Source organism: Felis catus, chromosome F1 (genome assembly GCF_018350175.1).
Source record: "Felis catus isolate Fca126 chromosome F1, F.catus_Fca126_mat1.0, whole genome shotgun sequence".
NCBI lineage: Eukaryota > Metazoa > Chordata > Mammalia > Carnivora > Felidae > Felis > Felis catus.
Window position 1 is genome coordinate 51,907,008 of NC_058384.1, and position 288,358 is coordinate 52,195,365.

The 288,358-nt window shown below is 34.7% G+C and overlaps 3 long non-coding RNA genes across 3 annotated transcripts; 2 read left to right on the forward strand and 1 right to left on the reverse strand.

The window, feature by feature from the left end:
• Positions 1–10,151: 10,151 nt before the first annotated feature.
• Positions 10,152–89,258, reverse strand: LOC123382940. The gene is made up of 2 exons (XR_006592142.1): positions 89,125–89,258; positions 10,152–16,659 (listed from the first exon to the last, which is right to left on the reverse strand). It is a non-coding gene; the product is annotated as an uncharacterized LOC123382940 (long non-coding RNA).
• Positions 89,259–89,447: 189 nt separating this feature from the next.
• Positions 89,448–200,513, forward strand: LOC123382941. Its single transcript, XR_006592143.1, has 5 exons — positions 89,448–89,611; positions 162,231–162,284; positions 195,828–196,049; positions 198,415–198,493; positions 199,339–200,513. It is a non-coding gene; the product is annotated as an uncharacterized LOC123382941 (long non-coding RNA).
• Positions 200,514–216,074: 15,561 nt separating this feature from the next.
• LOC123382839 lies at positions 216,075–232,728 on the forward strand. The gene is made up of 6 exons (XR_006591882.1): positions 216,075–219,128; positions 225,045–225,854; positions 226,353–226,397; positions 226,919–227,025; positions 227,236–227,350; positions 227,626–232,728. It is a non-coding gene; the product is annotated as an uncharacterized LOC123382839 (long non-coding RNA).
• Positions 232,729–288,358: the final 55,630 nt, after the last annotated feature.

The window sequence follows — 288,358 nt, forward strand, 5'->3', positions numbered from 1 at the left end:
ATTATTTAATAACAAACAACATATTAATGTATTTACTAGTTCTAGGTAACCTCAATTCCTTGAGGAAATAAAGGCAAAATTTTGAATTAAAATTTTGAGGGAAAAGACAAATATCCTAAAAATTATGTTTTTTTTAATTCTTCATTTGTTTTGTGGCATATGCCAAATTATCCCATTACCTGATTTTTGTGCCTCTTTTTCAAAATGACATTAATTATATAGTGAATAATATATATGATTTTTAAAAATAATTCATACTCTTTCATAGAGTGGCAATGTAACTACCTTGTATGTTCAGTTTGTGTCCTACTGATTTTTTTTCAAAATTTACCATAGTCAATAATACATTATTCTATTTATTAAATGTAATTATTTACTGAACATTAAGTTTCGTTAAATTCACATGTACAGCTGTATGTTCAACTAATGTAGAGGGAAAACTAACTGGAGAAAGAATACAATGACTGATAGCATTTGCTGATAAAATCTATTTAATGAAAGAAAGTCTAATAAAAAGGAGGCAAACATTGAATTTCTATTCTAAAAAGGTGCTAAAGTTTAAATAGTTGATTTCTAGAGATCTGTTTATGAACTAGTAAAATACAATGAATATTCAGTCACCTTTATAATAGGTGGAAAAACAGAACTTTCCTGAAGAAGCATGTTAACAATCTTGTAATTCCTTTATATATCAAGAAATGATACAGACACAGAAAGTTTATTTCTTTCATATTGTTATTCCTTATTAGAGAGAAATTTAATCACTTCCCCAGGGTCACTTTCAATAGAAGTTCCTGTCTACCACATAACATACTTGGGTTGGAGGTTTGGGAAGCTTTTTCCAATCTATCCTGTTTGAATCTACCTCATTAAGTTATCTTTCCATCCACAATGACTATGCTCCCAACTGAGTTGAAGCACATGTACCCCAAGTGAATGACACTTTCCTCTACTTTCATTATGTCCCAAATTCAAGTTACCATTATCTCTCACCAAGAATGGTCTAACAGCTATTCATACTACCTCCTTGCTTTCACGCATGCCCTTTCATGATCTGTCTTCCATAATGACACCAGAGTAATTATCTTGGAATAAAAATAAGATTATATAAATCATTCAAATGCTTAAAACATTCCAAAGACTTTGCACTGCATGTAGAAAATATGCAAACATTTTAAGTTGGCCTCACAGTCGCTACATGATACAACTCTGACTTCTCTAAATTCATCAAGTACAAACACCTTAATTCCTTGTGAGCTAGTCCAGGGTTGCCAGATTTAACTAAACAAAACAAAACAAAAAACACTGAAGAAAGAAAGAAAACATGAAGTTAAATTTAAATTTTAGATTAAAAAAAAAACCCTCTTTTCTAAGTATAAGCATGTGCCATACATTATTAGTTGGGATATAGTTCTAGGGAAAAGACAGAGAGAGAGAGAGAGAGAGAGAGAGAGAGAGAGAGAGAGAGAGAGAGGTATTTATCTTTTCATTTAAAAATCAGTTTCAACTGAGTGCCCTGTATTTTATCTAGCAACACTAATTCTAGCCATCCCAAATTCTTTTATCTTCCTCAAAACTGTCAAACTTATAAATGCCATAGAGTTTTTGAACATGATCTCCTCTGTATCTGAAATGTTCTTTCTCCAGGTTTTCATATATAACAAATGCTAAAGTTTAAATTAAGCCCCAAAATAAAACATATGTGAAAATTCAAAATGTAGTGCTAAATAGCCATATGCATTTTTTTCAAAGATTAGAAAAGCTAGTTTCTCAAGTCTAGGACCACTCCATGGTATCAAACATATAAAAAGGAATATACACAGGGGAGATCATTCTGGATTATCTGGATAGGTCCAATGTGATTGTGAGGGCCCGTACAAGAGAGACCCAGGAAGAGTCAGAATCAGGAAGAAAGCAATGTAATGACAGATGCAGAGATTTGAGGAAGTTTGAAGGTAGAGGAAAGGACCCAAGCCAAGGAGTACAGTCAGCATGTAGGCAGTCAGCCTACTGCAGGGCATCTGTAGGGCTCCCCTGGGAACCTTCAGAAGGAACCAGCTATGCAGATAGTTTGATTTTAACCCCATAGGACTCAGTCCTCAAGACTATAAAAGAATAAATTTGTGTAGTTTTAAGTCATTAAACGTGTGGCAATTTATGTTAGTGACTACGGGAAACTAATAACACCAGCAAACTTGTAGTCCCTGTTCTTTTCTCATTACATTTTCCGAACTAAAGCAGTCCTGATCTTGGGGGGAAAATAGCTGTTATTTCCAAGTCATGGTCACAGTTTATGTTTTCCCTTTGGATATTCAAATTAGTAAATTTTCAACTTAGAGTGAATTGAAGTTTACCTTTGCCCAAAATAGATCAGGAAAGTCATTGGATTTGCAAATATACTCATAGATTCCTAGAGGTGAACTTATTGATCAAGGACTGTTCCTTTTAAAGGTACTTTATTCACGTTTGTCTTAAATTTGGCATTCAGCCAGCACTCTAGTTAAATTAAGTCTGACTTAATCATTCTTCTTTATTACCCTGAATTTATTTTAAAATTTTGGTGGGGACAGTGGTTTTAACCTTCAACCCGTTTTTAAAACAAGTATGATTAAATATGTTGGGATCTCTTAAAAAATAAGCTAAGCAAAATGCATTAAACCTTTTTATGTAGGCTTTGAAACAGTCCTGTTGACTAGAGAAAGTGCTTTTAGGCACTCCTTAAATGATATATAGTATGTGTATTTCTCCTCAGAAATCAAGCCACATAAAATACATGCATCTGGTAGCCTCTCTCGTCTGTTGCTAAGAGACAACAAATTACGTGATTCTAGAATTGGGGAACAAAGAAAATTACTATGTTTAAATCATGTTATAAAAAGAAGAGAAAAAGAAAATACAACAGGATTTTTTTTTCAAATATAAGCATTGAAAACATAATAATATTCACCAATATAAGACATTACAATATGAGCACCCTTATGATGAGCAGGTAGTAATGATAAGCAGGATGACAGACAAAACTGAGAACACTAAGAAATTCTTACATCTACAAAATCCAGAGGCACAGTGTAAGTGTTGCTTTAATGTTAGAAAGACTAACGGGGCGCCTGGGTGGCGCAGTCGGTTAAGTGTCCGACTTCAGCCAGGTCACGATCTCACAGTCCGTAAGTTCGAGCCCCGCGTCGGGCTCTGGGCTGATGGCTCAGAGCCTGGAGCCTGTTTCCGATTCTGTGTCTCCCCCTCTCTCTGCCCCTCCCCCGTTCATGCTCTGTCTCTCTCTATCCCAAAAATAAATAAACGTTGAAAAAAAAATTAAAAAAAAAGAAAAAAAGAAAGACTACTTGGCTAATTTTTCAGTATGATAAAATAACTTCTTAAAATAGTATGATCAAACATCTTCAACATACCAATTCTATAGAAGTATGTAAACAATTTGGCAACTGGAGAAAAGATTCATATTTTGGCTACATTTATCTAAAATTAGTCAAGTCATTTTAAGATTATACAAATACAAAATAATGAATGAACTAAGGATAGGAAAAAAAGTCTTATCATTGCAATTTCCTCTGTAGGCAACTCTTCTACTGTCTGTCTATCCTGTAAGTACTGGCTTGCTCAAGACTCTGCCTCATTCCTTCTTAGTATTTTATACACTCTCCAAATAAAGTCCATGAAAAAACTTAAGGTCAATAATTCATATCTCACTTTATCTCACTTAATGCTAAATTGTATTTCTATATACCTAACTAAACACTCAACCTCATTTCCAACTCAATCCAAAATTAAACACCTTCAAGAATCTCCTCTTTCTCTTGTACTTCTAATATTGATTAATGACAGTCTCCTTTACTCATTTGCCCAAAGCAGAAACCATCCTAGATGTCATACATTTTCAATAGTTTATAAATTATTAATATTCTGTTCCCTCATCTTCATCCCAATTCCTCTACTTGCAAAATCATCATCTGCTTTTGAGGTTATCTCAAATCACTCTTTATTGCCCTCTTTAACTCTCTTTTTGCTTCCTATTATCATATAGCACTAATGACATTTACTGGAAACCCAAATTCTTTACCAAATCCCCAATGATGACATAATAGAAATGTTTCAATACATGATTCATCTCTTCTCTGAAACCTATATGCCCACTTGACCAGTCACAACTTTAAATTATACTTATTTTCTTGATTTTCTTCAATCTGCACTGCTCTTGTGAAGCCTTCCTTGATTCCTACAGGTGGATATAAAATTCTTAACCTGTATTTCCACCATGCCTTCTTTAAACCTCACATGTTGATCAGAGGTTCTGGTTGCAAGCAACAGAAAATATTATAGCCACCACCATTTTAACATTGCATGGTATTCATCTTGTTACTTCACATTGTACTTTACTAACTGAATTCATATTTGCTACCCCATGAGATCTTTAATCATTAAGAATACTGGGAAAGTATTGAACAGAGTTCATGGCATGCAGTAGATGTTGCTTGTATTTATGCCAACTTAATTTTAAAGTTAATTACATGTAATAATTTAGATGAAATGGATTTATGTGTTTATAATATGACTAGGCAGAAAACAATACACTATGTGTGGCAGTAAGGTGAACTGGGTATTCTAAAGAGTCATCCCAATAAAATGAAGTATACGCAACATAAATTGTAACAGAGCTTAATATATCATGAACTTCTCTAGCTGACCTCCAAAATAGAAGTATATTTGGTTAAAAAAATACAATGAAAAGCAGTACACCAAAGTAAGAACAGGAACATTAAGGCAGTAAGCAAAAGCAAATGGAAGAATAGCTTTAAAAGCAAATAACCATTTCATTACTGTTTTCTAAAAATTAAGGTGAAAAAAAGCAAGTCTTAGGTACAATCCCAAAGTGTTTAAGATATTGAAATTTTTAGGTAAGAATTATAAAATTATTAGGTAGAAAATACAAATGAAATAAAAGAAAGAATCACAAAAAATAAGCAAGGAACAAAAGATTATATAATGGAAATTGGGAATTACATAATGGAATGTAAATAGTATTTTACACAGACACACTCACATATGAAAAAAAATTATTTCTAAAAAAAAAAAAACTCCTACCAGATTAAACACATACAATTAGCTGTAAGTTAATTTGATATGACTAAAATGAGGCACAGAGAGATTTAAATACAGAAAGGGATATTACAGGACATGGAAGACAGAATGAGAAGAGGTAAAATTAGCTAATCATCATCCCTAGAAAAGGAAATAAGATATTTGGAAGAGAAGCAATATTTCAAAGATAACACCCAAGAATTTTCCGGAGTTACTGAAAGATGTGAATCCTCAGATAAGCTGTCAGTTGGGTGATGCACAACATTTTTGGCCTACTTCCTACTTGTGCTCTAATGGCTGAACAATTTTAAGTTTTGCAGGCCAGGCTTTACTTTTGGTGTTTTGACAATACAATTCTTGATAAGACAATTCCTAAAAAACATAAAAATAAAAATAAAATATTTGTTTATTTGTTTCTGGTCACTCAATGTACAAGCAACTATACATGCTGTCTACAACTACAGATCTTGTTGTTAAGCCTAAGGGTTTTTTTTATCTTATATATAGCAGTCTGTGTTTTGTGCTCATCCCTCAACTCAGTTGTGTTTTATAAAACAAGCAGCTTGGATGGGACCTTGTACCCTTCTATATGCTGGCTTACTCTATGCTGGCTCCCATCACAGGCAGAAACTCATAACAGAAGATGTGTCCGAGAAGAAGTCTGGGTCAAATATTTATCTTTTCTTAAGACCAACACTTCAGGGTCACAGTTCCTAAACTTTGTGCCTCCACATTCTCCATCAAAGTGGACTATAAGCCTCGAGGAGCTATAGCAGAGCATTTGCTCCATGTATTACAACTTGCAACCAGCATATTTCTAGCCTGTTTAATTTTCTTTTGCAATGTTTTGTTTAAAGGGAGAAAATCAGGGAAAACATACAAGTTTTCTTAATTTAACCTAACATCTTCACTAACCTTACTATGTGGTAGGTATGTGCTCTGACTTCCAGGATACAATCAACCAAAGTTAGCCAAATGTTTTGTCAGGGATAAGTCAATATTGTAAATATGTTATTTCCCTCCAAATAATTCTATAGATCAATTACAAATACTTTTGCAAGACTTTTCCAGAAAAAAAGTATAAAATTTAAAGGAAAAAGTCAATATCTAAAAGTAGATTGAAAAAGAAAATGTTGGAGCGCCTGGGTGGCTCAGCCAGTTGAGTATCTGACTTCGACTCAGTTCATGATCTCACTGCTTGTGATTTCAGGCCCCGCGTTGGGTTCTGTGCTGACAGTTCAGAGCCTGAAGCCTGCTTCGGATTCTATGTCTCCCTCTCTCTCTGCCCCTCCCCTCCCTTGCTCACACTCTGTCTCTAAGAATGATTAAACGTTGAAAGAAAAAGAAAAAGAAAAAGAAAGAAAGAAAGAAAGAAAGAAAGAAGGAAGGAAAGAAAGAAAGAAAGAAAGAAAGAAAGAAAGAAAGAAAGAAAGAAAGAAAGAAAGAAAGAAAGAAAGAAAGAAAATATGTTGGGATGGCTAACCTTACTAGATATCATTATTTAATACAAAACTACAAAACTACTGTATGCAATACTGTGGTGCTGTCTTGCAGATTTACCAGTTAAAATATGGAGTACTGGGTTATGTGGGTGGCTCAGTTGGTTGAGCATCTGACTCCTGATTTTGGTTCAGGTCATGATTGATCCTAGGGTGAAGCTGGGTGGAATCTGTTTAAGATTTTCTTTCTCCCTGTTCCCCTCTCTCCCACTCACTCAATCTCTCTCTCTAAAATATAAAATAAATAAACTAAAAAAATAAAATAAAATATGGAGCACTGTAGAAACTCTAGAAAGAGATGGACAGACATAGTGAACATTGCTATATTACAATGATAATATTGTAAATCTTTAAAATAATTTTTCTGGAACAACTGCGTAAGCATCCATAAAGACAGGAACCACACTATTATATGAAAGTGAAATAAGGTTCTTACTTTAAACACAAAATTCAATTCTAGATAAACTTAAACTTTAAAACTAAAGTGACGAGGGGCATCTAGGTGGCTCAGTCAGTTAAGAGTTTGACTTCAGCTCAGGTCATGATCTTGCAGTTAGTGACTTTGAGCCCTCATCAGGCTCTGTGCTGCCAGTTCAGAATCTGGAGCCTGCTTCTGAATCTGTGACTCCTCCTCTCTCTGCCCCTCCCCTGCTCACGCTCTGTCTCTCTCTCAAAAAATAAACCTTAAAAAAATTAAAAATAAAATAAAATAAAACTAAAGTGAAGAAACTCCAGAATATCTTTATGATCTCAACTTAGAAAAGAAAACAACTTCTGCAAAAGCACACAAGATGAATAAATGAAGAAGGTAAAATTAACAACTTTGTCCTGAAATTGGTAATTTCTGTTGATAGTGTAAAGATAGAACAGTATTTCAGTGAAAATATTTGAAATGAATAGCTCCGAAAAAACAATATCCAAGATGGGCAAGAAATGTATGTCACTAAGAGAAAAACATACATCCCAGGAAAATGTGGCCTGAAGATCTAAAACTACTAATGCACAGAGAAAGAAAAAAACATGAATGGCAGTATGTTAAATCTTACTAGTATTAGGAAACAATGTAAATTTTCAAAACTTTGAGATAGATAGTTTCTCTGAGAGAAATTTGTCATTAATAAATGTTGGCACAGATAAGTAAATAAACATTTCTCTAGTGGGAGTGTGTAACTGATAAAAACAATTCGGAAAATACCTTTGTATTATCTTATAAAGATAAAAACACATAAACCCTAAGCACCAGACATTCCATACTCATGAATAAATTTTGCAGAAATCTTTGTATAAGTACAGGGGCATGTACAAGAATGTATAATGCAGTGTTGCTTATAATAGGAAATACCTGGAAACAAATGTTTGTTAACCAAAGAATAGATAACTAACTATATTAATAGAACAGATATTCATACTGTAGATTATTAAATATCAGGGAAGATAAACATACAACAGTTACCTAAAACATTAGTAATATTCAAAAATGCAATACTTTCTAAGAAAGGCCAGTAATGGATGAGTACTTAAATTAAGATGCTGTTTATAAAAGGCTGAAATTTACGCAAAATAAAAAGAAATTCTTTATGAATAAATGCTTTTAGAATTAAACTATAATAGAAAAGTAATATTTGGTAGCAACTACGTTTGACAAAAGACAGGGAAATGGGAAATGGAGGAGAATACAGATTAATGCTAATTCATCTTAGGTGGAGTTGTAGCTCATAAATATATATTATCTTATTATGCTTCATAACTTCCATGTATATTATGCATATTGTTTTCTATCATGAAATACTACATAATAGAATATGTCTAAATATTAATACCATTGTTTTCCTATGATTAATTATTGTCCTAGTTACACACACTGATGAATAGATTTGAAAAGTTTCATAAACCCAATCTCCTTGATCTCTGCTATACAGCATTGCAGTGTTTCATCTTTGCCTCTTCTCCACTTCTTTTTCTTATGAAGAGTGACAAAAAAAGACCACATGGGTCAATTGTTTTAGGAATATCACTTAGATACTGGGGCTATGAGGGTGAATGCATCAAGAGAGCACACAGAAGAGTTTTATGTAAAGAATAGAGGGGTTATAGTGCCACAATAGCAAGAAAAAGGTTAAACTGGCCTAAGAAATCACTGAGACAGAGAGCAAGAAGACTCCCTGGAACTTCAAGGCTCTCAGGACTAGAAAAAAGGATATTTTTGCCAGAGTTGACTTTAAACTATTTATTCCAACTCCACTAAATGTTTAAACAAAACATATTTCAGAGTGTGCTCTTAATACATCTACTGCTCTGAGATTCCAATACTTAGGTCTGGATTTTCATACTATTTAATAGTAACAAATTGAGAATGAAAATGTGTGCATTTTTTGTTAGAGAGGTTGTGTGACTTTCACGAGAGTTTCAAAGGATTAGTAGTAGGCATTTGCCAGAATATGGCTCCCGAATATTTTTCCTGCTTACCAATTATTCCACCATGGAATTCCTGTCTTGTATTAAAACAGTGGCTCTTGGGCGCCAGTGACAGCACTGCAATGATTGTCATCCTCTAAGCTAACCCTCAAAGTGAAAGGAGAGTGATAGCATTTAATGCTCTGTGAAGACCGCAACAATATCCTCGCTAGATCAGTTCTGAAGCTGCAGTGTTTTTGCTTCCTTTTTCCCTGTGTACCCTTAACATAGGAGTTGGGTACTGAGGCATACAACTAAGACTCAGCTAAGATCCACATCTATAGGTATTGCAAACTGACTTCCTCAAATACTATTTCAACCTACTTCTCCCTTGTGTTAGTGTACTATAGAGGCTGGAAAGCAAACACCCAACATCCAGTCTCTTTGAACCTAAAAGTTTTTGTGTTCACAGTTTTTGGCTAGTGAGATGGCATTTGGGTGGATGGTTTTTCCTTTCCACAGAAAGAAAGGAAGAAAGAAGGAAGGGAGGAAGGAGGGGAGGGAGAGAAGGAGGGACAGAGGGAAGGAAAAGGGAGGGAGGGAAGGAAGGGGAGGGGAGGGGAGGGCAAGGAAAGGAGGAAAACATGAAGAGAAAGGAAAAGAATAAATCTTTCTTTGTTGTTGTAGTTCTCTCATTATTTCAACACCAAAAAGTGTAACAGCCAGATTGCAACTTTGAAGTTTTAAAGTCTTAAACAAAGAAGAATGGTACAGGAAGATTCAGGGAAGATACACTGGGTATGGAAGACCTACCAACAGGTATCTTGTCATGTAAAACAAAATATACCTATTAACTTTCAGGTACTGTGTGTTAATTTTTTCCATTTCCCAGAGCCTAACTGACATAGTCTAAGGCACAAAAAGGATAAATATACTGCAATTGATAATGTTTGGCTGTCTTTCATTATTTAAGTGATGAGCAATTATGTTACATAAACAAATGGGCACACTACAAACAGAATGAATTATGAAAATTAAAAATATGTCACGAGGTTTAAATCAAATATCAGATTAAACCTTCACATTTAAAGAATTAATAATCCTCACTGTGCATTGTAAATATTAGTCTTGACTGATGAACATGAATTATTCATTGTAATTAGGATTATGTTTGTATTTTCAATCTAAAGTTTATTTTTTATCTACATTTCATAGTTGTTTTCCAATTGTTTTTAATCAATGCTAATGCCAATAGCTTTTCCTGTTAACACATCTCTTCAACAACCTTTGGATTTAAAATTGATACTATAAATACATTGTCTTAGCCTTAATCTGCTTATACAGGCCCTCAAAGTATCTGCCTGCCCATCCCACACGTTTCTGGGAATCAGCAGGGTCATATCTCTATGGTACTCAGGAGGAAGCCAGATCGTGTTTTTCTGCTTCACTATCCTCCTGATGGCTTTCCATGTGGCTTCTGCCTGAGAAGAATGCTGTTAAGCACAGCACAGCACAGCTGTTGCCTGCCGGTAGTTTCCTGAAGCCCTCAGAAGGAGAACCATCGTTGTCTCCCAGCTCTGACTTAGCCTTAGGTATGTGGGCACTGAAGATAAATACTGCTTAAACGCTAAATCTCAGAAAATATTTGTCAACTACTTCATATCTGATGACATTAATCCCTAAAGATTTCAAAGAGCGGTGGGATCTTGTGGATCACTTGAAATAGACCTTGGTAACAATATTACACCATGTAAATAAGCTTATGATACAAATCGAGTTCAATTTATGCCTTTTTTTGGGAGAAGAATGTGGTTGTTAAACATTTACCTGACACCAGTGATTCAAAACAAACAAAATAAAAAATGAACAATACCACCACCATCACCACCAACAAAAAACTATCACTGAGTTTGGGAATGGGAAGGAGGTGGCAAAGAACTTTGACAATCCTTTGTTACTCCATTTTTTATCAGAACCTGGTGCACACAAAGAATTACTCAAACAAACCAAAAAAATCCATTCTTATGCCTTTAGCCAAAAACAAAGGACCTATCTGTACTAACTCATGAAAATAAAATCCTGAATGTATTAACTGCCCACCATATCTACAAACTATATTCTGAATTATTATTTGAATCTTATGATGTAAAACCAAGAAGTTTACTGCAATAGAATCTAACTCCATTTTCGATATTTGATCATAGGTTTCAAGCCCCAACACTTCTATTTATTTCCACTTCTTTCCCCAATCAGGCCAAACTGATAAAATCTGGGTGACCCCTACTCTGATACAGGCAGGAAGTTCAAATCTGCAAGCTCCAGCAGGTGTGCAGGGATCATCATCCCAGTCCGATATCCTGATTACCATACAGCCACAAAGCCACTGTCCTTTCCCTTCTCTCTCAAGCCATTTTCTGATCTGCTTGGAACCTTGCTCCCTCCAAAAAGTCTGATTATGTGAATGATAAATACCTTTATATTCTGTTGTTTGGTGTACAGCACCATTAGTCATGATATACGAACCAAATTTAGGGGAGTCCTTCCTATCTGGGTGAAATGATCAAAATACTTACAAAGGCCATGTAGGCTGTCTTTGGTCCAATAATGGGAAAGAAAAGCTGGGAGAAAGTCCACAAGGAAATGTTGACTAGACTGAGATTCATTTATATGGAATTTAACAATTTGTGGGAGAATGCTAGCATTACAGTTTGTCCATATTCTTTGGTGTAGTGTAAGGTATGCCTTGCTTTTAATGACGCCATTTTTTGAATCCTGTGCCTAGAGTCCAGTAAGTGGGAAAAGATGCAATACAAATAACTATACAATCATTAACTAAATGTAAGGCAAAAGGTTCAGCATTCTTCCTAATATCTGAAACAGGGTCTTATTTGAGCAGAATATACACAGTACAATATTAGAAATGCCATACATATTTTAGGGTTATTTAGAATATCTAGGACTATCCTTCAGCTGAGAACAGAAGTGAAGAAAAAAAGTTACAAGGACTGCATTGTGGAAGAAGAAGTCTTTGAACTAAGGCTTGAGAAACGTTCAGAAATGCCAAGAGTGGAGTTAGTAGAAAATGAAATTGAAGTTGGGAAATAGCATTTTAAACACTGTGTATTTTGAACAATAATAAAAAAGCTGAGAATTCAAACCTGATAGAATAAAGAAAAAGTATAAGCAACAACATGAATGAATCCCATAAACATAATGTTTAGGGAAAATAGATATACAAAAGTATATTCAATATGATTTCAGTACAAAATTCAAAATAGGCTTTTAGCAGTTTGGATCCTGGTTCATGAATGAAAGTACCATAAGGGAGGCTTCTGAAGTGCTCCTAATGGTCAGTTTCTTGATCTGGTGATTAAACAGTTTAATCTGATTAAATAAATATTCAGATTATGAAAATTTATTGAGCTACATATTATGATTTATAAAGTTTTACATGTGGATATTATACTTTAATAAAGCTAAATTTCAATATTAAAATAAATACCAACAAATTCTGAGTAAAAATAAATGAATGGTTAGGTTTGGTTAAAGACTGACAATACTGAACAACAGTGGGATGGACACACATTTGAAAACTGGAATTATACTGCGATAAGCTATAAAAACAGTGCTAAGAAGTTTTGGTGTGTCAAAATTACACGCAAAAGTATAAAGAGTAGTATAAATACAGTTTAGTTTTCCCAAAACTAATCTGAAATTAATGTAGATAATGAAGGGTAGGCAGTAAGTGGTAATAGCACACTTAGGGATTAGAACAGTTGGTAAAATAAACCAGACAATAGCTTATGCAGCAATGCATTAGTGTGAGAACAGTTGGAATACCCTTGCAAATCAGGCACTCTGTACTAACATACCTGGCAATTTAATAAGGTTAAGCTAAAAAGACAGTGTAGTGTAAAACTCCTAAACCTAGCTAATGACACTGAAGATGCTCATATGAGGAATTTGAGGCTTGAAGAGCTGAAATGAAGGACTGCCAGGACATTCCTGAGTTCTGCTTTTCTTTATATTTTAGGAGAGTGAGAAAAAATTGAAACTGCTCTTTGTTTGGAAAAAGTTCAATTAAATCAATGTCTCAGTGCCTTTTGGGAAAGTCAGCTATTCACTGTATGGTGCTTCAACTCTATTTCAAAGTGGCCCAAAGGTGTTATAAAAAGTGGTAATTAGGTTTATCAAACTGATTTGTATAGACTTTTGCCTGAAGCTATGGCTTATTCCTTTCAATAAACTCAGTGATAACAGGCTTAAGCCTTACTTATTTTCTAAGGAAAAGTCTCTTGACCATAATACAGTCTGGCATGAAAGGAGGCAAATTCTTCAGCTCTGATCCATTCAAAGTATAGAAATGTGCAATTTGAGCTGGCAATACATTGACAGGACATTAACTGTGCTTCAGTATGGACATAAGCACTCAACCCAAGAAAAGCACGTCTTCTCCTTGGCACTGGAGGAGACGGTATAGTTTGTAAACCCTGGACAGCTGCAGTCTGAATGACTGCTTCAGGGCTCTTCTACCACGCTAAGCATGGGTATTGCTACCTGAATAAGTTTACACTTCCCTAAAATATTTGAGTGATTTAGGCCAACATTACATACTATTTCGTTCTGCATGTTTCGCCACCTCTAGCAGAGCAGTTTGCACATGGAGATCAGATTGTGGGGCTCCCTCGTAAACCCCCCACCAGTTCTACCAGCTACGTGCTTTGGTGCCTATCTTCCCTTTTCCTCCTGATTGAGCGAAATGTGACCCCTCTTTCTACCTACCAGGTATCTGCATATAATCCAGTTCCTATACATACCTGTCTTTATTGGGCACCATCTTTGGCTATGCACCCTAGTCTACTTGTTCAGTTTATGGATAAAAATGCATGTCTTTATATTTATCTAATTTACAAATGAAGAGAAAATGTATAGAAATGGAAATTTATATGTCTTCAGAATCAAAAGCAACATTGTACAAAAATAAAATAGGTAAGAAACAATGTTTAAAAATCTTAAAAATGTATATAAAAACAAAGCCTTATTATTTATTTCTTTATGGGACTATGTTAGTGACTCAAAGAAAACCAGTTCTATGGCACTGACCTATTCAATAGAAGACAAATTCTATGGACAGGAATGAATTAAGCACTGGACATTATAGGCATTAGGCATTACATTTCTGCTTCAAAAATTATTTATCAGGTTATGTCCTATGAAAAACCTCCAAAATAGGGTCAGAATTTCTCTGGAAAAAAATTATAGTAAGCAATTATAGAAGCCTTTCTATATACTTCTAAATCTCTTTCTATATATGTGCTACAGATTTTTTTTCCCAGAACAATGCAATATTCTGGATCATGACAGTCAGTATACTCTGAGTTCTAACTACCAAGTAAAAGTAACCATTAAATAGTAGAAATGCACTGCCTCTAAGAGAATATTGTCAGAGGGAAGGTATTATAGGAGTGTTAATGTGAAAAAGTCCTTGGGAAAACCCCTCACTCTCTCCACTGTCTCCACATCCATCACATGCATACGATACCTAATATCAAGACAAAAGTGTCTGCTTAGCTAAGTTTCATTGTGTCCCGGAATACATCATTCATAGGAAAAGCCCAATGTGCTACTGAGAGACACTCTTTCGACAAATAAAGTCACATCTTCATGGGCTCCAATTATCTCAGAAAATTGTCACATGCCTTAAATTTCATTAATAAAAACACGTAAGTCTTGTAATATCACAAGGCGGGTATATGAGTCACTGACAAACGTCATGGAAAGAACATTTGAAATGGCAAGGGAAAGGTTTGGTTTAGTTCTTTTACACTGAGTTGCCTTCCTGAAGAATCATAAAAATGTCTTAACCACTTCAGCTTCACCACTAAAGCCCTACATTCAGAATTAAAAGAAAATTAGGCCATGTCATTTTTACATTAATATTATTTAAACATTCTTTGAAATCCATATATACATATACACATATATAAATACATGCATATACATACATATATGCATGTATTTATATATGATAACAATTAAAATTGCTTTATAGGTCATATACTTGAACAAAAGTTCTTTCAATATCTACAGAGTATATGAATATCAAAAACGTATTCACCAAAACATGTGGCAGTACTACACTAAATGCTGAGATTATAAATATAAATAGGATATTGCTGTCATATTAGTCATGCTGATTAACTCTGGTTCTTATAAGACATAATCAAAACATTTCATTGTGTTAACAAACTACAAATTTACTTCTTATAACACAGTCTGACTATAGTGTTCAATGGAAAACATTATATGTGATGTTTCAGGATCTTAGTTTCTTCTAAATTCTGACACCACTAACTTTTAGGGCTATGCTCTCTGCTACCGTAGCTATAAAACCTATGTAGATCTTTAAGTTTAAATTAACTTAAGTTAAAAATTAAGTTCCTCCAGTGCAGTATCTATTTTTCAACTTCTCAACAGATACATGTGGCATTTGGCTACTATATTGGAGAGTGCAGAATCATTTCTTCTTTAGTCTTTCATTCATATATAGGGCAAGCAAAGATAGTTCAGTGAAAAAATAACATAGCTTCTGCTATAGTCTAGTTTTGTAGTTACTAATCACTTACTCCATTTTCCTTAAATGGATAAAATTTACTCACATACATGCTTCCCAAGAGAGACATCCCAAGGACCCATACAGTCCCTGCTTAAAGCCCACATAGAGTTCCAGTCTAAAGCCCATACCTATTACAGACACTAGTCTCATTATAAGAATAAGCATCTAGGGGTGCCTGGGTGGCCCAGTGGGTTAAGTGTCCAACTTTGGTCCAACTTCGGCTCAGGTTATGATCTCATGGTTTGTGAGATCCACACTGACAATGCAGAGTCTGCTTGGGATTCTCTCTCTCTCTCTCTCTCTCTCTCTCTCTCTCTCTCTCTCTCTCAAAATAAATAAATAAACAACAACAACAAAAAGAATAAGCATCTATCATAATGGCTAAATTAGCTGTGTTGCTTAAAGATGTATTTAAACCCTGCAACTGTGATTCAAGATGAATAATATAAGTTATATTATAGAGGAGGTTACAGACCAATTGAAAATGAAATCACTGTTCTTCTTGATTAAAAATACGAATAAAGATTTCCACATAACTATAAACACAGGATGACTTTTATTTAAAGTGAGGGATAGCCCACATTTATTTATGTGCTCCTTTTCATCCCCCTACACTTGTATGTCATGCTTATAAAAATACTGTTTAAGGGTATTACAAAAACATAAAGAGAACTTGAGGAGGCTTTTAGCTTAACCAAATGAATTGTATAGTGCCAATTTCTTCAATCATCCATCAAAACTGATGTCTACATTGTTTCTACTTCTAAAACCATAAAAGTCAGATTGCATATTTATTAGTGTGTTCTGTCTTTGTCTCATCAGAGTAAATATATTCTATTATTATGAATTAATTACAAGAAAATAGCATGTCCATTGTTATAACTTTTAAACTAGTGGTTTTAAAATTAATACACAGAGTGGAATAAAAATATCACATTTTAATTGTAATCATTACATGAGGGAGTATCAGAGAAAAAATTAGGCACTCACCAAGCAACAATGAAAAATGCAAAGATAACTCCTCTTGGTTATAGCCCACAGCTGCTCTTGAACATCCTGCAAAATAAACAGTCTCAATTATAAACTTGGCATGAAGAATAACGTTTGTGTGTTACAATTAACATAACTTATATGAGCTGATTTTCTCGGCTTTATGACCAGCAACCTATAGGTAAACAGAATATTCTACATTTAGGATGCAGTTCATAATTTAGAACCAATTAGCATTTAATACACAAACATTACTTAGTATGTTTACTTGAAATCTGGAAATATTCTTCAAGAAATAAGAGAATAAATAAAAACACAAACTATGCATTTTAAGGGTATATTTTAAATAATTACTAATTTGGTTTCATTAATTCATGCTACTCTCATAACTGATTTGCACATTACCAGTATAATCATTTGAGAGCAAGTAATTTTTACACAAATGTAGTCCCTTATTTTCTTGAGTTGATTATTTTTAAAATTATACTAAACCTTAATGATAAAAAAATAATTCTTCATTTAAGCTATCTCTTTTAACTGAGACAAATTCAAACATAAAATATGTTTGTAAATGGAATCGCTATTTAAAAAAACCTACTTGTGAACTATGAAGAAGTAAACAAATTAACCTAAAACTAATATTATACTGTATGTTAACTAACTGGAATTTAAATACAAACCTAAAAGTAAATAAATACTCTTTAAATAGGAAACAAATAAATGCTGCACATTCATTTTTGTATACTAAGTTTACCTGTGAATATTCTTGCTGGACAAAATCAACAATAACATGAGCGGTTGATATTACTTATTTAATCCTCTGTTAGCTAGGTCAATGAGATGCTTCTGATCAAGATGTTATATCTCAGTGAGTGAAAGAAAAGCTCAGGGCCATTAATTTTTATTTTATTCATTTTTTAGCTGATAATTTTAGTTGTCTTCAAGTTATCTTTTCTCTCCATTTTTAGTTTAGTAATGGAAACTATCAACTCAAGTTTTAGTGGCAAACCAGAAAACCTTGAAGCTCAGTGTAACCACATAACTATGTTCTATCAAATAAAATATGAACAGAAATGCTACGCGCCAACTACTGTGTACTATCTTCAGAACAAAGTTGTACCCTTCACTGCCTTTTCCCCTCCAGCCCTATATCTGAAGCCAAATGTGGGAGTGGTGAGCTCTTTCGACAGGATGGACAAAATCCATGCTCTGCAAAAACTGTGGGCAAACAGATGGAGAAACCCAATCACTCTCTGAATAACGTTACGAAGCAGAGCTGCCCAGTCTTAAGTACTCCTCCAGCAAGCTTCCCATAAATTTACTCCTCCCAGTCCTCTCCTCACTCTCTCCTACCCCTTCCTTTTCTCCAGATCATACATCACCAGCACCCAGGAAAACTGTCTAGCAAAACATAACTCACCAAAGAGGAACAGATGTGGAACAAACTGATACGGCAAAATCAAAATTCTCGTAAGCAGGCAGGAGACAGAAAACTTTGCATTTCACAAGAAAATAAACACTTCTATGATTACTAGCAGTGGCAAAATAATTATGGAGTTCAAAAAATAGCTGCCAATTTAAAAAGAAAGGGAATAGAGGTAGGTTTTGTGTTGACTTATTATATGAGACATTGGAGCTGGTAAAACAAAGTAGTGAAAGTCATTAAAAGGGAAAGATTCTTAAATTTTAAATTTAGATTTATTCAGTGAATACTGTGTATATTTAAAGTTGTGACAGAAAGGTTAATTATGGATGGAACTTTAACTAGTATTCTCTGCCTATGAGAAACTGATAGTCTTAACTAATTCATATTAGTACTTATATGAAAATCCTAGAATAGCTACAATTTTGATTATTATGCTTATACAGTAATTGATAATATTTGAGACTTGAAATATATTTTAAAGTACTAAAGGATAAATTACCTTATTCCTTGCCTTTGGCTACACTTAAGTTACTAAATTCGGTCTCTCTTATCCCATAGAGTAAATTTAACCCTCAATTCTTAATTGAAGCACGTACTTGAAGTGTTGAGTCTTTTTATTCAAAGCTTATTCATATCATAGAAGTAATTGTGATTGACTCAAGTCTTGTGGCTTCTCCGAAATTCTGCTTCCGTGTTATAGTAACAGAAGTGTGACTTCAATTTTCTCTTTTGAATTGAGAAATAATTGAGGACAGTTTTGAAAAGGAGTCAAGTGCTTGTTTTCTCTGAATAATCCCGCAATTTTGTTTTTTGAGTGTAGAATCATGAATGGTGTGTTTAATGCTGATGAGCAAATTGCATTTAAGCCAGAAATGTAAGAAGGATTGTAGATAAAAGAAATACAGTGGGTAAAAGCAGATAGAGCTAATTAATGTGGATCCATTCCAATGGAAAATTGTGGTTCTGGCAGTTATGAAAGGAAATATATGGATTAGAACTCAAAAACTCAAATGACAGAGATGAACCAAGATATTAAAATAAATAGCAACCATAAAGATAGAGGTATGTTGAGCTGCATAACCAGTTAAAATTATTATATGCATTTTATTAAAGTGTATATTAGACTCCATTTTTTGAGCAAGTTATATATAGGTTTAGAATATTACTTATTTGGTAAATGAAAACACTATAATATTAAAAATATTAAAATGGAAAAATCCAACTATAATTTCCTCATTATGTATAGTATATTAGTAGTAGTAGTAGTAGTAGTAGTAGTAGTAGTAGTATTTGAGAGAGCATGAGTAGAGGAGAAGGGCAGAGGGAGAAAGAGAGAGAATCTTAAGCAGGCTCCACTTTCACCACGGAATCCGACACAGGGCTCAGTCCCATGACCCTGGTCATGACCTAAGCTGAAACCAAGAGTCAGACTCTCAACCGACTGAGCCACTTATATGTATAGTATATTATTTTTTGTTTTTTTAATAACTGTTTAATGTTTATTTTTGCGAGAGAGAAAGAGAAAGAGAGACAGAGTGCGAGTGGAGGAGGTGCAGAGAGAGAAGGAGACAGAATCTGAAGCAGGCTCCAGGCTCTGAGCTGTCAGCACAGAGTCCTATATGGGGCCCTAACTCACTGACCTGAGCCAAAGTCGGACGCTTAACCAACTGAGTCACGCAGGCGCTCCAGTATATTATTATTTCTAAAACCACCCTAAACAATAAGTAGATATAACCCTTTAAAGATGTTTCCTCATATCCTTATGATATAAATAAAACTGTTCATATTTGAAAAGTAAAGAATAAATAGATAACAATGAGGGAAATAGCATGTGGTATGTATCCATGCTTTGTTTTCTTCATTTTTTGTGTGTGAAGATGGGTGTGTTATTATTAAAAAGATGGGGGTGAAAATACTCTTTCTGAGGTATAAGACATTAATTGGAAAATGGATTTATCTTTGAATTCTTTAGTTTTTAGATGATTGGCAATACACCAGAAAAAATTATTTCAAATGAAATAGAAGGAATATACCAATGACTATACAAGCTGAGTTGAGACGGTCTTTATGGTTACCAGATTATTAGTATTTACCAGATTTTATTACATATTTCATTTTAATATACATTCCTTACCAAAATAACATGGTCAAATTCTTGTGTTCTCTCTCCCTAATCTTATGTTACACCATTTGTCAAACTTCAGAGAAGAATCTTAGAGCAAATAAGCAAAGAGGAGAAAATGGCTGAACTTTACAGTTAACTGGTTGAACATTTATTTGAATTAAACATTTAAATGTGGCTAATTAACTCATTAACCTTTATATTAAAAATTCTATTTCACACTGTGTACTACACGGAAGTTCAGATGTGGTTCAGCTGTTACTTAATTAAATCTAAGGCCAAGATATTTTTTCAAAGATTCTCTACTAATTCATTTATTACAAGATTGTAAACATTCAGAACAAGGCCTAGGCATATTTTACTATTATTTTATTATTAAATAAGTTTCATTTTCAATAATATACTTGTTTTTACCAAGAGTACAAATCCTTTTCTATTACTGAAGAAGCATAATTATGAAAGTCTCATGGTTTTCAAATGTAAGCATGATTGGGAAAACAGATTCTTTATACCAGTTATACATTTAAATTTCAATTTTATACTCTTATTTTTGTAGAACAATGTTAGTTTTTAAATTAAATTCAAGAAAATTTAATTGAAGGAATGATATTTCATATAAACACAAGTATTTATAAATCAGAATTTTTCTTCAATATAATAAAAATTCTATAGGTTATTATGGTTACTATGTCATTATACAGTAAATAAAAACTATTCTCTTTCATAGTTTAAAAAAAAGAAATATTGCAATCACAGCTTGGCTTCTACTAAACATCAAGATATTTATCTATCTCCATATGTATCTATCTATCCATCCATTCATCCATCTATCTGTATCAGATGTCTCAAGTATCTAGCTGCTTCTCAGAATGTTTTTTCCCAAGATTCCTCTCACCATGTGACTGTATCTTTCAATAGTGAAATCATTTAGGAAAATTTCTTTTGTTATATAACTTATATTTTGTTATTTTTTAATGAAACATAAATAACTTATTTTAAGTTAAAGATTAGGAAGTACTTTCTAAATTTACCAGATGAATGAATTCTGAAAAACATAGTTCTGCAATTAACAAATATGACATAGAAAATCTGAGAACAATAATACTAGCAGAAATATGCATATACAAGTCTCCTCTCATAGAAGATTTTTAACAATACATACATAATCTACCTAAATTGCTTATTAATTTTTAAATGTTTATTTATTTATTTTTTATTTTTGTGAGTGGAAGCAGGGGAGGGGCAGAGAGAGAGAGAAAGAGAGAGAGAGAGAGGATCTGAAGTGGGTTCTGTGCTGACAGCAGTGAGCCCGATGTGGGGCTCAAACTCATGAACCATGAGATTACAACCTGAGCCCAAGTCGGACGCTCAACCAAGTGAGCCACCCAGGTGCCCCTAAATTGCTTATTTTTAATGAAACCTGTTTGGATGAAGGATAAATGGAGTCAGTATTAAGTATTTTTTCTTCATTATTTTTTTATAACTGGAGGGGAAAAACTCACCAAATCTGAAAACAGCTACATTTTAAACATGTCTGCATAAAATCACATAACCTGATGCAGGAAAAATAAATACTTTAGAAAATATTTCTCATGGTTTTAGGTTCCAAAAGTTTTGAATTTCAGGTATATTTTACTTATGCTTGATTCTTGCTTTTATCTTTTGCATCATTAGTAAAGTTTATTATTAGGTATCATTTACTTTTACACGTCAACTTTTATCTTAACACAACTTGGTGGAGGTTGCAGACCTCCATGGGTTTTCAGACTCATTGTTCACTTTTTCAATGAAATGGAGTAAAAAGCTTGAAAACTGAACTTTCATTATGCTTCCTAGACATCCTTGGGATGAAGTAGTAAAAGTTTACTGGGTAATATTCAAGATATGAACTTAGACTATGGAGACGTGGCCAAGGGAGAAATAACAAATGAAAAACATTAAAATAAATAAAAGTAAGCAGTATTTCTATTTCTTTGCTGTTCTTAGCATGCCCATTGAAAATTCATAAAGAAGAAAAATAAAACAACCTAAGAGAAAGCAAATATATTTCTTTCTTTTTATATTTTTCTGGACACCTGATTAGTTGTCAGAAGTGAAGACTACACATGTGGCTGAAAGCCAGGACCAGTATATGGAAATCAGAAGATCTTCTATTAAGACATGAGCCTCAATGTACCAATTCCCATGCAGAAAGAGAGGACACTTTAAAAGTCACAAAAGCATAACTTAGAAGATATGCACATTCTTGGAGGTTATAGTAGAAAGTTAGAAAACAATACTGAGGATGGTATTCTGTCACTTCATTCTTACTACATAAAAACATGATGCCAGTAACACAGATTGCACGTAAATGAAAGATTGTGACTTGCCCTTCTTATACGACATCCACCAAATCTCCCTTTCACATGGTTTTAATTGTAATTTTAAATGGGAATGTTTGGAATCATTTAAGCCCTCCCTTGTGGTAAAATTATGCAATATATTACACCAGGAGGACAAAAAAAAAAAAAAAAACCCAAACATTGGATGAATCATTTCTGATTCCCTCTAACCATTTGGTAGCCTCATCTGTTATTATATCAGGTAATGGAGACTGACACAGACTATAGGGATTAACAGTAATTCCTCAAACACTTTTGTTATACCTGATACAATAAAATCTACACAAAAAGTACCACAAAGGATGGTTGAGAATCATAATGGACTTGGCAAGCATCTCTTCCCTTTCAATGTCAAAGTAGGCCAGGCCTAATTGTAATTTCATGAAAATTAAAGTATTATGATACTAATTTAGCTATCAAATGACTTCTGAAGATTTAATTAACTATAGTGAAAAGGCAAAATAAATAAAATCTGGTCAAAACATTAAGCTTTTTTTTAAATAAGTCATATATTATCAGTGACACTATGTTCTCTAATATTTTTATATTCATACTTGATAGTATTTTATGTGTTTGGAATAGTTTACTTTTTCTTTTTTTTAAATTTAAATTTTGGTTAACAAACAGTGTAATATTGGTTTCAGGAGTAGAATTCAGTGACTCATCACTTACATAAAACACCCAGTGCTCATCCCAACAAGTGCCCTCCTTAGTACCCATCACCCTTCTAGCCCATCTCCTGTCCACCTCCTTCTATTAACTCATAGTTGGTTCTCTATAACTAAAAGTGTTTTATGGTTTGTTTCCCTCCCTTCTCTTTTTTTCCCCTCATCCCTATGTGTTCATCTGTTCTGTTTCTTAAATTTCACATATGTGTAAAATCATACGGCATTTGCCTTCTCTCATTGGCTAATTTCACTTAGCATAATACATTCTAGCTCCATCCACGTTGTTGCAAATGGCAAGATTTCATTCATTTTGATGACTAATATTCCATTGTATATATATACACTACATCTTCCTTACCCATTCATCAGTGGATGGACATTTGGGCTCTCTCCATAGTTTAGCTATTGCTGATAATGCTGCTATATACATTGGAGTGTAGATACCCCTTTTGAATCTGTATTTTTGTATCCTTTGGGTAAATACCTAATAGTGCAATTGCTGGATTGTAGGGTTGTTCTATCTTTAGTTTTAGTCAATCTCCAGAGTGGCTATACCAGTTTGCAGTCCTAGAAACAGTGCAAGAGGTTCCTCTTTCGCTGCATCCTTGTCAATACTTGTTTCTTTTGTTGTTAATTATAGCCATTCTGACAGGTATGATGTGGTATCTCATCATGGTTTTGATTTGCATTTCCCTGGTGATCAGTGATGTTGAGCATCTTCTCATGTGTCTGTTAGCCACCTGGATGTCTTCTTTGGAAAATTATCTATTCATGTCTTCTGCCCATTTCTTAACTGGGTTATTTGTTTTTTAGGGTGTTGAGTTTGATAAGTTCTTATAGATTTTAGATACTAAACGTTTATCAGATATGTCCTTGGCAAATATCTTCTCCCATTTTGTAGTCTGCCCTTTAGTTTTGTTGGTTTTTTCCTTTGCTGTGCAGAAGATTTTTATCTTGATGAGGTCCCATAGTTCACATTTGCTTTTGTTTCCCTTACCTTTGGCAACATGTTTCGTAAGAAGTTGCTCCAGCTGTCAAAGAAGTTGCTGCCTGTGTTCTCCTCTAACACATTTCCAATATTTTGATTGTGAGTTTAAGATTCACTAAAAATTAGCCACAGACAAGATGAAGAACATGGGTTTTCATGTCTAGACATGCATGTCTAGACTGTGGTCCCCATGTCCAACTTTGTCTTTTAAGATCCTCCTTTTCTCAATATGATCTCACTTTGATTTTTAGAGCTCCAGTGAATATGTTACAGTTATTCTGCATCAGAAACTGTTAGCTCTTTCTTCCCTTTTCATAGAGAATTCTATGGTTCCTGGTGACATGAGAGCCATAAAATGGAAGGAACCTACATCTGAATGTCTACATGGAAGAAAGCCATCCATCAACCAGAAACACTTGAACTATTATGTGGGTCAGAAGCACATTCTACTTTGTTATGGAAATGAAAACAAATTTTGATGCAGCAGCTGGTTGCAAATGGGCTCCTATAATATCAACTACTTGATATTTGGAACTGGATTTGTTTTGGATTCTCATTTTGTTCTCAGTATCTAGCAGGGTCATATTCCTTTCATTCTTTTGAACAAATACTGCGAAAAATATAAATTCATCATACATAAACAAATATGTATTTGACTCCCAATATATTCAAATATCTGACACATATTTTTCAAAAAACATACTGTCTTTTCAAATATATATTACACATTTTCATTCCAAGCAACATTTTATAATTTGTTTACTTGTGAAGTCAAAGCCGTGATTCTCCTGTGGATTAAGAAGCAAATCTAAGAAGTAAAATTAGGGAAACTTGGGCTGTTCTACTCTAAAAGGAAACTTGAAAAATTGCTGTGCTGTATGGTGTCATAGTTGGTTGTGGGTTTGTGGACACTCTCAACACTTTTACCTGCAGCCAAATTTCAGTAAAAAATAAAGACGTGTGAAAAGTGCAAACATGTAGTCTTCCTTTTATTTTCCAATGGTTTTAAATAGTCTTGTAAGTACAATAAAACCTTGGATTGCAAGTAACTTGCTCTGTGAGTGTTCTTCAAGACGAGCAAACATTTCTAATAAATTTTAACTGTAGAAAGAGTGATATCTTGCAATACAAGTAATACATGATGCCAAACATCACATGATCAGAGCTGAGCCAATGATTCTTCTCTCTCTCTCTCTCTCTCTCTCTCTCTCTCTGTCTCTCTCACTGCAGGATTATGAGTGATCATCTCCCATGCTCAAATGCTTGGTCTCAGGCCACAGTGTTTGGCAGAAATCAGTGATTTTTCAGAACACTGGAAGGTGCGCACAACTGGCACGAGTGTATTTTTTGTCACTTTAGAGCACGTATGGAGGACAGTCCTTTGCTTTTCCATACAAGAGTAAACTTAGGAATGCTTTGCTTCATTCTAGGTCAGGCTGCCTTCAGAAAAAAACCCTTTCCTCTGCTGCCTTATTGCCAGTTAAATACAGTATATGACAGAGTTTATGAATACTGTACTGTAGTCAACATCCATGAGAGCACATACAATGGCCCCCATGCAGAAAAAGATTCCAGTGAGCCAACAGATAGCAGTGATTCCATTAGTGATAGTAAAAGTCATCCTACACAATAACCTTTCTCTCTCATCTCCCTCACACCAGCCACAAATGTTTTCAAAGGTAATAGCAGGTTAATATGTGTAGTTTTCTTTACATGTTGCATTTCCTTTATTATTTTGTACTATATTACAGTATTGTAATCATTTTTATATGAATATTTTTGGGTTGCGGAATGAATTATCTGAGTTGCCATTATTTCTTATGGGGTAATTCGCTTTGATATACAAGCGCTTTGGATGACAAGCATGTTTTCAGATTGAATTTTGCTCACAAACCAAAGTTTAAATGTATTTCATAATTTTGCCTTTTAAGTGTAGCAGGTATGTCTACAGATGCGGAACTCCAATACTCATAGTGAAATTCTTTGATTCATTAATTCCACATTTTCCTTTTCTACTATTCTGCATGAAGATTCTATCATCCTCCATTTTTTTAAGTTTGATAAAAATATTGTTATTACTATTATTATTTCAGGTACAAAAATTAATTTTTTTATCAAGGTGAAGTGATCCTGATCTAATAAAACTAGCTGCAAAGAATTCTTTCTTTCCTGAAGGAGAAATCATTATTTGTCTAATCAAAACACAGCACTGCCATTTTTTTAATCATGTATTTATTTTTCCAATTTCCTCTCCAAACAAGGTTGATTTATCAGTGGTCAATGAGGTATAAAGGAAAATCTATGCGGGGTATTTGGAAAAGATTATGTTTATTACATAAGAAGGCGATTTCAAAGGGAAAAATAAGGATTGTGGCTTCATTTTTTTCTTCTTCCAGTTAAGCATATAGGAGTGATGGCATGATGTATGAATGTAAAGCAGCATTCTTATGACATTGAGGAAATGAGCAGGAATAAAAAGCCAATAGCCTGAAGATTAAAAAGTGGTATTGAAATATTTCTCCTATTTTATTAAAGCCCACCTGTTAAGAGTTCAGCAGTAATAAACCTGTTGTCAAAGAAAAGTTAACTTAAAACAATAAGTGAAAGATACCTTATGGAAATCTGCAGCATATTATTTAAAAGACTTTTCATATATGTTTGTTCTAGGTGATTTAGGGGTGGTATAATGTAAATAAGAGTTGTCCTTTATTAGGTGACTTAGGAAGAAAGGAAAATCAGATCACTGGGTGACTTTGCTCTTAGGTAACAGGCACCAAAATGAAAAAGAATAGGAAGAAGGAAGAATAGGCACCCATGTTCTCCAGAACATGGGCATGCTTAATTTATTTTTTGATTGAAGAATGTTCTTCTATCTCTGCTAATATTTCCTGAAGATATTTATGTTTGTGTTTCCTAGATGTTCACAGTCAGGGGCAAGTTTCCAGCCATCAGAGGTCAGCGGTCAGGTTCAATTTTGTTTGCTTTGTTATTATTTTTTTAATTGTTTCACTTTGTTGACATCTTAGAGCCTCTGACTAGCCTAGGATCATCTACTTCACTCTGTATGTTTGTGTGTGTTGGTAATCAAGAATAAATACACTTAGATCCCAAGCTACCACTTCAGTATTTGCTCACATAGAGCCTAAAACATTCTGAACACATATATTCAGATGTTTGGAGATTAAAAAAAAAAAAGAAGAGAAAATATGAACTGCATTCAGTCATGAAAATTAGTGATCAAATGTATAGTGCTCAAAATAATTAATCTACTATTGAATACTTTGGCTATTATGACAATATAGTATCTCTTTAACCATAGAAACTTATAACACACCCTTTTTTCTAACTGAAGTACAGTTAATATGCAGTGTTATATTAGTTTCAGGTGTACAATACAGTGATTCAACAATTCTATACATTATTCCATGCTCACTATGATACGTGTGCTTTTTAAAAAATTTTTTTAACATTTATTCATTTTTGAGAGCTGGGGAGAGACAGAGCATAGTGAGGGAGGGGCAGAGAGAGAGAGAGGGAGACAGAGAATCTGAACCAGGCTCTAGGCTCTGAGCTGTCAGCACAGAGCCTGATGCAGGGCTCGAACCCATGAACTGTGAAATCATGACCTGAGCTAAGTTGGACGTTTAACCATCTGAGACACCCAGGTGCCCCATATGAATGTGCCCTTTAATCCCCACTGCCTGTTTCATCCATCACCACCCCCCCTACTTTTCCATGGGTAACCATTAGTTTGTTCTCTATAGTTAAGAGTTTGTTAACTCCAGTGGAATTAAAATTTTTAAAAATGAAAATTAATTTTGCTTTAGCTTTGTATACTAAAATATTAAACATGCATGCTTAAAAGATTTTGGGATCTTTCAGAAATAATAATTAGGAAAACAAAGATAATTTTTTTCTATATGCCATTTTTCATATTAATCAACACTAAATATAAATTACATAGAATATTTAAAAATAAAATTAAGAGAAGAATATGCAAAGGGTTCACTTTTCTTCTTGATTGAAATAATTCACGGAAAGCTGTGTGAGTGTCCATGTGTGTTCAAAAAAGAAGAAAGTAAAGACAAATTGAATTACTTGACTAATCAAAAGTAGATAGTGGAAAAACTTGAAACTTCCAATAAATTTGTTAAAATTTATCATACAAATGCATTTTGGGTATCTGTTTTGGGAACCTATGATTTTTTTTTCTCTTGCTATGGAAAAGATTTTCACATATTAAATTATCTGATATTATCCTTATATTTCTTCCTAACATGATTTTAGAAGATGTAATTGCATTACTCCATCTCCATTTGTTTCATTCATTTATTCAACACATCTTGAGCTTCTGTTTATAGTCCAGGCACTACTTTTAGCAAGTGAACGTAAGAGCAAGCAACAAAATAACAAAACCCCTTGCTCACTTAACAATTCATATTCCAGTATAATACCTTAATTAACCATTCACAAGTGATACTTATTGTTTGAAATTTTGTGTTGATATTGGAAGGAAATTGTGAAACTATATATATAAGCATAAAAAATAATATAAAAATAAAATATCTTTTTATTCTAATATTTTAAGGATCAGGCCACAAAACAAAAACATTTTAGGATAATGTTTCTGGATTTATTTTTTTCAAAATTAGTTTAAATACAAATAACTGGACCTGCCCTTCTTACACATGATTTTTCATACTGTGCTCATATGAATGATATTATCAAGGAAAATATCTAAGGTATTTGAAATCAATATAAGTAACTGTTTAAGAATCAATTTTTGTAAAACAGACCTCTACAGAGTGGGACTTTATGGGATAAACCATATCTATTTAAGGAGAAGAAAAAAGGAACACAATACAACCTTAAATGTTTTCTGGACATCCTATGATTACAAAAATAAAACTTCATTCTTGCCTTCTTTGTTCATAGAGTATGTATTGATTCTTTGCAGTTTCAATAAGATACCTGAGAGACCTATATGTCTACTATGAAAAAGTAAGTTTTCAAGGGTTGAATAAATATCCACATCAAAGACTAGAAAATTCAGTGTTTCAGAAGCATTAATAATTTATGTGAGGAATTACTGGATTATGTAGTTGAAAGGCCCAATTTGGCAAGTGATTGATTATGCAAGGTCTCAAAGAAATAGCTGAAGAAACAAGTATTCCGCCGAAACAAAAATTGAATATTCTTATAATTAGGAGGAAAGAAGAAAAGAGCTATTGTAAGATTTAGAGAAAGCATGTAGTAGACTATTTCATGGTGACGCCAATAAATCTGTTTTTGATGCTCATTCTCTTGTATAATGCCTCCCCCTTGGGTTCTGGGATATTTCTGGTTTGGACCAATGGAAGATTAGCAGGCATTATGCATGCAGTGTTTTTTTTTTTAGAAAAGTGCTTGCATATTGGAACTTATCCTCTTGGAATACAAGACCTTGCATTTTGGTAACTGCCCCCAAATTGCTGTATCAGGAGAAGTGTACTTAAGATGCTTTAATTGCATCTGGTCCTAATTTAGATGATGAGATCCTGGACTTCATGACTATCTAAATATCATAATTAGATGAAAACTTGATGGTTTTAGGATTGGGAGTGGGTTGGCGTGTTTTGAGTGTAGGAAGAAAATGAGAAGCCCTGCTTTGGATTCTCTGTCTCCCTCTCCCTCTTTCTGCCTCTCTCTCTCTCTCTCAAAAATAAACATTAAACAAAATTTTTAAGAAAAAGAGAAAGAAATGAAACATTAAGATCCTGGGGAAGACTGTGGTTGGCAGTTAAAATGTTCCTCCCTCTTCTGAATCAGTCTTTCCACAATTGATACCCTTTGGTAGTCCTCTTCCACAATGACTTGACTTTTGACATTAGCACACTGAATGCACATAGAAGCTTGAAAACTCTTGCTTAATTCCAGACATTTGTAAGAAAATTAAACATGTTTCTACAGTTTTTTAAAGCCATTTTTACTGCAGGTATGTTTTTAATGTTTTTTTATTTTTTATTTTTGAGACAGAGAGAGACAGAGCATGAATGGGGGACGGTCAGAGAGAGAGGGAGACACAGAATCTGAAGCAAGATCCAGGCTCCGAGCTGTCAGCACAGAGCCCAACGTGGGGCTTGAACTCACGGACTGTGAGATCATGACCTGAGCTGAAGTCGGACGCTTAACCGACTGAGCCACCCAGGCACCCCACTGCAGGTTATGTTTTTAAAAGGCATACCCAAAATATATGTAAAATAAAACAGATAAATTGAAAGAAAATGGAAAAACACATAATAGAAAAACTATAACCAAAATAAAATTGAGTAACTGTACTAATAGTAAATAACACAAGCAAACATTATTTGGGAAATGTGTATCATTATATAATGGTAAGTTGTTTGGTTCACCACTGACCTTCTACATAAGTGTATGTACACTAATAACAAACTTTAAATATGTAAAACAATACTTGAGCAAATTATGAGAATAAATAATTAGTAAGGTAAATAAATAAAAAACAAATTTAATTTACAGAACACTAAACTACCCAAATTAGGGCATATTCAACACAGTAACTGCAATGGTGAATAACTACAACAGTCTCCATTATATATGGAAACTTTTTTTGAAAATTATACTACATATTAGTTGCTAAAAACAACAACAAATTTAAAAGAATTTTATGGAAGTGCCAACATGTTAGAACTCAGTAATAAAAGAATAATCAGAGAAAAAATGGTGTGGAAGAAATTAAACAATAAAAGAAAAACTCAAGGAAATGAAAAGGAAAAAAATAATATAAATTAAGTAAATTAAATGGGCCTCAGTACATGGTGAGAACATGAAAACAAAGGTGATTATTTTATGTTCACAGATGTGTACGAGAAACTCAGTTAAAAAAAAAAAAAGTCCTAAGTTTTTGTTGTTGTTGTTTTATTTTTGTTTATGTAGTCCTAACCTGTTCAGTTCTGTAGGAAAAAGAGAGACAATTAAATGGCAGGTAAAATAGGTGAGCAAAAAATGAAAGGAATCAAAAAATTGGTGGAGTAAATTAGGAAATAGAATTCTGTAACTGTTCTACTATAAGTAATGTTCAACAGTCTAAGAATGAGAATTTGGATGGGTAAGGATCCATGTGTGATCGTTAGCATGGATCTCTTTGCATTTATGCTACTTTGAGTTTATTGAGCTTCTTGGATATGTAGCCAAAATTTTTCAGCGGAACTAGGGCAGTGTTCAGCCATTATTTTTTCAAATATTTTCCCTACTTTATTATTTCCTCTTTGGTACTCCCATTGTATTTTGATACACTTTATGACATCCCACATTTCTCTGAGGCTATGTTCGGCTTTCTTCATTTTGTTTTCATATTGCATTATCTCTATCCATCTGTTTTCTTCTAGTTCAAATATACCACTGAGTCCTTTAACGAATTTGTCATTTTAGTTATTGAACATTTCAAGTCCCAAATTTCCATGTTATTCCTTATTATAATATCTATTACCATATATTCTCTATTTCATGGGAATTAATATATTCTATTATCATCATGTCTTCCTTTGCTTCTTTAAGCTTGGTTTTCTTTAGTTCTTTGAACAAATGTATAATGACTAATTTGAAGTCTTTGTCACACAGGAAGTTTGCGTTGCCTGCTGTTTTTCCTGTGAGTGGGTCAAACTTTCCTGTTTCTCTCCATGTCTCATAGTTTGTTATTGAGAAATGGGCATTTAATGTATGTTATAGTTAAGTCTAGATACTAATTCCCCTCCCCCTTCTCTGAACATTTATTTTGTTGTTGTTTACTTGCAACTTGGCTAGGCTATTTTAGGGAAGATAATACTCCTTGCAACATCAAGTATTTTCTGTAGTTCTACAGAGAGCAATTCTGGATGTGCACAGTCCTTGGGATGAGAGTGGTTTTAGCAGTTCTCTTTTTGACTATCTTTTCCTCTGATTTCTCTGTTAAAACTGTCTGCCTCATTTGGTATTAACACTTTCTCATTTGGTAATAGGCTTCACTAATTCCTGGTTGATTGCTCTACTGTTTGTAATGATGCCCTGGGGCATCAATTCCTTAGCAGTCGGGTCCAATTACATTTGAGCAGGGCTAGTTTTTGAGCTCATTTCTTGGAGTTTTGTTCTAAACCCAAAAGAACTCTTCTTAGCTGTATCTATTCCTGATTCTCTCTGGTAAACTAGATGTCTAGCTAATAGTTACCTTGTTGCTCTTAATTAAGAAGAGCATTTATTTTCAAGAACACCCATAATTTTTAACTTCCCCTCATTCTGTTTCAAATAAATTGAGTGTCCTCCAGCAGTGTCCTCAGATTTGTCTTTTCTTATGCACTGCTTGTTCTCCTAGCAAAATCTCTGGGTCAGTTCCTCTATGTGATAGGTGGGTTGATACCTTTGGTATTATGATTTATTCTCTGAGTGAACTAAGGCAAGGCAATTGGGGACCTTGCAATTTCAGCCTGTGTACGGGGTGGGTGGGTGGGTGGGAATCTCCATCCAATGTGTAGAGGCTAGATGCAGGAAAGAAGCCCCAGATTCTTGGCCATACTCACCAAAAATCTAGTCTCTCCTAGTTAGAGTTGGAGAGGATGAGAAATACGGATTTCTGCCCCTTCCAGTGAGATACACTAAATTTTGAGTGCAAACTCATGGGAGAGGGATCCATCTTTTTGGCAACACCTGTATGGAATGGAGCTTCTGTGTTTCGCCAAGCTGGGGTAGGTGAGGATGAAGGAAGCAGGTCATAGTTCAGATGCCACAGAATTTGTAGATTTTCCTGAATAAATGTTTCCTCATTTGCTTTATGCCTTTAGGACAATTTCCAGGGACTTCTTTTTTTTTTTTTTAAATTTTTTTTCAACATTTATTTTTGGGACAGAAAGAGACAGAGCATGAACGGGGGAGGGGCAGAGAGAGAGGGAGACACAGAATCGGAAGCAGGCTCCAGGCTCTGAGCCATCAGCCCAGAGCCTGATGCGGGGCTCGAACTGATGCGAGATCGTGACCTGGCTGAAGTCGGACGCTTAACCGACTGCACCACCCAGGCGCCCCTCCAGGGACTTCTTTAAATAGTTATTTTTAGTAGCCTTCACCAGATTTGCTTGTTTTGCTAGAGAGTATATCTGTGGAGTTTGTCAGGTTGCTATCTGGGAAACAGAACTCTGCCATTCTGGAAATCAAACTAAATAAGTTTTCATTAAAATTAAAGAGACAGAAGATACCTTATTTTAACAAAGAGAAGGATCTCCAAGTAATGTCTTAAAGTTAACAGAAGACTAAAGTAACAAATAGTTTATTTTAAGCATTACTCAAGCATAAATTTGTCTTCCACTTCTTTATAGATAAAAATAATATAGATATATGTAGATGAATCAATAACACTAGCTCTTTACGGAATAAATAAATTGTGTACAACTATAACTGAAGTAGGGTTAGGGAACAGTTTCTGAACTGATCAATGTACTAATTTAATTTCTACCATGACTGAACATCCTTTTTATAAAATATGCTTGTGTTCCAACTAAATCTTTGTGGTACTAGAAAACTTCAGTAATCTTAACAATTACATATGACACATAATTGTGTAACTTTTCATTATTCATATTTGCCAATTTTGTATTATCAGCAATTGAACTGGGTTATTTGTCCACTGCTACCAGTGATAAAAATCTATTGTACTAGATCTCAAAAACCTGTTAGTTTTGAATGATGAAATATTGTTCATATTGGTAGATATATATTATACTCTGAATAGCATGACAACTCTCAGTGGTTTTTATATAGTGTTTATTCAAGAACAAGCTTTTATATATGCATTTTTGCTCATGCTCTGGAAGTTACTCCAAAATAATTCCAATTATAGTGAGTCTTTTGTTCTTAAACCATCCCCATGATCACCTTTGTGCATCCATCTGTTGTGATATATTGACTCAGTCTGTCTACTGAAATGTGATTGAGTTTATTCTGTTGATATCAGAATGCCTGTAACAGTGTATTTACAGTTCATTTATTTCCGTGCTATCACTGCCTTGTGATTGACAGGTCCATGGCCACATATACAAAAGTAAATCAAAATTCTACCGAGTATTCGGCCCAAAGTATGTTAGAGTTAGAAAATGCTTTGTGTTTGACCTATTATTTTCTTGTAAGTTTTGGGATATTGTCAAATTTAAATTTAAATTTACACAAAAACACACAGGAAGAGTAATTCTATCCTTACTGTATACACACTCTTCTTGGATAATGGGGGGAAAAATGAGCTGCAAGCTATGACAAAACTCCAAAGCTCTATGTAAGAAAAAGAGAAGAATTTGAATTTTTAGCCTTTAATAGAAACCACCATAAAGGACAACACTCAATATCAAAGCAAATGTATTACATTAAGAAAAATATTAAAGTATATGTAGATTTATAGATATTATCAATATTACTTATGGTCATAGTTGGATTAGAATAAAAGACAAGAAAGTTTAAAGTAGTAACATATATTTTCGTGCTTGTAATTGTGATTAAAATGCTGCTTAATAGCTAGAAGCCTTTGAACAAGTTTGGTCTCATTTTCCTTATTAATAAGAGGTAGATAATAATGACTATCTTGAGGTTTTTTTGTAGAGGTTTATATTACTTAATGCCTAACCATTTTCTAATTTTATAGAAATTTAGATATTTTATCACCTTTTTATTATTACTACAAAAATGACTAGTCACACGTTGTGCAATGTATTATGTCTAGAACTACTCGGTCTCAAGTACATGTTAGGTACATGGTAGATATTCTGAGAATGTTAACTGAGTTCATGTCTGACACAACTACTATGTTTTAAAAGTGGCAGGGGGGTACCTGGGTGGCTCAATAGGTTAAGCATCTTACTCTTAATTTCAGCTCAGATAATGATCTTGCAGTTCCTGGGCTCAAGCCCAGCATTAGGCTCCCTGCTAATAGCACAGAGCCTGCTTGGCATTCTCTGTCTCCCTCCCTCTCTGCCCCTCCCCCACTTGTGCTCTCTCTCTCAAAAATAAACTTAAAAAAAAAATAAAACTGGCAAGTTTACTTACCGAAATTAATTTGGGGTAAGCAAGTTTACTTACCAAATTAATTATTAAGTGATATTTTAGAATTAGAAGTGAATCTAATATATCTATTTATCTTACTATTAGGCCAATGTGACCAAAAAGAAGTAAAGAGGATTTGATTTACTTATGGTCATATATCAGGCACAGGAAGAAATGAAATAGAATTGAGTTCTCCAAATTTTCTAGTCAAGTTCTTTTTCATATTGTAGCACTGTAATTCATTGCAGATTACTTTACAGTCGAGTTAGGTGAATTACTGGTAGCTATGTTTCCTTGCTTTATGCTTATAAATTCTCCTTTAATGGAATTTCAGTCCTAAATATAATTTATGCAATCAGATAGAATATCTCCCTTTCAATACATGTAACCATTGGCGGGGGCAGATGGTTCCCTAAAATTGCTTAGGTATTTACTACATTTTATACAGATTAAGATCGCAGATATTTGAAATTGAACAAGCAGTACAACTTGAATTTAAACAAGAAGACTGTCTTTGTGTAGCTTTAGCCAGGGAATAGTTCTTGGGTTGTTGGAAATGAGACAAAAGGTGAAATTAAGATTAAAGATGGAATTGTCAGTTCAGTAAAACATAACAACTGTAATTTTGCCACAATTACTATTTTTTATTATTTTTATTTTTTAATGCTTATTTTTGTGAGGGAGAAAGAGAGAGCATGAGTGGAGAAGAGGCAGAGAGAGGATCCAAAATGGGCTCCACGCTGACAACAGAGAGCCCAATGTGGGGCTTGAACTCAACAACTCGTGACCTGAGCTGAAGTCAGATGCTGAACCAACAAAGTCACCCAGGCATCCCTGTCACAATCTTTAATAAAACCTTTCCATTTTGTACATTGCAGAAGACGAGAAAAGGATGATGTGGGAAGGAAGAAGGTATAAAGGATGTTACAGATCTACTTGCACTGAAGTGAAAGAAAAAAAAATCAAGTTAAATTAATGCAGTGATGATGTTTGTTATTTTGCCCTTGTCATCTTAATAATCTACATAGGTACTTTGATACAACTGCTTATTATTAAATGTCTGTTATGTGCCAGTCACTATTTCAATGTGGTGAAGATAAAAATAAATAAAGTGTCTACCTTTCAGCATTCATAGCCTACTGGAGATAAGAATACTTACACAAATGAATAAAGCAACTAACTAGAATTTAAGTAAGTTCATAAAATTATGAGTATTCATCTCTTTTGAGAAAGATGAAAAATGCTACTTGAGAAAGGATCTTTGGATCAAATATTGGATGTGAGTAGAAGTATTCTTTTGAGTCAGGGGAAAGGGGCACTTTTACACAGAAATAACAGTATGTCCATAAGCATAAGCAACAAATAAAGCTGTCTGGCTATGAAATAATTCAGTTTATAAGTAGTTTTTCTTCAGATGGCACTGTGATGAATTAAGCTAAAATTCTGTTCAATTTTGTATTGAATAATGAATTTTGTCAATCAAAAATTTATTTCCTGGTTTAAAAAATATCAAAGTTTCTAAAACAGAAAATGAAAAACAAATGCTTCTGTAGTGATACATTCAATGCAGAACTTTGAAGGTCATCAGGTTATATACATGCAGCCAGCCACATAACTAACAGCAATCCGTACAAACGACCCTGATTCCTCATAAAATTACTCTTCAAAAATCATGTAAGTTCAGTAAACTCCAAATGTATGTTCATTTTGTGTAAAAAAAAAAAAAGATGGGGCACATGGGTGGCTTAGTCGGTTAAGCGTCTGACATCAGCTCAGGTCATGATCTCCTGGTCCCTCAGTTCGAGCCCTGTGTCAGGCTCTGTGCTGACAGCTCAGAGCCTGGAGTCTGCTTCGGATTCTGTGTCTCCCTCTCCCTCTCTCTCTACCTCTCTCTCTCTCAAAAATAAACATTATTTTTTTTTAAATTAGGTAAATTTCTGAATTGTAAATGTGTTTGTCCCACACTTTCGTTAGAAACAGGTTACTGTGTAATTGTTTAATCTTCAATAATTCGAATGAACTAAACAGTGTTTTATCAATATTGCTTTCAGTCTAGTTTATGATCAGCTATGTTGTTTTCTATTGCCTATCAGTCTAGACATTAAAATCAAGGTTTCTAAAAAACGTAAATACTAAGCACTGTCTTCCTTTCACATCTCCCTCCAGTGAAATAAATGTTTAGAAAGTACTACATTAATTCACTAGCAAAATGTCATGTCACTGTACTAAAGACTTAGTGTTCGAACATTAATCAAACTATTTAAATTGATAGAATAAAATACAAGTTTCCCTAATCTGTTGAATTTTGTGGTATGTGAATGCACTCTAATGTAAAGAATACTTTGAAGTCTTTTTGTTATCTTTACAAACTAGATACAACAAAGAAGTTCCCTAAATACTTGAGCAATGTGCATACTATACACCCATCTATTAATGTAAGATAAACTCTGCATAATGTTTACAACAAATTTTATTCTCTATATTCATCCTTATGTTTAAATATGCTTTTTAGAATTTGATTTTCCAGTAATCATTATAATTATTGGAATAATACTAAATTCTGAAAATATAAATGGAAATTTTCAGTTGTTAGAGTTTTTCTTAATCTTAAAATCTGCTAATACCCTTATTCAAAAGTTCAAGTACTATGTGGCATGAGAAAGAATGAAACATGGCCCTTTGTAGCAACGTGGATGGAAATGAACAGTGTTATGCTAAGTGAAATAAGCCATACAGAGAAAGACAGATACCATATGGTTTCACTTTTATGTGGATCCTGAGAAACTTAACAGAAACCCATGGGGGAGGGGAAGGAAAAAAAAAAAAAGAGGTTAGAGTGGGAGAGAGCCAAAGCATAAGAGACTCTTAAAAACTAAGAACAAACTGAGGGCTAAGGGGGGGGTGGGTGGAGGGAGGGGAGGGTGGGTGATGGGTATTGAGGAGGGCACCTTTTGGGATGAGCACTGGGTGTTGTATGGAAACCAATCTGACAATAAATTTCATATACTGAAAAAATAAAAAAAATAAAATAAATTCGTGGTCCTAAGGATGTCAAAAAAAAAAACAAAAACAAAAGTTCAAATAAATTCTATGTGTATACTTTGCCAGTAGTGCTACTTGTTGCAAATAAGGTAAAAATTGTCTGAATGCATGAAGAATACTCAATACTATTACTATGCTAAACCTGTTTTAATGGAATTTTTTCTGAAGAAAGTAGACAGGACCTACTTGTTTCTTACTCCTTCCCCCAAAGGAATGTTTACATTACCAGTCCATTAGGAGTTTCAAAATGTTTCCTGAGGTATGTATTTTACTAGGTTCAACTATAATTAAAGACATCAATCTAAGGGTTCCTAGGATGAAAATAAAGAGAATCATAGCCCTAAATGAAAGTGTAGGTTTCTGAGATCTTAAATAGGATCTATTTTAACTGTACTGTTTTAATGGGAGAAGAGGAAACAATCTAGATGATCCTAGGAGTTAAACTTCTTTCATGAAATAATAGAAATGGAAAACTTAAAACTGGATTAAAAAATTCATTTGACACATGAAAAAATACACAACTGATTACACAATTAGTTAATGGTAAAACTAGCTAGCAGATGTGACACTTAAAAATAAAATAACCTGTAATTTTATCAGCAAAATGAGTTTACTTGGGAAATAGCAGAGGAATTACAAATCAGGGCATGCAGACTATGGCAAACCATAGACAAGTCTAGACAAGAAAGGAAAAGGACTTTATAGAGAAAAAAGGAGGAACCTGGGAAGGGCTGCTTTGAACAAGAATCTACTGAGGAAAGCAAGAGTTAGCATGATAATGGCTTCTCATTGGCAGAGCTGTGGCAGTCTCTCAGTGTCTATGCTGTTCCTGGGCAAGCTGAAAATATTTCTGTCCCCTGGTGAGGTAATGTGAACTTTTGTCCTGTCCAGGAATGTGACGTAAGCTGAGACGGTAATTTGTGCATGACTACTCCGTCTTCTTCGGGGCTTCCCTATTCCATTCTAAATGAGGTTTCCCTTTATTAATTTTCACAAAGACAATAGCATAATTTTTAATTTATATACTTAATTTGTAAGTTATAGTAATCAGATCAAAGAAAAGTAATATTAATAATACAGGCTCTGAATAATTCTGGCTTCCATGGTAAATCTTCTAAATCTAATGGGATTAGATTAAATTTTTAAGCATGATTCACCACAGAAGCAAAACTCTGATAATTATGTCTTTATAACCACCAAGTCTATGTTCCCAGTACCCAGTGTGTCACTAGAGTAGGTATCTAATCAGCCCTTTTCCAAATCTAAATTTTGATTTTAAACACATGAACTAGAAGAAGGAAAAAAAATCTAAAACCTCAAAGAACAAGTTTAAACAGGTTGACTGTTCAGGAGCAAAATAAGTGACCTGCTCTTTTGATCAATGGAGGAAGCCCCTGTGTTGACAAAAGAGTCTACAGATTTCTGTAGATGTAGAAATCCTATAAAATTGGTATCATTCCTTTTCAGCTTTTAGAAGTCTTTTTCAGGTAAGAAATAAATTGAGTTCAAATCATTTTTGTCAGAACACCGTTTCAAAAAAAACAAATGAGTGAATGTTGCATTCTCAGCTGTGCCACTGACTCTAAAGCTTGTTATAGCAACCAAGTTTGACCAATTCTGTCATTTAAATGTTGTCGTTAGGTTGTGATACATGGAAAAGCATTTTCAAACTGTGTTCAATTCCCTGCTAGTTTTTCCCTTACTCAGAATTGTTTTCTATTTACCCAGATCAGCAAATCCAGAGACTTTTGTACAAATATTTATTTCGTTTTTCTTAATAATTACAATTTTCCTCTGTCTCCTGTACTCTTAGTGTTGGCATCTCACAGTTTAAATAATAGCCAATGCTAATATTTGTAAATACAATGGTGGCATGCATGCAACATTCTGTAGACTTGACTGCAGCATAAAATTATGAGGCACAATGCAATATATAGCTATAGTTTAAAACTATAGTTTTTAAAAGAAATTTTTATGTTTATTTATTTCTGAGATAGAGAGGGACAGAGCACGAATGGGGGAGGGGGAGAGAGAGAAGGAGACACAGAATCCGAAGCAGGCTCCAGGCTCTAAGCCTTCAGCACAGAGCCCAACACGGGGCTCGAACCCACAAACCGTGAGATCACAACCTGAGCCCAAGCCGCTCACTCAACCGACTGAGCCACCCAGGCGCCCCTAAAACTATAGTTTTTAACCTGGGTAGGCTGTTCTATGATTTCAGTACAAGCTTTCTGTTCCATACCTAAACTAGAACTTGATTGTCAAGAATCAAGACTTTATATTTAATAAAATCATAATAATATAACAAAATAAATAGACTTCATTTTCATACTTACATGGGTTTTCTTATATTGGCTTTGTGCTAGAAATTTTACAGTGTAAAAAATGAAAATGTATGATCATTGATGCTTAATGTTCTTTTTCTGATTTTATTATATATAATGTCAGTCATAATCAACTATTGTACTAGGAGTCAATCAGTTATAGTACCCTTTACAAGTGCTAACTAATAATTTTACTATATTCAATCTGCAATAATGTAATATATGTATTTTTAATAAAATAGCATGATGCAAACCTGCACATGAAAATTGTCAATACACCTGTGGAGAAACAGGTGTGAAACAGACGAATTGAAGTCCTAAGCAACAGTGCAACAAGAAGATTAACTAATGCTTTAATTACCATGATAAAAATAATTAAAGCAATAATACAGTTAAAATAATGTTGAATTTCTAGCATACAACAAAATATTAAAATACAGGGCCTTACCATGTAAAACAGTGAAAGCAGGGGTGCCTGGAAGGCTCAGCTGGTTAAAGTGTTCAAACTTGATTTCGGCTCAGGTCATGATCTCACAGTTGGTGAGTTTGAACCCCAGGTCAGGCTCTGCACTGACAGTGTGAAGCCTGCTTCAGATTCTCTCTCTCCCCTCCTGCCCTACTTGTACACTCTCTCAATCTCAAAGTAAATAAACTTTAAAAAAGAAGAAAAAAATAGTAAAAGTAGCCTACATAAATACTATATAAGCAGGACATGGGTCTACTGACTTATGAAAACAAGGATTAAAAGTACAAATACCAGGGAGAATAGTGCAATCAGCACTACCTGGACAGAACCTGTGGCCAAACTAAGAAAAAGAAAGACCATGGACTGAACTGGCATGGTATACAGAACTGAGTTTTGACAGGGATTTCTGAGGCAGAGGTTTTTCCCAGGTTTTACTTGGGAAAAAATATAAGTGTGCTGGAAAAAACACCATATGGACTAACATGGCTTTCCCCTTTAGACGATGTCATTCCCCTTTTCTGCAGTCATTGAGCTAATTTGAATTATACAAGTAGTCACTAAAACAAAAGTGACTATATTAATAAAATTATGTTCATCTGGATAAGGCAAACTGTGTTGTAAAATAAACTCTGTGAAACACTTGCTTTAGTATTTTCACTTTTATAATGTATATTAATATAAACAAGAAAATTTTGAACTAAATATATTTTTAAATCTTCAAAAATTTACGCATAATGATGGTCTTTTATCTGGTTAGAAATACCATCATTTTCCTTTATAGTTTTATATATAAACACACACACACACACGTGTATATATATATATATATATATATATATATATATATATATACACACACACACACACACCTATATGACTTAAGGGATTGAAGCCAATAAGAATTATCAAAACAAAAATATAACCAGCACATTTTAAAGACTTTTTAATTCTCATTCCTACTTTAAAATTTTTTTTTTTACATTTTATTTATTTTTGAGAAACAGAGTGAGACAAAATGTGAGTGGGGGAGGGGCAGAGAGAGAAGGAGACAGAATCTGAAGCAGGCTCCAGGCTCTGAGCAAGCAGTCAGCACAGAGCCTGATGTGGGGCTTGAACCCACAAACTGTGAGATCATGACCTGAGCCGAAGTCGGACGCTCAACCGACTGAGCCACCCAGGCACCCCTCATTCCTACTTTTAAAGAAAATTTTAGAAAAAGTGCTTTCAGTATTTTCCTTTGCTTTTGTTATGATTGTGTTTTTCTAACATTTTTATCTGATAATGTGCCCTTCAACACAAGTCCAAATTCCACTAATTAAGATCCAGCTTAGTGTCCTGTCTTTTGTGGTCTTCTGCTATTTTTTGGCCCTTAATGATCTCTTTTTTCCTGGAAGTTCCTCCAAGTCCTCAAAGCTCTTGCTTACATGCAGTCTTATATTACTCTCATAGTTTTGGGTGCATTCAGCATTTTTAATAGCCATTTGTGCAGAACGATGTCTCAAGATTCCTAACATGACTCATGGTCTTGAAAAGGCCATTCAAAATATTCACTTTTCCTCATGCTCCAGCAGATTTTTTTTTTTAAGTTCTTTGAAAAGTTTACTGTTATCCAGGGAGCCAAAGAAATAGCTTTGGTTACCTTTTAAAGAGTTATCAGCTAAGATTACAGTGTTCCCGCTCATCAATTTGCTTTCCCACACTGATCTCTGACTTGAAATTTTCAGGCTGTCTTGAAGGTCAAGTAACAAAATAGCACTATTCATTATAGGGAACATCACTCCTGCCCTTTCGTTTGGAGGACCCTGCTGTTCCATAGGTATGACAGCAAAAGGAGGGGCAGGAAGGCTCCATCTGCTTTTGACCTTTGTAAGCTTCATTTTAGTAGAAGCAAGGATTAATGTAGAGAAATGTCTCTTCTTTTGAAAACATCTTGTTAAAATTTCACAATTCAAAAAGGTGTCCAAATGTTCTATTTAAAGACCTTTAATTTTAAAATTAAAAAAAATAGATACATTATACATTCATTAAAGGCCTGAATTATTAGAAATTTAACAACTCTTCTCTCTCATGGGAACACTGGACTTAATATGTTCTTTTATATCCTGTTGTCAAGATAACTCAAGCATCGGCTTTATGACAGGACTTCAATCAGCATGAAGTTAAGTGTGACTATCTTCCATTTCTTTTTATAGAAAGAATTAATTGTGTTTTACATCTTTTAAGTGACAATTATTCTGATGGATTCCTCTCAAAATTTCTGTCCTCTACAGGCTCAGCTGGGTGACAATTGATGTTCTTTCTACAGCATCAAAATCTGACCTATAAGAACCTGACCTGAATTGGCATATGAGCAAGAAATGAAATTTCATTTTATGTGTATCATTATATATTTTGACTCTCTTTGTTTTATCACAATAGCCTACTCTAGTTAATTTGCTCTTATAAATTGGGTTAGCACACTGTTTTAACCTAGGATATAGAAGCACTACTCATTCAAATATGAAAGCTAGGTACTTAAAGTATTTATGGTTTTGGAATTAAAGTCTAACAGCTAAAAGCTCATATTTTATAGATTGATCTTGATAATTCCCTAATACAAAATTATATTCACAATCACTCCATTAATATGCAAGCAGAATTTTCCTGAACAATTTGCTGCAATGCGTATCATAAAAAGAATGGAATCTATCAGCTTAATCTTCAAGTTTGATACCTTTTCATTTACTTCATACATTTTTCTAAAAGTTATGCCCTATTATTTTATTCTTTGATCATGATAGTTTTCTCTTTGAATTCAGAAATAATATTTAGGTTCTTTCCAAATAGATTTTCACCTAGTTTCTAGGTTGTTGCTACATTTCCCTCTGGTCACCATATCTGGTCTAAGATGTCTACTGACATCTTAGAGTATGTAACAATATCTTGAGCATAAGTGGCTCAGAAGTTGCACTACTATTCTTTTTTTTCTTCTTAAAACTGGACAGACTCTTCAAAATTAGAAATCCTAAAGTCTTTCCCTTGCTTTGCCCTATAATCCCGTTTCTGAAATTCCAGGATGTTGAAACTAGTTCAAAACCATTCTCAAACATTATGTACTTGAAAAAAGGATGTTTTCTTTTTCTCAAAGTCAACTATTTATCTATCTGAAAAATCATAAAGTGCCAACTAAGATAATATAACTATCAAAGAAATCTGTTGTATGTAAGTGATGATTCACTGAATTCTATTCCCGAAACCAATATTGCACTGTATGTTGCAATCTAACTGGAATTTAAATAAAAATTTGAAAAGAAAAAAAAAACATAAGAAATTATTGGGGTGTCTGGCTGGCTCAGTCCATACAGTATGTGACTCTTGATCTCAGTATTGTAAGTTCAAGCCCCATATTGGGTGTAGAGATTATTTAAAAATAAAATCTTAAAAATATAAAATAAAATTATAAGAATACAGAACCATATTTAATTATATGAAGTTGTACGGGTTTTTTAAAAAGAGTTGATCTTGTGAATTCTTGTCATATGGACATAATGTGTTAGCTTAAACTGTAATTTATGGATCTTTACTCAGCCTTAGACTAATATTCATTTAATTAGTACACAAACTTTGGATATGTGGGCAATTTGTAAGAAAAAGATGCAGATATTAGTTACTGTAGTTTTAATGAGCCTTTGTTCCTTACTTTATATATAAATGACTTTACCTTGACAGCATATGCAAATGTCTTTAAGTGATGTAATATGTATGCTTATATTTTTCTACCTTAAAATTCATCAAAGTGATATATAATGTGTGTGGAAAAATGAGCTAGACTGTTTTTGGTTCCAGTCTTCCAGTTTTCTCTTTGGTCTGAAAAAACAAAAGCTGCTTAATTTAGTACAGGAATAATTAATATAAATTGTTGAGTTAATACTTAGTAATTTTGGAAAAACATAAATATGTATACATAATAATAAATAATATGGTTTGTCTTTAAAAGAAAATAAAGGGATCTGGGTCCAACTTTCATTCTTTAAGTATAATACAAAAACATGATTACAACTGAGATTCAATGATGAATTTAGAATTCAATACTGACTTATTTTTTTAGAGAATCTTTTTTCTGCCAAGATGTAAAACTAATGACAAAAACATAAGGTAATTTCAAATCTGTGAATTAAAAGAATGTCTGAAATGTTTATTTCTTAATTTAATATAAAATCAGTTGGGCAACACTACTAAAAAGGAACCTGTAGCAAGCAAAATAAATCTAACATATTAACTTACACCTTTATATCGGATTTCCATTTTATTGTGGTAGGGAAAATGCCCAGATTTGACATTAATTCACAACTTAGTTGAATTAAGTGGGGGAAGGAAATGAATCAGGTAGGAAATGTATATACTCAGTAGAATCAAGGTGTGAGGACATAAACAGGAAGCCACTGTTATTTGAAGAAAGTATGAATGTGTATATGTGTGGTGTATCTGTGTGCAGGAATAAATTAAAGAAATAACAAAATCTGATTCTATTTCTTCATGAGTCATTTTTTGCCAGTCTGTCATTTATAAGAGATGGAAGAATTAGGCTGTCCTGCTGAAAGCTATATAACAAATAATCACACAGAAAGACAAATGTAAACTAGGGAATTTATAAGCAGTATGTAAAAAATATAGGAGTCTACAGTGGAAAAAATCGAAATCAAGTATATACAGAATAAGAAAATGATGAATAACTATAAATTACCTAAATATTATGCATTAAAAGAGAAGAAAGAGGAAGAACATACAATTGCATCATTTTCATAGTGGTAAAATCAATATATACATGCGCCAATCCCGGATTTACAAATATATAATTGTAAAGTCAGTTTACATCTGTTAACACTCAGAGAAAGACTACAGTGACTAATAAAACTTGTTTTCTTGCTCTTAAATATCTGTGAAAACATCCATTTTAAAACCGTATTTTTATATTCTCCTGGAATCACCCAAAAGAAAACAGCAAAATGAGAAACAAAAATAAAATATAAAATTCAAAAAAATCAAGAGTATCTAAAATTTTGAACCCCAAAACAGGAGGAGAAGTTATTTCCAAAAGCTTTTGAAGGTCAAGTAATTTGTGTAAAAAATGTAGATCAGCATATCCTATAGCTACAGACCTTAAAAAAGCTTACACAACATACTTCATCAAGTAGCACACTCTGAAGTGTAAAGCAACAATTTTCATCTTTAAAAATGGAAAACAGTGCAAAGACTGGCCATGGGACTTTGCTGGGTTGGTAGTTTGATGGGCAGGGGTTAAAGGAACACACAGGCTATTTATGTGTCTAGATGGGAATATTATGTCTCAGAAAGGGGGAGGAGAGATATTCCCGGTTGTGAGAGGCCGTAGTGCTTAATTTGACTGGCTGGGGAGATCTCATTCACATCCGAATAACCCTATAATATGAGGGAAATTCCAGGAATATGAGCCTGCATTCCACCCAATGAAGAATCATCTGATTCAAGAAAAGAGAAATAATTCAAAAGTAACAACAGACTTACACAAAGTAAATATAAGGAAATAGGATAAAAATGAAGAAAAAGAAAGAAAACTCACCAAAGGAAATATACTCTCCACAAAAATGGTGCTGTGGAACTGCTAAAATTCATCACTAAAATATCATAGTTAATTATATTGAAGTCATCATCTTAGTAACACAAGGGCATTATATATTTTTCCATAAGAAAGAAATGGTAAAAAGAAAATAAACATGAGCTGTTAAAATTCAAAAAAGAAAAATTTTAAATGTCTTATAAAAATAAAGGCTAAAGTGGAAGGAGAACAAATGTAACAGAGATGGTTAAAATCGCAATAAGGAAAAACAAAGAACAAGACTAAAAAGTGAGCAAAAGAAAGTGAGGATAAATACAAAGAAAACCAAAATAATCAATAATTTTTTAAAACAAGATCCAATACACTCTTACCTTCTATCGCCTAATTGGTACAATAAAAATAATGGGAATAAAAATATATATATTTAGAGATTCAATTAATAGAAAAACCTTTCAGATATAAAAGAACACTTCAATCTACTTCTTTAAAGAGAACAGTATATTCTAGGAGAAACTTAATAGCATCCACTATAAAATAAACCCTGGTAAGTTAACTGAATTTCAAATTTCATATATATGAATACTTTGGGCGGCTAGAAAAAAAATTGATTCATCTATCAGGTGAAAGAATAGGCTGACCTTCAACTTTCCACAGTAATACTCAACGTTATAATGATTGTGAAAAGCCACCTATACAATCTTCAAGGAAAGGAAGTGTGACCTAATAAATTTATAGCTAGCCAAACTACCATTCAAACATGAATGAAACAGGGACAAGGGAGCTATATTTTTGAACTTACAAGAAACCAGAGTTCCTAGGTAGTTCATTTGAACTGTAAGTTCATTTTGAAGAAATTCTTAGAAAACATATATCATCCATGAAGAGAAAAACGGCAAGTGAGCAGTCAAGGGGCACTGAATCTATTTAACTGCTTTATTGAGTAAGGACTAAAAGAAAAAGGGGTACTATAGTTACAGAACATAAATAACTTTTGAGAACAATGATGAAATCTAAAAAAAAAATGTGAGATGCTCTAAGTATGCTGATTTCCAAATTTTTAATAGCTGGAGTAGGTATATATCATTTAAGTACACAAATTATATTTGAAACCATAAAGGTAAATCACATTGATTACAAATTTTAGCAAAACTAGAAAGCAGAAAGGGTGGAAATGAAAAATCTCACAGAAAAAGGAAAGATAATTTTCTTTTCATCATATACTTTACTATACCTTTTACATTTTGGCCTAAATATGCAAGTAACACCCAATCAAAAGGAAGAAAAAAATGAATTCATGAACAAATAATAATCAACTAATTAGATAACTAAATAAAATTCCTGAAATGCTCTGGAAAATAGTGTACGCAAAGATTTCTGTATAGTCAAACAGGTCTTGATACTAACTATTACAACACTACCTAGTATCTACATCCTACTAGCAATCTTTAAACAACTATCAAAATGTGGCTCACAAGGCTAGTGGAGAGTAGATTCGAAGTTACTTTAAGACTATATAATTGAAATGTATTACTAACATAATGCAGAGTGAAAAGAAATGAGGTATTGCTATAAGGATACCTGAATTTATGCATTTACTTTGATTACCTATGTATTTATATTCCAATAACATTATATTTCACTAGTGATGAAAATATTAGAATCTCTTAAAATTTTAATACTTTGCTGTATTGTTCATACTCATTAAACTTTTATGAAATTTGTTTATATATACAAATTTGTTTAAACTAATTGTACTTTTCTCCTTGATTTACATAAAGTAATGCTTTCTTAAAACACATATGTTCACTCTAAATATACACGTGATAAGATGTACCTGGATTTATTTTTGTATCACCAAAATTTTGCTAGTACATTGGCATGTCATATAAAGTTGTTTTATGTGTTGGCAACATGGGAATTGTTTAGCTCAGTTCTGTTTTTTCTCACAGAACCAGTAATATAAACTGGACTTCTATAAACTGAAAATGAACTTCACACCATAAATATACCCAAATTGATCTTATAAAAAAAATAGAAAATGACTTCTTAAACATTTCAAAGGCAACCACTATATACTTCTATATTAAAAATGCTCTTTTTTAGAGGCTTTTTCTTCAAAGTTTGTTTTGGCTAAGACTTTTAAAATTATGAATGCTGTGAATTTTCCAATAAAAATATCTACTTCTTTGCCAGTAAATCCCTCACAATGAACACTGTCAGAAATTTTTCCTCTATGAGCTTTTGTGCTGCATACCAAATTGAGAGAGACATCAATATTTAAGTTGTCCAATTATGCAATTTAATGCATAGGAGTTGAAGAACTTATAATGGCAAATTCTAGGGGAGACAAGAGGTTACATGACAGCTCCAGGATCAAACTTTTGATATGTTATAAATATTTAGTCATTATTGTCAAGTTCTAATATCCCACAAGAAAACATACAGGGTATTGTCTATACAACGTCATAATTATATATGTATATATAATTGCTTTCTTCTGTTTAGTCACAACAGGAAATGATACTATTATTTCATTGCACCATTTTCAAAAGAGCTATTATGAAATACATATTTTTCTAAATCACATATCTTAAATAACCTTGATGTTTCAGCGTAAAATCAAGAATGTAAATTCTATAAGCAAGCATTGTTACATGTTTTGTTCATTGGCTGTATTCTTAAATAGTGTCCAATAACCAAATGTGTACTGATGTAATGAATGTTTATTGAATAAACAAGAAAAAATCCTGAGCTCTTGAGAAAATAAGACTTAAGAGAGACTAAAGCACTATTAAGCCAAATCCCTATAAAGCTTTATAGATGGAACATTTGGTTTTCATTACCAAACCAAGTAAACATACCTACATACAAAATAACACCAAATATGAGACAACTTTCTATTTCCCTAATGATGTATTTCCAAAAGCAAATTTTTGCCCAATTTTACTGTATTTCTATTCAGTGACATGAGTAAAATTTAGTAAAATGTCAGTTTAGTAAATGTAATTATGCTTACCTAAGACAATAATTGACATTAATTTTATAATTATTTTATGAAAAAAAGCCTCTAAAAATTTTAAGCTAATTATTAATACCATTGTATTCTTCCACAACATACCTTTTTAAATCAAATGTCTATTATTTTATAATTTTTTAATGTTTATTTATTTTTTGACAGAGAGGGAGACAGAGTGTGAATGGGGGAGGGGTGAAGAGAGAGGGAGACACAGAATACGAAGCAGGCTGTCAGCACAGAGCTAGACACAGGGCTCGAACTCATGTACATCAAGATCATGTCCTGAGCCAAAGTTGTATGCTTAACTGACTGATCTACCCAGGCTCCCCATCAACTGTCTATTATCTTAGACCATACACTGTTCATTTCTGAATTGTATTAAAAAAACATCATTATCGGAATCTATATATTTATGTTCAGTTTCTTTTGTCTTTAGCTTTAAAATTCCCATCAAACACTGTGTTTTTAGTTACATAAGTCAGCTCCTATCCCTTTCACTTCAGTGCAGTTTTTTTCATACATTTTTAGCACAGTTAGAATCATCTGGCACAGTCTAAGTTCCATCTAGGGATCCACAGACACTGTGATTGATTACATCTTCTTTTTCTGTAGTTTGCACAAAACGAGGTTCTTTATGTTTTGATACATACATTTATTTATTCAGGATTCAATTCTGACATCTGTGTTTCTTCCAGAAATCACCCATTTTAATCAAACAATGCAGAGCATTCCATGTTTGAAATTCTGCTCTCCTTTTGTCCATAGGCAGCTCTTAAATGACTAATTTTGTTCATATAAAAAGTTCCCTAGAGTGGCCACTATAATTCTAAACTCTACTAGGTGGGATCATGCCATTTTGAAAGATTAAGCATACACAAAAACATTATAATGAGGGTACACACAAGAGAATTCTGGGAAGGAAGAAGTATGAAATTAACCTGAGACAAATCCAGAAGAGTGTGGTAAACATTTAGGTATGTGAATTATTTGGTTGTGAATTCGTGCCTCAGGTCCCCAACCTAAAAGTTGTCTATCAGTGGGTACAAAGTGTAGAGAAAATATATTTCTGACTAGATTCTCACTGATAAAACAAAATAAGACTGAGGATTATTCTCCTAATGTCTTGAAAAGTAATTCAAGGCAAAGTTCTCCTATAGAAAATCAGTCTAAAAAGTCATTTTTGTTCATTAGTCCTTCAGTCTGGATGAAGACAAGGGACATTTTGAACCAAGGGTTGACCTCCCTGAAAACCATCTTTTATACATTCCCAACAAAAAAAGGTAGAGGAGAGACAGAGTAATTAGTAACAGCAGATTCCACCAAAGATATTTTAAATCTTCCCATAATCAAAGAATCCCTAAAAAGAAACAGCTTCATTTCTTGGAAAGAAAACAGAGGGTGTGGTGAAAAGAAATCTGAGCTCAGACTCAGTCCTGCATTTATCTCACCATGACAAAACACACCTTCACAGAGAGACACCTGTGAAAGGAGGCTCAAGGGACCCAATGGATCACAGCTTTTGAGTATGTTTAGTAAGTTGTAATACTGAGGCAATTACAACTAGATCTTGATGGGGTCTCTAGGACTATTGATGCCCCTATAAATAACACCATAAAATCCAGTTGCCCAAGTGAAAGTGAATTCATTAATCTTATAATGTATTTATATTAGTGATATCTCCAATCTGGCAAGTCAGAGAAAAGTATTTTATTTTGGGTTTGGGGCCTGGGATAAGGTGAATTAAAGCATGGCGTTCCAGTTGGGAGAGGGGTATTAGAATTACTTATGAAATAATAGCTTTATATTATTGGATAGCTAAGCAAGGGTCTTAAACTGATTTTTCATAAGCATTCCATTGTGATTATGAAACTATTTGTTAGGACAAATTGGTTTACAAGAATTTACTGGTATAAACAGTAACATTCTACTGACACAGGAATTAAGAAACGATGTGGGGCCTCAGTTTTTACCACATGGCTGGAAGCAACTAAACCAGGGGTTAAGTGGCACCAAACAAACAAACAACAACAAAAAAAAATTTTGAGGTTAAAATGTTAAACAGGCTACAATTCATAAGGGGTCTTAACAGGATACAGTGAGACATTTAGATTTTATTCTAATTGTAATGAGAAGTCATTGGGGTGATTTTAATATGATCAATCATTCTGCAATAAAGAATACACAGGAAAATCTTTAAAGTAAAATCTGAAGACTAAACTAACCTAGAATAATGCATATATATGAATAATTAAGTTTAGGTCTGCTTAATTTTGAGCTCTCTGGACAGCTGCTTTCACACTTATGACTGCCTCAGGCCCCTTGTTAGCAGGATGTTTTACAATTTAACAAATACTTAATTGTTGTACTTAAGAAGGTCCTCTCTCAGTGCTGAGGTATCTGATTCTCAGTTTTTATAATACTTAAACTTCTTCCCTCTGTGCCCATTTTAAATATATGCAATTACCAAACTACATTTTAATCAGGCACTAAATTTTACTTTCTTCAAAATGTCTTGTTTCCATATATAACCTATCACTAAGAAAATTAAGTAGACTTGAATAGCATCTTATTTTCAAGAAAATCATGTAGATGATAAAGAGAAAATGCAGCACTGTGTGACCCTAGCCTGTTTATACTTAAAAATTGCACTGGTCTGTTAAGGAGCAATTGTAGGAAATAACTTTCCGAAAATAGAAAATGCACAAAATGTCTCCTAATTTTTCCTTCATTTGCTCATTTAAATTATTCTGAAGATTAAACCCACAGTAAAATTCCATCATAACTATTTGGCAAATTAAAATCTCCATTCATCCAAATGTAATGAAGGGTAACCAATAATAAATGTCAATGTTGATACTAAAAATGACATAATTTATTCATTTGACCCAAATGGCTAAAACTCTAAACATCTATTTATCTACAAATATTTGATAGTTTTTGATAGTACCTTCAACTGAGAGTCAGAATGTTAGAAGCATTTGCAAAATTTCTGCTCAGCAGGTAACTTTTAAGAAAGGAAAATCTGTAAAATTTAATTATTTGAAAGCTTATAGCAGCAACAATGATGAAATATAATATCCTAGTTCCTTAAAGATTGTTAGAGTATTCCTTAGCTTGTATTTTGAGGAGTGATTATTATACTGCATAATAAAAGTAAGAAAAGGAAACTGCATAATGTTCCTAGAGAAGTCTCTTGCTTTTCTTCCTCACTCTATTTTTTTAAACTGTTTTCCATTTAACAGAACATTCAATGGAAAAAAGTCTTGGGGTGCCTGGGTGGCTCAGTAGGTTAAGCACTGGACTCTTGATCAGCTCAGGTCATGATCTCACAGTTTTTGAGATAGAGCCCCACATGAGGCTCCACACTGACAGCACGGAGCCTGCTTAGGATTCTCTCTCTCTCTCTCTCTCTCTCTCTCTCTCTCTCTCTCTTGCTCTCACTCTCGCTCTCTCTCCCTCTCACTGATCTCTGCCTCTCTGTCCCACTCCCCCTTCTCAAAATAAATAAATTTAAAAAAAAAAATCCTGTGTTTGTATAGGTATATCTTTTCCATTGTATATTATTTCCAAATATTTTCTATTCTTATGAAAATTAAAGATTGCTTTTTAACTCATGTATTTCATCAATTTCTCTTATACAAAACTGATGGTGTATCAGTCAGGATCTCAGGAAACGTGGAGAAAATATAGTATTACAAATTGGTAATCTGCTATTTAAGAACCAAAAAGTCCAAATGGAAATACTGAGAGATCATATAGTAATTGCAGGAAGCTGCTATCACACCTAGCACTGGAGAACAAAAAGAAGAGTTTGAAATTATAAAAACTGTACAATTTGAATGAGCATCCCTACTGAGCTGAGATTCAGACTACTGAGGAGGGAAAGTTGTTGCTTGGCACAGGTATCTCTGAGGTGTGTGAAGGGGCTGGTTCTGGTAGAAATTTGACTGAAACCAACTGTTCTGGTCACACTGATAGGAGCCTTAAGCAAAGGAATGTGTCGCTTTACTTCTCCAGCATACCATTGTCCCTTTGGAGCTCTCAACTGGCCTAACTGTAACAAGAAGCCAGCATCACAAAGAAAAATACCAGAGGACAGGTCTGAAACTGAGAGACAGCACCTAATGGAAAGCAACTACTAATTTCCAACATATATCAGATTCCAGGAATTCAAATAGAATATAAAGTAAAATGAACAATGAGAAATTAAATCATCTTGGTGTTTTGGTTGGGTTCCCTGGAAAGTTGAATCAGAGATGGCCTTTAGTGTGCAAAATGTTAAGGAGCACACTTCAAATCAAAATGTGTTCAAAGGAGGAAAAGAAAATAGGAGAGCGCAGAGAGAAACTGAGTTGAGAAACACCCTCAGCCAATTCAGAGTGAGCTTTGGAACTAGCATGATCCTTCAGTTGTTCCAAGTCGGGCCATGATGGACACATCTTTAAACTCTCTCATCAGTCAGTCACTAGATGTGATCTGTCTTCATAAAGGATGTTACCTTATGCAACCTCTGCAACGGAGGCAATCCCTAAGAAGGCTGAAGATTTCTGCCTGTAGGCTGCCTGCCTACAACTGACTGCACCAACAGTTGAGGCAATAGTCTGTCACTGGAAGATCTAAGTGACACCCTTAATGTCCAAAAAGTAAGAACTAACTCTTAAGATCAATTATAGTTACTCCACCTATGCAAGGAATAGGATACAAAGATTGTGATGTGGCTAAAATAGTGGCTGTAAATAAAATGGTGACAATACCAAATTCTGGGAAGGATGCAGAGAAACTGAATCACTCACACACTGTTTGTAGGAATGTAAGATGGTACAGTCACAACGGAAAGCACTTTGGAATTTCCTTATAAAGCTTAACATACAATTACCATACTATCCAGCAAATACACTTGAACATTTATCTCAGAGAACTAAAAACTTATGTTCAAATAAAAACCTGTAAAAGAACCTATAGCAACTTTATTTGTGAAAGCCAAAAACTTTGCAGGTGAATGGTTAGACAAACTAGAAGATGTAAACCATGCAGTACTTGTCAGCAGTAAAAAAAAATGAACTATTATTACACATGTCCACATAGATTAATCTCCAGGGACTTAGGCTGAATAAAAACTAAACAGCATTCTTGAAATGAAAACATTCTGGAAATGGGGGTCAGTTTAGTGTCTGCCAGTGGTTAGGGACCAAGAGCAGGGAGGTGTTGGAGGGGTGGGTATGGTTGTAAAAGGGCAACACAAACACAATTGGTGTTATTGGGTCTGTTCAGTATCTTCACTGACATGGGCTACATAAACCTACACTGCTGTCAAAATTGTACAGAACTTACTATACATACACATACATTTGGGAATAGGAGTAAATCTAGAGAAATTTGAATATGATTGGTAGATTACATCAATTCCAATATCCTGGTTGAGATATTAAGTTTTCACAATGTTATCATTGGGAGGACAAAATGTATGAGGGAACTCTCTGCATTCAATATCTTAACTGTATGCTAAAAACTGTCATTTGCAGGGCACCTGGGTGGCTCAGTTGGTTAAGTGTCCGGCTTCGGCTCAGGTCATGACCTCACGGTTTGTGAGTTCGAGTCCCGCGCCAGGCTCTGTGCTGACAGCTCAGAGCCTGGAACCTGCTTCAGATTCTGTGTCTTCCTCTCTCACTGCCCCTCCCCTACTCACGCTCAGTCTCTCAATAATAAATATTAAAAAAATGTTTTAAAAAAACTGTCATTTGCTTAGCATGCCATCATGCCATCTCCAAAAAAGCATGCCTTGATTTTATGATTATGTTAGTCTTGAGTACTGTCTCACATATATCATTCATTGTATTCTTCAATTTGATCTCAAAATAAATTTTAATTATTTTCCTTTTAAAATTAATTTTCTTTGCTTTCATACTCCTTTATTCATATATTCCTTCTATATAGCACAATACAGTTTCATTCTTTTTTTAATTCAAACTTTTATTTAAATTCCAGTTAGTTAACATACAACATAATATTACTTTCAGGTGCATAATTTAATAATTCATCACTTACACACAACACTCAGTGCTCATCACAACAAGTGCCCTACTTCATTTCAACTCTTTTAAATGCATACTGTTTCCTCCTCCTACACTTGATATATTTTTTTTAATCTTGATGATAGTAAAGACAATGTCTTACTCATTTAGCATCTGAAGAAAGTCTGACATTCACTAAGTTGAACTGAACAGAATTCATTCAATTTTTCAATAATTTATGAAGCACCTACAATTGCTAATCATGTATCCATATATTATAGATATTAGAGAGACAATCAATAAAAGATAAAAAGTCCCTTCCTTCATCCAGGATTCATTCTAGTGGGAGAGACAAATAATAATGAAGGAACATCTAATACGTCAGTTACTGAAAAGAGCTATAAGGAAACAAATAGAAATGTTAAATTGAATTTACTTCATGAATGATATTGAGTTAAATACTTTTTCTATAAAAGTCAAGTTGACATGTTCATATTTCTGGGATTGCATTCTAAATGTGTGTCTAGTATTATGCATGATGGAAATATCACAAAATTTGTGACTGTTGTGGATTTTCAAAGAGATTTCAAATGGGTATGAGAAATCAGCAATCTTACTGATAAAGCAGCATAATGCAACAGACCACCAGATCATAATGTTCTTTTTCTATTTATGGCAAGGCCTTCTGGACTTAGAATACAATATGAAAATCATGATCAAATTATCTTCAGAATTTTTACCTCATATTGCTATAATTATACTATGTTAGATTTGTGAGTCCCTCAGGATCAAACTAAACAAAGTCCACTCATTTGTGAGTCCCTCAGGATCGAACTAAACAAAGATGCAATTTTTAAATGGGCACATGGAAACTTCCTGTGGCTACTTCTCTGCACTGAGCCCAGACAGAGCAGACAAAAAACACCCAGTACCTCTGACAACATATTTTCCCAACTGATGCCCAAGGGCAGGCTTCTAATCAGCCTGTATTCTGGGAGCTAATTGGGATCCTCCTGGGAGCCTGAAAGAACTGCTGGGCACTTCTCCTCCAAACCAACTCTGCTTCTCCCTGCAAAGAACTTGTCCACAAATCTAGTGCCCCAACTTTTAACGCTGTCCCCTGAGGGCCTACCTCCCAAATCACCAGGCTCTGACAGCCAATGGGGTTTACTGTTCATGAGTCCCTGAGGACCACATTAAACAAAGAAGTTGTCAACTTTGTGAATGATATCTGAATAAAGCTAGAAACAACTTTATATCAAATTGTTTACTTTTTACCTTTGTTTTACTTTCATGTTTTTGTTTAAGGCAGAAAAATTCATTAAAGAAGGATTTGGGGGGTAACTAACAATTATTGATAATTTGTATCTTTTAGAATATCTAAGTGCTACCAGAATGACTAGCATAGCTATTAATTTTTAAAGTGTCTGTTTTCTAGGGGCGCCTGGGTGGCTCAGTTGGTTAAGCGGCCGACTTCGGCTCAGGTCACAATCTCTCGGTCCGTGGGTTCGAGCCCCGTGTCGGGCTCTGTGCTGACAGCTCAGAGCCTGGAGCCTGTTTCAGATTCTGTGTCTCCCTCTCTCTGACCCTCCCCTGTTCATGCTCTGTCTCTCCCTGTCTCAAAAATAAATAAAATATTTTAAAAAATTAAAAAAAAAATAAAGTGTCTGTTTTCTAATATTAAAATATATTGTGTAATAAACCAAAAACTTTGGGGATTAAAACAAGAACCATGTATTATTCCTATAAATGCACAGGTCTTGGCCCAGACTGACTTGACGGTTTCCCTGGTCACTGTAGGAGTCAATCATATATGTAGAATGGTCTTGACTAGGAATGACTTAGCCTGTTCCACAAGTTTCTCATCCTTCAGAAAGTTTATGTGAGTTTATCCTCATGATGGAAGGAGAATTCTAGGAGAGACAAAGAATATGCAAGGCTCTTAAGGCATATTATAATCTATTCTACAGACCAAAGCAAAACCAAAGGGCGCTCAACTCCAAAGGGGAACACAGAGTCCCTCTCTTGATGGGAGAAGATGCACACTCATTTTTCAAAAGCATGAATACAGGAAAAATACGGAAAACTAGGGTGATTTTTCCCATCCAAAATGTTTGGAAAATAGTCCAAACTAACAAATATTTGGCTATCACATCAGAATCAAAATGTAAAACAATTTGGCAATATGTTTTTTTCTTTTATTAAGAAACAACTAAAATAACTATTTTTATTATTTAAATAAGATGCAGTTTAGTGGTCCCACATGGAATGAAGATTATACCTCTCTAATCAAATTTCATACCTATTAGCATATTAATACACACACCAACAATACATGTGACTATGAATTAAAATGTATTCCATATATCTGTCTTCTCCCTAAAGTATGAAATTTAAACAATTAGAGGATATTAAAAACTGAATATAGGTGCAACATAACTGGGTTCATGAATTCCAATTCAATACTCTATCATTTTGGTTTTCATAACATCAGTGCATGACGATGCTATTTACAAAATTTGTAAAATATAATGGCTGCAATTGGCCATATATATGTATAATTCGTAAGGGCAAGTTGCAAATATTTTTGGTATATGAAGCAAATCTATTTTTCATTTGCATTCTTGCAATGACTATTCTAAAATAACTTTTATGTCTGTTTTAAAAGAATCAAACTTAGATTTGTATATCATTAACAATACTGAAGTAATTTACTTCCTTAAATATACTGTGGGTTAAGAAGACCAGTGATTTACTTATCATTACCAGTTATTTCAACAGTGTCTGAAATGCATCCAAGAACAAGCGTTAGAGTGTGAAAATAGGCCATGGTCACGCTGTTCCACAGGAAGCAATTTTAAGTAGCTAATACCAATTTTAAAAAGGGTTCAATATGAAGAACAGTTTACCAAAATCAGTCCAACTAAGATACAACAGCCTTTTAGTCATTTTCCTTAGCAAATTCATTTGAGATGTAATTTATTTCATTTTGAAATGTTATATATTGAATGGCTATAATGTTACAAATTTTTAAACTAGACTTAAAATGAATCTACTTGAATAATTAAACAATAATCTTATATTTTTAGACAGCCTAATAAAAATTTTTCACCTTTAACATAACAAAAACTTTCACTATGATCTGAAAGTCTCTTTGTAATGTAGTGTTAACAAGATCTAAAGTAATCAGGGTCTTATTTGGAGATGGTTTGGGGGACAGACTGGAAACACAGATAGGAGAGGCAAAATCTCAAATAATTAAATCTGTGATATGTTAAGAATGAGCAAGAATATGAGGAAATTAAAGGTGACTGATAATACTGGTTATGGGGTAGAAATAGGGAATTAGTGACGGAGACTGGCTGGAAGGCTAGAAGACCAGACTAACCATGATGAATCATCAAAATATCTTTCCTATTTATGCTTATTTCTATACTACTAATGAAAATACTTTGCTTCTCTATGACTCAAGTTTGTTAAACTATTTTGGCCTTTTCATCTTAATCTACAGATGTGGAATCCTTACCTGTAAGACAAAGAAAGAAATTATTTTCTTAAAGATGTTTGTACAAACTGAAAACAGGGAGCATATTTTTGAAAATCAGGCTGCATACGTATTAAATTATATATGCTCAATTTTATTGGTTGTTCATTTTCTTCACTGAATTCTAAATATTCTGTAAACACAACAAAACTAGGATGTTCAATACACAAAAATTTTACTTTAACCTAAAACTTGGTGTTAGATAACCAACCTTATGTAAAGTATTCTGCATATACAGTAATAGCCAGTATTTAACTGACATTATATATAAATGAGGTCCTAGGCCATATATGAATTTTCTTGTTACAAATATTGTTAGAGGGATGGGGAAGACTACCATAGTTTATGCTAAGTCAAGTCCAGTGCTTTTAGTATTAAATGGAACTAGGGAGGAGCCTGGGTGTCTCAGTCTGTTAAGTATCCAACTCTTGATCTCAGCTCAGACCTTGATCCCAGGGCTGTGAGTTCATATTATGAATTAAAGTTACCATAGTACTGTTAACAAAGATAAAGGAGAGAGAAAACTCCATGAGACTACAGCAACCTTCATCCAGGGATAGTGAAAGTTTGTTTCCACTAAATAAAATGAAACAACGGTACAAAATGAAATTTATTAAAATGTTCACTGTATCTTGATTTAATTTTTTTTAATGTTTATTATTTTTGAGGGAGAGAGAGAGAGCAAGCAGAGGAGGAACAGAGAGAGAGACACAGAATCAGAAGCAGGCTCCAGGTGCTGAGCTGTCAGCACAGAGCCCAATGTGGGGCTCGAACCTACAGACCATGAGATCACGACCTGAGCTGAAGTTGGCCACTTACCCGACTGAGACACCCAGGCACCCCAGTGTATCTTGATTTAAACTAATTAATCAGGCACCTAGGTTGCTCAGTTGGTTAAGCGTCCCACTCTGAATCTCGGCTCAGGTCATGATCTCATAGTTTGTGAGATGGGACCCCAAAAAGGGCTCTTTGCTCTCTGCTTAGGATTCTCTCTCTCTCTGCCCTTCCTCCTGTTTGTGCTCTCTCTTAAGATAAATAAACATTTCAATAAACAAACTGTAATTATTAAGTATTGGAATTACATGAACAATTTTTGAACAGGAAGAAGTTTGTATTCCAACATCCTCAATGCTACTAACAAAAACCCTAAGTAACAGAGAAGAAAAATGACTTATCCACAATCACACATCTAGATTTAACTTAGAGCCAACAACAGAACTAGAGTCATCTGATTGCAGAAATCCTCTTTTGGAAGCCTTAGATTTTTACATCATTTCTCAGCATCCACATATTTTTAACTATTAGAAACTTAACAAATGCAGCCATAATATTTATTTTGTGGGCAAATGTGAGGAGAGACAAGTGGAATTGTGTTTGGCAAAATAAACAAGTATTTAGCACTCAATAAATATTTGTCTTCTCTTAACCACTATGGAGATAATAAATAACAACTCATGAAAAGCTCAAAGTTTGAAAGGAAGGCTAATGAAATTCTCAAATTCAAGTGTGAACTCCATGATAACTAGAAGCTTACTGTGGCATCAGTTGATCAAGGAGAGTGAACCTGAAATATTGTTGAAGAGAAGATGTGATTTGTTAAAATAAATGGATATGGGAGCTCCATAAGAAAGCATTAATGACACTCTGTATATTTCTAACATCTTGAGTCTACTTTTCAGCCAATCAAAGACATCCTCCTGAATCACAACTAATTATGTTAGGACTGAGTAACTTAAGGAATGTGGCACAAAAGTGGTGTTCGTTTGAGCTGGGTTCAACAACCTTTCATTCCCAAACCATCACCCTATATAACCTCTATCGCAAGTGTTCCTGTGTGTCAACACTGCTCTTTTTTTTTTTTTAATTTTTTTTTTAACGTTTATTTAGTTTTGAGACAGGGAGAGACAGCATGAACGGGGGAGGGTTAGAGAGAGAGGGAGACACAGAATCAGAAACAGGCTCCAGGCTCTGAGCTGTCAGCACAGAGCCTGATGCAGGGCTCGAACTCACGGACCACGAGATCATGACCTAAGCCGAAGTCGGATGCTTAACTGACTGAGCCACCCAGGCGCCCCTCAACACTGCTCTTAAAATGAAAATCTAGGTAATCATTTACAGATAGTCTAAAAATGTCTTAATAGTTTATACTGTATGAGAATTCAGGGCTATGAATGAACATACATGAAAAAATAGCATGTTTTTTATTATTTGACTTATAAAGTACTTACTCAGGACACTACAATTTAAATCTCCAAAGTAAGTGCAAATATTTATCTAATCCTTTTTTTCATTTAAGCTATTTGTATAGAATGAAAACATGCTGAAATAAACTAGACCTCAAAGGTTATTAAAAGATTTGGCTAATTTTTTGTTAAATATTTTATTAAAAAATTAAAAGATTCCACTCTTATGTGGATCCTGAGAAACTTAACAGGAACCCATGGGGGAGGGGAAGGAAAAAAAAAAAAAAGAGGTTAGAGTGGGAGAGAGCCAAAGCATAAGAGACTGTTAAAAACTGAAAACAAACTGAGGGTTGATGGGGGGTGGGAGGGAGGAGAGGGTGGGTGATGGGTATTGAGGAGGGCACCTTTTGGGATGAGCACTGGGTGTTGTATGGAAACCAATTTGTCAATAAATTTCATATATAAAAAAATGCTATTAAAAAAATTAAAAGATTTTTCACTTTTTGAAGTTGATTTTTAAAAATTTTTTTTACATTTATTTATTTTTTGAGGGACATAGACAGAGCACAAGTTGGGGAGGGTCAGAGAGAGAAGGAGACACAGAATTTGTAGCAGGCTCCAGGCTCCAAGCTGTCAGTGCACAGCCCGACGCAGGGCTGGAACTCACAAACCGTGAGGTCATGACCTAAGCTGAAGTTGGACACTTAACCGACTGAGCCACCCAGGCGTCCCTGAAGTTGATTTTTACTTATTGCTGAGTTTCCATCTAGAAACCTATTACTTTAGAACAGTATCCTGTGCTAAATTCAAATGTTGGGTTATTCTAGATTCATCCAGAAATATGTATTCCAAAGGTTTTATAAGATTTAAAGATTCTTTTAATAGCAGGATACAACACAAAGACGCTTAAATGAAAAGCAGACCTCTGTTACTTGCAGCTTTAAGTTAAGACAAGGTTATCAAGTAGGGCCACATAGAGGTTGCATCACAGAATAGGGTAACAGCAAGTTGGAGTTATAGGGGGCGGTGTATGTATGGCAAGTATAAATGAACTAGCTAAGGTTTCACAGGCTCCCTGTGGTTTGGCTAATTTTGATGATTTCTCACTCTTCAGCAGGTAGGTGTTGTTCTAGTTGTCTAGTACCTGACCTAAGGCAATTAGGGAGGTGACAGTGGCCCTGTAGTCTAACAACTGACTGATAAGGTGGTATGGGGTATGGACTTAATCAGACACGCAAAAAGGATAAGGTTTAGTCAGAGCCTCAAAACTGGGTCAAGATAGTATTTAAAAAACAAAAACAAACAAAAAACTATCATACATCAAATGATTATCCATATAAAATTATAGACAACAGTCCCCAATTCTGTGTACTGGGAATAAACCACATAAACGAAAAGTGTTGAAATGAAAGTGATTTAACAGACTATAGGATAAAACCTAAAATATGAACAAAATGCATGTTTTGATCTGAATAGAAGTTATAGAAATTACAGATCCCCTCTCCAAGTAAAAGAAATATAATCATGTAGCTACCCAAAAAGTTAGTGATGACAAGCAATAATAATCCATAATTTTCTCAAATATTATATCCTTCTCACTTTATAAAACACTGAGAAGCTAAAATATACTTTAATCTAGCTTAAATATACCATGTGAGGCCAAAGCTAAAAATCAAAACTTACTGCTAGTTCTACTTATTTTAGGCCAAGTTGACTAAGGTATATTTTACATTAAAATGCATCCATTTATTTATTTTTTTTCATCTTTTAAAGGTTTTTTTTATTATTTATTTTTTTCAATATATGAAATCTATTGTCAAATTGGTTTCCATATAATACCCAGTGCTCATCCCAAAAGGTGAATGTACATTTCAACAAACTTTGACAAATTCATGCACCTGTGTAAGCACCACACATTAAAATACAGAAAATTCCATCACCTCCAAAAGTTCCTTGAGTGCCTCCACCTCCAGTCCCAGGTAGCCAATCCCATGTTTTTTGTTTTTGTTTTTGTTTTGTTTTGTTTGACTAAAGATTAGACTTCTTTCCTAGAATTTCTTACAAATGAAATAATTCTATATATCTGAATACTCTTTTGTGTCAGGATTCTTTTTTTTTTTAATTTTTTTTCAACGTTTATTTATTTTTGGGACAGAGAGAGACAGAGCATGAACGGGGGAGGGGCAGAGAGAGAGGGAGACACAGAATCGGAAACAGGCTCCAGGCTCTGAGCCATCAGCCCAGAGCCCGATGCGGGGCTCGAACTCACGGACTGTGAGATTGTGACCTGGCTGAAGTCGGACGCTTAACCGACTGCGCCACCCAGGAGCCCCATTGTGTCAGGATTCTTATACTCAGTATGTTTTGACAATTATCCATATTACATTAAAAAGTAGTTAAAATGTTTTTATTAGTAAGCATATTCTATTAAATGGATATGCCTCAATTGGTTTATTCATTTAGCTATTAGTAGATATTTGATTTGTTACCAGATCTTGGCTATTATGAATAAATCTGCTACAAACATTGTGTACAAGTCTTTGAATAAAGATAAGTTTTTCTTTTTCTTTTGTAAATACCCACTAATGAGATTGTTTGCTCAGATATTATGTTTAATCTTATAAGAAAATGGCAAACTATTTTCCAAAATGGCTTTAACGTTTTACATTCCTACCATTAACATACAGTAGTTCCAGTTGTTGGTTGTTCCATATCATTGCTCCAAACAGATGTTCACAGTTTTGTTTTTGCTTTTGTTTTAGAATTTTAGTTATTCCAGTAGATGTGTAGAGGTAACTAATAATGTATGGCTTTGAGCATTTTATCATGTGCTTAATGGTCATTTCTATTCCTTCTGTTGTATTCCGTTCAAATATTTGTCCATTTTCTATTGGGTTGTTCCATTTTTTTTCTAATTATTAAGCGTAAGAGTTTTCTATATATTCTGAATAAATATTTTTAGTAGTATGTTTTGCAAATATTTTCTCTCAGTCCATGGCTGGTTTTGAATTTTCATAACAATGTGTTTCTAAAAGCAGACTTCTAATTTGTCAACTTTCTTTTGACTTTTATAAGTCTGAGTTTTTATAGCCTAAGGAATCTTTGCTACTCTTCTGAGGCCAAAGAGATCCCTATCTTTTCTTCTAAAATTTAATAGATTTACTTCTACTATAAATTTACAATCTATTTAAATTACCTGGCTATGTTTAAACATGCTAAATTAAGTTGCTAAATGTATAAACAGATTAGAAAATTACACAGAATTTTGACAAATTTTGAAAGGTGAAACTGATTTCAAATTTCATAATATCATTAGGATTCTTGGGATAAATATACAAAAAATATTTTAAGAATGTTCAAATCTTTACTGTTCCAGTAAAACCCATTCATGTAAAGAAAATGTTACTGAACAGAGATTGCATTATTATTTACAATTCAATAAATCCTAGCTCATAAAAAAAAAGTATGTTGCAAAAATAAATACGGTAGCTAAAGCATGAATTTTATGGGGAAAAAAGGGGGGTGAGGAGTTTAAAGTTCAGGTCAGTCAAGGTGTCTACCATTAATTATATTTATAGTTTATTTTATGTGTAAATAGAAGCCAAAAAAAAAAAACCCAGAAAAATTCAAATTTTCAGATGTTACAAATTAATTTAAGCTGATACTCTTTTTAATAATGATTTAAGATAAACCATTCTTGGGGTGCCTGGGTGGCTCAGTCAGTTAAGTGCCTGACTCTTGGTTTTGGCTCAGGCCATGATCTCACAGTTTGTGATTTTGAGTCCCACATAGGGCTCCACGCTGTCAGTGTGGAGACTGCTTGGGATATTCTCTCTCTGTCTCTCTCAAAAATAAAAAATTACATATATATATATATATATATATATATATATATATATATATAACACACACATATATATACATATATACACATATACACACACCTACACACAAATAAACTTTTAAAAAAATTTAAAAAGGATAATCAAACCATTCTCATTTTGCTTTCAGTTCCCCTACCTGCATAATATAACTACATCAAAGAGTATCAAACTTAAAGTTTTGAACAAGTAAAAAATACCAGAAGGTTTAAAACCATCATTGCATTCACTAAACATATGGCATTCCTTAAATCTATCAAGCACTATTCCAGGGGCAAGGCAAACAGCAGTTAAAAGCAAACAAACAAAAAACCCAAAATTCCATTCATTGTGGAGCTCACACTCTAGATGATACGGGGCTCAAAATCTGTTCTTCAAATATGTCACAATTGATAATACTTTTTAAAAACATTACCTTCCTTCATAAATATTGCACTAAAATACACACATACACAATTTTTCAATACAGATATTTCAAAGCATTAATGCTAAAAATTGATAACAATATTTTTAAATTATTAATTATAAATCCAAAAATTGTAATCCATTCTCCAGTGCCTAAAATAATTTAACTACAAAGTAAAAGTGCTTATATTAAGTTTGATATATGAAAGTTAATTAGTACTTACATAATGAAAAATTAAGATACATTTTATATTTTAATAGTACTGTCAATTTGTTCAGTTAAAAATGGCAGGTGCCCTCTTTTAAATATAATATGTATGAGGGGCGCCTGGGTGGCGCAGTCGGTTAAGCATCCGACTTCAGCCAGGTCACGATCTCGCAGTCCCTGAGTTCGAGCCCCGCGTCAGGCTCTGGGCTGATGGCTCAGAGGCTGGAGCCTGTTTCCGATTCTGTGTCTCCCTCTCTCTCTGCCCCTCCCCCGTTCATGCTCTGTCTCTCTCTGTCCCAAAAATAAATAAACGCTGAAAAAAATTTTTTAAAAAATAAATAAATATAATATGTATGAGTGGGATAAGACATTTAAAATTTTCTTAAACTAAGTTGATCTGTATTTCTCACGGATAGGTATTTTCTCCCAGATTTTTCTATATGTATTTCTCTGTTTGCTTTTATAACATTTTTATTAACCAAGAAATTAAATATTTCACTTCAAATGTAATCCACATCAGTATAGGATGTATCCATTTCTATTTCTTTTCTAAAAATGACATATAACCTGTGTCAGTTTAAGGTATACAATGTATTGCCATCATAGTATTAGCTAATACCTCCATCTTTTCACATAATTATCATTTTGTTTTTGTGGTAACAAAACCTAAGATCTGGTCTCTTAGCAACTTTGAAATATGCAGTACAGCACTGTTAAGTTTAATCTCAATGCTATGCATGAGGCCTCCACAACTTACTCATTTTCTAACTCCAAGTTTGTAGCCTTTGACCAGCATCTCCCATATTGCCTCACAGCCCCTGGTAACTACCACTCTATTATCTATTTCTACAAGTATTCATCTGTTAACCAATACTTAGGTTGTTTCCATATCTTGGCTACTGCTGCAACAAATATGGACTACAGATATTTCTTTGATATCCTGTTGTCATTTTCTTTGGGTATATAGCCACAGATAGGATTGCTGGGTCATGTGGTGGTTTTATTTTTTTTGAGGAACCTCTATAATGGCTGAACTGATTTACATTCTGATAAGAGCAATGAGATTTTCTAAACATAATATTTTGTTAATTGACATTAATTCCAATGTAGAAATTGCAAATACAAATAAAAATAACATAGATACATAGGAATTCAGATTTGATGAGAGATACGATAGAAGATGTACAAGAGCTAATATATCTAATAAAATATTAAGAAAAAAGAAAACTTCGCAATATTAAGATAAAAATCTAATAGTCTTTTTCTTTGTTATTTATATAATTTTTATGAAATTACATAATATACTCGTATTTTCATTTATGTTCACCAATAACATTCTATATTGCTTTAAGGCCCACTTAGTAAAATGAGATCATTAGTATCTCTACTTTTTCATCACAAAATCTTCTTTCCACCTTCCAAATTTAGCAGTTAATGCTTTTACATTATAGAGATTTAGACTATGGTGCTTAAGTTTTCATTGCTTCAACAGTGTCTATTTCGTGCTGCCCATTGTGCAAAGTATATAAAATGGGGAATGACAAAGTTTCACAAATATGAACCTTTAATGAGACTGTCAAGGATTCAAGCCATTTTATATTTTGTCAACAGTTAAGTATTTGCATATTTACCTATGTTTTCTATGGTTTTGATATGTTTCTGATTAATGGATAGATTAAAACCAAATTACAGTTTAGTCCAGTGCTAAAATATTAAGTTTTACATGATGAAATGTCTGCTTGAATTTTATACCCATTATCAGTATTGGAATTTAAGGGTTTCTTTTAAAAAAAAAATTTTAAGTTGGGTTTTGAGAGGGAGAGACAGAGAGAGAGGAAGCAAACAAGGGAGGGGCAGAGAGAGAGGGAGACAGAGGATCTGAAGCAGTCTCCTAGCTGAGAGTTGAGATTCCAATGTGGGACTTGAACCCACGACTGTGAGATCATCTCCTGAGCCAAAGTTGGATGCATTAATCGACTGAGCCACCCAGGCACCCTATGGGAATTTAAGGGTTTCAAAATCAAAACTATTCTTTCAGATTAAAGTTGGTTGTTATTAGAGATCCCTTGCATTCATATATCACATTGTTAATTATAATAACTGACTATTGAATAATTTGAAACTTAAAAAGGAAAAGGAAATCTAGCACCAACTTTATCTGCATATCTAGCAATATGATCTTATTATTATGTGGGAGAAAGTGATATTATACAGGTACTAATAACCTCAGTTCATGAATACATTCATTTGTTCATGAATAAAAAGGGGTGGGAGAGGTACACAAGATCAGAGTGGTCTAACATTCAAAACACCTGCTGGGTCATGCCATGTACTTTTCTAAATAAGTTCAACATTAGGAAAGCTATAGAAGATTGGTTCTCCCAAAAAGTTGCTGCTGAGGCAGCTAACCATAATGAGCACAGAAATCTTCAGGGATATTAAGAGGAATTACTTATCCAGCTGATCAAATGCACCAGCATAAATGAAAGCTTAAAATCTAAATGGTAATTCCACATAAGACCAAAGTAAAAATTTTATCCAGAAAGATTTTAAATATATAAACTAACTTTGAGGCAGAACACATTTCTAAAACTTTAAACAGAATAATTTTACAGAAAGAAAAATGACAGATGAATCCAGAATTTCAGAAAGGTTACAATGGAATCTTTCCAGCATCTATAGAAAATCATAACCAAAAATTAAAAAAAACAAAGTGAAATAAAAAGAGAGAATACATCCTTGGTAGCCATGAAAAGAGAAAATTATGGAAAATGAAATAGTTTCCTACGGGGACTGACGAATGCACAATTTTGAATCCATGCTGTTTCCTAGATATTAAAACTAAATATAGTACGTGTGCTCTAGTGCATCAGAGATAATATATCACAGTGTGAAGTTTCAAGATGATTATGTGTATTCAGCTGTTTTTTTTTCTTTTCTGGATATTGCTATGCCTTTGCTTTTTTCATTATCTGAGAGCACGAAAGGCTGTTTTTAGGAACTAGCAAAAAAAAAAAAAAAAAAAAAAGTAAAGCAATCCAGGTGACACCATAATGAAATGTGCAGCAAAGTAAAAATCCCATATTGGAAAGCGGGCTGCTTTTCAGACCCAGGACTGATTATGTTGTCAGATGACTAAATACTCCAGGGTAGTTCACTCCAGCAGCGGGGGTGCAGTCCAAATCGCTCATGCGCCAGTTCAGCCATATGATATCATTTCTGCCTGATTTAAGACAACCTACTAACCCAAACCCTTACTCTGAGTTAAAGTAATACAGATATATCAGCAGGAAAGGGAAGTAAGGTATTACAGGTATATACATTTAAGGAAAAAGGAATACCAAAGAATTACTTGGTATGACGAAAATATTATGATACTGTGCTATGAATCCTTCAACTGCCCCAAATAGCATTATGAAAATATTTAAAACTAAATATTTGTTTCCTCCATGACTTATAAAAGTAAAATGACAGAATTTTCTCTAAGCCAATTTAACAAGAGGAGATTTAAAAAAATGGTCCAGGTGTTTAATAATAATATAACCTATTATTTTTAGTAAACCTATTATTTTTAAGTAAAATGAATGCATAAAAGGCAATTTTATGCATTCCATTAGTAATGGAAATATGATGCTAATTAACTTTCAAATAACACACTTTTAAGCATAATTTTCTTACTCAGGCACACATACCGAAGCAGAAATTTTAGTTTTCCATGATCATGGACAGAAGCTTATTATTAATATGTTTTTCCTTTTCTCAGTCTTGTCCATGAGACAGAATTCAAGGCTCATGCTGAGACTATGCAATATTGTTCCCTGCAAGAACCGATTTTGTTCTGCCTCAGAGGCAATATGTTTTTATGCTTAATTTTGCCCTGGGTAACCACAATGCTTGTTTATGTCCTTAAAATGCCTTTTAAAGAAATTGATTTCCATGAATCATCAATAAATCATGCTTCCAAATCTAATTCTCTCAGTTATGAGCTGAGGAAAAAATTTACATTTTCTTGCTCTATCACATGTTTATTAATCATGATTAAGCAGTAGCATTTAATCACGTGGGGGAGATATGCAAATATATCTCTCTTCATATTTCAGCATTACTTTAATTATATGCTTTTATTTAAAGTTTTGTCACTAGCATAGGATCAGTTTAGCTCTAAGTATAAAAAAATTACACTTACAGCATAACAAAATCATGAAGCTAATTTTTTTCTTTGGAACAAATAACAGAATAAAACAAAGCTGTTTCCAAAACAGTGGAAGAAAGGACCAGCTCCAGCAGGAGAAATAAAAATAAAATCCATTGTCCATCATTAATGGTTTACAACATTGTTATATTAATTTTCATAGTTCACAAAACAGTGGGGCACTAGAGAGAAAATCTATATGTCAGAGTAAATGATATAATAAAGTTGTCAAAATCTGCATTTTGAAGATAAAAAATTAGAGAGGTACCATGAAGTAAAGTTGCCCATGTCCAAGTCAAAAAAAGTCATTAGATATTTAGATATTTAGCAATATTAAAAAAGGCAGAATGATGAATAATTTCTACATAAAAAGTTTCCTCCATTTAAAGGAAAGAGTATGAATATATAAGGAGTGAAAAAATATAATGAAAAAAATAGAACAGCTATTTTGTTATTTTTAAAATGTGTTCAGTATTCATCTGAATATCAAATGCTTTCAAAGATATTTTACTGTTTTTCAAAAATGTATATGCTCATAAAAATTAAATATATAACCAGAGATGACTCATTTTTGAACATCCCACTAAACATTATTATTCCTTGTTTTCATAAAAATCAATAAACATATATATATTGATGTAATTAATCTGCCAAAAAATGATACATGATATTTTGTAAACTGTCTTTACAATTCATCAAATTTTCCATGGTCATTTTCCAACAGATATTTTCCTGCATCATTATTTATATTGTTTCAGTGACATTCAAAAGGATATGTTTATGTTTTTTTCTTAGCAATATCCTACTGATGAGCAATGCATTTTCCCCAGTTTTGCTATTAAAAATACCTTAAAATAAAACAATTATTTAATATTTACCAAGGATTTGACTTTGACCTCATGACTGACTTCTATGGTCATGCTTGTAACCTTGTCATGACAAATAACAACGAGCTTTCCAAAATTTCAATTTCAAACATCACACTCACTGTCCACCATATTATATGTTTCTAGCAAATGTTCTTCAGAATTCTGGCCACAATATTTTATCCCCACCAAGATATAAAACCCATTGATCTACCTTCTTATGGTGTTCCACCCCAGGTATTACCTCCTTCGTGTGTTTTAATTCTACGAGCAATCAGCATGGAAACAGTGGCTTGCATTTGACTCTGCTTCCTTATGTACATATACTTCCTTGGTAAATCTACTATGCTGGTTTGATCCAACTCTCTTGCTTTTCCAAGCCTCCATGCATGAAGCTGAACATGGCTGGAGGAAGGCACAAACCCATTCTCACCTGTTTCAGTCGATAATCATGATAGAAACCATAAACAGATTCATCATAATGTCTGATATTACTCTTAGTCTATTTTCTTTCCTCTTCTCATAGGCAACTTTCACTTTTTTCTCCTTAAACCGTAAAAAACTCCTCTTGCCATCTATAACTAAAACAGCAGAGTGCTCCCTTCATCTGGAAAATTGAAGCAATCAGAAAAGTTGTTGCACAAGCTTCTACCACATCAATACTTTAAATCATCAGTAGCCATGTACCCATCTTTTCTGCAATTACTGGGACCTTATTGTTTAAACTCTACCTTTAAACTAGATTCCTTCTCCTCTTCCCTACTCAAGGGCCTTGCTCCTACAATTTGATTTGCTCCCTCCTTTCTCTACAAAAAGCAAACAATGAAAATAAAACAACCAAAACAACCACCACTACATTGCCCAATTTCTCTTCCTGGCAATACAGTAAAATTCTTTACTTGCTATCTCCAATCTACAGTTGCTAACTCTGATTTTTCTTTCCCAATTCTCTTACCCCAGTCGAGTTTCTTCCTCACGACTATTTTTAAATCACTCTTGCCAAAGCTGCCGATGATCCTCAAGTTGCTAAATTCAGTAATTTCACAATGTCGCAGGAATTACTTTTTTGCTATATATATATATATATATATATATATATATATATGTATATATTTTATCACAGCTTCCAGGATCCTAGTCAACTGACTTTTCTCCTTTGCTTTTGGAAACTCTTTCTCAGTGTATTTTTCAGTTTTTAGATTATCCCACTTTTTAAATGTCAAATGACCTAAACGTTAATGTTTTACCCAGTCTCTTTTCTATATATACTTATTCCATAGGTGATTTTAATCAGCATTATGGAATGAAACAATTCGCATGTTAACGACTCACATATGCATACCTTCAGGCCAGACCCCTCTCCTAAACTCTAAGTATTATATTTGACTACTTCAATGCCTAATACACACCACATATAAACACTGAGCTCTTAGTATTCCAATCTCCCAATCTAACTCCTCCTAGAGTCATTGCATCTGAGTTAATGCCAACCACATGGTTCCAGTTGTTTAGACCAAAACAAAGGTCATCTTTCATCCTCTCTTTCATTCTCTACATCTAGTGTAAATCTAGTAAATCCAGATGACAATATCCTATAAAATATATCTGGAATTTCACCATTTTTATTCTGCACACTGTCTTCATCCTCCTCTAAAAAACTTGAATCTCTCTTTTTGAATTTTTTTTAATGTTTATTTATTTTGAAGAAGAAAGAGGGTGAGCAGGGGGAGGGGCAGAGAGAGAGTGAGACAGAGAATCTGAAGTGGGCTCCAGGCTCTGACCAGACAGGACAGAGCCCAATGCCAGGCTCGAACTCAGGAGCCATGAGATTATGACCTGAGCCGAAGTCAAGCGCTTAACCAACTGGGCCACCCAGGCACCCCAAACTTGAATCTCTGACTACATTATTGCAGTAGGCTTTTACCCAGACTTCTGTCTTAGCTTCCTGATCCTTCTTGACATAGCTGCCAGAATTTTAATGTGTAACTCAAAAATGGAATCATGTTTTTATTTTCTTTACACACTCTCATGACCTTATATAACCCTCGTAGTAAAAAAAAAAAAAAAAAATGTAGTTATGAGACCCTACTTGGCCCAGGTCCTCATCACCACAACAATCTCCTCTCCTATTATTTCCATCCTTGTTCATTCTACTTCCACGATCCCAGCCTCCTTCTCACTCTTTCTTGAGAACACTGGGTACGCTCCATCTTAAGCGGCATGTCTTACAGATCTTTATTCAAAAATTCATATTCTCGGTTACATTTCCCACTGTTACTCTATCAAAAATTTCCACACATATCCCTAACTTATAGAATTATTCCTTAATGCTTCCTTTATCTTTATCCCTTGTCGATAATATAGTAATATACATAGTGTATATGATTCCTATTTTTCCTGTATCTGACTTTACCATCTAGAATAACAACGCAGAAGAACATAGACTTTTTTCCTGTTTTGTTTACAACTGTTTCCTGAACTGTGGAAACAGTGCTAGACACATAGTGAATATGCAATTCAGTTTGAGTGAATAAATGGCTGTTTCCTGCATTAATTCCACTCTACTTTACATTAATTATTCTATAATATTAGCCCCAGAACTTATATCTCAGGTTTGTTAGAGAAGTTGGTAACAGATGTACTCTGGAAGGGTTATGTGGATGTTGAGAAATAAAAATGTATAACAAATATAAAACCTTTACGAATTGGTGTTTTATGTTCTTGAAGCTTGGATGATGAATCACTGGGGCAATAACCAACATCAAAATCAAACAACAGACATCACTGAACACTCTACAGAGATACCAACATCTGAAAATCCAGGAGAGAATCCACTGGGCCAGTAAAATTATAGATAGAATTTCTGAGCTAAAGAGATAAACACAGAAAAGTATGGTGGGAAAGTAGAAAGTATATGGTTGCATGAAATTATCTCCTAAATGCATTAACATTTTTATTTTCCAAGTAGGTCATGTTTCCTAGAGTTGGCCTGGTTAAATCATAAGAGAAATTATATACCGCATGGAACAGAGGAATCCTTACATCCTTATTAGAGGAATATGTTTATTTTAGTCTTTTAATAACTAGAACTTTTTTTTCACATTCAATTAAATATTTGATTAAGGAGAAGAGTCACACACATGCAAATGGAAAGTTCATTCTGTATATATAAAAGACATTTAAATGTATGCAGGGGAGAAATAAGTAATGAGGGATATAGTCTTCCTCTAAAGAGAGAAATGAAAATTTACTTCTTGATCTTTCCTTAGCACACACACATGTTGACAATGAAGAGAGAATAGTTCTACTTAAAATAGAATTCACTTTGGAACATAGAAGATTACTTAGTATATATTATAGAGTCCCTGGATGGCGGGACTCTTAAGACTTGAGTCAATAGCAGTAGTATACTTTTGGTTTATGCAACAGGAGAATTCCTTGGATAAAACTATTTGATGAAGATTGATTTAACAAGAACCATTAAGTGAAGAAAAGACTGGAGATAGGAAAAGCAGAAAATGTGGTCATCAACATATGAAACATGGGGAAATGCATACTGACTATAGTGTGAAACACAGAAAATGGACTGAGGGACAGGGAGAGGGAGGAATCAATTTGGCTTAGTAATTAGTTCACTATGGGACAAAAAGAGCTAGTAGTTACAGGTAACTTTAATTCTAAGTAACTTATCAAAACACAAGATACTTTGCTTTGTCTTGTTAAAGACACTATTAACAATGTTAAAAATGAGATTATATGCAAATCACATTCACATACACATTACATTTTTATCTCAAAATATTCCCTTGATTTAATTAGTTCCATGCTCCAATGTGTTTCCAATAGAATTTTTAAAGAAATAACAATTTTATCTAATGATATATATGTGCTTGAATTTTGTAGTTTCTCTGAAAGAGAACAGAATTCTTCAAGATCATTCCCAAATGTATTGATTACATTTCCATATCTGATCAAATTGTAATAAGACATTTAGAAATTTAAGTGTCTTTTAAAGGAAAAAGTTTAAGTGAAAATTTGGTATATTTCTGTTTCCTAGTGAATAGAATACCTAGAGTTGCTTTCTTTCATGTAAAAGATGCCCTTTTCTCAGCTGTAAGCCTCCTTCTCAATTAGTGATTAAAAAGAGTCCTAGGGAGCCATCATTGTCCATACAAATCAAGTAACATAGCTTCTTATCCTTTTGAGACATGTTTTCTAATAAGTAACAAACCAAAATATTAAAGATATCACTTATTTTTTAAACTGTGTGTTTTATTTAGAATATAAAATCAGCCAATACAAACAATTCCCAGTCAATATCTAAAATAACCAGAATGAATTTTCTTTCAATGTTAATGGCATTATACACACCTGACAGTCTGACAGTTTCTGAGAACGTATCTTCAGTAAAAATATGAGTGTTGCTTTTGAGATAAGGATGCTTACATAATGTGCTAAATATGTAAAATGCATTATTTCACTAGTGTTTACTAATCTATTATTTAATTTCCCATACATCAGGGCACAGATTAAGTTTCTTCTTACACAATACCTTTTGTGCTTCATGGCTCCTCAACCTAAAACTATCTTCTCTAGGAACTTGGCATGACCTGTTCCTTTCAGTGTTCCAGGTTAAATGTCACATCCCTAGAGAGGTCACAATCATCCACATTATTTAAACTTCTCAAACTCACATGTGTTATCAAATCACACATTCAGATATTTTATAAAATGAATTATAATATATACTTATATGTGTTTATATTCCCATTCTTATTATTTTTCTTCATTAGTAAAACATTTTTCCCCTTGAAGGCACACATACACAAATGCTCAACCCATTAACCCATTATCTTAGGCTCTACCTCCAAGGTATTTAAATATTGTTACTGAAAGCCAAAAATGTGAGTAATACTGAATTTCACAGCAATTTAGTATTTCTACTTTGGTCATATTTAAGTGAAATATCACTTTCACTTACAATAAAAAATCCCATATGTTCCTATTTTAATGTAAAATTCCTAATGCATTGATTTGTTTCCCCTCTTTGGCGCAGTGGGCTTTGCCTTAATTTTTCTGCTCCTAGAGTAGATTACAAACTAAACATAACCAACTACTCCATAAAGACTTCATTTCAAAGTGTGCCCTGGTTTAACTTGGAACCAAACCTGAATTAGAATTATCTATAACTCAATGGAAATTCAGTTCTACTCTTCAGAAAAGTCACCAAAAGACATTCCCAATTTCACCTTCCCTTCGGCCTTGACAACCACTATTCTACTCTCTACTTCTATGAATTTGACTACTTTAGTTCTTCATGTAAGTGAACTCACACAGTATTTGTCCTTCTGTAACTGGCTTATTTCACACAGAATAATTTCCTCTAGGTTCCTTCTTTTTGTCACACATGGGAAGATTCTTTTATTTTTTAAGGCTGGCTCTTATTCTATGTATCACATTGTTGGATTTGCATTCCCACCAAGAGTGCAAAAGGGTTCCCGTTTCTCCACATACTCTCCAGCATCTATAGTCTCCTGATTTTTTCATTTTGGCCATTCTGAATGGTGTGAGGTGATATCTGAGTGTGGTTTTGATTTGTATTTCCCTGATAAGGAGCGACGTTGAACATCTTTTCATGTGCCTGTTGGCCATCCGGATGTCTTCTTTAGAGAAGTGTCTATTCATGTTTTCTGCCCATTTCTTCACTGGGTTATTTGTTTTTCGGGTGTGGAGTTTGGTGAGCTCTTTATAGATTTTGGATACTAGCCCTTTGTCCGATATGTCATTTGCAAATATCTTTTCCCATTCTGTTGGTTGCCTTTTAGTTTTGTTGGTTGTTTCCTTTGCTGTGCAGAAGCTTTTTATCTTCATAAGGTCCCAGTAGTTCATTTTTTCTTTTAATTCCCTTGCCTTTGGGGATGTGTCGAGTAAGAGATTGCTACGGCTGAGGTCAGAGAGGTCTTTTCCTGCTTTCTCCTCTAAGGTTTTGATGGTTTCCTGTCTCACATTCAGGTCCTTTATCCATTTTCAGTTTATTTTTGTGAATGGTGTGAGAAAGTGGTCTAGTTTCAACCTTCTGCATGTTGCTGTCCAGTTCTCCCAGCACCATTTGTTAAAGAGGCTGTCTTTTTTCCATTGGATGTTCTTTCCTGCTTTGTCAAAGATGAGTTGGCCATACATATGTGGGTCTAGTTCTGGGGTTTCTATTCTATTCCATTGGTCTATGTGTCTGTTTTTGTGCCAATACCATGCTGTCTTGATGATTACAGCTTTGTAGTAGAGGCTAAAGTCTGGGATTGTGATACCTCCTGCTTTGGTCTTCTTCTTCAAAATTCCTTTGGGTATTCGGGGCCTTTTGTGGTTCCATATGAATTTTAGGATTGCTTGTTCTAGTTTCGAGAAGAATGCTGGTGCAATTTTGATTGGGATTGCATTGAATGTGTAGATAGCTTTGGGTAGTATTGACATTTTGACAATATTTATTCTTCCAATCCATGAGCAGGGAATGTCTTTCCATTTCTTTAAATCTTCTTCAATCACCTTTATAAGCTTTCTATAGTTTTCAGCATACAGATCCTTTACATCTTTGGTTAGATTTATTCCTAGGTATTTTATGCTTCTTGGTGCAATTGTGAATGGGATCAGTTTCTTTATTTGTCTTTCTGTTGCTTCATTGTTAGTGTATAAGAATGCAACTGATTTCTGTACATTGATTTTGTATCCTGCAACTTTGCTGAATTCCTGTATCAGTTCTAGCAGACTTTTGGTGGAGTCTATCGGATTTTCCATGTATAATATCATGTCATTTGCAAAAAGCAAAAGCTTGACTTCATCTTTGCCAATTTTGATGCCTTTGATTTCCTTTTGTTGTCTGATTGCTGATGCTAGAACTTCCAGCACTATGTTAAACAGCAGCGGTGAGAGTGGGCATCCCTGTCGTGTTCCTGATCTCAGGGAAAAAGCTCTCAGTTTTTCCCCGTTGAGGATGACGTTAGCTGTGGGCTTTTCATAAATGGCTTTTATGATCTTTAAGTATGTTCCTTCTATCCCGACTTTCTCAAGGGTTTTTATTAAGAAAGGGTGCTGGATTTTGTTAAAGGCCTTTTCTGCATCGATTGACAGGATCATATGGTTCTTATCTTTTCTTTTATTAATGTGATGTATCACGTTGATTGATTTGTGAATGTTGAACCAGCCCTGCATCCCAGGAATGAATCCCACTTGATCATGGTGAATAATTCTTTTTATATGCTTTTGAATTCGATTTGCTAGTATCTTATTGAGAATTTTTGCATCCATATTTATCAGGGATATTGGCCTGTAGCTCTCTTTTTTTACTGGGTCTCTGTCTGGTTTAGGAATCAAAGTAATACTGGCTTCATAGAATGAGTCTGGAAGTTTCCTTCCCTTTCTATTTCTTGGAATAGCTTGAGAAGGAAGGTATTATCTCTGCTTTAAACGTCTGGTAGAACTCCCCTGGGAAGCCATCTGGTCCTGGACTCTTATTTGTTGGGAGATTTTTGATAACTGATTCTCTCAGGACTGCCTTCAATGCGTCCCAAAGCTTTTGGATTGTTGTATTTTCATTTTCGTTTGTTTCCATATATTTTTTAATTTCTTCTCTAATTGCCTGGTTGACCCACTCATTCGTTAGTAGGGTGTTCTTTAACCTCCATGCTTTTGGAGGTTTTCCAGACTTTTTCCTGTGGTTGATTTCAAGCTTCATGGCATTGTGGTCTGAAAGTATGTATGGTATAATTTCAATTCTTATAAACTTATGAAGGGCTGTTTTGTGACCCAGTATATGATCTATCTTGGAGAATATTCCATGTGCACTCGAGAAGAAAGTATATTCTGTTGCTTTGGGATGCAGAGTTCTAAATATATCTGTCAAGTCCATCTGATCCAATGTATCATTCAGGGCCCTTGTTTCTTTATTGACCGTGTGTCTAGATGATCTATCTATTTCTGTAAGTGGGGTGTTAAAGTCCCCTGCAATTACCACATTCTTATCAATAAGGTTGCTTATGTTTATGAGTAATTGTTTTATATATTTGGGGGCTCCCACATTCACCGCATAGACATTTATAATTGTTAGCTCTTCCTGATGGATAGACCCTGTGATTATTATATAATGCCCTTCTTCATCTCTTGTTACAGCCTTTAATTTAAAGTCTAGTTTGTCTGATATAAGTATGGCTACTCCAGCTTTCTTTTGGCTTCCAGTAGCATGATAAATAGTTCTCCATCCCCTCACTCTCAATCTGAAGGCGTCCTCAGGTCTAAAATGAGTCTCTTGTAGACAGCAAATAGATGGGTCTTGTTTTTTTTATCCATTCTGATACCCTATGTCTTTTGGTTGGCACATTTAATCCATTTACATTCAGTATTATAGAAAGATACGGGTTGAGAGTCATTGTGATGTCTGTATGTTTTATGCTTGTAGTGATGTCTCTGGGACTTTGTCTCACAGGGTCCCCCTTAGGATCTCTTGTAGGGCTGGTTTAGTGGTGGCAAATTCCTTCAGTTTTTGTTTGTTTGGGAAGACCTTTATCTCTCCTTCTATTCTAAATAACAGACTTGCTGGATAAAGGATTCTCGGCTGCATATTTTTTCTGTTTAGCACACTGAAGATATTGTGCCAATTCTTTCTGGCCTGCCAAGTTTCAAAAGAGAGATCAGTCACGAGTCTTATAGGTCTCCCTTTATATGTGAGGGCACGTTTATCCCTTGCTGCTTTCAGAATTTTCTTTTTATCCTTTTATTTTGCCAGTTTCACTATGATATGTCGTGCAGAAGATCGATTCAAGTTACATCTGAAGGGAGTTCTCTGTGCCTCTTGGATTTCAACGCCTTTTTCCTTCCCCGGTTCAGGGAAGTTCTCAGCTATAATTTCTTCAAGCACCCCTTCAGCACCTTTCCCTCTCTCTTCCTCCTCTGGGATACCAATTATGCGTATATTATTTCTTTTTAGTGTATCACTTAGTTCTCTAATTTTCCCCTCATACTCCTGGATTTTTTTATCTTTCTCTCAGCTTCCTCATTTTCCATAATTTTATCTTCTAGTTCACCTATTCTCTCCTCTGCCTCTTCAAGCCGAGCTGTCGTCGTTTCCATTTTGTTTTGCATTTCGTTTAAAGCGCTTTTCAGCTCCTCATGACTGTTCCTTAGTCCCTTGATCTCTGTAGCAAGAGATTCTCTGCTGTCCTGTATACTGTTTTCAAGCCCAGCGATTAATTTTATGACTATTATTCTAAATTCACTTTCTGTTATATTATTTAAATTCTTTTTGATCAGTTCATTAGCTGTTGTTATTTCCTGGAGATTCTTCTGAGGGGAATTCTTCCGCTTGGTCATTTTGGATAGTCCCTGGCGTGGTGAGGACCTGCAGGGCACTTCCCCTGTGCTGTGGTGTATAACTGGAGTTGGTGGGCGGGGCCGCAGTCCGACCTGATGTCTGCCCCCAGCCCACCTCTGGGGCCACAGTCAGACTGGTGTGTGCCTTCTCTTCCCCTCTCCTAGGGGTGGGATTCACTGTGGGGTGTCGTGGCCCGTCTGGGCTACTTGCACACTGCCAGGCTTGTGATGCTGGGGATCTGGCGTATTAGCTGGGGTGGGTAGGCAAGGTGCCCGGGGGCAGGAGGGGCAGGCTTAGCTCGCTTCTCCTTAGGTGATCCACTTCAGGAGGGGCCCTGTGGCAGCGGGAGGGAGTCAGATCCGCTGCTGGAGGTTTGGCTCCACAGAGGCACAGAGTTGGGTGTTTGCGTGGATGAGCAAGTTCCCTGGCAGGAACTGGTTCCCTTTGGGATTTTGGCTGGGGGATGGTTGAGGGAGATGGCACTGGCGAGCGCCTTTGTTCCCCTCCAAACTGAGCTCTGTCCTCCGGGGGCTCAGCAGCTCTCCCTCCCTTTGTCCTCCAGCCTTCCTGCTTTCCAGAGCAGAGCTGTTAACTTATGACCTCCCAGATGCTAAGTCGCACTTGCTGTCGGAACACACTCCGTCGATCCGGCCCCTCCGCTTTTGCCAGCCAGACTCAGGGGCTCTGCTAGGCCAGCGAGCCGCTCCTCCGCCCCGGCTCCCTCCCGCCAGTCCTTGGAGCGCGCACTGCCTCGCCGCCCTTCCTACCCTCTTCTGTGGGCCTCTCGTCTGCGCTTGGCTCCAGAGACTCCGTTCTGCTAATCCTCTGGCAGTTTTCTGGGTTATTTAGGCAGGTGTAGGTGGCATCTAAAGTGATCAGCAGGATGGGAGGTGAGCCCAGCGCCCTCCTACGCCGCCATCTTCCCTCCTACCCAGGAACTAACATTTTTAACTGAATTTCATTGTCTTTATTTTCTTCTTGAACATTATTTTGAAATACTATAATATTACACTATGATTTCTATACTGTTAAAATAATATAACAAAAATGTGCCTGATTTTATAATTGTAAGTTGCATGTATTCATTTTTAAGTAACATACTAAATTTTGATTTTCAATCATTTTTTTAAACTTTTTAACGTTTTATTTTATTTTTTGAGAGGCAGAGAGAGACAGAGCATGAGCAGGGGAGGGGCAGAGAGAGACACTGAATCAGAAGCAGGCTCCAGACTCTGAGCTGTCAGCACAGGGCCTGATGTGGGGCTTGAACCCACAAATGCAAGACCATGACCTGAGTCGAAGTCAGATGCTCAACCGACTGAGTCACCCAGGTGACACTTCAATTATTTTTTAATGCTGCTAAGTCAACATTGAGTCTTCCTCTTAATACCACTCTCAATATAAGAAAATATTAATTTAATAGCAAATCCAACTTGAGTACTTCAGTTGGTCTGAACTTTTCAACTTGTTCTTTCTAGAGTCTATGATTTCCTCTTTATTAAGAATCACTCATCAAAAAAACTATTGGAAGAAGGAAGGAAGGAAGGAAGGAAGGAAGGAAGGAAGGAAGGAAGGAAGGAAGGAAGAAACCTTTGCAACCCTGAAATGGATTGGCTTCATTTGAAGGCTCAAAGTGAAAAATACTTAGTAGCTTTGGGGCATGGTGTCCCCAACATCACTTCTGAATGAAGTGTAACTTCTGTTTCCTGACTTCTAAATTAAAAAAATAAATTAAAAAATAAGTTTTGTTTTGTTTTGTTTTTTACTTATCCCCACCCCCAAGTTAATAATGACTGACCTGAAAGCAATGTCATTACTGCATCCTACAAACTTTATCACTTATAGGGTTTTTGTTTTCTACTTAGAAATTGAAATATGAGTTGCATACTGACATCCAAATAAAACAATTAACTGAACTCTCATCAACTCAGGGTGATATTAGAGTAAGTCTCAGCATCTTGAACTATAATGGTAGGAAGGTGCCATGAAATATTTTAACTGATAACAGAAAGTTGTTTCTAACTTATTTGAATACATAAATTGATTTGAGTGGTGAGCAGTAAAGAAATTGCAGTTTGTCATGTTACTTTCCCAACATTTTAAATATTAACTGGTCTCATAAACTTTGTGTAGGAAATAATATATACTCCTTCTCTAATAAAACAAATTTGCAAGTCAATATAATTCCAACATTTTCAGAAGTTGAAGATTTATCTTAGTAGAGAATCAATTTTAGAAAAAATTACAAGATTTTTTTTTCTCATTAAATGCATGACTCATTAGTAAGGCAACATGAATTTAGGAACATTTCCTTCCCTAGAAATAATATGTAACACTTATTTTGGGGATGCTGTGCGTACTTGTAGAAACTGTACTGTGCATAATTACACTGGGCATGCATATAAATTTTATAAATTTAATTTTAATTATCCTGTCAGCACTTAAATTAATCAATGTTACCTCAATTTTTTATTGGTGAAATTCATGTCCAGAGTAAAAATATAACACCATCCTCTGAACCACCTTCAAGCTAAGGGCAAGTCTCTAGAGAAGGGCAAAGTTGTAAACCATTAGCCCACAAGCAATGTAGCAGTAGGACAGGGACAATGGCACACTACTGATGGCATTATTTGGGAGGGAAACCAAAAGCCTTTACAAGGGGAGGAGAGAAAGCCACATTCAGTCTGTCATCCCTTCTGTAATCAGGCAATATAACCACTCAACCAAGATTTATTGAGAACCAACTATGGGTCAGCTACTATACTAGAAACCATGGATATACAGACTAAGAAATATAGTTTCTGCCCTGGAGGATTCTTCAGTGCAATTGAGAAGTTTAGAGTACACAAATAATTGAACTGAAATACTAAAGTAGAGGAATCTACAGATTTCTCTGGGGGCACAGACAATGTGGAAATTTCATCTTCCAATAGGTACATTTTCTCAGATCCTAATCCTTTAGTTTTCTAATTTCCTCCACTAACCTTTAACTTGTGTCTTTACATATTTTAGCTGTCTAAATAAAGAACCATCTCCTCTTTGCACATTGAATTAACATCTCTTTTAATTACAATAGAGTAGCGAACCACAAACTTATCTCTTGAACACAATGCATGCATGGCTTAAAAAGAGGGTTCATTTTTTCCCTTAATTACCAGAAATTTTAATGCCTTTTCTAAAATATATCCCAATGTTCTTCTTCTGAATCCTTTTGAGAATATTTTAAAGGTAGCTATCTATGTTTTAATGAAACATTAAAAATTTATACATTTTATTTTCCAATAAAAAAAGATGGCATATTAGTCTATGCCCCAAAGCCAAATACCAGTTAAAATACCTTAATTGCTGTGATAACAAGTAATATAGTGACTAATTTGTTTCTGTATCAAATCACTTAGTGTGGGTGCATACAATTTTAGAAATAACCACACTTTTGTACACAATTGACTGTGCTCTCTTACCGTATTTCAAGTGATTACTTATGATTGTACATAAATGAATCAATGAGTTTTGGAGACTAAGTGACATACGGCAGCCCCAAACTATTCATATCATCCCTGATGTTTGTTCTGAATAGAAGATTTTGGAAATTAGAAGTTGGCAGCAAAATAAATATGAGGAATCATTTAAAGTAGTCCAGGCATCTCTTACATCTCACAGGGCATATTTTGACACTTGCTTGAACCTTTAACCTTTGTTTACAAGACATTATTTAAACTGAATTTAACATGGAACATTTTTTGACAAAATGTCTAATTAAATATTCTTCAGAATCAGTGATCATGGGATACTTTTGGGATAGGTTATTCTAAAACAATTTTACTTTGTTTACTGTTTTCTATCCCCTAGTAATTTCTATTTAAAACACATAATCGGTACCAGAAAATATAACCAGGAATCCAATCCAATCATCTATAGCATCCATGTTCTTTAAGTAAAAACATAGTTTTTCATCTTAGTTTTTCATATTAGTTGAGATACTACACAATGCAACCACAGTGCTCGCTGTGGGAATATATAAATACCGGTGAGAAACCTAGTCAATGAACCAAATCTAGTCACACCAATTTGTTCGCTTTGTCTTCAGTTGCTCAACAGTAGGACTGAGTAGTTGCAATAGACACTGTATGGCCCACAATGTCAAAAATATTTACTACCAAACCCTTCAGAAAAAAGTCTGTTGATACCAGATCGTGAATATTTAGGCATGGCTTCTATCTTCAGGATGGTTAACATCTAATGAGTTTTCTCTAATAAACCCTGAGAGGTGGCTTTTCATAATTTTGAGATTTGCGAATAGATAGATGATAGACAGATACATAGATTTTTAGTTAGAAATTGCATCATAGATAGTTATAGATACGTATTTCTCATTCATGATTCATGCTGATGTACACTCAGGCTGATATACACCTGGAGGTGTGTATTTTTAATGTATCAACAGATATTTCTAAACTCCTTTGGACAGTTCCAAATCAAAATGCTAACTAATGCCACATCTGTTATCTCTCAATCATTCTTAGATTTCAAGCTGTGTAATATTAATGAATAAAATATACGACCTTAAAACCATATCTACTTTGGGCCCATACCACCCAACCCTACTGCTGCTGTTACATTTTTCTTTAAACATTTTATTTTATTTATGTATTTATGTATGTATTTATGGAGAAAGAGTGTGTATGAGTGAGAGCAGGGGAAGGACAGAAGGGGAGAGAGGGAGAGGAAGAAGGGAGGGAGAGAATCCCAATCAGGTTCCACACTCAGCATGGAACCCAATACAGAGCTTGATCCCACAACCATGGGATTATGACCTGAGCAGAAATAGAGTCCAATGCTCAACCAAGTGAGCCACCCAAACACCCCTTTTTCTTCTTTAAAAGCATATTCCCCAGACTAAATTATGAAAATATTTAGAGCAAGAACTGTGTTTTATTTTTGAATTTTTATTGTGTAGTATAATCATAAAGACTCCATGAACACTTTTAGATAAATTAATGGATTTGTGACAGATTCATTAGCTATGGATTAGTAACTAAAACTATTAACTTGGTTGGTATAAATTTAAATAATCTAGATGTGAAAGATTTGATATATTAATGCCCTCAGCCATTCATTTACTTTTCAGTCAAATGTATGGCAATCACTTTTGCATTATGTATCTAAAAACTGTAAGTCACTGCTAAAATTTGAAAAGATGAGAGAATTTTGCTGAAATGTAAACATTTTGCTTTGCCATATGTTTGCTAGTTGTGTTAATAGATTCAAATTAAACATTTAAAAACATCTGAATAAATTCCTTTCCTTTTTTTCCACTGACAGTTCCAAAAAAACAAAAATTAACTACGTTAACATAATAAAAACATGTTAAAATGAATTACTGGAATCAGAAAAATTCACTGACATCTATACTAAGGAAATAGCCAATCCTCCAAAAAAGAAAACTTTGAAATGAAAATTGAATTTTTCTTTCAAACATCTAGTTTCAAATGTCCAAAGGAGACAAAGAATCTTATAAAACAATGGTAATTTAAGGAATGTGTTATTAACACGGTAATATATACTTTATATTATTCTCTATGCTACATTACAAAACAAAATAGAATATTTTGTATATTAAATATTTTGTATATTGAATATTTTATATATTAAATAAAAATTTAGACTTTTAGATTTTAGATATTATAAAATACAATAATCAGGCATCTAGTTCTTATTTTTTAATTAAAATACTCACTATTACATAATAATTAAAATTGAGCTACATAAGGAAAACAAATGATACTAGGTTCCCAAATCAAAAATATTCACAAGGGACACATTAGAAAGTTTCCTGAATACTAGGACAACAATTTTCTCCTAATACTTAAAGTTATTAATATAAAAATGACATTTAAGCACCAGGACTATAGAATGTGTGTTGTTTCTAAGTGTTATCCCAAAACTGGGTATCCGGTATCCTGAAAATATATCTGGACATTATTCTCCATCCAGGAAATTTTAACTTACCTATCAATTTTTTTAAGACCTTACATAGGGCAATAATCTGTCTAGGAATTACTATATTGTATAATTCACTTCTCTTGTTGAAATGTCATGATCTTTGAAGGTTAATTTTGTGCTGTGTCAGACACACGGTTAGGTATAGTAAACAGATCCAAAGGTGAACAATATTGTTATTGCCTCAAAGAAGCTCATCATAAATTGGGGATAAAACAATATATAAACAACATTATGGAAATATTTACTTAATGTTATATAACATCCTTTTGCTCTGTATCACTATCAAAAATAACTCTCCACATAATCTTTATCAAATTCTATACTGTAATATTCCTTACTACTTATTTCAACTCTAAATTAACATCAGTATAATTGTCTTCCTTGCAAGACTCTTCATTATGGCCTTTTGCATTGCCACTACTTAAAATAAGGACAAAGGGGCGCCTGTATGGCTCAGTCAGTTGAGCATCTCACTTGATTTCAGCTCAGGTCATGATCTCTCTCACAATGAGTTTGAGCCCCACATTGGGCTCTGAGCTGACAGTCCAAGAGCCTGCTTGGGATTCTCTCTCTCCTCTTCTCTCTGCCTCCCTCTCTCTCTCTCTTTCTCTCAAGTTAAATAAATAAATTAAAAAAAAATAGGGACAAAGTGTATTTTGCTCATTGATGTAGTCTGTACCCTACTACACAATGCCTAGCATAATAGTAAGAATTCTGTCCAAGAATTAAATCTCTGAGACACTAAGTCATCTTCATGCAAATAACTTATATCCCTTTTCTCACTTCATGTCCAAATTCCCACTTCCATCTTTGCAAATATAATTAACTTTAACATTACAACTCTATTTAATACCTCACATTCTTTTATGATTGTTGCCATATCTTTTATCTCTACATAAATTATGAATTCATCAGTGTGTGGCATATATCATTATTTCGGCTTTACTGTTATTGATGAGAAGTCAACAATAATTCTTACCATTGTTCACCTGTACAAAACATTTTTAGCTGTTGTTTCCCCCCCCCCCCTTTCTGGTGGTTTCAAGATTTTAATTAATTTTCTACAGTTTTGACTACTTTCCTCAATATTCTTATGATTATATTTATACCATTTGTGGTTTGCTCAGCTACTGTAATCTAAATGTAAGGTTTTAGCTTTTTATTTTCCAAAAAGTTTTCTCTGTCCCAATGTGTTATTTGGTATGGCCTCACTCAGGTCCCTCAAACTGTTCATTTTTCTTCAATCATTATCCTTATGTTCCTCAAATTGATAATTGCTACAGATCTGTCTTCAATCTACTGCTCTTTTTTCTGCCATCTATAATTTTAGTTAATTCCAGAATTTATTGTCTGTTCATTATTATTGTCTCTGCTTATGTGATGAGATTAGCATTTATAATTAATTCAGATCTTTTTCCTTTAATTATTTATAATGGATGCTTTAAATCTGTATTTGCTTAGTCTAACTTCTATACCATTTCAGGTTTGTTTTTTATTGACTGCTTTCCCACAACTATGGATTACACATATATTTCTGTTCCTTTGTATGATCATTGATGGGGGTGGGGTAAGCAACAGCTTTATTGAGTTAATTAACATACCATATAATTAAACCATTTATTTAAAGTTAACAACACAGGGGCACCTGGGTGGCTCAGCTGGCTAAGTGTCTGACTTCAGCTCAGGTCATGATTTCACAGTTTGTAAGTTTGAGCCCCACGTCGGGCCCTGTGCTGAACAGAGCCTGGAGCCTGCTTGGATTCTGTCTCATTCTCTCTGCCCCTCCCCTACATGTGCTCTGTCTCTCAAAAATAAATAAATTAAAAAAAAAAATAAAGTTAACAACACAAATTGTTTTTGTTATATCCACAGAGTCATGCCATCACCGTAATCACTTTATTTTCATCACCCCCAAAAGAAACCGTGGACCCTTTAGCAGTCTGTTTTCCTTCACTACTCCACTTTTATTCTCTATAGATTTTCCTATTCTATACATTTAATAAAAATAAAACCATACATGACCTCTTATGACTGGCTTTTTTCATTCAGCCTAATGTTTTTAAGGTTCATCCATGTTGTAATATACATCAATACTTCAATTTTTCTTTTTTTTTTTTTTGGTGCCCCAAAAAAGGAGATATTACTTATTTTGCCAACTGACGTTATTAAATATGCCCAAACCCCTACTATATAAATCTTAATTTTATAAAGACATTGTAACAGACACACACACACACAAAGTTAGGACATAATCCGTAATAAAGGGTTTCTAAAATTTTCTTAAATTAGGTTCCATGAAAAACAGCATTTTTTACGGTGGGCCATTACAAAATTCCCGTGACACGTGGTCATTCAGACCCCGTGGGGTCCCCCTTTCCTCATCTGTAAAAGGCAAGTTGGACTAGATAACTCATCCATTTCTCTATTCAAAAATAATAAAATAAATAAAATAAAATAAAATTCAGCCATTTTTCCATTCAAAAAATAAAATAAAAATTATGCACACACACGCACAGCATTATGGCTCTGAACAAATCTCTCATTTTATAGTCCATTATCAGTAAATTCCTATCTACTAGTTGTATTAATCCCAGACAGTGGACGGAGGCTAGGGTTGCAAAAGAAAGTTCAAGACCAAAGGCTGTATGGAGGTGGAGGGCCCGTGGGTGTGAGAGGGGCTGGTCTTTGTGTTTTAGGGTCTGGCTTCACAAAAAGATGTGGCATTTGTGAGGGGTCGGCCTGGCAGGGCAAGTGGGGGGCAAGGCTAACCCTCAGACCAGGCAGCTACAGGGGTCATGGGCTAAGGGTGGGGGATTTTACCTCTGAGATGAGCTGCTGTCTGGGCGTTTCCAGAGACAACCGAAGAGATCCCCATCTGGTCGCGTGGAGGATCAGGGAGGCCAGCCCCGAGAGGAGACTTCAGCAAAAGTCTCAGCTGAAGGGTGCCCCACCGCAGGGAGGAGCCGGACTGCAGGCTGTTTTGAGGCAGAAATATTTGCAAAAGGCACCCTTAACGCCCCACAGACTCCATGGAATAACTGACTTCCTTTCCTTGGTGCTGTGACGCCTCTCCTCACCGCCACTCTGGCCGTCACACCTCCTCTGCCTCACCAGCTCAGGGCAGGGAGCATCACCTTAGCTCAAAACTGGGTCTGAGAAGACCTTTCCCGCCAGCACAACTGCGTTTGCAAACAGACGCTCGCCTGAGATCCCGCGAGATCTCTCCGCTCTGTTCCTTAGGCACGAAATGCGCAAGCACAAAACTTGGCGGTCTTTTCCTTTTCGTGAATGAGGCTTCGTTTCACAGGTACTGGATATTTTCTTCATTCATCAGTTTATGGACAGTTGGATTGTTTCCACTTGCTGATGGTTAATCGTGATTATTATATTTACGAGCCTTCATATGGAAGTTTCTGTGAACTTATGTTTTTATTTCCTTGGGTAGATTCCTAGGAGTAGTTTTGCTAGGTCATGTTAACTCCATGTTTAATTTTTGAGGGACTGCCTATCTCTTTGTCAAAGGAACTGCATATATTGTACATTCCTATCAGCAGTGTATGAGGGTTTCAGTTTCTCCACATCTTCACTTGTTATCTGGCTTTTTTTTTTTTTTTTTTTTATCATAGCCATCCTAGTGGGTGTGAAGTTGTATCTCATTGTGGTTTTGGTTTGCATTTGCTGGCTAATGATTTTGAGCATCTTTTCTTGTTCTCATTGGCTTTTTGTATATCTATTTTTGAGAAATATCTATTCAGAACCTTTGTTCATTTTTTAAAGGAGTGTTTTGGTTTTTTATTAAGTTGTAAGAGTTCTTTATATATTCTGAATACCCAGTTTCTTTTTTTTTAATATTTATTTATTTTTGAGAGAGAGAGAGAGAGAGAGAGAGCGAGGAGGCAGGGGGAGGGGCAACAAGAGAGAGGGAGACACAAAATCTGAAGTAGGCTCCAGGCTCTGAGCTGTCAGCACAGAACCCAAGGAGGATGGGGTGCTTGAATTCACGGACCAGAAAATCATGACATAAGCAGAAGTCGGACCCAACCAGGCACCCCCTGAATACAAGTTTCTTATCAGAAATATGATTTATAAACATGTTCTCCCATTCAGTGGCTTGTCTTTTTAGTTTTGGGGTTTTTTAGAAGCACAGAAGTGTTTAATTTTGATGAAGTCCAACAGATTTTCTTTTTTTTTTTTTCTGATACTTGTGCTTTTTGCGTCATATCTAAGAAACCATCGCCTACTCCAAGGTTATGAATATCTGCACTTGTTTTCTATTAAATATTATACACTTTTAGGGGCACCTGGGTGGTTCAGTAAGTTAGGCGTCCAACTTTGGCTCAGGTCATGATTTCACACTTTGTGCATTCAAGCCCTGCAACGGGTTCTGCAATAACAGTGCAGAGCCTGCTTGCGATTCTGTCTCTCTCCCTCCTTCTCTCTCTCTCCCTCCCTCTCTCTCTCTCTGCCCCTTCCCCACTTGCACAAATGCTCACTCTCTCTCTCTCAAAATAAATTTAATTTTTTTTCAAAACAAAATTAATGAAAATTGTTATATAATTTTAGATAATATTATGTAACATTCTTTGATCCATTTTGATCTATATTTTGTATATGATGTGTGGCAGGAGTCCACTTCATTGTTTTCCATGTAGCTATCCAGTTGTCCCAGCAGTGTTTATTCAAAAGACAATTCTTTCCCTCACTTATCATTTTGGTGCCTTGGCTGATGATAGTTGTTTTTGTTTTGGCTGTAGTTGTTGCAGGATTCTTTACCTCAATATCAGGGTTCCTTGTTTCGCAGCTTCGAAGAATGAAGAGGTGGACACAAAATAAAATGAGCAGCAGGAAAAGGTTTATTAGAGTTTAAGTTTAAAAAGTAAGAATAGTATTAAAGCTTTCTTTGAAGAGAGGGGACATTGGAAAGTGAATACCCTGACTATGGACAAGGGACTTTATTTTATAGGATTTGGGTCTGTTCCTCCCTCCCCCCACCCCACTTTCTTGGGGTGATAACTGTAGGTGCTGAGTTGTTCATTTTTGTAGGAAACATGAGGGGAGAGGAGGTAGTGTCTGTTACATTCTTAAGAAAAACTTTAAGGCTGAGGGACCTTTTCTCATGATCAGACCTGAGGAAGTTGTTTTCATGGTCAGATATTCCCAGCACTGTTATAAAATATGTGTGCTTTCCTTCATTCAGGGACCTCAAGTCTTAACCTTTCCCACCCTACCTTTTTAACCCCATCTTTCCTTATCATATTGTTTTAAATTAAATAGTGGACATTGTGAATACTATCTTGTAGAAATGCAGAATTCTGTTATCTTTTTCTAAGTATTTTTTATTTAAGGTGGCAGTTTAGTTATTGTTTAGTTATTTTTATTTAGTTAGTTTAGTTATTATTTAGACTTGTTTTCATACTTTGTTGATGTAGGCCCAAAGTGTTTTCCTAAGTCTCACTATTTGAGCACTCAAATTTCACAGCCTTTCCTAAGGATTTTTTTCAGGACTTCAGTTTCAGCTTTGTTAGGATGTGATTCTTATTCTGAGGCCTTTCTGACATCTCAGCTACATGTTAAGGAGATCTCTCTAATGGTGGGGCCAGATGTCCACAGAAGCAGCTTTTTGCAACTTCCCCGTGACCAGCACTGCTTCATTGCTACTCAGCCCTTCCAAGGCTTGTATCTGGTAAAACTGTGTATATAATTCCCAGCCCTTGTACGCCAGCATGAGCCTTCACCCTGACCTGTGGAGCTCCCACTGTACAGAGTGCTGCTGTCTCTGATGCTTCACCCCACAGATTCCAGCCACTTCACTCACCTCAAACTCTAATTACTCTCTCCTCAGTTTTGTGGGATTTCATTCTTTTTTAGGATCCCAACTCTATGGTTGAGTGGGAAGTTACCCATGGTATGTAGCTGAGAATTTATGTGAAACTCAAACTGTAGAGTTTCCCTTACAGACATATCAGCACCAAATTCTGCCTGTTCCCATTGCCTGAAAACAATTGTCTTCTCTTACCATTCTTTATAGTGGGAGAGTTAATCTGGACACCAGTTACTCCAGCATATGATGGATACGTTTAAAAAAAACTTCTTTACAATGGGAATATATTTGTTTCATTTCTCTAAATACTCAGAATCACAAAATAATATTACTTATCCATAGTATTCATTCCATGAGTCATTAGTGATACATGACGAAATCCTCTACCATGTTTAGTATCCTGGAAATTTTTATAATTCTGCATTGAAAAGAGACTTAGTACATTTTGTAAAATTGTAAGAGAGGATGATAATTCTGAAATGACTGTAAAAATTACAGCATACCTGTTTCAATAGCAAAAATCCGAGGAAAACTCAAAACTGCCTGCTGTAAATTAGCTGAATTATTTGAATGCAATTCAAATTACTAGAAATCACTTAGTAAAGAGTACAAATAATACTGTTACAAGAATGATAACAAGGGGGAAATTATTCTAAAGAAGTGGAATTCTCAGCTGGAGGAGATAATTAGGTAATGAATGGTTAATTGGTAGAGTAGGAAGTTGGTGTGTAGGTACATAAAAGTAGATTAAAAAGTCTCAAGAGAGACAAAGCAAGGGAGAAAGCAATTTAGCATATTAACCAGTATGCTTCCTCCACAATTTGTAGACATATGTTATAGCCCAAGATATCAGAGGAAAACTTATCCCTCTCATTTATTCACTAAATGGTAAAAATATAGCATTAAGAAATTAATTAAATAGCTATTTAACTTGACCCTTAGCTCGTTAATACATAATACTATAATTTTAAAAGTAAAAGACTAGCACACTGAGGTTCAGAAAAAGGTAGCACTAAGTGGAACAAAACTACTAAAGGAAGGCAACCAGAAGATTCTTAAGACTAAACATGTATAGTCCACTAAACACTATAAGGCCACTACTGATCTCACCAGACATTGTACACAGTAGAAATAGCACATTGTCTAGTAGAATACAAAACATTCCCCTTTCCAATAACCCCTTCGTGTAGTATTTTCTTATTTATGAGACACAGTAAATGGCCAAGTTGTTTGAAATTCTGCTTGCTGAGAAATGATCTGTGATCTCCCACAGACTTTAGTTTCTCTGAACTCTCTTTCAGATGAAGGTGTTCATGACCAGACCTTTAGGCCTTGTCTACAAACTGACAGTCTGTTTGTAGGGTTATCAGAAAAAATACAACATTCTGGTTAAATTGTATTTTAGTTAAATAACCTTTGTAGGAATGGTATAAATGTGTCCTAAATATTACATGGGAGTAATGTAGTATACTACATTATTATAGCATAATAATTATACTGTAAATTATTCATTATTCACTGTTTATCTGAAGTTCAAATTCACTGGATGTTCTGTAATTTTATTTGCTAAATCTAGTAAACATACCTATTGGATAAATGCATGCTGGTTTGGAAGGCAGCAGCCTGGAAGTTAAAACTGTAGGCCTAGAGAAATTAATCTTTGTTGGCTATGATTAATTTCTTCAACTTTAGAAGGGGATAATTGTAGTATCTGTTTAATTGCTTATTGAAATGATTAAAAGATTTAAAGAAAGTGACTCCATAACAATGCCAAGACCTCACAAATAGTAAGCCCTCGAAAAATGTAAGTTATTTTTCATTCAAAGACACTTAAGAGAATACATATATATATATATATATATATATATATATATATATATATCTCCAATATTCAAAGATTGTTTTCTCAACATATTACTTCTCTATTAAGATATTGAAGTTTCCCTTTCCATCATAACATTACATGCAAAACTGTGTAATATTCATAATGTTTACCATACTTAATACTTATAAATAATTTTAGCCATTTGGATAAAATAACTTTATCAAAACTATGAAGACCCAATGTTCTAGGTCAGTTTTTAATCTCTATTCCATGTAAATTCATTGAACTATTAGCATATATCATTGTATAACCCACAAATTTAAAATAATTATTTTTCAGTGTAGGTCACACATCTAGTAAAATACTGGTTTCATCTTATTATGTTGCCCTCAAGTCCGGTGTGTGTGTGTGTGTGTGTGTGTGTGTGTGTGTGTATGATGGAGAACTAAATGTAGTGTATCATAGACTGTAAAAATGAGCATTTGACTTTTTCAGCCTCTAGAATGAGAAATGGAAAAAGAGGAGCTGGAAATAGTTTTCAGATAATCAGTATCAACTGCCACAATCCTTTCTGCACATTCCCCTCCACACATGCCAACACCATAATCTTGTCCTCATTTGTGATTCTTCCTGTTTCCTCATACTTTACTATTATGATTCTTTTAAATTGACTTTACCAAATATACATATCTGAAATTTGTGGTTCTCTCACCCCCACTACAATAAGTTAGTTAAATCTTTCTTATTTTCTACTTGGCTTTTAGTCCTAATTCCAGACTTATACTTTTCCTAACCATTCTCCACATGAACGCCATAATGATTTTTTTTTAAATAAAATCTGATCCTGTAAGTCCCCCTGACTACCCCTCTTTTGTGCTTCTTCAATACGTTCAAGATAAATTGCACATTATAGATCCTGGCTTCTAAAACCTTCATAATTTTTTTCTTTGTTTTCTTCTGCAGACTTATTTATTATTTTACCACAAAGTCTTTCCTCCAACTATTCTTCCTTTTTCTTTTCATGTTGTCCAATATGTCATATCTTTGATTTATAGAAATTAAGTAAAATAGAAACAAGTTACATTTTGTGAATAATTAAAACCAATTTCAGGTCAGTAATGAGCAAGCTCATAGATTAACCTTCATGGATACTACTTCCCCCAACTTTTAAACATATTTACTCTCATTTTACAATTATAATTAACTTTATTCAACAAGAAATCTGGCCTTTGTTCTTGGTTCATGGGAAGTGACCTTTAAGCACTTGGAATATCATAATGAGAATGTCTAATAAGAATATCTTTGTTAGGGGTGCCTGGGTGGCTCAGCCAGTTAAGTGACTTCGGCTCAGGTCATCATCTTGCGGTTCATGAGTTCAAACTCCACATTGAGCTCATTGCTGTCAGTGCAGAGCCCGCTTGGGATCCTCTGTCTCCCTCTCCCCTCCCCTCTCTTCCTGTCCCTGGCTCATGCTCTCCCTCTCTCAAAAATAAATTAAAAAAAAATTTAATTAAAAAAAAAAAAGAATGTCTTTATTTACATTGGGATCTTGGGCTACAATAAGTAGTCTAGCATTGTGACTTATTGTCACACAGTATTAGTCCAGTCTCTGGAAGGACTGGAGGCTGAGGTCTGCAACATGCAGGATCAACCATAGCTCATGACAAAGCCCTAATAAAAATTCTTCCCTGGTTGGCAGTATTCGCATATTGTCACTCATTGTTGCCAGGAAATTTAGTACTATCACTCTACTGGGAGAGAACAGCTGGAAGCTCTGTGTGGGGAACCTTCCTGCACTCTGCCCTGTCTGATTTTAATCTTCATGCTTTCACTGTACTAAGCCATAACTGTGGATATGACAGCTTTCAGGGAGTGTGTAAGTTCTTCAAGTGAATTATCAAAACTAAAGGTAGTCTTGAAGACTCCCAGACTTGCAATCACTGTCAGAAGTGAGGGTGTTCTTAGGGACTTAACTCGACAATAAGTTCATTTTTTTTCTTCAGAATATACATACATGTATGTTTCTGTATGTGTATGTATTAATTTATGTATATTTCCAATATTCAAAGAGTATTTCCTCAAGATACTCCTTCTGTTTTAAGTGTGCAACTTTACTTTTCCATCCCATCCCTTATATACCAGACTTCAGTAACCCACTAATGCTAACTCCACATGAATACGATTGTGTGTTTATGTACAGTATATACCTACTAGATTATGAGTCCATAAGGGCTAGGACTCTAGCCTTTTCATCCTGGAATGTTTACTTTTAAGCATCTGACACATTTACAGGTATACTTCAACTCTCTGTTGACTAAGTAAATGAATCTATAAATAATACCCTTAGAAAATACAAAAAAAATGTAAGGTAAATTTTGCTTACATGACAAATAAGACATTAAAATCAAAATATTTGGGGGCGCCTGGGTGGCTCAGTCTGTTGAGAATCCAACTTCGGCTCAGGTCATGATCTCGCGGTCCGTGAGTTCGAGCCCCGCATCAGGCTCTGTGCTGACAACTCAGAGCCTGGAGCCTGCTTCGGATTCTGTGTCTCCCTCTCTCTGCCCCTCCCCCACTCATGCTATGTCTCTCTCTCTCTCTCTCTCTCTCTCTCTCTCTCTCTCTGTGTCAAAAATAAATACACTTAAAAAAATAATAATAAAAAGATTTGAACAATACAGTTTAGAAATTGAAAATTATGACACAGCTTGAGTTTTTCTGATATAGCCTCCAGTTTTCTTCTTAATCCTCATTGTATAATTACCAATAGTGAAGTTGTGAATCATTCAGGATGAAATTTAATATAAAACTCATGGTTTAAATGTTTTATTTCAGCTCTCTGATTGGAACAGTACTAAAGTTCACACTTACTCCTATTGCCTTAATGCTTAAGAGAATCCTAATATGAATCATTGATTTCCTGCTCTCAGTTATCCACATTGTTGTGTAATGCCTTCACCTTGAGTGTGAACAGATGTGATTTCCGTCTAACCAATAGGATGTGGAAAAAGTTAAAGAATTTTGCAGAGGAAGAGTGGTCCCACTTATCTACAGGGTATACATTCCAGGATTCTCAGTGGATGCCTGAAACCATAGATAGTACCGAACCCTGTATATACTATAACATATACTATGTTTTTTTTTTCCTGTAAACACATGCCTGTGATAAAGTTTAATTTATAAATTGGCACAGTAAGAGATTAGTAATAGTAGATAATAATAAAATAGAGCAATTATAACAATAGCATGTAATAAAAGTTACGTGAATGTGGTCTGTCTTTGTCAAAATTTCTTATTGTACTGCGCTCCCCTTCTTTGTGTGATTATGTGAGATAATAAAATGCTTACATGATGAGATGAAGTGAGGTGAACGATGTAAGTATTTTGACATTGCATTAGGCTACAATGACCTTTTCATGGTTGATCAGAAGAGGATCATCTGCTTCCAGATCACCTTTGACTTTGGGTAGCTGAAACTCTGGAAAGTGAGACCACAGATGAAGGGAAACTGTTATTAAAATCCCTACTCAGCTAATGTTCAGGAGAAGGGATGTTTTTGGGTATGGGGTCCAGGCACTATCTGAAAGAAGTATCAAAACTGGAAATATGCTTTCCTGCTGGCTGTGAAGAAGTAAACATCACTCTGGTGAACCACCCATGGAGGAGGATCTCTGGAAGCTGAAGACCTCAGTTTTGTCACCAAAAAGAACTGATCTCTGCTTACCTGAGTTAAGAAAAGGATCCCCAAGCTCAGATGAGAACCCAACTCAGACAATATCTTGATTTCAGTCTTGTGCAACTCTGAGCAGAGGAACCAGTTAAGCTGTGCCTGGATTTGTGACCCAAAGAGATAATAAATGCATGTTGTGTTAAGCCACCTAATTTGTGGTTCTTTCTTATGTAGCTTAGAAAACTAATACAACCTTTTAGTGCTATGCAGGAATAGTTATACTTACACTTTTGTACATAGGCTTTTTTATCTAGTCTAAATCTTGTTTGCTTTCCCTCTTTCTTAAGAGACATTAAATTAGGTGAAGTGTAGATGAACAGAAAAACATATTTCATTCTTAGTTTTCTCTCACATCTATAACTTTTCTACAGACTAAATTATAAACATCCAGAGTGTTTACCATTATTTGTATCCAAGATCACATATCATTTGGCTAAGTTCATAGTATTCAATAAATATTTGTTGATTATTGAAACAAAAAAAAAGAAAAAGAGCTCAGTTGACACGTACTTTTCATAATCATGTAAATATAAAAATGTTAAATAAAACAAGGTAGTTAATTGACAATTTTGTAATGCTAATTAATTTAAATAAAGTAAAATGATACCCTTTTCTGAAATGTCTCATAACCTCTTCATTTATATTTTCTCAAAAATTTTTACTTAATAATATATTTCTTTTTAAAAATATTTATTTATTTATTTTGAGAGAGAAAGAGGAAGGGAGAGAGAGATAATCCCAAGCAGGCTCCACACTATCAGCACAGAGCCTGATGTGGAGCTTGAACTCACAAACCATGAGATCATGACCTGAGCTGAGATCAAGAGTTGGATGCTTAATCGACTGAGCCACCCAGGTGCCCTTGTTTAATAATATATTTTATATAGTTTTATATTAAGTTTATTATGTCCTATCTTATTTAGTTTGAACTTTAGAATTCCATTCTGTTTTTTTAAAATTTTGACCAGAAAATTTTGAACTACTGTATTAATTTAGATATTTTGTGTGTAGCAACATTTTTATTTATATTGATGTGATATACTTTTTGTTAATATAAGTTAAATATTATAAAAATGGGTTCCATATGAGCTTTTGGAAATCTTTTAAGTCTACTTCATTTGCATATGAATGGGTCATTTTGAAATTTAATTAGTAGTCAAATTGAAATTCCTCTTCGTGGCGGAATATAAAGTTCATATGTAAAAATTTAAGATCTTAATACTTAAGAATTTAATAACTTAAAAGTCATGCATAAGCAAAGTAATATGTCTCTATAATTATTATTTTGGTTAGGATGCTAATATGAAGTGTCTATTTCATATACAAATACAATACAAATAACTCATGGCAATGAAATTTGAATTTTAAGTATACTATGTTAGAGCCTATAGAAAGATAATTATGTGAACTAGTAAGAAATTTAGGATTAAAGCTGAACAGAAAACTATAAAAATAAGTGTTTCAGTTTATACACATATTTATGTAATATTGGCCTTTGGCATAAATAGAGGATGTAGAAAAATGGATGCAACATTAATCTAGTTTAAAAAGAATTAAATCAGGGCACCTGGGTGGCGCAGTCGGTTGGGCGTCCGACTTCAGCCAGGTCACGATCTCGTGGTCCGTGAGTTTGAGCCCCGCGTCAGGCTCTGGGCTGATGGCTCAGAGCCTGGAGCCTGTTTCTGATTCTGTGTCTCCCTCTCTCTCTGCCCCTCCCCCGTTCATGCTCTGTCTCTCTCTGTCACAAAAATAAAATAAAAACTTAGGAAAAAAGAATTTTATAAAAAAAGAATTAAATCATCTGCCTAGTCCTGACATCCTATAGCTAATTTAAACTATACATATTTATACATTTCTGGCTTCAGCCTTCAAAGTTCAATGGTATAAACTCTAGTTGCATTTTGGCAATTATTTGCCAGGAGTTTAAGCAAGAGAGCTTTGAAATCTTGCTGGGATGCTGTTTATATATTAACTAGTTTGACATGTAATGTGATTAAACCAGTGAGTCTACAAATCAGTCTCAAAGGAAGAACATACTTTGAACATCTGTGAAATTATTTTTCAATCATTTTAAATTTTATTTAAAATTAAATAAGGTGTCTTGAGAGTCTACATTATCCTTGTTACTTATTCCTATTGCTATCTGTCTGCATGTGAAAGCCACAGTTCTTTTTTGGTTGTTCATTTCATTTTGAGATGTCAGGATCAGACAAAATTCAGTGCATCTAAAACCAGTTTACTCTCCCTGTGAAATAGAACACCGCTTCTGAATGTCCAATTTATGTGCTTTACCCTTACACAGTATCAAATATAATTTTTATTGTATTCTTCTACATTGCAACCTATAATCAGTTGTGATGTCTTGCTATTTTCTTCCCTCACATTGTCTGTTCAATCTGTTAGCTCTGTTCACAATACACACATAAAAACACACACCCAAACAACACACACACACAATTCCCATTCTTCTGCTCTGAGAAACCATTAATTTTAAATGGTTTAGAGGCTTTCTAACTGCCTCTAGCTCTCCCCTATAATTTATCTTACATGTAACTATCAAATTAATCTGATAAGGTAAGATTTTCTTCATGTTATTTTTGTACTCAAACCAAAGCAATGGTATTGGTTAACTTAACATTGAACATTTTAGAGTATGATCCCAGCCTCATTCCTAATGTATATTTTTGTACTCTGTATATCTATTTAGTCCCATTTTATCTCATATTGCAGATTTTGAGCTTTAAATTGGCTTTTTAACTGGAGTGGTCATGAATGGAATTTCAACATTTGGTTTTGGAAACTGTGAACCTTACTAATGACTACTAAAAGAAATCTTAACAAGATACAGACAAGAAAACACATGCTTCTCACATACAACTTAGGAAAGCAGTTACTATCCTGTTATCATAAGAATATCCTTCCCAAATAGGAAAAAGAGTTCTCTTTAACAAGTGGTATTGGGAAAAGTAGACAGCTACATGTACACGAATGAAACTGGACCACTTTCTCACACCATACACAAAAATCAACTCAAAATGGATTAAAGACCAAAATGTGAGACCTGAAACCTTAAAAAAAATCGTAGAAGAGAGCACAGGCAGTAATTTCTCCAACATCTGCCATAGCAACATCTTTCTATATATGACTCTAAGGCAAGGGAAATAAAAGCTAAATTAAACTACCAGGATTACATCAAAATAAAAATCTTCTTAACAGTGAAGGAAAAAATCAGCAAAGCTAAAAGGCAACCTACTGAATGGGAGAATATACTGGCAAATGACATATACAATAAAGGGTTACTATTCTAAAAAATATATATATATAAATGAATATACTTCAGCACCCCAAAAACAAATAATCCAATTAAAACATGGTCAGAAGTTATGAACAGGCATTTCTCCAAAGAAGACATACAGATGGCCAACAGACACGTGAAAAAATGCTCAACATCACTCATCATTAGGGAAATGCAAATCAAAACCACAATGAGATATCAACCCACACCTGTCAGAATGGCTAAAATCAAAAACACAAGAAATAAGTGTTAGTGAGGATGTGGAGAAAAAAGAACCCTCACGCACTGTTGGCGTGAATGAGAACTGGTACAACCACTGTGGAAAACAGTATGGAGTTTCCTCAGAAAGTTAATAATAGAACTACCATGTAATCCAGTAATTTTACCAAAGCGGGGGATCCTGGGAAGATGGCAGCATAGGAGGACGCTGGGCTCACCGCCCGTCCTGCTGATCACTTACATTCCACCTACACCTGCCTAAATAACCCAGAAAACCACCAGAAGACTAGCAGAACGGAGTCTCCGGAGCCAAGCACAGACGAGAGGCCCACGGAAGAGGGTAGGAAGGGCGGAGACGCGGTGCATGCTGCACGGACTGGCGAGAGGGAGCTGGGGCGGAGGGGCGGCCCTCCGGCCAAGCAGAGCCCCTGAGTCTGGCAGGCAAAAGCGGAGGGGCCGGATGGAGTGTGTTCAGACAGCAAGTGGGACTTGAAATCTGGAAGGTTATAAGCTAACAGCTCTGCTCGGAGAATAGGAGAGCTGGAGGACAACGGGAGGGAGAGTTGTTGAGCCCCGGACGACAGAGCTCACCTTGGTGGGGAACAAAGGCGCTCGCCAGCGCCATCTCCCTCGCCCATCCCCAGCCAAAATCCCAAAGGGAACCGGTTCCTGCCAGGGAACTTGCACCATGCAAACACCCAACACTGTGATTCTGCGGATCCATCCCTCCGGTGGGTCTGACTCCCTCCCTGTGCCGCAGGGCCCCTCCCGAAGTGGATCTCTGAAGGAAAGCAAGCTGAGCCTGCTCCTCCCGCCCCTGTGCACCTTGCCGATCCACCCCAGCTAATACGCCAGATCCCCAGCACCACAAGCCTGGCAGTGTGCAAGTAGTTCAGATGTGCCACGCCACCCCACAGTGAATCCCGCCCCTAGTAGAGGGCAAGAGAAGGCACACACCAGTCTGACTGTGGCCCCAGCGGTGGGCTGGGGGCAGACATCAGGTCTGACTGTGGCCCCGCCCACCAATGCAAGTTATTCAAGACAGCACAGGGGAAGTGCCCCACAGTCCAGCACCACCCCAGGGACTATTAGAGAACTAAGTGATCACTAAAGAGAAATAATCTACGCATAATTGGTATTCCAGAGGAGGAAGAGAGAGGGAAAGGTGCTGAAGGTGTACTTGAAGAAATAAAGCTGAGAACTTCCCGGTTCTGGGGAAGGAAAAAGGCATTGAAATCCAAGAGGCACAGAGAACTCCCTTCAGACGTAACTTGAATCGATCTTCTGCATGATGTATCATAGTGAAACTGGCAAAATACAAGGATAAAGAGAAAATTCTGAAAGCAGCTAAGGATAAACATGCTCTAACATATAAAGGGAGACCTGTAAGACTCATGACCGATCTCTCTACTGAAACTTGGAAGGCCAGAAAGGAATGGCAGGAGATTTTTAATGTGATAAACAGAAAAAAAATATGCAGCCGAGAATCCTTTATCCAGCAAGTATGTCATTTAGAATAGAAGGAGAGATAAAGTTCTTCCCAAACAAACAACAACTGAAGGAATTCATCACCACTAAACCAGCCCTACAAGAGATCCTAAGGGGGATCCTGTGAGACAAAGTACCAGAGACATCGCTACAAGCATGAAACCTACGGACATCACAATGACTCTAAACCCATATCTTTCTATAATAACACTGAATGTAAAAGGACTAAATGCGCCAACCAAAAGACATAGGGTATCAGAATGGATAAAAAAACAAGACCCATCTATTTGCTGTCTACAAGAGTCTCATTTTAGTCCTGAGGACGCCTTCAGATTGAGAGTGAGGGGATGGAGAACTATTTATCATGCCACTGGAAGTCAAAAGAAAGCTGGAGTAGCCATACTTATATCAGACAAACTAGACTTTAAATTAAAGGCTGTAGCAAGAGGTGAAGAAGGGCATTATATAATAATCACAGGGTCTATCCATCAGGAAGAGCTAACAATTATAAATGTCTATGTGCCAAATACAGGAGCCCCCAAATATATAAAACAAGTACTTACAAACATAAGCAACCTTATTGATAAGAATGTGGTAATTACAGGGGACTGTAACACTCCACTTACAGAAATGGATAGATCATCTAGACACACAGTCAATAAAGAAACAAGGGCCCTGAATGATACATTGGATCAGATGGACTTGACAGATATATTTAGAACTCTTCATCCCAAAGCAACAGAATATACTTACTTCTTGAGTGCACATGGAACATTCTCCAAGATAGATCACATACTGGGTCACAAAATAGCCCTTCATAAGTATACAAGAATTGAAATCATGCCATGCATACTTTCAGGCCACAATGCTATGAAGCTTGAAATCAACCACAGGAAAAAAGTCTGGAAAACCTCCAAAACCATGAAGGTTAAAGAACACCCTACTACAGAATGAGTGGGTCAACCAGGCAATTAGAGAAGAAATTAAGAAATATATGGAAACAAATGAAAATGAAAATACAACAATCCAAATGCTTTGGGATGCAGCCAAGGCAGTCCTGAGAGGAAAATACATTGCAATCCAGGCCTATCTCAAGAAGCAAGAAAAATCCCAAATACAAAATCTAACAGCACACCTAAAGGAAATAGAAACAGAACAGCAAAGACAGCCTAAATCCAGCAGAAGAGAAATAATAAAGATCAGAGCAGAAATAAACAATATAGAATCTAAAAAACTGTAGAGCAGATCAACGAAACCAAGAGTTGGTTTTTTGAAAAAATAAACAAAATTGATACACCTCTAGCCAGGCTTCTCAAAAAGAAAAGGGAGATGACCCAAATAGATAAAATCATGAATGAAAATGGAATTATTACAACCAATCCCTCAGAGATACAAGCAATTATCAGGGAGTACTATGAAAAATTATATGCCAACAAACTGGACAACCTGGAAGAAATGAACAAATTCCTAAACACCCACACTCTTCCAAAACTCAATCAGGAGGAAATAGAAAGCTTGAACAGACCCATACCCAGCGAAGAAATGGAATCAGTAATCAAAAATCTCCCAACAAATAAGAGTCCAGGACCAGATGGCTTCCCAGGGGAGTTCTACCAGACGTTTAAAGCAGAGATAATACCTATTCTTCTCAAGCTATTCCAAAAAATAGAAAGGGAAGGAAAAATTCCAGACTCATTTTATGAAGCCAGTATTACTTTGATTCCTAAACCAGACAGAGACCCATTAAAAAAAGAGAACTACAGGCCAATATCCCTGATGAATATGGATGCAAAAATTCTCAATAAGATACTAGCAAATCGAAATCAACGGCATATAAAAAGAATTACTCACCATGATCAAGTGGGATTCATTCCTGGGATGCAGGCTGCTTCAACATTTGCAAATCAATCAATGTGATACATCACCTTAATAAAAGAAAAGATAAGTACCATATGATCCTGTCAATCGATGCAGAAAAGGCCTTTGACAAAATTCAGCAACGTTTCTTAATAAAAACCCTCGAGAAAGTCGGGATAGAAGGAGCATACTTAGACATCATAAAAGCCATTTATGAAAAGCCCACACCTAACATCATCCTCAATGGGAAAAAACTGAGAGCTTTTTCCCTGAGATCAGGAACACGACAGGTATGTCCACTCTCACCGCTGTTGTTTAACATAGTGTTGGAAGTTCTAGCATCAGCAATCAGACAACAAAAGGCATCAAAGGCATCAAAATTGGCAAAGATGAAGTTAAGCTTTCACTTTTTGCAGATGACATGATATTATACATGGAAAACCCAATAGACTCCAAGAGTCTGTTAGAACTGATACATGAATTTAGCAAAGTTGCAGGATACAAAGTCAGTGTACAGAAATCAGTTGCATCCTTATACACTAACAATGAAGCAACAGAAAGACAAATAAAGAAACTGATCCCATTCACAATTGCACCAAGAAGCATAAAATACCTAGGAATAAATCTAACCAAAGATGTAAAAGATCTGTATGCTGAAAACTGTAGAAAGCTTATGAAAGAAATTGAAGAAGATATAAAGAAATGGAAAGACATTCCCTGCTCATGGATTGGAAGAATAAATATTGTCAAAATGTCAATACTACCCAAAGCTATCTACACATTCAATGCAATCCCAATCAAAATTGCACCAGCATTCTTCTCGAAACTAGAACAAGCAATCCTAAAATTCATATGGAACCACAAAAGGCCCTGAAGAGCCAAAGTAACTTTTAAGAAGACCAAAGCAGGAGGCATCACAATCCCAGACTTTAGCCTCTACTACAAAGCTGTAATCATCAAGACAACATGGTATTGGCACAAAAACAGACACATAGACCAATGGAATAGAATAGAAACACAGAACTAGACCCACAAACGTATGGCCAACTAATCTTTGACAAAGCAGGAAAGAATATCCAATGGAAAAAAAGACAGTCTCTTTAACAAATAGTGCTGGGAGAACTGGACAGCAACATGCAGAAGATTGAAATGACCACTTTCTCACACCATTCACACAAATAAACTCAAAATGGGTAAAGGACCTGAATGTGAGACAGGAAACCATCAAAACCCTAGAGGAGAAAGCAGGAAAAGACCTCTCTGACCTCAGCCATAGGAATTTCTAACTTGACACATCCCCAAAGGCAAGGGAATTAAAAGCAAAAATGAACTATTGGGACCTTATGAAAATAAAAAGCTTCTGCACAGCAAAGGAAACAACCAACAAAACTAAAAGGCAACCAACGGAATGGGAAAAGATATTTGCAAGTGACATATCAGACAAAGGGCTAGTATCCAAAATCTATAAAGAGCTCACTAAACTCCACACCCGAAAAACAAATAACCCAGTGAAGAAATGGGCAGAAAACACGAATAGACACTTCTCTAAAGAAGACATCCAGGGGCGCCTGGGTGGCGCAGTCGGTTAAGCGTCCAACTTCAGCCAGGTCACGATCTCGTGGTCCGGGAGTTTGAGCCCCGCATCAGGCTCTGGGCTTATGGCTCAGAGCCTGGAGCCTGTTTCCGATTCTGTGTCTCCCTCTCTCTGCCCCTCCCCCGTTCATGCTCTGTCTCTCTCTGTCCCAAAAATAAATAAAAACGTTGAAAAAAAATTAAAAAAAAAAGAAGACATCCAGAGGTCCAACAGGCACGTGAAAAGATGCTCAAGGTCGCTCCTCATCAGGGAAATACAAATCACAACCATACTCAGATATCACCTCATGCCAGTCAGAGTGGCCAAAATGAACTAATCAGGAGACTGTAGATGCTGGAGAGTATGTGGAGAAATGGGAACCCTCTTGCACTGTTGGTGGGAATGCAAATTGGTGCAGCCACTCTGGAAAGCAGTGTGGAGGTTCCTCAGAAAATTAAAAATAGACCTACCCTATGACCCAGCAATAGCACTGCTAGGAATTTACCCAAGGGATACAGGAGTACTGATGCATAGGGGCACTTATACCCCAATGTTTATAGCAGCACTCTCAACAATAGCCAAATTCTGGAAAGAGCCTAAATGTCCATCAACTGATGAATGGATTAAAAAAAAGTGTGGTTTATATACACAATGGAATATTATGTGGCAATGAGAAAGAATGAAATATGGCCTTTTGTAGCAACATGGATGGAACTGGAGAGTATGATGCTGAGTGAAATAAGCCATACAGAGAAAGACAGATACCATATGTTTTCACTCTTATGTGGATCCTGAGAAACTTAACAGAAACCCATGGGGGAGGGGAAGGAAAAAAAAAAGAGGTTAGAGTGGAAGAGAGCCAAAGCATAAGAGCCTCTTAAAAACTGAGAACAAACTGAGGGTTGATGGGGGGGTGGGAGGGAGGGGAGGGTGGGTGATGGGTATTGAGGAGGGCACCTTTTGGGATGAGCACTGGGTGTTGTATGGAAACCAATTGGCAATAAACTTCATAAAAAATAGTGTAAATAAAAGCAAAGGATTTTAAAAAATATTTTACCACTGGGTATTTATCCAAAGAATATTAAAACACTAATTTGAAAAGATACATACACCCATATGTTTATTGCAGCATTATTTACAATAGCCAAATTATAGAAGCAGCCTAAGTATCCGAAGGACTTTCATTCATAGATGAAAGTATAAATAAGAAGTGATATATAGATATATAGACATAATGGAATATTATTCAGCCATAAAAAAGTATGAAACTTTCCATTTGCAACAACATGGATGGATCTAGAGAGTATAATGCTAAGTAAAATATGTCAGAGAAAGGCATACCATATGATTTCACTCATATGTGGAATTTAAGAAAACAAACGAACACAAGGGAAAAAAGACAAAGCAAAAAACAGACTCTTAAGTATGGAGAAAAAAACTGATGATTATCAGAGGGAAGGTTGAAGGGAGGATGGGTGAAATAGATGAAGGGAATTAATAGTACACCTATCATGATGAGTGCTGAGTAATGCATAGAATCATTGAATCACTATATTGCACACCTGAAACTGTATGTCAACTATATTGGAATTAAAATAAAAAATTTTGGGGCACTTGGATGGCTGAGTTGGTTAAGCATCCAACTTCAGCTCAGGTCATAATCTCACAGTTCCTGAGTGAGCCCCACGTTGGGCTCTGTGCTGACAGCTCAGATCCTGTGACTGCTTCAGATTCGTGTCTCCCTCTCTCTCTGCCCCTCCACCACCAGCACTCTGTCTCTCAAAAATGAATTAAAATGTCAAAAAAAATTTTAATTAAAAAAATTTAAAAAGAACAGGTAAGAATAAACATCCATCATTATGTTTAATTAATCAATTACTGAAAAAATATTCTTGCCAAATGTTATATTTTAAAAGCAAGCCTTATAAGACATATGGGTCTTAGGTATTGCTGCTGTATGCATGGCAATTCTGTGATTGTGACCTATGACTAGCAATGTCACATGATAGCATGTGTATATATGTTCACCACAAGGCAAATTTAAAAATAGTATTCTTTTTACATTTTTCTAAATTGCTTTAATTTCTGGTATAATAGAAGACAGCCAGTTTCCCATATCTGCTTCTTCAGTCAACAACATATCTTTTATGACATGTTAATTAAAAAGAGTATTTCTAATTGCCCTAATCTGGAAATGACCTGAAGACTTATCAACTATAGGATAGATACATCATACCATATTAAGATAATAGAATACTGAGGGGCGCCTGGGTGGCTCCATTGGTTAAGTGTCCAACTTTGCCTCAGGTCGTGATCTCACGGTTTGTGAGTTTGAGCCCCGCATCAGGCTCTGTGCTGACAGCTCAGAGCCTGGAACCTGCTTCAGATTCTGTGTCTCCCTCTCTCTCTGTCGCTCTCCAGCTTGCACTCTGTCTCTCTGTCGCTCTCTCAAAAATAAATAAATACTTAAAAAATTTTTATTAAAAAAAGATAATAGAATACTGAATACTATAGAACAAAAATAAGCAATTAGGAAAGTAAGACAACAATGAAGATCATTTATTTGGAACTTTGAGAAAAATTAACTCTATATGGTTACATTTATATAACGTTCAAAAAAAGACAAAACTAAACTATAGTTTTAGGAGTGAGGATAATGGTTACCCTTGGCAGGGTGATAGTTGTTACTTTTGGCTTGGAGTGTGTTATTCTTTCCTCTAAGCTCATTTGATATTTACCCTTTCATCAACTGATGACCCCTCACATTCTCTTCTTTGGGTTAGATGTGCTCAGATAAGTTGTTTCAACAAGGCACTTTTGAAGAAGAATATTTCCAAATATTCAGAAAATTTTTTAAAAAGCACATGCACACACAATTCTTCTTTGCCTTGTCCTGTCCTTTCATAACGTCATCTATACATGCATAGATCAATTCCATCAATATGTATGATTGTACACTTACAATTTTAAAGCACTGAACACAGTCCTTGGAATACAAAAGTGAACTCTCTGCATTCCCAGTCTTGTTTTATATGTTATCCTAATAAAGTACAAAATCATATTAACTAATCGCAATTTAGTATATTAAATTATGCATAAAGTTATATAAGAACATAGAGAACTGTGCTGAAAGGTCATCATACTGAGATAATATTTGAAATGGTGATTGTCCTCATCAGGAAGATGAGAAGAAAGCTAACCCAGGCGGAATAACAAGTTGTGTTATTCCACAGAAAGAATATACTGCTTGAATGACTGATTCTTTACCCTGCTCTCTCTCTATGCCAAAGTGCAAGACAGCTGACTCTAAGTAGGAGTTTCTTCTCTTCCTTGGAGCACATTCATTCCCCAGCCCTCACTCACACCACTAGGTTGAGGATTCTACTCATACCTGTTATTATTCCCATTGTATAAATGAGACTATTGAGGCTTAACTTCCATAAAATGACAGGAAAAACTATAAAAATTATCAATAACTAAAACTGAGTCAATGATCCCATTTTTCCTATAATGATGTTATTTCTATCCACTCCAAACATGTATATAAATTTGTTCTTTTACTCATATATTTTCCACTGATACTAGAGGACCTATTGCTATGACATACTTATTGGAAAGTCCAGAATTTGTGGCATTCAGTTTAATGTTACAGTACCCAGATTCCCCAGAGTGAATATCTAAAAAACTTGGCCATTGATAGGTTCTGACTCAACTCAGATACTCTATATGATATTCTGAGATCAGAAATAAAAAGTTTCCTTTACATCTAAGACAAAACAGAGATTTAATCTGATTGAAGCAATTATAAAGCCATGTAAAAAATGTTTAGTCAGATTGAAAAACCGGGTTGCCTAGAGCAAGTCAGGCTGTGTCTCACCTTCATCATTGTCATGTCAGCCTGTTCTGAAGAAACAGGACCAGCATGCTGAACAACTCAGCCATCATTCCAAATATCCAAGATTTATTTTTGTAACTGTGTTACACATCAGATATTTACCAAATAGCAAAATGCTTAGGAGATAGACAGCTTCCTTTCCAGGATGCCATCTCATCTGTAAGAATGACTTCTTATGCACCAGTGAAAATGGAAAGCAGTGGGTCAGAACCCATTGGGATTAATAATGTGACATAACAATTGTCTCTAATGAAAGAAAGGTGCCTAAGAAATAAAAATTGGGAATATAACTATTCTAAGGTTTTTTTTATTATTTCTAAATTTTTGGCCTATTTTTATTTGTGACAGTTATGGCAGAATTACCTCAGTGTGGCATTAAAACCTGGTCTGTAGATCACCAACAAGAACATGCTTCCTTAAATCTTTTTTATTACCCCCATCTACCTGTTTTTTTTTTATTTCACCTCTGTCTAGATATATATGTTTAGAATATGAAAGTATTGACTACTCTTACAATTGAAAAAGTGGAAAGGATAGTTGTATAAGCAAAAAAAAAAAATTCTTTATCACTGTATATATCCATTTAAATGCTACTTCCTTTAGATTTTGTATGTTACAATCTTCCCAATATTTTAGTGGTATGAATAACACCCACTTGCTTAACTCACAATTTTGGGGGCCAGACATTTGGTTTAGTTCAGCTGAGCAGCATATCTCTGGGCTTGATTTGAGTCATTCATGCATTGGGAATCATCGAGCAGTCAGATGGCTCTACTTACGTGTTTGGTAGTTGGCTGTCAGCTGATTCAGTGGTAGCAATTGTGCATTTCATGCATCCAGTGTCTCTCATCATTGAGTAGGCTGGCCTGGATTTGTTTACATACTGTCTGTTAGAGAGTTCCAAAAGTAGCAGGCCTGAAACCCCCCATTCCCAATGCTTTGTACATTCCTGCTTTGATCATAATTATAGTGTCTCATTGGCCAAGAGAAGTCCTAAGTCATATGGCAAGCTCTGATTCAGGGACTGAATTCCAGATTCAGTCTGGAATCTGGGAATTCCAGATAGGGAACAGTTCTTTGGCCACAAATAAAAGATCTCCAACTCAAGTTTAAGCAGTAAGGAAATATATTATCTTGGGTATCAAGAATCCCAGAGATAGAGTATTCTCCTAGGTGATTGATTTGGAGGCTCAAAAATGGCATCAAGTTTCTTTAGGTCCTTCTGCCTCTCCTCTCTGACATCCACAGTGTTTGTGGCATGTAAAGGCCTACAACACGAAGGCCACAGCAGTTCCAGACATCACTTTCCATAAAGAAAAAGCAAAGGCAGAAGGGAAATAGTCTTTCTAAGGTCTCACTATCCAAGGAACAGACGAAATTCCCAAAATCCTCCAGTGACCTCCTTTTGTGTAACTTTGGCTATACTGATGCCACAAAACCATTCCTTAAACAAACCTTTCCTCAGAGATGATATTACCATGACGACCTTAGACTGAACACCTGGTAAGGAGTGGATCATGGATTAATTCAACAGATTTTTATCATATACCTACTATATGCATACATTAAACCAGGCACTGGGGACATAGCAGTGAATGAAATACTCCTACCCTTCATGAAGTTTTTGGAGTCTAGTCAGAGAGCATATAATAAACAAATAAGTATAGGGCGCCTGGATGGTTCAATCAGTTAAGTGTCCAACTTCAGCTCAGGTGTTGATCTCGCAGTCTGTGACTTCAAGCCCCTTGTCAGACTCTGTGCTGACAGCTCAGAGGCTGGAGCCTGCTTCAGATTTTGTGTCTCCCTCTCTCTCTGCCTGCTTTCACTCTGTCTCTCTCTCTCTCTCTCTCTCAAAAATAAATAAACATTAAAAAATAAAAAATAAGTATATAATACAATTGATAATAAAAGCTACTGAGAAAAAAAAGGATAAAGAGGATACAGAGAGCCAGAGAATGGGAGTGGAGTTTCTGTCTTGTATAGAAGAATTAGGCAAGGCCTGATTGTCTGGTTCACCTTTGCTCAGAGACTTTGAGAAATGAGATAACATGTCACATAGATATCTGAGGGAAACACTTCCAATGCAGAGGGAAAAGGACTTGTAAGGATCAAGCTTTGAAGAGGGTTGTTTGAGAAAAAGTAAAAAAGCCAGTGAACCTGGATCAGAATGATCTAAGAATGGAGTAGTGGAAAACAGTGCAGGTTAAGAATCATATAGAGCCTTGTAGACTGTAAGATTTTTGTATTTTCCTCTGAGTGAAATGGATGGGAAGCCATTTGAGTATTTTTAAATGAGTTGTGACATATCTGAATTTATTATGTAATATTGTGCTATGATTCTAACAGACCGTATGGGACAGAGGCAGAAGCAGCAAAACACAAGTATTCCGGTTGAGCAACAATGGTGGCTTTGACCAAGATGGTGATGTTAGAGAAGTGTTCTGGCTCTAGGTATGTCCTAAAACGGAAACACAGAGAATCTGATGACAGATTTGAGGTACACTGTGAAAATAACTTCTGTGCTGTAACTTCCTTAGTTAATAAAATACCTCACAGTTTTGTTGTGGGGATTTATGATATATATAATTGTATTCAGCAGTTTATTATATCCAGTCTCTCATCTCATTCCCAAATGATTATAATTCATTGTGTTTGCATATTGAATTTCTAGCTAATAGGCATTTCACATACCGTAAGTCTCCTAAATAAAGAAGTGAAGGTGGATTTGGGTGATCTTGAGAAACAGAGTTTAAAACAGGACTCAGAAAGACAGGAGAATGCAAACAGAAAACAAGACAAAGTGTAATGAGATAGAAATATTTGCCTTTATCTGACTTTTTTATTGTTCTGTGCTATTAATGATGGATAAATTAACCATATACATATAAAGGTTCAGAGACAAAAATACCCTCTTCTTTGTCAAGTTTTATTTTGTTTTTTGTTTGGTTTTTGTTTGGTTTTTTAATTTTTTATGTTTATTTTTGAGAGAGAGAGAGAGAGAGAGAGAGAGAGAGAGAGAGAGCGCGCACGCACACAGGGGAGGGGCAGGGAGAGAAGGAGACACAGAATCTGAAGCAGGCTCCAGGCTCCAAGCTGTCAGCGCAGAGCCTGACATGAAGCTCGAACCCACGAGCAGTGAGATCATGACCTTAGCTGAAGTCAGACACTTAACCAACAGAGCCACCCAGGCACCCCTGTCAAGTTTCAGTTTGAATGACCCTTCACTTTCCTGAGTGTCCCAAATAAAATACCTGGAAATGTGTGCACATCTAATTCACTGGGCTAAGTCATATGATTTTTTGCTTTGGCCACATCTTTCCCAACAAGCAGACACTAGTGATGCCTCTATCACTATGTTACTCTGTCTTTTGTAAGCTCAAATTTGTGTAATGTTACTTATTTTATAAAAGTGAATGATATTAATATGACAATTGATCATATTAAAATTTATATATGATTAATTGATCTTTATAAATATAATTAATCAGTTGTTACACTGGTATACTTTAAGTGTGTTACAAAAATCATTCCTACGTCTTAATTAGCATACGATTTCAGAAAGTTCTCATGTAAATATATTCCTATTTCTAAGGATTTGGTATTAAAGTGTATTCAAATCACTTTGGGACACCTGGGTGGCTCAGTCAGTTGAGCGTCCGACCCTTGATTTTGAGTCAAGTCATGATCCAAGGTCATAGGATCAAGCCCTGTGTCAGGCTCCACGCAGAGCATGGAGCCTGCTTAAGATTGTCTCTCTCCTTCCCTCTGCCCCTCTGGCCTGTTCGCTCTCTAAAAAATATAAATAAATAAATAAATAAATAAATAAATAAATAAATAAATAAATAGTAAAATAAAAGTGGCTTCAGTCTAGCTCTCACTAATGTATGGAATATTTTTCTTCCCCTCAGTGATATAATGCTTGATTAATATGGTCACATGAATACAAGGGTTTAAATGTCTTTTCAATGAAGCTCATTTTTATGGACATAATTTGGCACACAAAATTTATACTTGCAAAATACTTTTAAGAGCTGCCTTGTACAAGGCAGTGTTATACCCATTACTGTTGTTTGTTTCCTTCCTGATAGGGAAAGTTGCCGTGTCACTCTTACTGTAGGCATGACTGTAACTCATTTACTTTTGTTTGTTTTAGAAATTATTCCAGCCAGGATCTGATTAGACAAACTGGTGTGTGTGTGTGTGTGTGTGTGTGTGTGTGTGTGTGTGTCTGTGTGAGTGTGTGTCTGTGTGAGTGTGTGTGTGTGCGCGTGCGCGCGCGAGCGCACACACGCGTGTTTAAATTCAGTCCAACAAATCAAGACCTGAAGCCACTGGCACGTTTTAGATTATAGATCACAGCAAATTTTCAGCAACTAGATTTCATATTCAAAGACAGATTTTGGCTGCTAACTCTATGGTTCATATGCTGAGATAAAATCTGGCTATTTAGAAGTTGGCCAGGCTGTTTCAATAGATCAGCACTGCTAAATATCTTGAAAAGGACAAAAGTAGACAGCATAACATAAATTCTGCTTTTTCACAATGACACCAGAGCCATGCAACTACATACATTTTAGTGTTTAGAGAAAGAGTGAAAAAAATGTGTTACTTTATTTCTAGAATTACATATATTCTTGGCAGCAAAGCTGGAATAAAAGGGTGACACGTGAGTATATGACAATGATTTCAATATCCAAACCCAAAGAAGTTGAGCAATATGAAATTGCCAGTAGTGAACCATTTCTGACCCTCAACAATGCTAATTTCCTATGGTTCAATCTCAAATATGTAAAATTCTAGGATAATATCCACCTCTAACTTACTAGTGCATGTAAGGAGAGTATATTTCTGAAAAGGTAGACATGAAAGTAAAATGCAGTTGTGAAAACGTCATCAAAATGTAAACTATGTAAAGCACCTGTGATTATAATTCTCATTCCTTTAAAGATTTCAGGTTACTTAATATGCAACATACAGATTTTTCAAAGTACATATTATGTTTTCTTCACGATGTGAAGATTACAGAATGATTTACATTCTATAATATGCACCGCTGATCTTATGCAGTTTGAGCAACTAAGTTTATCCTTAGCAATTCTCCTTCCTTTCAGCAAGGCTCATTATTCCAAGATACAAGAGAAAAACGCATGTTTTTTTTTTCTTCCTTGAAGCTGTTAAGGGTTGCTTTAGCTCCTATGTTAGATAACAAGAAGAAAACCTAGAGTTTGTTGATTACTTCAAATTGGAAGGCAAAGCAACATTTCAGTCAGGTGCCTAAATTTCAGTTCACTGCAAACGGTCTATTAAGATTAAAACATGGAGAGGCGCCTGGGTGGCGCAGTCGGTTAAGTGTCCGACTTCAGCCAGGTCACGATCTCACGGTCCGTGAGTTCGAGCCCCGCATCAGGCTCTGGGCTGATGGCTCGGGGCCTGGAGCCTGTTTCCGATTCTGTGTCTCCCTCTCTCTCTGCCCCTCCCCCATTCATGCTCTGTCTCTCTCTGTCCCAAAAATAAATAAAAAACGTTGAAAAAAAAATTTAAAAAAAAACATGGAGAAGAAAGAGGAAGTGGCAATGGGAGGTTTTAAGTTCCTTTGTCATTGCTATCGGAGAAAATTCAGTATTATGTTTTATTTTAGCCAACTGGAAATTATTATATTTGCATGAAAATTGAATGTTGGCTTTGGTTCAAGATAGAAAAAAGATGAAAATTCAAGGTGCCATTGAAAGAAGCAACCAAGAAAACTACAAATCATTTACTACTTACTATATATATACATATATATGTGTATATATATATATGTATACACACACATATATATGTGTATATATATATATATACACATATATATGTGTGTGTATACATATATATATATATATATTTCTATTCAAAATGCTTTTCAAATAATCTCTTCAATCAAGTGGTCACTGGGACATTCACTTAATTAGTACAGCTGCATAACTAACTTCATCACCAAGCAGCGACTTTACAAACCAACAGAGGAAAAGCAGGCACTGCCTTTCCCCCATGGTTTTATACTCTAACTAATGCCTTTGACTGATCTTTATTCCTAGTCTGTGCATCAAAATGATACTTTGTTCATGAACGTTCTTTATCCCAAAGAGAGTAATGGGGTTAGAGTCACCTTATGACATATGTGAAATGGCCCACAGCCAGCTTAGTGCACTCCAGAGAAACGGAGAGACTAATATTGTGGTTTTTGATGCTGGTGAGGCAAACTATACTTTTGTGCTGACTGAGTGTTTTAGACATGACTTACATTCTCTGAGTCTAGGGTCACATCATTCTTATTACTGCCTTCAGAGTTGTAGTCAACAAAGATGAACACAATAGATGTTACCTTTTATACCTTAAACACTAGCAGGTGCTTTTCTCTTATAGGAAATAGTCATAACCCCATCAAAACAACTTAAAAGTTTATTAATATCGCAGTAGCCTAATGAACAGTTAAGTATATTTGTAAGTTTAGAACATAAAACTTTACTTTTTGAGGAATTGCATCCCAACCAACAATTCAGGGGAGACATCCTTCACGTAAGGTATAAGCTATAAACATGTGGTTGTTCTTCTGCTACTGTCCAGAGTATGTCCTCAGTAAATTTTCCAGGGGTGCTCAATGCTCAGTACAATGTAACCAGTTGGTATTAGAATCAGGTCTTCTGCTTCTTCTGGGGCAATAACAAAATTCAAGAAATATTTCTGAAGAATATGAGCTCTAATTGCGTGTTGGAAAGTTTTTCTGAATAAAAAAAATATAAGCACTATTTAAAAGGGGTGAAAGTCATTTTGGATCTAAAAAATATATAAGACAGTATGGAAATTCTTTATTTGAGGTTACATGCTGAAAATATGTATTTCACTATAAAAATTAAAGCTTGAGTAACTCAGTTACTTGAACAAACAAGAACTTGGGCTGCAAGGAATATTGGGAAGAGATAATAGAAGGAAGAATGATCCAGTAGAAAAAGGACCATGACCTAGCAGTGGAAAAGAGCCAGTCAGTGACAATAAATCCATCAGTAAAAATTCTGTATCACTGCTCCTTGGAGTCCACACACATAATCTGCAAATAACCCCTTTTTAATCAGTTGGATTTTGTGATTTTCCTCTCTTAAAATAAATAGCAGAAGCCAAAAGAATACTTTTATTTTTACTTGAGACCATGTGAAAGGTTGCTTATGTGTCTTGATCAAAGGTTAGTGTCTCTTGTTCACACAAAAAAATCTATAATATTGATTATTCCTATGGAAAGAAAATACAAAACAACTCCCACTTTTGGAGGAGAGCAGAAAAGTTACTTTAGCACATTTGGTTCTATGTTCATGGTATGCCTGCTGGCCTAAAATTATAAATTTTCAAAATTTACTTTGAAAGTCCAGCTAATGAATTTCTTCCCTTTTGTAATCATTCCTTAAATTATGTAAAGTATGTTTGAAGATGTTTTGCCTATGGAGAATTCTAATCTGCAGTGTTGTACTAGAGGTTAAGAAAACACTAATAATTGCCTCCCAATTAATCTTAGACAATTACAGTCCAAGAGATAGTTTCATGTTTTAAATGGTCTCTCTGGATACTTATGTTCAGAGTTTCAGAGTGTTAGTTAGTTTTTTTTCTTTTTATTTCCACTTTAAAGTAGAGCAAAAGACTAAAATATTATATTAAAAGTAGAAAAATACAGCATTATAATGGAAGAGCAGATTGAAAATCTGAAAAATCTAGTTTATTTAATAGGCATAAATCTTGTCTTTCATTTTAAAAAATTCCTTGAGAGTATAAAAAGCTGCCTCTAGGATTTCTTGACACAGTCACTGTTTTCAGACTGGTATTAGTAGTGGGAAGGGACTGTAAGAGAGTTTGAATTCCCAAGGACAGAGATCATTCAACTGAGAGAATCTGATAAAATTATTTTTGATTCACAAATATTTTGTCTTCGTGAAATATGTATTTTTACCATTCAGAGGCATACTTTTAAAAGCCTTTTGTGTCATTTTTTGTGGATCTTTACAACAGTGCTACATGGAGACTTTATTGTCAGTAAACTGGTGTGCTTTTCCAAAAGGATGTTGTAGAGATTCTACTTTGCAGTTGAAAGTCATAAAGAAATTGTTTATAATACTATAGAAGTGTAATGTATTTACAGAAAAAAATCTTTTTTTTTTTATTTCTTGATGTTAGTGAAAAACATTTATTTAGATAGAAAATGCTTTCAAGTGACATTCCAAATGTAAGCCTTTAAGAAATCCATATATTAGTGAGTTGTTAAGAAAATGAATTCCAAAAACTTTTAGAAAAGTAAAGGTTAAGAATTTCAAAGTTGAGGAACATTTAATTGTGACAGTTGGGTTAAAGATCTTAAATGTGAACTGTTTTCCGTGTTAAATGGCATCATATTAAGTAATTGTGGGATGTTCTCATCATCAACTTGGTTTTCTGAAAGTATTTTCAAAGTGATTTTTAGACAGCTAGTAATACAGTTTGCAAACCTTGAGTTAGGCTACACTTTTAATAGTTCTTTTTTTTTTTTTACTTCAGTGTAAATAAAAATATGTTTTGTATTCTTTTTTGTATTAAAACTGGATAGGATTATATGAGTGAAAAATCAGGTTTAGTCTTTATAGATCACTTATATAGCAAGTAATTCAAAATATTGTGAGACGTAGAATGCTTCTGATAATAGAAAATAGGCTGTTAAGGACCATATGCTGTACTTTCCCTTATCTATAACACTGATTCAAACTTCAGCATTCTGAAGACTGACAAAAGTACAATTACAGACTCAACTGGAGTTTTTACTTGATATTCTTTATTATAGGCACAGTTTACATGCAGAAACATCAGTCACAACTGTATCTTCTTGCATATTTGCATAATACTCTTTCTTTTCCAGCCCATTTAGCAAGTAGAAGCATGTCCCGATGTATTGTGAACAGGTGGGCAAATATCAACTGTGTTTCATATAGTTGATATATAATTTCTAACTTCTTTTTGGTAATCACTTTTGCAAAGAATAGATGGTAGGGAATGTGGATCTTTAGGAGACAGTGGTTTATATATCACTTGAAATAAGGAAAATTCTTTGAATTTTGACATTGCATAGTGCTTTTCTATATCTTTTATTTTAGTTTTTATTTATTTAGATTGTACAATTAAATATATTTCCTATCACTTTTATTGCAAGTATTTTGTAGTTTTCTGTCTTCCAGAATAATCTTCATCTATGTTAAAGCTTGTCTAGGATAATAGAAAAAAGAAAAAGGTATAAATACTTAGTCACATGCATATATAACTTTAAACTCTAGATTTAAGCATTTTGGTGAGCCAGACAATGAAATTAGAAATAGAAGATGCTTAATAAAAATATATTGAATTAAGGAATAATATATTGATTGTACTTAATAAATAAACACATAGTAGCTTTTATAAAACTAAAAATTATATACACATAAAAATTATTTCTCTATAACATCTTGAAGAAAGCATTACTTTGAAATAGATTGCTAACCTGAAAGATTGCAATTTTAGGATAGTAAATCTTTTGATTTTAATAATTTATATTAGAAAAATCTTTATTCTAACCTTGTTATTGAATTTAGCATTCAACATTACTCTGCAATATCAGGTCACTTCTCAGGCATCTTTTAGAGTAGAGAACTATCAGTTGATACTAAATCTAGTTTCTTGTCATAACTGAATCAAGAAATGGTTACAAAGAAGATTTCTAACCACTTTTCAAAATGTTCATGAACTAAAAGTTCATTTCAATGGAATGTGTCCTACATGGATGTTTGTGTCATTGTGTAAAGAGATTCAAATTAAGCATAAAAATATACAGTTTCTAATCCTGATTTTTTTTCACTTAACCTCCAGTTTTTAATTTCCTCAAAATGGAAATGAATCCCAATAACACCCATTTAAAGTAATTGTAAGAGTATCTGATAACTAATTTTGGTGAAAGAACTTTAAAATGGGTTATAATAAGATAAAATAAGTATTATAAAATCCAAAATAATGACAGAAAATGATTAAAAAAGAGAATAACATGCAATTCAACATGATGCCATATATATAAATATGAAGATTTGTTTAGTTTTATTTAATGTTTGCAAAAAGTATTCATTTCCCAATGTTTTTGATAATTTAGTTCAGAAGCTAACAGTGCTGATGACATCTCAATTTGAAAGTCTTAATTAAAACACTTACATTTAAAGTTATTTAAAGTAATTATGGGTGCTTCAAAAGCAAAAAAATTATGGAAATGGTAAATGATTCCTGAGAGTCACATTTATGAGGAGGAAGAAATAATTTTTGGCATTTTGAAACAGAATAACCAAATACCCTCCATAAACACTAGAAATGTCTATAGGCTTTCGAAATGATAAGCATGTTCACAGATGTACTATATATGTATTTACATACGCAATGTATGCAAAATATTGTACTTTAAATCTAATGTATTTATACTTTCATATCTCTTCATATGTCTTCATATGTATATATAAATCTTTTTATATATATATACCTATATATGTATGTGTATATATATATATATGTATATATATATATATATATACACATGTCCCCATGTATACATATACAGGTATATATATATGTGTGTGTGTGTGTGTGTGTGTGTGTATACGTATATGTGTGTGTTTGTGTGTATGTATATTTGGTTTTGTATGCTTATGCATGTACATACATCTATATGGATGTATACTTATGTATATGAGAAATGTATGAGAGCAATGATAGAATGGAAGGGAGGGAAAATTGGGAATATTTTGTTATTATAAGGTACTCATGTTGCCAGAGAAGTGGTACAGTGCTATTTGAAACTGGACTTGGATTATTTGTAGTTGTATACTTCAAATTCTAGGGCAAACACTGAAAAAAAGTGAGGAAGAAAAGCATAACTGATAGGCTAAGAAAGGTGAAAATATGGAATAATATGAATTCTTTTCATTCTTGACAGATGACCATGTCATCTGAAAACACAGTTTTATGTCTTCTTTTGCAATCCTGTATCTTTTATTTCCTTTTCTTGACTTACTGCTTTAGCAAGGACTTGCAGTATGATGGTGAAAAGGAGTGATGAGAGGGGATAACCTTGTCTTGTACCTGATCTTAACAGGAAAGTGTTGAGTTTCCATACACAAAGTATGATTTTGCTGTAGATACTTTGTAGTCTTTATAAAATTAAATATCCTCTTCTAGTTTACTGACAAATTTTAGCATGAATGGGAGTGAATCTTGTCAAATGCTTTTTTTTTTTGCATCTATTAACCTGATCATGTGATTTATTTTTCTTTATTAGTCTGTTCATGTGATGGATTACATTAATTCATTTTCAAATGCTGAACCACTTTTGCATACCTGGGACAATCCTACTTGGTTGTGGTGTATAATTTTTTTATACTTTTTTAGATTTGATTTGCTAACATTTATATGAGAATTTTTGCATCTATGTCCATGAAATGTTGGTCTGTAGTTTTCTTGTAACATCTTAGTTTTGATGTTAAGGTCATGTTAACTTCATCCAATGAGTTAGGAGATATTCCCTCTGCTTCTACTCTCTGAAAGAGATTGTAGGGGCACTAGGTGGCTCAGTCGGTTGAGCATCTGACTTCAGCTCAGGTCATGATCTCATGGTCGGTGAGTTTGAACCCCACATCAGGCTCACTACTATCAGTGCAGAGCCTGCTTCGGATCCTCTGTCTATGCCTCCCTCTCTCTATGCCCCTCCTCCACTTGTGCTGTCTCTCAAAAAAAAAAAAAAAACTAAAAAAGATAGTGTAAGTTATTGGCATAATTTATTCCTTAAGTATTTGAAAGAATTCACCAGTGAACCTATCGATCCACTGCTTACTATTTTAGATTATTGATAATTTTTTTTTTAAATTTTCACATTAGATAACATCCGGTGTAGTCTTGGCTTCAGGACTAGAATACAGTGATTCATCACTTACATACAACACCCAGTGCTCATTCCAAAAAGTGCCCTCCTTAATGCTCATCACTCATTTCCCCCACTCCCCACCCCCATGAACCCTCTGTTCTCTGTATTTAAGAGACCCTTATGGTTTGCCTCCCTCTCTGTTTTTATCTTATTTTCCCTTCCCTTCCCCTATGATCATCTGTTAAGTGTTTCAAATTCCAGATATGAGTGAAATCACATGATATCTTTCTCTGACTTATTTCGCTTAGCATACTACCTTCCAGTTCCATCCACGTTGTTGCAAATGTCAAGATATCATCCTTTTTCATCACCAAATAGTATTATATATATCTATCTCTATATATACGTATATGTATACATATATACATATATATATATGTATGTATATATATATATATATATATATGACACATCTTTATGCATTCATCAGTCAGTGGACATTTGGGCTTGTTGATAGCACTGCTATAAATATTGGGGTGCATGTGCCCCTTTGAAGCAGCATTGTTGTATCCTTTAGATAAATTCCTAGTAGTGCAAGTGCTGGGTCATAGGGTAATTCTATTTTTAATTTTTTGAGGAACCTTTTCACTGTTTTTCAGAGTGGCTGTACCAGTTTACATTCCCACCAACAGTGCAAGAGGGTTCCCCTTTCTTTGCATCCTTGCCAATATCTGTTGTTTCCAGAGTTGTTAATTTTAGCCACACTGACCAGTGTGGGGTAGTATCTCATTGTGGTTTTGATTTGTATTTCCCTGATGATGAGTGATGTTGAGCATCTTTTCATGTGTCTGTTGGCCATCTGTATGCCTTCTTTGAAAAAGTGTCTATTCATGTCTTCTTCTCATTTCTTCACTGGATTGTTTGGTTTTTTGGGTATTGAATTTGGTAAGTTCTTTATAGATGTTTGATACTAACCCTTTATCTGATATATCATTTGCAAATATCTCCTCCCATTCCATCAGTTGCCTTTCAGTTTTATTGATTGTTTCCTTTGCTGTGAAGAATATTTTTATCTTGATGAGGTCCCAATAGTTCATCTTTGCTTTTATTTCCCTTGCCTTTGGAGACATATCAAGTAACAAGTTGCTGCAGCCAAGGGATTCAATTTCTCTAATAGATATAGGCCTATTCAGATTCTCTATTTCTTCTTGAGTGGTTTAGAGACAATTGTGTCTTTGAAGAAATTGGTCCATTTCACCTAGGTTATAAAATTTGTGAGAATTTTTCATAGTATTCCTTTATTATCCTTTTAATTTCCATAGATTTTGATGTCCCTATTTCATCTCTGATGTGAGTAATTTGGATTCAATCTCTTTTTTTCTTACTTAGCCCAGCTAGAGGGTTATTAATTTTATTAATCATTCAAAGAATAAGCTTTTGGTTTCATTGATTTTCTTTACTAATTTCTTGTTTTCAATTTTACTAATTTCTGCTCTGTTTCTTGTTTCTTTCTTTCTGCTAGTTAGGTTTAACTAGCTCTTCTTTTTCTTGGTTCCCAAGGTGAAATTGTAGGTTACTGATTTTCAATCTTTCTTCTTTTCTAAGTATTTAATGCTATAAACTTCCCTTCAAGCACTGATTTTATTTCACTAAAGCAAACACAAATGTGTTTTCATTTTCATTTAGTTCAAGATATTTTGAAATTTCTCTGAGGGCTACTTCTTCGACTGATATGTTATATACAAGTATGTTGTTTAATCTCCACTTATTTGGGGGATTTTTCAGTTATTTTCCTGTTCTTGATTTCCAGTTTAACTCCATTGTGACCTAAGGGCAGACACTATATAATTTCTCTTCTTTTAAATTTGTTCAGGTGTGTTTTATGGCCAAGAATGTTAATATATCCGTGTGTGCTTGGGGAAAAAAATGTGTGTTCTGCTTTTGTTGGATAGAAGAGTCTACAGATGTCAATTATACCCAGTTGATTGATGGTGTTGTTGAGTTCAACTATTTCCTTACTGATTTTTGGTCTGCTAAAATCTGTCCCATTTCTGGGAGAAGAGTGCTAAGGTCTTCAACTATGGTAGTGTATTTCTTTCTCATTGCAGTTCTATCATTTGTTGGTTCATGTTGTTTGACATATGCGCTAAGCACATACATGTTAAAAATATTTGGTCTTCTTGGGGGATTGCCCCTTTATCATCATTAATTTCCTTTCTTTTTTCCTGATAACTTTCCTTATTTCAAAGACTGCTCAGTCTGAAATTAAAACAGCCACTCCTGTTTTCCTCTGCTTAGTGTTAAAATGGTATATTTTCTATGCCCATTTACTTTTTAAAATCTGTATGTGTCTTTATATTTATATGCAATATATAGTTGGGTTTTGGCTTTGATCTACTATGACAACCTCACTGACATTCAAATTGATTTTTGATACAGTTAGATTAATGTCTACCATATTCATTACTGCTTATGTTGCCTTTCTTCATTCCTATTTTTATCTTCCACTCTTTTTCTGCATTTTGTGGTTTAAACTGAGGATTTCATATTATTCCATATGATTCAAAAGAATCAACATAAAAATTCCTGGAACAAATAAGCAATTTTAGCAAGTTTGAAGAATACAAGGTTAATATAGAAAATTCCGTTGCTTTTCTAGATACCAACAATGAAGAAGAGTAACATGAAATTAAAACCACAATACCATTAATATTAGTAACAAAAATGTTAAATACTGAGATATAAACATAACCACAAATCCAGATATACAGTGAAAATCCTTTAGGTGATATTATAATGATAGGTATATGTCAATATACATTTGTCCAAACCCATGAAGTAAAATAAAAAATGGACTTTGGGTGATCATGGTGTTCCAATGTAAGATCTGGTGTCTGATACTGATAATGGAAGAGACTATGCATGTCTGAGTACAGGGTATATCTGGAAATTTTCTGTATATTTCTCTCAATTTTATGTAAAACTAAAACAGATCAAAAAAATAAAACCTTTAAAAACAAAAGAATCCAGATTTGAGAAAAGAAAGTTAATTGTTAACTTTCAGAATGCTGACTTTTAGCACAAAATGAATACTGACTAAAAAGAGTAAATAAATGCAAAGTTCTTCACATAAAAGCCTTTTACTTGGGATTTTTAATGCAATCTAATTATCAAATGAGATATCAGAAAAAATAACAAGAGAAAATTTAGACAAGGGAGATTTCCAAACTCATAATACCTGGGGCACCTGGGTGGCTCAGTTGGTTAAGTGTCTGAATCTTGATTTCTACTTAGGTCATCATCTCATGGTTTGTGATCAAGCCCCACACTGACAAAGCGGAGCCTGCTTGGATTCTCTCTCCCTCTCTTTCTTCCCTCTATCTCTCTCTCTCTCTCTCTCTCTCTCTCTCTCTCTCTCTCTCTCTCCCCTCTCTCTCTCTCAAAAGTGAATAAATTAAACAAACAAACAAACTTTGAAAAAAGAAAAAGAGAAAACTCACAATACCAGTAACACTCATTACATTCATATGCAATTGCTTTAAAAAAATGTTTTACCAAAGGAGGAATAAAAAATTTTTTTCGATAAAGTTTTATCAGTAAGAGATAAAAATAAATATGATTTTTTTGTTGAGGTATATCATCCTCATGAGAAAACACAAGTATATGAGATTCATTTCCTTCTGAGTAGCTTATTAAAAAGTTAGCTCAGCCGGTCTGATTTAGCTCTCCTGAAGAAGAGATTAATGCTGTGAAGGCATTTCCTGTTTTGTTTTGTTTTGTTTTGTTTTGTTTTGTTTTGTTTTGTTTTGGAGTGGGGGGACCATTTCTTCAGTGATTAATCCCCCCTTTTTGTTGTCAAAACCTAGATGTTTCTCTACTCCCCTTTCTCTACAAATATGCTGAACATTATGGGAGCAAATCCGTCTCTGGGATCCCAGTGCTTGGGGAGTCCAGTCCAGCTATGTCCAACTTAAGCACACTGCTTCATCACTTATTGAGATGGCTGGGACATTATTTTGGCTCATTTTTCTCTTTTATTAGTTGTATTTAAAGTACAAACTCCCTTTCGTGTCTTCTTTTGCCTGCATCTAGCACAATTAACATGCACCGGACTAGCTATTAATGTTTGTTCACGGGGTATTGATAGGAACAAATGGGAGTTATAACACAATATTTATTTCTCAAGTTCTAACTTTTTTTTCATCTTGACCAATAAAAGGTCATTTGTGTTTTTATATGACACATTTATGGAAATTGATGGTGTGAGCAACAGAATAAAGTTTCATGATCTAAAAATCATGCTTATAGTAATGCAATTAGTAAAAACCAAAACTGGAATATTTTCATATATACAAGCTTCAAAATACACTTCTACTTAACCCATGTGTCAAATAAGAAATTATTTTAGAAACTATGGAATGTTTAACTGAGTAATACTGAAAAAAATACATTATTGGATAGTTTTGATTGTTTTTAATGCCCCTTATTATACACAGCTCAAATATGTTTAACAGCGGCTTAAAAATAGCCCCCCAAAAAGCCTCATTTGTCATAAATGTCAAAGTTCCAATGGCTTGCATTACGCAAATTGTGTGTATGTATGGTAGCACATAAAAGCAACCACAGAAAGGAATAAATTAGAGTGATTATTGTACGATTTACAATTAAATAAACCACACCACTAGAACTGTGATTCAGAGTACTTGCCGTTTTGTTGAGCACTACACCTTACAGTCAGCCAGTTGTTTATTTTCCATGTAAATTGCTTTCCTGAGTGCTCTAACAGCATATATTAAAAATAAGCAAATAAAAAACTCAGTAAGCATAACTTTAAAAAGGTAGAACGTTTTACCTTCCTGTGTTTTAAACTCAGACTGAAAGATTTTCAAGAAGTTTCAGATGAATCCTATTTTAGTCTAGCTCACATAAAATACTCTCTAATTCTGTTCGTTGCACTTTGATATATTCTGCAGTATAATTATTAAATGAACTTCATAATAGATATTGAATTGAAAAATATTAGAAATCCTGATTGAGCAATCCTGTAATTTGTGACATACTAATTTTTAATGATTTAAACTTAATTTTTTTAATTTTAAATTCAAATTTAAATTAAATTAATTGATTTAATTAATGTTTAAGTGACTTATTCACTTAAAAATTAGTCAGCAGTACTTTAGTTCTAAAATACTCATAGATATACATTTTGATTATGTACAAAAAATATTCAAACTACTTAGTAGTGAATGTTTACCAACATTATCAAAACATCAAAACCATCTTTTTTAAAATAATCCCCATTAAAAGATCAAACTAGTATAAGAATAAATTGTCACTGTAAAAAAAATTGCTTTGGGAGAATGAAAGGTTTCAAGAGGAATGTAATAACTGTTGAATATCTCAAAGCTAAAATGCCAAGGAAGTTCATGTTAAAAATTAAAGAGCTGTCAGTATAATACAAGACATGTTTGAAAATTTCAGTACGAAAAACACATTTTATTTTAGACTAGTTTTAGATTTACAGTAAAATTGTCAAGATAGTATAGAGATACCCCATATATCCCCCACACAATATCCCCTATTTTTAATATCTTACATTAATATAGTATATTTGGCACTATTAAGGAGCAAATACTTATACATTACTCTTAACTAAAGTCTATATGTTATTAAGATTCCCTTCATTCTTACCTAATATTGTTCTGTTACAGAATACCATCCAAAATACCACATGGTATTTTGTAGTTATATCTTCTCGTGCTGCTCTTAGCTTTGACAGTTTATCAGACTTTCCTTGTTTTTGATGACCTTGAGAGATTTTTGAGGAGCACCGGTATTTTGAATTAATCTGGGTTTATCTAAATTTCTCCTTCTCGTTGGAATGGCATTATGTATTTGCAGGAGGAAGAACACAGATAAAGTGACATTGTATTATATCATATTAATGGCACATAATATCAACATGACTTATCACTGTTGATGCTAACCTTGATTACTTGGCTGAAATTGTGTTTGAAAGGTTTCTCAAATGCAGTTATGCTCCCCTTCCCACACACACACACACACACACACACACACACACACACACACACACAGCTATATTTACAAATCTACGTGTATACCTATCTATCTGAAAGGAAGTCACTATGTGAAGTCCACACTTAAGGAGTAGGAGTTGTGTTTTTCATCCTTGAGGATGAATTATCAACATAAATTACTTGCAGTTCTTTTTCAGAAGAGATTTGTCTGTTCTTTATTTATTCAGGAACTTATACTATGTCTTATATTTATTTCAAACTTTCAGTTATAATTTAATATGATTTTATTTATTTTGTTCAAATATTTTCACCTTGGGTCATTGGGAGCTCTTTCAGTTAGTTCCTCTGTCCCTTTGACATACCTCAATCTGTGTGTGTGTGTGTGTGTGTGTGTGTGTGTGTGTGTGGTCACTTTCTTAATTTGTGGAAAATCTAGTCTCATTTTGTACAATTCCAGTCCAAGCCTAGAATCAGATACTTGTCCAAGGAGGTTTTCTTTCTTTTAATTAAGAATAATACTAGAAACCAAAACCTCAGTGCATCGCATGATCATTGCCAGCGGGCTGTATTCTAGATTTTCTCAGCTACATACGCGCACGCACATGCGCGCGCGCACACACACACACACACACCTGTGTATATACATACATCTATACATGTTTCTGTAACCATCTGAATTTGTAACAAAGTAAACATGAGTTTGTGCTAATATGCTATAATCCATTAACACTTGGATCATTTTAGCCACATAATCTTGCTTCTCTGTAGTCATTTCCATCAGAGATAAACCTGGCTTCTACTAACGCTATTAATTTACTTTTTTGTTCATTTCCAGTATAAATGTGTAGCGGTATCAGAATTGTTAACATGTAACTCCACAGGAAATAGCTTTGTGAATGAGAGCACAATGCTTAAGCATAGAGTTGGGGTGTTTTTGTTGTTGTTGTTGTTGTTGTTGTTGTTGTTAGGTTGTTTTTTGGTTTGGCTTTGTTTGGTTTGGTTTTACCTTTAGGTTTAATCCATTTATTTCCAGAATTACTTACAAAGCAACTTTTGCTCCATTCCTTTCCATGAGATTGTTTCATACATTTGTAATAATTTGTTTCTTTTTCCAAATTTTATATTTCTACCAGGGATCACATGAACTCCTATTTAATTTTTATATACTAACAGTCACTCTGTTCGGTAAAGCTGTTTGGGTTTTGACCCATACATAGTGCCATGTATCCATTATTATGGTATCATTGGAATGGTTTCAGAGCCCTAAAATACTTCCCGTGCTTTACTTATTTAAATCTTTCTTCTCCTCACCCCCATACCCATGACAAGCACTGATCTTTGTAACGTCTCTATAGTTTTGCCTTTTCCAAAATGTTGTATAAGTGAATTGTGTGGTATGGAGCCTTTTCAGACCCCTTTCTTTTACTTGGAGATATGCATTCAAGTTTCTTCCATCTCTCTTGTGACTTTATCACTCATTTTTTTTTCACTGAATAATATTCCATCATATGGTTTATTGGGGCTTGTTTTTCCAGTCCTCTATTGAGGAACATCTTGGTAATAGCACCTTTGGCTATCAAAGATAAGGCACCTATAACTATTTGCACACAGAATCTTATTTGGACATAAGTTTCAAATCATTCGGTAAATACCCAGGAGCACTGTTGCTGAGTTGTGCAGCAAGATTACATCTAGTTTTATCAGGAAATATCAAATTGTCTTCCAAAGTGGTTGTACCATTTTGCAATCCCACCAGCAGAGAATGAATATTCCTCCTGCTCCACTGAATAGTCAGCAATTGGTCTTGACTCCTTTTGGATTTTAGCCATTATTATATGTAGGTAGTGGTATCATATTACTGTTTTAATTTGCAATTCCCTAATGTCAAATGATGTTTCTTATCTTTTCATAAAATTATTTATTGTCCACATAACTTCTTTGGCAAGGTACCTGTTAAGATTGTGGTAGGGTCCCCTCCCTAAAGAGAAGAAAAAAAAAAAAAACCTCAAATAACCTGGCTATACATGTGACAATGTCCCTCATGACCTTGTAACATGAGACCACTTTATCAGACTGCATGTTTGTGTGTTACCATATATGGGAGAGAAATAAATAGAAAATATAAAAAACTACACCACGTGGCATTCGTGGCTCAGTTCTTCGGTATGAACCCAACTGAGCAGTAAAAAAAGTTGCTTCCTGGAAAGAAAAGACTTGGAGTCACGACTCTCTCTGCATGAATCCTGCTGCAAGATCCTTTGCCCATTTTTTGATTGGGTTGATATTTTCTATTGTTCAGATTTAGTAGTTATTTGTATATTTTGTAAGCAAGTCCTATAGAAGATACGTATTTTGCAAGTATTTTCTTCTAATCTGTGGCCTGTGTTTTCAGTGTTTTAATAGGTTCTCTTATACAGCAGCAGTTTTTAATTTATTAAAGTCCAATTTATCACTTTTGTCATTCATGTGTCGTGTTTTCTTATATGGAAAAACTTATCACCAAACTCAAGTAAATGTTCGTTTAATCCTACATTTCTCTCCAGAAGTTTTATAATTATGCATTTTACTTTTAGGAGTGTGATCAGTTGTGAGCAATTTTTATGAAATTAGCTGTCTAGATTCAGTCTAGACCTTTGTCTTGGTTCTCTTTCTTTCTTTCTTTCTTTCTTTCTTTCTTTCTTTCTTTCTTTCTTTCTTTCTTTCTTTCTTTCTTTCTTTCTTTCTTTCTATTTTCTTTTTGCATATGGACACCCAATTGTTCTAGCACCATTTGTTGAAAAGATTATCTTTCCTCCATGATTACCTTTGCTTACTATAAAAATATGTCGACTCTCTAATTCCTGTTTCAGTGTTTTGTTGGCTATGCTAGATAATTTGCCTTTCCATATAATTGGGAAGAATTGACTTTGTAACAGCACTGAATTTTTTGATCCCTGAACATGGAATATCCCTCCATTTATTCTAATTTTCTTGGACTTCTGTCATCATTGTTTTCTAGTTATCTGCATATAGATGCTCTACACAGATTTATATGTTAGATATATACCTAATATATCATTTTATTGGCACTATTTTAAATGGTAAATTTTCATTTCAAATTCCAAATGTTTGCTGCTGGTATGTGTGAATGGAATTGATTTTGTATACTTATCTTGTACCCTCTGTTCTTGCTATATTCATTTATTTTCCCAGGATTTTTTTTATTTGAATCTTTGGGCTTTCCATGGATAAAGACAGTTCTTTCTCTCTAGTATGTATACTTTTTTCTTTTCTTATTTCATTGCACTAGTTAAGAATTCCAGTACAGGGGATCCTGGGTGGCTCAGTCAGTTAAGTGTCCAACTCTTGATTTTAGCTCAGGTCATGATCTCATGGTCATGGGGTCAAGGCCAGCATCAGGCTCTACACTGAGCATGCTTGGGGCTTAGGATTGTCTCTTCCTCTCTCTCTGCCCCTCCCCTGCTCGTTCTCTCTCTCTATCTCAAAAATAAATGAAATAAACATTATATAAAAAAAAGAATTCCAGTACAATATTGAAGAGGTATAGTGAAAAAGAACTTCCTTACTTTTTTCCCTATCTTAGGTGGAAAGCATCCAGTCTCACCATTAAGTGTAATGTTAGTTCTAGGTTTTTTGTTTGTGTGTTTTTTTGTTTTGTAGATGTTCTCTATCAAGTTGAGTAAGTTCCTCTTTATTTCTGGGGCGCCTGGGTGGCAAAGTCGGTTAAGCGTCCGACTTCAGCCAGGTCACGATCTCGCGGTCCGTGAGTTCGAGCCCCGCGTCGGGCTCTGGGCTGATGGCTCAGAGCCTGGAGCCTGTTTCCGATTCTGTGTCTCCCTCTCTCTCTGCCCCTCGCCTGTTCATGCTCTGTCTCTCTCTGTCCCAAAAATTAATAAACGTTGAAAAAAAATTTAAAGTTCCTCTTTATTTCTAAATTGCTGAAACTTTTTATCACGATGGCTGTTGTCTTTTGCCAAGTACTTTTCCATTTCATTTAATATCATTATGTGATTTTCTGCTTAATCTTTTTTATGTGGAAATATACATTGTTAAATTCTTATGTTTTGAAACATTTTTACATAACTAGAATGAATCCCACTTGTTCATGGTGTATAGTTATTTTTCTATAAATTGTTGTATTCAGTTTACTAATATTTTGTTGAAGATTTTTGTATGTATATTCATGAGAAATATTGGTCTTTGGTTTTGCTTTGTCGTAATATCTGTTTTACGTATCTCATGTCATTTGTGTAATGCTGGCCTCATAAAATGTGTTGGGAAGTGTTTTACATGTTGAAGAATGTGGTACTTTCCACGTTCATAGTATTCATAGAAGAGAGGGACATGCTGTACTTGCAGAAGATACAAAGAACTCGTTGCATCATTTCCTAAGACCAGGAATGAACACACATTGAAGTGCTTCTGTTACCAGAAGAGGAAGACAATTGTGAAAACCTGTGGTCTGTTCATTCCTTTGTCACATATAGTGTTGAATGGATCCTGTGACTTGCTTCTCCAACTCTACCTTCCCATAGTTCTCCTTCAGATAGTTATAATCGGACTCTTCTGACGTTTTTCAAAGAAACTTTGCCTGTGATGCAATTTTGTTTATTTGCAGCAATCTTTACTTAGTACTCATTATGTACCAGTTCATAAATCCGTCCCTACTCTTTGTTGACACAATCTGTCTCTACTGAGCTAAAGATGCATGTGTGCTGTATTCCCCCTTGTGTCTGATTGCTCTGCCATCTCAGGCTTAAGTCAGATGAAGCATTTTCTTTGTCCAGGTTTCTCTGTGCTCTGAATGGCGAGGAGTGTCTAGCAGCTCAAGCAGTGCCCTCCCCACCAGGGATAGCTAACTATCATTTCTCCTATAGCATGCAAGGAAAAAACATTTCATCATATTGAGTTTGGATTTTTTTTTTCTTAAGATCTCACAGTATATCTTGGCTGAAGGGTATACTCTCACTATTAATCTGACTTTGACCCTATTCCGTAAGAAGTGTAACCATGGCTATATTTTGCTAAAAGTGTATTCACTGAATATCTAGGATTGTTTTCTTTACAAGGGCCAACTTCATTGGCTTAAAAGGAGCCATTGTGTAGGAGGAAATCATTCTCACATAGTTGCAGGATAATTTATGAATCCAAATTCATTTGCCACAGATATGTTCTGTGCCAATATTTTATATGATGCCTAATAGGGAAAGCAAACATGTGCTGCATATTCAGTGTATTTTAGCCAGCATGCCTCATCAATTGGAGTCAGACTGCCTCTTTTTAAATCCCTATGCCCCTTAATGAATCCAAATTTGAGGCAAGTTCTTTAATTTCTCTGTTGTTCAGTATCTTCTTTTGGATAATGGGGATATTAATAATTTTATTTCCTTAGTTGACTATTAGGATTAAAATAATATATATATGTGTGTATATTAAATGCCTAATACATATATGTGTATGTGTGTATATGTGTAAGTATATGCATGTCTAATAAACATACACATATATAATGTTCTGTTATGTGTGTATGTTTGTACATATGTGTGTCCATGTGGGTATATGCACATTAAGTTCTTGTTTGTAATTCCTTGAAAGTAATAAATACTATATAAATCTTACCATAGACAAAAAGTAATAACAGGTAAATTTTTTAAAAGGTGAAAAAATTAACTATACTCTAAATGCAACATGTAACTAAGCTCTTAAATAGCAAAACAATAATCATAGATAAAGGCATGCAGGGTGTTAGAATAGATGCTAACCAGAATTTTAAAATAACATTATAAACACAGAATCCAAGAGAGGAAATGAGAAAAAAAAGCAAAATGTATTCAATTAGATATAGTAAATTTAGAATATTCTCTCCTTAAACCATTAATCAGAAGTTACCAAACTTAAGCCTCCATCAGAGTCATTTGGAAGACTTGTTAATACACAGATTGAAGGATCCACCCCACCAGAGATTCTAATTTAGTATGTGTGGGCTGCATTTCTGTTTCACATTTGGTTCTAATGCTGCTGGTCCTAACCAGGGAACATAACAGGAGAATCATGGCTCCCACCACAGCTGAAAATGTAGATTCCACAAGGAATATCATAAGAAACAAATGGGAGAAGCACGCTGATTCAAATGTTTTAAATAGCTACAGGGACACCTGGGGGGTTCAGCTGGTTGAACGTCTCACCCTTGATTTCATCTCAGGTCATGACCCCAGAGTCGTGGGATGGAGTCCTGCGTTGGGCTCTGTGCTGATGGAACCATTTAAGATTTTCTCTCTCTTTCCCTCTGACCCTCTCCCCCGTTCACTCTCTCTCCAAAATAAAATTGTATGTATGTGTGTGTGTGTGTGTGTAAAGTTATATATACGATATATATTTATATTTTATACTATAAATTTTATACTTTATATTGAATACTTTATTTATATCATATTATATTAATATGCATATTATGTTAATATGCATATATTATATTATATTATATTATATTATATTATATTATATTATATTTATTATATTATTACATATCCACAGACTTGGGGGCTCCTATATTTTAGGAGTAAGCTCACCTCAGTTCTGTAGATTATTTCTATTCTCAGATATCTCCCAAAAGATATAAAATAACTGATTTCACGAGTAGAATACCAGCCTTCTGTAATAATGATGTGGAGCTTTATGACATTTTCTTATTTAAAAATGGATGGAAGCTCTATTCTTACTGCTCTAAAGATTGGTTAACATCCATATTCATTTACATTTAAGCAACTTAGGACTTGTCCTGCCTAGAGACCTGAAAATAGTCATTTTTTTTTTTGAAAATACTAAATTTTAGTTCCTGGCTACTAGATTTGTTGATATGTTTTATTTTTTTTTTATTTTTATTATTTTTTTTTAATTTTTTTTAACTTTTATTTATTTTTAAGATAGAGAGAGACAGAGCATGAATGGGGGAGGGTCAGAGAGAAGGAGACACAGAATCCGAAACAGGCTCCAGGCTCTGAGCTGTCAGCACAGAGCCCTACGCGGGGCTCGAACTCACGGACCGCGAGATCATGACCTGAGCCGAAGTTGGCCGCCCAACCGACTGAGCCACCCAGGCGCCCCGGATTTGTTGATATGTTTTAAATGAAACTAATGTTTTGGGGATTTTGGAACTAATGTGTTTTTTTTAATTTTTAAAAAAATTTATTTATTTTTGAGAGAGTAAGAGAGCACAAGGGAGACACAGAATCCAAAGCAGGCTCCACGCTCTAAGGTGTCAGCACAGAGCCTAATGTGGAGCTTGAACCCATTAAGCATGAGATCATGACTTGAGTTGAAATCAGATGATTAACTGACTGAGCACCCTAGGCACTCTTTCGAACTAATGCTTTATAACCATGACTGCCTGCATAATATAAGCATATTTAATTTTAATAAATGGTTATTAATAAAGGTTTTGTTTCTGTAAAGTTACTTTAGAAATGAGTTAGAATTCTGCAAAGATGCTTCAAAAGTTAAACTACTATCAAAATCATAGCTAGCTTTTTTTGTAGAAATTAATCAAATCTTAAAATTTATATGGAAAGGTACAAGACTCTAATTAGCCAAAACTATCTTGAAAGAGGAAAAAAATAGAACTTTCCTAATTTTGAAATTTACTATAATTTTTTTAAAACATTAAGATTTACTTTTAAGATACAGTAATCAAGACTATATAGTACTGACATAAAGATAGGTATGTAGATTAATTAAGAGTCCAAAATAAACTCATGTTTATTTCCAATTTCTATTTGACAAGTGATTCATACAAGTCAATGGGGAAATAGTCTTTTTAACAAATGAATCTGGTATAAGTGGATTCTTTATGCAAGAGAATTAAGTTGTACCCCTATCTTGCACTATACACAAAAATAAACAAGAAACAACTTATGAAGCTAAAATGTATGCTAAAATTATGTAAGCCTTAGATGTGAATAGGGGAGAAAATCTTCCTGATCTTGGATTAAGCAATGATTCCTTAGGCATCATCAAAATTAAGTTTCGTACAATAATACAGTCAAGAAAGTGAAACGCTAACACAGAATGGAAGAAAATACTTGCAAATTATATAACGTTGAAGGATTTGTATCATGAATATATAAAGAATTCTTATAATTCAGTATTCAAAAGACAAACTAATTTTTAAAAAACAAGCAAAGGACCTCAGGAAATATTTCTCCAAAAAGATACACAATTGGCCAAAATCAAATGTACAGTATCATTAGTCATTAAGGAAATACAAACCAAAAACCTCACTCAAGTACTGTTCAGCACCCAATTATAAGATGCCTTTAATTATATCTAATCTATAATCTAATCTATATTATATCTAATCTATAATCTATTATATCTTTTTTATTTTTGAAAGAATTTAAAAAAATTTTAATGTTTATTTATATTTTGAGAGACAGAGAGAGATAGAGCACGAGCAGGGAAGGGGCAGAGAGAGAGAGAGATAGACAGATCTGAAGCAGGCTCCAGGCTCTGAGCTGTCAGCACAGAGACTGATGCAGGGCTCAAACCCACGAACTGTGGGATCATGACCTGACCTGATGCTCAATAGACTGAGCCACCCAGGTGCCTGTAATCTATGATATCTAATCTATAATCTAAATGCCTAGAATTACAGGCATTTGATTATTGGGTGGCTATCATCAAAAAGATAGTGATAAGTGTTGGTGAGAAAGTAGAGAAATTAGAACCCATATGTACTGCTTGTAGGAATATAAAATGATAACAGTGATTCTGGAAAACAGAATGGTAAACTCATTAAGCAGAGTTTCTGTAAGACACAGCAGTTCACTTATAGTTATATAATCAAGGGAAATTAAAAATGTGCTCACATAAAGATTATAGCAGCTTTATTTATAAGAGCCCCAAAATGGAAACAACCCAAATTTCTAACAACTGATGAAAGGAAAAATAAGATATGGTATATCATACAATGGCATAGTATTTAGGTATGGTAAAAAATGAAGTAGAGATGCCCACATATATATAGATGAACCTTGAAAGTACTAACTCAAATGGAAAAAACAATAAAAAAATAACACATTTTCTACCATTCCATTGATAGGAAATGTGTAGAATGGGCAAAACTATAAAGTAGGCTAGATTACCAAGGACTGAGGAAGAGGTGGGAAGGAATGGGGAGTGAGTGCTAATAGATAATACAATATTCACTATTGGTGATTTTAAAACATAAAAGCAGAAATAAAATTTTAAAAATATTAAATAAATACATATATAAATAAAAAAAGAGACGGGAAGAGAAAAACTTGAGTGGACCAAATGATCAATTATAGAAATCAACCAAAATCTCTACAACAAAGGAGGCTCATGGGAGAAAGTGGCATGAATCTTTATCTAGTAGTGTGGTTGACAAAATATTTTAGATAGGCTTTGTTGAAGTGGAGGCCTCTTTGAAACGGGTAAGTCTTTGAAGTGGGTGCCTCCACTATCAAAGCTTAAATAAGGCACTTGCATTACAAAAAGAAAGCCAACAGTCGGATCTTACACTGCAGACATATAAAGTCTCTTTTTTCCCCATAGATGCAATTGTTCTAAACTTCTACATGAAAGAGATTTCTTGTTAAGTATAGCCAGCTATGGTTTATTTTCTTTGTCTTTGTGTAGATCTTTCCCCAGAGGGCACCTCACTTTAGTGGTAGTTATCTGGATGTGTTTTGAAGGCAAACATTTCTAAAGGCTTTATTTGGAAAATTGAAACATTGCTAAGGACAAAATTTTCATGAAAGGATAGGTTTCCTCTGGAAGTAGTGTAGTATATTTTACATCATAAAATGTCCTTTTTCTGGTTATCCACCTGCCTTCCATTAAGATCATGTGCTATTTTAGAAAGTAATTCACAAATTTTGGCTACCATTCAAAATCTCTAGACTTTTTTTTTCCTCTTTGCTTTTATGTTTGTTTTGCTTTGTTTTGTTTAACAATGGAGAGAGAGAGAAGGTTTCATACAAAATTGCTTAAAGAATTACCAGATGGCTTTTCCCTGGCTTGCTCCAGTGTTTTTCTATTTGTTCCTTGGATCTCAAATGCCCTTGCCTGAGGTACATTAAGGGCACCCATAACCAGTCTATGAGGCTTGGCTAAAAAACCTATTCCAAGAGCTGTTTTCAAGCACAAGTATATTATTAGTTGGTTTCTTTTGAAGTTTCCATTATTTTCAAACATCTCTGAGGAAAAAATGTCAGCTTTATCCACTGATTTGAAAGCATATGTCCTCACATAAATATGCATATCAGTGTTTAAAGTAGTTTTATTTACAATCACCCTAAACTGGAAAAATAACAAGATGTTCTTTGATAAAGGAATAGATAAACTGTGCACATCCAAACAACAGGAAAATAAGCCAACAGGGTGCAAAAATACACAGGTGAATTGAATACATATAACTAAGCGAAAGAAGCAAGTCTGTGTTATACTTATTGTGCAATTCCAATTGTATGACATTTTGCAAAAGACAAAAGAAATATAGAAAATATCAGAGTTTGACAGAGAGGGGCAAGGGAAAGTTTAAACAAATGAAACACAGAAACATTTTAGCATGTGGACACTAGTCCCATGATATTACAATAGTGGATACATAACAAGGCATTTGTCAAAGCCCATAGAACTTTACTGAATGTAGAATGACTCTTAATGCATGAAAAATTATTTTAAAAAAATTTAGGAGGTCAAGGGATCCCAAGATAGAATGCAGAATGTGAGGAAAGACTCTAACTGTATTACAAATGCACATGCAAAACAAAACCTCAGCAAGGGACTGGGAGAAAGAAGTGCTGACCTAATTGAATCTGGAAATTAGTGAAGTATGCAAGACAAAAGTAAAAAGAAACCCTACAGAAGCACTGTACTCTAGTTGATGAAATAGCTTTCCATGGGACTATGGGCTATTAATTATGATAATTCTCTATCTATTTATTTGAATTAAAAAATTAAGTAAATGGATAATGAATGGTTGCAAACAGGCTTCTCACTGTTGGAATAGGTATCAATAGACAAAGGTGGAAAGCTAGAATGATCCATATAATACTGGATTATCATTTGGTTAACCAAATGGATATCTGTATAAAATCATGTTTTAGATTATTATAGATACAAATGGTAACATCTAGAAATATGTACAGAAATGTGTCTATAAATAAGTTAGTATACCCACATGTATTAACTTCTGTCAACTGAAAAGGCATAGGAGCAACAAAAGCCCAGAGCAATGAAAACACCTGGCAGCCAGATGTTGGTTTCCAAGAGCATTTTCCAACAAAAGGAGCCAATGGTTTCTGGAGAAATGGCTGACCAGGATAGAAAATACAAGCATAAGCCAGAATGTGGGAAAATATTTTTAAAAAATCATAGTGATATATGCCAATGGGACCAAGGGACCAACTCAAAGAGCTCCAGTGGCCAAAGCTAGAACAACTTGAATCATGTAATAAGTAGTATTGGATTATAACCCAAAATATTAAATAAATACATATGAGTCTATACTGATATAATAATGAGTCAATAAATACATGTAAAAGACAAAACAGATTTCTACTGTAGAAGAATTCCAAATAACTGATGTAAATATTCAGTACTCAAGGAGGTCAGACATAAATTCTTGCTACTTAAGTTTGGACTGCTCATAGTAATTTCCTTCCAGAGAGCACAGCATGGAAAAGGGGTAGAAAAGAGTAAATTTACAATGGAGAAATATGGTAACATTATCTCATGGTCAGCATCAACACTGATGTCATGTTGGCATATACCTGTGATATGTGATGAAAATGGCACTTCATCTCTGTGGTCTTCCTCCCCAAAGCCTGTAACCCTAGTATAATTATGAGAAAAATGTTAGGACATTCTGTAAGAAACCTGACCACTATTCTTAAAAGTTTCCAAGTGTATCCGTGACAAGACAAGTCAGAAACCGTCACAGTCAAGAAGTTAAGGAAACATGATGATCAATGTAATATAATGGTTTCCTGGAAGACATCCTCAAACAGAAAATGAACAACAGGTTAAAACCAAATACATCTGAATGAAGTATGTAGTTTTGTTAATAATAATGTATCAACATTGTCTAAGTATAACAAATGTACCATGTTAATGTAAGACAGTAATAGGAGTAACTGGGCAAGGGGCAGAAGGAAATTCTCTGTACTATCTTTTCAGTATTTCTGCAAATCTAAAACTGTTCCAAAGGTAACATTTATTTTTCTAATGATAATCTGACTTAATACTTAACATCTACATCATACTAGTCTTCATTGGTCTAATCATAGTTGCTCAGAAGTAAGTCAGCCAAGTAATTTTTAAAAAACTTTGTACTGACTTATCTTCACAAGAAGAGTCCCAGACTCTGCTGCACAGAAATATCTGAAACACAGTCAGCTAGAAGACTATAACACAGGAACAGTATTTCATCTAGAATTTAAATGTCTAGTGGAAAGAATCAATAATACCCTGCTAGAGTGACAGCCTTGAGTAAGGAGCAAATAAATTTTGAGGAGGAAAGAAAGAGAAACATACGAAGACTAACAAAGCTGTGAAAATTCGGTTAATAAATTAGGATTGTCTCCAAGAACGCCAATCTCTAACCATATGTAAGTCTTGGAAAATTAATTTAAAAAAATGGACTTTCTAAAAATGTTCTGTATTTTGACAATAGTGTTTAAATGTAGTGAAATGGTTAGCTGAAGTTCTGAATACGTACAACACATTACAATGAAGTCTATTAAGTTAAGCCACTCAACTCCTGCAGAAGGCTGCAAAAGTGTAATATTAATTTGTAGAAACTTGAATTGGAAATGTGATATCACTATGTCTCATTCTAGCTTCAGTCATTATAATTGGAATGAAGTCTTGTTATTTCATTTTCAGTTTTTCATTAGAAGCTTTATAATAAGGATGAATCATTAGCATTTTAATGCTTTTGTGAATAAAATTGTTGTTGCACTTGCTCTTGGACATGAGCACAATCATTTCTCAAGTGCTCTTTCTCCATTATAATTAAAGATTGTCTACTTGACAAAAACCCTGGTCTCTGAAATAATAGAGACTGTTGCTTTTAAGTACTACATTGTTATTCAGAAAGCATTTTGTACCCATTTCTGATATCTTTCAGTATTTTCCCCCAAATTATCAGTGCCCTTTCTTAAGCCCAATGGACATTCCTCATACCTTATCTTTCTTGTCATCTCAGTCACCTTTGACACTGAAGACTCCTCCCTTCCTCATGAAACACTTTGTGTTTCAGAATCTGTGACGATTCTAGATTTCCTTATACGTAGCTGGATGCACATTTATTTGCTGTGTATTTTATTTTCTTCTTCTCATTGCCCCAATTTTGGTTATCTTCAGGTTTCTGCCCTGGGCCCTCTTTCATTCAGTTTTTACTTTATAGTGCATTTTTGAACAATCACATTAGCTCCAAGGGTTTGTATCGTATTTGATCTTAAACTAGCATTTGTCAAGCAGAACAATAGAATCCATGCACTGATTTCAGACAGAAATGGATTTAAGTGTTTGCTTTTCAACTAACTTTTGCATGAATCTGGTAACTTGCCAAGCCTTAATTTTTTTCTATAAAATAATCATACTAATACTACTATCATTCAGTTTATAAATCATACCAAATCTTATATAAAACGCCTTACACAGAGCATCTATTTCAATTCTCACTTTAACATTATAACATCGTCAGGAACTTAACATACAGATTAGAATTTGAGGAATTTGCCAAAGTAACTTACCTGTGATTAGAACTCAGATCTGAATGAATGAGAGAATGAGTTATTAATGTCTGCTTTAGACTTTTGCCATAGAAATACTGGACATAAAACAGCAATACTTAACCTGTAGTATGTGTGTATGGCGAGAAGGGGAGAGAGAGAGAGAGACTCATGCACCAAAGTACATACTTAAACTCTTCAGTAAATATAAGCTAGATACTCATTCAACATAAAATGAAACTATTCAGTAGACTATTTCCCTAACTATTCCAACTTGTTTCTCCTCCTGCATCCCTTCACTACCCCTCACTACGTAGTAAAGTTGGATCACCTTTTTCTGCTCCCCCTCTATCCTTAAATCCAACTTGCCAGGTCCCTAAAGTCCACCTTATCAAGATTTTACATATATTTACTTCCTCCCTTTCCACTGCAATTCCCAGAGTCAAAGCTACCACCCTTTCCCACCTCGATACTTGAATTATATTTTACCAAACATGCCCCTTCTTTGTAGTCTTTTTGTTTTTTAATTAAATGTAATTAATGTCAAATTTCTCTTCCTCCTGCAAAGGGCAGAAAATATCTCCTCCCTCCAACCTCCGTTGCTGTAAAGCTAAAATCAGATCACCTTAAAGTACTTTACAATGTCTGTGTTTGGAACCTGGGTTAAATTTACAGTTTCTTTTCACATTACATACTAAATTGACTTAAGGAATAATGATTTTCCCACAATGAGAACTTCTAGTTTGCTTTCTGTTTTATCTAGAAGACTATTGTCTACATCCTTAACCTTGCTGGCTCTTACTTATAGAAGAAAGCACAGAGAAGGAAAGCAGTTTCTGGACCTGAAAAAGCTGAGTTGTATCATGTTACAATCTTGGTTAAGTTACTTCACCATTCAGTGTATTGGTTTCCACATCTGTAGATGAAGAAAGTAATATGTGCCTCACTGGTTGTTCTACTACTACATGTTTTAAGATTTTACTAAAACAAAATTAGCATTTATACTGGTACAAGAAAAGACTCAATAAAAAAAACTATCATTACATGTCTAAAATCCTAACGTATACTTTGGTATATGTTTTATAAAGATGTTACATGTATATTAAGTACAAGAAATAAGTTAGTAAATAGTAATCATCAATTTAATGTTAGAAAAATGAAAGAAATACAAACATATGCTGTGATATATCAGTGAAAGATACTGGGAGGAATCCTGGCTGACCATCAAAAGATCAATTCAGTTTTTTTCCCAGCATACATTTCTATATACGATCAATATTTAGAAAAAAAAATTTAAGTGAAGAAGTAAATGAGTTGCTCAGTACTTTTATATCTGGTTGATGTAGGTATGGTAACATGTTAATACATTTCAAATAAGTAGTTTTTGTATCATCTTTGTTTTCATAATAAAAGACAATCTTATATTTTTCTGAATTTATGTGTAATACATAAAATAAATGTAATGTTCTTAAATGTATGCAAAAATACTTTTTCATAAAAATGGGACACAGGTTTTGCATAATAAGAGAATAGGTACATTTTATTTAACTATTGCTTACACAAATATTTACGTTAAGGTATGAAAATTGGAGTATGCCTAATTTTGGAACAAATGCCACCATTCAAAGAAAATTAATTGTAAATTTAATATTTTTTTAGTCCTGTTATATACTGATGTGTGTACACTGAAAATAAGAGTGATTAATTCCTTCATAGGCTAGTGTAAATGAAAGAATAAAGCTTTTCAAAAAAAGATTAGAAGCTAATATGATCTCTTCTGAAATTTTGACCTTCTTTACTTGAGATTTTCATTATTCCAAGTCAGCAGGGAGAGTGCTAATTACTCATTTAAAGATGCTAAGGTGGCTCTGGGAGGTAGATGAGAAGAAGGAAGACCCTACTAGAAAACATGTCCCCTACAGGGACTACTTGTTAGCAGCTCTTTCCTTTGAAAACCTCAGAGGGAAAGTTTTTTACAGTTGGCCATGAAAAAAAATCTATTAACTGATAAGTGGAGACAGTAAGCATTACTAGAGAGTTAATGTTAAAAATTATTTCTTTGGGTCTTTCCATTGACTCCTGGAGCCCTTAATCGTGCACAGGCAGGTGTTTATAGAGGGGAAAGTCCCATCAGCAGTCCTGCATCCTTGCCCCAAGCCATCTACTTTTTTTTTAGCCTATTTTTTAAGTTATTTATTTATTTATTTATTATTTATTTATTTACTTATTTGGAGAAAGAGCAAAAGCAGGGGAGAGGCAGAGCGAGGGAGAGAGAGAGAGAATCCCAAGCAGCCTGGAGGAGTTTCAGCTGGAATCACAGCTTCTCCAGGGAGTCTAAGTCACCTGTTTCAACTGTCAATCTAAGGCATAAGAGAATGCCTTGTTCTTGAAGCTCTTTGAACCCCCGCAGAACCTGATTGTCCAGTCTCAGTTCTATACTTTTAGAAGAGCTACCTGTGTTTTCCCCATGCTCAGCAGAATAAGTGAGCAAACATATATCCCGGTGTTTGTGCCTCTCCCTACGATATGAACTCATGCTTCCAACAAGAATATGGAACAGATCAGCAAATTTTACCCTCAACTCAACTAGCACATACTGTTCAAGGCATAAATTAGAAAAAGGGCAGAAGAACAGTAAGCAGATTGTCATTTGCACAAAGGTATCAGTGGAGAGAAACTATCTCACTCATTTTGAATTGTTTGGAATTGACAGAAATGTGTGAAACTAATGGGAAAAGGTAGAAAAAATGTTCACACAACTTTCTTTTTCAAACAATGGCTTTAAAATATTTTTAATTGTGGTAAAATACACAGAACATAAAATTTAATACCCGAACCATTTTTAAGAACATAGTTCAATAGCATTAAATTCTTTCACATTATTGTGCAACCGATCTCAAGAACTCTTTTTTATAATACAAAAATGAAACTCAGTGTCTATTAAACTTTCCCCCATTCTTCCCTCCAGCTAGTGCCTGGCAACTACTCTTCTCCTTTTTACTCTTATGCTGATTTGTTCAAAATCTTCCCCCATTTGAAGGGTGAGTTCATACAGCGGGTTCATAACCTATTAGTCAAATCCTTAGTGGTTGGTATTTACCTTTTTGTTACTGATTTATTTCACTATAAATCAAGATTCATCTATGTTGTAACGTGTCAGAATTTCCTTCCTTTTTAAGACTGAATACTGCTCTATGGTGTATATACACTACATTTTGTCTATTCAACCATTAGTGGGCACTTGGGTTGCTTTCACCTTTTGGCTATTTTGAATAGTGTTGCCATGTACATGGGTGTACAAATACCTCTTTGAGACCCTGCTTTTCATTCTTTTGGGTATATATTCAGAAGTGGAATTGCTAGACTGTGTGGTAATTCTATATGTACATTTCTGAGGAAGGATTACACTGTTTTCCACAGTGGCTAGACCATTTTACATTCCCACCAATAATGCACAAGGGTTCCAATTTCTCCACATCTTCCACTCGTTAGGGGCATTGTTTTTGTTTTGTTTTGTTTGTTTGTTTGATTTATAGTTGCTCTACAAGGTGTTATCTTGTGGTTTTGATTTGCATTTCCCTAATAAGTGGTGTTGGGTGTATGTGGTATAAGGTAAGGGTCCAACTTCATTCTTTTGCATGTGCATATCCAGTTCCCCAACACCATTTGTTCAATAGACCATTCTTTCCCCCCTAAACTGTCTTGGTTCCCTTGTCAAAAATTATTTGACCATACATGCAAGGGTTTATTTCTGGGCTCTCTATTCTATTCTGTTGGTCTAGATGTCTGTGTTCATGCCACAGTGTTTGATTACTGTAATTTTTCAATAAGTTTTTTTTTTTTAATTTTTTTTTTCAACGTTTATTTATTTTTCGGACAGAGAGAGACAGAGCATGAACGGGGAAGGGGCAGAGAGAGAGGGAGGCACAGAATCGGAAACAGGCTCCAGGCTCTGAGCCATCAGCCCAGAGCCCGACGCGGGGCTCGAACTCACTGACCACGAGATCGTGACCTGGCTGAAGTCGGACGCTTAACCGACTGCGCCACCCAGGCGCCCCTCAATAAGTTTTGAAATCATAAATATGAGATGTCAACTTTTTTTTTTCAAAATTGTTTTGGCTATTCAGAGTCCCTGGAGATTCCATATGAATTTGAGTGAGTCTTCCTATTTCTGCAAGAAAAATGTCATTGGTATTTTGACAGGGAGTGCATTAAATGCGTCGATCACTGTGCGTAGTATCTATATCTTAACATAATCAGTCTTCCAATTCATGAACACAGAATGCCTTTTCATTTATTAGTGTCTTCTTTAATTACTTTCAGCAATGTTTTGTAATGTTCAGTGTACAAGTTTTTGGCCTTCTTGGTAAATTTATTCCTAAGTACTTATTCTATTTGATGCTATTTGATGCTATTCTTATTTGATGCTATTATTAATGGAATTGTTTATTGAAATATAGTTGACATATAGCACTGTGTAAGCTTAAGGTGTACATAGTGTTGATTTGATACATTTATATATTGCAATATGATCACCACCATAGCATTAGCTAATACTTCTGTCATATCACATAATTATTATTTCATTTGTATTGAGAACATTTGAGATCTAACCTCTTAGCAACTTTGAAGTATATAATACAGTATTGCTGACTATAATCCCAACACCATATAGTACGTAGGTCTCCAGAACTTATTCAGATTGCTCATTTATTCACACAACTTTTAAGATTAAGCATGAATACAGAAATTTGCCATTCATGGAAGAAAAGCTTCACTAAACATGATTAGATTTCAGAATAATTGAAGTGAGATGTTGAAAATGAGTCATGGAGACACAATACCTTAGAGGTGAAGAGATATAAAGACCATCCAGTCTAGCCTTTTCATTGTACTGATAAAGAAACTTAAGCTCAGAAATATTTTTTTGCCATATAATGAGTCATATTTATGGGTCACCTGTATAAAATGCTTAAAAAGCTCGTACTTTTTCCCCTCAGAAATGTTTATACAAGTATATAATTTTATATTTAATATGCCTTCTCTATTATACTTTTCTGTCCTCTTCCGTTCTTTTTCTATAATCTCAATTTTAGTCACATCCTCAGCTGTGGTAAGCATTGACCATACTGGCTGTTGAAAGTAAGAAGTGTAGGACACAGACTCCTCTTAATGAATGTACTTTATGCCACTACAGCTGTCAGAGCTGTAAGCCAGTTATTAATATGCAAGGCAATGACTTCTGTTCCTGAAACTACTTGAAAAGTGTATCATTCCCATATTGTTCCCTCTTCTGTGTTCATTTAACACTCCACACATCAGGATGACCCCTTCTTTGGTCATGTCATGATAAATATTTTTGGCACCTCTTAAGTAATCTAGGAAATTGTGCTTATGCCTGACTGAGGGACCACTTCCTACGCTACTGAATAAAAAAATCCTTCCTTGGGGCACCTGGGTGGTTCAATCAATTAGGCATTCAACTTTGGCTCAGGTCATGATCTCATGGTTCGTGGGTTGGAGCACTGCATCGGGGTCTGTGCTGACAGCTTCGGGCCTAGAGTCTGCTTCGGATTCTGTGTCTCCTTTTCTCTGCCCCTCCCTTGCTCATTCTCTGTCTCTCTCTCTCTCTCAAAAATGAATAAACTTAAAAAAATTTTTTTAATCCTTCCTTTTTTATTCCTAATGGGTTTACAAAGTAATCCTTTTACCTGTAATCTCCAGAATCTTTTGCAACTTAGTCTGTTCTAAATCTCTAAGAGCATTATTTTTTCCTCAGCTCCATGCTTCTCTCTTTTAAACTTTTTCTTTAACTCCTTAGCCAAAATTGAATCAAGCGGATTTTATGTTACCAGTATGGGAAAAGATATATCCTGCAAGTAGCAACCATAACAAACTTGGGGTGGATCTACTGATATGACACTGCATAGACTTTAAGTAAAAAACTGTTTCTAGATATAAATAGGGAAATGTTTAAATGACAATGACACATCTCTTAAGGAGTCATTCTTTAGTGTGTTGGGAAGGCAGCTTATAATTGAGAGAATTTTTATATATTATTATTACGCTTCTTTTCTGTACCTTTTTGTTTGCTCTCTGACCTTTCTGGCTGATGGAGTAGCAGACCAAGGCAAGCAAGAAGTAAGGACAGGCATGGGTAGAATTTGTTTCTATACCAGGTGCAAGGCTGACGGCTAGCCCAGGCAGTGGTTTTTCGTTCATTCAGCCCCGCTTATTAAGGTTCACCACTAAAGTTTGAAAATACGGCTTTCTAGTATGCTTGCTTAGCTTTTATCTCAGTGTACACGTTACTCCTGGGATTTCCTCTGGTAGGGATTGTAGGAGTGGTTGTTCCAGTTTTAAGGTATAGAACTCTTGCCATTTCTTAATTTACATCCATTTATTTCGATTACTGAATCTATTATGTACCTGCATCAGTATTTTCAAATGTTTTGGCCTGTTTGTTAATTCATTGACACGTGCATGCTTGTGGCAGGAGGAACTTATTGCTGCGGAAATGTTAGAGACAGTAAAGAAGATTTGAGAAAACAGAGCAAGCCAGTGTGTTACCTTATTGGAAGCCTTGTTAAATTGCCTGCTGTCTCATTCTGGTTGACCAAATTAGGTAAAGCCAGAGAATCATTAGAATTTAGTGTGCATTTTAACTCCATGTGAGTTTACCAGTCAGTTATTAAAATTGTTGATGGAGGTTTATAGGTTCCAATTATAGACAAACACTTAAAAGTAATTCTGGATACCAAATTGGAAGTCCCAGGCATTTCATTTCTGTTGTGAAAGGAGAATATCTTAATGAATTGGAAATGAATTGACTTGCATACACTAGAATGAACATTTTTTCTAGAAGCAACAATGTATTATTCAAAGGCAAACTTCTTTGTTTATACATTAAATGTAATTTGTACTAATAATACTTCACTTGAGGGTATTATGTTATGGAAATAATATATGTATTTATATTTGTTTAAATCAGAATCTCTTGGTATATAAGCTGTAGTTTAGGAATTTATTAAAAATTAATGAAATTTGTGGCAGTCAAAATCAGTCGTTCTTAACCAGAGATGGTTTTGCTTCGCAGGGGCTATTTGGCAATGTCTGAACATATATATTATGTTGTTACAGCTTGGGGTGGGGTGGTATTCTCCTTGGTAGAGGCCAGAAATGCTATTACAGATTTGACAATGTAAAGGACGGCCTCCTGCAACAAAGAATTATCTGGTACAAAACATCAACAGTTTCAAAATCAAAACCCCGGCTCTAAATTGTATAGCATACTTGAAACCAGCTTTAGTTTGATAGGTGGCCCCAAACTTAATATAACATTCTTACATACACACTGCATTTTCTGTTCAATTTGTTTGTTAACTAAAACTGATCTAAAAATTACATATTACTTTTATTAAAAAAGAAACTAAGATGACAGATTTTCAAAAAATTTTTTGTTTAAAACTAATACATAAGAATAAAAATAGTTTTTTGAATAAAATAACCCTAAAGAAGATATATTAAAATATATATTTTTTAAGTTTCATCACAAAAATGTCTGCAAACAATGACATAACTTTAAAGAGAAGAAAATGTGATATTATCACTATAGATATCCACACAAACACATATATCACATTACATATATATATATGTATATAGAATGTACATACATATAATGTGTATTTATTTATAATACTGTTATAAAAATATATCCATATAAAAATTTTATTTAAATGACTTGCAACAAACAAGGGAATACGCAGTAAAAAAAAAAAAAAAAAAACTGGAGAATGACCAAGATCAATAACCACCTGTCATAAAGGTAGAATTGAGTGACTTATGTTTATTTTACAGATCTGAACCTCCATGGAATATTTCTTTTATGCTGTCCTTCAGTATTCCTAGACAGAACAGAGATCTGAAAAACAATTTAAAAATAGTATACTTTCCAATTAATTGTTAATTGAACTTATTCTCCCAGATTTATTTCTGAGCACTCCACCTATAAATCTTTTCCATCATTTCTTCATTTGGCATTTTACTTCTATACTCACTATGATATTTGCTACATAACTGTGTGAAAATTATTTGGATAAGGAACTGTTTCTCAACATGCCTTATGCATTTCTTAGAAAAATGGACCACATCTTGTTTATTTTGTTTCTTTGAAAGCTAGTATGTTTATGTATACATATATATATATGTATATATAAAAATAAAGTTATATATATATATATATATAAGTTATATATATATGTGTGTGTGTGTGTTCTTTGTATTTTCCTTCCTTCCTCCCTTCCTTCTAAATTGGCTGAATATAATATATGTGTTTTATTCAGCCAATTTAGAAGGAAGGGAGAAAGGAAGGAAAAAACAAAGAAAACTTTATTTTTTTTAAAGCAACCATTAAATTTTTTCTCAAACTCCCTGTTCAGTCAATATCAAGAGAAAAGAGGGAAACTTAATTTTAAAAAAATGGTCACAAAGGGGCAAAAATGGGAACATGATGTTATCTAGAATGTAAGAAGTTACTACTTCCCCTAGGCCAGACTCATGAAATTAAAATTACTGCTGTTTGAGCCCTGCCATTGTTGGTAACATTGCTGTGGCCTTGTGAAAAATGATACTGGGGCCAGTATCATTGACACTGCTGGAATTGCACACAGCCAGAAGGATTTTCTCTCCCTTTTGCTTTCAAACCTCTTATGAATGCTTCCTGGTCAGATCTTAGACTCAATCATCAAAGAATGTTAGATGTCATGAAAGACATGGATGTGAACACAGACCTCGGATGGTATACCAAGATGCTATACCAAGATGGTAATAGTCATTTGCTGTATGTATATGTGAATTATATATGTAGAAATTATCCAAGGAAATTCAACAAAAAATTATGAAATTGACTTATATCAGGAAAAATTTAGCAACAAATTCTCCGATAGTATTTTAACTCTCGAATATATAGAAAGGGTATGCTTATCTCAATATTTTTCTTTTCTATAGAAATCTCTATTTTAAAAATATTAACTTGTATATACATATATAATATAATATAATATAATATATAATACATATGTATATTTTTAAAATTTCCTATAACCCGTTATTCTCTTGTCTCTGAAAATTTTATATAGAAAGCTAATAAATGTATATTCAGGAAACATATATATATATCTTTGGGGAGGACCAAAATATATAACAATGAGTAATATACAGAAATGGAATCTAAGAAATTATTTTTCTTTATTAAATTGCAATACAAATCCTGTGTAGTAGAAGATACCAGAGTAACATATCACATTTACGAGTTTTTGTATGAATTCCTTGGAAGCCAACATTGCCTGGTAGATGAGCATGACAGTAGAAATGTGAACATTCATAAGATTTGTCCCAAGGTCATTTTGCCTTAAAAAGTATTAAAGCTCCTAAAAATGATATTTGTCTATTGCAGCAGCAGAATCAGCTCAAGGTCAAATAACCGCATTTCTTCATTTTTTTTAAATATGAATCTAAACCTTACAAGAACTGAAATGCTTAAGGACATCAATAAAGAAGGCATTTTAGAATAAAATCTTTGAAGGATGGTTCCACCGTGTGAAAAGGAGTCGCAATCATTCAGTTGCCTGTGTGTTTATCTTCTAAATGTTCCCAGATATTATATCTTAAAGAACTGAAATTTGAAACAAAAGAAAGTGCTTAGCGTTTAGAAATTGTGTTTTTAAGTGCGTAATGTATTGGAAGAATTCTGACTCATGCAAGGGTTAGAAAAGTTTTCATTTCTTCTTTCTTTTCTGTTAGCTATGAGAAATCTTGATCTAATTAAAAGTGCAGATATAATAAATGCTCCTTTGTAAATATATCTGAGTTTTTAAAATGAGAATGAAATTTTATTCCAATTTTACTTCATCACAAATAAAATAAAGATTAGAGAAAAATATCCATAAATACATATGTATTTGTAGGTGTATTGAAAAGCTTTGTAAAAGAAATCTCGGAAGTTGTGTTCAATTTTTATTTTGTAGTTATGTGTGATAATTATTTATAGGTAAATATCTGTGTCTCCTTATAAGAATGATGATTGTTGAAAATAGTTTTGTTTTCTGACATTACATATGTATATATTCTTTATGAAAATTGTAAGAAAGATAGATACATCTGTTGATCAATCTACCTACCTACCACTTGAATTCAACAAGAAATACTTTTCAAGAATAAATATCTTTCTTTTAATAAAGATTTTAGTTTTAAGTAATCTGTACACCCCATGTGGGGCTCAAACTTACAACCTTGAGATCAACACGTGCATGCTCTACCAACTGAGCCAGCCAGGAGCCCCATGTTAGATTTTAGAGAGAAAATATATCCTATATGGTACTTTATAAAGAAAAACATTTTCCATGCAAATAATTTATAAGTAGCAGTGGGCCATATTTACAAGAAGTTATTTAGAATTAGATATAACAGCATCCAGTTGTCAGAATGTGTATCGTTGTGCCTGAGTTATTTTCCAACACTGTTAGAAAGCCACTTTGCTTTTGTGTGAGTACAGCAAGCTTAAAATACTAGGTATTAACAATCCACAACTCCTGGGGGCTTTCAAAGACTGAGAAGAAAAAATACACACACACACACACACACACACACACACACATATAAATATTTGTGTGTATGTGTGTGTATGTATATGTATATACATACACTATACCTCCATTTTCTTTAGGAGGAAGAATTCTAAACCATCTATTTTAAACTGTTTCCCAGTGTCTCCCTAAAGGAATAAACTTCAGTCACTTATAGTCAATTAGCTTAATAATGAATACTTTGTCTCTATTGTCTGGTTTTTTTTTTCCTTCCTTTATCAGTTCCCTGCTCCATAACTTATGTTCCTTGCATCTGCCAAATTGTTTATGTATGTCATTGTGTAATGTCAAAGAATTTACCAGCCTAATGATAAAAAGGATAGTGTTGTTGATGAATATTCCAGGATCATGGGACCTCTAACATGCTATAATTTTATAATTACTAAGAATCTCAAATGTTCTGTAGTATGGGGACATGGTGAATATCTACATAAAAACTTATGAGATGTAACAGATAAAAGTAATATCTCTCATATTTAAAAGTTAAGCTGACAATAGTAATTATAAGACTATGTAGCTGGTTGTGGTTAAATATCATTAATGCCCTGAAAAAACAAAATTAAGGTCTAAGTCACCCCCATGGTCATATCTGAGTGTGGTATAAACATCACAAGGCCTTTGTAATAGCATGTAATGACTCTATCTTCTACAACTGGAAAGCAGACTGGCCTGAAAAACCAGTTCCAGAAACTGACTATTGTTAAAAAAGAAAACAACAGATCCAAAATGGCATCAGTAAACCAAGACTTAATACCTAACCTAACTGCAATTTCAGTCCGCCAGAAATGTAAACTTTTACCGGGCAACGTGGGGATTTTTCTGGTCAGCACTAGAAAATTTACTGATAGAACCTTTTCCTTTCTCCTTAGAAGGGCAACCTTGTCCAAAACGATGGATCGTTTGCTAACAGTTTTCTTTTTTACACTCCCTCCCTAACCTTTAAAAACCTTTCCTTTTCGGTAGCCCTTTGGAGCTCCCTTCATTTTGCTAGACAAGATGCTTCCCAAATCATGAATCAATTAATAAAGTCAATTAGATCTTTAACATTTACTTGGTTGAATTTTTGTTATTTTACAGTGTGACAGCAATAGAACAGAAGCTTTAATTCACAATCTCAGGTAAGCCTCCAGAGCCAATAGGAGTCTAGGAGTGGATTTTGAGGGAGCTAGATAAGATGGAGGATGAGATAGGGAGGAATAGATAAGAAGCTATTTCTCCTTTGGTTTGTTTTAACTGGTGGGGTATTCCCACCAGTGGAGCATGGTAGTGCTGGTTGTTCCCCATCCTTTTTTTTTTTTTTGGCTTCAAACTTCTCTTTTATTTAACCTTTATTTTTTATTTTTTTTAACATGAAATTTATTGTCAAATTGGTTTCCATATAACACCCAGTGCTCATCCCAACAGGCGCCCTCCTCAATGCCCATCCCTTTCCCCTCCCTCCCACCCCCCATCAGTCATACAAAGAAAGACAGATACCATATGTTTTCACTCTTATGTGGATCCTGAGAAACTTAACAGAAAACCATGGTGGAGGGGAAGGAAAAAAAGCTAGAGAGGGAGGGAGCCAAACCATAAGCGACTCTTAAAAACTGTTCCCCATCCTTGACATACATTTGTTCTTACCTGAAACTTTTATTTAAACAATTTTGATGATTTATAAACAGTAATGGTATTTTGGTTTTATTTTTAATTTCTCTAATGTGTAATGAATATAATCACCATTCCATGAATATTAGCTATTATAAAATCAACAATGTGAAATTCTTGTTTAAGTCCTTTGCCTATTTTTGGTCTACTTTCTTCCTTATTAATTTATATATGCTGAATATGAATCTTTTATTGGAAATATGCATTACAATTTCTTTCCTTCTGGAACTTATCATTTCACTTTAATGGTATTCTTTTGCACCAATTATACAGGATTGGATACTTGAAAATACACAACTCTTTAGGAGTTACTCATCTAAGGCTTTAAGAGAGGTAAAAGTGAATTTCTTGATGAGGCATATTCTCAGGATTATGACTCAGGATTTTATACACTGACAAATACACCTGGGCCTAGTACTAATTCAGAGCTGGAATTGCTACTGGAAGCATGGACAAATCAATGACTTACAATTAATGAGGTAAAGTGATAATATTAACTTGGCAGAGTATTAAAAAGGGATCAAAAGGCCCAAGGAGGTAAACATGCCAGCATAAGTTTATTACTTAAGACCAGAGAACAGATAGCTATGTTTCCCAGGAAGCAGTAGAGACATTCTTTTCCATAAAACAAATACTAATGTCTGTTATACGGACATGAGAATCACTGAGAAGCCAAGGTTGATGGTAAGAGTAATGTTTTAGAACTTATTTCACTGAAATAATGGGGATAATAGGATTCTGCAATAGCAGGGGGCAAGTGGTAACATTTTATATTCAGAAATAAGGTGGACATATTATTGTAAGAAGTCTTTGCCAGGAACAAAGACTCCCAGGAGTTTGTACCTGTGGCTAATATATCATGGCGTTCCTAGTGGCAAAATAGATGGGTAGCCAACAAGGTTATGTATTAACCTATATAATCTAAAACCCATCTCAACTAAATAGGAAATTAGGGCACCTTAGCCAGTTCCCAGTTCTGAACTAGTTTCAAACCCTGAGGTCTCCAAATTAAGTAGAGTGAGGGTCATCTTGAAGAAGGACCCCATAACATCAAAGGAAGAGTAAGGAACAGAAATTTCCCTGGTATTTCACCCACAGGAAACTTTAGTCATTTATCAGGGAATGATTCACTGGAAAAAATAGAATTCCCAACTATTTCTAAAGCTTCTGGATACATGGCCTGATCTAACACTAATAAGATGTCACAATGACTCATGAATGGAGTAGCCATATTGGTGGGAAAAGAGGCTATTCTTGGATCTAACAACATTGAGTTTCCTCTCACAAAAGCATATCTAGCTACAGGTGCTACTGAATGCTCAAACCCTAGGAAATATAGAGACTAAGCCTGTGATACTGTACCAGCCCATTAGGTGGTAACAGCCTGATTATATCAAGCCCCTCCACCAGAGAAAGTGAAGGCATACATATTTATTAGAATTGAAACATATTCCGAGTATAAGTATGCTTCTCTTACTTGTAATGCCTCAACCAGAAAATTATCTGAAGGCTCACCCTAGTGTCTGATTTATTATCTTGGGATCTAACCTCTAGAAGTCAGACTTCCCAGCCTCTAGAACCATGAGAAATAAATGTCTGTTGTTTAGGTCACCCAATCTATGGTATTTTGTTATAGCAGCCTGAGCTGACTAATACAGCTCCCTAAGGATAAAGGTTAAAATGGCCTACTGTAGAATTGACATCCTATAACATACAATAAATACTTGACCCATCATATGTATTCTCAACAACAGAATACATGTGTCTGGGAACCAAGAAGTGGAAATTGGAAATGGCTTGTCTCCAGTGGCTCACCTGGGGAATTTATCCTTCCTGTCACCTCAACTTTAATCAAAACTGGTCTTGAAGTCTTGTTTTCAATGGGAGAAACAGTTCTACAATGAGTACAGTAAAAGTATGGCTGCTATCTAGGAATGTATTGAGTCCTCATATCAATGAACAAATAGGAAAAGGGAGGAGTTACTCTCCTGGCTGGATAATTAATATGGAGGGATTTAATATGGCGCACAAATGGATCAGGGTAATGAAAAAGGGATACCATACTTGAGGCTGATAATGCCAGACTCAAACCCTTAATTTCAACATGCTTCAGTAGATTTCCAGCTGCTTGCGTCTTTTTCCTCTGTGCCTCAGGGCTTTTGTCACTATGGAGGACTGCTGTCAGCTCATGACAAACCTTAAGTGCCCGGAAATGAACAGCCCTTGGATCGTTTCTCAACTGTTGACTGAAAGGGATTGGTTTATGCAAGTTAGTTTCTTCATCCATCCAACAGGATAATTCTGACAAAATATAATTTCATTTCCTGAAGTTTCCCTAGGAGTTTAAATTCCAGTCAGTCACTATGGATGTTGACTGAATCAGACATCCTTTGATGACTGCCTCCCTTCTTTCAAATGCTCAGCCATTACCATGGTTTCTTGCTTTCCCAAATAAAATATTTTCACCAGAATTCTTTTTTTTTTAATTTTTTATTTTTATTTTTGAGAGAGAGAGAGAGAGAGAGAGAGAGAGAGAGAGAGAGAGAGCATGAGTGGGGGAGGAGCAGAGACAGAGGGAGACACAGAATCCAAAGCAAGCTCCGGGCTCTGAGCCGTCAGCACAGAGCCCAACATGGGGCTCGAACTCACAGACTGCAAGACCATGACCTGAGCCAAAGTCAGACACTTAACCAACTGAGCCACCCAGGTGCCCCCAAAATTCTTGTCTTAGAGATGGCTTCTTCAATGACCCAAACCAAGACACTTTATAGCACATCATACACCTTCCTAAATAAAGCTGTGACTGACCTTCAATACTTTTTTAAAGTATTGTAAGCCTCTGAAAAGGAGAAAAAAATGCCATGGTCCTTAAATGCTGTTTTTATGATTTAAAAAGCAAAGTGAAATAAAGTGAATACATTTTATATTCAATTGTACATTATCATGAATTGCTATTATCTTTTTAAAAATCATTTGACAGATCATTTGAATAATCTCTGGGAAAGGCACCTGGGTTGCTCAGCTGGTTAAGCATCAAACTCTTGATTTTGGCTCAGATGATGATCTCACGATTCATGGGATTGAGCCCTGTGTTGGGTTCCACGGCTGACAGCACAAAGCCTGCTTGGAATTCTCTCTCTCCTTTTCTCTCTGCCCCTCCCCCCACTTCTGCATTCTCTGTCTCTCTCTGTCTCTCTGTCTCTGTCTCTCTCTCTCTCAGAAATAAATACACTTTAAAAAAGAAGAATATCTGGTAAATGGAAACAATAAAATGTATAAAACACACTATACCTAAAACAAGGTAAGGCCCCCCGATTGACACATAACTTTCCAAGGCCTATCTATCTATCTATCTACCCACTTCTCCATTTATCATCTATCTAGTGACCATCACAATTGTAATAATTCCCTCCCCAATTTTCTTCATGGAAAGCATTAAATATATAACTGAAGGAGCAGAGGAAAGAGAAGTATGGATTTTTCCAAATGAGAAGCACTTGAGACCCTCTTGGTCATTATTTCCTAAATTATGCTCTGTGGAAACACTAGTCTTTGTACAGCTCTTAAAACTGAGTAAAGTAAAAGACTATAAAAGATGCTGTATTTCCCCTCACATCACTTATCCCAATTCTTGCTCAAGTATTCACAATGCAAATTTGAAAATCTGTTTTAATAAACTTTCATATTTTTATTTCTTAAATGTTTTCTGTATTCTTCCAACTTACTTTATCAAGGATTTATAAATGAGTGTGTGTGTGTAAAAATGTATAATAAGTTCTCTAGACTTTAGAAAGTGCTGCTATTAGTACTCAAATATTGGGATTCAAGCAAATCTCATTAATGACATAAGTCTTACTATCTCAAATGTCATTCTTCTGTATGTTCCATGTATGTAATCCTATAAATCAAGCATGACAATTATATATTAAGTCCACATGCTTGCCTATATATAAAAACATATTATTGACCAATTTTTATTATTTTAGAATGCATTCAATGTATCAGTATTTTTGTGGTCATAGTCAGATAATCAACTACTATTATCTAAGCTACCTCAAAATTTACTTAAGTGACTGATCTAAAAGAGAATTTTGTGTTAAGTATTTAATAAACAGAGATGCTATGGGGAATGTGTAGAATGTAGCTCATGTTCTTACCATGAATAATTTGAAATTTTCTAGAAAAACAAGATTATATGAAATTATGACAGCACAAAAGTTGCAGTGCAAATTAAATGCTAAGCATCATTCTATATAATAGAAGGGTACTAATTTTCTTAGAAAATCAATATCAATATAAACTTCAATATTTACCCATTCTTCTAACTTATTCTTACTAATATAATAGTAGCTAATTATTTTGAGTCTGTGTCATTCTTCATTTACTCATATTGGACTTCTCCATAGCATAATTCAAACCATATTTCCCCTGGATACAATGAGAACTTTCTTCAAAGGCACAGTAATCTTCATGTTAATGTAGCTTGGAATTTCAAGGGCATACCTGATATAACAATGTGTTGTCATAAATATTTCTGACATTTATTCATTATAGTTACTTTAAAAGCAAGTTAATATTTCAAAAATAAATTAATAGTAACATCATTTCTCAGCTCAATTATAAAATATGCTAATGTGTCAGACATTCTTAATGCATCAGGATTAGCTGGGGACTGTTGTAGCCGAAGTAAAAAGAATTTTAAAAAGCAGTATTCCATGGTGAATAATTTAACCATATGGTCATTTGGCTTTGATTTAATTCAGCAATGGATGCTAGGAATTTTATGGTGTATCTAGAATACATATACTACTTCTAAAAAGGACATGTTACAGGAAAGGAAATATAAATAGTATGATGAAAATTTCATGTATTACATTTCTTTCCAAATTTTACCATGGCCTTTTCAAATTCTCCAAGGAAACATATTTCCTTTGGTCTATTAGAAATGACTTCTCCAATCAGAGAGTACTGACAATATTAATGTGTGAGAATTATATTTTGGATGAATTTTGATAAGTCAGAAATTATCAGGGAAATTTCTCACAATTAAACTTTAATTATGCCAAGATACCAAGAGAGAGAAAGGGAGAGATAGAGAGAGAGAGGAAGATAATCAGAGTTGTTATGTTGTTACAGTATAAAACTGTCCTGCACTAATGAAACAAATTCTTAAAGTTTTCTCTGCAGGTACATTTTGAAAAAAATCCAGCAACAAATATTTCGTTTATGTATGTGCATGTTTGTGTTAAAATGCATATTCATATATTTTTAATATGATTGTGTGTGTATATTCACACACACACATACACACACACACACACATTTGTTTAGGGGTCAGCAATTCTGTCTTCTGCAAATAAGAGTTTGTCCATGAAACCAAATATTCACTTGACCTGGTTGCCCATATTAAATCGATGTAGTTACTAATATAAGGTAATGTAAAGGGAAGTTTGGGCTTTTCATGTGTACATCTGAGACACAAAAGCAGGTCATAACTAGATAGAAGACCAGTAAAGTTCTGTGAGTGGCCTTTGATAAAATTTAGGCTCTAAGTTGTATGGATTCCACTAACATTTTGTGTTAAAATGTAGCAAAATTTAACAGTGTCTCTTTGTGTAGGATATATCACTTCTTTCAGCATCTGCATATTCGTTTATAAAACAGGGACAATAATTCCTGCCTAATGTTCTTCATGGTTTTGTGTCAAGAAGTGATAGTAATTGAAAATACCTCAACAAATATAAAGGTTTTTTTTTTCCTTCTATTTTTGTATCTGGCTGTATTTGTCACCAAAATATGTTAGGCCTACATGAGATAGTATGCAATAATATGTTGAAGTGAAGAAAATAAATAAAAGACATAAAATGGGATTACTATTGAGAGAAAACATGAAATGCGTTTTTAAACTGACACTTACAAATGAAAAGCAATGGCAGAATGAAAATTCAGTGCAGGCACTGACGTCCTGTGGTTGAAGAAAGCCATAGAGAAAAATCCCGCCTGTGTGTCATCATCTTGTACAGAATTCTGAACAGTTTAAAAGTATCACTGGGACTGTGAATATGCTACTGATGTGATTGAAAGATAAAACCATCAAACACCAGATTCAAAAACTTCCCCTCATAATTATCTATTTAATTGAAGCAACGTGATACTTTATCATCCTTTAAACTATCATTGTTAGTGGAGTCCATTAAGCCAAACAGTAAAGATCAATGCTAATTTTAGGTAAAATAGTTTGCTTATTTTTCCTAGAAACTATTCTGAAACCACAATTTACTAGCTGTCTTTTGCCCCCCTTTTAATTAATTTCATGTTATGTCTTCCTGCTGGTGTTCATTTTCACTGCCCTTACTGTGGGATAGGTGATCCCCCCCCCTAATTGTTGCCAATGTCACTCTATTCACAAGGTGACACTGCAGTAGCAACTTTGTCACCTAAATCAGCATGACCATTCTCTCTGTTGACCAGCACACTATCATCTGCCATTTCTCACGGCTTGGTCCTAATTAAGAACTTTGCGTTCAAATGAATTTTAGTGCACTGCGTTCAGGTTTGAATAAGGAGAGGAGTGGATGAAAGTTGCTTGATTAGAAAGAAAAAAATAAACACATGCTTTCCTTATATCTCTGTCTTCTTCCTTCTATTTCTTATTTACACAGCATCTATTTTCCCCCACTATGTGCTGTGTGGGTTAATCCCACACGTTCCTCTGATGTTCATGCTTAAAGGCAATCAGTATTGAGGTGGTGAGGAGGAAGAGGTAAAGCAGTGATTTATTAAGCATTACCCCTCAGAGATACAGGAAAATCAGTATATTTGTGAGATTCCTCTGCTACTTCAACCGTAATATTATTTTTGCCGTGATTGTAACTTTGGTGCAAATCACACTTCGGCTCTCCCACTTTCTGACTTCAGGACCCTAAGTTGCTTAACCTGTTAAACCTGTTTTCTTATAAATAAGCTAGCAATATAGTCCTTGAGGGTTCACATCATATCATTTATTTATCCATTTACTCATTTCTATAATATTTCTTCTTTATTACATTATAAACTTGAAGATTAGAAGGCCATATCTGCTTGTTTAACTTTATACTTATTCCCAGTGCCTACCACTGTACCCAGAATATAGTAAATACTCAATAAATATTTGAAGGACTGCCAAAATATTTAGAACCATCTGTGCCAGGAAAGAGATAAATAAATGCTAATATGTAGGAACTGGGATAGTCTTGTAAATAGGACTTTTTAATTGGTATAAATTTCTATATGTAATGATTAAATCCTACTACTACACACTATATACACATATATATGTATATATAACACACATATATATGTATATATATACACACATATATGTATATATATAATAGATTTGTAAACTATCTACTAGACACTATATATATAACAGATTTGAAAACACAAGACTTGTAAAACCAATCAATAGTATGACTTGTAAAACACTAAGTTAAAATAAACCATCAACTCACGGACTAAACTTTATATTTCTGGGAAAAAGTGTAACTTATCTGAATTTAGATAATATTGATTTTGTGGGAGGGAACTGCTTTTGCTATACTTCAGCCATGCATCTCTAATCTCCATTAAACTGCTGGGGATAATATAGTACTCACCCTTTCCTACCACCAATGTCCCCAACATTGGCACTGTCAACAGCTCAGTTCACCTTTTATCCAGGGTGCTTAGCATCACTAACCTAGGTCAAAAGGAATATCATCAGGCCACACTTCTGGCCATTGTGAATAAAATATGCAAGCTTTTATATATTAAATTACCATGTTATAGAAAGGCAGTTTCACTACATGGATTTACAAATTGCATCATTTAGAAAATATTTATATATCTACCAGAATAGGATAGGTAAAGAAGAAGAAACTTTAATGAACAGTCTTTATCTTTAGGTACCCTAAAATACACTTCATGTATATATAGTTAGATAGATAGATAGATAGATAGATAGATAGATAGATAAGTGTGTGTGTGTATTCACATATATACTTCTACATTATATAAGTATGCAAATATTTAAATATAAAAATAACAATAATACAAGGGCATAAGTATGTCAGATAATAGAAAACAACAATACTACAAGAATGTGTATATGGGTCAAGTAACTGATATGAATGTTCAGTCACATTATACTCCTCCAGTCAGGGATCATATCTCACTTTCTTTTCTGTATCCCTAGATCCAGAACAAAGCAAAGCAACCAACATATTCTCATGAAGCAAAGCTTGAAAAAGTAAGTGGATAACTTCTTTGATATTTCCAAAAAGAGAGTATTTATTTGTGCTAGAATAATATGATACAGTAAACATAAAAAGGAACTTAACTATCATAAAAGACAGGAGGACATCTTTTTCTTTTGTTATTTTGTTGTTGAATATTTCCTGACATGAAATGTAATGGAAAATAGATTTTTTTATTATGTAAGTGTGTTTGCTTGTATTCGTATTCTTACAGAGGTTTTGATGACTGTGAAATTACTTATTTTTAAAATACTGAATTCAAATATATTTCCAACATCTGGATCATCTTTGTGTAAACTTCTGGAGTTATTAATCCATAAACTTTGCAAGGCATTTCTTTCTGATCTTCAGATATTTACAGCTTTTAAAGATCTCCCTCTATGGAAGTGACGTAAGTATGTTTTCACATGGCACCTAATTTGATATTTCTAAGAGCTCACAATCCTGTCCTCCTCTACCTGTTAGGAATCCTGGTGGATTGAATTAAATTGTATTTTAGAAAATGAATTTAAAAACTTTTGGCTACATGTAACCTCAGTTTCATCTTAGTTAGAAAATAGAAAATTATTTATAAAAAATAAATTTGTCTTTTCAAACTGTTGATGAGAGCCAAACAATAGCCCAAATATTCCTTTTATGTGATTTTTAAAACAGATATAAAGCTAGAGATAAATGTTACAAATAATTCTAGGTCATGTTTTCCTAGAAAGTAGTCATTTTTTTTCCTGGTGATCATTCATACAAATAGTAACTATACTTGAGCCCAAATAATTAACTGCAAAAATTATTTTTAATGTCATCTTAAGACATGATAGACTGAATGTGGAAAGCAAAAGATAAATAAGACTTTATTTGTACTGTTACATGCTTTTTATTTATGTGTTTGTGTGCAATCTAATAAGCAATCTAAGAGGGGCCATAAGAAAAATAGATGTCAGAAAAAAGTGTGTATCAGACCTTAATTTTTGTTTTTTTGTTTTGTCATCCTGATCATTCCCCAAAGATTATTTATTTATTTATTTATTTATTTATTTATTTATTTATTTAGGAACACTGTTATCCTACCATTCCTACCATTCTAGCATTTTCAAGAAGTGGTTTCCATCTTCCTGTTCAAAGTAAATTTCAATATTGCTCTGGGTTTCGTCTCTCCTGGTATTGCTTCTCTTTTTATTAATTATTCCTATATGTTACATTTCACATTCTTAATAAATTTTTTCTATTGGTATACACATTTCATTCATCCAAATACATACATCCATACATCCTTCTCACTTATTTTCTGTTTAATCTACTGACCACTTTCCATCAATTTTGGTTAAATTTCATAGAGAAACTAATCCAGATACATTTCTAACCTATGTCAATATTTTTATAAACAGTCATGTTGTATAATATAATGCATCTACCAAAAGTACAAATTTTATATGTTTGAAATGTATAAACACCCTTGAAACCATCACCATAATCAAGATAATGAGGAAATACATCACCCTGAAAGTTTTCTCACCAACTATTTTATCCCTCACATTTTACCCTTCCTGTCTAACTTCTTCTCAGGCAACCGTATATTTAGTCTCTCATTATAGACTAGATTATATTTTCTAGATTTTATAGAAGTTGAATCATATACTATGCACTCATTTTGTTGCTGTTGTACAGATTCTTTCAATCAGCATAATTATTTTGAGATTCTTCAATGTTTTATATTTAGTAGTAATCCCTTACTTTTTATTTTGACCAGCATTCTATTGTATGTTTATATAATATTATATGTATCTATTTGTGAATAGATGGACATTTGGGCCATTTTCAGTTTGGGGTAATTAAAAGTAAAGTTGCTATGAACATTCATACACATGTCTTTGTAGGGATATAGGTTTTTCATTTCCTGGGATAAACACTACTTGACCATAATATATTATCCTCTTTATATATTGTTGAATTTGGATAGTTAAAATTTTCTTAAGAATTTTTTGCATCTGTATTCACACAGGATATTACTCTGTAGTTTTCTTTTCTTGCAATATTTTTATCTTGTTTGGCATCAGGATAATGCTGACATAATAGAATATGTTGGGTATTATTCTCTCCTCTCCAATATTCTGGGAGCAATTTGATAGAACTGCCCTTATTTCTCCTTTAAATCTTCAGTAGAATTCAATAGTGAAGCCATCTGGGGCTGAAATTTTCTTTTCAATTTCTGTAATAGTTGTAGGGTTATTTATATTATTTCTGCCTTCTTGAGTGAATTTTGGTAGTCTGTGTCTTATAAAGGACACATCTAAGTTTTTAAATTTATTGTCATAAGTTTGTTCATAGTAACCACTTTTTTATCTTTTAATTTCTGTAGAATCTTAATGATATCATCTCTTCTGTTACTGATATTGGCAGTTTGTGTGTTTTTCCCTTGTTTTCCTGACCAGTCTGGCTAGAGTTTTATTCATGTTATTGATTCCAAAAAAACAGTTTTGGTTTCATTGATTTTTTAAAAATTTTGTTCTATGTTTTACATTTTATTGATATCTATTCCGATTTTCATTATTTCCTTTCATCTACTTTTGTTGGATTTCATTTGTTCTTATTGCGTATAGCATTGGAATATAGAGCTGTGCTCATTGTTTGGGTCCTTTATTCTTCTCTAACAGGTGTTTGGTGCTGTAAATTTCTCTTTAGATCTTGCTTTACCAGTTTCAAATAAATATTGATATGTTGTGAGGGATTTTTGTCATCAATTAATATGTTTGTAAATTTCTTTTCAATTCATCTTTGACTCAAGAGGTATTTAAAAGGTTGTTGTTTAATTTCCATAATCTAGGGAAAATAAAACCTCTTTGAATTTTTTAATGCTCCTGTAAAAAGCTCTAGCCCTTTGAGACTCTTCACATACATTGGGAATTATATTTGTAGCCATTTATCTAGTTAATGCTCTGATCCAAAAGAATAATAAGACTCATTTAAGCTATTCAAAAGATAAATGGTTACATTCTTGATAGACATCAGAGTTAGCTCCTTATATCAGAATATTGCCTTCCTAGATATTTATATTTCAAGGAGGAATGAGGCCCAGGAATTTAAAGACATGTCTAAGTCTGGCCCTTGGAAAGACATATTTCCATCCCATATCAATAAAGAAAAACTATTTTTTTCTTTCCTTTATGGAGGGCATGTCAGATGCCTCTCTCCTGCATATTAATGGAAAGGATTTACTTATTTTTTTATCCCATACCTATAGACTACCTGGCTAGTCATGTAGGACATTTGACCTGGTTTTCATGAAGTTGCTTAAGTCATATTAGGGTAGGGAAAATGAAGAACTATAGGTTTTCACTGTAGGTAATTAATAAAAAATCTGTCTCTGATACATAATACTTCTGTGTGCCTTCAGGATAAAATTAGAAAAATTAATTTAAAAACCCAATACATATATTATGAGAATATTCATACATCTTTTAATTATTGATTTCTAATTTAATTTCATTAAGGTCAAAGGATATACTTTGTATATATTGATTCTTTTTACATTTATTGAGACTTGTTTTATGGCCCACAAAAAGTTTATTAGGTAAATGTTTCATGTGCAACTTGAAAATAATATATTTTATGTTGTTGTTAAGTGGATTATTCCATAAATGTCAATTAGTTCAAGTTGGCTAATAGCACTGATGAATTTTTATATATTTTTACTGATTTTCTGTCTACTAGACTTATAAATTGTTGAAGGAGAGTTATCAAAATCTTCAACTATAATTATGTTTGTTTATTTCTCCTCTAAGTCATGTCAAGTTTTTCTTCATGTATTTCTAAATTCTGTTTCTTATTAGGTACATTATTTTGAAGATTGCTAATTCCTCTTGATGAATTTCCCCTTTACCAATAGGAAACAGAATTTTTTTTGTTTTCACAATATATTTTTTAAATGTTTATTTTAAGAGAGGTTACACAGGTATGGGGTAGGGGCAGAGAGAGGGAGAGAGAATCCTAAGCAGGCTCTACCCTGTCAGCACTGGAATCCATGAACCATGGGATCATGACCTGAGCTGAAATCAAGAGTATGACACTTAACCAATTGAGTCTCCTAGGTGCCCTTGTCTTTCACAATATTTCTGCTCTAAAGTCTTTATTTTCAATGTAGTTAGTCCCCCTTCCTTTTGACCAGTGCTATCCAATTACAACTTTTCCTATCCTTTACCTTTCATCCGGTGGTATCTCTACACATAAAGTGGCTTTATTATATGTAGCATATATTTAGGTCTTGTTTTTCATGCAGCTGGATAAGCTCTTTAAATTTGGGGCATTTCAACTATAGTTAATATTATTGACAGAGTTAGGTTTAAATTAACATCTTGCTATGTTTTTTAATGTGCCCCATGTTTTCCTTTTTTTTTTACTTCTTTAGGATTACTTTTTATTACTTTATTGTTATTACTGATTTATTAGTTATAATTGTTTCCTTACTTATCACATTCAACTTACTAGCAACATTGTGCCACTTTGCATAATTTTGAACTTGTGAATTTGTATATATTTTTTCAGTTCTAACTTTTTATTGCTTTACTCATTATGAAATTCTGTTAGCAGGCACATAAAAATGAGGATTGCTGTGTGCTTTTTAATTGACTCTATTATTATGAAATGATGTTTTTCCTTGGTAATATTGTTGCTATGAAATCTCTGTAGTCTGATATTAACATAGTAACTTTAACTTATTTTGGTGTTAGTCTGAAACATATATGATATATAATAATAATATATAATAAAATAATGTATAATAAAATAAATATATAATAAAATATAGACTTCTAGTTTAGGAGGTAATTAAAGTAAAAAGAGTATGAGCCATGCTGTGATTTGTCTTTATAATTTCTTAAAGAAGGGCATAATCTCAAATATTTACTTAAATAAGCATTTCAGAGAATGTTAACTCTTAACAAAGTATTACCCCCTTCTCCCTCAAATTAATGGAACTCTTAATTTAGGGTAGGCCAATTGCATCTGAGAGATGTTATTTTCCAGTGCCCTCTCGGATTAGGTGCTGCCACGTGCCAGATTCTGACCAAGATAACAATTATAGACTCATAAAAATATCAGAATACAATTAGCAAGGAGTGCTAAATGTTGAATGAATTCAATTGGCTTGTAACAAAGTTCAGTAAACCATAACACAAAAACTAATAAACTGGTTCGTCCAATTAAAGTATTCAGCCCAGTTCTCAGAGCTAATCCAAGGTTATCTAGGAATCAAAAATAAGATTTGTTTTCCTAAGAAGCACTACCATAACAAGCTATTGATTCTGATGAGATTATGCTATTGAGGTATAGTGAGATAGTATAAATGTTGAAAGTTATTCTTACAAATTTCACTCATAAACAAAGGCACAAATTCCTAGAAAACAAAACTCAACAATTCAATTGAATGTATAAGCTACAAGTGGCAAGTAAAATTTCTTTAGGAATATAAAGAAGATTTATATCGGAAAATAAAATTAATATTTAAACAAACAGGTTAATCGAAAATAAAAGACATGTTAAACTCTGTAGAGTTAATAGACAACTTATAAATTAAATATGCCAATATTTTAATTTCATGATGGAAAGAGATGACCTGAGAGTGTAACTTACTCAGTAACACATGGCAATGTAATTCAGGGATTAAGATTAGATATTTGTTATTCAGAACAGTATTGCTTTATTCCATATAAAGCTTACAAACTCTGCTTTGCACTGGTTTGGGTCAAAATGTTATCATCAAAAATGAAAATATATTTTACTTCAGAAAGTTTAATAAGGGTCTATTTTCTTTTAAATGTTAATAACACTTTTACTAAGAAAGTTGCTATATTCCTTTCATCTTACCACACCTGCATCAGGTGTCCACCCCTCCACAAAATGGCTTATTTTTCACTATGCTTAAAGGTTCTTAAGTTGACATTTAAACTGTAAGCCAATGTAAAGGACTTTTATATTTCATTATGTTAGTATATTTGTTAATTACTATGGTGTAACTGTTTTAGACAGCACTGCCAAATGGACAGAGAGAAACAAATAGAAGACGTAAATATTTAAAAGAGAGAACTTCTGAAAAATAGTGTTTGGCTTATATATAAATCATTTTATAAGGAAAATTTTGGCTCAATTTAAAATGCATTTTGAAGGAAAATATTTTAATTCATGTAAAAGATTACGATTGAAAAGACAAAAAAGAAAAAGTAACTAATGAAGATATAATCTATGGTAGTACATTTTTCAGTTCAGACTCAAGAGATAATTCAACCAATTATCATTATAATTTTATAATTATAATGTAAAATTATAATTATAAAGTAAAATTATAATTAAAAGAAAGATTAATCCATTTAAAAATTCATCATTTTATATAAAATTGTTCCCTCTACCTGAAATATTTATATGTACTTTTGAATATATTAGAGAAAATGTTATTTGACTTTTCATTTAATTAGTCTTTTGGGGATATTATGGGCTAAAAAATTATCAGTGGAGATGTAAAGTTTTAAAAAGGAAAGTGATTTGTGACCTCGTGAAAATATCGAAAATTATAATTAGAATTGTTTAAAAAACTACAAAATATTTTCCCAGTAGAAAAATTTATAAATTAATTATAGAAAGATACATGTAACATTAAATATTCTCTTATTTTTTTCTACAGTATATGTTCATAAGTTATTTTAACTTTGAAAATATTTTCCCATGAGTTCATATTTTAGATAATGCCTGAAAAGAACTTCTATAATCATGGATTTAAAAAATGTAAAAACTTAGATGTCAACAAATGTCTTTCAAACACATATTTAACTCTATTACATTATTATGTAATTCATCAAAATATTTATTATATAAAGTACTTAAACATTCTCTTCTAATTTTTTATCTTTGTTTAGTGCCTCCATTTTAAACTTTAAAACAATTTTAGAATTATAGAAAAATTGTGCAGATAAAGGGTCTCCATATACCTCACATTCATTTTTGCCTATGAATGGTATCTTATACTAGGATAGCACATTTGCCACAATTAATGAATCACTATTCATATGTTATTATTAACTGAAATACACATTTTATTCAAATTTGCTTATCCAGATTTTTTTAATGTTTATTTATTTTGAGAGAGAGAGAGAGAGACTACAAGCGTGGGGAGGGGCAGAGAGAGAGGAGAGAGAGAAACCCAAACACACTGTCAGCTTGAAGCCCAAAGCAGGACGCCATTTAGGAACTGTGACATCATGACCAGAGCTGAATGAAGAGTAGGATGCTTACCCGACTAAACCACCCAGGCGCCCAGCTTATTCAGATTTTCTATAGCTTATTATCAAATGTGCTTTTTCTGTTCCAGAATTCCATCCAGAAAACCATATTATTTTCAGTCACCCTGTTACCTATGCTCCTCTTGACTATTATAGTATATGATTCTTTTTTTTATTAGAATTTTATTCCTAGAAATTGTCTTAAGTGTTCTCAAACTCTCTCTCTCAATATCTTTTCTTTTTCTCTGTGTTTCTCTCTCTTTCTCTACTGAGTCTATAGAAGCCTTCAATAACATTGTAAATATTAAATGTGGAGTTTGATTTACACAGTTTTTGAGGTGAAGTAGCAAATCATTTTATGATAATGTTAACATCTTTGGGTATATACAATTTTGTTTAAATAACAATAAATTATGAAGTTATTTTCTAAGTGAGTAAACTAATTCAAAATATGTTTTGCTGTATCAGTCATCTTAGGCTAACATAAATTATAACAAGAGCCTATTCCAAAATTTCAATTCCTTATAAAAACAAAGATTGATTTGTCACTCAATTGGCATGCCCATCACTATTCTTTGCATATCTTCACTTTGTGGCTTGGCTGAGGGAGTTGCCACTACCTGCGACATTGCTAGTCTTGTGACTAAAAGAGAAAAAATAAAAAAAAGTAACAGAGCCACATAATGGCCCTAATGGGAGAGACAGACATGTAAACAGGATGCTGCAATATAGTGCAAGTAACTTAGTGGAGGGATGGAAGGAGGCTATGGAAGTCTTTCTAGGTGAATGACTTTTCCAGACAGAATCTGAAAATGAGTAAATTAACCTAGCAGAAAAGAAATGCAAGAGTACTCCAGGCACAGGGAGTAATATATCGAAGTGCAAGAAGGATGAAGATACCTTAGTGCTTTCAGGGAATTACAATTATTTGGTGTTGCTAAAGGGCAAAGTGGGAGGGTGAGGCAAGGAACAAAGGAACTGACATGAGACTATGAGACAGTTGCATTGTTTTATGTATATTAGCTTGCTGATACATACGTAATATTGGCGGAGATCTTAAAGGATCCATACCCCCCAAAAGGTTAGATTAATATTAAATATTAATTTTATGGCATATTATTAAATTTGAACATCAAATAGCTTATAATGTTTTGCTCTTCTTAACAGTAAACAGGAATGTTGTTGAGAACATGAGACAAGACATACCTATTTACAGCAGGGAGGAGTTGGTAGGGAACATGAGGAAAACAAAATTAGGCAGATTTTGGGTTTCTGTGGTGAGATGTGGAAGGCTGGGTGTCTTAATGAAAGAGATCTTAAAGAAGATGTGGCTGGCAGGACAGTTTCTTTCTATTGCCTCATAGGTATTATTTAAAAAGTTATTCAATGACACCAATAAATGGAAAGATAGTCTGCGCTCATGGATTGGAAGAATTAATGTTGTTAAAATGTCCATACTACCCGAAGTAATCTATGGATTCAATGCAATACCCATCCAAATACCAATCACATTTTTCACAGAAATACAATGAAGTATCCTAAAATTTTTGTGGAAACTTAAAAGACCCCAAATAACCAAAGTAATCTGGAGAAAGAACAAAGCTGGAAGCATCACACTCCCTGATTTCAAACTATACTACAAAAGCTGTAATAATCAAGACAGTATGCTACTGGTATGAAAATGGACACATAGGGCAATGGAATAGAGTAGAGCTGTAGCCCAGAAATAAACCTACACATATCTGATCATTAATCTATGACAAAGGAGGCAACGATATACAATACAGAAAAGACAGTCTCTTCAATAAGTGGTGTTGGGAAAAATAGTTACATGCAAAAGAATGAAACTGGACCAATCTTTTAAACTGTATACAAAAATAAATTCAAAATGGATTAAAGACTTGAATGTAAGATGTAAAACCATAAAACTCCTAGAGGAAATATAAGCAATGCTCTCTTCGACATTGTTCTTAGCAATTTTTGTTGTTGTTGTTGTTGTTGTTGTTGTTGTTGTTGTTGTTGTTTTGGACCAGTCTCCTCAGGCAAGGGCAACAAAACCTGAAATGAACAAATGGGATTACAGCAAAATAAAAAGCATCTTTTCCAGTGAAGGAAATCATACAAAACAAAAAGAAATTTACTTAATGGGAGAGGTTATTGGAAAATAATCCATTTGATAAGAAGTTAATATTCAAAATATATAGAGAATGTACACAACTTAATATTGAAAAAACAAATAACCTGATTAAAAAATGGGCAGAAGGCTTGAATAGACATTTCCAAAGAAGACATACAGATGGCCAACAGACACATGTAAAGATAATCAGCATAACTGATCATCAGGGAAATACAAACCAAAACCACAATGAACAAAACTACCTTATGATCCAGTGTGTATATATACATATATATATGTTTGTGTGTGTGTGTGTGTGTGTGTGTGTGTGTGTGTGTCCATAATGGAATATTACTCAGCCATCAAAAAGAATGAAATCTTGGCATTTACAATGACGTGGATGGAGCTAGAATGTATTATGCTAAGCAAAATAAGTCAGTCAGAGACAGACAAATACTATATGATTTCACTCACATGTGGAATTTAAGAAACAAAACAGATGAAAATATGGGAATGGTGGGGGAGAAAAGAGAGAGAAACAAACCACAAGAGACTCTTAATGATAAAGAACAAACTATGGGCTAATGGAGAGAGAAGGGTGGGAGGTGGGCTAGGTGGCTGATGGTTACTAAGGAGGGCACTGTGGTGATGAGGGCTGGGTGTTGTATGTAAGTAATGAATTATTGACTTATACTCCTGAAACTCCAATATTACACTGTATGTTAACTAAAATTTAAATTATAAAAACACAATGAAATATCACCTCACACCCGTAAGAATTGTTATTATCAAAAAGATGAATTACAGTAAGTATTGTTAAAGATGTGGAGAAAAGGGAACCCTTGTACACAGTTGGTAGGAATGTAAATTGGTATAGTCACTCTGGAAAACAGTATAGATGTTCTTAAAAAAATCAAAATAAGAACTACCATACAATGTAACAATTCCTTTTGTAGATAAAATAAATGGGAACATTATTATTGGTTAAATATTCTAAGACTTTTATTTTTTCTGAGCCTTGAACTTAAGTATTAATTCAGTGATTCAGTAGCTTAAATACACCAGCTAAACACAGCCAATATTTGTTTTGGAAGTGGTGTAACTTTAGCATACATGAATGTATAATAAAAATAGACTGCATTTGCTTGGTATAATAATTGATAATACTTATTTCATGATATGCAAAATATGACTCCCTGTGCCACAGTCCTATGAGAGAAAGCATTATAAGTCGGTGGTTGGTGCAGTTACTAGACTGCAGATTGCCTGAGTCATCTTCTAGCTGAATGGTCTTTCTAGCTGAAGAAGTAAATTCACTATGCTGCACTTTGTTTCCTACTACCTACACAAAAACACTTATTAAGTACACCTTGTTGAGCAAAGCATTTCAAACCAGTTTGAATGGATACATTGAATAAGAGTTAGCTATTTTTATGAATCTGAGAACTAAATTTGTGAATTATAATACAAAGTAGATCATTTAATGTGAGCAAAGTCAGAAATTTATAACTGAAAGGTCTATTCAGTGTGACCAAGTGGATATAAAATATTTAATATGATATTTGAGAATAGAATTTTCCCTTAATTTTTATACACAGACTTACATTTGTGGTTAGTATTTTATCCTAACAATAAGACCAAAAGAAACAAAATGTAAGAGAGATTTAATTTGTCATATTATTGACTATTTTAATACTGTATGTATTTTTAGATTTCATGGTGTCAATGTAATATAGTTCACATTCTTAAATTGCTATCATATCAATCATGTATGTGTTTACTAGCTCACTGTAATTTTTTGACAAAAAGTTTAAGAATAAATATAATGTATAAAAGACTATTTCTGAATTTTAAACCAATATTTGATTAAAATAAATGTATAAAACATAAAAAATGCATTCATCATTTAATCAGTAAATTTTTATTCAGTCCCCACTATGTGCCTCACCGGTTGGTGATATAATAATGTACAAAATAAAGTCACTGCTGTAATGAAACTTATATTTAGGGAGTCAAAAAATATGTATGATTTCATCATTTTCTGTCATGTGTTATAGGTGGTATATATAGTGAAAACAGTAAGGGTTTCCTGTTAGCTCACAAGATCCTTTCCGTGTGGTGATATTTGGTCATAGACATATGGAAATGAAAGAAATGTGGGAGAAAACAAGGTACATATCTGGAGAAAAAGTGATTGAGACAGGATCATATTTGGCATGTTTCCAGAACATGACAAATATAGGCTGGAACACAGTGAGCAAGTCAGGGGATAATAGGAGATGACATATACAGGAGGGGTGGTTGCTTAAACACAGACACCATAAAAGGTACCTCAAATCCTTTGTACCCACCCATAGTACAACTTTTGATCTTGTAATACTGGTTCAGGAAAATAAAATGTGAACAAACAAGAAGATAAATATAAAGCAAAAACACTAGTAAAAGGAAATTCTAACAAAATTTAATATAAACCTTTTACCATTCAAAAGCATGCTGAAATATTACAGACAAAATTTTGAGGAAATTTATAACATAATACCTGACTTAAATATTTTCATATTGTAAAGAAATACCTTAAATTGAAATTCACATATTCAGAATAGTAATAGACAAACAGGAAGAAGATATGAAATGAGAGTTTCTAGAACTTGAGAAAGAAGTTGAAGAAAAAGACAGTATCATCTCAAAAATAAGGAAGAAAGAATACATTGTGTCTCAAGAAAGAAGAGACACAAGTGAAAGATGAGTGAGAGAGAGGATAAAAAAATAAACTTAAAGAAAAGCAGAAATGAAGAGAAAAAGAAGAGAGAAGGGAATAGCTGTGAAAGTTATTTTAAAAATATTGAACACATGGGTAACAGGAATACCTGAAGAAGAAAAGCAAACATTGTAATATAACTAATATTTAAAAGTATAATTTGGTGATATCAGTGATATTGGCAGAGTAAAGAGTTCCAAAATTTCACCCTTCCATAAAAGCAATAAAAAAATTGGCAAAAATTGGAAGAATCGAATTTTTTAGAACTATGGAAATTAATCAAGACCTTAGCCACCTGGAGAATGTTCAAGAAAATAGTTGAAGTTTAGTAAGAGCAGCGAGTCTGTGACAGTTTGATGTGCCCTAACCACATTTCCCGTTCCTCAACTAAGCAGTAATCTCGAAAAATAATAGTCCACATTGCTGGGATCAGATTGAAAGGCGCAGAAAGAAGCTGAAGTTCTTTAAAATTGTCATGGCCAATAAATTGTCACTATTTGATCTGTTTGATTGTTCCCTGAAAGATCCCATTCAAATGCCTTATCTTTATTTGACCTGCACTCTGTGCTAAAAATGTCCAGCTAGGGAAAGTTTTAAAAGACATTTATAGGTATATATTTTACCATCGTAGTTGTCTGAGGTAATGGATAAGAGTTGGGATAAACAATAGACTAACCAAGGGGCACCTGGGTGGCTTAGTCAGTTAAACATCTGATTCTTGATTTCCGCTCAGGTCATGATCTCAGGTCAAGCTATCAATTGAAACGGGCCCTGAAGATGATCAGACTTTGGACCAAGTAGACACAGACTTTAATTAGATTGACAGTAAAGAATGGAAAAATATACCATCCAAATTTTAACCAAAAAAGTGCTGGGGTGGCCATAATGATATCAGATGAGATAGATTTTAATATATAAATTACAACTAGAGAAAGAGAAAGATATTTTATGATGTTAAATGATCAATGAAAATATAAAAATACACACTTTTATGTACCTAACATGAAGAGGCTCGTGAGCTGGAGCCTCATATCAGGCTCCCCGCTGACAGTGCAGAGCCTGTTTAAGATTCTTTCTCTCCCTAACTCTCCCTCTATTTCTCTCTCAAAATAAATAAACTTTTTAAAAAAAGAAACAATAGACTAACCAAGAACTTAAAAACTAATGAGTAAATTGTCTATAGAGGATTTGAAGAGCTGTGACATTTTTCTAGGAATCTAGAAGGCCACTCACATGCATAGAGTTGTATGCATGATGAAGGATCTGAGAACACGCTCTCCTGTCACCTGGCTAACACTGAGGCCCTGCAAAAGCAGGAAGTGAAGTCTAAGACAAAGTTGTAAACTTCCTGGCTGAATGTTGAAGGCATGTCTCCAAACCCCTTTGCAAAACCTGGGGGATTGATACTGGTCATTTAAGGAAAACTACGCCATAATTAGTTAACCATTGAGTTAACCACGTAGAGACTTAAGTGGCCACATGAAAAAGAATACAGATTTTACAAAATCAGTTCACAAAAAAAATCAGTAAATAAGCAAACATTTGCAACTCACAAGCAGGAAAAACAACAAACACTGGAGATAGAATGTCATTCTGATTAGAAGTTTTGTCACATTTTAGAATTTCAAGTGTCCATTTTTCAACAACAACAAAAATGAGACATGCAAAAAATTAAGAAACTATGGCCAATCCATAAGAAAAAAATAAAAAGCTTTGGACCAGACTTTGGACCAAGTAGACTTTAATTAGATTGACAGCAAAGGATAGAAATATACATCATTCAAATCTTAACCAAAAAAGTGGTGGGATGGCCCTAATGATATCAGATGAAATGGACTTTAATATATAAATTACAACTAGAGACAGAGAAGGTTATTTTATAATGATAAATAATCAGTGAAAATAAAATACAGACTTTTATGCACCTAACATAAAGAGAGAAATATATAATTCAACAGTAATATTTGGAAGACTCCAGTATCTCACTTTCAATAATGGATACAACTGAACAGAATAGCAATGAGGAACAGAAGACTTGAATACCACTATCAAACATACCTAGCAGATATCTGTAGAACAACCTATGCAACAATAGGAAAATACAGATTCCTCACAAGTGTGCATAGAACATATATTAGGCCACAGAACAAGTCTAAATAAAATTATAGAGTTTGGAATCGCACAAAGTATATTACCCAACCATAATGGAATAAAATTAGAAGTCATTTACAGCAAGAAATTTGGGGGAAAAACACAAATATACTCCTAAATATCCATTGGCTCAAAGAAGAAATTAAAAGAAAATTTAGAAAATACTTTTAGACAAATGAAGACAAAACACAATATGACAAAACTTGCAGTGCAAATAGTACTAAAAGAGAAATTTATAGCTGTAAATACATAAGTTACAAAAAATAAAAAGGTTATCATATCAATAACTGAATCCTACATTTTAAGGAAATAATAAATTTTAAAAAAGCAAAATAAGCCCAATACAATCACAAAAAAAAATTACATCAGAAATTAACAACGTAGGGTAGGGGCACGTGGGTGTCTCAATTGGTTGAGTGCCCAACTTGAGCTCAGGTCATGATCTCACACTTCATGAGTTGGAGGCCCACATCCACCTCATTGCTATCAACGGTGCAGAGTCTGCTTCAGAGTCTCTGTCCCCTCTCTCTTGGCCCCTCCCCTCCCTGTGCTCTCTGTCTGTCTCTCAAAAATAAATTTAAAAATGTTAAAAAAATAAATGAACAAAATAGGGTATAGAAAAACAGTAGATAAAATCAACAAAACAAATTTGACAATATCGATAAACTTTAGCTATATTTCTAAGAAAGAAAAATAAGATACAGATTTTAAAAAGCAGAAATAATAGAGTGTATGTTACTACCAACCTTGTAGTGAAGAATGGAATACTATGAACACTTTTATACCAACAGATCAGATTAAGCTAGGTGAAATGGAAATATTCCCAGAGAGATACAGACTACCAAAAATGACTCAAAAAGAAAGGCAAAATCTGAATAGATGTGTAACAAGTAGAAATATTCAGTTATTGGTCAAAAAACTTTCCAAAATGAAAGTCCCAAGCAGGAGGATTTACTAGTGAATTCTACCCAGTGTAGAATCAACCCAAGTCCAACATTGCATGTAAATATTAGCAGTTTAAAAGTCTCAGATCTCATTATCTAAATTATTTAAATCGTATATAGATGAAACTAGATATAATTCATCTGAGAAAATTGTTCTCCATCTATGGACTTGTAAATCTATAAAACAATTTACTTGTTTCTAAAATACATTGGTGGGACAGGCATAGGATAATAGTTATAAACAGCCCATTTCAAAAGATGGAAATGGAAAGAAGAAAGGGGTCACCATTCTGAAGAAATTTCAAAATCCAACAGGGCAAATTCCATTAGATTCAAGACATAACAGTAATCTGTAACATGAGGTTCTAGGCTTTGTGACCACCAGTATTTTCTTTGTGGCCATAGATCTGGCCTCTGAAGCCATAGATAGGCCTTTTTTTTTTTTTTTTTTTTGCCCAAAGATCTGCCCTTTGAGCCCAAGGCTGCCCTCTTGGAGTCATCTTCTCTTTTTCTTAAAGGGTTGCATATGTTTGCAGATGAGGAATTTTATCAGTCTGTTACCTGTATGTAGAATTTGGGAGTGCAACAACCTTCTTTTATTTCATCCTGTCTCTGTCCATACCAGACCAAAGTGGTAGTGTTTCTGTTGATATAAAGTTCTCAGACACCTTTGGGTTCTTTCATGGATGTAACAAGGATCCATACAGTTGGACAAGAATGTACTCCAAGACCTTTTGTAGATAATACCATGTCTGTTACTGACTTTTGCTGATATGGTTGAGCAAACTCATGAGTCACATACCTAATCTTTGCAGCCAAAAGTTGTCCAACATTCTTTACCTTCTTTCCAGAGCACACCTTCCAACAGTGAGTTTCCCAATAATAGCATCCTCTGCCCCTTGGATAGGCCAAGAACCTCCAAAAATGATCAAATTCTAGTTCCTTTACACTTAACAGTTCCTTCCTCTTAACAGTTCCTTCCTCGATTTGTCTTTCCTCTTGTGTTTTACTGTTGTCAGCAAAGAGATGTCAGATCACATATTCAGTACTTTCTTTAGAATTCTCCTCAGCTGAATATCCATCACCAACAGATTCTAGTTTCCACGCAAGTGTAGGGCACAGCATTATCAGAAACATCTTTAACGCTGATATTTCTACCAACATTATGTTTATTCTGATACAGATATTCTCTATGATAAAATACATTTTATCTACCATGCTTCTCACTTCCTATGAACTCTCACCAGAAATACTTGTAACATCTATGTATATATATCCATGGTTTAAAGCAATCTTAGATTTATTCTATCATGGGCTTCTAAATTCGTTCAGCAAATACTCATTGTCCAATTCCAGAGTAACTTCCTCAGTTTTAGATGTTTGTTACGGTAGCATTCCACATCTAGTGTAAAAATCTGTATGTTACCAGGGATACTGTAATAAATTGCTACAGATTTGGTGGCTTAAAACAACACTAGTTTATTCTCTCCCAGTTCTGAAGACAAGAAGTCTGGAATCAATGTGTTAGAGGATCACACTTCACCAGAGACTCTAGGGAGAATTCAATTATTGCCTCTTCCAGTTTCTGGTGTGCTGCTATTTCTTGTTTTATGGACATATCACCCTAATCTTTGCCTATATCTTTATACCACCTTCTCCTTTTTGTGTGTCTATTCTTTCATTATCCCTCTGGATACTTTGATGGCATTTAGGAGCCACCCAGATATTCCAGAATCATCCCATCATCTCAAGATAGTTACCATATTACATCCACAAAAACTTTAACATAAAAGGTAACATTCACTGGTTATGGGGATTAGGATATTTTGCCTTTGTAGCAGAACAGTATTCAGTCCACTATAACAGTCAATTTGGAAGTCTCTATCCACTGGGGGAAAAGATTATACAAAAATAAAGGTAAATGCAATAAACTTTCAGCAGACAAAATTGTTTCCATTTCACTTTTGAGATTTCCTATTCATTGATTCATCATGAGTATTTAATTTTATAACCTTGAGAACTTATAGTAGCTACTATAGTATCCCTGTCTGCTAATTTCAGTAACTGTATTATCTTGGGACATTCTCTGTTGTGTTTTCTTGAGTTTGGGTCACACTTTTGTGGGGTTTTTTAAATGTCTTAATATATATATTATATCCTGATGATACATTGTAGAGACTCTAGATTCTGTTATGTTCCTCAGAAGAGTATTTTTGTTTGTTTGCTTTAGCATTCAGTTAATTTGGCCTGACTCACAATCTAATTTATGTCTCCCCTGGGGTGGATACCATGTGAAATTTTCTTTGTTTTTTTTAAATCTAGGTAGACTTCTTGAGTCTGCCTTGACCATGAGAGTTTGGAGATTAGTCAGAAACTTGAGCAGAGTTTATTCACATAATTACCTGCCAAATGGAACTTTTCATTTTCTAGGTGTGATGGCTTCAAACTCTGATCTCTGTTTCTTCAAGCCAGTGAAGACTGAAGAATTTTTCTCCAAGTTTTATGCCCCCTAAATTGTCAGAGTTACATCTGCAATCAGGTTTAAAAAAAAGGGGGGGGGAACAAAAATGGGAAATAATGCCATTCCTTTCTTCTACATGCAAACTCCTCTAGCAGTTGTTTTGTTTTATAGTATCAGACATTTGGTGCAGTGGGAGTTAATGGAAGCATTTGTAATTTATTTCAGTTGTAATTAATAATTAATTGATGGGGAAAGATTTTAAAACTATATAAATATTCTGTTCCTCATGGAACTTTTACATTATTTATTCATCTATTTATATCATTATGATCTATTTTCCCCTGTTGTATCTAAAATATTACAAGACATTTGCATCATTACATATTCTGACATAGGAGAAAAGCAGGCTAATGGTCAGACTCACCCTCCTGGTGGTCATTTCCTGATTAGGATCCTGGCTTGCTTAATAAATATGTGCAGAATATATACATAAATGAATAAAAACAAATTACTGCCGGGACTATAGGAAAGTTTGAAAGCACACTGGAATAATGTTGAGCTGGCTAGCTAGATAGCTCATGTTCATGTGTTTATTCTAATACAACTATACAATCTTTATATTTTTATTTGCTTCTAGAATACAGATTCAGACAGACCTCCAGAAAAAATAGTATAAGAAAGTCATAAGCACTACAGAGGAATTGCTTGTGTTGTATATGAAAGAGACATCTTGACAGAACAAGGGTGAAAGTGCCAACAAATAGTGTACACGTGAGGCATATTTAAGGAAGTGGCTCATGTCAGAGAATTACAATCTTAGTCTCACATCAGAAAATTAGAATCTTAGGAAACTTAGAAGTATTTGCTTATTACATTTTATTCAGTAGGATCATCCCAACAGGTAATTCTCAGCAGTAGATAAGAGAGTTTCTCTAGGCCCATTTAAGAAAAAGTGTTAATACCATTGTTCTGTGACAATGACTTTCTAAGATCTTTCAGTGTTGATGTTAGATCCTCCTTGTCCATTTCACTGCAACAGTTACTATTAAAGTCTTTAAAATAAAAGGACTAGTCAATAACATGATGGGAAATATATCTTCAAAACAATTCTGGGGAACTGATGGGAAAGAATCAGGTATTGGCCTAGGATTAAGAAAAGATGTCTAAAACCTATATATTAAGACTGGTTTCATATGATATCCTGCCTCTGGTCCATCCCCCATTTATAAAATCTTGCTATGAAAATAAAATTATAAGTACGTCAAAAAGATTTTGTGATAGACTTTTGGCACTGCTTGGGCAAATCTTATATTTGCATAGCATCAGGAGGAGTTTGAATCTCGTAGCATATTCCTGCCCGGAACCATAGCCCACTTTAATTAAATCCCATAAACTTTAGTTTATATGCTCAGGACACATAGTTTTGATTTTGAGAGGCTTTAATCCCATACTTATAAATATTGCAAGATGGTCTGCAGTTATCTATTTATCATTTTTGTTAATAGTCACATAAATTTTTGCAAGGTGCATTGCATATTTAATACTGATTTTTAAACCTAGCTTCCTACCTAGATGGAATAGTTCCATATTTTAGGTTATATTATCACATTTTTCTTATCCATGTGCAGTATTTTTTGAAAATACCAGGCTTTAAAATTTATCCAACTGTTACTGTTATGTGTATCTTTGAGAAGCACATAACTCATATATATAGAAAAGTATACAAAACCTACCATTTGCTTGCTCAGCATTAGATGATATTAAATAAGACTCATTATATAGCAGTGGCCTGCAAGACCAAATGGATTCCAGGGCCTGTCATATAAAAAATGTAATGAAGAAGGGATGTAGTAACAAGGAAATAGTAATTAAATAGTGTATTCAGCATCTAAAGGCATATAAAATTAATTTAATTTTTTTAATGTTTATTTATTTTTGAGAAAGAGGGAGACAGAACATGAGCAGAGGAGGGGCAAAGAGAGAGGGAGACACAGAACCTGAAGCAGGCTCCAGGTTCTGAAATGTCAGCACAGAGACCGACGTGGGTCTTGAACCCACGAACCACAAGATCATGACCTGAGCTGAAGTTGGATGTTTAACTGGCTGAGCCACCCAGGTGCCCCTAAAATTAATTAAGAAAAAATTCTGCTGACCAAACGTAATATAATCCCAACTCAAATTTGAAAATGCTACTTTGGAAGGCAAATAAAGCAATGTTGATTATTGTATTAGAGGAAGATAAGCTATGTTGCTGTGAAATAACCCCAAAATAGCAATGACCTGATGCAATAGCATTTTATTGCTGCTTGTGTTACTAATGTCAGTGAAAGCTCTGTTATATACATTCTTTTAAATACTCAAACTTCTTCCATATTTTGAGGTTATCAGCTTTAAAATGACTTTCTTGGTCACTGAAAAAGGGGATTAAATACAGTGAAAGTTCTCCCAATAGGATTTATGGTCATGTCTGGAAGTCATGTATATCATTCTTACCCATATTCCACTGGCCAAAAATCAGTCATATAACCTGACCTAGGAAATAAAATTCTTCCTGAGAACACAGAAAGAAAATAAAATGGATTCTCATAAAAATCTTTGCCATTGTCTAAAGTAGGTTTGCATAAAAACAATGTAATTTCCTTTTAATAGAGAGTATTTTACATTATGTATTAAACATGACACATATTAAATGAGTAATATGATCAATAAAGTGAAAACACAATTGATGTACATTATTGTTCAAATACTAATTAAAAATTGAATGATTGTATTTTATTCTGGCATTTCCAGAATAACTATATTTATTTATTTAATACATACATATAATTTTAATTAATCTGGCCTCTTAATATGCTTCAGTACAAACTACCCCTGGATTTGTTTAAAAAAATAAATAAATAAGGAGGGGGGTGCAGGGAGGGTAGAAAGGAGATCTTTCAGAAGCTGTCATAAAGCTGTGATTCAGCCTCTGTGAGTAAATAAATCCTCTAGGAAATTTTTTCAACAATCTTCAGGAATGTTTAGCTTTGTGTTCCTAATGAGGTCCTTTAAACTCACCCTGTGCTCCCTACTAGAGGGCGGGATTTAAGTAAAAGTTTTCTTTGCATTCCAAAAGATTAAAAATGGAATTCATCTGCTAAAACTTTTAACACATTTTCAGCTTATCAAGATGAAAATAGACTAATATAACCAGAGAGTGCAAGAGAGAATGAGATCTCTAAAAATCATTATCAGGGGAGTGAGAATTCACTATAAACACAGGTTTCAAAGGACACTATTACATATTATTCTTGTTGCTCTTTGGCCTAATATTAACATACTATTGTGTCTGTCCCAGCCTATAAGTAGCCATGCCTAGAATTCCTGAGGCACTCAATCACCCATGTTACTATAGGGAGTCTCCACAGATATTTCCCCTACTAGGGCCAATGTTGTTGCTGGACCAGCACTTGTGGTCTTATGATGGATGATTGCAGGAAGCACTTCAGCTAAAACCATCAAGGAACTTAACATAAGAAAATGTATTCCTCACAAATCCTGAAGGCCATACAGAAAGGTTGCATGGAAAATTTGAGAAACAGAGACAGACTGACTGTGGACCTAGAGTTCTGTCCTTACTAGGGTTGAGGGTGGGGTGTCTAGGGTTTCCTGGGTTCACTCTTTATTGGCTAATATAATTGTTTTAATGTTTATTTATTTTTGAGAGAGAAACAGAGCGCAAGCAGGGGAGGGGCAGAGAGAAAGGGAGACACAGAATCTAAAGCAGGTTCCAGGCTCTGAGCTGTCAGCACAGAGTCTGATGGCGGGGCTCAAACCCAGGAACCACAAGATCATGACCTGAGCCAAGGTCAGACACTTAACCAACTGAGCCGGGCTCCTTTATTGGCTAATTTAAGCATAAGAATGGGAATTAGAGCTTGGGAAGAAAGAAGCAGGGTCACTCAAAGGGTTAGTAATTCAGGTTACCTGGAGCTTTCTGGAAGAAGGAACTTCATGGGGGGTGTGGGGACTCGGATGGCCTGGGTCCTTATTTGGTTGTTTTGCTAGTATCAGTGTCATAGGGCTAGCAATATGTTTATTTAAGATGAGTGTCTTTTGAATTTGATGCCTCAGCAATCGAAAACGTAAAATCAGGCATTTACATCACACATACAAAGGTCTATTGTAATTTCTTGTTTTATGATAAGCTTTTTGAAGGCAGTGACCATGTCTTTTTTTTTTTTTTCCAGTGTGCTTTTTCATTATTTTCTTGGTATCCAACACTTCTAGTGCAGCAACTGGAACTAACCAAATAGATGAACTAACCAATACAGGATGAACTAACATGAAAGGAGGCAAAAAGTTAGTCTGCTACTAACAGACTGCTAAAAGATAACATTAATAAAGCAGAGCAGCTTCACTTTCCTTCCATCTTTCTTTCACTTCCCTTTCCCCTTTTGACCTCAAGGGTAGAAGTATTTTTGCTGTTTTTCTTTTGCTGTTTATATTAGTTATCTATTGATGTGTAACAAATGATCTCAAACTTAGAGCTTACAATGTACTACATTTACTATCTCAGTTTGCATAGGTTAGGAGTCTGGCATAGCCTGCCTGGGTCCTCTGCTCATGTCTCAGAAGGTAGCAGTCATGGATGGTGGCTGGGCTATATTCATTGATCCCTAGAACCCTGAATCCTCTCTCAGGCTTCTATGGATGTTGGCATAATCCATTAGTTTATGAATGTAAGACTAAGTACTTGTTTTCCTGGAAGCTATAAACTGAGGATTATTTTTACATACTAGAGGCTGACCCCAGGTTCTCGCCATTTGTCTCCCTCCCTAGAGCCATTCACAACATGAGATCTTCCCTGTTTAAGGACAGCATGGGAATCTTTCTGACCTCAAAGATTTGTCTGATTAAGTGAGGCTAATCTAAGCTGTCTTTTAATTAACTCAGAAACAACTGATTAAGAAACCTAACTGCATCTGCAGACTTCCTTTTGCCTATAGCATAACATAATCAAAAGAGTGATCTCTCATCATATTTACAGATCCTGCCCGTACAGAAGTGGAAGAAATTATATAGATATATGGATTATTCAGGTTCATTCTATAATCCTGCCTATCTCATCCTAGGAGCCAAATTGTAACTTAATCATGCTCCTTGATATGCCCCTGTATATTCAGTTTGGCACATTGTCTGCGATGCCTTCCTCCTATTTTATCTATTAATCTTTGGTTATCTGCTCCCTTTTGTCTCCACAACATTACTGTTAGTTTAATTCAATTGATATGCTGTGTTTTTTTGTGTTAGTATGAAATTTATTTTATATTTTGTTGGAGTTTAATGTATGTAAACAGTGTTTATGTTAAGAATCATTTTGTTCTTTATTTTACCTTTCCCCTAAATACTATTTTTTGAAAGACATATTCATTTTTCCATGTGTACATCTACTTTCTTCTTTCTAAGTGATCTGTAATGTTCCATGTTCACATTCACACCATATTACTTACCTGCTTCTGAGATGGAGCCTCTGACTACCTCTGATTCCTTTCCAAGAGACTCAAATACATGTAAATATTTGACATTTTCCAGTTTTCAGTCTAAGTATTAGGTACAAAATTATATCTCATTATTTGTCGTTGGCTGAATTATGTTCCCCAAGAAAGATGTATTAATGTCCTAACCTCTAATGGCTTAGAACATGATTCTGTTTGGGAATAAGGTTGTTGTAGATGTAATTGTTTAGCATAAGGTCATATGGGAGTGATATGGGCCTTTAATCCACTCTAGTATGACTGGTGTCCTTATAAGACTGAGGTATGAAGTCACAGGGAGAGTGTCATGAGGAGACAGATGCAGGCATTGGAGTTATGCTTACATAAGTCGAGGAACACCAGAAGCCACCAGGAGCTGGAAAAGGTAAGGAAGGATTTTCCTATTGAGCATTCAGAGGGGTGCGTGGTCCTGCCGACATCTTGATTTTGGAACTTTGGGCTCTTGAATGATAAAATGAAAATAATTTCTTTTGTTTTAAGCAACCAAGTCTGTGGCAATTTGTTATAGTAGTCATAGGAAACTAAAACAGGAAATTAACTATTGGCCTTATTTTTGTTTCCATGAAGGTGACAGTATGTTACCCTTCCTCCTCTGGCCACTCCTAGAAATATTTTTGTTATTTGTTTTCAGGAGATTTAGCTGTGTTGTATATAGGTGTGGTGTTTGTCTGTATTTATCTTGCTTAGGTATGTGTAGACTCCTTAAATGTGTTAGGCTCCTTGATGTCTTTCTACGGTTTTTGAAATCTATGCTCATAACCTCTTCAAATATCTTACAACTCTACATTATGTCATATCATTTTACTTGATCAGCCTCAAAATCCCTCAAACCACTTAAAAGTAGTGATGAGGAAAAGGGGAGAAATTTTGGAGTTGATCAGGAAATGAGTGATGGGACCTACCCAATCAATAAGACAATCAGTCAGCAAAATGATCCAGGATGGCCTTAAGTGATTGGCACTCAAACTTTGGAACACCTGAACTCTGGTGTGGCATTGCTCTGTGTTGTATTACACTCTATATTTCTTGTTGTCTCCCTGTGCCTCATTGGATTGGCCAAGCAATATTAATATTTGAGTGAACTCACACCATTGGAACTGATTTTGGGTATCAGAGGTGCCAGCTGCCTGAGAAGAGAGGTCAGCACACACACCTGGGTCCCCACTGGGCTATTCTTGACATTATAATACCTGTGGGCCTAAACAGACAAAGGGGAGGAGAGCAAACCACTGTACCAAGGGTGGGCTCCCCATCACTCAGAATGAGCCCTAGTGAGTGAGGTCCCTATAGCTGAAGATTTGGGGTACTCTGAGGCAAGAGGATATCCTCCTCTCTGGAGACTCCTATGGCAGACAAATGAGCCAATAAGTCAGTGATGCCAGGCCAAAGCCAGCCTCCTGAGTGCAGTTGGGGAGGTACCTTTGTAAACAGTTGGCATGACTCTGCAGCTGTCACTCTAGGATTTGTTATGGCAGATGGTCTCATTCTAGCCCATCCCCAGAGTGACATCCAAACCAACCCTTGGGCTGAACCTGCTAAAGTATTACTTAAAGTGACTAAGGGCAAGAAGATTTCTATTCCTACCCCTCTCGGGACTTGGAAGGTGGTGGATAGCCTACTAAACAGGTACTTCAGGGGTGCCTGGGTGGCTCAGTCAGTTCAGCATCCGACTTTGGCTCACGTCATGATCTCAAGGTACATGGGTTCCAGCCCAGCATTGGGCTCTGTGCTGACAGCTCAGAGCCTGGAGCCTGCTTCAGATTCTGTGCCTCCCTCTCTTTCTGCCCCTCCCCCACTTGCACTCTGTCTCTCTCTCTCTTTCAAAAATAAATGAACATAAAAAAAAAAACAGGTACTTCAAAGCACAGATGCATGTTGAGTGTTTCTTGCCACTGCTTCTCATCAGGTTGCCACCTGGAGAGGAGGCTTAAACTCTAGGTTAAGGCTGGGGGGAGAATCCTGGGGAAGAGGCCTGGTGTCCTCTAGTGGATAAGGTAGGATGATACCACTGTGATAGTGGCGAGGATAATTTACTCTTCTCTGCTGGTAACCACCCTCAAAATAATAAAGACAGAAAAGAAAAATGGGGAAGGGTCAAGTTGGTTGTCCTTTGGAGGAGATAACATGTCCTTTCTCTCACCCTGAGGCCCAGAGTCTCTTTAAGGATCTATCCAGGAACTAACCAAAAAGGGGTTACCTGCCTGTATGGTGTATCTGGCAGGGTTGGAGCTCCATCTACCGGAGGTTGAAATTAAACAATTGGGTGACATAATAAGGATGAGAAAATGGTGTCCCTACCAAAGGAACCCCACAATTAGTTCAGAAGGTGGGAATGACCCCCAGAAGAGGCTTTGGATCCCTGTCTATATAAACCCTGATATGAATTTCCATGGCATGGAGGGCAGCCCACCTTACATTAGGCCCACATGGACAGGCCAACTATGAATAGAAAACATTAGCTGAGACCAAAGATCTTCAGCTAGGCATGTCAGACTGGGTTTACCAGACAATGAGTAGAGTTCAGCATGATGACTTGGAATGTCCTGAGGATGCTGAATTGAGTACTGAGTCCATCCAGATGTTTCTCAGGGGGGCTCCCAACAAATATAAATCCCCTTTACAGACAATAATGGCTGATGCAAAAATATTAAAGAAGGCATAGCTGCCCAGGATTTAATAGAAACTCATGGGAGACAAACTCTGAGCCAAGTGTTGCTTGTTAATTCTACAATCCACTTCTAGGCCTAATCTAAATTACTATCGATGGGGAGGCCACCCCTTCCTAGGCCAAACAAGTCACATACAGCCAGGCCCCTGCTTAAGTATTAATCTGAGATGTATAAGAGAGGTTATTTTGGACTCTAAGAGATAAAGGGTTCTAAATTGCACGATATATAGTAAATCAGTGGAACAATTACAATACTCACTATAATTACATTATAATCTGTGACAGGTATCTTCTTTGGAAGCAGCCTCACCTTTTTCATCTACCCGTGATCTCAGCTGGTGACAGGAACCTGTCCCCACATAGGGATCTGTATTTCTTGAAAGTTGGCCCCTTTAAGTAGACAATTAGTCTTTTACCACATTAACAACAGTAGTTTGGACTCCATGAATGAATGAATGAATGAATGATGGATGAATGAATGATGAATGAAGTCTGGGCTCCATGAATGAAAGGATGCATGATGAGTGAATGGACAAACATTGGCTGGCTCCAATTGGTTAGACAAAGATGCTCAAATATTCCTAATCCATGAAAGTACTCATGTTTTAAAGGGTTTCCTCCCTACCCACCAGCCCCAGGAGATTACTGGCTTGAAAGGAAGATTAATTAAAGTTAATGAATTTGAATCTTACAACTGGCTCAGTTTTTGTTAAACTGGCCCATCTTTTTGGTAAAAGATGCTCTACCTGATTGTCACCTTTCGCACACCCCCTTCCAGGAGACTATCCCTTTTCCCATTGTTTAGACATCCTCAGTCAGTAGGTAACTTAATGGAACATATCTAAGGCTGTTAGACTCTTGATTGATGGGCATGACCTGGAAAGAAACAGTCAACTTTCCCTACCAGTGTGGATGGTAAATATGATAAAATACTGATTTAGGTAGGGCTGGGCATAGCACTGAAGGATTATGACCTGTTATAGCTAAGTTAAAGAAGGAGTACTGATTCCAACCATTCTTTCAATCCCCCATTATGACCTGTACTGAAAGTAACTGCTGATAAGTGGACACTAACTATTGACTATAGAAAGTTAAATAAATTTGTCTCTGTGTAAGCACCTACCTCTACCAGATATCTATACTTTAAAGGATGACATTCAAAATGACATGGGTAAATCGTTGCTATTGTAGAGTTGGCTAATATGTTCTATTCAGTAAATATATCACAGGAGACTCAACCACAATTTATCTTCATCTTTGAGGGTCAATAGTATGCCTTTCCCTGATCACATACAGGCTTTGCCCTTTGGACCTAGATATTTGCTTCTCACTCCCACCAGAAACTCAGCTTTGCCATTATATAAATGACATCCTCCTCACAGGATCTGACCAAGATACTATCTCACAGGTCATCATAAAGGGATGAACAATTTCCTCACATAAAGTATGAGGGACCTCCCAGTGTTAAATTAGGGAGCTACATCTGGAGCTTAGAAGTGCTACTGTTCCCAATTTGTAGCTTAAAAGGTAAACTCTTAGTGCTCCAATCTCCTACATTGGACCCAATACTGAAAAGAAATGTTTGGATTCTGGTCCAACATATTACTCGCTTCCAATATTTGTTGGCCTTCATTATTAAGTCACAACCTGTCCTCTACTTTTCACTTGGGACCTGAGAAATGACAGGCACTGGATAAACTAAAGGAAGTTGTCAGTTTGGCTTTCTCACTGCAGCCTTGGAAACGGGACTTACAATTTTAAGTTTGAGCCACCCCTAAGTTTATTTCTAGAATTTTCTGGACCAAATGGACAGGTAAATGCCTACCCACAGGCATTTGGTATAAGTGGTTTTCAGACTCAACCAAAAGATGTTAACTACTAAAGAGGCAATCCTGGCTGGCATACTAGACATTTATCTTAACTGAAGCCCTTATAGGGACAAAGGCAATTATTCTATGGACTGAGATTCTTATTATGCTCTGAGTAATGGAAAAATCTCCCTGTGAAATTGGATCACAACAGAGGCCTTTTTATTAAAATGGAAATTACACCTACATGATTGAAATAATTCTGGCTCTACTGGAAGAAATGAAGAAATAACCATATTCTGCCATTGAGGTTAACTCGCCAAAACCTTCAGTAGGGACTACATGGAGGTTGGTCAGCATTCTCAAACCAAGAAAAGCAATGGCTTTTCTTCACTGATGCTATGAGCATGAAGTATAAGGGAGCCAGATAATGCACAGCTGAAACCTATCACCTCTATTCAAACACTCCAATTTCTGTATGACTGAAAGACCAAAGTGTCACATGAGCTGATCTGCATGCAATATTCGTAGCACTAGAGGTTGCCCTTGACAAATGTTTTCCTGAAGTTCATATTCTTACTGACTCTTGGCTAAGAGGCCAATGAGCTAACTATTTAGAACCTCAGAAAATCAGGGCAAGAAAACACAGGGCCCAATGGAGACATTTGGGATAAAGAGATGGGGGGAAATTGCCACATTGGCTCCCACTCTGCTCATCTTAGTGCACCATGGATTCCCTCAATGACTGCTAATCAATACAAACAAAAACAAGCAATGTGTAAAAACATATAAGCACCTTAGCCAAGGTGTGTATGAAAAGTCAAAATAACAGCCAGCTGTGCATCATTCCCTAACCTTACCTCACAATACCAACTGCCAGTTTTCCATAACACTCAATGGAATTGAGTCTTAGAACGATTGCCCTCTTGGCTGTGCACCATAAGCAACACAGTTCTTGGGTGTTTCAGCAACAATAACTCTTGTAAAAGGCATTCAATCCCATGGAGAAACCTGACTGCTTTCAGGATGGTAGTTCTCCATCCAAAATAACAACTACTTACTTAAGAAAATTTGCCAGACCTACCAAGACCACCACTAATAAGCATGTGGAAAATATTTGAGGGAAATAACCTCTCACTGTTACTCTTCCAGAAGATCCTTTAAAAACATATACACACAACCCACCTTACTGGAAATAGAAACAATAATGAGAAAGTCTGTGGCAAAGCCAACCTGAGAAGAAATTTGTTGGTGTAGTTACTCTGGCCCCTCACAAGGGGCCATCCCAAAACTATAAAAGCAATACAAATGGCTGCTTTAGAAAAGTTTCCCCTACAATGGAAGCAATGGGCTAAGTGGTACCCCACTGCAATACAGCAATATGATGATACACAGAGAAAGAAATGGGCTAAATGTGTAACACAATTAATGTCTCTTTTTGAAATAACTTGACCCACCTATGAGCATCCTGTGTGCAAGTGCCCTGTATTTCAGGATCTAATTTGATGTACAGCCAAATTAACAACTCTTTTTCTTCAAACCACAAGAGCATCCTACACTCACGGAAATACACCAGTGTTATTTACTATTGGAAATCAACAAGAAACTCAAGAACCAATGTATACCAATCCAAGCAAGAAGGAACATACAATTGCCCACCAAATCAAAGCTGAATATAGCTTTAGTCATAGCAATACATAAATGGCAAATTTAACATTTCAACAAAAGCCTGCATGTTGGGCATGTCGTTACTAACAATCTGATTTTAGTACATACAACACGATACCTCTCACCTGGCGTTATAGTTTTACATCTCTTGGGTATGAGAATTAATGTTCAAGAAAGAAGCTAGATATTTTTGAAATAAACTGAATCTAATGTTTCAAAAGAAAAAGAAAAGAAAGCAGGAAGTAAGGAAATAAAGAAAAAGAAATAAAGGAAAAGAAAAAAAGAAGTGAAATTGACATATAAGATCACATTTTGCATGCATATTTGATAAATGAGGTAAGGAGAGACTAACTTCAGTCCTCTTTTAAGAAGTAAGTAGCTATAGACTCAGCCATATGTCTAAGACTGACTTTGTAATGAGATTTCAGGAGTGTGAACAAGAGCACATGACTGAACATAGAGTTCCATTATAGTGTACTATAAAATGATGAACTGTTAATTTAACAGAGTTTTGCATGAAAGTCTAGTCTTTTTCTGTAAGACTGGGTTTTTTAGAAAGAATGATTGGAAGCCATTACAGAGGAAGCAAAGCTAACTCCTTCCAGATGCAAGGTTTCTATATTCCCAATTGCTCTTACTACAGACATATGGGCACGGGTAATAAGCTTGGCTTCAACAGAAAAATACTAACAGTTCCTCAAGTTAACTAATTCATCAAGGAGACAAAAACAATGTAGAATCATCCACAGGAGCCAAGTATATTAAATTGTATATGGTCATCATACATGCTTTCATTGTGATAAAGTAATGAGGAATAATCATCTTCCTAAAATCAAGCACTTCCCATTTAATTAACCAATATCAGAATATTCACTCACATTCTTAGGGGACATATTTTTGAAAGTGGCTTTTGCAGTTTATTGAACTCCTCTTTGCATGCAAAAATGATTTTGTTGACATATAAAGTAAGTAGTTAGATCCCTTTTAATAAAACTAAAATCCCACATTGCTTAGTCACTGGCATAATTGTGTTCCAAAACTCGAAGCTTTGGAACAGAGAGAATATAGCTAAGGAAAAGTTTTAGTAAGGAAACATTTACAGTTACAAATGATGAATTTGCATATAGGAAAAAGTAAAGGAGAAACTGAAAAGCTTTTTTCTAAGACATCATGTTAATGGTCTTTACTAAAGAATATTCATTTTTTCAATAATAGAAATTTGAAGTCATTTTATTTTATTTGTTTCTAAAAGTAAAATGCAGGTAGGAGATCATGAATTTGACTTACATTAAACAAACATAAAACAACAACTCTCATGATTTTGGAAATGATAATAAAAATGATTCTTATGATTGAGGGATAGCTTCTTTTAAGTTACATTGGGGGAAGAATCTGTATTACTCATAAGAATGTTGCACATTTTCTTTCCCTAAGTATGAGTTGATGGTGAGCAGAGAGGCTACAAAGAGGAAGAAGTACACAGTCCTGGAAAAAAATCATGATTTTATGATATCTGAATGTATAAATCAGAAGCATATGCAGAAATATTAGAGATGGGTCTAAGGGGATAAAAAAATTCTGGAATTACCTGTCATTTAAGGGAAAATAAAGGTGAAGGGGAATCTAGAACACTTTCAGATTCAGAATCAATACATTTATTAAATAGGTGATATTTATCAGGCACTGGTAAAGAACTTTCACAATTCAGCAACAAATGACAAACTAATAATTAAATTACAGCCAAAGGACTTGAATATATATTTCTCCAAATAATATATCCAAATAGCCAACAAGCATATGAAAAAATGTTCAACATTACTAGTCATTAAGGAAATTCAAATTAAAAAAAAAAGGGAAATGCAAATTAAAACTACAAGGGGTATAAGGTCACTCCTGCTGGGCTGGCTATAATTTAAAAGAAAAAAAGTGTTGTCAGAAATATCAAGAAATTGGAACCCTGGTACATTGCTAGCAGAAATATAAAATGTTTCAGCTGCTGTGGAAAACAATTTAGTAGTTCCTCAAAAAGCTAAATATAGAATTACTATATAACCCTGCAGATTCCCTCCTAAGATACATGCCCAAAAGAACTGAAACAGGTACTGAAACAAATACTTTATACATGCATGTTTATAGCAGCATGATTCACAATAACCAAATGGTGGAAACATCCCAAATGCCCATAAACAAATAATAGATTGTGGTATATACAGGCAATGGAATATTAGTTAGCTTTAAAGAGGAATTAGATAGTGACACATACTACAACATGGATGAATCTCACAGTCAAAGAAACCGGTAATAAAATGTCACATATTATGTGATTCCATTTATATGAAACATTCAGAATAGGTGAATCCATAGTGACAAAACACAGATTGTGGTGGCCAGGGGCTGGAGAGAGGGAGATGAGAAACTGTGAAACTGTTGTCTGGGGAGCATCAAAAGGATTTTTTGTGACAACATACTTATTTGGGAGCTGATATTCAAAAGTCTCATTTAGTTGTAGAAAAGGCAAGTGTTGGGAATGTTAATATACAATGCGTAAAAGTACACATTTGGATAAAACTCTTTTTTTTCTTTCTTTATTTATTTTGAGAGAAGGAGAGAAGGAGAGCACAAGCAAGGGAGGGGCAGAGGGAAAGGGAAAGAGACAATCCCAAGCAGGCTCCACGCTCTGGTACCCATGAACTTTGAGATTATGCCCTGAGCCAAAACCAAGAGTCAGATGCTTAACTGGCTCAGCTACCCAAGCACCCCTGGATAAAACCTTAACATAAGGATATTGAGTGCTCATTCATTTTTTAAACACCAACTTGGAATCATACAGAATTACCTGTTTTACATTAGTGTTATGTGTTAATGGAATTAAAAATTCAAGTCATTTTAAATATTTTAAAAATATGAATAGATAAAATCTTAATCAGTTAATCAGAGACCTTGTTTGTCAAGATGATCTCATTCTTTGGCTGGACAGGGTCACTGAGTCACTGCAAGATTCAGTGCATATTAATTTTAGTTGTGTATTTGGGGAAATGAAAACATATCCAAATACACATGCTCCTTGGCATTTTACTTCCTTTAATTTTCACTTTTTAATCCATTTCCCTTTAAGTCTTTAATCATCTTTTCAGTGAAGATTTTCCCTTTCATTCTGTTCATGTGTCTGAGGAATTAACAATCCTATTCTCAATGGTTTCGTGTAATCAAAACCTCCTGATTCAAACACTGTGTGCAATCCGCAGGGAGAAATTATTAAAAGGGCTTTGCAGATTTATTTAGCACTCTGCTCAGAATATGAATGTGCAGACTTTTAAATATTGGAGAAGAGATTGCCAAACCATTACCCTTCCAGAAGAACTTTTGAACTAGACATTTTTTAATATTTACAGTATGAAATAGTTGGAGTGAGATTTCTTTTAGAAAACTTTTGGGTAATAGATGACACAAAATGAGACCAAGTTTATAGGTTTCAGATTCATATGTGCATTGTATTTTTAAAGATCCAAACCACAACCTCATTTAGCCATTTGTTGAAGGCCCCTGAAAGCTTTTTCAGGAGAAATAAGACCATGGACATAGATTAGATTAAGTGTGTGGGTATGGAGGAGGAGTGAGGGCATAAGGGCCAGGAATTTATAGGATATTCTCTCTATATAAATGCTCCCAAGTGACAAAGAAAGAGTCGTATCTTAAACAGGTTTTGCTCCAGGAGAGTTGTGGCTGAATTTGGTCCACTTCATTGAATTATTGTCAGGTAATGAAGTAGAGGGATGTTCTTTCAAACTCATTGCTCATGAAGGAAAGAAGATGGGGTGCTAGCTCAAAGAAACACAGGATCTAGATAAGTGTTCACAAGCGCAGATCTTAGAATGCAACAGATCTGGGTTTAAACTTCAGCTCTGCTACGTACAATTTGTATGAACTCAGCAAATCATTTAATGTCTGAACAGATGAGGTGATGTATCAAAATGGGCATACTTATTTCAGAGGCAGATTATTCTTTATTATAGGTAAATTATTGTGCATAAAATATGGAGTAAAACGTGGAGTACACATACTTAAAAATTTTAACTACTACGGGTGCTATTATAATTCTTAACTAATAGTTTGTATCAGTTGTTAGACTTCTACTTTCCAGTAATGTAATTCATATTTTCTAGGTCTGACTTGAGATTTGAAGTGACTGGCTTTATCAACACTTTGGCAAGTTTTGTATTGGTCAATCAGAAAATAAGATCTCCAGGCTTTGTAGAATCTCTACAAATGTGCAAGTTCTCTAACTACAAATGTGCAAGTTCCTGATCTTCAGCTGAGAATATCCAAGATTGCTAAGATTCAAAAAGACAGAATTTTTGTTAAAAATATCTCATATTTTGTGTAAGGTATGCTTTCTATTTTTGATAGACTTGTTCTGGACCAGTTTTTCTTAACTTACTACATCCTTGTGTTACTTAAGCAATTTATGATGTAGCTAGAAATTATTTAGTTAGAATTAGCTATAATAGAAATGTATAGGCAAGTTGGTTCTTCTTGTTGAGAGGAATTTAAAAGTTAATTCATTAGGATAGAAACATTAGATAACCTGAAGTCAAGAAATGGGAGGAGAGTTAGGAGAGGAACATTTTTAAATGTTGCTCTGCTGACAGACAAGGAAATGAGAGAAGTAGACAATCTGGGAACAACACGGATATGCAGACACACTTCTTATGTCAAGTTGTCTGAGATGTATAGAGGCAGTAAGACCCCAGCAGAAATCTGTTTCTAAGGTAAAATTCAGAGTAGGTTGAAAAAGAATGGTAATTAAAATCTGGGACTAAGGCCAGGGATCAAAAACAAAAACAAAAATGATTGATAATTATTACAATTAGGAAAGGTGCCTATATTTGAATGGAAATGTGCATAAATGTAAATGATATTTACATTTCCAAGTTGTAAACAGACTGCCTGAAAGTTTATGAAGTCTGTTTAATAACATATTCTCCCTGTTACAAAATTGTTATATATAAATTCTTTGTGACTTAACTGTGATAATCAATGCTGTGAAAAAGTGAACAAGAAGATAAAGACTTTGACAATGAAGGGCAAATAAATGTAATGATCCTAAGAACAGTAATAAGAGCTACTATTTAACGAGCACTTATCATTTTCCAGGTGCTACAATTTTCCTTATTTTTCAAATAAGAAAAATTAAGCAGGGATATGTAACACCTGATAAGTAGTATTAGCTGTACTAATAGTGTGGAAATGTAATTGTGTATTAAGCTGGAGAGAGAAATTTAGGCTCACAATTCATTATCTCCACTTGCTAATTCTGTAAATTTGGTAAATTTATGGAAACATCTACGATCAGTTTCCCGGTATAGAAAATGGGGATTAAAAATATGAACCTTGGAAGGTTGTGATGAAGATTGGTAGAAGCTAATTATAATTTGTTAAGAACATGAACAAGAGCTGTTCCAAGTGCTTTGCATGTACCAGCTCTTTCCATTCTCACAACAAAGCAGTGGGGAGGATACTCTTGCCCTCACCATTTTACAGGTGGGGACTCTGGTGTGCAGAGGGGTCGAGAGACATCTGCAAAGTGACAGTTAATAAATTACACACTAGGCATTCTGTTTCCCAACCCCAGTCTCAAATACTGTATGCTCTCTCACCAATACCACTGCTTGCCATGTTTATTACCCTTAAAATTTGATATATGGGTGTGTATGTGTATATATATATATATACACATATGTATGTATATATATATTCATAATGTAATTTAAACACATCATAAGCTAATAAAGTATTGTTGTCATTATAATTATTATTCCATAGAAACTAATTCTGTCCTAGGTCTCATTTCTGGAATCATGACTCTTTACATCTTAGGGTAACAAAAAGAAAAACAAGAGAAAAGAAGGTAACAATAGAAAAACAAATAAGTCAACATTTGGCTCATATAGTTTTTGATACTGTGATATCTGATTGGACATAGAAGGGAAGTAAATGTGTTCCACCCTACTTCCAAAAGGACATTTTATTTCCACTTGAAATGGAGTCTGTGCAATTAGAAAAACAACAACAAATAAATGTTCTCTATTCCTACTTTTTTATGGCTGTAGCATTTTCCTAGCAGTAAATTAACTTCTGTTCTAGGAGATGGAAATTTCATTGTTGCCTTTGATAAAAATTCAGACATATTTATTAAATGTACTGTCACATCATTTCAGGTCACTCTTTTATGGCCATGTAGTGTTTCCCTTTGACCTTTTTCTTCTTTGTGAAGTTCAAAAATGCATAGATCATATACAAGTAACTGGAAAATATGCATATTCTACATACAGCTTAGGTAAATGATAAAACTTTTTAAAACAAATAAACCTAGTTGGGGAGTTTAGCCTTGTTGAATTAAAGGGTTTTAACTCATAACACCAGCTACTTGCTTATGGAGACTAGGATTTTTATCTCAGTTACAGTTCTGGTCACTGTCGGTATTCATCAATATATTGGATAATTATTTTATGAGAAAAATCTATTCTTTTAAATTCCTACAGTTAAGAGAACAAACATCTCTCCTACCATCTCCCAGGAATCTGGATGGAGAGAGAGATACCAATAATCTCCTAAAGGTGGTTTCACCTTAGGTATTATATACTTTTGTGATATTAATAGCAGTTTATTTAATTTAGTCACCTGGAAAGTAAGGAAAGTTGCTTTGGAGGTCAAAGACATTGCCTGACATTTTCTTTTCCTCTGGCCTAGGATATGGTAGGAAGGTGGCAACGGATAATTTTCTTCCCTCACTAAACAAGGAAAAGTAGCAGCAATCTTGCAGAAACCAGTAAGTAACAGTGCCTGTAAGAAGCAGAATCTGTGTTTGGATATATAAGTATTTCTAAGCCATATAAGTGCATTCTAGCATAAATTAACTCATTCTAGCATAAATCAACAGGTGTCAAAGGACCTGGATTTTCCTGATGACAGTTGTATCTAGTGATTTAACACAGGAAGCTGGTGGGAAGACAGACTGTGGTCATTTTAAGCTGTGCTTATAGATGGATGGACTTCACTGTATTGTTTTGGCCAACAGTAGTTTTCTGTGGCTGCTTATTGGTTTGCAACATTGGGAGTTCTCTGGGTGAAATTCAAAACTGCCCCCCCATACATGGAAGGAAAGGCTGAAAAAAGAGGCAGACCACTCCTGATGAGTAGGTTTCAGTTTTAATAAGCAAAGGAATTTACACGTCAGGCTTGTTTCAGGAGGCTGCAAGACAAGTAGATCTCCGCACCTGCCCACCAGAATCTTCAGTTTACATATAGAGATCTTAATAGTGTTCAGTCAAGTATGCAGTCTACGTGGTCTCCGTCACATCTTGCTCTTTCAATGCTGTGATCTTGAAGTGTCTCATAGCACAAGAACATATGTTCCAAAGACAGAGGAGAGGGAGAGGAGCCTCAGCTCCAGCTCAAGGGTCAGCTCAAAGTCACATTTTCTCAATATCCACCTCCAACACTGCTGTAACAAATTATCACAGACATGGTGGCTTTAGAGAACAGAAATATGCTCTTTCAAAGTTCTTGAGGCTACAGACCTGAAGTCAGTATCACTGGGCCATAAACAAGGTGTCAGCAGGTCCACACTCCTTTGGAGTCTCTAGAGGAGAACCTGTTCCTTCCCTCTTCCAGCTTTTGGTGGCTGCCAACCTCCCTTGACTTGTGCCTGTATCGCTCCAATCACCAAGACAAGCCTCTTCAAATGTCTCTGTTGAGTCTTCATATCACCTCCTCTTTGATTAAAATCTCACTCTTGTAAGTATACATGTATTGCATTTAGAGCTCAGCCAGTTATTTCAAGATAAACTCCCCATGTCAAGATCACTCTTGCAGTCAAAACTACAAAAAGCCTAGATCTTTTTGCTTTGTTTTGTTTTACTTTTTGGGAAAATAAGGGAACATTCACAGGTTCTAGGGATTAGGACATGTGTATGTTTTAGGGGTTAATTTGTTCTGTTGACCACAGTAGGCATTTAGCAAGTATCCAAGTTTCTGCTAAAAAGTTTTGCATACTACAAAAATAAGTCCTATTGACTTTCTAGCCACCTTTAAGATATTCATCAAGGCACAATTACTACTTCAATCAATCAATCAATAATAACAACAAGTACAATTAGCACGTATATATGGCTAGGAACCAGGCTCTGTTCTAAGTACTTAACATTTACTAACACACTGTAGAGGAAATCTCCTTCCAAAACTATCTTTGAATGTGAGAATGAGGTCAGTTTCCCTCTACTGGTGCATAGTTGTTGTCAGACTTTTAAATTAAACCCATTGCCCCCTAGATACAGGAGATACAAAAATTTACTTTTAATTCTGGATATTTTCCATCTACTTCTCAACCACGGTAGATAACGCTCCATCTACAAACTGAAAAGTACCATGGAATGGTGTTATTTTCGTTTATTCATCAACAATGACACTTCCATTAGGCACCCATAGCCTTGGCTATGGAAAATAGAGTCATTTTCAAGAATGTAAGGTATAAATACAATTTTGCTAATTTAAATAAGACCTAAAGCATAAAAATGCAATTATTAAATACAGAATTTTTTTTTTTTGCAAATCAGTTAATGAGGAGATTACTAATGCTTTTTTATGATTGTTTACATTTTAATGCCAGTAAAACCAGCCACTTTCCTTCTTTCAATTAAGTGTGCTAAACTCTCTAGCTTAATGGGAAACGACTGAACGTTTGAATGAGTGCTCCTATTGAGGCTTAAATAACATTTTTGAAAAACATGACAAACTTCTCAGCATAGGTAACTGATTCATTATGAAATATATTAAAATTTTGCAACCAATTATTGTTATGTTTCCTTTATCTCTCTCTCATCTCTCAACACTTGAAGTTCAGGCTGCTAAAACAAGTTAACATAGACTACGTGGCTTAAACAATGTTTATTTCCAGCAGTTCTGGAAACTAGGAGGTCAAAGATCAAGGTACTGGCAGATACACTGTCTGGTGAGAGCCCACTTCTTGGTTTGCAGGTGGCAGTCTCCCTGTGTCCTCACATGGTGCAGAGTGGAGAGACAGGAAGATCTGGTGTGTGTCTCTTCTTGTAACGGTACTGATCCCGTTGTGAGGGCTATGCCCTCATGCCCTAGGTAGTTCTCAAAGATCCCCACCTCCTAATACCATCACACCAGGGTTGAGATTTCAAAATACGAACTTTGGTGGGACACATTCATTCCACAGCATTTAGTATCCATGCATAAATGCATTCCCTTATTTCATCAAATCAAAAACCAAAGCCAACACTCCTGTGTGGCAAAATGTTGAGGTTTCTAGCATTTTCTCTCAACCTACTCCTGTTCTACTTTCATTTAGAGTCCAGTGTTCTTAATGTTTATTTCTATAACCTTCCTCTTCCTTGCCTTTTACAGTCTTTTTTTCAGGCAAATCTTTTTGTCTAATAATTTTCTTGCTGAAATTTACCTCTAAAAATAAGCTAAATTCTTCCACCAAGGCTTTTTTTTTCCTCCTAGCTTAATAGCCCCCTCCCAAAAGGGTTTATGTCCTAAAGTGGGTTAATCTCACTAGTAATAGATATTTTTTCTTTGTAGGAATATATAGATTCTCCAGAAAACTGGCCTTTGAATCTGTTGCTGTTTTTAATAAGTTTGTTTAGCATTGTATATTGGTCCAAAGTTTGAACTTCCAGTGTTTACACAATATTTCCATTTTAATGATATGTTTTTATTGGCTTATATAAACTAATAATGTAGAAACAATCCTGATACTTTTTCACATCTTCATTTCTGTAATTCTATATTCATTTCTGGAACATATAGTGGATGGTTATGAGAAAGTCAAACAAGTGCTCGTAAATGATTTATAAGTGACAATTCAAATTAGGAAAAACTGACATTGACCATATTTGCTTATTACATTACACCAATGTGTAATATTTGTATATCAGAGTATAATAGAATCATCATATGAAATGATTCCAAAACACATAGATCAGTAAGGTAACATGAAATTCCAAACCATATTTTTGTTTTCTTCACCTTAAAATAAAATCACCCCGAGCATTTCAACAGTTGTAATTAATGCCAAATACTATGTAGCCAATCATTTTGCCTGCTGCTTCCCTACCCACCTGCTGATTATCCTGTGATCTGTCTTGCTGCTTTGTCAACCTGATGAGTGGTGTTGCCCTCTGGACACCCTGCCCACCTGTTCATAATTTACTTCCAGCATGTCATACTTGACTATTATAGGAAATTTAAAAAAAATACTGTGAAAATGATCACCTTCCAAGGCTGAAATTATAATAATGCAGATGCTTTTGCTCCTTCTTCCTAATTCATTAATGATTGCCTTTTCCTTTTCCTTATATTAAGCAAGGGTGCTTTTTTTCTCTAGTATTAAAACTTAATTGTTCTCATGAATGTCCTTCATGGTGTGCCTTAAGAATATATTCTCCAGATAGCCACCTTCTTCTTCTCTGCAAAAGCTTCTGGGACCAAGAACAAGAAAAATGTGGCAGGTGCAGTGAGGGCCAATTAAAAAACAAATCTGCACTAACTGATGGGTAATCTTCAGTAAAATCACTAGTGACAATACCAGATGCCTGGGGAAAATTGACATTGACCAGATCCGTTTATTGCTGGCAGTGCTTTGATTCATCTGCACCGTGCAGCTGTTGTAAAGGTAAATGGCTTGCACTCCCGTTTTGTGCTTTTATGGGTTTGTTTTGTTGCAGCGGTCTAACTATTTCTTTTTTTTTTTTTTTTTCACCCAGGCTTGTAATAGGTCAGATGTTACCATTTTCAAACAGCCTTTCCATCTTTCCTCATTTCCCAGAGAACTAGATTTGCAAGTAGATTAGTGTTGCATTTGAGTTAATCACATTCTGAATTACTGAGCCGTTTGGATATATTAAGTGAATGCACATTTACCTAAAAGGTGGACAATTCAAATTAGGAAAACATGAGCGTCTTTACCCTATTTTTCTCCTATTGCTCAATGCTGGTGCAAATATTTTTTTCATTTAGATGCCAGTCTCTTATTCACATATCTTACTACATAGGACGTAGTATAGCACGTAATCAGCACAGAGTAATGTTTGTTTCATGTTGACTGAAGGGATATTGGCATATTTATTTTTAATAGATGTCCAAATCCCAATGCCTTCAAAGTTTTAATCTTTGTCATTACATTAAATACATTCTGTGATTTTGTAATTTGTAAGATCTGTGTGCTTGGTTTGTTCAAGGTCCATAAGGTTATATAAAGTAACACAGTAAATATATCAAACTTTTAATCATAGTTTTAATTAACAGTCTAATTTTATAATGAAATCCAGTCTGCTATGGAGTAAAATTGAAGTGTTATATAGGGTGTTTGTTTTTTTGTGGGTTTTTTCTTGTCATTGTTGTTTTTGCTTGTTTGTTTAAATAAACCAGGAAACTAAATACATTTTACAGTTTGGATGAAAAACTCAGGCAAACCTGGCAACACAGGACATGTTTATTTCTCACAGTTATTCAGAAATATGTTGATGGAAGAGTTAAAAAGATGCCCACCTTATTAAATTACCTCATTACACTGTGTACAAAATGTACCTTGAATCAATCTAGTTCTTTCTATCCAGACCATCTCTCCAACAACTTCAGGTCATCCTTCGTACTTTCCTACACCAGGGATCCCAAACTATGCATGTAAATCACTTTGAGATCTTGTGAAAGTGCATTCTTTTCCCCGGAGCCTGGGGTGGGTCCTGGGACTCTGCATTTTTAACCAGCTCCCAGGTAATGTTGACCCTGCTGATTTATGTACCACACTGTGAATAGCCACGGACACAGCCAGTTTCCACTCTTATCCCCTACCTCTTAAGGCAAACAGATGGGCATCTGTTAGAGGAGTCTTTTTTTTTTTTTAAGAGAAGTCTAACCCAAGTATCATTCATTTTAAATGTATATATCACGGTTACCCTCACACGTTCCAGCCGCACTCATCTCAATTCCTCAATCAGGTAGGTACCTTCTCGCATGCTGTTCAGTGGTTAGACGTAGTATCCCCTCCAGATGATTCTGCTCCCCACTTCTATTAATAACTGGTTCTTTGTTGTCCCTAAAGTTTTGGCTTAAATTTTACTAATTCAGATATTATTCCCTGAAACCCCCATGGAAGTACTTCTCACTTCCCACTATTCTCTCTTGTGTATTCTATAAACATAGAATAAATTCATTTTGGAATTCTGTATTTGCTTATTTACTTGATTGTTGAACTGTAGCCCCCACTAAGTAATAAGTTCCATAAGAATAGGAACGGTGTCTATTTTATAGACCTGTTTATACATGGGGACACATGCAAAACCTGGCAGAGAGGAGCATTTAATAACATTTAAAAAACATACATATTTGAATTTCTTTTAGGATTTTCAGATTTTCTTCAATAATCTATCCACTAATCTAAACACAAACTTTATGAAATTATTTAATTTTACTTTATTCTTCTAGTCTAGAGTTGAAAATACTCAAATCTACCACTTTGATGCATTTATTTCTCTGCATTTGTTCAATCTTATTTGACTGATTAATCTTATTTGATTAATTCCATTCAATTCATTAAGGAAGCATTATTAAAATGTCAAGATGCAGCTGAATTTCATAAGGAAGATTCAGTATGTCCAATTCCTTGGCAACTGATTTGCAGCAAACAATTCTGCAAACCGACTAACACCCAATTTTATGAGTAGTCACCATGCAAATTCAAAATCTACATGTAAATGCCATTACCAAAAAAAAAAAAAAAAAAAACTTAGGAACCTGTGGAATTCATAGTGAACTTACAATTCTGAATATTTTATAATTAAAAGCTAATATTTGTTGAGTATTTCCTATGTCCTTTATTGTTATTCTCAAAATATAACACCATAAGTAATTAAATGTTGTCATAATTTGGATCCAGATATAGACCTATCTTATTCCAAAGCCCACCTTCCTAACCAGCACATTTTACTATTACTTTTTAATACATGCATTTCTTCCTTTTTCTTTTTGCTTTTCTCTTCAGCTCTACTTTTCATTTTATTATGATTTTTCTCTCCCCTCTTCTCTTACTTTTTTTTTCCCCCTGAGTGTAATAAACTGGTTCACTTTAGCCACAGGAATGGTAATAATGAAAGTGATTTGGAACGTATCATCCATTTTTCTTTATTTGTTTTGCCAAGGGTTTTAAGATTCACTGAAAATTAATTACAAGTCATTGTCCAAATCAAATATTGAGACATACTCAAGGTGTTTATGTGTCAGTGTTTCTTTGTAACTCCAAAGAATTGCTGAAAAATATATAAGAACAAAACATTTGCATTCAGGTAAAGAGTAAGATTGTAGTTTGTTTTCATCATCATAAAAAGAAAAAAAAATCTGTATGAGTATCTTCAAAGGTTTGGTTAAAAAGGTTTGAGTTTAGTGCCGTTTTGATTTGAAATTGCTCCAGAAATCACTAATTTGTACACTTCAAAATAAGGCTTGCAAAAACACAAAATTCTCCCTGGCTCCATTTCCCAGCACATAGTTCTGAGTTCCTAATTCTATTTACAGAAGTTGAAAATCAATTTCTTTTTCTTTTCTTTCTTTTTTTTTTTTTTTTTTTAAAGCAAAGCAGTCTTCGGCCTGTAACACTCGCATTATGTTCCTTGTGAAGCCCCCAGCCCTTCTGTGGCCCCCAGGACTATAGACTCTCTGGCTTAGGGAGAGAGTGCTATTAATTGAGAATGATCAAAAAGTACTGCCAATTTGCTCCAGGAAGTCAGAGAACTTGGAAAAAGCTAAAAAGGCTATTCTCCTTTGTATTGATCCTTATATGAAGCGCACTCACAGGTCGCCAGTAGTTTTTCCTTTTCTTGTTTAAAATCAGATGTAATTTACTGTTGACAAACAGCAGTGCAAGATGTGTTCGATTTGAGGTCACTTCTCTGCACTCTACGCTTTGATCCTGTATTGAACACCCTAAGAATGTTCAGTTATTTTTAGCTGACTAAGTGTATACCAGCTATCTATAGGGACTTGCAGTTTTACCTATAACTTCATCTAACACCTACCAGTGAATAACAAAATACAACTGCAGCCCAATCAGCAACCCAAGGAAAGCAAAAACATGAGTATGCGGGAAAATACAAACTACTTAAGTTCATGATGGCATAAAAACAAACTTCTACTCTGATATTTGCATAGCATTAAATCACATAATTATGATCCTTACTTTACAGTGAAAGAAATGAGAGAAGTCTGTTTCTGTATAATCTTGCATTCTTTGTACTAAAATAATAGGAAACCCAATTAAGGTTAGTGCTTTACTATAAAATGAGTGTAATATAGGTTGGAGGGGCAGAAAAGAATTAAAATATTTCAAAGTGCTGAAATGGTCTTCTCTGCTTTAACAGAATTATTTTGAATATCCACTTCAGCTCATTAAAAGAGTCTAAAAAATTCCATCTTCTAGATTTGCATTGAAAAAGAAAAAAAACAACAAAATTAGGTACAGAATACCATCAGTTATGGCATCCAGATCAGGGTAAAGAAATATTAGTTTAGGTTTGAATTTAATAGAAGGCTAAAAAGACCATGGTGTCTATTTGTTTATGCAGATAAGAATATGGATATTTTAAAAGGGGTATGGCATATTTATCCATTTGGGACATTTATTTAATACCTCTTATTTTTCTAAGTCCCTATGTTTAAATTCAAAACTAAGAAAAGAAAATAGAAACAAATAATAAGAACCACATGTGTGGGCATTATCTTGATGAAAGGTAGACTTTAGAAGAGGAGAGTGATAAAGAGGAAATTACCATATACTATAATTCATGGTCTGAAAGAGATAAGCATGACTGCTGCCAGAGTCCTGGGAGGGGAGAGGAGAACATACCCTAGATTCTAAGGGGGGCTCATGGAAGTTTAGTTGGAAAACTCCTGAGTTGAGTCTTGAATGATGATTAGGCAGGTGCCACCTACCGGAGAAGGGCAGGAAGAGTGCTAAATGCAGACAGAGGTTATGTCTTGAGGCCTAGAGGTCAGGTAGGGGAGTATAAAGAGCTATAGATGCATCAGTATGATTAACCCAGGGAAGAAGTAGGGAATCCTTGGAAAAATAAAAGTAAATAAGTTGAGGGTTTAATCCAAGAGCGTTAATCATATATTATCGAAAGGACACTGTGGTTTATCTTAAAGGCTGAAGAGAGCCAGATGAGACATTAATTGGGTAAAATAATAACAGTCAGCCTTTATTGAAAACTTACTGTATGAACAACACTGAGCTATGTGTCTTTCATGCGGTGTCACATTTAATGCTTACATTAAACCTTATGAGGTAGATGCTATGATTATTCTCACCTTTTTAAAGAAGTGAAAGAGGACTTGGAGACATTAGGTAATTAATTGGTCAAAGCCACAGAACTAATAAGTGGTAGAGCCAAGATCAGAAGCTCTTATTCTGGAGATTCCACAGGATTAATCCCCTCAAATGCTTCAAAAGTAGAGAAACAACATATTAGAAATGTCACTTTGGGGGCAGTATAAAACATGTATTCATGAAGGGCAAATTAATATAATGATACCAGATGTCAGAGATAGACAGTTAATAGGTTGTTATAATGCAGATGAGAAATAATAAGATCTTGAAATGAGGAATGACCACTGTAAGAGATAATATATTTGTAAAATTTAGAAAACTACTTAACTATTATGGACTGAATGTTGGTGTCCTCCCAAAATTCATATGCTAAAGTCCTAACCTTCAATGTGACTGTATTTATAAATAGGGCCTGTGAGGAAATTATAAAGGTTAATTGAGGTCTTAGGAGTGGAACCTTAATCCAATACATCTGGTGCTCTTATGAGAAGAGGAAGAGATATCCTAGCTCTCTCACTCCACCATTGGAGGATATAGGGAGAAGGCAGCCATCTACAAGCCAGGAAGAAAGCTCTCAGAAACCAAACTAGTCTATACCTGGATTCTTGACTTCCCAAATTCAACAACATGAAAAACCAAATTTTCTGTTGTTTAACTCATCTAGTTTATGGTATTTTGTTATGACAGTTTAAGTAGGCTAAAAAAATAACCTTTTAAATATGGAGGCTGAATGAAAGGAAGGCCAGTGGCTCTTAAGTATCCAGCTTTGGCATTTGCCATTTCCTCTGTGGATCATAGGACAAGCTAAAGTTGTGTTAGGAAATGAGATGAATTACTCTTATTCATGGGGATTTTCTGATTGTGCAGGATAACTTTGGGGAAATGTTAATTAGACAGTTGATTAATGAGAATAAAGGGATTTGGGCTGAAAGGATAAATTTGTGGGTTGTCTGTATATATAATCTTTCTGTTAACATTTGTGATGGAAGGAAGTGTGGAAAATCATAAAATATTTCCAAATTTGGTTTAAACAAAAATAACCAAGATCTAATATAACATAAGTTTTATATCATTTAAAATTATGTCTAATATTTTAGAATACTTTTTATACCCAATTTTCAAATTATAGATATAATCATATGTTTAGGAAAATAACACCCAAAATGTTTTATCTATGACAGTCCAATGTTATAATATTTCAAACAACACATTATTATTGTGTCTGTATTAGTTCTCTTTTCATTTTCCAAATATGAAAACAAAACCTATACATCATCCATTTGTCACTGAGCAAAATGCCCTCTTTGATGTCTCAATTTCATAGTCAGTATGGCAAGTCTGTAATTTAGAATCACATGATAATGTTTTACAAACTATAATTTCTCCTTCACCACTCCTATCAGAGAATCACCCATACAATGTCACTACTACTCTCTCTAATGGATAGACCCAGTTCACAGGAATCATTTGGTAGACTCTCAAATTAGAAGTTAAACTGTTTGTCAACCCTCTCATATTTCTTTCTACCAATTCCTCAGAGTGCCTCCAACTTTCTAAGAGGCAAGCCCCTAAATCTATATAGTGCTAAACTGTAAAACTTTGTTGTTGTTTTGATGAAGGTCATCTTCAGCCTTATCTTCAAAGCAGTCATGGACTTTGATTCCAGTGAATTCTAGGACTTATAAAGTAAATCTCTTGCACTTATTTTTAAAACATTTTAGGAATAACCAGGGCGAGGAAAACAATTAACTCTTAGCTGAAATAAGAACCATACAGGAGGTTCTGGTTTCATGTTACCCTTGCAGTACAGAACTTACACTCCCCTGCAGATAAACAGCCAACAGAAGGTTGCAGGTAAGGGAGCAAACACAGCATGCATCTCATTAGTGTTGGAGAAGAGCATTAACATGTTGCAATAAACACAATGCTTGGTTTATTGTTTAATCAGAAAATATAAATATTTAAGGGCTGGGCAGAGGGAAATGAACCCTCAATGGCAACAGAGAATTATTAATCAGAATGAAAAGATTGAATGAGGGCAGAGTAGTGCCATGAAGTCAAGAGAGTGAGGAGGCCAATTGTATCAAATGCTGCCAGGAGGCCAAATGAGAGAACAAGTGAAAACCGCTCATTGGCTTAATTAACAAAAAGTCATGTAGAGATCTGGGGAAGTGTCAGAGAATTCTAAGGTGCAAAATGGAGATAAGGAGGTAGAAAGATCAAGTGAACACTCATTCAGAGAGTTGGTGGCAAGAAAAGGAAGGCAGGTTTTCAGTAACTAGAGGAAATTTTTTTAATATCATAGAGAAAAATGTTTACAATAATCATAAAATAAAACAGTGGAGAGAGATGTTGAAAGTATGGAAGAATTGAAGATAATTTATGGATGAAATACTTAGTATGAAAATGGAGTATGGACAACAACTACTCCTGCACCAGGCCAATTTGGTAATAATGGTAGATTCATAAATCTTAAAGTGGAATTAGGTTTAACTAGTCTTGTGTAGCTTCACCACCAGCTTATCGTAAAAACAAGTCTTAGTCCAAATTCTGTCATATATACAGACTTGTATTAAACAAATATTTATTACCCAGCAAATTCAAAACACTTTATTCAACCTGTTTGTAAGCGTGATGAAGTCCTACCTTTCCACCTTTATGTTGCACCAGCCACTATCTTGCATAAAGTTCACTTAAGACTGTTGTGATGCTATTCCAGAAAAAGCATTTGTTCATCCTTACAGTTGGCATCTGGCAACCAGAAGTCTTACCTTATATGACTGGACCCAGGACTGCTTAGGGGAGTGATTCAGGTGCCATCTTTAAAAAACAGTTACAGTAGGATACCCTTTGATTCTTATACTTTGATCATCTAAGGATCAGGTATATAGCTAAAGTTATTTTAGCAAAATCATGATCTTAAAAATCCTCAGTTTCACCAATGAGATCTTAAGTCTAATATTTATCATGTCCAGAAAACCCATTTTAGACCTTCAACATGATCATTTGCAAACATGTGTGATTATTGAGATATTTGGTTAAGATCACAATATAGATCTTCTGACCATTCCTGATTGGAGTAACTTGTTAGTTTATATTAGTTTAAATTAACTAGCTCATGTGTGTTGCACTGTTGATGCTGAAGTGTTTTCAAGCAGATGACAGGTAATCATGACGTGTGGACTTGGGCAAGAAGGCAAGGGGTCACCTAAAACAGGATATCCTCCAGAGCAATATTATCAGGGATGAAAATGGAGGGCAAATGGTGAGGTTTCATTTTTGTTGTTGTTTTGTTTTATTTATTTATTTATTTATTTATTTATTTATTTATTTATGTATTTATTTTTCTGAATTGTCAAAGTAGAATGTGAGTGCACTAAACCATAAGTAAATTTCCTTTTCCTAAGGATAAAGTAGCCAAAGTTAGAAACATAAACAAAGCAAAATATGTACAACTGCTTAGACTCTATTCTTTCTAAATCCATCTGCAGTCTTTCATTTTTCTACTCTAATATCAAGGAAAGGCAATTTTAGATCCTTCCAGCAAGTGAAAATACAAAGGTATTTCTGAGAAAACTGAGATGCACATCAGCAGAATGTTCTCTTCAGTCTAAGTGAGAGCCAGGTGAGGCTGTCCACTCCTATCTTCTCAAACAAATGCAGTCAGTGTAGAATTCCAGGAGTGAGCATTATGGCTTACGAAATGCCCCTAAACCAGAACAACATTTGCTCACATGTCTTGCCTGTAAGTGAACAGATAGTTTCAAAGAAGTCCTGTGAACCCTTCTTAGCAAACTGGATCCCAATAACAGAATTCAATAAAAAAAAAACAATATAAAATTTAATATGCTGAGGGAGGACATTAAAAAGTAGCATGGCAAGTAATTTAGAACAGAGAACTTGAGCCCAGATTATTGCAATACATTATGCAAAATATAAATGCATGAAAAGAAAAGTTTATGTTTTTCTGCCTAAACAGAGATCAGTCTCCACAACTCATCCAGTAATGAAAATGCAAAGAGATGGAAACAGATAGCAGAATATAAAGTAAACGGATCAGAATAACAGCAGTATCTGTGACGAGGACAGAATGTTTTACGTGGCAGAGATTCAATTTAAGCAAACGTGTAAGGAGTCCCTAAAGGCAAAATAATTGTGCACACAGGACTACCACACAAACACAAAACCAAAAAGAATGGCAACCTCATTCAGGCCTGAGACTCAGCCTCTCATGATGACACAAGCTTTTTCATGCAGTAGAAACAGAAGAAACAAAGCTTTCTGGGTTCTCTATCTAGGCCTTAATTATTAAGTAAATCTATACACAGTTCACCCATAATGTAATTTTGCTATTGTTCAATTCTTAGTTGTTTTCCTTACAATTTAAAATAATCCAAGTTTTTCAGATACTAACTTAGAAAACTGTGATGACATGTAGATTCAGCTGACTGTCATGTCACATCCAGCAGCAGGACAGCAATGTATATTGACTAAAAGCATACACTCTGAAGTCAGACTACAGGAATTTAAATTCTGGAATGCCCCTTTTTTGAGCTACATGACCATAGGCAGTTTGCTTATCCTCTGTAAACCTGAAATTCCTTGAAGTAACCTCAAAATAATCACAGTTTCTACCTCGTAAGATTGTTGTGAGTTTTAATAATAGACACTTCTAAAAGACTTAGAATAGTACATGAATCATTAAAAGCACTTGATAAATATTTGTGGTTATAATAAAACAAGGAATTCATTGCACAACATAGAACTCTGGAACTGTTGCCTCCTTCTTTACTATGTTCTTATCATTTAGCTTTGACACAAGAAAACAGATCATTTGGAAGGAATTGAAAGCAGTGTTCTTTGGGGTGCCAAGATGATGCTATGGCACTTTTGATTTACTTGTATGAAAGCTGAGTAACCCTGAAGAAAAAATTCTCTGGTTTTCTTGGTCATGATCAATGAAGTACAACCAGGAAAAAAAAAAAAAAGAAAGAAATCCATCTTATGAATGTATAATGGAGCACAGAGGCTAAAAATTTAGTTGAGTAAATGCTAAATGGCTTCACAGTTTCAAAAGGCTTTTGTGCTTTTAAATTCTGCCTATGCTAGAAGGAATCAGCAACTTTTAATGAAAATCTTTTTATTAGAAAACACACACACACACACACACACACACACACACACTCAAGGAATCTGTGTACATCGATCTGGCTGATTGCTCCAGTACAACACTAAAAGACATCAAAAGGATATGAAAAGAAAGAAAAGCCTGAATATTGGACTCCAGAGCTCATGACCTTATGGACTATATTTAAAAACTGTATTAGATTAACTGACTCAATTGAATCAAATCAAAATATTTTCAATCCAAAGAATTCTAGTACATTGAGATGTTGATATGGCAATTGTGAAATATCTGAGGTTTTATTTTACTTTTATAATTGGTTTAGACAGTTTTAGAATATCCTCTAAATCTGAATAATCAGACTTTCTGGTCACACCTCCTTTATGCAAGATTATATTAAAAAAACATGTTTCTTAACTATGTTGTACTGAGCAATCTGCCATGTTTTGTTTTGTTTTGTTTTTACATGTTTTTGAAGTTTATTTTTATTTATTTTGAGAGATAGAGCAAGCCAGGGAGGGGCAGAGAGGGAGACAGAATCCCAAGCAGGCTCTGTGCTATCAGAGCAGAACTCAATGCGGGACTCAAACTCACAAACCATGAGATTTTGACCTGAATTGAAATCAAGAGTCAGACTGTTAACTGACTGAACGCACGCAGGTATTTTAGAATACGATAAATTTGAAATACTATGGAAAATTTGAAAACTTTGTGCCCAGAAGAAACTCAGATTCCTATCAATTTCACTCATATTTTTAAAAATGAGTCCTAAGCTTTGGCATTGTTACCAATCACAGCATCATGCACATTTGTATTATAGTTGAGAGCACACATAAAACTTGTTTATTTGGTTTTAGCATAAGACAGTAAAGTGCATCTGATGATTATAGGTTGACTTTAATTAGAAATTTCCTATCAATTATTTCAGTGAACATGTCAACCAAAAATACCTTCTTTAGAGCTTGTCTTCACAAGTCATTATTTTTTTTCCTAATTTAGCTTACTGGTAGTATTTCTTTTGTTTTAGTTGAAGTATAGTTGACATACAATGGTATGTATGTATCACCTCTTCTTTGTCCATTAATCTACCAGTTGACATTTCGGTTGCTTCTATATCACAATTAATTGAATTATTGAATACACATCAAACTTTACTTTTTTATTATTTCATCCATGATCTTAGAGTACTTGTGGTCTATTTGACTTCAAGTTTCTCTGTTGTGATAAGAATTGAAGATGGAATTTTCATATTGCAACAATATGACTCTTTCTCTTAAGAGTTTTTGCTAAACAAGGCCATAAATATGTTTAGCACAAGGAGAAGCTACTTTCTTTATTTGGCTCTAGCTATTTAACAACTTAGCAAATCATGTCAAGTATCACAGGCTTGACACCAGAGAATACTTAACTACAATTGCTTGTATAGTCTTCCAGTCCTTTTGTGGGTTTGAAAAAACAACAACAGTTCTTGTTAATGCATCTGTTCTATTGTGAGAGTCCTGTGAAGGATGAGAAATAGCCTATAAAATGTGGATAATTTGAATAAAAAATTCAGAGTCTGTTAGTTAAGCTAAATTCTGATAAGTATGGTAGTTCTATCTTGGGGTCTGGCTGTCAGAAAAGTCTAAACTGAGGCAATGAGATTTTTGTACTACGCTCTCAAAGAATTATTTGGCTTCTTTTGAGGGAACAAATGTATGGAATATGAGATTTGCTTTCTTTTCCATATAGGTAAAGTGTGATGGAAAAGTCTTCATAAGAAGTTTATTTTGCATGTCCTTGTTTATATACCAAATTCTCCCTGTTCTTTCTGTGCGGAACAACCACTGTGTTTTTCTTATTATAAGTATTTGATGTGATAGGTATTAACATATACCAATGGCTCATTTCTGTTCAATATGTGTTCTAATGCAGGCAGAAAGAGATGGCATCCAGCTGGAAAAAAAGAAATGGCTCATTCCTTTCTTGTTATTTTCTCAGCAAATGCAAGTGGGCTTTTTTTGTTGTTGTTCAACCATGCTTTCTAATTACTGATTTGAATGGTTCTGTAGATTAAAAATAAAGTTCCTAATTGAGTATAAATTAGTTTGGAAAATATCCAAATGGCAAAGCTTTTCTCTTCTAACATTTGTTACATATCAAGATGTTTCCTAGTTCAGGAAGTTGTAACATTACTATATCTTTTAAAATCTTTTATGTTCATGTCTTACGGGACAGAGCACTGAGGTTTTATTTTGTGTGGTTTGGGAGCTATTAGGATGTATAAATATATTAAAATACCCACAGAACATATTTTCATCAAATTAACTACTTCATTTCTTGGAGACTCTGGAGAAACTGTGCACCAGGATGACAACAGCCGCTACAAGTTTTTTGGTTTTAAATACATTTAAGACAAGTAATCATAATACTTTATATTATATTAGCTCGAGGGAATGTATGCACTTGTTTTAGAGGAGTGATAGCACAACTGAGCAATAAGCATCAGATACAGACCTAACTAATGCCTCACTACAGATACACAGACACCCCACCCCCTACCTCCTTATCCAACTGGGCAAATAACTAATTCTCTTAACTTTCCCTGCTTCCAGAACTTTCTTGGACTGAGCCTAACCTCGTCAACTGTGCTAATCAGTCCACATTATTTTCATTAAAACAGTATTATTAGTGAAGTTAATTGTTTCATTATTTGATATATATCATTGTTTGGATTGTTTAATTTAAATATATGTAATATATAAAATTAGATGTATTTTATTACAATAAAATATGTAGAGATATATACATTTGAGTTATATATATATATATACACACACATATATATACATATGTAGCATGTGTGTGCATATATATATATACATACATATACATTTTGTATATATTAAAATTAGTAAATGTTTACTACTATAAATTTTGAGGTGAGGTTTTTTCAGATAGACCTAATTAAAGGAAAAATTCCCTTGGATTCTTTCAAATAATCTATCACGTAACATTTTATTATAACTTGAATATTCACATTTTTCTTTCAACTTTTTTTTAACTCTTCCATTCATAGGATACAGATTTAGTAGATTCTGGATATTTGGTTGGTAACTGGCAGATCTGAGAGAAGAACCCAAGTGTTTTGACGACACATACTTTATTTCGACTACTGCATCATACTAAATATTCAGTTATATTTGTTTTTTAATCTCATTGACTACCATGAAAACAAATGTTCACATGAAATATACCTCTAAAATATTTAGAGAGCATCTTCCAGCACTAGGTTCCAGTTATAATATTGGTCTGAGTCTCCTTCAAAAAAAAATAATGTATTCATGAAATTTGTTGTAAAGTCTCACCTTAAAGTGAATTATGTGATGCAGAAAAACAGGTATTTCCAGTTTCAAATGTTTTGTGGTAGTATCAGTAGGCATCATTTTTGAATAGTGTATTATACTAATATACTGACATTATTATACTAATATACTAATATATATAATATGTAATATTATTGTCATAAAAAGTCTTGGGGTGCCTGGGTGGCTCAGTCGGTTGAGCATCTGACTTCGGCTCAGGTCATGATCTCGCAGTTCGTGAGTTCAAGCCCCACGTCAGGCTCTGTGCTGACAGATCAGAGCCTGGAGCCTGCTTTGGATTCTGTGTTCCCCCTCTCTCTCTGCCCCACCCCTGTTTGTGCTGTCTCTCTCTCTGTCTTTCAAAAATGAATAACATTAAAAAACATTTTTTAAAAAAAGTCTTTTTGGCTATGTAGTCTTTAAAAAAAAAAAGACAAGTTTTGAGTGCTTGGCTGTCGGTTAAGCATCTGACTTCGGCTCAGGATCTCACGGTTTGTGAGTGCCAGCCCCACTTCAGGCTCTGTGCTGACAGCTCGGAGCCTGGTTCCTACTTCAGATTCTGTGTCTCCCTCGCTCTCTGCCCCTCCTCCCCCTCTCTCAAGATAAACATTAAAAAAAATTTTTTTAAAGAAAACCAAGTTTCAAAGAAATGAGGTTGTTTGACCAAAGGCATATTATTAGCTTATGACTGACAATAGAACAAATGACAGAACTATTGACCGAAATAAAACTAAAAATCAGTCTCTTGAGCACCAAGGTAATACTTTTCCTGCTGCCCTGAAGCCCCTGCACCACCTCTGTAAGGACGTCTGCTTGTTTACACTGTAACTTATTGGTGGCTCTAGCTCTTATCTGCAAAATGTGGGAAATTATCCTTGGCCCTAAGAAAAACTCTTAAGTTTTCTGTGAACTGATTCAATTTTGGTAAGCCATGTACTCTTTGCAAGTACATATTTTACTTGTATTCTGGTATTTCTAATACTTACTAGATGAAATCTGAAAATTGGTACACAAGAATGACCATAAAAAAAATTACTGTTTTCAGGATAGAAGAAATACCTCAGAAATTGTAAGAAAAAAGATGGTAAATAATATATATGAAAATAAACCTTTTCAATCATTGGAGTGGTCCAAAAGGAAACATTCACTAAGGAGATGAGTTCCCTTTCAATGAAGAAGTTTAAGCAGAAGCTGAAATACTGCTTGTCAATATGTTGTATTCCAAAGTCATAAACTATATGACATTTTCATGAGGTGATCTGTAAAGTTTCTTCAAATTCTGAATTTCTATCTTGACACATATATTGAGTTGTCAGTAGACACTTCTCATGACTATCAACTAAAACTTCCAGAAGGCATGTATCACTATTTGCTGCACTGGTTTTGGTATTTTATCAATTTTGTTTTCACATCTCTTTTAGTTTGAAAGAATTTAAAAATAATTTTGGAAACTACATGTCTTTACTAACAGCATATGTAAATATAAGAAAAAGCACCATGTTAAAGTGCAGCCTTACATGTTGAGCTAATTAGCTGGTGAGTGTTAACCTTCATCATTTTCAAAAACATTACTGTATTCAAATAGTATCAATTTTTAAAACAAGAAACAATTCTGCTTATATTAATTAGAATTCAATATATAATGTGAAGCAAACCGATGTATTGTTTATAAAGTTTAAAATTCTGATTTGCCTTTCAGTTAACTTCATGTGATAGTGTTTTGTCTGTCAAGCATTTCCGAACACCTTGACGCCATTGGAACCCTTTGTCCTTTGGCAAATTTACCTGTTGTGGTAAATTCTGGCCAGTTCTCATGCTAGCTAGGAGGCAGTGTGCCATGCTCAAAATGAATTGAGCCACTGAAAAAACTCCACTGAGAAGCCTTATTCTTTTTCTGAGCCCAGCCTCAAAATCAGAGTAACAAAAATACTGCCAGGCATTCCGCTATCTCCACAGAGGAAATTCTGGATAAATATGTCATGCAATTAATTTAACAGTTTTTCAAGTTCAAATCAATTGACAGGGAAATTCTGGAGAGATTCTTGTTTCCCTGTTCCTATTTCTGTAATTTTATTAGCATATTGTGACAGTAAAAGCCATTACTAATAATAAATTAGGCCTTAATTGTAAATGATATTCTAGTGAAATTTAGAAACAAAGTGTGTCTGGTCTCAACATTTTCATGTGCCTATCAGCATTTATACAGACAAAAATCAGTATTAAGTTGTAACTCAGCAATAGGCTTGAAAATCATCTATACCATTATTATTATTATTTTGTTGTCTCTCATAGGGACATCAGACAGCTGGTTTCAAAGATAATGGCAGTAACAATTATTTGCATCATAGCCCTAGCTAACTAGATAGCCGAAAACATCTGTTATGATCTTCAATTCCTCTAACCTGTCCCTGGAGAGGCTTTGATTGCTTAAAATATCCCCCGGTTTTTTTTTTTTTTCATTGCTCTCTGCAATAATCATTTTTGCAAAATATAGATTACTTGATACTTAAGGAAATTGACTGTAATGCTGCTTTTGTCTTTTTGAATGTAAAACTGGAGGAAGGGAACATTAAGGAAAACTTCTCAGAAAATTATCTTTCCAGACTTGGAATTTTACTGTCATGGCTTTATTGCATTGTCCTTTTAAACTATGGTCATTGTTTTCTCTGGTATATTAAACTCACAAAAAATAAAGTTACTAGTATTTTGAACTAACACATCAGACATTCACCAGACTATTGTCATTATGATACATTGACACATACAGACAAAGCTATTTAAAAACTTTTTGGCACTCTAACCAAATAATTAAATCAGAGGTATTTGTGACACTACCATGTGTGAGCAGTAGACCAGACTCTGGGCTGTTCAGTGCACACAAAAGTTGTAAGTCACATGGTCTGTTCAGCACTGATTTCAATCTTGTAGAAGAGCTTAAATCATTAACAAGTGAGGCAAAATACAAATCCTAAACTATAGAATAAGTACAGTAGTGCTCAGCAGAAAGAAACCACTGTGTACAAAGGAGGTTGGAAACAGATGAGTTTAATCCTCAGTGGTCAGCACACTCAGAACAGCAGCAAATCAGTCTGGGTCACCAGAGTGAGGCACTCGATGAATATGTGTTGTCTGCACAAACAAATGAATGCATAAGTAAATTAATGAAATAGGGAAACCTTTGAGAGGAAATGGAATCTGATATGGTTTTGGAGAATGGATGCAATTTTTATAGTGTGAGAGTATGAAAAAGGGAGAGGAATAGTATGGCCAATGTTTTATATGATGATGAGGGTGGGGATAGAATGAAGGGTAGGTGATGAGGTGGGACAGGGACATCTTTGATGGTGGGGGGGAAAGAGATAGTAAAGAGAAAATATTTGTTCAGTTATAAGGCTCATATAAGACATAATGAGAAAAATATTTATGCTAGCGTGAGAGCACATTATAGAAGTCTATAATGATGGATTGAAGAAGTTAATTTTAACTCATTTTTTAAATTTCTTCAGTAGGAAAAAAAAACCGTGAGGAACAGTGAGTAAAACATGAAGAGATTGGAATTAATATGAACAACTTGGTCAGTTAGGTAAGACATTATAATGGCTTTACTCAATTAGAATAAAATTGAAGAAATATGACATTTGAGAGACCATAACAAGTATTTATTTAATAAGATTTCATGACAATTAGATATGTGGAACAAGAAGAAATCTTGAATGCTGGGAAATGTAGGTAATATTAATGAAATTGAAGATGTGCAGTAAAGGACTACATTGAAATGAAAGATCACTTCAATTTTGAACATCTGAGGTCTGATTATTCAACTAAGCGCTTGAGTGGAAATAGTAACTAGGTGGTTGGAAATCAGGACTGGAATTCTATTGAAAGATTATATTTGGAGCTATTGAATTTAGAGTAATCAGCAAAGATGGCTATTGAAAAAAATAAACAAGAATCATCTCTCAAAGTGAGTAGTATTTAGATTTGTTTAAGTTACAAATCAATCTTGTAATGGTTGCAAACATATTTGCCTTGTGTCAAATTATTTTTTGTTGGCAGCGGCATTCTGGGTATTTCATTGTGGTGTTAACTTTATATGAGCTCATTTTTTATAGAGAAAACCTATACTTTTGATCAAATTATATACATCATAATTCCAATATTTTACATGTAGTGAAACTACTAGGCTTTAAAGATCAATGAGTGCTTTACAACTGTATATTAATGTATTAATATGTGTTTCTTCCTGTAAAAATAATGCCTTGAGTATGAATAGTACCAAAATTTGCAAACAATAAATTTATTTAATAAAACAAAGACATATCCCTATTTTTATGTTTCTCCAACTGTATCAATATTTCTTGGCTAACTTGTTTTCATCTTTTAGTGCTGTGAGATTTGAGTAAAGCTCATTCTCTTTTTATAAATGTTCTTCAAATTCTACCTGCTGTGAGCCTAGGTTAGGATAATTGAACTCAAGAGAATATTTTAAAGTACAAGAAAAAATAGGGCAGCAAAAAACATATGGTTTCCTAATTATGCTATTTTTTTCTCTTTCTGTCTCATTCTCATCTCTTTCTCTGTCTCTGTCTCTGTCTCTCTCTCTCTCTTGATTTCTTTCCCCAATCCACTGTGAATAACTGGTTGTGTCATAAACAGACTCTGTAGATGGAATAACAATGGCATTCATTTAACTGTAGAAAATTGATACCTATTTGGTCTTTCAGTTGTGTGTGTTAGATAACTAGAATTGTGGAGGTTACAAATGATCACCTATACAGAGACTCTGCTGTCAATAGGAGTTATGGTTTATAACTGACCACATATTGGAGAATTCAAGCAGACAATGTGGAAGGTTGTTTACAATAAAAACCATTGCACTTAAAGAACATGTTTTCACAGGGGACTTTACCTTTAGTACTACAGAAATACATTGTAGTCTTTTTATTTATTTTTTATAATGCTTAGTTTTCATATGCTGTTATTCATCTATCATTTTACTGAGTAGACACAAATGCCCTGAATCTGTAATATTCCAAAATCATCAATAATAGTAAATTTCCATTTGGAATAGTCATCTGCACACTGTGTGTTAAGTATAGGTCGTGGCTAAGTTTGTGTAGTTTCTCAATAGGTTATCTCTCCAGGTTTCAAGAATAAAATTAAGATTAAGTCGCTTTTAAAAATTAAAGCACATGGGGCGCCTGGGTGGCGCAGTCAGTTAAGCGTCCGACTTCAGCCAGGTCACGATCTCACGGTCCGTGAGTTCGAGCCCCGTGTCAGGCTCTGGGCTGATGGCTCAGAGCCTGGAGCCTGTTTCCGATTCTGTGTCTCCCTCTCTCTCTGCCCCTCCCCTGTTCATGCTCTGTCTCTCTCTGTCCCAAAAATAAATAAACGTTGAAAAAAAAATTAAAAAAAATTAAAGCACATATGAAAATATGTTCCACATCATATGTCATCTGGGACATTCATATTAAAACAAAGATGAGGTACCACTGCATTCCTATTAGAATGGCCAATTTCCAGAATAATGACATCAAACGCTGGCAAGGGTGTGGAGTACCAGGAACTCTCATATATTGCTGGTGGGTACAAAATGGCACAGCCACTTTGGAAGACAGTCTTGTGGTTTCTTAAAAAACTGAACTTACTCCTGCTCCATTGAACTTGCTGTTTAGCCAAATGAGTTGAAAATTTATATCCTCATGAAAATCTGTACACAGATGTTATCAGTATCTTTATTCATAGTTGCCAGAACTTGGAAGCAAGTAAGATGTTCTTCAGTAGGGAAATGGATAAACTGTGTTATGTGCAGACAGTGGAATATTATGCTAAAAAGGAAGTGAGCTACTAAGCCATGAAAAGACATAGGAGAATATCAAATGGAATTGCTAAGTGAAAGAACCCAATCTGAAAAGGCTGCATACTGTAGGACAACTTTACGACATTCTGCAAAAGGCAAAACTGAAAAAAGATCACTGTAAAAAGATCAGTGGCTGCCAGAGGAGGTGTGTGGGTGTTGGGGGTAGGGGAGATGAATAGGCAGAGAACAGGGTATTTTTAGGGCAGTGAAAATGCCCTATATAATATTTTAATTATGTATATATATTATTATACATTGGTCCAAATGCATTAAATATACAACACCAAGAGTGAACCTCTAGATAAACTATGGACTTTAATTATAATTATGTGTCAATATAGGTTCAGCCTTGGTAAAAAAGTAACATTGTGGTGAGTGATGTTGATAAAGAGGGAGACTATGCATATGTGGGAGCAGGGGATATGTGGGAAATCTCTGTACCTTTCTTTCAAGTTTTACCGTAAATCTAAAACTTCATTTAAAAATTTTAAGTTTCTAAAATAATAAAGCAAAGCAAAGTATTGGCTCACAATGAGATGAGCTATAAATATAAGTGACTTTTTAAAAATGTTTACTTATTTATTTTGAGGCGTGGAGGGGCAGAGAAAGAGAGAGAGAGTTTGAGAGAGAGACAATCTCAAGCAGACTTCGTGCTGTCAGTGCAGAGCCCAACACGGGGCTTGATCCCAATCGTGAGATCATGAGCAGAAATCAAGAACTGGCCTGTCAACCCACTGAGACACCCAGGCACTCCGTATAAGTGACTTATTTTTGAGGGAGTTTAAAAATACTATCTTGCTATTAGGAACATTGTACTTGAATCGATGTTCTGGGATGTATGTGCCATAACCTCAGATATTCTTGCATCAATTTGGGTATGAACAATATACTCAGTTTTGTTCATTTTTAAAGAATACGGATTAGGAGGATTTATCCATTTTTTTCTAACATAAAAAGAATACATTTGATATATTTATATATTATTTTAGCTGCTAGAGTTGTAGTTCCTTCTCTGAAGAAGCAATTAAGTATTTTCATATCCCAGGTTAAGTATTCTTCAATATATTAAATACCCTTTGCTACATTTTCTGCTTAACAAAGTAACTGGTGAATGTCTAATTACTCTGGGCCACAGTACACTGATAATTCCCAGAGGTGGACTGATGTGCAGGTAGCTTTTTTTTTAAAGTTAATAAGTTGCCATTCTGATTTGTCAATCACACTTTTATGGATTTGATTAGTGTTTCCCAACCTGCCAGAAACTGATCAACTTTGTCAAACTGGTAGAACAAGGTTTCTGGACATACAAAGGTTTGGACCACACCCCAGATGCCCTTTATGGGACCAATTGTTGTTTTTTATTTTTGAACGTCTTTATAACAACAGAGGGAAAAAAGGGAATCAAATGAGAACTTAAACTTAGATGTTAAAAAAATTGTACCACAAAAATACATTCAAAGAGGATTAATTATGAAGACAAAGTTCTTAAAAAAACATTCTCACAGAAAAAACTATATTTGAAATTATTAGCTCTAATAATGTGAGGCAAGCTAAGATGAATGACAGCAGCCAAAGGTTATATGCAAACCTTATGGGAGTTAATCCCCTTGTTTTCCTCTTGTCTGTCTTCTAATAGAGAAGGTGAGGAGAAATTAAGGTAAGATATTAGTATCAGGAAAATTGTGGCTGATAATAGGCATTAGTGATCATCATTTAATTATCTACCATCTACTATTCTTAAACTGAAACATTTGGAAGACAGACTTCAGTGTTTAATAATCTAGGTAAATAGTTTAAATTTGTTGACCAAAAGTCAGGACTCTCTTACTAAATATTTTGCTATATATGCCCATACTTCCTTCTTTCTACTGCATAATACAACTGTTATTTTCATTGTCCTCCTTACCATATTGACTACATACTCCCGTGGTTGTAATGTTCATTTTTTACTCTGGCATTTTACACTTACATGGTCACTGACAGTGACAAGATGGCAGTGTGGAATTTAAATTCTATGCACAAATATTCTTGATTGTTTCTGCTATTTAAATGATGTATGAGGTAGGAATCTATTAATATATTCTTATTAAATATGTAGTTCTTTCTCATTTTTGCTCCTTTTTCTCTGTGTATATACCTATTTACTACTAAAAGATAAGATAAGGTTTTAATTCCTCTGTGCTTTATGTAGTTCTCCTGGTATTTAAACTGTTTAACACTATACTGATTCATCATAGTGAGCCTACTGGTCCATTCCTGTCTCATGTGGGAGAATATACTGACATTTTTCATTTTACTTCCTTCAGGCTAACTACATTTATTACATAGGGTTCTAAAAATTCAATAACATATCTTTTTTTTTTATGTTGTATAGGAGCACAGAAAATACTTGCAAAATATTTACGTGGCACAGAATACAAGAACATTATAACAAATCAATTGTTCTCATATACTGTTCTCATATACTGTACTCATATACTGACATTTTTCAGCACCACACATCCCCAGGCACATTACTTCACATCAACTTTCATCCTCATAACAATGAAAAACCAAAAAAACTGGGGCAGAGAGGCAGAGAGAGAGGGGGACTGGCAGCAGAGAGCCGGATGCATGGCTCGAACTCACGAACCATCAGATCATGACCTGAGCCTAAGCTGGATGCTTTACCAACTGAGCCACCCAGCCTCCTTGCATTTTAATGATTAGACACGTTAACCCAGACCCAGCAAACATTTCGATACTAGGTAAAATAATCAATTTGAAATGTCTTTTCTGATAGCCTTTCACAGGTCTGTGATAATCTGTTTCCCAGCCCAAAGGTTAAGGTTTCAAATTGAATCATCGAATCCAGTATAAAAATACATTTCTAGAAATTTAAAATGGGAGAAAACTGTATAGATTATGTGGTATAAACTCCTTTTAAGGAAGATGTAGAAACTAAGGTATAAATAAATGAAGTGATTGCCTAAGGTCATATGCTAAATAGCATAGCCTTAACCAGAGATTATGTCCCATTCTTTATCTAAGCCTTTTCCTAGTACACTTCAGGACAAATTTGTTCCTTCTATAAAGAATGAAAACAGCAACAGCAATAAACAAAACAGATGGAGGTTTTCCTAAGCCCTAATTGTCTGAGAAAACTCGAATAGAGAAAGATGGGCCTTGCATCTGTAAAATTTCCTTTACATAAGTAAATATGTTGCTTCCAAACTTTAATTTTCCATTTTAAGATATATCTGAATGTCTTCATGAAATTATATATTCAGCTTTGAACTTTGTTATCATCAAATACCACATGAATCGCTTGTTTATTACAGGCCCAAGACTGATTAAAGTAACCAACAGATTTGTAAGTGCTAACCAAACTACAGTTTTTCCTAATAAATTGTGTTAAAAATCATCACATACCATAGGAATATTGCATGTATTGTTGAAACTGCTGTCCAGCAACTTTTTGAGCCATAACTTCTACTTTAAATATCACCAGATACTCTGAAGATTACTTTCAAATGTAGTTTCTTAATTAAGTCATATTTTACATAGAATGTAAGAGACTCAGACTGAGTATACAGAACTGCTGAATTGACTTCCTGAGGGCTGTGCACAGTCATGACTACATCTTCTGTACTTCCTCAGATTGGCCACATGTCATTCACTGAAGCACCAGGTCAGCTACTTGGATGTTATCGGTAGGTTATCTAGTTTACACATGTCCATATCCATGTGACAATGGTTTGTAGCAATTTTTAATAATGTGAGTTTGTTCAACACAAAGTTAACTAAGTACTTCTGTAAGCAAAGCTTAAATGTGGACAGAAATATCTTAATAAGCTATTGGTCCTGCCTGTTGTTCTTATATACATCTATATATTTGGAATGATTTCTTATATAAAAGCATCTTCACTGGCTTTTAATATACTAGATTCTTATTTCACTTTTAAAATAATCTCCATTTATGTGAGGAAAAGTAGATTCAGTGCGGGATATTGATAGCATTCACTTAATAGATATATTTAGAGAAGAAAAATTGGTAGTATTCAAAAAGTCAATAAAGTTATTTGCTGTTTTTCTTTTTTCCAGTAGAATCTTTTAGATTCTTTCATTCAATGCTATTCAATCTAGAAAGGCTTTTTACAGTGCATGTTATTTAAACTTCTAAAAATGATTTATTATAATTTATACATAGGAACATATATATGAAGACATCTAATACATAATTATATGCATATGTAATACATACATAATGAAACATTTATGTCTTCTGTCCTAACGAAAAATGTAAAATATTTTATCATATGACAATTTAATCTCTTGATCATCTTCTCTATTTTAAGACCCTATATTTCCTCATGTAATTTACTCTTCCATTACCAAATTCTGAAGCACAGTTCCGAGATCAGAACAAGGTCAAGAGCAAGGCATGAGGGCAGAAAACAATCTCTTTTGGTAAGAAGAGAGAGTGTAAGTCTGAGCATACTCCTATTTAATATATTTTTGTCACTTAAAACATGTTTTTGTGAAAAAAGAAAAAAGTTACATTGAAATAAGTAGCAAAAGTAACTTGACATTCTTTAGAGAAATTAGCAAATTAATTTTGCTTTGGCATCAGCATGTTAACTTAGTCACTTGTTAGTTAAATGAGGACTATGATATCTTTTGGCAAAAATATTTTGATGCAGCCTTGAAAAAAGGTAACAGTTTTTATAGCCCTTTTTTATTTTTATTTTTTTTTAATTTTGTATATGAAGTTTATTGTCAAATTGGTTTCCATACAACACCCAGTGCTCATCCCAAAAGGTGCCCTCCTCAATACCCATCACCCATCCTCCCCTCCCTCCCACCCCTCATCAACCCTCAGTTTGTTCTCAGTTTTTAAGAGTCTCTTATGCTTTGGCTCTCTCCCACTCTAACCTCCTTTTTTTTTTTCCTTCCCCTTACCCATAGGTTTCTGTTAAGTTTCTCAGGATCCACCTAAGAGTGAAACATATGGTATCTGTCTTTCTCTGTATGGCTTATTTCACTTAGCATAACACTCTCCAGTTCCATCCATGTTGCTACAAAGAGCCATATTTCATTCTTTCTCATTGCCACATAGTACTCTATTGTGTATATGAGAGAACACAGTGATCAATCCCAACACCAGATACAATGCTCATGATTTATGTTTGTTTAAATAAGATACCAACTTTTCTAGCAATTTTAAACAACCACAGTTGACAGCATGTCCAAACGGATATCAAAACTCTGAATGTTTCTAATTAGAATAATTATCTTACAGTGAGTCCTATATGGGGATTGTTAACCCCCAAATTCACTGGAAAAACAATAGTAATGATATATAATGTTAAATTTTACTTCCTTCAGGCTTACTACATTTATTACATAGGGTTCTAAAAAAGCAATAACATATCTTTTTTTATGTTGTATAGGAGCACAGAAAATACTTGCAAAATGTTTACATGGCACAGAATAGAAGAACATTATAACAAATCAATTGTTCTCATTTGTAGAACATTGGATTAGGCTGGCATGAACTGTTGTATCTATTGCGGCAACCACCTAAATGACATCAACATTGCCAATAGGGTTCACTGCCTAAAACAAAGATCTAATCATGGTATGTACCTGATTTCAGAATAAAATCAAGACCTACCAAGTGCTAACTTGATTAATTTTTGCAGTTGTAACTCTTCCCCAACATGGCACGTGCCTCTTTCACTGAGATCCGCTGTGCTTTCATACTTTGCAAGCACAATTAACTGCTCCCCCATACTCTTATCTCTGTCTCTAAAGCCATTACCTGTATCTCTGTTGCCCTCCTCTTCAGCCTCTACAGAATGAATCAAGAGCCTTAGATGAACACTTGGAATGTTTCCTCTCGTGGAATTAATCATTTCAATTCTTTGTTCCCAGAACAATTTTGGGTCCCACTATTCTAACAGGTGAGAAAGCTGGTTTTGTGTTGTTAATTACATGTATGTTTATCTGCCTCTAGGTTATGCAGATCTCCAATGAGAGGTACAGTGTAATAATATTGTATTCCTCAGAAATTTTGTACATAGTGCTAAATACATAATGTTAAATGGCAGTCTTTGTTCTTGTTAGTATTTCTAATTCCTACTTTTATTCTTTATTGTTTCTCCAGCCCTTTAAATATACATAATTTTTCTCACTGTTTTTTTTATTTTTATTTTTTTAATGTTTATTTATTATTAAGAGAGAGAGCACAAGAAGGGGAGGGGCATTGAGAGAGAGACACACACAGAATCTGATGCAGTCTCCAGGCTCTGAGCTGTCAGATGTGGGGCTCGAACCCACGAACTGTGAGTTCATGACCTGAGCCGAAGTTGGATGCTTAACTGATTGAGCCACCCAGGCACCATTGTTCTTCACTGTTTTAAAGTAAGTTTTGATTCTGTCACATACTGAGAGCAAGTATCTAAATTATTCAATGTCTTCATTTCTTCAGATAAAATTCACTACTATAAATTTTAATACTGATAATATATTAAAAATTAAAATAGCCTCATTACAGTTTGCCCCCTTGTTTGTGGAGGACAGTATTTAGAAGGAAAAACAATTTATTTTGTTTCACTAATAAAATAAGTCAATTTATTTAATGTAGACAAGGTGTTTGTTTAAGCTGTATGAATTGAATTATTTAGTATTCAACTAGTTGTCCTTGAACCACAGAACTTTTCTCTATTACTATACTGTATTTTAGAGTAGATTCTGCATATTTGTATCTACTCATGGATATATTATCTACAATTAATCATTTTAATAATTTATTTTTAAGTATATGCTTTTATCTCAAAGATCACCTAAAAAACACATGATGTAGAAAATGTATAAGTGATTAATATAACTAAATCTCCTCTCCCACAAAAACACCAAAGATAATTCTGCTTTGTAGCTTCATTCTTGGAGCCTACTGTGAACAATGGACTAATAATAGATAGTTTATACTAAAGAAAGCTTGGAATCTATACCAGAAAGGGCAAAGAATACTAGTGGAAGAAAAACTAATAGAGAAGGATGATAAGAGTGGGTGGAGGGGGAAATACAAGTGTCATCATAAACTCATTTGGTAAAAAAATAGGGCAAGGTTTGAATTATAAACTGACAGAGATCAGGGAAGTCTTCATAACTTATGAGGAGCTGTGGATCAATTTATGCTGAGGGTAACTTATCAAGAGTTTTGTTGTATGTTAATTATAACATCTACTTTTAAGTGTCTTTGCAATGTGGCAAAGATTCTTAATCGGGAAGATTATTCACTCAGTTTAGTCTGAGTAAACTATTCCCATTAAAATATGCATATAGTTGTAGCTGTCTTTAAAGGTGCATTATTAACTGCCGGTTGGACTGATTGGACCCCCAAAATTAACCAGCCAGAGCCTGGCAATGCTCTGATATCACAAGCGTCACACACACAGAGTTGCTGATCTCCTTTAGTGATAAGGAACTGGTTATATGACTGTACATGTGAATGTGATACTTTATAGAGAGCAAATGGAAAAGTGAATGTAATAATTAGTTACTTAAAATAAAAATAAGTAAACTAATAATTGCTAGAAATGGCAGAGAATTACATCACAAGAGAGGGTGATTAAAAAAAATATGCCTATTTTCTGCTTTTAACATTGACATTACTTGGACTAGAGCTCCCACTTCCAAAAACAAACAGACAAAAATGACGGAAGCTCATTTAACACCTACAGATGACTACCAAGGGAAGTTCTTTATATCCCTAATTCTCTCTCAGATGACTTGGGAGTCATCTTCTAGTTCAAATTAAGTAAAAAATATTGTTTGGAATCTGTTGCAGGCAAGGTAGTTTGTATGATAGTTGCCTTTTTATCTGTGCCAAAGTACTAAAGTTATATATAATTATGGAAGAACATTTGTTGGAATATATTGAACCAAAAAAATCATACTTATTTTTCCAAAATCCTATTCAAAGTTTCAAGCAAATCAGAACACTTAGAGACACTTAGTAATATATTACGCTTGAGTGATAAAGCAGCCCAAAAATGTAGCTGCAGAGAAAAACCGGAGGAAAAGAAACCTCTTATTTTCGACTACGTTGAGCAAAATGTCCTTTTTAACCTTCTTAATGGCACCCTCCCCTGTTTTAAATGGAGTCATTCTGAGTACCTGAGTTTCATGTTTTATAGTTTTATAATTTGTAACGTCTGGCAAAGATCAAGGATTCTCACTTTCCACCTCACAGATGTCCTTGCAAACTGGAACAAGATTTAAATGGTTTACATACATATATTACTTCATTAGTGCCTAATTAAAAATACGTCTGACAGCTGGCAGACAATGAGGTGCTTCAGATAATCCAAGTGAACTGATCAAGGATGGAAAATTGTGCTTGTACCACTTAAGTGAATGCATGGCATTCATTTATCATTTTTAGGAATGAGTTTTTTTCCCCACAGACTTTATACACTTTGTACACATGTTGTTACTGACACATCTATGCTGTATTTAGATGAAATGCCATATTTTGTGGAATTATATGGATTATTTTTCCATTAGAAGTTCTCAGGAAAAAAAAGAGAAAAAGTAAATGACAGGTCTTTGTAAACAAGTCATGAATTTGATCCTGATTGCCCAATAGCTAATATTAGCCACGTGTACATGGGTTTCTCTTCTATATTTGTTAAGGTTTAGCTGCTAAGACTGGAAGACCCAGGAAAGAGTTGATATTTCAGCTAATGTCTGTAGGCAGTTGGGAGGCAATTCCATCTCACTCAGAAGACCTCAGTCTTTTCTCTTAACCTAACTGATTAGGTTAGCCCCACCCCCATTATGTAGGGTAATCTGATTTATTCAAAATCTGACTTACATGTTAATCACATCTAAAAAAAAATACTTTCACATGAATATCTATACTGATATTTGATCCAAAATATAGGCTTAACCATGTTGATGCATAAAGTTAATCATCACAGACTCATAGAGGTAGATAAACATAAAAAATTTGAAGGCAATCTGAATAAATAAAGTAGGTAGGGAATGTTATTGGGGGGGGGAAGTAGATTTGACTAGAAAAGATACTAATAGTATAGAAGGAATATTAGTAATGATAACAGCAGTGATTTGGAAGGCAAAAAAAATTTAAATCATAGTTAGAAAGTTAATGCAGTGCTGTTCTAGCAGTCCACCATCTTACCCCACTTTTTGCTCTATAAACCTTAATCCAGGAATGTCTGGAACTCCAGGGAAAATCACTTGCTGGTAAAATTCCACCTACTGCATTTTTTTCTTGGAATGTAGATAAAAATGCAAATACTATAATTGGCACAGAAAAAAAAAATCCTTCAGTGGTGGAGAAACCCCAGTAATAATTAGAAGATAGAGCTCTGGTTTATTAGAGCCATGAACCAGCAATAAATTTGAGGATGGAAACTTGATCAATGGTGTTGATGCTGTTTTCTGGCTCTGTCACTGGGAAGCAGTGTCTGAAACACTTATATAGCTGGTTAAAATCCAGCTGGATCACAAACTGTTCTTTGAGAAGCAAATTGCTAAGTTAAAATACATATGAATTAGTATCTATTCCTTTATACTCATTGATAATTAAAACATTGAAGTATATTAAAATATATGAACCAAATCTTCAATTACATAATGTTGCTAGCCAGTGGCCCACTAGCACCGCTCAGACAATCTGGTAAGTGTCCTGTTCATCTTTTCCCAACTCCACATTTAGAAATGGCATGTTGGCAACCTGACATTTGTACCACAGAAAGTGGCAAAGGCCACAAATCAGGAGTATTTGCCTCAAAGATTGTTCAATATTTATGTCACTACATTCAAGTATAAGTTTATTGTTTACAATAGAAGTATTTATAGATAACAATTTACCATTACACAATATATTTTTTACAATTTCTTTATCACTCAAGTAAATTTCCATCAAATAGGTTCTAACAAAATCTAGGCAGAAAAAGTTAGATAAATCACTCTGTCATCCATTATATATTAATTTGTCTCTCATTTGTCCATGGTTCCAAAACTCCTTGGAATTCCCTGACTGATAGGAGTGTCTTTGTCATTTATGATGGTCCTTTAGACTGCACCTAAGTTTATGTTAAACTTAAAGAGAATAGGAACTGGCCTTGCCAGAAAGAGCAAGTATATGATTAGAAGATTGGGGTTTTCAAACATGTGATATCAGCATGACCATCAGGGAAGAGACATGGGGTTGGAGATGAGTTCAATCACATAGTCAGTGATTCAGTCATTCATACCTATGTAATGAAACCACAATAAAAACTCTAGACTCAGGGTTTGGGTGAGCTTCCCTGTTTAACAATACTCTGTGCATATTGCTACAAGATATGCCAGGAGGATGATGCATCCTGACTCCACAGGAGAGAATATGGAAGAGTCAAGTTTAGGACCCTCCCACACCTCAGCTTGTCTATCTCTTCTCTTGGCTGATCTGGATTTGTATCCTTTTTTGCTACAATAAAACTTTAATCATAGGTATAATGCTTGCTTGAGTGCTGTGTGTCATTCTAGCAAATTATCAAACCTGAGGGGAATAATAGGAAACTCTAGATTGATAGGCTGTTGATCAGAAGTGAGTGGCCTGGGAATCCCAAAGCTTGCAGCTGGTGTCTGAAGTGAGGGCAGTCTTTTAGGATCTGTGCTCTTAACTTGTAAAGTTTGGCCTAAATCCAGGTAATTAGTATTGCACATTATAGACCTAAAAATGAAGAATCTATAAGAAATACAGTATTAAGTGCAAATAAATGCACTATATTTTATTACTTTTTTTTCACATTTCCTATAAAGGATTATTTGATTCAACCTATAATACTCCTGTTTTTCTTTTATCAATTGTTTGCATACACTGATTTCAATAACAAAGCATATAAGAACGGATCAGATAGACATTGGATGCAACATATAATCATCAAAATCACTCCATTTCTTACTAATGATCACCTTTGAGGTTATTATATCAAAGAGGAAGAAAAATCTATTTTGTTCATTATGAATGTGCAAATAGATTATTCAGAAACTAGAAGATGGAAAAAAGCAGAGACTACAGGATAAAATTCTACTTATCTCTTATTTTTATTTTCTCTCTTTCTCACTCCTCTATTTTGAATTTTTGTCCCTTCTGTATTTTCTATTATTTCCTTTCTTGAATTGGAGCCACAAGTCTTCAAGAAACACACTACATTAATCACTAGAAATAATTTTCTGTTAATGAAAATAATTATTAAATTAAACTTGAAAATATTTTTTTCCAGAAAAAGAGGTGAAATAGCAATGGGTAGCTTTTAAGGATTATGATGCTAGGGGCTCCTGGATGGTTCAGTCGGTTAGGCTTCCAACTTCGGCTCAGGTCATGATCTCCCAGTTCATGGGCTCAAGCCCTGCACCGGCCTCTGTGCTGACAGCTCAGAGCCTGAAGCCTGCTTCAGATTCCGTGTCTTCCTCTCTCTGCCCCTCCCCTGCTCGCACTCTGTCTCTCTCTGTCTCTCAAAAATGAATAAATGTTTAAAAACATTTTTTAAAAAGGAAATATGATACTAAAAGCAAACATGGTGGATGCTTAAAGTTTAAAGATAATTTAACTCATCTGCACTTGCCATTTTATTTACAGGTGAAGAAATGGTGTAGGAGGTTAAGTGACTTGCTCCAGATCACAAATAATGGCTGAGTTGGCATATAAAAACAGGTTGAAGATTATTAAATTTTAGGGTTTTTTTTTGTTTTTTTTTTCTTTTGTGATATCCAGCTGAAACTGAGTACGGGAGGAAGAGTGACAGGGAGCATTAGAAATCATCAAAGAATAAGTAATATCTAGGTGGTTTATTTTCAGAGCAGGTGAAATCTAAGGTACGATGGTTACACTATGTCCTTGGCCTCATTCCCAACAAAGGCTCAGCAGAAGTAGCCTCAAATCTTTAGCAACTTTCCTTTTTTAAAAACCAGTAAAGGCTCTGAGAATATTTATCCACACCCAGAAGGTCTGGGATGCAACTCAGAAATGACTTTTTAAAATGTAGTTTTTATTTGAAACCAGGTTCTGAAACATGATCTAGAATAGTTTCGTCCAATAGGCCTCTCTGCAATGATAGAAATGTTTTATATTTGTGTTGTCCCAAACTGTAGTTACTAGCCCCATTGTGATTACTGATCACTTGAAATGAAACTAATGAAGTTAAGGAATTTAAGTTTTACTTTTATTTAATTTTAATTAATTTAGATTTAAATGGCTAACTCTTATACAGAGCAATACAGAAAATGAAAGACATTTTGATAGAAAGAAAAATACATGCAAAAGATCACATATGGAAAGAAGCATAGCTTAAATGTATGAGAAAGATTCAAATATGTTTAGCAAAGTGTATAGGCTAAGGAGTTGTCTGATTAAAAATTAAATAAAAACCAGTGTGTATTGAGAGTAAATTGAGCAAGCCCATGAGGAGAGCCCAACAGAAGAATATTTGCAGTGGATAGGAGGGATTCCTTAGAGAGAACTTGTCCAAAGGATTGACAAATCACTATGTTGAACCTGTCCCCCAACTTCCTTGTCAGTGCATAGAAGGAATTCAAAACTATCTAGCTCTTGGATACATATCTAGGTCCCTGACACAGAAAGCACTGAAAAAGAAAATTGAAATAACTACCTTATCTGAGTCTGTATAAACTTAGAGTATAAACAACACTCTGAGAGTTAAACCATGCGGAAAGAATTATTTTTCCTACCCCCTTTCCCTAAGATATCCTCAGAGTGTGATGAATGGCAGAATGATGGCAGTCTAGTAACTGAGTTTTAGGATTATTTTACTTGTAAGTCATAGAAAACCCAACTTAAATTAGCTTCAGGCAGAAAAAAGAGAGAAAGACTTGGTACGTGTAATTGAAAAATACAGTGGCTGAAAAGCTTTCATACACCATTTGTTTTGCAGGATCAAACAGTATATAAGGAATTAGTCTTTCTGCATCTCTTGTCTCTGCTTTTCTCAGAGTCAGCTTTACTTACTGTCACCAGCAGTAAATTCAGGCTGTTGTTTTCCCAAGTTCAAGACCAGGTGAAATGAAGGTGTATCTCTCCACATTTTTAGCAAAAGCCCTAGGATTAAGATTGAACTAATGCTAAGTCACATGCCTACAAATTACTTTATCACTTTGCCCAGGGCCGTGTGGTGTTCTGTGGCCAGACTTGGTCATGTGCTCACCTTTAGAGGTGGGGGTAAAATCGGCTCCTTCAAAGTGATGTGGTCTCATAGAAGCATAATTCTCTAAGGAAAACAAGAAGGTATTTACCACAAGAAGAGACAATGGATGCTCAACAGACAGTATTTAACTTTGTCATCGGAGGGCCCAATGGAGATGGTTCCATCAAATAGGGAAGACATAGAACCTGAGAGAGTTACAAGAATGGCAGGAAAAGCAATGATGGCAAGCATAACTGCAGACACTGTCAGTGGCTCCTAGCAGGATGATTGGTCATGAACACAGATAAAACACCCTGCCGGGCATATTAAGTCACAGTTTTGAGATACTGGGAGAGTTGAAGATTTTTGCACATTTAATAAATGCAGGGAAAGAGCCAGTAAAATTTGGATCTTGCTATCAATGAGATCTCAGTACACTATATACAAATGAGTGGTAGAGAATTTCAGATTATAAAAGGAAGTGATATGCAGAGAATTTGCTTGGGGCTAATTTCCAACATATGGCCAGAGCATGAAGGGAAATAAAAATAAATTGACAATACAAGAGAGAAATAAGCCAAGTTGAAGTAATATACATAATATATAATATATATTATAATATACATATATAATATGTATAAATACTATATGCATTCATATTTAATTGATTTTAAAGAATTTTGAGAATAATGAGAATAATGTTTCTCCCTAACATAACAAAGGGGGAAATTTTGGCTTAAAAATGGCAAGTTTCACATAGGATTGTTGCCTTTTAATACAAAATCTTCTCTATTTTTCCCTAGACTTCACCAATGTGATAAGCTACTATAAAAATTAAAGCAATGATGTGATAAAAACAGAGACTGAGGGAGATTATACATGCAGTTTACTTAAAATAGAGTAAATGAAAATACTCTGGCATAAGGGATTTATAAAGAATTTTGTAATAGTATAGGTTTTTAGGGAAGACATTTTAAACTAAAAGAGTAGGTGAGAAGTAGGCGGGGGGAGAGAGAGAGGGTGGGGAAAAAAGAGAGGGATCAACTCTTTTAGGAAACAAATAAAAAGAAAGAAGATACAAGGGATATGAAAGAAAGTATCCCAGGAATGATCATGAATCCATTGTATTTGTAATCAGAGATGAAGGAGGACAAGGTCCAATATTTAAGATCTGGAGAAAGAAAGGAAGAACAATTGTCTGAGCATTTGTGTGTGAATGAGAGTGAATGTGTGTGTGTGTGTGTGTGTGTGTATGTGTAGATAAACACATATATTTCTATTTAATTTGGTTAATAGAATAGATAAGTATTATTATCTTAATATTTTATTATTACTTTTTAAAGTTTTTTTTTAATTTACTTTGAGAGAGAGTACAAGTGGGGAGAGTTCAGAGAAAGGGAGAGACAGAATCCCAAGCAGGCTCCACACTGTCAGTACAGAGCCTGATGTAGGGCTGGAACTCACAAACCATGAGATCATGACCTTAGCCAAGATTAAGAGTCAGATGCTCAACTGACTGAGCCATCCAGGCACCCCATCTTAATAATTTAGATCAAAGGGGCACCTGGGTGGCTTAGTGGTTAAGCGACCGACTTAACTCAGGTCATGATATCATGGTTCGTGGGTTCGAGCCCTGCATCGGGCTCTGTGCTGACAGCTCAGAGCCTGGAGCCTGCTTCAGATTCTGTGTCTCCCTCTCTCTGCCCCTCACCGGCTCACTCTCTCTCTCTCTCTCTCTCTCTCTCAAAAATAAATAAATATTAAAAAAATAAAAAAAATAATTTAGTTCAAGGAACAAAGTAGAGATATTAAATAATGACCTAATATCTCATAGTAAGTTACAGGGCTCAGATTAGAATTGAGATTGGCCAATTTAAAAAACAAAACAAAATATGTTCTCAAATGCCTTCTAACATGAAAACTGAATGACAGTGTAAGAATTTGATATATTCAAAATAATTTTGTTTAACATGGAGCCAACACTAATTTTAATTGTAAAATAATACATTTTAGGACCATACCCAACTAAGTATTCTAAGCCATGGGAAAATCAGAAAACATGTGCCTGGCATAGTAATTAATATGCATATACAGAAAACTATTTTTAATTATAATTATGGTTAGTTATGTGTTTTACATATTATAGCATTTTGCAGCAGTTTATTTCATGTGTCGAGTTTACTTATTTTTAAATTGTGTACAACATTTATCAATAAATGGAATATTAAATTCCTTAATATTTTTTACCATTGACCTGATATTTGTCAAACTTCTGAGAAAATCCCATTCTCTAGGTCTGTGATATACAGCACTGATTTTCATCACAGGTATTGTCACTCAGACGTTTTTTGTTACTTTCTTTTGCTTTGCAGCCATGAGAGGAACAAAGAAAATATTAAATGCACAGAGCAAGAAATGGGACGGGGGGCAATAAGGAAGACTGGTTTAAGAGGATTCTCTTAAGATTAGAGAAATAAGGGGAGCCTGGGTGGCTCAGTCGGTTGGGTGTCCGACTTCGGCTCAGGTCATGATCTCGCAGTCCGTGAGTTCACGCCCCGCATCGGGCTCTGGGCTGACAGCTCAGAGCCTGGAGCCTGTTTCGGATTCTGTGTCTCCCTCTCTCTCTGACCATCCTCTGCTCATGCTCTGTCTCTCTCTGTCTCAAAAATAAATAAATGTTAAGATTAGAGAAATAAGACTAATATTTCTGTCAAAATTTAGCTTTAGGAAAGCTTAAAGGGAAATATCAGTAAATCTTCATCCTATGAAAGGCAAGTTGAGAAAGGAAACATTTGTTCACTAACAGTTCTAACTTAGCTCACTGATATGTTGCACTCACTCTCAGAGAGGCTATTTTTGCTTCAGTCTGTTTTTTTGCAAAGCAAGATATACCTTTTGTTTATAATGAATGTAATTTTTTAAAAAAGTACTTTGGTTAGTAGTGCACCTTCATATTTACACATTTATCCATAGAAATCATTCTATTTTATTCCATATTTTTATAGAGAATAAGCAGGAGAGTTATAATATGTGTTTATACATAAAGATGTTGTCTTAGTCAGAACTGCTATTACAGAATACCATAGACTGAGTGGCTCAAACAGCAAACATTTATTTAAATGTTTATTTATTTTGAGAGAGAGAGAACATGAGCTCAAGAGAAGGGCAGAGAGAGAGAGGGAGAGAGAGAGAATCCCAAGCAGGCTCTGCACTGTCAGTACAGAGCCCAATGCAGGGCTCAATCTCACGAATCCCAAGATCATGACCTGAGCTGAAATCAAGAGTTAGATGCTAACAAACTGAGCCACCCAGGCGCCTCTTAAACAGCAAAATTTATTTTCCACAGTCCTAGAAGCTAAGAAGTCCAAGATAAATGTGCCAGCAGATTGGATGTCTGGTGGGGACTCTTCCTGCCTAGCAGACGGCTGCCTTCTTGCTGTGTCTTCACATGGCACAAAGAAAGATCTTATGTCTTCTCCCCTTCTTCCATTAATCCCATCATAACGGCTTTGTTCCCATGGCCTAATTACCTCTCAAAAGTCTCACCTCTAAATACCATCACATTGGGATTAGGGCTTCAATGTATGAATTGGGGGGACAGGGACAAGAACATTGAGTCCATAGCAGATACGATACAAATGTGTATGGAGGGAGAATATTGGGACATAAGCATGACAGGGAGATGGATGACCATGATCTTTCCATGCTATTTATAAGAGAAAACATTATGTAACAAATAGAGTTGTTTTTCTTTACACCAAATGCAATGCTTATTCATTTCAAATGAATTTAAAAAGTGCTTTTTCCACTCAACTCCTGTATTTTATGCCCTACAAAATTGAGAAAGCTATATACAATGAGATTAAGTGTTAAAGAAGAAATGCATGATAGGTACACAATGTCTAAGGTATGAGACATTATGAGAGAAATGCTGTACATATCATATTGCAAAATGAAGGTCAAAGAAGAAAATCACCACCAGCTGGAGTTAATGGGGAAGGTGTCATATAGCAGTTGACTTTTAAAGGAGAGTTTGAAGTGTCGATAAATTTCAAGGAGATAAAGATGAATTTTAATTTGTAATGAAGATATCCCATTTTATCTGGTGTTTAGTGAGCACCATACTGTGGTTTAAGAATGACTATCTTTTTGCTTTCAAAGTTTAACTAGTAGCTGTACATTTAATTTATATCCTAACAGACAAAATTAATTGCTGTGCTTTGCTAAGTTCAGAAAGATTTTCCTTTCATTTAGCTCTCTCAAGTGGAAGTATTAACCTACCGTAGGTATCACTACCTCTCTTTGTAAAGGGAAATAAAAATGTGCAATTAACTTCAGACAATTTCTTAGAAACCTTGTATCCTACTGGGTGATTTCAAGGCAGCAATCGCTTGATGATATATTTCTTCCCACCTGACTTTTGGCTCCTAAAAACATTAGTGGAGCTTTTCAAGTCTGTAAGTGGAAAGGCACGTCTCTGTTAGAAAGACTATTAATGTAGGCCCTAAGTAGAGAGGTTATTAACATTCAAGAAACCAGGGCTGTTCATAAGCCAGTTCAGAAGATCATCCTACTGTTGAGATGGCCCCATAGATTTTGAGTTAATAGAAAGTACTGGATCAAAGTTTAGAGAGCCACTTAAGAGCAGAAATGAAGCAAGGTCACTCTTGAAAAAGTTACCAGAAGAATAATATAAAAAGAAAGTGAACACTTTTAAGTACAGATTTTCCTCAATTTACATACTGATAAACCCATCGTAAGTTGAAAATATAAGTTGAAAAATGCATTTTCGAATTGCACCTAATCTATCAAACAGCGTAGCTTAGCTTAGCCTGCCTTAAAACGTGCTCAGAACACTTACAGTAGCCTGGAGTTGGGCAAAATCATCTACCAAAAAGCCTATTTTATAATAAAGTGTCGAATGTCTCGTGTAATTTGTTAAATGTTGTACTGAGAGTGAAAACCAGAATGTTTACATGGGTCCAGAAGGATGGTATTGGATGTCTACCCTCATGATCTCATGACTGACTGGGAGCCGCCTCTCATGGCCACTGCCCAGCATCATGAGAGAGGACTGCACTGCACATCACCAGCCTGGGAGAAGATCAAACTTCAAAATTCAAAGTATAGTTTCTACTGAATGCATAACACATCCACACCACCATAAAATTAAAAAAAAAATGTAACTCAAACCACTGTAAGACAAGGATGCTCTGTAGTCTTAAATTCTCATTTAAACTTCGGTTTAGAGATGTTAGCTATTGGTGATTTTATTAATAATTACTTACATCTTTTCTAATTGAAAGTATTAAAATGATTACCTTTCAATTTAACATAATTAAGGGAGATTTTGTTGATTTGGTTTACCTGCTAATTGACTGTGGAAAACAGATTACCACTGCCAATTCTTTGAGGCAATATCTATATCTCCTTTCCTTGAATCTGAGCTGACTTTCTTGTAACTAATACAATGCAGCAAAAGTGACATTCTCTGACTCTCAATGATGGGTCCGAAAAGGCCACACAACTTCCATCTGGCATTCTGGGAATCATCACTCTCCATATGCCCTCCCAGCCAATGTCATGCTCTGAGAAGCCCAAGCCACATGGAAAGCCATGCATGGGTGTCCCTGGCTGAGTGCACCCTTTGATCACTCCAGCTCCAGTGCCACATATGTGAGTGAACTTGTGTCCATCAAGATAATTCCAGTCTCCAAGCTGTGAGTGATGTCCAGGCTCCAATGTTCCCACCTGAATCCCCAAACATCTTAAAGCATAGACAGCCATCTCTGTTCCTACTTCATCCTGTCCAACTTCCTGACCCATCATTTGTAAACATAACACGATGAACTTTTTATGCCACTAACTTTCTGGGTGCTTTGTGCTTAGTAATGGAGACAACTTTTGTCCAATAGTCTTTCAATTAGAGTTAAAGAAGTCTGTTTATATTTCATCCAAGCTGTGTTGTATCAAAGTTGTGGTTAATACTTACAACTTTTATTTTTCATTGTTTTATGTTTATTCATTTTTGAAAGACAGAGACAGAGCACAAGCAGGGGTGGGGCAGAGAGAGGGGGGGGACACAGAATCCGAAGCAGACTCCAGGTTCCGAGCTGTCAGCACAGAGCCCGACATGGGGCCCGAACCCATGAACCGCGAGACTATGACCTGAGCCAAAGCCAGACACTCAACCGACTGAGCCACCCAGGTGCCCCTAATTGGACAATTTCAATAGGAGATGGTAAGTAATTTGAAGTGTGTGTGTGTGTGTGTGTGTGTGTGTGTGTGTGTGTGTGTGTGTTTTCCCACCTCCAGGTAAAAGAGTAAAATAATATACCTGTGAGGATCCAGATTATTTGCAGGAATAGGTTTTACCTTATCAAAATTGATGGCTGAAGCAAGTATAGTCTGACCACGTGTTTTTTCTTACCAATGAGCATGAAGGTAGGCGCTATAAGTTTCCCACCAGTGGAATCTGCAGATTCTGGTTCAGAATTGTTCTTGCTCCCGGTTAGATGCCTCAGCTTTCAGTGTTCCTGCAGGCTTGGCCATGTTATGACAAGGCATTCATTGCCTAATTCTTACACATGTTCCAGGAACCAATGCAGAAAATAGACTGAAGAATGGTTCACTGTATTTACTAAAACCAATTCTGTCCTGCTGTTAATGAGCATCGATGTAGACAATAAACTGATTAAAATTGTTTTGCTGGTGGATCAGGAAATAAGCTATTTAAGGACAGATGTTATTTCAGCACAAAAAGCTTGCAAATTTGTGGTTTGGGTTTCTCACATTAATATACTGTACACAGCTAGCTGGATTAAAACTGACCTGTCACAGCCACAAACTATTTAGAAAAAACAGCATGATTACATGAAATTATGGTGACTTGTTTCTTCCATTACTAACAACTCTGAAATGTGGTGGTTTTTAAAGAATATGATGTGAATATAATGGAAATAGTTCTATGAAAGAATCTTGCCTTGTGTTCATTATATTTCCATATTATTAGTTGTTTCTAGTTAGAAGGCAAAGTGAAGTTAGTTTACTCTATTTGGAGGAGGGGCAACCTACTGTTCTAAATAATTAACTATAAAATAGAATGTGGGTGTGCACAAGAAATGATAAACGTATGGAGCAAACCCTAAAGAGAGTGCTTGAAACCATTACTGTTATTTGCCAATCTGAAAATAATTTTCTTTGTTCTATTCATTAGGGGAAATCTAGAAATAAATATTAGAATGATTTAAAAGCCATCAGTGAAAAGCTATGTCTTCAATTAGTGTCATCATCCTAGGGAAAGAAAAACGTTCCTCACTCAATTCACTGGATGCATCCATCTTCACAACATCTGAAGGAATCCCAGGGGGTTAGAAACAAACAACCCAACAAAACACAGAAAGAAAATGTAAATTCAACCAATAATACATCGTATAGATCTCTATTAAGTGCAAGTATATTGTGTCCCATACCAGTCTGAGATCAATATGACATGAGAAAATATACAGAATGACTTAAACACATTTCTAATGGTAGTCAGGGGAGGACAGTGAAATATCTGAAAGTCAGAAAGTTTCAATAATGGAAATAGGATTTTGGGGGGAGTGAGAAAAGAGCTTGGGGAATGTTAAGATTTGACAGATGGTGCTACAAGACATTCCATTATTATATTTATTCTATTTATAGTTTTATTTCATTAATCAAAATATATGCACTGGACATCTAGTGAGTTAATGTAGCCATGCTGTTGTTCTAGGAAATAAATAAATGTTTATGTTTTCCAATCTGGCAGAGAAAATAAGTTATGCGTAGCAATTATATATGCTAACTAACAAAAATAATTTAAAAAAAAACCATAAAAAGTTCAGGGAGCAGAAAGTTTATTTTCAAATGGAGATGTCACAAAATATTGTGGACAAGATGGAGCTTGACCTACACGTGGGAGAATGATGTGGATTTCAGCAATAGCTTTGCTTTGATTCTTGTGCTGATTCCTCCTCCTCCTCCTCCTCCTCCTCCTCCTCCTCCTCCTCCTCCCTCCTCTTCCTCCTTGGTGCCTGGTTCTTGGAATGTGGAATGAAGAAGAAATTGCATACAGTTATCTATGCTCTAACACTTATTTCCTGTGAATCTTACATATATGTTTATCTGTCTTTTCTCACTATTTGCCTATAATATCTCTGAAGGCAGAAGCAATGTTTCATTCATCCGTGGATTCTTAGCACTACACACGGCACCTAACAGCCTTGCACAGACCTTAGTAAGAATTATGATGTTAATGAAGAACAAAATAATTGAAGCCCAGGGACAGCAAGGTGGAGAATGTCTTCAGGCACTGGAATAAAATGGCTTGAAATTGGTAAAGAATGTTATTATTGGGGTTCCTTGGTTGCTCAGTCGGTTAAGCATCCGACTCTTGATTTCAGCTCAGATGGTGAAATCGAGCCCCATTTCAGGCTCTGCACTGGGCATGGAGCCTGTTTACGATTCTCCCTCTCTCTCTGCCCCTCCCACACTCATGTTCTCTCTTGGATGGAAAGAAGGAAGGAAGGAAAGAAGGAAGGAAGGAAGGAAGGAAGGAAGGAAGGAAGGAAGGAAGAAAAAAATGATATTATGTCACAAGTATTAAACTATACTGGGGTGCATGGGTGGCTCAGTAGGTTAAGCTTTGGACTTTCACTCAGAACATGATCTTGTGGTTTGTGAGTTTGAGCCCCGCCTCGAGCTCTGTACTGACAGCTTGGAGCCTGGAGCCTGCTTCAGATTCTGTGTCTGCCTCTCTCTCTGCCCCTGCCCTGCTCACACTCTGTCTCTGTCTCTGTCTCTGTCTCTGTCTCTGTCTCTCAAAAATAAACACTAAAAACATATAAATAAATAAATAAATAAATAATTAAACCTTAAAAATATTTAAAAGAAAGCACACTGTATTTATGTTAATTCTGACAGGCAACAAAGAGTTCTGGCATTTTTCCCCCTACCGAATAGTGGACTATACCATATTGACATTATATTTTACAATCTGCTTAATTTCACCTATCTATATATTGTGCATTACTATATAGCATAATTGTGTGATCTCAGTAAAGTCTGAAAGATACTGAAAGGTAAAAGCATCTCTACATTCCAACTGTATTACACTGTAGAATGAAAAAGCACTACAGGTAATGGTTAAGACATAAGCACACGAAATTTGAGGTCAGACAGAACGTGGAATTATCCTGGTTCCATTACTTATTTTAAGTTAAGCTGTTTAGAGCATCAGTTTTCTTATTTGTAAAATGGGGTTGAAACTGTGCCCTTTCAAATTTTTTTGCTAGGTATTAAGGAAAGTAACATGCAAATACTTCATACAGTGCAAAGACATGCTGGGTATATTGCAGTGGTGGCACTCAGGCATAGGACCAGGATTCCTGTATCACCATAATTTATGAGGTGCTTTCCATACACCAGTTTTGTCACTACCAGCTAAGTATTACCTTAGATACAAATGATTTGAGGAGAAAATGGAGTCTGTAATTGCAGGAAAAAATTATTTATTGCACAGATATGATTATAGTCAGAGAATGTTATTGATATAAGGATGGGTAAAATAGTGTCTTTGCAGCCATCCTTCAAAACTCTCCCTGGGGGAGGAGCCTAAGGGGAAAAGAGTGATCATGAATAAATTAAGGCTGTTTTACATTCTTTCTGTTGCTGCCTTCGCTGGTAGTGACAGTGTACTTGGAAAAAGTTTGTAATTTAGAGGCCAATGCATTATTTTTTTTTAAGTTTATTTCTTTTGAGAGAGACCGAAGACAGTGCAAGCAGGGGAGGGGCAGAGAGGGAGGGAGAGAGAGCCTCTCAAGCAGGCTCTGCACTGTCAGTGTGGAACCAGACACAGGGCTTGAGCCTGGGAGACCACGAGATCATGACCTGATCTGAAACCAAGATGCTTAACCAGCCGAGTCACCCAAGCACCAGGAGGCTAATGCAATAGATTATTAGAACAGGACCTGAGTCTGTGGCTCTGACTGTCTGTATTGAAACCCCAGTTAAATACCTTATGAAAGTTACTTATAATTGTTGGATATTACTCTGTTACTTTACATTACTACATTGTAGCTTTTACCTTTCAGAAAGGAGGCCCTCTCATCAGAGAGGCTATCAGAGAGGCTATCAGTGACCCCCAAATAGATTTTCATGAACCACCTTTTATTGCTACACATTCTCCATGTTTTATTATGAGGGAAAATGTGAAAACCCATGGACATTTAGGCATTTGTGAGAGGGAGAATATCAGATAACAAGGATCAAGGCACTCTGGTCTCAAGTAGCTCACTGGTCTCTCTACTTCTGCAGCACTTGTCTGTGAGGAGCTTGGAATTAATGGGGAATGTCAAAATTCAAAAGAAACAAGCAAAACACCAAAACCATTCCTAACTGATGATAGGCTAAGTGGTAAAAATAAACTACCGTAAGAGCTTAAAGAAGAAAGAAATAAACTTTAAGTAGACACAGAAAACATCTTTGACTGGGGTGTCTGGGTGACTCAGTCAGTTAAGCGGCCGACTTTGACTCAGGTCGTGATCTTGTGGTTCATTACTTTGAGACCTGCATCACGCTCTGTGCTGACAGTTCAGAGCCTGGAGCCTGCTTCACATTCTGTGTCTCCCTCTTCTGTGCCCCTCCCCTGCTTGTGCTCTGTCTGTCTCTCTCTCTGAAAATAAATAAATATTAAAAAAAGAAAAAAAGGAAAACATCTTTGACCTCAAACAGTAAAATAGGGAATTTTTCAGTTATTATTTTAATAATTTAAGGTTGGGTATTTTGAGAGGTACAGGTATATCCAAAATATGAAATATTTTGAAAAGTAAAGAAAATAATATGAAATTAATTTTTAAACTGCTTTATTTTTCTCGGGAACATGTAGTCTTTGATACGATGTAATGGTTGTATGTGCATTTTTTTTTTAAAATAAGAGCCCTTAATCTAATTTTTAAGATGTCATACAAAAAAATTTGAGAAAATAAAATCTGATGATATGTGAATTTTACTGAACTTCAAAAGATTTAATTGAAACAATGATGTGAAAAAATTTTAATTACACTATAAGGTATGGTATACAGCTCAAAAAATACTCTTGGTCTTCTCAGTAAACTAGGTGTAATGATTCAAACTAAGCCTGCAACATAATACAGAAGAGGTCCCAGAACTTACGTTCCATGGTTATAAAAACTGAGTTTTTGTTAAAAAAGTTTAACTCAAGTGGCTTCCAGTCTTAGGCATAGTTTCTTGGCTCAATAACAACTGTAGTAACAACAGCTTTACAAATAGTGTCACACTTCATTCTCAGAGCGTTGCCTCTGGAATATGACTGTTAACTGTGTAACTTTTGGAAAGTGACTTGACTGTTAGACTGAGTTTTCTCAATCTGAAAAGCAAGAATGTTAAAAATGTCTACCTCATAAAACTATTTTAACAGTTAAGATAATTGATCCCTTTAAGTCTTTACCAGAATGTTTTACACATGGCAAATATTCAATAAATGTTACTGGTCATTATTTGAACATATATAATCAAGATGAAAAATCAGGCTCAATTTGGCTAGATGGATTTTCCTTTTTTTTTTTAACGTTTATTTATTTTTGAGACAGAGAGAGACAGAGCATGAACAAGGGAGGGTCAGAGAGAGGGAGACACAGAATCTGAAACAGACTCCAGGCTCTGAGCTGTCAGCACAGAGCCCGACGCGGGTCACGAACTCACGGACCGTGAGATCATGACCTGAGCCGAAGTCGGCCGCTTTAACCTACTGAGCCACCCAGGCGCCCCGGCTAGATGGATTTTCCAAGGACAAAAGGTAAAAACAGAAAAAAGGATTTGAAATAAGGTTTCTGTGATTCTAAAGTGTGTAATATTAGTATTTATGCTATGCAACCCCCAAATTTAAAAAAGCAGCAAGTACTTATTAAACTCCTACTATATGATGATACTGTATCAGCTCCCAGAATCAAATAATGTAAAATATAGATAAATATTTTAATTCATGAAATTTATATTTTAAGTGAGATTAAGAGCATAAACAAGAAACAAATGTTTCAGATTGTGTTGAATGCTATCAAGAAAATTCGTAGGATGATAAGAGAAAACAGGGAGAGTTCCTTTAGATAGGATAATCAGGGAAGGCTTCTCTGTGGAGGTGGCATTTGACCTGAGATCTGAAAGATTTGATTGAGACAACCAAGCAAACCATCTGAGGGAAGAACATCCCAAGCAGACAAATCAGGATATTCATATGTTCCTAAGTAATACTAGGATGTAGTTTTCCAAAAATAGAGTCAGGTAGGAAATCGACATTGCTGGAGGACAGTGAGGATGCAGGATTGCAAACCAGCTAGAATATTCAAGGATTTGTGGTCTTTGTAAGGCATTTGGATTTTATTTTAAAAGTACTAAGAAGTCCTAGAGGGATTTAAGCAGAGAGGTGCAGTAATCTGAATTGCTTTTGTGAGAATGGATTGGACAAGACCGAGTATGAAGTGAGAGTGACTACAGTGCATATTATGGTGGTAGCACCATGACCTAGGGGCTTTCAGTGGAGTTGGAAAGCCAACAAATTGAACAAGCTAGAAGAAATGAATAAATCCTAGACACATACAACCCTCCAACACTGGATCATGATAAACAGAAAATCTGAATAGACCAATTACTAGTAAGAAGCTTAAACAGTAATCAAAAGCCCTCCCACAAATAGAAGTCCAGAGAGCTTCACTGGTGAACTGTGTCACACATTCGAAATAGAATTAATACCAATCCTCCTCAAACTCTCGAAAAAATAAGCAAATAGAGGATTCTTCCAAACTTGTTTTATGCGGTCAGCGTTATCCTGGTATCAAATAAGTTGAAATGTTTTGCTTAAAAAGAAAAATAAAGCCAAGAATGTTTTATTTAAAGCATCTCTAAATAGTAATTCCTTCTTTTAAAACAAAAAATTTCCTCCTAATGATCCCCCTTCTTCCTACCTGAGTCAGTGTGTAGAAGGAGGAATAAATCTTCACCATACCCATCAAGATAGTACACAGCTGTTTGGTGAGATTCAGTAACGCTAGAGAGTGGCACACTTGTTCCTTACAAAAAAAGAGGATGAATCATGAAATTGAGGGATTAGAGACCATTCTTAATGTTTTCAATTTCTAACTGACTTCTGAGAAAAATATCTTCCATTAAAAAATAAGCCCAGACTTTTAGAATAGCTTAGGAAGTTGATGCTCTGGCATATTCTGCTCAAATAAAAATTAATGAAAGCTAAAGCATAAAAAGACATCATGGTCAATTTAAAAAATAAGACCTACATTTTCACAGCTAAGGAATTGAACGAAAATGCAAAAAAAAAAAAAAATTAGCAAGGGAGATTCACAGGGCTGCCTAGATCTGGGTCCAGAGTGGGAAGAGCCAAACAAAAGTCTGGCTTTTGTAGAGAAGTACTCTTTCTGTGGTTATTTACTTTTAGCTAAGAGCTAGGGTAAGCCCGGTTGCATGTGAAAAGAATCTGGAAACATAGTAAAACAATGTCTGAATTTATCTACTATTTACATCAAACTGTGAAACAGAGACATGGGAGGAACAGAGAGTTAAGATCAGGCTCCGAATTGAATTGTGAGATTGCTAACTGGACTAAGGAAGGCACTGCTCTTGCTGAGGACCCAGGAAGGCAAGAGGGGGTTGGGGCAAGGTTTAAGGGGGGTGGGGCATACAGGCAAAATTGCTGGTAATGGAACGATAGGAACAAGGGGATAGTGGAATGAAATTACAATGATTTGGAAAATAAAACCTGCTCAAAATTATACTGGAAACTAAAATTCTAAATTACTAGTAGAAATTAATGCTAATAGAGATATCTCAACAAATCTACAATAAGCACATGAATGTTCTCAAAAAATTAACTTTATGGCAAAGACTGGGATTTTTTAACAAATGTTTTTGGAACGCTCAAATAAGTAAGTGAAGAAATGATAACCTCTCAAAAAGGATGCAAAAATGTAGCCAAAAAGAGGAGAAATGAAACCAGAATAATTAGATGTAAAAAGAATGCTGAAATTCTTGAAAAGAAAAAAAATATCTATATCTATATCTATATCTATATCTATATCTACACCATCTATATCCACACACACATATATTCATACATGTAAAGACTAAAAGTTATACTTAATGGTTTTAGATAATATTATAGGAAATATATTCAAGACTTCAGAATATAAAGATTTAAAAAATTACACACAAATTTGACTTCCTAAAACTAAAACTTTATACATACACAAAGAAATTAGTAAGAAAGTGCAAAATCAAGTCTCACGGTGGAAGAATTTTTTAAATATCTATAACTAATGAAGGACTAATATATAAAATATGGAAAGAATAAATCATAACGGGGAAAAACACAAGGACCATATCAGTCATCTTGTGTTTCCATAACAAAATATAGCCTAAGTGGCTTAAACTACAGCAATTTATTTTCTCATGGTTCTGGAGGCAGAAAAGTCCAAGGTCAAAGTCCAGCAGAGTTAAATTTCTGGTGAGATCTGTCTCCCTGGCTTATAGACTGCCAGCTTTTCTCTCTGTTCTCTAATGGTCTGTCCTCAGAGTGCGTGCACTCGGAGAAAGCAAGAAAGATTTCTCACACGTGCACTCGCTCCCTCTCTCTTCTAACAAGGCCAGTGATACTGGCTGCTGATAATTGCGCTCAGGAAACAGATATAAACCATGACTGTTGCTGGCAAACCCTACCACATATTCACTAGATTAGCAAAATAGAAAAATGTGACAGCACCAAGAATTAGTGAGAATGTACAGCAACTGGAACTCTTAACTTTTGATAATAAAGTTATAAGTTAATAGCACCCCTTTAGAACGTTTTTACTCCTCCATATATGCCATAGAGAAAACTGTGTACTTTTACATCAAAGTATTTATAAATGACTATTCATAGTAGGATTATATGAAATAGCCAAATATCAGGCATAACTCCTTTTTATGATATATGGATGTAAAAGAATATAAATAGCAATAAAGAAAGCATATGACAACATAATTTTCACTGAAAAAAGCAAGAGATAAAATAATTTACACCATAATATTATGTCTTAGCCTACTAGGATGGTTAATTTTATGTACCACTTGGCTAGGCCACAGTACCCACATATTTGGTCAGTATTCTAGATGTTTCTATGAAGGCATTTTTTATGTGGCATAAACATTTAAATAAGTAGAATTTGAATGAAGTAGATTGACTCTCAAAATGTGTGTAAGCTTCATCCAATCAGCTGAAGGCCTTTACAAAAAGATTGTTCTCCCCTGAAGAGAGGGAATTCAGCCAGCAGACTGCCTTGAGACTTTCTACAACTCTTCTCTGGGTCTCCAGTTTGCAGACCTGCCCCAGAGATTTTAAACTTACCAATCTCCATAATCGCTGGAATCCAATCCTTAAAATTCCTCTTCCTCTCTGTCAGTTAGACTTCATGATGCTTATGATAATAATCAATGAGATTTTAACTGATACTCTCCTAAAAGTTTTCTTCACGTCTTTAAATCTTTACCCTATGCATTTGGCACTATTATTGCCTCATTTTATAGATGAAGAAGCTGAAACAAAAAGGTTAAACAGCATGTCCAAAGGCACAATAAAGAGTATGTAGAAGAATGGGGGGAGCTAAGATAGCAGAGTAGTAAGAGAACCCTAGGCTTGCCTCGTCCCTTAAACACAGCTAGATAACTATCAAATCATTCTGAATACCCAAGAAATTGATGTGAGATCAATTTCAAACTGCACAACTAGAGAGGAGAGGATGCCATATCTTAGAAGGTAGGCGGTATGGAGACTTGGTTTGGGGGAGAAACGGACCATCTGTGCTGTGGAGGGGAGAGAGCCCCGGTCTGGAGCCTTGGTCATTCCCTCTTCTTGGAGTGCATCTGAGAGAGGTGGCATTGCCTCAGGACAAAAGAGATGGTGGGAGGCAAGTCCCTCCCCTACTCCTCAGCATAGACACAGAAACACCTGCTGATGTGTGGCTAACCTAGACACAGGCTCTTTGTTTCACTTTGTTCCAAACCCCATGCTCCTGCACTCTGGTGCATCTGCCCTTCTGGGTCAAATCTGCATCAATCCCAGTGTAATGAGACCCTCCCCAAGGAGACCAGCATAGGTCCACACCACACCAGGTCCCTTAAGTTTAGAGTTTAAAACTCAACTGGCCTGCCTGAGATAAATCCAAAGTGCACTGCACTGCTCCAGGCAGGCAAGCTACCTGGACACAGAAAGTGTGAAATGGTGATCTGAAAAACATCTTGGACACATGAGGACAAAGTATTTGCTCTTCTGGGAAGGCTTCCTTAAGAGTAGAATAATGAACTCCCCTCTCAAGGGACAGAGGAGTGGGCTGGCTCTACTTCCCTCCCCTGGCCCTCAGCATAAACTAACTTCAGTAAACAATGTGGTGCCAACGCTGGCTGCCTAACCTGCTTACACCAAGCCCCACCCCTCTCTTCTTCACTGTACAGTTTTTCTCTGCCAACTGTGTCTGAAAACAAGCACAGTGGGCCCTTGCCCCAGAAACCAGCACAAACCACCATATGCACCACATCTACTGACCACAGAGTTTGGAAAAGCTTTAGTGCTGGTGGAAATAGCATTGGGTCTCTTTTAACAAGCCGCTCAGAGCACGCCTATTTAAAACTCACCACACTTTGACCAAGGTCCACACACTCCCCACTGCAGGCAAGGAGAAACTGCAGAAGACTGACCTGAGGGGTCGAGCAGCACATTGCACACAGCACACACCAGAGACTCTTAGTGGAACTCCAAGCCCTGAACAGTATATGACCTCTTCTTCATAAAGCCGTTACTCTTGGAAACAGGAAACATGCTGGACTTCCCTATCACACAGAAGACAGAGAACTAAACAAAATGACAAGATGGAGGAATTCATCCCAAAAGAAAAAACAAGAAAAGATGATGGCCAGAGATCAAATCAGAAGAGAAAGAAGTAATATTCCTGATCCAGATTTAAAGCAGCAATCATAAGGATACTATCTGGTCTTGAGATAAACATAGAAGACATCAGGTATAAGAGAGCTTAAAACCAAACAGGCTGAATGAAAAATACAACATCCAAGATTTGAAATTGACTTTATTATGACCAGAGGGATGGAAGATTCAGAGGAACAAGTAAGAGATATATAAAACAGAATTATGGGAAATAATAAAGCTTAACAAAAGAGAGAAAGAAAAAGCTTGGGTCATTAAAGTAGACTTAGGGAACTCAGTGAACCTATCAAATGTAATAACGTTTGTATGATAGGAGTCCCAGAAGAAGAGAGAAAAGGGGGCAGAAGATTTATTTGAGGAAATTATAGCTGAAAACTTCCCTAATCTTGGGGGACAAAAGCAGACTTCCAATTCTGGAAGGCATAGAAAACTCCCAACAAAATGAAGAAAAGCAGACTAACACCAAGACATATCATAGTACACTTGCAAAATGTAGAGATAAATAAAAAATCCTAAAAGCAGCAAGACAAAAGAAGTCCCTAACTTACAAGGAAAGAAAGATAAGGTTAGCAGCAGAGCTCTCCACAGAAACTTAGCAAGCCAGAAAAAATGTGGCATGATATATTCAACGTGCTGAATGGGAAAAATCTGAAGCCAAGAATACTCTATCCAGCAAGGCCATCGTTCAGAATAGAAGAGATAAAGAGTTTCCCAGACAAACAAAAAATAAAGGAATTCATGACCACTAAAGGAGCCCTAAGAGAAATATTAAAGTGGACTCTCTGAGTGGGAAAGAAAGACCAAAACTGACAAAGACCAGGAAGGAACAGAGAAAATCTCCAGAAACAACAAAACAAGTAATACAATGGCACTAAATTCATATCTGTCAATAATTACTCTGAATGTAAATGGACTAAACGCTCCAATCAAAAGACAAAAAGTGTCAGAATGGATTAAAAAATATGACTTATCTATATACTACCTACATTAAACTCATTTTAGATCTAAAGACACCTGTGGATTGAAAGTGAGGGAATGGAGGAACACTTACCATGCAAATAGACATCAAAAGAAAGCCAGAGTCACAATATTTATATCAAGCTAGATTTTAAACCAAAAACTGTAACAAAAGATGAAGGACACTACATCATATAATAAAGAGGTCTATCCAACAAGAAGATCTAATAATTATAAATGTTTATGCCTCCAACAGGAAAGCCTGCAAATATATAAAACAATTAATAACAAACATAAAGGAACTCATTGATGATAATACAATAATAGTAGGGGACTTTTAACAACCCACTGGACAGATCATCTAAGCAGAAAATCAACAAGGAAACAATAGTTTGAATGACAACCCTGGACCGGATGGACTTAACAGATATATTTAGAGCATTTCATCCTAAAGCAGCAGAATCCACATTATTTTCAAATGCATATGAGATATTCTCCAGGTAGATCACATGCTACATCATAAATCAGTCATCAACAAGTACAAAAAGATTGAGATCATACCATGCATATTTTCTGACCACAGTGCTATGAAGTTTGAAGTCAACCATAAGAAAAAAAAATCAGAAAGAGTATAATACATGGGGGTTAAATAATATCCTAAAAAGAATGAGTGGTTCAGACAGAAAATCAAAGAAAAAATTTAAAAATACATGGAAACAAATGAAAATGAAAGTATGATGGTCTAAAACCTTTGGGATGCAACAAAAGGGTCATAAGAGGGAAGTATATAGCAATACAGACCTACCTCAAGAAGCAAAAAAAAAAAGCTTATATACACAACCTTACAACTAAAGGAGATGGATAAAGAATGACAAATGAAGGCCTAAAGCCAGCAGAAGAAAGGAAATAATAAAGGTTAGAGCAGAAATAAATTATATAGACACAAAAACAATAGAAAAGATCAATGAAATCAGGAGCTGGTTCTTTGAAAATTTTGATAAAATTGATAATCCCCTTGCCAAACTTATCAAAAGAAAAGAGAAAGGACATAAATAAAATCACAAATAAGAAAGGAGAAATAACAAGCAGACCACAGAAATACAAATAATTATAAAAGAATATTTTGACAAATTTATATGCCAACAAATAGGGCAATGTAGAAGAAATGAATAAATTTCCAGAAACATAAATTATCGAAACTGAAACAGGAAGGAATAGAAAACTTGAACACACATAGGTCATCAAAAAAATTCAGTCAGTAATAAAAATTTCCAAACAAACAAAAGTCCAGGGCCAGATGGATTGCCAGGGGAATTTTACCAAACATTGAAAGAAGAGTTTGTACCCATTTTTCTCAAACTATTCCAAAAAATAAAAATGGAAGAAAAACTTCTAAACTTATTCTAAGAAGCTAGTATTACCCTGATTCCAAAGTGAGACAAAGATTCCACTAAAAAATAGAACTGCAGGTCAATGTCCCTGATGAACATGGATGCAAAAACTCTCAACAATATACTAGCAAATTGAATCCAACAGTACATTAAAAGCCTCATTCACTATGATCAAGTAGGATTTATTCCTGGGTTGCAAGACTGGTTCAATATTTGCAAATCAATCAATGTGATACACCTGATTAATAAAAGAAAGGATAAGAACAATATGATCCTTTCAATAGGTACAGAAAAAACATTTGTCAAAGTACAGTATCCATTCTTGATAAAAACCCTCAACAAAGTAAGGATAGAGGGGACATACCTCAAAATCATAAAAGCCACATACAAAAACCCACAACTAATATCATCCTCAATGGGGAAAAACTGAGAGCTTTTCCTATGGTCACGAACAAGACAGGGATGTCCACTCTCACCACTGTTATCTAACATAGTATTAGAAGCCCTAACCACAGCAATCAGACAACAGAAAGGAGTAAAAGGCATCCAAATCATCAAGGAAGAAGTTAAACATGCACTATTTTCAGATTACATGATACCCTATGTAGGAAACCCAAAAGACTCCATCAAAAAATTGCTAGAACTGATAAATGAATCCAGTGAGGACACACAATATAAAATCAACATACAGAAATCTGTTGCCTTTCAATACACCAATAATGAAGCAGCAGAAAAAGATCAGGAATCGATCCCATATACAATTCACCAAAGCCATAAGATACCTAGAAATAAACCTAACAAAAGAGATAAAAGATTCGTACTTTGAAAACTATAAATCACTTATGAAAAAAATTGAAGGTGACACAAAGAAATAGAAAATCATTCCATGCTCAGGAATTGAAAGAACAAATACTGTTATAATGTCTACACTACCCAAAGCAATCTTTGGGTACTACACAATCCCTATCAACAGCATTTTGGACAGAGCTAGAACAAAAAATCTTAAAATTCATATGTAACCCCAAAAGAGCCTGAATAGCCGAAGCAATCTTGAAGAAAAGCAAAGCCAGAAGCATCACATTTCGACACTCCACGGTATGTTACAAAGCTGTTGTGATCAAAAAAGTATGGTATTGGCATAAAAACAGACACACAGAACAGTAGAACAGAAAAGAAAACCCAGACATGGACCCACAACTATATGGTCAACTATATATATTCAACAAAGCAGGAAAGAATATCCAGTGGAAAAAAGATAGTCTCTTCAACAAATGGTGTTTGAAAAACAGGACAGCAAAACACAGAAGAATGAAACTAGACCACTTTCTTATACCATACACACACACACACACACACACACACACACACACACACACCACACAAATTCAAAATGGATAAAAGACCTAAATGTGAGACAGGAAACCATCATAATCCTAGAGGAAAACATAGACGGAACCTCTTTGACACAGCCCATAGCAGCTTCTTACTAGACACTTCTGAGACAAAGGATACAAAAGCAAAAAATGAGGTATTGGGACATCTTCAAGGGAAAAGGCTTCTGCACAGTGAAGGAAGCAACCAACAAAACTAAAAGGCAACCTTCAGAATGGGAGAAGATATTGGCAAATGACATATCTGATAAAGGGTTAGTATCCAAAATCTATAAAGAATTTATCAAATGCAACACCCCAAAAAACAAATAATCCAGTTAAGAAATGGGCAGAAGACATGAATAGACATTTTATCAAAGAAGACATCCAGGTGGGTAACAGAAACATGAAGAGATGCTTAATATCACTCATCATCAGGGAAATACAAATCAAAACTATGAGATATCACCCCACACCTCCCAGATTGCTAAATTAACAACACAGGAAACAACCAATGTTGGTGAGTATATGGAGAAAGAGGGGAGCCTCTTACATTATTGATGGGAATGCAAGCTGAGGCAGGTTGGAGGTTCCTCAAAATGTTAAAAGTAGAACTACCCTATGATCCAGAAATTGCACTACTAGGTATTTACCCAGAGGATACAAAAATACTGATTCAAAGGGATACATGCATCCCATATTTATATGGCATTGTCAACAATAGCCCAATTATAGAAAGAGCCCAAATGTATAGAGGTTGATTAATGAACAAGGAAGAAGTGGAATATTACTCAGCCATGAAAAAGAATGAAATCTTTCTATTTGCAACAATGTGAATGGAGCTAGGATGTATTATGTTATTGGGTGATGGGTATTGGAGGGGACTTGTGACCAGTGCTGGATGTTGTATGTAAGTGGTGAATCACTAAATCTTACACCTGAAATGTAAGAAGAGGGAGAGTATGTAGAAGATCCAGGATTTAAACAAGGCCACCTGATTTCCAACTTCAAGTTCTTGGGAAAAAAATAGTCTTTAGGTATTCAGGCACCTAAGGATTAAAGAAATACTTAATGTTTTTAGACAATAAAATAAAAAAGTATATTCAAGAGTTTCCAAGTTTAAACTGTAATTCACTATCAGGACAAGGTCATCTGAGAGAATATTGAAATGTTGCAGGTCGTTAGTAGTTTTTATATTTACTACAGTGTACTGAATAAATAAATATTGAAACTGAAAAAAGTTTTTGGTCACGGATAATAGATTAAGCTGTGAAGATGCAGGTATCCTTGATCAGAATGACCAACTACCTGAGAAGTATTTTTTTTCCTAAATATTATGTGACCCAGATATATTTGTAACATAATTCTTACAGCCTTTACACAGAAATTTAGTGAAGGACAAATATTTTCTCTTTGGATCTTGGCACTAACTGCCTATGAAGTGTGGGTAGTGGAGGAGATTTAAAAAGGAATAAGGGGGGAGCCTGAGTGCTTCAGTCGGCTAAGCATCCAACTTCAGCTCAGGTCATGATCTTTGTGAGTTCCAGCCCTGCATTGGGCTCTGTGCTGATAACTCAGAGCCTGGAGCCTGGTTTGGATTTTGTGTCTCCCTCTCTCTCTTCCCCTCCTCTGTTTGTGCCCTGTTTCTCTCTGTCTCTCAACCAATTAATTAATTAATTAATTAATTAATTAATTAAAAGAAATAAGGAAAAAGCAAAAACTAGAAGAAATAATGCAATGAAGTTGACAATATGTCAACATTCAACTACAGTGAGCATAGGTCAAGCCATTTCATTTATTCAGAATTTTCTTCAGAGAATGATCTAAAATGAGGGAAGAAGGATGAGATGTATGTGCAAGAAGCATTCTGTCAGTTTTATTTCTAGTCAGAAAAATAATTTGGTTAATTTCCTTTTTTAGATAATTGCAATAGTGCATTAATAGAAAAGCAGTTATATTTACTGTATTAAAAAGAGTACATTCTCGGAACACCTGGGTGGCTCAGTTGGTTGAGTGGCCAACCCTTTTGGCTCTGGTCATGATCTCACGGTTCCTGGGATCAAGCCCTGCAATGGGCTCTGTGTTGACAGCTCAGAACCTGTTTGGGATTCATTCTTTCTTTCTCTCTCTCTCTCTCTCTCTCTCTCTCTCTGCCCCTCCCCACTCATACCTCTCTCCCTCTCTCTCTCTCTCTCTCTCTCTCTCTCTCTTGCTCTCTCTCTCTCAAAATAAATAAATAAACTTTTTTTTTGAAGAGTATAGTCTCACTTTTTTAAGTGAGTGTTTGGATTAAGACAACAGAAAAACAGGAAAATTGCCTTGTAAAAACACATTTTGTTGATTAATTTTTAATATATAGATTTGTTGTCCTTCTACTTCAATATGAAAAATCTAAACATTTGACCTTGTATGATAGGATAATTTTAAAAGTGCTAGGATTTGAGCTTTAGAAATATTTGAGCTTCAAACATCTTAGCACCAACATAAAGCACTACTTTATTTTGTATTCCATTATATTTATTTATTTGTTTAGTATTTAAATCTAAGCATTAATATTTATAACTTCTAGATATAGTAAAGTCTCAGTGTTTTCTAAATTTAGTGATCCTTTGAAAAACAGCTAAGCTGAAATTGATTTAGCACGTTCTTACTTCATAAAGAGGCCAAATTAATAATGAAGAAAACTTTCGTAAGAATAATTAAGAATGTAAGAAATATACCCTCAAGCTACATGAGCACTTCAAAAGCACATAGCACATGGAACCATAGAAAGCCCAATTATAATTTTTTCTGATATAGTCATTAAAATAAAGTCCCCTGGAGGTTTTCATAAGGTAACACTTTTATTGCTTGCACTCTAAATATAAAGGCAGCTTTTATTTTAAAATAATCATCATTGTATCCTTTTTTACTAATTTAAAATGACATATTATTTTCTTTTATTAGTGATTCAACTTTCCAATTATTGAATGTTTCTCTGGATTCCAGTTCACCTGTGAGCTATAGAATGTCATGCCATCTTGTTATGTCACTTAATATTTACCAAATGTCACACACATACACAGACATTAGTGATCAGTGTGTATCTACTACTTTGAACATAGCCTTCATGAGGACAGGGATCATATTTATTTTATTGTTAAAGTATACTTAATCTTATGAAAGTGTCATGTATTGGTAATGTGCTTTAAAATCATTTGATGAATTAGTGTTTAATGAGTAAAATAAGTAATTTTATTTTTGAGAGTGCTTTCCTTCAAATACACCCCTTTTTAATGAAGAAGGGATTGAGTGAAATAAAAGAAGCTAGCAAAGGAAACTTGGAAAAAGTAGTCAAAATGTAGGGGAGGTTAGCCGGAAATGTTTTGTTACAGAACAAAGTGAAAATACCTTCTAAAAAAGAGTTGAGAGATTACGTGGGATGAAAAGAAGGTGTTTGAATAAAGCTTTGGTAACAAAAAAGGTCATGGATAACTTTGACATGAGTGGTTTTTAGAAAGGTAAAAAGGCTGATAGGAATGGATTCAAGGGAAAATGGGAAATGAAGTATTAGAAACAATGAGAACACTCTGGTGGGTTCGTCAAGGTGTTTGGGCTCTCTGTGTTTGCTAATTAATGCTACGGAAGGTGTTAGGCCCCTACCCTCCCTCCCAGAGACTCTGAGACACGACACTATCCTTTTTAAAGATTATATTTCAAAGGAATAGTTCCTAGGTCCTTGAGAAAGACATTTCTAGGCTCTAAAACTGGTAAGGGCTGAGAGAAAGAATTGAAAATTGTGAGTTTTTAACGTAAATGCTCTATGAAAAGAGAGGTGTGGTGTCCGTCTTCCGACAGAAACCTGTCTAAAGTGTACTCAAGCTGAGGAGAATTTTAAGTCCTCCTTGGTCACATTAGAATCTGTGACAGATATGAATGGATGTCAGAGTGGGAAAATTAATACATAGTAAAAAGTGTCAGGATCAATGGATTGAAAGCCATAATAAAATGGATAATGGCAAATTTGAAATATTTTCCTGCTAAAAATAAGGAAAATTAGGAGCTGGTATTTAGTAAGCAGAATACTTGAAATTGAGGGTTAAGAAAAAAAAGAAGTAGGGGCAACTGGGCGACTCAGTCAGTTGAGCATCTGACCCTTGATTTTGGCTCATGTCATGATCTCACCGTTCATGGGATCCAACCCCACTTCTAGCTCTGCATTGACAGTATGGAGCCTGCTTGGACTCTCTCTCTCCCTCTCTCTCTGTCCCTCCCGCCTCTCCAAATGAATACAATAAACTTTAAAAAATAGTATGAAGTTATAAGTAGTAAAATATTCTAGGCTATAAACATGGAAGTGGGAAGCTGTGGTGAGATAGAGAAGTTATATGAAGATGAACATATTCACATATCACTAAGTTGTATGTTTTGTTAACATGGTTGCTTAAGTAACTTAGAGTAAGTATAGGCTCCCTCACTGAGAGATGTAAAGTGAGCCTGGTGTTTAGGTCTTAACAATTTCAGTGTTTAAGAACAACTGGGAAATTTAGAAGTCATCATAATAAGGAAGTGCTATGATCCGATGGCCAAAAAGAAAAGCAGTTTTATTTTTGTTGTGTGTTTTTCTTTTCTTCTAGAGTAGAGGGAGTGGAAAGGAGTTGAAAGGAGGAAGAAGCCATCTCCAGGGATCGTACCCAAAGTAGGAGGAAGGAAACAGCCACTGTTTGAGAGGGGTATGGAGGACTGATGGCTTTTTGTTTGTTTCCATCATGTTTCAGTTGGAACAAGAAGGTGAAAGGAATATTCTGAGAAGTTTTTGAAGATATGAAAGATTTGGTTATGAGTTTCAAAAAAATATTTGTGGGATTTGGAAGGGATGGTAGATTAGGTCAGATCATGAACTATACAGAGCCATTTGGATACATGTCTTTATGACAGTGGGTCATTGGAAAGTTTTTGACTTAGGGTAAGAGCTGAATAAATAGGGTTGCAACAAATGGAAGAATTAGTACTGTTGTTCTCTTAGAGTAATGGAAGTAATCACTGTAATCATTGCCTCCTTCTAGGAATTAATCTCTTGGGCAGTGTAAATTGTGAGACAGATGGTGTCGTGGCAGAGGGAAATGACTTGCCAGGAACAGGGGAGAAGGCTCTGTAGACCTCCCTTAAATCTCTCTGTAGGCAAGGTCATGCTCTGGGAAAGGAGTTTTACCAAGGCCTCTTGATTATTGTTGTGATGGTGATTGCTCCCATTAAAATGAAAACTTTGAGCATTACGATTAAATGATTCATGATGTTATTATGGTAGCATTAAAAACACATAAATGCTTAGTCCTTCACTTACTATTTAACTAGGAAGATTAACCATTTGTGAATAATTACCACTGGGTAAAACACTACTGTTGACATTTACCCATGGATCAGTTTAAATTGTATTTTGGAATATTCATTTCTTTTCCCCCTGGAAGGTAAAAGAAGAGAAAGTGATTTAATAAAAACATCTCCTTTGTAATATTTACCTCTAATCCTATACTTGTGAGTTTTTATGAATTATCATAGAAGGCAATGTGCCAACACAAAGATAAATGCTCTGCAGGGCAAATGGCTTTGTTTTTTTCACAGACTCTCCCTCACTCCTGTTCTCCATCCACATGAACTCTGTCAGCCCCCAACCACGGTAGTTACAATCCAGTGTGAGGCATCCTATAAAGAAATGGATTTTACGAAATTATTCTGCCTTACACAGGCTTACTATTTGGTCAATAGTGACAAATTCCTATAGCCAACAAAGCACTGTGTCAAAATGATGTTTCTTTATAACTTGTATTAATGTTTTTTAAGATCTGGACTCCTGAAGTACACATTTCTTAGTTGATTTTAGAGACCATGGACATTTCCCTAAAAATAATGCTAAATATGAGCTTGTGGTTTTAAATGTACAAAAAGAAATGGAGTTTCAAAACAACCCAATGAGTCATATGTATATATTTTTATAAACATATATTTATATTTACAATGCATTATTTGCTGTATAAGAAGATTCTATACATCAGGGAAGCATCTGGAAGTACAATACATCAGGCTTTTATTTCTTTACATTATGATTGTAAATTGTTACTTACATCAAAAGGTAACACAAAACCCCATTGTGTGTGTATATGTGTGTGTGTGTGTGTGTGGTGTTTATATATGCGTGTACACACACACACACACACACACACACACACACACACATACCTGAAGACTTGACCCCCAAAGGATCTTTCAAAAAAACGTGAATGAGATGAAAGATGGACTGAATTCCTTGGTGGCACAGAGAAAGCAGACCAGTAGCTCAGGAAATCAAATCCTGTTTTAAGCTTAGCACATTAAGGGAAAGAAGGGTCTGAAAATGTCATAAAGCCACAGATAATGCTGGCATAAGCCAGTTAATTTCCAAACTAACCAGATGGAAAGTTTAAAAGCCAAGTTAGCTTTTGATGTGTGGCTACCTTATAACATAGACCTCTAACAGCTTTGTATATATACAAAAGTTCTTTTCAGTCATCCAACAAATATTGAGTGACTACTCGGTGCCAGGCACAATTCTAAGCAATTGGGATACATCAGTAAACATAACAAACAGACATTTGTGCCCTGAGATAGCTTCTAACAATAAACATAGTAGTAGGGCTAGGGGGACTGACAGTGCTGGTCCAGCATGAAGGGTAGTGGTTACAGTTATAAGTAAGATTGTCTGGAAGACCTGAGTGAGAAGCTATTTGATGTTGGAGGCAGAAAAAGTAAAAACCCACAAACACACAAATATAAGCTCTTTCACAATTGAAGGTTGAGGGGTAAATATCTTTTAAATCCTCTCAATGCCTTGCATATAAAAAGTGATCAAAAATTGTGTAAAATATATATACATTTACATGTAATATATATACATATATTTGTAATTATTCTGATACATATGCTATCAGAATGAGTCTTACAAATACTATTATCAGAAGACACCATTACCAAATTTTAATGTCAGCATTTTTCCTTTCTTAGTAATACATAAAATAATTGTGATTCATATAAGGAATGGGTCTTCTATTTGATGCAATACAGTAGATATGAAAGATTTATATATTTTGGGATTTGCAGATTTATACATTTTAGATGTTTTTTAAAGTTTATTTATTTATTTTGAGAGACAGGGAGGGGGCACAGAGAGAGGAGAGGTAGAATCCCAAGCACACTCTGCCCTGTCAGCATGGAGCCCAATGTGGGGCTCGAACTCACAAACTGTGAGATCATGGCCCAAGCCAGAGTCAAGAGTTGGATGCTTAACCAACTGAGCTACCTAAGCACTCCTATACTTTTTAACTTAAAAAAATGTCTCTTATTCTCTCCCATTTTCTCTCACCTACACTGCAACACAACTCACATCTTTCATGTTCTTAAAAATCCTTGTGTTTCAAATCATCATGTGAATATTAGTGAATGCAAGGACTACACTCCTGACACACTCCATCCTATACCCTCTGCTCTATCTCCAGGCTGTTTCCTCTACTTCCCCACTCCCATGTTTTCATCTCCTACGAATAACTCCCCTTTCTACATCTTCAATCTCCACACCTCTTGGAAATTACAAGCTCATATTCTCCACCATCTTTTGAACAGACTCCACTCATATATGTCTAAAGAAGTGTATTGTCTCACATTAACCTCCCCTTTAAAAAACAGCTACAACCCCCCCAACTTTGTATTCTTGATCTTGATTAAATAAGTCAAAATCATCATATTAATCCAAGTGAGAAATCTTAGTTTAGTACAAATATTTGACTCTATCTATACACTTGCTCATCAGGCACACATTGTTAGTCTCCAAGTGCTATTGGTTCTACTCACTAAACATCTTGGAGGTAATCTACTTGTTCTCTTTCAAGAACTATTTTTATTTAAATAATTGAAATAAAAGAATAATTCATACTTATACAACAGTTCAGCAATACTGAAGTGTCTAAAGGAACATTTATAGACTTACTCTTTCCTCTTAATTGCTAATTATTGTTAATAACTTACTGCATATCATTCTGTGATTACCCTTTGCTTACACAAAGATAAGAATGTATATAGATGTTCCTACTACTTTTTATTACCATTGTCACCAGTTAGGGTCTAATATTTGTCTTTTAAACTACTGAATAGTTACCTCATTCTTTTCTTAAAAACTTTTAATGGTCCTCCATCCACCTATTATATGGTAAAACTGAACCTATCAGAATACAGAAATCTTCTGGCTAAAAAATGATTTTCTTATCCTCAGATGCCTTGTTGAGGGTACTTTTGTGGATGCCTGTTTCCTGGACTTTGGATGAGAAAGCAGGCTTAAGTGTTGGCTTATGTATTTAACATATTTGAATTTTCAGCTTTTAGAAAAAATGGAACATAATGGGAAAATTTAAGCACGTAAAAGCTTTGGTTATGTGACAATAAACTGTGTTTTCTTTAATTATCATAGATGTTATCAATGAAAATAATCTGTGGCATGAGTCGTTAATAGAGATTTTTCATGTTTATGTTTAGATCAATTTAATATACTTTATCATTTAAGTCAAAATTCTTCTGTTATCCTAGTAAATTTGACTAATTATATTAGGTTTTTTTGTTGTCTTCAGGTTTATTATTTCAGAAAAGGATAACAAAACTAATTACACCATTTTCAGATTTACACTTCTTATTGAGATGAGATGTGCATTTGCTCTTTTGAACTCAGAAAAGGCAACAGTTCATTCTTCACTTGTCTATCTTCACTTTAAGGTTGACATTTTATACAGATGATGGCTGTCAAAATAAGATGATTGCTATATGAGTCAATCTTGATGGTGTATTCTCCAAAATAGAATGCATTTTTTTTCTGTGTGTATTGTTAGATAGTGTGCATTTTAGAGCTTCCAATATGTTATTATAGTTTTCAACACATTAAAAAAAGAGTAAGAAAATATTTTTAGATTTGGTTGAAAAATACAAAATTACTATTGTTACTTGGTCAGCAGTTTTTAAGTGATTCTCAAATATAAATATTAAAATGATGAATATATCTAAACCTTGCTGACTATTTTTCTGTTCTATATATTTCTTCCTTATTTGTTAGTATATTAGAATGATTCTGCAATCATACGTAATCTTTAGTTGTTTTGTTAGAAAGGAAGAAAGATATTCAGTTTTCACTTATTTATTCCTTTACTAAATATCACATTTAAAATATGGCTTTTGAAATTATTTGAAAACATACTGATTACTTTAAATAGACCTTGCATTTTTTAAAGTGCTATTATCCTCATCTTCTTAAAATTCTAAGAGATCTAGATTCCGAGGACATATAACAAGGAAGTATTATCCAAAACTATGAAGTTCGTAGCAAGAATGTTTTTTCTTGAGTCCCTGTCTCTTGAAGAAACTGGCTTGAAGGAGAAACCTGAAGAATGAATTTTCTTTCTCACTTGAGCATAGGGCCTACCACAAACCTCTTCCCAGAATCCCATCCTGTTCTTCCTGGTCAAACTTTCTCCGGACAAATCTCTACACTACAAAGCTCAAAAGTAATCAGGAAGGCTGAGAAACTAAAAAATATTTCGGAGTTCAGAATACATTAGGTAAGTAAAATGTTACTCCCCAGCCCAGACCAGAATGCCATATACTAAAGCACTTCTGAGTATATAATCTTTTTTTCTCCCATAAGAAGTCCCAACCTAATTAGTCTTAAAATAATCTACTGGGAGTGATGAAATAGAAACCAATAAATTTGTAACTTTTGGAAGGTTATTTAATCTTCCTGTGCCTCACTTTCCTCATCTGTAAAATGGAATAATAATTATAACTATGTCATGTGGTTCTAAGTATGTATATACAGCATTTATAACAACCTTTGGAACATAGTGAGCATTATTAAGCATTAGCAATTAGTACTACCTACAAAGGGAATATTGATCTATTTTTAACCTGCCTAGGCTACAAACCAAGGGCCCTGATGGAGGACTTGGAACCACTGATCATTTTGTATTTGGACAGTGGATATTCTTCCACTTATAGATTTTATTTACATTTGAAGGATGTGCAGTATCTCCTTGGTCCAAATTAGAAATTTCATCAAACCTGTTTCTATTTGCTATCCTCTCTTCTCTCTGTGTCTGTCTTTCTTTCTTGCTGTCTCTGTCTCTGTCTCTCTCTCTCTAACACACACACCAGGTTTGAGCCAGGAGATTTCCTGATAGCATATGTCTGTGGCTCATCTCTCATATAAGTCTTGCAAAAAGCTCACAAAAAAGAACTCAGAACATTTATAGGTGAGTAACAATAGGATAACAAAAGGAACTTATGTGAAATATATAAAAAGATACTAAAATAAACAAGGAAAGAAATTTAAAAGTTTTAAGAATATTAGAAAAATACATTTCCATGGAAATGAAAATTCCATTTGAAAATTTCATTCAAAAGTGCTGTCAAAATTTAAGGATAGCTCAAGGAATAAATTACCTTGGGGAACCTGGGTGGCTCAGTTAACTGCCCAACTCTTCATTTTGGCTCAGGTCATGACTTCACGGTTTGTGAGTTCAAGCCGTGAACTCATTGTGCTTTGAGCTGACAATGCAGAGACTACTTGGTATTCTCTCTCTCTCTCTGTCTCTCTCTCTCGCCCCTCCCCACCCTGCTCTCACTGTCTCTCTCTAAAAATAAATGAATAAACTTAAAAAAAGGAATAGGGGCACCTGGGTGGCGCAGTCGGTTAAGCGTCCGACTTCAGCCAGGTCACGATCTCGCGGTCCGTGAGTTTGAGCCCCGCGTCAGGCTCTGGTCTGATGGCTCAGAGCCTGGAGCCTGTTTCCGATTCTGTGTCTCCCTCTCTCTCTGCCCCTCCCCCGTTCATGCTCTGTCTCTCTCTGTCCCAAAAATAAATAAACGTTGAAAAAAAAATTAAAAAAAAAAAAAAAGGAATAGATTACCTCTGTAAATCAAGAGCAGAAATTAGAGACAGAAGAATCCATGAAATCCATGGCAGGACAGTAAAAATCGATGCCGCGTGAACTGGCAAACCTAGTCATGTTGGAGAAGGAAAATAAATATATTATCCCAGAAATTATGGGAAATTGGAGGCATTGAATAATATATTAAACAATGTTAAAAGCTAAGAACAAGACAAAAATTATCAAACTGAAAAAGGAAGAAAGCTGAAGTGCAAATGTCCCATGAGATACAGCAAGAAAACATTATCCAAAAGCATAAAATTCATACAAAGAGAAATTTATGAAGTACTGTATTGATATACTTTAAGATACAGTGGAAAATTACAGTATCAGATAGCAATTCATAAGATTAATTTATACAATTTGAAATATTCTACATAAAATGATAATCTATAATGTGACACTATTATAATAGGTGCATATTATATGATAAGTACATTATTTATAATTTTGCTTTAGGACTGTATTTTTAACATTTTTTAAGCTTTTGTTTTTGAGAAAGACAGACAGTACAAGCACACGTGAGGCAGAAAGAGAGTGGAAGTTTCCCAAACAGGCTCCCATCTGTCACCTGACATGACAGACCCTGATGTGAGGCTTAAACTCAGGAACCGCAAAGTCATGACCTGAGCTAGAATCAAGAGACAAATGCTTAACCAACTGAGCCACCCAGGCACTTCTTGCTTTAGGACTTTTCTGGACAATTTCCAGGGCTACTGCCTTAGGAGACAATAGCTTCATCAGATTGACAGTACCAAAAAATTATCAAAGATCTTTAATCAATATTGCAAACGTTGTAAATAAAACCCATGTGGAGTTAATTTAACCACACAATTCTAGTTCTTCCTAAAATAAAAGCATAAATAAACTCAATATAATAAATATTTAATAATTTACATATTATATTTTTCTTTACATTATGAATTACCCAAACTCTGTCATACTAAAAACAATAGGCTTTCGAATGATTAAATTCAGTGACTTTGAGATGCTGCCAACTTTAAAACTAGAGTGGTAGTTTTTTTGTTTTTGTTTTTTTTTTGGTCATAATTATATTTTCAAAGTAGGATGATAACACATGATTTAAGACATGGGTTAACTTACTAATAAACTTTTGAAGATGTAGATTTTTGGTATCTGGGACACAATTTTTATTCCTGCCTAAGACTCCACAATATATAAGGGAAGATTCTCCAGGAATAAAATGAATATGGAAAATTCAACACTGTGCATGTCCAAATAAAGATACCATATTTCAAATAAATGAAAAACTTTCATTAAAAAGAAAAACAAATTTTGGGTAGTCTCAACTTTTAACAGAAACAATAGAAACAATGCATATTTTCTTCCTGCTTGAATTAATGTGACTCTCAGTAAATTCTTTCAGGTAAACAAAATAACTCAGAGGAAGGAGACAAAAGGATGGGCACATAGAAAATTGATAGACTCAGGTACTTATATCAAGTCTAAAGGGAAAGATTCATGTTTTATGGCTATGGCCACTTATACTTAGATGTGAGTGGAATCAAATAGAAACCAAACAAGGACTTAGTAAACTCATATTTTGAAATGAACCTGAAACATGGATTAAAAGAGACTCTAATAGTTCAAACATGTCAAAAGAGACACAATAGTCCAAAAACACTTATATATGCAAAATTCTATGGGCAAAAAGCAGAACCTCTTCAGATATAACCAATGGAAAAGATCTCCCAGAATGCACATCTAAAACCATGTATAAAAAGGGACTTGAGAGCTTCTCTTTAAGTTTTATTTATTTATTTATTTATTTATTTATTTATTTATTTAGAGAGGGAGAGTGTGAAAGAGGAAGGTGCAGAGAGAGAGGGAGAGAGAATCTCAAGCAGGATCCACACTCATACAGAGCCCAACATGGGGCTGGAACCTACAAATCATGAAATCATGACCTGAGCTGAAATCAAGAGTCAGATGCTTAACTGACTGAATCACCCAGGCACCTGGGACTTGAGAGTTTCTATCAGGGGTAGAACTAACCTAATCAGAGAATATTCCATCTTTCTGAAAAGGGGTCTTAGAATATTTGCCTATGATTATTTCAGAATTGCTTCTGACCAGTAACAGCCATTATCGTCTTTTTCAGGTAGAAGTATTTGCTACAGTTACCATGTTCTGTTTTCACAACCACGTACTATTTTTCTCTATTTCATTTATATGCCTTCAAATAAAGGTAATATGCATCTGGTCCTGATGAAGAATAGTTCATCATAAGACTCTGTGTTTCAAGCCTAGGGTCATGTGTGTCTGAAACACCTGTGGTACCATTCTTGGAGAGGAGTGAGTGAATTTTGTATGTAGAAAGGAGATAACCCAATTACTGTTGCCAAGGAATGTACTTGTTAGATTGTATTATGTCAGAGCTATTCGCTCTTTGCTTTCCAACACATTTTTATCCATGCCCTTTGCCATATGACTTCCTGCCACGTGGCCTTCACCGTATGGTCTGCTTTAGCCAGGAGAATGTAAGCAAACATGTCAATATACAGTCCAATTAAATACAGAATATATAATAGGAATTCTGTATTTCCATCAGTCTTTTTTTTAATGCTTTCCTGTTGTCTGCCATAAGAACAGCAAAATCCAGGCAGCAACCATTCCTCCAACCTATGTCCCACAATGAAAAAGTCATAAAGCCCTACTGAGCCAGTCTAAGCCAATGGATCCCAGTAGATGTGAAGCTGACATCTTAGAGTTGCTTATTTCTGTAGCAAATATTGACTAATAGAATGTATTTTAAAAAGAAGTAAATCATAAAACACATTTAAACATATAAAAAACGAACCAAACAATATATGTTTTGTAAGCCCTTCCTAAGGAAATTAACAATTTAAAATCTTCAGTTGAACATAAAATGAATTGAGAAATTAAAGCAAAATGATTTGTGACATGCAATCCAATTTATTTAATAAGAAGACTAAGAATAAAGCATACTGTAATGTAAATGTAATCAATTCTGAATATCCATAAGTAATATAATTAATAATATTTAGAAGGGAAAGGAAAAGTTATGAGGTTGAGAAATCACATTGATTATCTCATTTAAAACTGATAACCAAGTTAAAAAGAATGACAATATTCAAAGGCTTAAAAAAGAGTAAGAAAAAATAATTTTAAAAAAAGTATTAGAAAATAAGTAACATAGTCATCAAAACCAGGTATATGATGATTGTGGAATGCCACCTCCATACCATTTCAGTGAAGGACTCATCCTTGTTAAAAGTCTGAGAGTATTACTGGAGAGTGTTACTGATAGATAACCGTGAGCTGTTTGCTTCTTCAAGTGTTGTCTCAATTCCAGAGTCCTGTAGCCCAAGTCACACTGCCACCAACAATGACCGAAAGCTAGGAAAGCATAAATGACTGGCCATCACGGCTCAACTCAGAACAACACTGGATGACCACTGTAGCTCCAGAGCTCCCAGAATCATCAAACTAGGCTGTTTGAGGGCTTACATTTCAGCTTGACATCTTCCTCCACCCAGTCCTGATTCCTATCCTGTTTATAAATGTGTATCCTAAATGCACTTCTTAACACATATCTTACATACAAACTTTGTCTCAGAATCTGCATTCTGGGAACCCACTCTACAACAGAAGGTTCAGGGGAGGGGCAGGTGGGTGGCTTAGTCAGTCTGAGCGTTGGACTTTTGGTTTTGGCTCAGGTCATGATCTCCTGGTTCCTGGTATCAAGCCCCCAGTCAGGCTCGAGCAGTGCAGAATCAGCTTGGGATTCTCTCTCTCCCTCCCCCTCTATTTCTCTCCTCTGTTCCTCCTCCTTAGCTCTCTGTCTCTGTCTCTGTCTCTCTCTCTCTCTCTCTCTCTCAAAACCTGCAAAATAAAAAAAAGTAAAGTGGAAAGAAGGTGTCTTAGGTTCCTCTAAAATCAGACTCTAAGATAAATACTTGAGTAAATAATTTATTTAGGAGGTGAACTAACACCAACATTCAGAGGGAAATCCAGATTCCACACAAATCAGCGATCGTATTCATTACCAATCTCTATGAAAAAATTTAAGAATAAAAACAATCAACTACTATAGATGAATTAGGAAGAGGTCTAGGGGAGAGCTGCTCTCCAGGACTTTCTTTTGCATTTTGTACATATACTGTGTAATCTTTAAAAATAAAGGAGGTAACCTGTGAGATAAATGGGTATGTCACACAGTAGAAAGTGTTTACTTTGTGAAATATATCCATTTAATAACCTAGGTTATTATACAGTGTATGGGCATTTCCCAGGGAGTCATAGCTCACAAAATCCACAGATTCTGGGCTTGTTCACCATAAGTAAACCTAAACTAGGGACATTCTGCTTAAACCATTTTATAAATAAGAATTCTTCTCCCAGTAAACAGTATTATTGTGGTTTTTAAGGACAAGAGGTACAGTTATCGTCACGTTTATAAAAGGAAAAGACTTGTGCAGCTGCCTTTTTTCCTTCCCTGAGACATTTCCCTTCAAAGATGAGCTGTTTTAATTCCTCTCTCTTTATTGGTAATAAAATCTGGGGAGGAGTAGGTGAGAAAGAAGGAAATTAAGAGGGAAGTAAATAAAGCTAATAAAATGCCTACTAATTAGAGGGGCACTCCTATGGACAACTAGGAATTTATTCAACTGAGGATCCTGAGAAACTATATAAAACCAAACTCAGAATTGTTCCCATGAGGAGCAAAGAAGTGAAGATATTTTTTTTTTACCAATTCAGTTGTAGATATTTGTTGCAAGTCACTCTAGGAAATGTTAACTGGACACTTGGGAAAAGAATGCTCAAGGAAACCAGAGGATGTCCTCAGGTAGAGAGTCACAGGTGTTTGATGTTGGAACTGCAGTCACAAGGATTATTCACTGTTCCACTGCCACTGGGCTAACTTTCATGATTAATTAAGAGGATATGGACAGAGCAATGGCAGCACCTGTTATGCAGACCAAATCGGAGGAAACTGATATATGCTAATTTGGGTATTTTCACAGTAGATAGTCAATGTAAACTTTTTTAAGTGAAAAAAAATTGTCTAGCATACAGTTAAAAAAAAGTAAATCTTCCCAGCTATTGGAACAATAGCATGAAGCAAAACAAAGAGACCATGATGTGACAAATTATAAAGAATTACTAAAAAGGAAACTAAACCTTAAATTAGTGTCAAAGAACAAAAGGAAAAACGTATCTGCCATAACAATACATGTAAATTGGTCATAGACTTAACTGTACAGTATACATAGCAGACATACTCAAAACCAGCTGATGGTCAGCTTAGACATAAAGATACAGGTAGAGCTTATAGAAAAAATGCAAACACAAGGCAGAGGTTCCAGTTGTAATACCAGACAGGTGTATTTTGGAATGAGAAGCATTAAATGAGATAAAGAGTGAACTTTCCTCAAATGAAGATCTAACAATTATAATATCTGCACACCCAACAAAGACTAAGTACACATTCTTTAAAAATGCACATGAAACATTCAATTTATACTAGACCATAAAGCAGGTCTCAGTTGCATAAGAATTAGATCAAAGTGTGTTCACTGAGCATAGCAGAATTAAGTTAGAAATCAATAACACAAAGATAAAAAGAAATCACAACTTCTAGTAAGTTAAGGAATACAATGCTAAATAATCCTTAAGTCAAGTAAGAAATTTCAATGGAAATTTTAAAATGCTTGAAGTTAATGATAACAAAATATTTGTATCACAGCTCAAAATGGCTATACCCAAACTAATCTAGAGGCTTAACAGAATCCAAATAAAAATCTCAGACTTGTTGTTGTTGTTGAATTGAACATACTCAATCTTTAATTTTTATGGACATTCAAAGTACTAACACTAGTCAAGGCAATTTGAAAAGGAAAAAAAAATGAAGGACTTACCCTTCCAGATATTCAAATTATTATAAAGTTACAGTAGTTAAGACAGCTTGTATTCCTACAAAAATAGACAAAAGGACCAATGAAACAGAATAGAGAACAGAATAGGTTTGAAACCGCTATGTTTGTGGTCATCTAATTTAGGTAATGTTTTACAATGCAGTAATGAAAATATGGTCTTTTTAGTTAATGGTCCAAATGAAAAACATAAGAGAATACTTTCATTACCTTGAGTTTAGTAAACATTTCATAAACATGATGCAAAATAAATTAATCATAAAAAAAAAGGATCGACATACTAGATTTCATGAAAATTAAGGAAACTGTTCATCAACATACACCATATTTTGAAAATTCTCAAAAATATATTTGAGAACAATTTTATTATTTAGCCATCAAATTTGTTGGATGTTCAGCTTCTATAACTTCATTTGTTTTATTTGTGTGTGTGTGCCATAAAAAGATATACCACACATCACATATCTTTTGTTTTGTTACTTTTGGTATGGTTGAAAATCCTTCCAGTTTAGAGTAACAAATCCATTGTTTTGGACCACCCTTGGTAGGTTACTATGTTGGGCCCTTATATACATATATACATATGTATATATATATGAAAAAAATCAACTATTGTAAAGCCAAAAGGAAAGGGAGAATTTTAGAAAAAGAGGAAAAATTGGGGTACCTAGGTGGCTCAGTCAGTTAAGCGTCCAACTTCAGCTCAGGTTTGTGTCCAACTTCAGCTCAGGTTCATCTCACAGTTTGTGAGTTTGAGCCCCACATGGGGCTCTGTGCTGACAGCTCAAAGCCTGGAGCCTACTTCAGATTCTGTGTCTTTTTCTCTCTCTGCTACCATCCCACCCCCATCATTCTCTCTCTCTCTCTCTCTCTCTCTCTCTCTCTCTCTCTCTCTCTCTCAAAAATAAATAAACATCAAAAAAAAAAGAAAGAAAAAGAGGAAAAAATAAAGGGCAAAGTGTCACAATCATGCATCTTGACCTTAAGGTTTTAAAGAGATTGTTTAAGATTACATTATGTTCCTGACACATAAATTTTTGGAAGAAAGTGCTCTACTTAAAAATATTGTCTGATATCCTTTCCAATATGATTTTTAAAATGACTTTCACTGTTGTGCCTTTTCATATATTTAGTTTCTTAGCTGTGTGTCCAGGAATTGTTCATTTTCTTTTTTTCTTCCGATTTTCTTACTATATTCCTCCTCCTTCCCATTGTCAGTTTGTGCTGTGATTGAGTTAACCAAATATGATAAATATCAAACATCTTTAATTACTTTCTCATCAATCCTTTCATAAAAACTAATTAATAAATCTTTAGGGTTATAAGTAACCATCTAGTTAATTAACATCAGAGATAGTTTAAGTACAATGTAGGTGTAATTTTGGGCATTGACTGTTTCTTGAAAAAGCAATAAAAAACATCAGAAATCTAACTGTTTTTCAAATTATTTGAAAGTGAAAAACAATGAGGTTTTCAGCCTTTTTGTTAGTTTTTTTAATTTAAATCTCATGTTTAACCTATAGTTTCTCATGAAATGCATGGACTTAAAAATGAATACAAATATTTCCTAAAGATGCCTAGAAATTTCTTCTGGATAAAATCATAACACTCAAAAATATTCAAGGTAATTTACATACAAAAACAAAAACAAAACAGGGCCTGATTGGGATGATTGAAATGTGACTCAATAGATGCAGAACAACTATGAATAAATATAGTCAGGATTTTCCAAGGGTACACAGGCCCCATGGTGTTCAAATAAAATAGTGCACATACCTTAGATTCTCACTAGAAATACTAATTCCTAGGCCCCAGACTCAGAGATTCTGTTCCAGGAGATTTAGTGCATATCCCAAGAATATGCTACTACTTTGGCTCTTTTAAGTGACTCGAACTGTAACTAACTCAAGAATTCCACTTTGTAGATATTGACATATGCCTGAAATCAGTGAAACTGTGTGGTATTCTAAGCATACATAAAGAACTTAGTCACACTGTAAAGTACAATAAATATTATCAATATTAAAAGTTTAAAAGTAGAAATATTTAAAAGTAGAAAATGGAGTGTATTGTGATATTGTGCAAATTGATACAGATGCTGTGGTTGCCCTGCTGGGGGTAGGATCAATGCCCCACTGGTTTGGATGTTAGTGATGAGACTGCACATGTACTAAGAAGGCATGAAATGATTTATTACTAACAGAGTGATGCTTTCTGAGGAGAACAGGGCAGGCTCCCAAGCTGGTTTGAAAATAGTTTGAAAGACAGGGAGTAGCTGGTGGTGTGGGGGGTTATCATGGTTACTAGGTAGGTGGGCATGGAATGAGGATTCCTACTACCTGGCTCAGGCTTACCTGGTGTGAAGTTCCTGCTGGAGGCAAAGGAAGAAATGCGTGGGCTTTGCTATCACATGTAGGGCAAGATAGGAGGGGAGAAAGGTGGGGCTTGAAAGCTGGCAACAATCAAACATCGAAAGCAGAATCAAACTTTTTATTTAAAATACTTGAAAATATAAAGTCATTAAGACTTAGTTGAAGGTTCTGAAATAAGATTTTACTTGACTGGAATCAGTAGGAATATCTATCTTTCTATCTACCTATAATTTTAAATAAATACAGAGCTCAGTAATTAGCTAGCCATAAATGAAGTCTATAGTAATATATCAGACGTTTTGCAAAACATAAATGTTTATTGGTAATCTGAACGTATTATTTGGAAAGCACAGTTGTATACCAAACCCATTTTAATTATATCTTGGATTTAATCAAATAATCAAATTTATTTATAAATTTATAATAAACATTCCATGAGAAAAAGCTCATGGATTTACTAAAGCACACAACAAAATAGACTGACACTTATAACCAGTGAATATATACAAATCTTGTGGGTCTTTCTATTTTAAAAAAAATCAAAAGCAGTGTCTGTATTGGGTTATTATAGTATGGAAATACTCCATTGTAGCCGAATTCCTTCAGAAAGTGGATTCCACAGCAAGACTTTAGAAGTGGACTTAACAATAAGAAGCCAAATAATGATTTCCACTCACATGTATTTTTGTGTTTTGGAGGTTTTAGGGTACCACGCAAAGAAAGAGAGACTTTTGGCACATAAAACATCCAGCCTAGTACTAATGCTTAGCAAAACCAAAGATAACCCTCATATAAATACACAGAAATTGCTCTTAAAAATACTTTCTGAAGATTATAACTCTAAATATGGGAAAAAATCAAAGTGATTTCTTTAAAGAATAAAGTAAGTTAAAACTGGCACCGAAAAAAAAGCCTTACCACCTACCTATGAAAACAAGTTTTAGCTGCAGGTGAGTAAGTAAACAAGCCTTAAAAAGCTTTCAGAGGAATAAAACAACAAGGAATAGAAATGGGGGAAAAAATGTCTCCCAGGGAACAAAAAAAGCCAATCATTTCCAGAACTCTGCAGGGGTGGTATATGACTGTGTCTGTGAATACAGCATCAGAAAAGTTAGCCTCTCTCATTTCATTTTTCAAGTAAGAGGAATGTTGGGATGACTGCTCCCACCAATGTTTGGGGGGGATTGTTGGTTTCTTTAATACGACTGTGGGATTCCTTTTCTTAAAAGGAAAATCCTCATTGTCAATGTTATTTTATACAAAATTTTTGGTGGTACCTCAACCCACCAAATAGACAATAGAATATTAACATTTAACTCCCATTTTGGAAGGAATAAATTTATCTACTGAGTTACAGAGAGACCATTTATCTTCTATGTTATTAAAAATTCTGTTTCACCCCGATATGAGAAGAATAAATCAATAAATCAATAAATTAGAGGTTTGAACAAACCAAAGTAGGAGAGATGACAAAAGAAATCACTATATGATACAGAAAAACAATGGGCTTGGAAGTCACACAGACCTGAGTTCAAAATTTAGTTAGAAACTTAAACACCATATAACCTTATTAAGTTGTATAATATTTCTGGATCTTCTGCTTCTTCATATGCAAACTATGCAAAATGACTGTCATGCTTTGAATTGATATATGTGAACTATAGGGCCCAGGAAAAGTATGTTTTCAAAAATTAAATGGTATATATTACATAATAATTATAGAAGGAGCGATTAATAAAATGTAAGCAATTCTTAAAGTAAGCCCTGGTGAATTTTTGTCCCTTGAGGTTTATAAGAAAAAGAAAAGCTTTTTTATGTTAAAAAAAGATTGAATAACAGTATAAAGGAAAAGAACACCCAGGTGAACATATCAAGGAATGTCATCATAGAGACCTTTACGCACAATCTGTACCAAGGTTCATGGAAATCACCTTTGCTAATGTACCTTTGGAAATTCAAAATGGTTGTTAGCATATCAGAAGATCTAAGAAATCTTGTTATAAGAATTCATCTGGAATTACATTAAAATCCTTTGGCAAATCTTGAGGAAAAAAGAAGTTATCTGGAAAAAAAGTAACATGACTTCCCAAACATTTGACATTACAGTGTGTGTGTGTGCATGTGTGTGTGTGTGTGTGTGTGTGTGTGTGTGTGTGTGTGTGTGTGTTTGCCTATTATGCACAGCTATTATCTTGCAGACCTGGTTCTCCTTAAACCAACTTTTAGAAAAAAATTAAATATTCATATAATTATCAGGTGCATTGAAGAAGTTAAATTATATCAGTCTTTTTGTATAAATGGACTATGGATATCTTATTCAGCTTGGGGTGCTATGACAAAATTATCATAAACTGGGTGGCTTAAACAACAGAAACTTATTTCTTATAATTCTGGGAGCTGAAAGTCCAAGATCAGGTGCTAGTGAAATAGGGTGAGGGGCTTCTTTTGGTTTGCAAATGGCCCTCTCTCTGCTGTATCTTCACATGGTGGAGAGAGAAAGCTGACTCTTTGGTCTCTTCTTACACACATACTGAATGACCCTATTGTGAGTACTCCACCCTCAAGACCTCATTTAAACCTAGTTACCTCTCAGAGCCCACCCTCCCAACCAAATACCATCTACTGGGGGTTAGAGTTTCAATATATGAATTGTGGAAGTTATAAACATTCCGTCTGTAGTGATGAGATGTCAAAGATTGAATGTTATACACCTTTTACTTAATTTCTAGGTGCCTCAGTCTGTTCATGTATAAATGAAAACAACATTTTTAAAAAGCCACTGTGAAGTTTAGAGATATGATTCATAAAACCTCTAACCCTGTGACCATAGGAAAGTAATCACTTAAAAAAGAATAATGAATAATGGCAATTATTTTGATAGTGTTATAATTAAAAACCTCAAATTTCTCACTTTTAAGTTATTTTGATGCCTCCATAATGTGTTTCTTTCAAGGATGTATTTTTTAAGTCTTATGTTAACTTCTTTAGTTCTATTCACAGAATGATGTGATTAATTTTTCTGTCACCAACAGATTACTTTAGTTAGATTATAAATATCCTTTATCTTCCATTCTAAAACATACATTCTTTTTTTTTTTCCTTATTTTCATCAGTCACTATTCACTTCTCTACTTTCTTTTCCAGCCAAAATTCCTAAAAGAGCTGCCTGTTCAGTCTTACCTTCAACTTACTCTTCACTTTAACACATTTCAGTTTTGGCCCATCCCACACCACCAGAAAGTGTGTGAGTGTGTGTGTGTGTGTGTGTTTGTATAAACATTACCAGTGAGCTACAGTTTTCTGAGGCAAAGTAATTTATCCATTGTCATTTTACCCACCATCTCAGAGACTTTGATCCAGTTGACAACTCCTTTGTTTCTGGAAGTAGTTTCTTTAATTAGCTTTCAATTCACATTCATAAATTTTTCCCTATTGTTTCCCTTAGTGGTCCCTTCTCCTTTGCTCAACATCTAAGTGGTGGATTACCTCAGGACTCAATCTTGGACCCTTTTTTTTTTCTATTTTGTCTTCCCTATTATCTTATTCAAGTTCATGGGTTTTAAAACCCATCTATATGCTGTTGATTTGTCAATGTACTTCTATTGCCCAAACTCTCATCTGATATTCAGATTTATACTTCCAACTGCCTATTTGACCTCTTCCTTTGAAAACCCACAAGACATTCCAAAAATGGGGCCAAAATAGAAATTTTGGATCTGGCCTACTATCACTGTCAATATTTTGAACACACATAGCCTCTCCAAATCTATCAACCAATTATCAGCATTCATCCATGCTATTGTTTAGCTTGAAACTGGGTCTTCCCTCTGTTAACTACATCATTCTCTCAATCATCTCCACCCAATATTTTCCATCAGAAAGTTCTATAAATTCTAAAAAAAGAAAGCTCTATAATTTCTACCTCTTAAATATATTTGCAGTCCATCTATATATTTTCTTTATTTCTACTGCCTTCATGTCATTCAGAGATTCTTCATATGGGGTCCAAATACCACCAAAATATTCATGGATATAACTTTAATTAAATGTAATTGGTTTTCTATAAAGTCTTAAGTAATTTATTTGTACATTTAAAAAATATTATTCTAAGAAGTTATCTATTGGTTTGATCAGACTACCACAGGGATCCTAACTCATCCTGAATGTTCAGATTCTTTTGGTTTATAATTCATTCTAATATACCTTTTGCATAATAAGGCTGTGGCTAATTTTGTTTTTTATTTTGCTTCTACTTTTGCTGGGTTATTGTTATTATTAACTTTTTGTTCATGTTTCTGTATCACTTCTGGTGGCTTTCAGCAGGCAGTTAAATAGTCTACAAATGGATGCTAAGATTGAAATACATTCTTATTTTACTTAAATTAAGATACAGGGATATATTTATCATGAAATTGAAGCAAAGAGCAGTAGGGGATCTAGTATATCAGAGAAGTACTTCCCTTATACCTATGCTCCCTAATTTTGGGGAGGAATATGTGTCACAGATTTACTACTGATACTGTTTATACAAGATAGTCTTGTGTATTATGCAAGAGATTCAGTATATTCTGTGTCATAGAATTTTTGTACTAAGAATTGCATTCATTTTCAAGAAGTACTCAACTAAATCTCTGTGTCTTGTATGCTCTTAAAACAACTCAGGGTCTGTAAGATATTTCTTCATTAGTGTAAGAAAGCAGTCACAGACAGAAATCTGAAACTAGCTGTCATTGGAAACAAACTTCATGTTCACTTCTTGAGGAGTAAACTCATGGATGTAGTATGTAGGCAAATTGATTTCTAAGACTATTGGTTACCATAGTAACTAAATTTCTGTAATTTATGTGTGTGTGTCTATGTGTCTTGCAAAAACTACTTCTTTAAAGCTGAATCAAAACGTTTAGATATGATACAAGCAGTTGATATTTAAGGTTAATCAGTTTAAAATCTGAAATGTTCTTCAAAACCCGTGTGTGTTTGTCCTAGTCCCACAGATTCCCACAATTATTCCACTGATTAGATATTAGAATGAATGAAATAAAAGATGAATCTAATGGTGTAATGGTTTAAAGCTAGTTATTAATTATGCACAATTATATTTGGAATACTTAATTCAAATGATCTTTATCCAAAGAACAGGTATTACCTCCTCATTTTTTTATCAATGGACTCCAGGATATTTTAAGTAAAGTAAATAGATATTTAGTCAAATTTTTATTTATTTTCTACATGCAAGAATAGAAGTATGGGCTTAGCATCTTAGGAAAACCATACAGTATCCTGGTATGACTTCTTTTACCTTAGTGAATAAGTCACAATTTCTGTTCATTGTAATCTATGTTCTAGAAATCAATCAGTTGTAGGCTTTCAAATTCCATTTAAAAGATTAAGCACCTTATTACCATTATAACAATTGAATGAGAAATTGAAAACATCTGAATATATTAATGATAATATAACCTTTATGTTTCTGTTATAATTACTCAGCTCAAGCTTAAGGATTTGGCTGAGTGATATGTCTCTTTCACTGCAAATATTTTCAAGTTTAAATGAAGTATTTTTACTCGAACAAAGAAAAGACATCCCCCAAGAAATATTGTTTACATTAAAATAAAAATATAGGGTAATAGACAGCCCCATACTTTTGTATGCCAAGTGTACTTCCATCTTCTGTATACAAATATGTCTGTTCATGCAAAGCATCTTTGATATTGGCCATTCTGTACGTAGATGCAACTAAGTTGGCTTGACTTGAAGCTCTTAGATGTAGCTCTTATCAAAAGCCCTGATTAGTTTTAGAACAGGAATCATTCCAGCTCAGGGTGGTTTTAGGACTACATATTTTGGTTCCTGATATTAATGAGGCAGATCATTAGTTGATGGAAGCTTCCTTCCAGATGGTAGGTGATAATAGTGTATTTAGGGAGATGTGCTAAGTTAGGAGAAAACTTTGCTTGACTCTTGGCCAAGTCTTTTCCTTTATCAAAGAAGATATTTCCATACTCTGAATTCAATTTGGTGTCAATTACAGAGTAAGCCCTAAAGAAAGCAGGAGCCCTTAATATCATACTTAAAAGTTCTTGTCATTCTTTTATTTTTCGTCTACCTTTTTTTAAAGTTTATTTATTTATTTTGAGAGAGAGACAGAGAGAGAGAGAGAGAGAGGATGCAAGCAGAGGAGGGGCAGAGAAAGAGAAAGAGAGAGAATCTCAAGCAGGCTTTGCACTGACAGTGGGATTTGAACCCACAAACCATGAGACCAGGACTGGAGCCCAAATCAAGAGTGGGACCCTTAACCAAATGAGCCACCCAAGTGCCCTTATTTTTATTCTTTTTAACACTATCTTTTCTTGGATATTTTTATCTTTGAATCAGAACCTTGTCAGTAGGTGGGTGTTATATAAAGATATCTATGTCATATTCTAGTAACATCAGTTTCAAATAAATTATTACCAATCATGGCAGTATTTCTTAAAATGGATGTCTTGATTTTAGGGGGAAGTAGGTCTGAAACATTGCTTCATGGCTATAACCCTCTACCTCTATTTGGCCCTGATATCAGTTTTTGCATGTGTGGTGGTTGATTTGCTTTCCATCCGTGTGTTGATCATTTTATGCCTGAAGCAAAACTCTCTCTAGGATTAGCTTATTTAGGATGAATAGGTCAAGCTGAGTATGAAAGCAAGAACAATGAAATTCCTTATCATCAGTGGCACAGAAGGCCACAAATCCTTCTAAAAAAATATGTGCTTCGGGATACTATGGGAACATCTTCCACGGCCTTAAAATAGTGCTTTTTAACGCATGGCAGACAGTGAATTCAAACAAGAACCTTATATGTGATACTACAATATGTGGATTTTAAATTAAATTACGCATTTAACCTGAGTTTCAATAATTCCTAGGAAAAAGGAAATCCACATCAATGAAATATCAAATATTTTCTTGCTTCAATTTTACAGAAAATCAGAGGAACAAGAAATTGTAGGGAGGGATTTTAATCTTCTTACTAAAATAAAGACCTGAATTATGAGTATAATCATCGAAGGATTCTTTGTCTATGATAAATTGTTTTGAAAACATTTCTTACACTGTTAAACTTCTCCCTTTCTGTTTACCTTATTCGATTTTTAACTCACAGATGAATGGGATCTTTTACAACAATATGTGCAAATATGTATATATAGAAATTTCCAAATAAATATTATATATCTGTCAATGTAAAACCTGTAAAAAAATTTAGAAGCATTCCAATGAACATTTAATAGTATTGTGTTCTTATACTTTGTACTGTGAGTTACACCATGCAGATAAATTAAATACAAGATATACATATTTGTTTTTAAATTATCTTGAATTATATTCTTGTATCCCTTAACCATGATTCTTAAATAAGAAGATGCTCTTTTGAAAACAATGTTCCAAACTACCTGCATTCTTTTTAGGAGAGTTGTTTGATGAAATGAGTACCTATGGCTATATTTATAATTTATGTCATTTGATTATTTTTCTTCTTTTGCTGAGTGTAGTTTAACAGCCATTTTTATAAAATTATTTCAGATAAATTATCAGTTAAAGAATCTATGCACTATGTTTAAATAAACAGATACTTTTAAGATATAATTTAAAGAATGCATATGCTATAACATCAGTTCTCAAGACATTTGCAACCCTTTTGAAGAAAAAATCACCTAGCATTATAACAATTAAAGAACAATATAAGATCATATAATCAGTAACTAGAGAAAGAAGATGTTAGGGAAATCTTGAACTGAAAATGTAACAACCTAAGGGTAATTTTAATCTGAAACAAGTTAGATGTCTCTGTTTTCAAATTTAAATATTAAGAGGTTAGACAGGAGTTCTACAACTAATTTGAGTTATAACATTCTGTAATTTGGAAGTGAAAAAAAGCATATGGTTTGAAATTATCAAGAAAGACTTCATAAAAGAGGTATGACCTCATGAAGCAAAATAGCTGTATATGATCTGACTAAAGGAGAAAAGAAGCACTTCTCATTGGAGATGGATAAGCTGAGTCGGAAATAAGAAAGGAACAGTGGAAAGGGGACCTACCTCACTGGGGAAAAACAAAAGTGTGTACATTCTAGGCAGTTAGTGCTGAGCTTTAAAAGAGTGACATAATGACAAGCCTTGAATTTCAAGATGAGAAACTTGGACTACACCTGATGTTGCATAAAAAGCCATGAGGCGGACTGAAGCATGGAATTGGCATACTGAAATCTGCTTTTATGACTTGCAGTTCGGGATGAACTGGAAGGGGGAGATAAGAAAGAATGTCCATCAGGAGGTCATTGCATTATCCAAGAATAAAGTGATGCAAGCTTAGAGTGTTGGCAGTAGGAAGCAAAGGACAGGGCAAATTCATCAGGCACTTCAAAGAAAAATTCAGAAAATTTGGAGATGATTAAAGTTATTGAAGCATGATGTACATGAAAGTCTTCATGCATATCTATTTGCACTCCGTCTAATTCTACAGTTTATTTCTGCCTTTAATTACACAATATTCGTACTTTGCCAGTGTTTTTATTATTATCCTCACATTTGAAAAAAAATTAAGCTATCTTTCTATTTATGATCTTTTCCTGCCTGGAAATCTGCTATTGAGGCCAGACTGAGATTTGGACATTGGAGTAAGACCTACGTGTGTTCATTGTGAGCCCACAAATTACTGTGATTCCTTGTATGTCTATTTACACTTGTATCCATGTTGCTAGAAAAATTTGCAACACAAAATAGATGCTCAATAAATACTGACTGCATGGTTAGCTACATGAATGAACTTAAGGTTTTAAGCCTGAATTTCCTCATCCATTAATTGACAGTGGTAGAAACTATATTTTAAAAGGTGAGATAATTAATTTAGGTAGTCTAATAAGTACTTTACAAGTGTTAGTTCTATCACTAGATAAAAATGTAGGCTAAAGTTTCAAGTATTTTATTTGCTGAAATATTTAATTGGTCAAATAGCTTAAACATTTCTTTCAGAAATGCTCCCTGTGTGTACGTTTGCATTTTGTGACAGCTATTGTTTGTCATATTATATAGATAAGACACTGAGGCACAGAGAAGTTAAATGATTTGGCCAACGTGCCATGGCTTGCTAATGAGAACTCTGTGGTTATAATTTCCAGTCTACTGTTAATTGATTACTATTACACAGAATTTTACTAAACATGCATTTTTATGTTTAACCATGCATCTTTGGTAGTGCCAGAGCAAGAATTTATTAACAAAGGGAGATGTCACGGATCTGATTAAGTCCATGGCAAGAGACGTAGACCTCAGACTATAGGAGTCAAGAAACCATTGAAGAATTTTAAATCTGGAAATTTGACTTAGTTGAATTTTGTTTGTGATTGTTTATTCTGCAATATATGTGAAATAAATGATAGAAGGTAAATAGGACTAGAGCCTAGGTGTCTAGTTGGCATCTAGAGCAGAGGTCTGTCTGAGGGATAATGCTGGGGGAAGGAGAAATGAAATGAAGGAATGAGAATGAGGAAGTCATACAGCAGGGTTCAGCTGTCTGTGTAACATTTTATTTTGTTTTACTCTGATATAATTGTGGGAAAATATTAGGCTTGGATGGATATTTGATATCATTTGATACAGAGGATTTATTATATTTTATTTTCTATATAGGTCTAAAATATTGATGTAATTCATAAGAAGTATAGAGATATGTTTTTTGAGTCAGGCTGTGCTAATGGGCATGTAGAGAGAGGAATGATTCCTTAAGTGTTTAGAAGCTCAATAAAGAAGTAAGGCAGGGGGGATGATTAAGGATGATTCCTGGGTTTATAAAATGGGTTTGTAGGTACATGATGATAAATAAAAATGAAACAAAAATAATAAGGAAATGAGATTTGGAGAGTGAGAGTATAATTATATATAAGAAAAATATGTATTTTCTAAATGGAGGACCCAGAGAATATAGGAAGCCATGGTATCTAGGGTAAAGCTGGAGCAGGTAGCCATATACAGGAAAAGCATCCTTGCATCCCCAATAATGGAAGAAGGTAGCAAGGAGAATGGTTATGAAGGTATGTCTCCCTAACAGAAACAGCTCCAAGATAGCAAGAACCTCTCAAAAGACCTCATCACCTTTATTTTACTAATGCTTTCTTGCTAATTAGATTTGTGCCTAGAAATACTTTCCTACTGTTTCTCACCTGAATATATGTTTTGGAAATTAAATTATCACCCAACACTTATCATATCCTCTACTTTTAACATAATGTCATCTCTTGCAGATTTCTAATTAGCTGGAATATGACATTTTAGTCAAACTTTCTCTCCATCAATTTTATAATTTTCATCATCCTAATGCAATGACATGGTTTAAGAAAATATAGATGAAAGCTAACTGAAAGTATATATTATAAAGTCATTTAATTTTTTATAAAGATAAGTATTGATGAAATATGCTGTTTCAGAATCCAATCAGCAAAAGAAAATGCACACCAGATATTTTAATAGGGGCGGAAAAGGACAATGCATTCCTTTTAGCCATCTGCTGGGAGCTGGCCATATATGTCCCTGATGAACATAAACAGTTTCACAGAACATCAATACAAAATGACTGTAATTGAGAAAGACCAAAACAAGAAATTCTGCAATCATGTCTGAGCACAGACAAAACAAGAATACTGTTCAACATCGAGAGAACCACCATACCTCTCTCCCAGCAAACAAGACTGGCTGATGCTTTTTCACCAGGTACAGCTGGACACTTGCTCTGTTCTGTGCACATCCTAAATAAAAGATTTTAAGGTAATCAATAACATAATTTAACACCATTTTTCGATTACACCTATTTCAGAGCAAAGAAGCCCCACTTTCTTGGGTTCTTTTCAAAATCACCTGATATAAATTCATATCTAGTAATGAATCCATGCTATCACCATCTTTCTGAGATGCCCATTCTTCCCTTGTGTGTTCTCCCTGGTTGCAGCAAGTAAACCCAAACTTTGACTAAATAAAATAGCAAACTAAATCCAACTTTGATTAAAGGAGTGTCAGGATCCTTAGCAACAAAATGCTGTATGTTGCTAGTCACAAGGTCACTGAGGAATATAAATGGACACATGCATAGAATATGTTGCCGAGCAAAGACATACTTAGCAATAACTTTCTGTGGTATGGTCGAAAACAGATAGCCCTGATGATATGAGTCAAGCCATGTATAGCTACAAAAATTTGTCTTGCCAAGGCATAGGTAGATCTAAGAACTAGAAAGAAAACATCAAGTAGCCTCCATTTCTGTATCTTCTAAACTTAAATCTACTTTTTATTTTTTTGTATTTTACTATTTGAACTTCAAGGAAAGAAACAGGGGAACACAAAAAAAGAGAGGGAGAGGGTTTCCTTTAAAATCTATTATAATATGGTCCAATTTATTCATTCTAGGCCTTTGAAAGGACACTGATAATTTGTACTCAATACCAGAGCTTAAGAAACAGCCTAGATCATCTATGATTATCAACACTTCTTTAACTATTTGTTTTTGGGGGTGGATGTGAGAGGTCCTCTGAAGGAGCTTGTGTCTTCAACACAAGTTGTCTCAATATTAGCTGCTTGTAAGAATTTTAAAAATAATGTTGTCAGTGCTCCACCTGAGACTGAGTTAGAATCTCTATGGCTGATCTGGGCATTGTTCTGTTTCAAAAACCAGCCTGTGAGGGAAAGTTGATAATTACTGAGGACACAATGGGCTTGCCTCACATCAATCAGAACTGTTACCTTCCTCAAAGGATATCAGAAAAATATCAATCAGAAGACTGTCAATCAGAAAATTTCTACTCACCCCTACACGGGGCCAGTTCACAACCTGTACCAATAGTATACTACTATTGAAACCAAGGAGACTAGGAGTAAAACCTCCCAATATCTATAAGAATAATGTTGGCTACAATCCCTCCAAATCTCTGAAATAGTCAGAACATGATTTCAATTACGTTTACTCAAAAGCTATGCCAAATTCAAAGCCAAAAATGTTTTCACTATTCTATTTTGTATTTCAAATTTTGCTTAATCTACTTTGTTGCCCACTCAGCACAGAATAACATCAAGTAAATGAAGAATGAACAAATAAATACAAATTACACAAAATACACCAGATTTTCTCCTACTCCAAAAATAAGTAACTATTTGAAACACTAAATATGATGTCAGCAAAAATGGCAGAGTAAGGACTTTGAAAAATATTTTTCTTCCTAAAAGCAATAATGATAATTTGGCTAAAAATGTTAGAATCAACTTTATCACAATTCTAACAATTAACCTAAGGCTTACAAGTGTCCAGGAAGGATTTATTTAATCAAAATGGCTAAATCTTGATAGCAACAACAAGTTTTGTGGTGTTTTGGCATGCCTAATACCTATCTTCTCTTCCAGCTCTGTGGTAGTCTTGAAAACCAGAAATCTAAGTTACAAACAGTGAGAGAGGAAAATCATAAAAGACTCTTAAGTAGAAAGAACAAACTGAGGTTTGATAGGGGTAGGGGATTGGGGTGCAGGGAAAATGGGTACTGGGCATTGAGGAAGGCACTTGGTATGAGCACTGGGTGTTGTGTGTAAGTGATGAATCACGGGAATCTACTCCCGAAGCCAAGACTACACTGTATAGACTGTATGTTAGCTAACTTGACAATAAATTTTAAAAAAGAGAAAAGAAAAGAAAAAAATACAGAGAAGAAAAGAAAACCAGCAACCTGAAAGTGCAGTGAACACCAACAGCCCAACAGCCACCAGAGGGGGCAGAATAAGGTTGGAACTCTTTCAGACTTTGTTTCCAGAGAATTGTCATTATCTGACCTGTCTGGTGGTCTCCTGGGGTACTCCCACCTGAAAGATAGTCTTGAGCAGCTTCATGGTTACCCAGTGTGGAAAAGATTTTCCAAAAAATACATATGAAGAAACAAATAGTGTCAGTAAGAGTAAAACATAGGTGCACATAAAAGATGTTACAAATATTTATTTTTTATTTATAACTCTTATTTTTTCTCCCATCAGATTTAGAAGGAAAATGCATACCCTAAAAATTATGAATCTGTTTTGATAGACACACAACAGATAAAGATGTAATCTATATAACAACAAGACAAAGGATGAAGAATGGAATAGAGCTGACTATATATTAGCAAAGTTTTATATTCAATTGAAATTAAATTCCTGTTGATCCAAACTAGATTGTTATAAATTAAGATGGTAACTTTAATCTACAAAATAACCACTAAGAAAATAACTAAAATGATATATATATACTTAAAAAATGACAAGGATATTGACATGAAACACTATAGAATTTATATAGTTTCATGGCCTTGTATGAACCTTCCTTGTTCCAATTAGTGAAGTTATTCTCTATATGGGAAATATAGATCCTGATTCTAGAGGATCAGTACAATTCATTAACTATTTCTGGAAAGAAATTTACCTGATAAATTTTAGTCCCCCAGCCATAAGTTACTGACAAACCCATGTCAAAACCAACCACCAGCCAGTTTTTAAATAAGAGACAGAAACAATAGGAGACATTGCCCAAACTTAAGTTGAAAGCTCTAATTCTTTCTCATGACACTTCAGACATTTACTACTGTAATCCAGCATAATCTCTAGTTCCCACATTGATGGTAAAAAGCAAAGTGGTAGGAGTAAGGTGAGAACCCTCAGCTTTTCTCAGTGACTTAAGAGACCCAGTTCTCATTTTTCAGATAAA